This window comes from Scleropages formosus, chromosome 9 (assembly GCF_900964775.1).
Source record: "Scleropages formosus chromosome 9, fSclFor1.1, whole genome shotgun sequence".
NCBI classification, from domain to species: domain Eukaryota; kingdom Metazoa; phylum Chordata; class Actinopteri; order Osteoglossiformes; family Osteoglossidae; genus Scleropages; species Scleropages formosus.
In genome coordinates this window covers 507,556-756,076 of record NC_041814.1, presented here as the reverse complement: position 1 = coordinate 756,076, position 248,521 = coordinate 507,556, and the positions used below count along the sequence as shown (strand labels likewise).

The 248,521-nt window shown below is 45.6% G+C and overlaps 5 protein-coding genes and 1 long non-coding RNA gene across 19 annotated transcripts; 1 reads left to right on the top strand and 5 right to left on the bottom strand.

The window, feature by feature from the left end:
- Positions 1 to 4,946: 4,946 nt before the first annotated feature.
- enc3 (ectodermal-neural cortex 3) lies at positions 4,947 to 15,752 on the top strand. Of its 2 annotated transcripts, none has more exons than XM_018728014.2 (3): positions 4,947 to 5,112; positions 7,306 to 9,106; positions 13,328 to 15,752. In XM_018728014.2, exon 2 carries the CDS (start codon positions 7,313 to 7,315, stop codon positions 9,080 to 9,082), a length of 1,770 nt encoding a protein of 589 aa, XP_018583530.1. In that variant the 5' UTR covers positions 4,947 to 5,112; positions 7,306 to 7,312; the 3' UTR covers positions 9,083 to 9,106; positions 13,328 to 15,752. The 2 variants fall into 2 exon arrangements, with proteins under 2 accessions (XP_018583530.1, XP_018583531.1); XM_018728015.2 differs by lacking the exon at positions 13,328 to 15,752 and adding an exon at positions 10,466 to 11,612.
- Positions 15,753 to 25,483: 9,731 nt separating this feature from the next.
- On the bottom strand, positions 25,484 to 64,686 carry arhgef18b (rho/rac guanine nucleotide exchange factor (GEF) 18b). 4 transcript variants are annotated; one of them, XM_018728347.2, is made up of 31 exons: positions 64,603 to 64,686; positions 60,588 to 60,720; positions 59,678 to 60,156; positions 59,380 to 59,554; positions 58,856 to 58,979; positions 58,542 to 58,593; positions 57,447 to 57,506; positions 57,056 to 57,133; positions 56,659 to 56,773; positions 56,109 to 56,277; positions 43,619 to 43,683; positions 42,812 to 42,875; positions 38,981 to 39,116; positions 38,315 to 38,418; positions 38,026 to 38,166; positions 37,430 to 37,680; positions 35,352 to 35,477; positions 35,075 to 35,192; positions 33,950 to 34,204; positions 33,504 to 33,580; positions 33,223 to 33,401; positions 33,061 to 33,122; positions 32,397 to 32,573; positions 32,144 to 32,284; positions 31,695 to 31,810; positions 31,307 to 31,369; positions 31,028 to 31,075; positions 30,380 to 30,838; positions 26,094 to 26,421; positions 25,796 to 25,900; positions 25,484 to 25,647 (listed from the first exon to the last, which is right to left on the bottom strand). In XM_018728347.2, the coding sequence occupies exons 3-31, from the start codon at positions 60,127 to 60,129 to the stop codon at positions 25,496 to 25,498; spliced, it is 4,392 nt and encodes a 1,463-aa protein (XP_018583863.1). In that variant the 5' UTR covers positions 60,130 to 60,156; positions 60,588 to 60,720; positions 64,603 to 64,686; the 3' UTR covers positions 25,484 to 25,495. The 4 variants fall into 4 exon arrangements, with proteins under 4 accessions (XP_018583863.1, XP_018583864.1, XP_018583865.1 ...); XM_018728348.2 differs by lacking the exon at positions 57,447 to 57,506; XM_018728349.1 differs by lacking the exons at positions 60,588 to 60,720; positions 64,603 to 64,686 and having other exon boundaries at positions 59,678 to 59,876; positions 60,037 to 60,100.
- A 6,272-nt stretch (positions 64,687 to 70,958) lies between these two features.
- On the bottom strand, positions 70,959 to 76,003 carry LOC108919932 (uncharacterized). Its single transcript, XR_001964964.2, has 2 exons — positions 75,004 to 76,003; positions 70,959 to 74,651 (listed from the first exon to the last, which is right to left on the bottom strand). It is a non-coding gene; the product is annotated as an uncharacterized LOC108919932 (long non-coding RNA).
- Positions 76,004 to 76,048: 45 nt separating this feature from the next.
- Positions 76,049 to 148,477, bottom strand: LOC108919869 (insulin receptor-like). 2 transcript variants are annotated; one of them, XM_018728184.2, is made up of 22 exons: positions 147,118 to 148,477; positions 125,660 to 126,208; positions 94,303 to 94,627; positions 89,404 to 89,543; positions 89,075 to 89,219; positions 88,645 to 88,859; positions 88,426 to 88,552; positions 88,066 to 88,316; positions 86,829 to 86,996; positions 86,502 to 86,700; positions 84,458 to 84,493; positions 82,604 to 82,881; positions 82,149 to 82,288; positions 80,094 to 80,250; positions 79,859 to 79,958; positions 79,669 to 79,736; positions 79,317 to 79,546; positions 78,506 to 78,616; positions 78,242 to 78,401; positions 78,011 to 78,140; positions 77,612 to 77,746; positions 76,049 to 77,197 (listed from the first exon to the last, which is right to left on the bottom strand). In XM_018728184.2, exons 1-22 carry the CDS (start codon positions 147,197 to 147,199, stop codon positions 76,843 to 76,845), a joined length of 4,101 nt encoding a protein of 1,366 aa, XP_018583700.2. In that variant the 5' UTR covers positions 147,200 to 148,477; the 3' UTR covers positions 76,049 to 76,842. The 2 variants fall into 2 exon arrangements, with proteins under 2 accessions (XP_018583700.2, XP_018583701.2); XM_018728185.2 differs by lacking the exon at positions 84,458 to 84,493 and having other exon boundaries at positions 147,118 to 148,476.
- Positions 148,478 to 181,671: 33,194 nt separating this feature from the next.
- Positions 181,672 to 191,799, bottom strand: LOC108919904 (uncharacterized; the record flags this gene model as incomplete). Its single annotated transcript, XM_018728289.2, has 10 exons — positions 181,672 to 182,442; positions 182,657 to 182,823; positions 182,955 to 183,052; positions 185,149 to 185,261; positions 185,417 to 185,488; positions 185,998 to 186,419; positions 186,874 to 186,988; positions 187,199 to 187,326; positions 187,513 to 187,575; positions 191,673 to 191,799. Coding segments are annotated over 10 exons (1,515 nt in total), but the record flags the coding sequence as incomplete, so codon positions are not given.
- Positions 191,800 to 195,393: 3,594 nt separating this feature from the next.
- Positions 195,394 to 244,320, bottom strand: myo9b (myosin IXB). 9 transcript variants are annotated; one of them, XM_018728219.2, is made up of 43 exons: positions 244,202 to 244,320; positions 229,559 to 230,455; positions 219,427 to 219,521; positions 217,842 to 217,904; positions 217,251 to 217,350; positions 216,796 to 216,896; positions 216,470 to 216,599; positions 216,097 to 216,186; positions 215,872 to 215,988; positions 215,588 to 215,722; positions 215,325 to 215,446; positions 215,092 to 215,233; positions 214,532 to 214,727; positions 214,163 to 214,238; positions 213,606 to 213,698; positions 211,864 to 211,977; positions 210,933 to 210,972; positions 210,672 to 210,794; positions 209,416 to 209,496; positions 209,204 to 209,314; positions 208,959 to 209,081; positions 208,697 to 208,846; positions 208,347 to 208,501; positions 206,836 to 207,927; positions 206,520 to 206,607; positions 204,503 to 204,621; positions 203,638 to 203,747; positions 202,353 to 202,540; positions 201,999 to 202,106; positions 201,516 to 201,686; positions 201,273 to 201,314; positions 201,074 to 201,185; positions 200,913 to 200,986; positions 200,609 to 200,801; positions 200,300 to 200,428; positions 200,049 to 200,154; positions 199,790 to 199,921; positions 199,551 to 199,674; positions 199,252 to 199,299; positions 198,198 to 198,313; positions 197,970 to 198,097; positions 197,807 to 197,868; positions 197,453 to 197,530 (listed from the first exon to the last, which is right to left on the bottom strand). In XM_018728219.2, the coding sequence occupies exons 2-42, from the start codon at positions 230,393 to 230,395 to the stop codon at positions 197,828 to 197,830; spliced, it is 6,315 nt and encodes a 2,104-aa protein (XP_018583735.2). In that variant the 5' UTR covers positions 230,396 to 230,455; positions 244,202 to 244,320; the 3' UTR covers positions 197,453 to 197,530; positions 197,807 to 197,827. The 9 variants fall into 9 exon arrangements, with proteins under 9 accessions (XP_018583729.2, XP_018583730.2, XP_018583732.2 ...); XM_018728220.2 differs by having other exon boundaries at positions 197,465 to 197,530; positions 197,826 to 197,868; XM_018728213.2 differs by lacking the exon at positions 197,807 to 197,868 and having other exon boundaries at positions 195,394 to 197,530.
- Between the last annotated feature and the right edge of the window lie 4,201 nt (positions 244,321 to 248,521).

The following is a 248,521-nucleotide window of genomic DNA, read 5'->3' as shown; positions in this document are numbered from 1 at the left end:
ACATCCATGCAGAGTTGTCCGATAGGCAGGCAGCAATGTGTGTGGAAATGTCTGATGCTCCAGGTGGAAAGTAGAGGAGGAGCTGAGTATCATCAGCGTAACAGTGGTATTTAAATCCATGGGAGGCTATGACAGGGCCGAGGGAAGCGAAATAGACTGAGAAGAGCAGAGGGCCAAGTGCTGAGCCCTGTGGGACACCAGTTGAGAGAGGTAGAGGAGAGGAACAGGAGCCTTGCCAAACCACTTGATCGGATCTGTCTGATAGGTAGGACTCAAACCATTCAGTGCAGTTCCTTTGATTCCAAGCTGACCAAGAAAGGAGAGCAGAATGTGGTGGTTGACAGTGTCGAATGCTGCAGACAGGTCGAGGAGGATGAGGACCAAGGAGAGGGAGGCCGCTCTAGCTGCCTGGAGAGCATCAGACACTGCCAGGAGCGCTGTCTCGGTGGAATGTCCCCATTTGAATCCACACTGATATCTTTTGAGGAGAGGGTTTTGGGTGAGGAATTCAGATAGTTGATCACAGGTTTCCTGTTCTAGAGTTTTCAGGATGGTGTCCCTTAGTCCAACCAGGGTTTGAAGCCTATTCACTAGGACACTATGGTGAGCAGTATCAAACACAGCATTCAAGTCTAGTAACATAACAACTGAAGTATGACACCAGCATCAGAGGAAATGGGAATATTATTAACAACATGTGTGAGTGCGGAAACCAGAATGAAACTTTTCTAATATATTATGATGATTAGGGTATGAAACATTCAGTACTCCCAGTAAGGTATTCAGATGACCCAGAGAGTTGGTGTGCATCAGAATGCCCACTGTAAGCTGGCTACCCTTACTGGGGTCCTTGGGATGGAAAAGGCACCGTAAGTCCTTCTCCGAGAAGAAGAGCAGGAGCTCCACTGGAGGACGGTGCATCTGAGGGCTCCCGAGGGCCCTTTAGGAGGGCCTTTCTAGACAGCAGGTGGCGAAAGAGCACCGCTACCAGCTCTGCTCGCTGCGCTGCAGGTCACCGAGGCTGCTTGTCCTGAGCTGGAAAACAAACCAGAGATTTACCCCATAAAACTCCACAGGAAAACACTCTCTTCAGCCACTACACCGCCAAGTAGAACCCACCTTATTATTATTTTTTTTTTGCTATTGTGTGTGTATTGCGTGCTCTTTTTTTAGGGTTTAACATTACATTTAGGGCATAAGTGTGAAGGTCCAAAGAGAAGTAGGTTTGGATTCAAATCACTGAAGTCATTAAGAAAAGCTGTGTTGCAAGGAATCGTCAAACCCCTTTGCACACTTGTCTTGCTGTTGTGAACCTACCATAGTAAATGTTACTCTGCAGGTGTGTCTGATGCAAGGGTCATGTGCAGAGGCACACGAGCCACCCCTTCCTGCTGCTTGCTTGGGCGCTTTCTGTTCGTTACCCAAGTGCGCTGACGTTAGTTACCGCCAGCAGTTGCAGCCTCGTGAGAGTATTCACTACAAATAGGAGGTATTTGTGTTAATGCTTAACCATGCAAGTCCATCAGTGAAGTTGTTAAAAAGTGGGGAGAATGTGAATGAATGCCTGAGAGTGCAAATCTGTCAATAGTCTATTTGCGGATAATGTCCTCAGAAAGAGATTAACAGCGATGAACGAAACATCACAAGCCTTCTGGTATGAAGCCCGTTCCTATCCATCTTATCCAAGCTACAAAGCATCCGAGTTTCAAGGCTGCCAGCACCGGGACTGTATCTCGCAACTGTTCCAGAACAAAACAATCCTTCCGAACGATAAACCAAACGGGACCGGCTGCCAACAAGGCTAATGTTTATCTCCCGAGCCACTGAGCCGGTGAATGTATGTGAAAAAAAATCCTGTGCGTAAAATTCTCAAAAATGTCTGTGTGTGTGTGTGTGTGTGTGTGTGTGTTCCACTGATGTATGGATGAGTGACATGGTGCAAGTAGTGTATCTAGCAGTGTAAGTGTTCTGGTGCTCTGGTTTCCTCCCACACTCCAAAGATATGCTCTTCAGGGTCACACAGAGAGAGTGTGTTCCACTAATGTATGGGTGAGTGACCCATTGTAAGTAGTGTATCTAGCAGTGTAAGTGTTCTGGTGCTCTGGTTTCCTCCCACACTCCAAAGATATGCTCTTCAGGGTCACACAGAGAGAGTGTGTTCCACTAATGTATGGGTGAGTGACCCATTGTAAGTAGTGTATCTAGCAGTGTAAGTCACCACGGTGTGTGGGCTGATAACACCACATAGAGTTCATTGGAAGTCGCTTTGGAGAAAAGTGTCTGCTAAATAAATAAATGTAAATTTACTTTTTCATCAGATACTACACTAGAAAATGCAAACTGAGATATTCAGTACAAACTAAGATACAAACAGCGTTTTATTACCTTTCCAAAGTGTATCCTCCTTTTCCTTTCCAAAAAAAACAGTACTTAGGCTTTTAATGCGAAAAAATATCGCTGCAGTGCAGCTGTCGGCCAAAAAACAGTCAATAAATAGAGGAAAGCATGTGACGCTGTGTGTGTTTCTCAAGCTGACAACCGCAGCCCTCTTTTTCAGCTGATCCGCAGTAACCAGGGATAATTGCTTGTTTTATAAACTACAAAAATAGAGTGATGCAGTAACAGATTGTGTAACTGGGACCAAAGAGGCATTGTCTGTGAAACCACTGGGTCCACCCTGACGTTCAGTGTGACAGCATTCATTAACACCTGCAGCAGCAGAACGGGTCGCAGGGACAAAGACAAGAGTCATGCTGTGACTTTTATTACTAAGGACATGTGCTTGGATGGTGTTGGGTGGGGTGTGTGTGTGTGTGTGTGTGTGTGTGTGTGTGATGGGGGGCGCTTGAGTTCAACAATCAAGCAGTTCTCCAACGTATAGGGCCCCATATGTTCTAGGCCACACTGGGACTAATGCCACTAATGGAGGGAAAGGAGGGGTGGTAAAGTAAGACAAAAATGAAATCAAGTACAGCCCCGTAAAAAAGCAAACGTCTGGCATGTTAAGACCGATATGATTAGAAATGTTTCTTTTTAAGGGTTCACACTTTCTGTATTATATTGCTCCCTGTTACAGCTGGCTGCTCAGAGGAAGTTTGATCCTTCTCTTTCTCCAGGCTGAACACCAAAACAAAACAGGCATTTTTTTTTTTTTTATAGGGATAACTGAATAATTACCTAAACTTGCATGCATATTATGTGGCTAGAAATTATACTAAAATAATTTACTTTTAATTTTAATAATAATAAATAATTTAAGTTAAAAATGTATTTTTCACTGCCCTGACTTGATATTATATGGGCTCAAGTACTTTCTAAATTATGACTATAATGTACTTTAATTCATTAAGCTTCCTCTGCACACGTAATCAGAGCTAAAATAAAGATCTCTATGAACTACCTAAAAATCTTTAAGATCCATCAGAGTGTTTTTGACTTCATGTAAAATAATAATAATAAAATAATAACAAAAAGGGAAATAAGTGATCTGCATGGGTGCTGTTCTTATTTTCTGTGTCATTTTAGCGGAATAAAAAGCTCAAAGCAGCCCGGGGGGCACTGAAGGAGGAGCCAGGAAAAAGGAAAGTTGGCACACAGCAGCGAGGAATACTTGGCTTCCAGGGATGTGTCTGGTCCTATTTCACTCCTCCTGCCAAGTTTCATTCCATCTCTGAACTGCAGCCATTCGCTGGTTTGCAGCAAATCGTCCTGCCCACACCAAAAAGCTCGGTAATCATGTATGTGTCATCGTCAAATACGCCAGTCACGAGAAACCCGGCACTTGCGACATCTTCCTTTGAAAATATCACCGAGTGTTTCGTAAAACCACTTTGGACTGGAACCGAGCATCAGAGCACAGGTGTGAAGGAATACAAGGAATAGGTGACCATCCAGTCCACATTCATAGCCATTAAAGCCATGCAAGCGTGACATAAAGTCCATTCCTGCTGCAATTAGTTACCTATTACTAGCATTTGCGGGGGTGCGGTGGTGCGGTGGTGCAGCGGGTTTGGCCTGTGCCTGCTCTCTGGTGGGTTGGAGCCCCACTTGAGGTGCTTTGTGACAGACCGGCGTCCCGTCCTGGGTGTGTCCCCTCCCCCTCCGGCCTTGTGCCCTGTGTTGCCGGGTTAGGCTCCGGCTCACCGCGACCCAGTTTCAGTCAGTGTGTGTGTGTGGGGTTGCCACTCTTTGCAACAGCATTCCTCTCCCAGTGTGCATTTCTTTCACATGCGTGAACAATGAAACATGTTCTTTCTCTCCCTGTACCCTCCTGGTGCCTACCTGAGTACAATGCTTGCCAATGGGAGTGTCCAGCAAACACAACATATCGCCACATGCTCACGGAAAAGTGTGGACTTGGCGCAATAGGAGAAAAAGGACAGCAGGTGGCAGAATGGTTAAGGCTCTTACGATTTAAAAGCTCATGTGATACACCAAGTGGAATAAATGGGCAAATCACTGTTGTAAGTGGGACGAGGGTGTCCGGTGGTTCACTCTCATACATGATGATGAGACCAAAAGGTGAAGGTGGATCTCCGGAGTTGGCTGCTGCTGGGCTGCGGTCCGAACCGCAAAGGTTCCGCCAAGTCTCGTTCCTCTTATTTGCTCGTCGGGTTACATGATGATCTGCGTCGCGCATCAAAAACACCAATTTACACCACTGACTGTATCGTACCAGAAAACACCTACGCATACTAGAACCCGCCTCACTCTCTCTTTTCTCAAACTGTACGAAGAACCGTGCGGCAAAGTCTCCGCCGCAGCGTCCGCCGTCTTCCTAGCTGAGCGGTTCGGGCACTAGCAGCAGTGGGAGGGACAGGGGGCGGGGCAAAGCTCAAGAGGGCGGGGCGGCACGGACAGGGGAGGGGCGTAGGGGCGTAGGGGCGGGGCCAAGCGCAACGGCACCCTCCCCCTTCCCGCCACTCTCCACGTGGGGAGGAGCGGAGTCGAGCGAGGCTGGAGGCGACGCTCGGGCTGCGTCGGACGCGTTGAAGTGTTTCGCTCGTCTTTTACTCTCGTCTGGAGTCGCTTCTTCGGTGCTGCTCCCGCCCGGTGTCTGCGAGCGACGCCACGGACCTCCGCGAAGTTTGGACCGCGCGCTCGACTCCTGCGGTAAGGATTAGGAACACACACACACACACACACACACACACACACACACACACACACACACAGTGACAGAAACACACCGACCCACCGACTGACTCTCCGCGTTTCTGCTCAGAGCTCATGATCTTGGGGCTCTTCGTTTATCGGGCTGTTGTTGTCCTCCCCCCGCAGCTCAGTTTCACGAGCTTTTTTCGGCCCTTTAAATTAACTTTACATGAGTATTTACACTGCTTATATACTACGTTAGCGCTGCTGCTCCCGCTGTTACAGACACACACTGTTACTGTAGCGCCGTTTCCGTCTTCAGCTGAAATGCCTCCCGTTTCCTTTTGGAAAGTGGGCGCGTGCGGCCGAGCGGCTCGACATCTGAAGGTTTCTTTGAAGGGCGGCTTTTCAATGGGGCCCAGTAATAAGCGCGAGACGCGCGTTTATAATAATAAGGACGATCTGTTCTGTGTTTAGTGGAGTTCACACACACACACACTGACGGTCGGTGTCCCTGTCTGTGTGCAACACTTTTTGCCAGAGGATATAACGTGTGTTCCCACTTAATAGTTATATAATATCATCAGCATCATGTCGGGTAACGTGATACATCCTCAGAATATTTTCACTTTTTATATTTTTTGAGGTAACAGTGAAATGTACTTACCTTCCCTTCTAGGTTCTTTCTGCCGCAGTTGAATCCTGTATCTGTTAAGTTGCTGTTTATTCGCTCTTAATGAAGGATAAGAGGCAGCTGCTGTAACAGTTAGAGCTGCTGCCTTTGTACCTGAAGGTTGCAGGTTCGAATCTCACGTCTGGCTGTACTGTACTAGCCTTGAGCAAGGTACTTGGCCTAAATTGCTCCAGTGAAATTACCCAGCTCTATAAATGGGTAAATAATTGTGTGTAAGAAGGGAAAAAAAAGAAAAAAGGCGTAACACGGTAAGTCGCTTTAGAGAAAAGTATTGGATAAATGAATTTATTAAATGTAAATAAGGATCACGTTGCTGCGAACAAGCTGTATTATTTAACACCGCCCCTTATGTTGCTCCAGCTTTTCTGCAAACATGCACTTGGTTTCCATGACTGAAAAAGAATGCCACCAACTATTAATTGCTGTAGGTTACATAATTATTGCACAACATCTCCTCTGACCGAAATAAAGTTTCACTGACATGTGAAGTTCTGTGCGAAGCCTTTGAAGGAGAGCTGGACAGTTTGCAGGGAAAGAAAAAATGTACTCCCAAAGGCTGTCAATGAGAGGCCGATTAAACCGTGAGTCAGAGTTCCAGCGCCGATAAGTGCAGGAAGCGTGGCGCGCACACCCAACTCTTTCAGTGCCATTAGTCATAAACGACGAGATGGATCGCTTGAGACAGAAGGTTAAAGGATAACTTGTTGGAGAATGTCTAAAACGAAGGCTCAATCATTAATCCCCTGCCTTTTATAAAGCATGCAAGCGCATTGATCTGGTTGTCTTTGAGATCTGGTTACGATTAATCATTAACTTCTCTAATATCCTCCGCTCTTCACTGAACAAAGTGAGTCGGTGTAAGTTGCCGAGGGATGCGGTAACGTACCTGCACTATATAAATCAATGGTCTTGGAGCCAGTGCCGGAGCCTTTCTGTGTTCTCAAGTTCATGACTCATACCCCCCAGGGTATCATGTTGGATTTTGCCTTATTTGCACACAGTGATTCCTGAAATTAACAAGGATTTAATAAGGAATATCAGTAAGAAGATGGTTTGTTAAATAAAGAGGTGTTTAAATACTCCAAAACATAGTCCTGTTGGGAACTGTCTTCCATAGTAAACAGATTGATGTGGGAAGCAGTGTGAAAAATTGTCTAGAATGTGTCAGTTCACTTAAGTTTATAATAATTCAGTTGATTTTTGTAGCGCACAGATATACAAAAACAAAGAAAAGAATGGCTATATTGTTCAATAACGCCAACGACTATGTAATTATTAAAGCTGTAAGTGAGCCAACTGGCCACAGAGGCAAAGAAAGGAATAAAAAAAAAAAAAAAAACTCCCAACCAAAACGCGAGGGAGAAAAAACCCTCTGGTGGTGGGGGGGTCCGAGTGCCAGTGGCTGCCCACCCCTCCTGTGCATTCTAGAATTAAAAAAGCCTTAATTGAATTTGCTGGTGTTCATAACTTTTTTTGGATATGATGTTTTACCGGATTTTGTTGGATTGTTCCCTTAGGTCAAAGATGTCGGTGAGCAACCATGAGAATCGGAAATCAAGATCGAGTTCTGGGTCCATGAACATCCATCTGTTCCATAAGGCGTCGCATGCGGACAGCCTGCTGACCCAGCTGAATCTGCTGCGCAAGCGGCGGGTCTTGACAGATGTGGTGCTGCGGGCGGGGAACCGGGCCTTTCCCTGCCACCGGGCCGTGCTGGCCTCCTGCAGCCGTTACTTCGAAGCTATGTTCAGCGGGGGCTTGAAGGAGAGCCAGGATAAAGAGGTCAACTTCAATGATTCGCTGCACCCTGAGGTGCTGGAGCTCCTGCTGGACTATGCCTACTCGGCCCGGGTAATCATCAATGAGGAGAATGCCGAGTCCCTCCTGGAGGCTGGAGACATGCTCCAGTTCCATGACATCCGGGACGCATCTGCTGAGTTCTTGGAAAAGAACTTGCATCCATCCAACTGCCTAGGAATGATGCTGCTTTCTGACGCCCACCAGTGCGAGCGTCTGTATGAGCTCTCCTGGAGGATGTGCTTGGCTAACTTTGCGTCCATTTTCCGGACAGAGGACTTCCTAAACCTTCCCAAAGACAAGGTCCAGGCGCTCATTTTCAGCGAGGAGCTTGAGGTAGAAGATGAGAGTCTGGTGTATGAAGCTGTCATTGATTGGGTGAAGGCCGACATGGAGAGGAGGTATAATGACCTGCCTGAGCTGCTGCGGTTTGTACGTCTTGCCTTGCTCCCAGAGTCATACTTACTGAAGAATGTCGCTTCTGAGGAGCTGGTCATGGGACAGAAACTGGGTCGAGAGATCGTGGACGATGCTGTCCGTTGCAAGATGAAGATCCTTCAGAACGACGGTGTCGTTACGGGCTTCTGTGCCCGACCCAGGAAGGTCAGCCAAGCGCTGCTGCTCCTGGGCGGCCAGACCTTCATGTGTGATAAGGTCTACATGATAGACCACAAGACAAAGGAGATCGCGCCCAAAACCGACATCCCAAGTCCGCGGAAAGAGTGCAGCGCTTGCGCCATCGGCTGCAAGGTTTACGTCACCGGGGGGCGCGGCTCAGAGAACGGAGCCTCCAAGGACGTGTGGGTTTACGACACTCTTCACGATGAGTGGTCGAAGGCTGCCCCCATGTTGGTGGCCAGATTTGGTCATGGCTCAGCTGAGCTCGACCATGCCTTGTACGTTGTTGGCGGCCACACCTCTCTGGCCGGGTCGTTCCCGGCTTCCCCGTCGGTGTCTCTCAAACAAGTGGAACAGTACGACCCGCACACCAACAAGTGGACCTTGGTTGCCCCTCTCAGGGAAGGCGTGAGCAACGCCGCTGTCGTCGGGGCCAAGAACAAGCTGTTTGCGTTTGGTGGCACCAGTGTCAACCGGGACAAGTATCCTAAGGTCCAGTGCTTCGACCCTTGCCTAAACAGGTGGACGGTACCCGCCGTGTGCCCCCAGCTGTGGCGCTATACGGCTGCCGCCGTGGTGGGCAATCACGTGGTCGTGATCGGCGGCGACACGGAGTTCTCCGCCAGTTCGGCGTACCGCTTCAACAGCGAGACTTATCAGTGGTCCAGGTTTGGAGATGTCACTGCCAGAAGGATAAGCTGTCATGCTGTTGCATCGGGGAACCGGCTGTATGTGGTGGGGGGCTACTTCGGGGCCCAGCGGTGTAAGACTCTGGACTGCTATGACCCTTCCGCAGACACGTGGGACAGTGTCACCAGCGTGCCGTATTCCCTCATTCCTACTGCCTTCGTCAGCACTTGGAAGTATCTTTCCTCATAGCGATTGGGAGATGGCGTTAAGTTGGTAAGTAGCTCCTTGGAACAGCACGGAAAACGCGCGCCGTTCGGCACAAACGGATTTCTAAGGAATCCCGTGTTTAACGGCTTAATGTGTTCTCTAAAAGAAATGGTAACTCGCTGCAGGATGGCAATAAAAAGTATGACGTGGCGAAGGCATGAGGTCTCTTTGGAAAACCATACACATTAGCAGGCTGCACTTTACCCCATGAAGAAACGGTTCTTCGAATCGTCTGGAATATGGAACGATCGTGAGACGGTGCCTTCGCAAAAAATCATGCTAAACTGAATAAATGATTCAGGCAAGTGGTTGAAGCTCTTTGGGACAGGCCGTCGTGTTGAGAGAGGGCTACGTTAATTTTCCCCGAGCGACAACGTTTCCGATTAAATTTGTGGGCGAGTCGCTATGGGCTCCGCGCCTGGGGCGTCTACGCTTGGCACTCGGCGACTCGAGTTCGTGGAACGTCAGCGGCGTATCGGACGTAGACGGCAGGCTGACGACGCGCATCCTCGTTGTCGCGACTGCTTCCTCTTTCTGCAACGCACAAAAAAAATCCTCTTTTTTCCCCCCGCACGCTACGTCCCGTTACCACTTTTGCAGTTTTTATTGCTGAGGAATGTTGAAAAGCAGTACAAGACGGTGATGAGGAGAAGCAGAAAGCATGCGAGATGCAGCTCTACGTTCCGCGGATGCTGCGACGGTTGAGCGCGGATGTTCGTCCGCAGTCGGGTGCGCGAGGGAGATCCCTCGGCGTTCGCGACGATATGGCCTCGTTGCGTAACCTTGTTTCGTTGGGAGGTGGAGAAGCGACGGAGAAGTGCTGCTTTTTGCTCGGAAATAAAAAGCCCACGTGGAAAGCGTTGTTTACGAGGAAAATATCGATGGTTCGCGCATCCCTCATCTCGACCTTTCAAACTCTTCTCGTACATTTGTGCCCCAGTACAGGGAAGTTATGGTGTGTAAAAACGTGTCTCTCTGGCCACTTGTAGCTCTGCCAGCGGAGGCCTCTGATGGAGGCTTGTTTGTCAGGCATGTCAGATGTTGGAGAGAGCGAGGAAGGGAGAGAGAAGCTATATTTTGCACCGTTTGGTGGCCGAGAGCACGAGCCTAAAAATACCCTTTGCGCCAGGAGCGTTCAACTTTTCGCCGGGGTCACAGAAAACATAAGGTGCCTGAGTTGCAGAAGCAAAATGAAAAGGGAGCAGTATGGAAACTGGCTTATGAGGATTTCTGAAAAATACAGGTGTGTGTGTGTGTGTGTGTGTGTGTGTGTGTGTGTGTGTGTGTTTCGTCCTCTTGCTGTTAGTTACTCCAGCCCCGTACACGTGTTCTCGACACTCTTTCTTTCCTCTCCTTCATCGCCAGCTTCCATTTCAGCGGCGCCCTTTAACTCCAAGTGCTCCTGCCTCCGGAATGTGCTCCTCCAGCCTCCTGCCGGAAGAAGTGTTCCGTAGTAAACGCAAGCGTGAGGCTCGGAGAATGGAAAACATCCCCTGCTTTCCTTTCTCTGCACTATGAGCGTAGCTGAGGGGCACACGTTGAAAGGAAGGAAAGTCGGCGGCGACGGAAGCGGAACGTCGGAGACGGGGCGGAGGGCAGGAAGGACGTGCGACCGTCGCCCGAGGCCGTCGTCGGCTCTGCGCGTTTCCCATTATTGAACTGGCGAGGGAAGCCGAGCGGAGCCCGAATTAGCAGGCGAGACGTTGTGTCTCCAGATGCCGTGCTTGGGCGGAGCAGCTGGCTGTAAGCGGAGATGAAGAGAGCAGCCCCCCCCCCCCCCACCCCCACCCCGACCAAGAGCGGGGCGAAGAGCCCCGGAGCGCTGAAACGCTTTCCGTACGAGGTCCTCCTGGGTGATGTGGCACACCTGGGACGGGTCGCAGGTCACAGGGCTCGTGTCCCCAGTGAGTGTCCCCGCACAGCTGTTACTGGGCACCCGGGCTAAGAAAGGGGGGGGGGCTCAGGCCCATCTTATTCAGTGCTAATGTTTTATTAATACACATCATAAAAGGCTTCTGAAAAGATAACCGGATGAGTCATTTTTGTGACATCTGTGCAGAGTCCTTCTGTCCTTCCGCGGGGGACGAACCGGCACGAGATGCTTGCGTCCCCGGGGCCATCGGTCTGTGCCGTTGCGGCCGTCCGTGGACCTCTTTGCACAAACCTAATAGTGTTTTTATTGCTCTCCTGCGCTCTCTGCGAAGACGAAAGGGCCAGAGGAAAATGTGTTTAAAATGGCACAATAATAGCGGTGCTTTAATGTGATTACAAGTAATAAATAAATAAATAAATGAGCTGTCACTTATTTCTTTATCCCCCAGCTGCCACCAGTCTCTGCTGGGCTCGCTGTCTGGACCGTTTAATGCTTATACTTCAAACAAATTGGTCAAATGGGACGCTTGGAATGATGCTTTTGTCTGCAGGCGCCACTGCTTTTCGTTCGCTTGTTTACGACAAAGTGCAGGAACTTTGCTTTTAGTCAGAGCGGCGAAAAGGTGAGCCTCGGAACGACGGGCCGCTGAAAATTCATGAGGTAAACAAAGGGAGGCGTCATGGGGTGCTTTGAGTTGTAAATTCATCAATAAAGTGTCTTTAGACCCGCTCATGAATAAACATTACCGAGCCTTGGCTGCCCACAGGGGATAAATGGTGAACGGGTGCAGCTTTGGTATTGAGGGCTTTTGTGTGTGTGTGTGTGTGTGTGTGTGTGTGTGTGTGTGTGTGTGTGTGTGTGTGTGGGGAAGGGTTACCCAGCTGATCCACCATCGTTGTGCTCATCACGGATTTCGGTTACAACATGTGTTCAGGGGTCCCCAACTGTACAGCCGCATTATTCCAAGCCGCTGGCCGCTTGTCACCCGAGTTGAACTTCCACGAGGCGCCGGTGCATCCTGGGACACGCTGGGCTGGACAAGGGCCCTTCGGAGACCTCTTTGTCCTTTCATTTATGATAAAATGACAGCTGCCAACGGCTGGCTGGAAGGCGTCCGTTCACATCGCTAGAACGTGCGTAATGCGCCGACGTGTCTTGACATAAACTTCAGCAAGTTTGGGAATTTGACGTGTGATTTGGGAAGATTTTCCAGGCAGTCGTGTGACTCAGGTTTCCAAGCTAACGCTTCCAGCGCTTTTAGACCGATATAACGTGTGTATTGGATCCTCGGGGAGACTCTCTAACCTCCGACTCTCCCTCCAGCTGGGTTGAAATCAAGTAAGATACTCTCTCCTATCTTTGGTCCATCGGTTGAGTCACGTCCGATTTCTCCCACAGGACACACTCGAGCGATGAGAGGGCGCCTTGCGTTGCGTGGTGTGAAGGTGCGTTATGAAATAACCTGAATGTCAGGTTTGGACAGGTCTTTGCTGGGGGTCAGCTGTGCAGGGAGAGGGTGGACCTGTTCCCGTCAGGCCGTCTTCGTCCTTCTAACGGCTCTCTGGAGGCGATGGAGAAGGAAGGAACTCGTTTCTCCACCCGAAGCTCACGGGAGAGGTGCTGTCGAATGCGGCGGAAAGTCAGAGCTCTGCGTGCTGGCATGTCTTCCAAATTCAGCGTGACCTTTTCTCCATTTTTGTCATGAAACACATGCACGTTAACATGCAAATACATTCAAATCCCACGCGCAGCTCTCGTCTTGCTCGGAGCGCCGCGAAGGACTGGGGGTTTTGGAACGGAGACGACTCCATATGGTTTTAAAAAGCGTTGTGAAGAGCTCAAAGTCTGAAGCTGCTGCTGTGGTGGAACGGTGATATTGGCGGTTGAGTGCTGGGTTTTAGTTTTCGTTCGCTTGTGTTCTGCATCCAAACGTTTGTCAGATAAATCAGGAGGGATGGAAAAACACAAGCCAGAATTTTGGAGAAGCACAGGACGAAAAATAAGAGAGTGGAAATTTCCCTCAGGTTGGCTCGTGGTCGCAAAGGTGTCGACGTACGTGGTGTTGAGGAATGGCTCTTCTGTTGGAGCCATGAGTGCCTTCCGTAGATTTTCGTCTCTATGAACAGTCATGCTTTCGTGAAGCCTTTTTGGGTAATGCTGCATTTCTCCCTACGATTGCTCTTGTTTCGCCGGGAAAGTGGAAAGAAAATGTGTTTCCAAACTGCTCAGAACGGGAGTCTGCATTAAATAAATAAAAAGATGAAAGCGGTCATGTTGCTCATTCCTGCAGAAATGTGAGGGATTTTCACAGCCGAGTTCTTGGGATTCCTGACTCTTGTCTTCTGTGTCTCCAGATCACCAGTGCTGCCTGGAATGCGGGTGCGAATCCCCCTCGCTGGCTGAGGAATGTTGGTCGTGGGGGGATCGAGGAAACGCGCATTCTTTTTCGGAGTCGCATCGGTGAAGGGGGTCGGTGGGAACTAAAGCCCCGGAACAGTCTCATTTCTCCCTCCAAGTCTGCTTGCCGTAACACGTGGACAATCGACGTCCAGGACCGCGCCTCCCGAAGGCCGAGCCGGCGCACCGGCCGCTCTCGGAAGCAGCGAAGCCGAAGAAAAGAAACGGAAGCAGATGAAAACAGGCATTTTGTTGCGTCCGTGACGCTTGTCGATGGCGTCTCCAGACGGCGCAGAGCCCGGAGCGTTCCGGCCAAGTGGGTGCAGACTGCGTGGAACCTGCTGAAGGGCGGCCTTGGCCTCGCTTGACAACTGCACACACGCATCTGTAGGAGGTACTTTGCTGGGTCATCTTCTTGGGCTCCTGCCCTCGGACTGGTCGTTGCAGTCGGCCCTTGAACTTGAGCTCCTTCTCTTACCTCCCCAAGCTTCAGTTGGCCGAGTAAAAAATGCTCTTGGCCAGTTGTTCCTGCGAATGTGGCTAATGGTTTGCGCGCCAGTATTTTCTGCAGACTTTTTGTTCCGTTGCGACGGGTCTGTCCGAGGTCTACGCTTCTTCTAAACGCTCTTCCTGTTCGACTGGAGGGAAGACGGAGACTCGCGTCCTGCAGTTATGTAAAGGGAGCCACTTTTCAGCAAGCGCACACTTGTGTCGAGAACTAACTGTGTAAAAGTGGTATTTATAGTGCTGGACTCAAAATGCCCTCAATTTCGGCTGTGGAAATGCATACCTTCCATGCGCGCGCAAATTGCTATGCAGAGAATGTTTGCGACTCACGAACGAAGACGTGCTTTTGCAGTAAAACATTAGCACGTGTCATCTCAGGGTTTCTTTGTCTGCTATACGCTTAGCACTCGGCTCCACCGCTCTGCACGTCGCCGTGCGCTTCCAAAAGGCCTCGCCGCTCGCTCCTACTGCAAATGCTTGGTATCGCTCAAAGAAGGCTGGACAAGGGAGAGCGGAAGAGAGAAATGTGCTCGCCGAATAGCGGGCCTAGCTGCGTATCGGTGCACTGTACGTAAAGCATCAGACGTATTTAGTGCGTGTTCCGTGTTTGTGTCCGTTTCTGACGAATGTGGAGGAAATTGAACTACTCGTCTCCTCGTACCCTGTTGATACCCTAAATTACATAATTACATTTTTTTTAAGGTTAATTTCACGTTACTGAAAAGTAACTATCGTTTTGCACATGACTTGCAACGTTTAACTTTGTGTCAGTTTGTAAAATTTCGCTTGTTCTCCTGCGAATGGTGTGAACGATGCTGCGGACGCGTGGAAAAGTGTTCTTGTTGCGCGGTGCGAGCTGCCAAGAGGGTGACGGCACACGGCGGAGGGCCGCAGCGGCTCAACGAACTCCAACGTTACTCCGTTTGTTGTTCGAGTGCTTCTGCAGTCATCCTTACAGAAGTGTTTTCTGAGAACTTACTTTTCATGTAATTATTAAACACCTTTTCTTTCTTCTCACAAGAAAGTGCTTTTTATTTATGGAAATGTGAAAAGGTGCAATCCCGTGCCGCTTCCTGAAAACATGAGAAGACGATGCAGAACTACGACTCTGGACAATCCAGATGTTTCGATACGGTTGTGAAATGATCCCTCGTGCAACATGTACCCTGGTAATAAAGGGTGGGATGCACAATGTCAATTCCATGCTTAAGTGCAAAATTGGATCTCAGAGAAACAAATGTCTCTGCACTGTATACCAAAGCAGTTTTTGCCATTTCTAGAAGGGCCATCAGCTTGTAAGTGACAGGTTCTGTACCACAGCCAGTCAGTCGGTCCACTGAAATTATAATACTGTGGTGAAAAATGTCAACAGATGTCCTTTATTAACCCAAAATGAAAGGCCTGCTGTGGTGAGGCTTTGGAAGCTTTCTGTGCTGCCAAGATCCTAGATCCCATTTAAAACCTCTATGAACCTATAACGAATTGCGCCGTGTAACTTTAACACCTTTGTTCCCGACATCCAGTTCCTTGCAAACGACGCCCAGTAACCAAAACAAGCATGCTGACGAAAGAGTAGTCCCACCCACATGACCGCTCTACTTGACTTTTTTTCATCTTTTTGTTGTGGCGAGTGCAAAATTTGCCTCCGGCCAAAATCGATCCTATCTAGAGGCAAATTTGATCTTTTTCAAGTACAGTCATACGCCACTTATATGACGGTGGTCCCATAAGATTATAACGGAGCTGAAAAATTCTTATCGACTAGCGACGTTGTAGTGCAGTGTGTTACATGTTCATGGTGTTGCTGATGTAAACAAACCTACTGCGCTGCCAGTCATATAAAAGTATAGCACATACAATTATGTACAGTGCATACTTGATAATGATAATAAACACCTATGTCACTGGTTTATGCATTTACTGTACTTTTTATCATTATTTATCATGTACTCTACTTACAAAAATACTTTACTGTTAAACGGTATGCTGTGTTACACCAGCAGCAGCGACATATAGTGGAAAGAAACAAATGTTACTTAAGAATCACACGTCTGCAACTGTGTCCCTCTTTCTCCTAATGTAATGCATAAATTGTATTCTCCGAGTTGTGCGTCGCTTTTGAGAAAAGCATCTGCTAAATGAATAAATGTACATGAAAATTGCATGTTTATCGCATCTCTTGACTGCAAAGAGGCTATACCATCCAGGTGTGTATGAGTACACTCTATGATCAAGGCTATACTATCTAGGGTTGCATAAGACCACTCTATGATCGAGGCTATACCATCTAGGTTTGTATAAGTACACTCTGATCGAGGCTATACCATCTAGGTGTGTATAAGTACAGTCCATGATTGAGAGTATACCATCTATGTTTAAGTACACTCCCATGATCGAGGCTATACTATCTAGGGTTGCATAAGACCACTCTATGATTGAGGCATCTAGGTGTGTATAAGTACGCTCTACGATCGAGGCTATACCATCTAGGTGTGTTTAAGTACACCCTATTATCAAGGCTATGCCATCTAGGTGTGTATAAGTACAGTCTACGATCGAGGCTATACCATCTAGGTGTGTGTAAGTACACTCTACGATCGAGGCTATACCATGTAGGTTTCTATAAGTCCACTCTATGATCGAGGCTATACCATCTAGGTGTGTATTAGTACGCTCTATGATATTCGCACAAAGACGCAATTGACTGATGATGCATTTCTCAGAACGCATCCCCATCATTAAGCAATGCATGTCTGTAATAGCAAGAACTTTCTGAAAAAGGTGTCTAGTAAAAGCATTCAACACAAGCAAGAGACAGTTTCCCTACACAGGGATAGGAAGCGCGCACACATACGCGCACATGCACATACACGCTGGGTGAAACCGCTTGTCCTGAGTGGGGTCGTGGTGAAGGGGAGCCTAATTGACAGCAGGGGGCATGGGGCTGGAGGCGGAGGGGACACACCCAGGACAGGACGCCAGTCTGTCACAAGGCACCCCAAGTAGGACTCGAACCCCAGACCCGCCGCACTACCAATCCCCCCTTAGTATGAAGCATGATGGGAATCTGTCATTCATGCCAATAATGGCTCTTCGCAGCAATTTTCAAATGCCGGCTGACACACAAGTGACCGAAAGCGTGATCCTGAAACCTGTCTCGTTTTCACGGAAATCAGATCAGATTGCAGGAAATGAGATGATACCAAGAACTCCCATTATGATCTTTCAGTCTTTTGGATGGCGACAGTTTGCAGCGGTTTGTCAGCAGCAACGCATTGCTCTACGTGCTCTACATGCCACAGTCCTTCCCAAGGCCCCGATGACGCTCTGCCCCAGGCACCTGACTCCGGGAGTGCTGGGGCGAGGCGGGGTGAGGCGCGCTGTGTGGGAAGTGTGGTCGTGCTCGGGCAGCAAAGCGCCGGTTGTCTCCTGCTCGCCACCTCCGGCTCACCTTTTACCACTCGGCGTCTCCAGACTGTCACCGGCTCGCTTGCCCTTGCCCTCCTTCGGCAAGCTCCTCTGGCAGCGTTCGACAGACGGTTCACTGAGCTGTGGAGGAAAAACACGGAGGATGTTGAGAACGACGCAACTCATTGAACCGGTTCCTCTGCGGTCGACTGTCACCAAACCAGTCGCGTGCGCTGAAGTCATAGAAACTCGTTCAAGAGAAGGAACGAAAGACAAGGAGGCGTCTCGTTTTACGGGCCGAGTTTAGTTCCAGGGTAACGTTCGTGTTTAGCAGCTGATGGTGCTTAGAGCTCCTTCCTTACACTCAAAGGGCGCAGGTTAAAAATACCACATCTTGCTGTCGTACCCTTGAGCGGGACACTTTCCCTGAACTGATATATTAGAAATGACCCGGCCGTACAAGTGGGTTTGATTTCGCTAAGTATCTCACCGTTGTTAGGTGCTGTGCGGAAACGCATCTGATGAACGCGGTAAAGTAAAGCAGGGATCTCCATCATTGCCGGTTCCTACAGGCGAGATGTTCGCCCTTAGGATCGGAGAAGGTCACAGCATTTGTTGCCTCCTTGGCGTTCTGAGGGCGTCTCCGTTTTTCTGTGAGGCATTACAGCACAGTATTGGAGGAAAGTTCTAGAAGCTTCAGAGGAACGAAGACTTTGATCAGACCGGAGGGGAGCAGCTAGGTACTCCCGATAGTCGTAAGTGCATGATACATGTGCATTTAATAATTTTTTGTGCCAATTTGTTTAATGACGGAAAGCCCTTCATGCAGCTACTCGTGCCATGTACACTGGTTTGTACTGCGGTACGTGACAAATGGGCCGTGCTCTAGAATCACGTGTTCGTACCCAAACCTCTCTCCCTCTTCACGTGATCCACTTTTTCTATTGTTCCCTGACATGTATGTCGCTGTGTGCGGAAATAAATTCACATTTGCTTCGCTTGCACGAGACGAATTTCGCTGATTTTTTCATATTCCGAACGTGTGCTTTTATTTCATTGCAGTGTGTTCATGCGTACGCCTTCACCGTGCTTTTCAGTGCAGATACGGAAAGAGTGTGTAAACACGCATCAAAAGATGAGACATGTTGCTTTCACAAAGGAATCGGGGATGGGGGTTCTGGCCACGGAGGGCCTTTAAAAGGGTCCATTGTTGTGGAAAGTAAAAAAACAGCTATTTCAAAAGGGTTCTGCTGATGACACAATTAAACCGACGCGCATAAATAGGCGTTTGGAAGCGGTCCTCAGACAAAGGGCACGGATGGACAGAAGAAAGGGTAGGAAGGAGATAGAGAATTCGGAACACTGCTTCGCTGGGGAGGGATGTGTGTGTGCGCGGAGGGGCTGAAGGCCTGGCTGACTGGGGAACACGTTTGTTGTGACCGTGAACACAATGAGGCCAGCGGGCCGGAACTGACACGTCGGGCCTATTCTGCCTTCCCACCCAAACACCGGCGTGTGTCCTCCCCACCCGAGACGTGCAGCTGCGCTTCTACGCGGCGCACAAAGGCACCAGATTCATTCAAAATTCACTTCCACTCGGCTCCCCTGGGTGGCCCCCCTCCCGGTGGCCTCCGGTCCCCGGCGAGCGCGACCAGCTGCCGGACAGACTCCGGCCATGGGGCTCGGAAGCAAGAACGAGACAAACTCGTACTCATTATTTTCTTTGCAGCACGGCTCGGAAAAAGAAGGCGTCCTATCATTACGCCCACCGTTTTCCAAAATGGACGAGAAGAAAATATCGGAAAGTTAAAAGGAGAAATGCAGCGCCAGAGAACCTGAGCCTGGAAGAACCGTAAGGGCTCGGACTCGTTTTTACGATTGCCATCGGTTCGCGTCCGCATGCCGTTTGCTCTCGGATTCCGCCGCGAAGACCGGGGCCGGCGTCCAAATGCGGCCCGGTCGCGCAAGCCGCATCACGTCTTATTTCATGCATATACATACTCGCGAAGCGCGCCCCAAGCTGGAGGTTACGATCCTCTCGGTGCAGCTGCTGTCATTGCCAGAGTCCTGCATAGCTTATAGGTTAGTCAGTACCGCAGCAGGGAGAGGAGAGACGACGTGCTAAACCGCAGGGGCCTCGGAATGCCGGCAGCCTCGTTTCCAGGGCTCAGCGCTACTCCGAGGCGAGTCCGTGGTGCCCGCGCGCGTCGGTCGGCCGACGGCTTTCGCAGCCCGTGGGGAAGGCGCTGGGGCGGAGGTGCTTCGAAACCCCTGCCGAGCTGCAAGCCGCCTTTAGAGCAACCCTCTTCGGAAAGAACGGAGCCTGAGCCGGCGGTTCCCCTTCGGGAGAGTCGCCATCGTGCCACGGGGCCAGAGCTCTGCGAGGCGGTCGAGGCGGGGGTACATCTGGTCAACTGCCCTCCCAGCCATGTGTGTGTCAGTCACACGAGCGCTTGGCTAAGATGTCGGCGCTTACAGCCTTACTCCCACCTTACAAAATACGTCCGAATAAATAAGAAAGCTTTGCGTCGCCCATAAGCCACTCTTATGCATGTATTAAAAGACAAAGGGGATAGGAATGTTCTTAAGCCAAATGTCTAAAGAAGAGCCGTGCAATTAGAAAAGAGTTTGGCATAAATCCTTTTCATTTGCTTCTGGCGTTTTTCCGGCTTGTCCCGACAGACTCTTTCAGTCGCAGATCCCTCCCGTTCGCCGCACCTTTGGGTACCAGTCGGCCCGCTGAGCACTCCAAAGGCAGCCGGAGCGGAGAACGCTCTGCAGAGCGGTCTGGGCTCACACAATGGGAAAATTATGCTGCAAGTGCAAGAGGCGGGCAGAGTTTGAAAAAGGGGGAAGTCAGACGGGCCTTTTCAGCAGCCTGTGTGACGGCGACTTGTGCCGAGTCAGCCCTTTGCGCTCCTCCGCTTTCGTGGGCTCAGGTGTCGGCCCAGCTGCCGCTAATATGCTGTTCATGCTTGAGGATAATTGCTACCTGCCAGTCAAACAGGGCTCATTATTACACCGACGGTTGTAGAACGTGTGCTAATCCTCTGCCTTCACGGCATGTTTGGAACGGCCTTCGATATGAAATATTCAACACCTAACCGCCAGCGTTCCCAAAGCTACGGCTCCAGAACGTAGGGTGCGGAGCTGCGACTGGGACCAGCGGCGGAGCGAGTAGGACTAATCCAGACCTTATCGTGCAATCAATACAGAGGCGTGGAGCGGATGTCAGGAGTCTTGCCATACAAACTCCCAGAGCGACTGATACATTTGCATTAGCCCTATACATAGGGAACAGGATTAAGCAGGGATGAGCGCTTCCCCTGTTCATCTTCAGAGCAATAATAAGCTTTTGTTTGAAGACACTGGGTTCATTTTGCCCTGTGCCAAATTGCATTAATAAAAGAGGAAGTAGATCTGTGTTGAGGCAGACAGCAGGGCTTGAAGGGTTGGCCTGAGGACACGTTAGACAAAGGCGGCGTCCACAACTGAAGCCGCTGCGATCAAGTTTCCGAAAGCTTCCGAGAAGCGCACTTGCTCTCAGACGGGGCTGTAGCAGATGTGCGCTGGAAATTAATTATTAATCTGAGCGAGCAACTGAAAAAGCCTGGGCTGTCAGCTAGGATTTTATAAACAACGATGAAAATAAATAGGGATAATACAGTAAAACACAATGGCTTGATGTAAATATAATTCTATTTTCTCCAACTTGAGCACCGTTTCACTGAAAAATTCAAATTTGTCAATTCAATCCATTCAGATGAGCATCATAAGAGTTTTAATGTGTTAAATCCTGTAAGTTTTGTTCCACATATAAGCATGAAATTGAAGGACTGCGCAGCGTCACGCTCTGATTGCTGGGTCGCTGTAATTCCCAGGGGGCCCTTAGATAATTAAAGCTCTAAGAGGAGAGGGGCTGAGAAATACACGAGATGTGGAGCCTGGAGAAGAGGGAGATGAAGGAGTGGAAGGAGAGGAAGAACAAAAGCATCACCCAGTTTGCCGCAGAACCTCAGTCCAGTCTACTTGCTCTTTGGCATCGTTTCCCCATAAGGCCCTTTAATAGGAAACATCACTCTGTAGTCAGCCTGAAGGCGACATTGAGCATAGCGGTTAAATTAGAAACTTTTTTTTTTTTTAAAATAAAATAAGCCATTGAGTGATAATTGTAGGACACACTGTACATGTGACACTGCATGTACATTTATCATCGGGACACATTGAAAACAGCTGAAGAAAATGCGAGCGGACGATGGGAGAAGTGCTGACAAGGAACGACTTTGTCCAGAGCCATAAACCCACGTGGTGTTTTCAAAGACGTGCCGCTGTAACAGAAGGACCGCGAAGAAAATGATAGAGCGAAACAAGTGAAAGATAAGCAGACGTTCCTGGAAGTCCTTGTCAGCATGCTCCCATTTATAGATCACGGAGCTGGAAAGGCGCCCTGACTGAGGAACATTTTTTCGCCATAAATATTTGGCCAGAAACCCTGAACATGAGAAGTTTTAATCTTTAGCAGATTAGGAGAAGATTCATGTCGAACGGCACCTGTTTGAACGTCCTGCACCGGAGCGATTTCACTGCGGATGCCGTTTTGTGCAAGTGAGCGCACACACGAGGAGGTTCTCCTCCAACCAAAATACATTTGTATTTATTTTTATATTCCACATTCCCCTGCATTTAGTTCTTTTGTAGGCAATAGAATGACATTTTGAAACAGCATCTTTTGCGAGGAACTGCCTTCCAGTTGTTGCACAAGCTGGACTGAGCTGGTCTTTTTTATTCCCCTTCAATAAAACTTTGAATTTGAAAGTTATTGTGGCTCTTACATACACACAAGTGTCGCTTTCAGTTCTATCAATTTAGCACCAAGTAATTCCATAAATATATAACTTGATAAAAAAAAAATCATGTGCATCTCTACAGATCACCCCACTGTTGTCAAAACAGAGCATGGCCACATGTGTTATTTGAAAGAGAGCCTATTTTACATTTTAAAAGGAAAAATGCATTCCCAGACCATCCAAAAGCCCAAACCCATTTCCCCAAATATCACTAAATCAGTACAAAACATCTACATAACACAAAAACTTGCCTTTGCTGTGCTGTCAACAGGCTCAGAACACAGAGGAAAACAAGGTATCTTACTGCAGGTCAGTTAAACAGCAGTACTCGCAGTGAACGAGCGCACGCGCGCGCACACACGATTTATTTTCCAGACTTGGACACTCCTCAGTTCAATATTTCAACATATTGATTCCCCCAACTTACTTTAAAAGTAATTAGCATTAATCGAGAATTACTAATAAATGCTAAACAAGGGAAACAAGTTTTAAGAAGTTTATTTTTTTTAAATTCAGGTTGTTTTGAAACAGCAGGTGTACAGCTCTCCAAGTCAAGTGGATAGAACAATGGTCTTCAAAAACATTTAATATATTTCAACATCATTGTTTCTTTCATGATCAGTGCTCATCAAAATGATAGCATGTACTTTGCAAGAGACAGAATTATACTCAATTACAAACAGGCGAAAGAGAGCTCAAGCCCTGTGATTAAGGAAAAAAAAAACCCTGTCAAATATGAGAAGCCTTAAACTAAAACACCTGACTTTAGTACCATATAACCTTCTACAAATATAAGAGACAGACAGACAGACACAATAAAAACTGAATTTGTACACTCAACACAAACGGGTAATGAAGTTTGGCCCCTAAAGGGTGGTCAGAAAGAATATGCAAAACGTGCCTGAAATTGAGAGTTTCACAGACATCTTGAAATAAAGTGCTCAGCAGCTCAGAGCAGTATGTAGTGGCACAACGTGAGGAACTGAAAGAAGAGTTTAGAAGGCTCTGGACAGGCCCCGATTGCCCCGAGCATCATTTCTACTGGTAGTCACCGTTAATCCTCTAGCGGCTTCTCATTTACAAGACCAATACTTCTTCACCCCCAAGGAAACTATGACTAGTGCTAGCTTATTAACACTAATGGGAGTTAATTTCTCCACATTAGAACACACACAAAAAAAAAAAAAAAAAAAATTCAGGAGATGCTCCTTTGGTTTAACAAATTAAGGGGGGGGAGAAAAAAAAAAAAAAAAAAACCCCCATAGTGACTATATAAAGTAAAAACCATGTACCAAATTTGTTTCAAAAGATACCATTTCTTCATTTTTCCTTGACCATGTAATTCTTTACTGCCCTCTCAGAAGTGACTGTTCAAAAGATGTACCATCTCAATTCAGTTTTAATATATTTATTATGATCATACAGAACTGGAACCCTGCTGACAATGGCTACATTTCTCAGCTGGTGGGATGCGCCACTGAGCATTTCTACTCTGGTAAGCTAGAGCACACTGCAAAAAAGTTGCCACCGTGCAAAGATCTCACCACCACCCTAATCTAGTCACATGCATCTGTTGTAAAACAGGGTCAAAAATGACAACTTTGATTTAACCTTGGAAACTAGTCAAAATATGATCTAAGGACAAATGTGTCACATGAATGAATTACACAAGATCAAAGACCATCTACAGTTTATCCTAATTAGAATAATTAATAGTATGCATTCATACTTCAATTTTACATATTGTAGAAGTTTCACTCACTAAACCTTAATTTACACAATCTGAGGCAGTAATTTTCATAGAACTCTATGAAGCACAAGCAGAAGTGCAAGCACATTGATATATACAAAAAAATAAATACATTTAGTCTCAAGTCCTGCAGCTACACTTCTATATAGCTCCAAATTTTAAAAACCATATTCTTAGAGTGACTTCATAAATCAGATTGAATATTTTCATACATCCAAATATGAAAACCAGATGTAGATGAATTATAGAAAGTTTGCAGACCTGCCACTGAGCCTTGACTGGTCCTCTGTCTGCTTTGCATTAAATCAAACACGATGAATCTGGAAGTATAAGTACAAACGTAATGTACTGGCACAGCTTCTTTCACAAACAGAAAAGCCCCATATCTCCAAGAAACAATTCCTGTGACTAATGCAATATCTAAATGGGGCAAGAAAATGACTCCGAAGGTGTAACCCATCGTCAAGACCAAGATGCAGACAGCAAAAAAAAAAAAATAGGACTGCACAGAGTAATAAAAATGTCTAAGGAAATTCATATTAAAACAGATACTCAGATGAACTTCCACAGATTAACTATACAACACATTGGTCCCATTTCATACCACAAATCAGAATTTAAGATAACTTTCATAATCACATATTAAATAAGTGAAAAGCAAATCTGCAGATTATCACTTGGCTGCTGTGAAAACTGCAAATATGTCAATGGTTCATTATAGTTTCATTCACGGCTCCTACATACATGCCAGCCTCCAGATTTAACCAGCAATAACTGAGTATGACCAATTAGAAATGATTCTCTGAACAGACAGATCACATAAAAACTACATTTAATGTAAAACCCTGCATTCACAGCTATGATCAAAACAAGAGACAGATTAAGAAAAACAGCATCTGAGAATCACAAATGCTACTGACAACTGTAAAACAACATAAAATTGGTCCCTGGGTATCCCCTCATTAGAGGTTACTCATTTAACTGATCTTTTTTATTTTATTTTTTTTTTTTTAAATCACTCCTGTGAATTGGCTTTAAAGAAACCAGAAATTTGTGATTTATGTATAGCAGGAAATTTCACTATGACCTTTAAATACTGTATCCTTCCACTGATCAACCCCACTTCTAGCCACTGCTTTCCTGTACTGTGTAAATACACCTTTCTGCATAGAAATTAACCATGAGCTAAGTAGTGTCACTTCCATTTTCCCCAGCATAAAAGTGTATTTTACACAAATGTACCAAGCCATCAACTTCTAGACTATTAATTTTAATTTTTGGTTGCCAGGAAATTCTGTATGAAGACATTGCAAGTTAATTAGTAATTAAAATCCTTTTGTCCAAAAAAAACTATTCAGTTGATTAAAACATCCTGATACTAAATGAAAATGTTATTGGCTTCAAGGAGAAGGACGCAATAAAATACATTCTTGGAAAAATAATCGCAAGAAAACAGCACAAAGAAGTTTTAGTAATCTCCAGAATGCCATTTTTGGAGACCAGTAGAATAAAAATAAGCTTCCAGTGTTCCACCCACCAAGCCCACGAACCCTTATGATCCTCTGATCCTTTCAGAACCTCCATATGGAGAAAAGCAGCTCTGGGGGGGTGCGCTAGAAAAAAATAACATCTTCCTTGGGTACATCCTCTTGGGTTTGGAAGGGTGGAGACAGGTCATTCAGCATGTTCTGACCTGCCTGTTTGCGTTTGCTGGATCGGTATGCTGACTGGACTTCGATGTGGCTGTCACCAGGGATCACTGGATCTGTAGGGCAATATAGCAGAAAACAGGTCAGGCTGGTTTACATGGCCTTTCATGCAGGAGCTGTGCTAAAATGGGCCTTAAGCAGCAGCTGTGAATTCAGTCTGCAGACTGGGGGGTGGGGGAGATAAACATGTGGCAGTGCTCTCACCTGGATGGTGTGCCTGGTGAGGACTAACAGACCTCTTTGTTTTAGAATTCCCATCCTCTTTTCCAGACAGTTTGAGAGGCAGCATCTGCTTCATGTCTAGTGATGCTGTTTGGGGAAAGAAAAAACTACTACTCATTTCCTTCAACAGGCAACAACATGCACAGGAGTTCACAGTGACTATCTAAAGGTAGCACAGCAATTATCAAAATGGACTTTCAGCATGAGGGCTGATTTAATTTACAGAACCTTGTCCTCTACTTGCTATCCTACAGTTGCCATGGGTAAGAGGAAAGCCAACCTGAGCTGTCGGTCCGATGGGAACTCTTGGACTTGCCGCCCTTCTCCTTTCCCTTGCTGAGAGCAGCGAGCTTAGTGGGGATCTGTTGTTGGACTCCACCCTGCTTGTGAAGCTGGTTTGTGGTGCTGACCAAGTGGATGGGCACCTCTGTCTTGATGGCCAGGGAGCTGCTGCTCTCACGCCGTGGCAGAACCTCTGGCCGTTCTGGGTGGTCACCAGGGGCCAGTGACAGGCTATAGCGAATGTGAGGTTTGGCAGCTAGGCCCAGGTCATCCCCCGTGTTGATCAGTCCTATATCCCCATTGAAGCTTGAGATAAGTGGCAGGTCCTGAGAAGGGAGATGGGAAAAGGTGGGCAGGACAGTTAGAACTGTAGACCACAATTAAAACATTTGCTATGTTAAGATGTCTGAAATTGCTCAGTCTCGGAACTTCAGTTAACAAGGCTTCAGACACTTGCATCAAAAATTACTACTCCTGAAATGAAAGGGGTATAAATGACCGTTTCTAGCACAAGTGTCTCTAATGTAGTTTCCCTGATGGACAGTGCATCTGAGGAGTTAATCATCATTTGAAAGCAGGAAGCTCTTCAAGAATTCATTTTTATATAGAGTGCTCTTTTCACATAGTGACACAGAGCACTGAACAAAAGATCAAGAGAAAGTTTAACTGTACAGGAAATTACTACAATAACTATAAACCAAAGATAGCATGCACCATATCAGCACCACCACTGCAATGAAAGGCAACACTGAAACCATCAGACATGGACTGCACAGAGAAGAACTTTACAGGCAGAAGGAAACTTTGGGGTCTACAGGTCAGTTTTATCTGTGGGGAAAGAGACTGCTGCTAGCTATCACCCTACAAGTCAGCAAGCAGGCTTTCTGGCTGCTGAGATATGATTCATACACAGTTATTTCCTCTTAAGGATGAGGAACAGGTGGGAGACGTCTCGCTGGAGTGCAGATGTCTCGGCAACTTGCAGCTGCCCTTGCAGGACACTGTGCAGAACAAATGGTACAGAAACACAGCTACTGCCCACCACCCTCTTTTGGGGGGTGGAGTGGAGGCCTGGAGAAATCAAGCCTCACTTTGGGTAGAGGTGAGAGCTCCATAAATCATAACTGCATACCAACTTGCAAACAGGTGAGCTGGGAGACCAGGCTTTCTTGCACTCTTCAGACAGACAGACACCCCACAGTTCCAAGCCTTCAAGGTGCCTTCCACAAACACACATTTCTCAGCCCGGCACACCTCAGGCAGAGGGGTGTGGCAGAACAAAGAGCTCAAGTGACAATGTGTAAACAGCCAGAGCTGGCATTGCTCCAGCAAAGGGATTAATGAAAGGGTGCTGCTGGGTAATTATACAGAGAGGCTTCCCATCTGTCCTTGAGCTCCTTGGATACATATCAGAAAACAATCATTTAGATGTTTCACTGTAGAGCGATGGCTGCAGAAGCCCTTCACTGCTGGTCTGGAAAAAAGGTGGACATTAAATCATGGGATTGAAGGCCATTTGGAGCAGACAGGCATTCATTGAAAACACAGCCAGCAGTAATGTGCTCTTGAAGAAACAGCTGTAGTGTGATGAAACAGATGCTGAATTACAAGCTATTCAATTAATCCAAAGAAAATGCAACATGTGATATTGACTGCAAAGGGCTGCTACAGACAGACAAACCTGGAGGACTGCATAGACAGTGTGTGAAAATGCCACAAAATGGAAAAATTAAACACTTCTGTGACTAACAGTTAAATGTTAGCATTTTAAAAAACCTTAACTTCAAACATGAATTTCTAAATAACTTTAGATTCACAAGTCTAGGACCATGGGAGCACCAGTTGAAACTGCATTTAACAATAAACAATGAACTTTAAATTTGGACACATGACCGTCAAAGCACTGTCAGTGTGATATCACCATTTTTCCCAGTGCACCATTACACAAGTAGCTGCTTATAGAACTGAACCACATAGGAAACAGAAAGGTGACTAACAGATGGTGTAATACAAATTTATATACCTGTGAGGAGATCAATAGAGAAATGAGGGTGAAAGATACTCAGAACCTTCCTGGATGCTAAAAGGGTTCCAGCAGTGCTGAGGGAGAGAGAGGGAACTCATTCTATGACACTGGAGCCAAACTGAGAACCTACAAACTTTTGATTTCAGACCTCTTGTGAGTGGGACCACCAAGTGGCCAGAGGAGCATAATGCTCTTGCAAGAACAGAGGGAGTTATCAGGTGTCAGTATGTTTTGCCCATGTTCACTGAGACAAAATGCAAATTGTACTTGTAATGAAGCTTTCCTCACCATGACGACAAATACGCGCAAGTACAACTTAACAGCATTCACAACCAAGAAATTTTCAATACCTTTTTTTCCCCCCTTACAACAGAAAAAAAGGTTACTGGGTAGTGGTGATAAAGTATCTGATTTAAACACAGCTCTGTGCAACACCACGCACGTTTCCAGAGAACTCACCCTTCCACAAAAATCATCGATAAAGAGAAACTATTTCAAGTCCAGCCAAAACTGCAAGCCATGGAAGAAAAACTAAAACTAACAACAGGAGCCTGATGTGACAAGCAATGCCAGTCTTGTCATGCCTGAGGCTTCAGTTTGGACACACTTAAATCATTACCTCCTCGATAAGATTCCACAAGCAAAGCGAAGAAGCCCAAGTGAGTTGCTGTAAAAAGTAGTCTCTCAGAAGAGGTCTTTTCATAGACAGCTAATGTCAACTGTTTGTCTGTGACCCTTTGTTTTAACACACTTCTGTACTGTTCCCTCAGTGGAATTGTAATGTTTTGGCCCCAAATTTAACTTAATATTCCAAATATGGAGACTGTCCATATGTCATAAGTCTGTCTGAAAGAGTAAATTGTATCATTTAGGCCATCACGGAACAGAACTGAACATTTCAAAAGTCTGTCCCAGGCACATACTATAGACAAGCAGACAGATTCACTCCAGCAGGCAGCACAACCCCAACTGGCTGATGAATAAAAACACAGGAACCCACTACCTGCATTGGTGTACCATGGCAATAGAGGGCAGCCAACAGATCAAAATCAGCAAGAACGACTGTTATGAGAATACACAAGATAAAGGGAGCGTGGAGCTGGAAACTCACTCAGTGCAACCTCTCCTTCCTACTGCTTGAGTTGAGCAATGCCAACAGTGAAAGATGGGCCTTTTTGAAGGGTTTAAAGGCAATTATGTCCATTGCTTCTACCAGCAGAACCAAACCTCTCTTCCGCTCACCTAATAAGGCCTATGCTCTCCCAGAAACCATGGCACCTGTAAGTGTATCTTCAAGCGTTGTTCCTGAAACGACACCACTTATTTCCTGCTCCTCTAACAATAAGCTCCATTGTGAGGCCTTGGCATTCCCCCTTTGCATGTGGTTCTCCAACGGGCACTTACAGACATTGCGATGAGAGGTTTTGGTTTCCCAAGCTATTGCCTTTGTTGTCCCAAGGCCTATGAGCAAACAGGCCCGGCAACGTAGCTGATAAACCGGTCGAGCCATGGCAGGCGTCCAAGCCACCCCATGCTGCCTTACAGCATCACATTGTTTGCCAGTGTCTAGCAATGAACTGCTGATATTTCACACCAGCTGATGCCAGCTACAAAGGAGCGTGGGAACGGCTGGGGAAAAATTCACCAGGTTTTCAGTGCAGGTAAGTTTGGAGTTTAAGGACTCACACATGCAACCTGAAGGTTACCGTTTGAATACCCATGTGTGTTTTGTGCTGTTATCTTTCAGCAGAAGTACAGAACCTAAATTAATTCAGCAAAGTACTGATCTATGATCAACTAACTAAAATTGTGTGATACTAAACCAAGGAGGCTGAATTGCAGTGTTCGTCATCTTAGTACACTGAAAAGGTGCATCATTAACAGGGAAAATGAATGACAGAACTCATGTGCGAATACGCCAGCTGCAACTGCTGGAGGCCAAACAAGTAACATTCATAGATTAATGGGAATCTTGTGAAAATCATGGCTTACATTGTGATAAATGAGCACAATAGCAAATCCACTTGGATTAGTTTACATAGTTTGCTTTGCTTACTCACTCACACTGTTAATAGCTGTTTATCCCATGGCAAATTTCTCAATGTCTAGTGTCTTTCCTAGAAAGACAACGGCAGTGGGAGGATTTCACTATGTACAATTTTATTGATGTACTTTTTCCAGGTAATGCAATGGTGAGATCAGGACACATGTTTAGCATGTGAACGGAGGCATGACAGCTATATGTAACTCATACCCACCTGTGTAATTTCTGGCCTTAGCAGGCCTGGGGAAGTCTTCTGCTTCTTCAGTCTCTTCTGCTGCTCCAGCCACTCTTTCTCCTTTTCCACAGCACGTGTGGCCTCTCGTAGACGCTCCAAATCCTGTTGGTACTTCTCCCGCTGGCTCTCCAGCTCCTTGCGCTCCTCAGCCAGCTGCGCTTCCAGCTTCTGGCATTCCTCTTCACGCTGGAGGAGGAGTGCATTATTTGCCTTGGCCTCCTGCTCCTGGCGCTCACGCTCCCGCTCCCAGCGTACCAGCTCCTGGCGGTGCTGGTTCTGTAGCCGCTGGAAGGTGGCAAGCTCCTCACGCTGTTTTTCCAGGCTGCGCTGCTTCTCCTGCTCCAGCAGCAAGCTACCGCGCAACCGACCAGCACGCTCACGCTCCGCAAGTGATGCCCGCTGCATGTCAATGTGACTGTCCTGCTGGGAAATGATGGCCTGACAGGGTGGGAAAATGAGGACAGGAGGATGAGGGCTGAGGAAGAACATGGCTTGTTCATTTCCTCCCAACACTGTTGCTCATGTAATCCCAAGACTGAGGTGCTCAACCTACTCGGAATGTGGAGAGATGACCAGCCATAAGTGAACATGCTATAAAGAACTCAAATATCTATAAAATGGTATCACCTGGAGGCTGTAAAGTCTCTGTGACAGCATCAGCACTCGATCAAGAAACTAGGAAAAGATGACAGCAAAAGCAATGTTGACACACATGGAACTGTTTGCAACTCTGTCGTTATAAAAGTAATGAAAACAAATGGAAACTCGGGATGAACGATAATGAAGTTTATGGTCAGAGCTCCATTTCAGACTCAATTCAGCCATTAAAAGGAAACAGAGCACAAGCACACAACAATATTAATGCAGTTACCTAAAGCATTAGCCAAACTAAACCAGAACTCTTACCTCTGCTTCAAAAATGTGTTTTTGGTATGCTGAATTCAGACTTAGTGACAAGGTCTCATCAGCCTGAGGAAGGAAATGCAAAATATTTGAGAGATGCAATTTAAACACACACCCAAGGCACATTTCAAAAAAGCTTTCAAATTTACTTGACACAATTCCTGTATTATGGATGTGCTTTGCTAGCAAATTGTTACATAAGAGCAATTTAGGCCCAGAGAGGCATGAAGAAAACACCATTATCATCATAATGTACCCAATACAGATTCACAGCACCCGCGTGTTACGGGAAAAACGCTGGCAGCCTGCACAGGTGTGTAACATGTCTGTCCTGCAAGTGAAGTCAGTCATTGTGAGCGATAGTCACAAGACACTTGAGCCGGTCACCTACCAAATGCTCAAGGACCTCTCCACTGGTGATCTCCTTCAGCTGGGGGTCAGAGCGTGCTCGCTGGCTTCTCTCCCTTTGCTTGTTGTCTCTATTGTGTGTCTTCTTCATACTGCCAACTGCAGAGAGATGGGTGTTCAAAGGAGATGGACTTTACCAACTGTGATGAAACCCAGGAATAATGCTGATTGGAACAAACAAAAACACTGACTGGCAGAAGCTCTCTTTACTAAGGACAAAAAATGCAAACAAATCATATGTATCAATGTCACTGCCAACAGTTCTTTTTGCCAAAACTGGGCAATACGTTCTATCAGCAGAAAGAGAGACTAAATGGGATTTAGTGGTTCTTGCTGCTGCTAAACAATGCCAGGTCTTCAGACATCCCACAGCTATCTGACCATGGTGAGTAACAAGAATTAAGGACCCTTGGCACTGAGAGATTGTAATACTTTTGTTGATCATGGTGGGACTGCTGTCATAGCCCCCAAAGGTGTCTGCTCTCCTTGGCAGGCCCCCAGAGCCCTGGCTCCCCTCTGAGTGTGGAGCAGCTTCATTCTTTCCACACAGCAGCAGGTCCTGAAGGCGCTCAACTGCAAACGGACAAAGAATCCCTCATGTTGAAAACTGCCGTATGTCACAAGCAACATCTTTCAAAATACTTAGTTTCAAGAATGTTTGGTGAATCACTCATCTCAGTCCTACCTTCACTGATGGCACCCTTAAGCAGAGTCTCCCCCTGCTGGAGATCTGAGGAATCACCACGTAGCAGCAGTTGTGTGCGGGACCCCATGTCCTCCATCCCAGTGGACATTTCTGCAAAGATCTGCAGCTTCTCTGTCAGGCTCTGAATAATCTCAGCATCTTTCAGACGCAGTTGCTCTGAGGAGAAATGCGAATATATATATATATATATATATATATATATATATACACACACACACAGCTTACACTCATGTTTGCCTTGGAGATGCCCGTTTACCTGAAATGGATACCACCCTATTTAGAGGAACTCCAAGCTCAATTCTTAGACACAAAGCCTTTTGACTATTTTCCCCAAAGAAAAAAAATATTAGAAGTACTGTCCACATTTCACTAGGAGTAGAATAACTGAACACAGCATAGAAGTAGCATAACTGAAAAGTGCAAATTTACACTGGCGGCAGACACTTAAGTTGGCTAATGCTTTTCCCAAAGCGACTTACAATGATTGACCCATTTAGACAGCTAGCTAGGTTTAACTGACTTATTTAGGAGGTGCTGAGATTTGAACTCAAGTCTTTTAAGAGTAGGATAGCAACTAACACCAATGCCACTTGCTGTCCCACCATAGTATGTTCTAACAACCTGTTCCTCCCCAAAGAAATACCTTGGAACTCCTCAAGTCTGGAGGCCCGTTCCTCCTTCTGCCCTTCCTCAGTATGGGAGTAGCTGAGCAGGACCACAGAGAGGCATAGGGGTTAGAAGAGATACTAGCCCACCAGCAGTGTGCAGGCACACCAATCAGACCCCTCCCTCCGACCACACCTACCTTTCAACAGCCTGGCGGATCACTGCCATCCACGTGTTGCGCTCTTCTTTGGAGGTGGTGTGGATCTCGTACATCTCGGGTTTACTGGAAGAAGCACATATCAGAAACATTGCCTTCTCTTCATGGGCTACCTCGCGCACAATCAGCTTCTGCAGGGAGATCACTGATGGCTTGCTGTCCTGAAAAGCAGGGACAATGGACACAGAAATGCAGCTTAGTGCTTTAAAAGGCACCTCAAGAACCAATCGATACATCCACAGAACAGCATATCTGATACTCACCACAGCTGAAAATGTATATTTTTGATCTTTTTCTTGCAATAATAAAAGGACATCTGTCAGCAGCACTGCAAGGATGTCTAAAATGAACACAAATATCACTACATTGATTATGTAGAACATGGCATGATACAGAAAACAGCATTTCATGGTGACTTTTATAGAAGTTTCTTTAGAAATTACTTCAGACTTAAAAGGGTTAATTGTGGTCTGGATGAATTTAAAAGGCAAGTGACAATCTTTAAAAGGAACAATGAAACATGAAATAGCATCAACAGAACATGAAATCGTGGATATTGTGTATACAAACAGTTGATGTTTTTAACAAATTAACCCCCCTTTTGGCAGCTCCAATGCTGTCCTAGAGCAGGTAAAAATTGTGAGGATGAGTGGTGTCAAACAAGTTAATGTGGTGGTATTAAATCAGCAGCACTGTTAACTGTGATCACCTTTGAGTCTGCCAGATGCAGCCTTCCAGTTGACAGTTCCTTCATACAACAGCTTGTGCGAGCCCTGGGCAATGTCCTCCTTGCTGAGCACACGCCCATCTTTAATCTTGCCCTGGGTCTTGGGCTCCATCTTGTTGGCGATTTCCCTGAGTCGTGCAGCCTTCTCGTAGTCATTGACACGGCCATCCACCTTTTTGATGACATCCTTGATCAGATCCAGTGCAACACCTAGCTCCATGTGCTCCTCCGTACCAGCTGACAGCATGGAAAACACAGAAAATGTAACAGTCTTAGATTTCCTTCAACTCACATACAGTGAAGCTGTACAGAGCTCTTAAGCTACAACTCCACAAAACAGTGCTTTAAATATCTAATTTATACCAACAAATATAAAGGGCAAGATTTGATGAAAGGAAATGCCTAGAAATTGTTGTATAAAAGACCTAATGCATGAAAGGGAACAGGAAAATTGAAATTCATGTATGTGCACAAACAAGGAAACTAGACAGCTATGCCAATAAAATGACAAATTAGTTGCATAAAACTGTTGAACAATTAACACCCTTCCTGAGATCCTCTGACTTCTCAGTCATGGCTTCATGTGTGACTCTGCCCTATACAAGTAAACAACTGGGAGGAGAGTGAGAAGGAAAAAGAAGAAAAAAAAAAAAAAAAAAAAAACACATTTGCCTTTAAACAAGAGTGGCCTGTGCAAACATTGTCATGGAAATTGGTTTAAAGCTTTGAGTTTCTATTTAATTTTATGAACCCCCATTATAATTTGTTGAAATTGAGCAAATGTTCAGTTTCACTTCTTATAACACATGTATCACTTCTTATTCTTTTACGTGCGACCAACCAGCTTCACATAGAGTGGATTCAAAGAAGCTGCTGAACATAATGCCAAAAACCGATGGAGGAAATACATTTGCAAGAAAGTGTCAGAACGTCTCCAATGCTATGAACACAGAAAACAGGCTGGCGCAAATAGATGAAATATATACCATTCAAAACACTTTGAGATGCCATTAATGGGTGTCTTGATCAGATGCTTCCCAAGGAAATGATAAATTACAAAATGTCACTGATGCCAGCAAAGTACAGAGTACAATTTGAGGAAATCACCTTCAGTGTTCTGTAGGATGCGCTCCACCAGCACCGGATACTTTGTGATGCGCTGGGTCACTAACAAAATGCACTCTGGCACACCTAACCTTCTTACAACAGACAAATTGTTGATTTTCTGAAAGGTAAACAAAAATGTCATGTTTTCTGGAAGGGAAACAAAACCGTAATTGTTTTTCATATAAACTGTAAAACTAAGTTTCAGTACACAGCCAAAACTAAATATTAGATATATTACTGCAACCAGTGTTGCCTATTAGTTTTTTCCCGCCCTTACCCGTATCAGGTTCTGGAACTTCTTGTTGTTCTGCATTTGGTCTTTGTAATAGCTGACTGCCTCAGTATGATGACTGCAAAAGTCACCATACATTTCCTCCATTCTCTCTCCAATTTCCCCTGAAAACTTAAAAATAAAGAATATTTTAACAAGCACACCTAGAAATTTTAGTGAAAAAAACTGATAGAAGCAGACCCACAGTGGAGAAAACACAGTAATGTGGGAAGAGAAACACTGCATTGTGTACATGGAGCCACCAGGGGGCAGAGTGAGAAGGAACTGTTTCTCATGTCATTTTCAACACTAATTTTGTGTGCCAGAAGTTTACAAAATGCTTAAAAACATCATTTAGTATGGAGAGTGCATGTCTAGGGCAGTGAACCTGAGGAGGCTGTATTACATACTAATAAGAATTCTGTTCACAACTTTGGTTACCAATAAGCCCAATTCCTATATTCCTTTCTAACAACATGAAAACATACAGAAAAGGCCAAACCTGGACATAGTAATGTAAACAGAGACATTGAGCATGATTGTATAACTTATGTGCAATATCATTATTACTTTCAACATTACTAGCAATATAACCATCCAATATCATGTGCAATTGTTTTAAATTTTAATATAATGTAATATAAGGTATAATATGTGCTGTGTCAATGCTTTCCACTTTGCTTTCTTACTTTTTTGTGCACTTCTTTAAATTTAAATTGTTGGTTAATCTGTTTGAGCAATCTCTGGCACAAGAATTTCCTTCGGGATGAATAAAGTTCTATCTTAAACACCATGAAGAACACAACAGAACTAGTCATTTTGCGTCACTACAGAACCAACTGCCTATTAAGTTAGGCATCTACAACATGCAATGGTTTTCTACAGAAGTTTATAGTAATGAACCCTAAAGTTGAACAACTGTCAAGTCCCATGAAAGGAAAACTGGAGTTGCAACAAACAAAGCAGAGGGATCTTTGATTCGCAACACTTTGCTTCTAGTTGACATATAGCTCAAGCAACCTGCAAGTCGCTCATGGCCATAGCAACCTCTCACATGAAGGCATCGCGACTGGCGAGACACTGAAATGTCACTGAGAATTGCCACCCTGCGTCCTTAGAGAGGCAACAGCTAAGCAGATGTCACAGATGCGTAATGTGAAGTAAACCCACAGCAAAGTCTGCCACCTCCTCATTTGCACCATAGCTGGTGACCTCTGCAGGCTGGGAAAACGGGATGGAACGAACAGTTCACTGAGATATTCGCTCAGTTCACCCATTTTTCACCTATCATGATCATCCGACACGCCATCGTCAGATTGTTTAACTGGTGCCGTTGCAGACTTAAATCGTATAAACTGGCTCCTCAACTAACACACAAAAAGTCTGACTGCAACTTGATTCAACAGTAGACTCAAAGTCACTTGCACAAGTAAGCCACAATTTTTAAAGCTACAAAACAGACTTCTGTGAGGCTCTAGCAATAAACAATCACTTGTTTCAACTTAACACATTTAAATATATTATTTTACTGAAAATAAAAAAAACGCATCTTAAGCTGATAATCAATTCCGACGTCTGAACGTCTAACATTAAGCTTCTGACCAGTTCCAGTTTTTTGAAATCATGAAACAAAACCAATAAGCTGCATAAAGACATCCATTGATTAATTTACAGGAAGTTCTATAAAATTTCTTGGCTACAGCTGTAATAAAAATATTGTAAGACTTAGCATTTTTTATTAACTGAGCTACGCAAATTAAAACAAATTAAACTGACAAGAATTATATCCACCAACTCCTGTTCAGTGCTCACCACTGAGCTCAAACGTTCTACAAAATGTCACCAGATGGCCAGACAAGAACAGTAAACATTGGAAGCCAGTCCAGGTTTTATAAATTAAAAAAAAAAAAAAAAAAAAAAAAAAAAAAAAAAAAAATTTTTTTTTTTTTTTTTTTTTTTTAAGGTAGTCTCAGTTTTGACACATAATTGGCTGGGCATTGAAAAGCATTGATCTGCCATGATCCAGAACAATACAGACATCACTGATACTCTGCTACGTGAGAAAGACTTGGGTCTCCGCACACCTGAAGGGTGAGGATGTCCCCAATTCGCTGGATGGAGAAGTTGTGCTCACTGCCGGGCTCCAGGCTCTGTCGTCTGCGCTCCTTCAGCTGTAGTAGGAAGAACTGATGCACCTCAAGCAGGCACTCCAGCCGGGGAAAGAGGCGCTCCAGCTTGCCATCATCCATCTGCAGCGTCTCACGCATCTTATGCGCATACACCCACTTCATAACCTTGAGCGTACGCACATGGTGCATCTCTGTCTGGATGAGCTCTGAGTGGGGACATGGGCATTGCCAACCCTCATCATGTCATCATCAGCACGACTACCATAAAGCATGTTTTATTGTGATCTTTAATTCTGCTAATGTAACAAACATTGTATTTTTTACAAGATGTACGTCGCTTTAGAGAAAAGCGTCTGCTAAATGAATACGTGTAAATGTACTATGATTGAAACAAGAACCACATCATATTACCAATGTATTACATGCTTACCAAAATGTAAACTAAAACTATTAACTAAAGTTAAAACTATTGCTATACCTGTTTCAGCACATATCACAATGGACCTTCAGTATGGGAGGAAACTGGGCATGAGACACTGCAGTTAACTCACCATATATTACATCTTGCCTCTTGACTGCTACCTTTGTGTGTTTGTTTAAGTACTGTGGTTCAACAGCCAGGCTCCAAGACTCTGCCTCAAACTCCTGTGCATCAGATTCCAAATCTGCTTGCACCTTGGCATACTGTGCATCTGTGCAGAGACCAGAACGAGTCAGTTACCAGACACACTCAAACTCATCAAAGCTATGGAGCTGTCCAAACAGTGCTTAGTGTAAAAGTGACAGTAATGTGCTTTTGGTAATTAAGCACTGTGCGCAACAGAATCTTATGTTCATTACCTTCAAGAATGATGGATTCTGCATTAAGAGGAGGCAAAGAGATTGCGTCATCCGAGAGTATTTTGAACTTGTTGTCAACGTCATCCATCTCTCCTGGGATTGATCTAAAATGGGGAGATCATTTAGAGCTTCAGATATGTGCAATAGTTAATATGCCTCAAACATTTTTTTCAGTCCAGCCTGGAACTGTAAGTCACACACATTTCTAGACTGTCTTAGTGAAACTTTTGGGATATGAAATTAAAAAAAATAATAAAATGCCACAGAATAATTCAACCTTGACTTGAATGAAAGATGCACTAGGACTGTATTAAAAAAAAAAAAAAAAAAAAAAAAAAAAAAAACTTCCTGGTGGTAAAGAATTTTTAATGTACCAATTAATCAAACCCTGTTCACTGCTGTCACATGAAGTTCTACCATTATGTGAAAAGACATTTATAAAAAATTATATTTATGAATTGCTTAAAAGGAAACAAAACAATACAAAGCAGCAAAAGACACTCAAATACGAAGTGAAAAAGCGTTAGATACCACTGATAAAAGCAGACATGCAAAATGACAAACGGCACTAAAGGTATATCCAGAGCCAGCAAAGAAAGGAGTTGCAAACAGGCAACAACTATTGCTGAAAGAGTGGAAAAGGAAGAGGACAGCAAGGACCCCTACCCTGAACTGCTGTTCTGGCCAAGACTGGTGTTGGTACTAGAGATGGAGGTTTGGTTATTTTGCCCTCGAAGACTGACTGTCATGCCTGGTCCACGCAGCGAGTTGGAAGGGCCATTGGCAGAGGACTCCTTCAGTGCTGCGGAGAACAACAAGCGCTCAGGACGGCAGTAGCGCTGCAGCCAGGAGCGCCGCACGGAGCCCAGGAAGCGACAGGTGAGGAAGTCCCTGTGTAAGAGCACACGCAGCCCCAGGCGGGGTGACACTCTCCATACAGCTGCCCTGTGTCTCCCGTGTGTCCCTCTCCCACTGAACAAGGCCAGCTCCATGTTGCCAGTGCTCTGCAGGCAAGCAGTCATTCCAGGCAGAGGCAGCACGCTTAGGCAGGGTGTAATTTATAGCATGAAACGCAGACAGCTCTTCAGCCTCTCTTACTGCCCCTCCTTCTCTGTCCCCTCCCCTTGCAACACTCAAGGGTGGGATGTTGTTTCTGTTACCAGGGCAATAGGCACAGATTTGTAAGCTGGGAGGTGGCTAAAACAATTAAAAAAAAAAAAACCATCTGTATGGCTGTCTGAGATAAGCAAAAACCTTGTCTTTTAGACATTAGCTATATCACAGCCCTTAAATCTAAGCTTATTTCTCTAACTAGCTGTAACAAAATGATTGAATCCCCCATGGATTCAACTACCATGGTACAACTAGCAATGATACCCAGCTCTTATTTCCACCTGGAGACATTTCTGTGCACATCACTGCCTGTCTATTGGACAACTCTGCATGGATGTCTGATCACCACTTACAACTCACACACACACACACATTTTCAGAACCGCTTGTCCCTTACGGGGTCACGGGGAACCGGAGCCTACCCGGCAACACAGGGCGTAAGGCCAGAGGGGGAAGGGGACACACCCAGGACGGGACGCCAGCCCGTCGCAAGGCACCCCAAGCGGGACTTGAACCCCAGACCCACCCGAGAGCAGGACTGCAGTCCAACCCACTGCGCCACCGCACCCCTTCCACTTACAACTCAACCTCTCTAAAACAGAGATCCTACACCTCCCAGCCATGACCTCTCGATCAAACTGGACAATTCACTCATTTTGCCTACCTCCTCGGCTAACAGTCTGGGAGTGATGATTGACTCAAGTCAATCTTTTACTCAACACATTGAAGCCACAACCTGGACCTGCAGATACATCCTACATAACATCCACAGGATCCATCCTTACCTTCACTACTGACTCTGCCCAACTACTTGTCCAGGCCATGGTGACATGCCATCTGGCCTTCCTGCTACTGCCATCAAACCTCTACAGCTGATACAGAACGCTGCTGCACGAGCTGCGTTTCACTTGCCAAAGTGTTCACATGCATCTCCTCTACTCGTATTTCTGCATTGGCTTCCTATAGCTGCCTGAATCAGATTTAAGACTATGGCTACGGTCTGCAAAAGCATTAAAAGAACGACTCCCAGATATCTACAAGACTTGATCAACCGCTACACTCTTCCACAATTGCTCACTTAGTGGCCCTACGTACAAAAGGTCCAAAAGGAAAAAGCACAAAGGTTCTCGGTTCTGGCTCCGTTACAGTGGAATAACCTCCCCCTCTCACTCAGAACTGCTGAATCTCTGTCCACATTTAAAAAGGGTCTTAAAACTCATCTCTTCCAGACTCACTTTGCCCATGATCTCTTAAGTTCATGTAAGGTATAAATGTTCATGCACTAAGATCATGCCTGTTAATGGATAGACTTCACGCAGCTACTCCTGTAATGTAATGTAAATGTTTATATATTAAAAACATGACTAGGAAGGCGATTAGGAATCGTGACTATTCGGATAAGCTTTTATACATCTACTCATGTGATGTACATTGGTTCGTATGGTGGAAAGAAACTAAGTGTACTTAAGAATCACGAGCCTGCATATAAGTGTCTCCTCCTGCTAATGTAATGAATAAACTGTATTTTCTATGAGATGCACATTGCTTTGGAGAACAGCATCCGCTAAATGAATACATGTAAATATAACAAGAGAAAACTGAACGGCATTTCAGAGTCAGACTCCTCAAATAATTTGAGCAGAAAAGCGGAACTAAACAAAGCAACCTCTAGTGACATCTCACTGCTCTATACTGTACCGCCTGGCTATAAGAGCGTGATCTTTTCAGTCCAGTGTCACTTCTGTCTGTGACCCACTTTTTGTCATCCCAGACAAACACCCCCAGGGCAGTGGCAGCAGCAGCAACTTCTGGTTACAGAAGGAAAGTTCCAGACCTCAGGCCCCTTGAAGACAACATGCCAGCCTCCCTCTGTCTGACCGAGTGCAAACCCATTAGCCTCTCTGAGGATCCTGCTGTGCAGCGCAGAGGTGTGTGAAGCTGTAACGAAGCAGTCAATGTGCGCCAGTCCCCACCGCTTCCCGCACCAGCTGAAGGCGAGGCCCGCTGTCAGCTCTCCACTGTTTTATAACTGAATGGCAGCTCCACATGCTGGGAAGGAAATTAACTACAGACGGCAGGAGCGCTACCACAATATTCACACATCTTTACCAAGAAAATACACACCATATTACCAGCACAACAAACGGTGTCAAGATTTTCAGATTTGAGCCAGTTTTTTATTTAAAAACTGTGCATTTATGACAAATATATTAAAATATTTCTGTTCGAATCCAATAAATCAGATAAAACAAAATGCTACATGATTTTATTCCTTATACAGTTTTCTTGGTCTTTTAATCACAACGAGGGCTCACCTTTATACAGCATGTTAATAGGAAATGTCCTGTGACTAAACTGACCTTTACAGACAAAAAATAATTTAATATCAAAATGTGTAAAATGAGCAACCCTGCAATAAAGTGTTTGGTTCCCTGCCCATGTCTGGCACAGCTTTATACACTATCAACAGGTTCACGTTTCAGACATCTGTGGTCATCCTTTTCGCTGTTCGAGCAACAAACCTGACAATTTTAAATCCTTGGACATAACTCTGTGCCATTTTTGCTGCCGATTGTCACAATTTGTAGGAAAAAGTATGGCCAATTACTCCAGATTGTTAGGATAAAAACCAAACTGATAACCAGTTAGCTGAGGGAAGCACCCAGTGAAGTCAGAACCCTTACTTATTTGCACCAATTAAGTGACTGACAAACCATTACATTAAAAAAAAAAAAAAAAATTCCCAAACAAGTTAGCAAGAAACATATATGCAGTCCAACTGATACCAGTTTCCTTTTATAGTAAGGTCCCAAGAACATATGCAGGAAAGTAAACATGAGTTTTAAGAGAACAGCTGAACACCCCTTCAGTTCAGAAAGACACTAACAATCAATAACGTGAAATAAATGCTGTGAGCACCCTCAGCTACATTTGTCTGTTTTCAAGCAGGGACAGCTCAATGCTTAGACAGCTTCGCTAATCCTTCTAGATGAGCCTGGAACCTTCCCTGGGCCAAACAGGAGCCTGTTGGCCTTAATTTGCTGCCCAGGGACCAACATCATCCTCTGATCCTGGCTGGAAACAAGTGGCTTGCTCCTCTAACCAATAACAGGCTGAGAACAGGGAAAAACACAGGTATACCTGCAGTCTGGAATTAATCTCCATTCTCATCAAAACCTCCTGGTGGTGGAGAGGCCAGAAAAATCAAAGAGAATCAGGAAAGAAAGGTGCATGTCTCTCACACTAGATACTCTATAAACGAGCAGTGATATTTAGATGGAATAAAAGAAAAACAGCTATGTGGCACAGTTTTATTACGTATTACACTTAGCACCATGTACAGTACTTGTTACTTTATGGATATCACCTGTCATTTTCACTCACCTTGATTGTAATACTGCACTTTCCTCTGCACTGCCCCAGTGGTTTGCTTGGGAGAATCTTTTAGCTTTTGGGAGAAATTCTGTATTAATATGTTACCATAATTACAATATTTTTGATGGGAAAACCCATTGTTTACAATTAAGAAATGCTTACAAACTTGTTTCTGTGCATGTTACCCAAACCCATACTAACAATTTAAAGTAATACTAACAAAGGTGGCTTATACAGTACTTCCAAAAAAAATGTTTAAGTACCTAAATTCAGTTATTTGTTTTCCCTCCTTCAGTATTATAGGGAAAAATATTTCCCAGTCAAACGAGAAAAACAACTTCAAACTTTCCTCCAAAGTGTCATACAATTCAGGGTATGCAGAAGCGTATGCCATAACAGGTCAAGACAGAGATTTAACATACTCCCACACTTTCATGTAATTGAGGGCCAGATTCCACCGACTGTACCGAGTTTGTACCAGTGGGGACACCAGTCTTCAGTGAGCCAGTGAAAACCTGAACAGGCCAAGGGTCACTGTTTCCAGTTACTCCAGGTATGGTGTACATTTGCATGTGGTGAAGTCATGCAGCATAGAGTACCTAGAGCCCAGACTGACTCACAGCCACATTAACTGTGTGTCAGAGCAGTGCCACTTATTTCAAACAGTTCCAGTCATGTTTAATTGCAGCCATTAGCTCTGTAACCTTTCATTCTGACAAATAAAAGATTTATTTACTAAGACTCTTCCATAGGAAGGGGGGGAGGGGGGGAGAGAGGAGGAGAAAAAAAAAAAAAAAACAGGATGATCAGACGCACCTTGTTTCTGCTGCTGCACTCAGCCAGTAAGCGCCGGCAGTTCCTGTGAACGTTTACCGCACAGTCTGTTGGGTACAAAACGGAAACAAAGAAAAAGCATGAGAGGTCCATTTGATTTACTTTTTCAAATAAGCCTTACGCTTTCTACTGACAATCAAGAGGAGGGCACTTGTCTGTATTACATCTCACAAACATCTTGCTGCTTATTCCACAATGAGACTTCAAAGAAAAGAAAAACAAAGTAATACTGAACCCAGCCTTACACCTGATTTTCCAACATTTTAACTTTCACGCAACAGTGGATAGACAATTTTACAAAGAATTACAGTGTACTGGTTCTTCAACTAAAACAGAATTCAGACCAGAAATCCAAAGTCACTTTTACCACCACTTCACAACCAAAACACTAATACATAGATCCCTCAATTTATTCTTCATTCAGGTTCTGCAAGTGAAAGCTTTAAATTGAAAGACTTTCAAAAGTATAACAATTTAAAATTGCTTATTAAAAAAAAATATCCACACCTCACTTAACTTTGAAGTCTCCAAATAAGGAAATACAGCGTTAATCAGCTTGTACTGATTTTCAACTCCCCCCCCCCTTTTTAAATCTACATCATCAAAAGGTTAGAAACATTATTTATGGCTTAGGTCATGTAAAAGGTGTCATATTATGCTATGATATACAAAAAGGCAAACATTTCATTAACCTTGAACTACATTAAAATGAAAAACAGTATATTCACACTTTTCAACGTTGATAATTGACAGATTCATCACAAATATCTACAGCTGCATTCAGTATCTCATTATTGATCAAACAGCAGACTGAAACTATACACTTTGCAAAGCAGTTGAATGAAGGAAGTGTCTCTCTCCTATACTGTTTCGGTGCATTTTATTGCCAATTAATTAAAAGCAGAAATGCGGGTCATTTTGGCTCTGCAGACCTAAATTTTTAGAAAATGGATAAATAAAAACGTGAATGTTTTAATCATTGAAAATTTGTACCTTGAACATTTGTAACATAAGGAGCCACTGTGTGTATAAATGCCACTGAAACAATGAAAAGAAAAAGGTCTTCAATATAAAAAGCAACTGGTGTTAAAAAAAAAAACATTCCAATACCCATCAGCACTGCAATAAATAATCATTAAGAACACTGCAAAATATGGATGTTGTGTTCTTATGAAATAACTCTGCAATTCTTTGCTAGTGTAGTACACATCTTTTAACACGCCAATGAAATATAACATTTCAGTGTCAGCTGTTGTTCAGAAGGAACAGATTAAGTACACCAGTCCCTTGCTTAACAAGGTAAATTTGCTCTGTGAAATCACTATGTTAAGCAAATTCCTGTTCTGAGTGGATCAAATTAACATTACTTATTGTGGGGTGGGGACCAGTTCCTGCAGAAAAGGTTTCACCCAACATTAACTTGAAAAAACTAAAAAATTTCTTTGCATGATGATCAGAGGCTCCTCCTGTACTTTCACATATATCAAGTATTTTATGGACATCATAAAAACTTATTACAAACCTTTATTAGAAAGTGTCCACAGTGGACTGGCATCCCATTGAGGGTGTACCCTATCTAACTTAGTGCTCTATAATTCCAGATATGCTCCAGACTACCACAGTCTTGCATTAAGACAAGCTATTGTCAATGAGTGATTCCTTTATTCAAGAACATTATCATCAGAAAATCAAGTTTACAATAATTTAACCACTTAGTAGGGTATCACTGCATCAATCCAGGATAGGTACCTTGGTCAAATGGGGTTACGGCCAAAGTTAAAATCAAAACAAGGAAGTTTCAGATGATAGACAGCTCAGCAATATGGCACCAGTTTTCCCTAGTAAATTTACTTCATTCATTGGGGTGGAGGAACTACTGACACTATGAAATATGCAAATACATTTACATTTATTCATTTAGCAGACGCTTTTGTCCAAAGTGATTGACATCTCAGCAAAAATACAGTTTATGCATTAAATTACAAGGAAAAGACATAGCTGTAGACATGAAATTCTCAACCAAACCTAGTTCGTTACCTACCACTTGCTGCACAGAGGTTCATCATTCAATTAGGTGCGTAAAATAGAGTATAGACAAATCCTGATACCCTCCCACCAATTTTTTTTATTTTTTATAAGACACACAAATAAGCAAGCACATATGCCACAGCATACAATATGTAGTTTTTTGATAATTCAGGCCTTGGGTAAAGAATCGGTGATTCAATTAAACTACACAAACATTTGGTTATCAGTTACATGCTTGAGCAGCCACAGATAGGAACTGATAGTCAGGGACACAAAACCAAGGCCAGATGAACTATTTAAAGCCTCAAATCAGACATCAGATAGGACAAAGAGCACAAAAGGGATAGCAAAAACTAACTTAATTAGTAGCTGGACATTGCTACAGGGGATCCAAACTGAGAGGAACGCTACCCTGTCCTGCCTCTCAATACAGCGCTGAATCGATGCTCCCCAACCCGCCCGCACGCACACTTTAGTCCCATTAGTACACCCACTTGCTTTCAACACCAAGGACTATCAATATGTTTGGAAATTTACTTATTGGTGACAGATGAAACTCATTTCCAATTTTTTTTTTATGCCAAAATCACAAAAATGCCATTCAAAAACATTAGCGAGATCATAGCACCTACCAAAATTAAAAGTGCACTGTTAGGCAAATTAACTGTTTACATTGTAAGACACTCCTCGGGAAAGAGTAACACACATAATAAGCTGATGCGGAGTGACAAATAAACCTGTCACCTACTTTAGACTGCATGTTACTACACATGTGTAAAAGTTTTACAACAAAACATATCTATAATGAGAAGCAAGTAGAGCAGCAGTCCAGGAGGAGGAGCACCAACAACAAATGCAGACAAAAGGTCTGAGAACTAGTGAATGCAATCTCTCCTTCAGTCGCGCGCGCGCGCACACACACAAATCTGGTTAGTGACACACCGGTGTGTTTCCCTCCCGTTTCACACGAAAACAAAGCAGGTGAGTGAACTCCGTGCCGTCAGAACAGTGAAATCCAGCTACTGCCATTCATTGAGCGTCACTCACTCACGCGCGCGCGCGCCCTGTACGAACGAGCGAACACTCCGACTGTATTACATCGTCCACACAAGCGCGCCTCTAGCAAGTGCTCTAAGGCCCTGCGTATGCACGGGAAGCCTGCTAAACTGAAACCGCAGCGTCCCTCCTCCTCCTCCGTGAACTATCGGCGCGCTCACAGGACACCTGGGGTGCGCGCCTCCGCTCTCCGCTCGGCTCCTCTCTCTCACTGCGGCTCCATCGCAGACTCCTCTGCCTGGAAACATCAACGCCGCAGCCCTGGACGACCATTAAATGCTGTCCATTATCGCCGCACGCTGGGCTCCCCGTCGTCTCGGGGCATTGTGGGAGTGATCGGGAGCGCGCTCGTGCACGGCGCATTCCAGGGCCTTAATTCGCCTCGGGGCCGCTCCTCGCTTAAAGACACACTCCCTGTTTTTAAGCGGCGGCGAGCACAGTCGTCATACCCATTTTCTGTACCTTTGTACATGCACTGACTGAAAAGTTGGCTGTGTGACACCGGAAGACGCCGGTGACACTCACTGCAACACTGACTGTCACACAAAACAAAAGCGACATTTTCATATAGGCTCGCCATGAACACGTGCAGAAACAGAGTTATTAAGTGACAGTGCCACGTTTTGCACTCAGTTAGTCAGAACGCAGGATATTTCACTAGTCTAATGTGTAGCGAGGAGAACAAGTCAGAGCTACTCCGGTGACAAGTCAAGTGTGTGTCCATAACCTGCGTGACACCTGCTGTGCTCATGTAAACATTGCGTGTTTTCAGCAGAGATACCGTTACAGATATAGCCAGCAGTAGAAAGTGAAAGATCTTGACAACCGCAAGGTTTTTTCGTGCTCAACTGGTCCCCCCCTCCAACACCCTCACACACACAATATTATAATGCGTTAGGAGGAGGATTTGTGCCATTTTTGCCTGGTGAGTGGAAACTCAACTGCTTTAAGCAAACATTTCTCTAGGGTTTCCCAAAACAACTGAATGGAACCCTTGGGGAAAAAATAAATTACATAATAAAACTGGAAACAGTTGCAAAACTTTCTTGCTCCCTACACAAACAAGTCCCCTTCCTCCAGTAGTAGTAAATATAACACAGGATTCTTAAATTGAGCAATACACTCAGCACCCCACCTACTACTTAACATTTATTCATTTAGCTGACACTTTTCTCCAAAGCAACTTACAATGTTAATCTAGTTACTATTATTTACCCATTTATACAGATAGATAAGTTTAGGAAAAGTACCTTGCTCAAGGTAGGAATTAAACCTACAACCACTGAGCCCAAAGGCAACAGCACTAACCACTATGCTACCAGCTGCCTTTGGGTGCTTAAGAAACTAACTTCAGAGGCTGGAAAACAGCTAGTACTTAAAAAAAAAAAAACAGTAATAAAATATGGAACAATTACAAAACTTCTGTTAAGGCTTCTTCACGTTTTTTTCAGTATAGATATTTGGATAGGTGTTCACTGAACAGTAGGTTTTCTTTGCACATTCATTACTGCTACTTACAAGACAGGCAGCACTGGTCTTTCATTTCTAACATATCATGACAACTGTACAGGTGGCACAATGGTACAGTAGATAGCACTAGTGTCTCATAGCACCTAGACAGTACATCTGAGCATGGATTTGATCCCAACTCAGTTTTTTCCCCCGTGTTTCATGGGTTTCCTGAGTGCTCCAGTTTCTTCCCATAGTCCAAGAACACGCATTTCAGACAGACTGTTGACCGATATTTGTCGTATGGATATGTGTGAGTGAACAAGTGGGTGTGATGGATTTTTATAGCATCTACGGTGTGCCTTGCCTCGCTATCCCATTCCAGAATAAGCAGTGGACCAGTGCAACCCTGCATAGGACAAGAGGTTATTGACAACAGATGGACACTATGAAATTGTACAGCTACTTGTTAAATGCAAAAATAATAAATGGTTTTAGAATATTTCCAACAAATCACAAAATTTACTTAATTGGCAACTATCGACCAACAATGCATTAAGAGCCTAAATTAGGACAAGTTTATTCCACTTTCAGATCACAGTACAACACCCATCTGTGTTTATTTGGCATCTATCTGTGTTCAGATGCTTTTCGGAGCATTACAGTGAAACACCATCAAGATCAAGCTGCCTTACTAAAGTGAGCAACCGGATGAGAAACACAATTGTCAGTGATAAAGAGGTTATACAGGGCTGCATCTGAAATGTAGAACATTGTCGAAATTAACAGTACCTTCACCACCACACACACACCCTTAAGCTTCTTTGGCAACACAGAGGCCACTTCTGAGAGTCCCACCTGGATTCTACTGGAAACTATTTGACAGACTCAAACTTGGTAGAAGAAGGTTCTGTGGTCTGATGAACTTAAAGCTCATGTCATTGGCCCGAAAATGCTCAGACAAAACATAAACAGTATAACACCATTATAACACCATTCTTAACACCACCATCCCAACTACCAAGGGTAGGGGCATCATCATGAAAAGTGATTTTTCGGCATGGCAACAGTTTCTCGGTGTCCCGAAGTACAAAATGTATGAAGCCAAATAGTGATTTTTCATCTTGAAAATCAGGGCAGGAAGACAATGTGTAACATTTTGCTCATAATTCCAAAGGTGCTTTCTTTCTTCCAATTTACCCCATAAACAGGCAAAGTTCTTCATCTTGTGACTGCTTTTTTATTATCTCCACCTCTATTGTAGTAGTAACAGTGCACCTCTTCCTGGAATACCAGACATGAGCTATAAGCATTGTGAATGCAATTTGAATTAAGACAGACCCACAGTCCAATACTACTTGAATGTGTTGTTCTAGCACCTATCTGTTTGAGGTGGAAAAGATTGTATTAAGTGAAAAAATATGTTCCTCCTAGACAAACTTAGCTAAATATACTCAACATGTGTATTATAATTGAGTATCCATCCATCCATCCATCCATCCATCCATCTTCCTCCGCTTTATCCGGGGCTGGGTCGCGGGGGCAGTAGTCCGAGCAGAGTACTCCAGACTTCCCTCTCCCCGCACACCTCCTCCAGTTCCTCTGGGGGAACCCCAAGGCGTTCCCAGGCCAGCCGGGAGACATAGTCTCTCCAACGTGTCTTGGGTCTGCCCCGAGGCCTCCTCCCAGTGGGACAAGCCCGGAACACCTCCCCAGGGAGGCGTCCAGGAGGCATCCGGAACAGATGCCCGAGCCACCTCAACTGGCTCCTCTCGATGCGGAGGAGCAGCGGCTCTACTCCGAGCTCCTCCCGGGTGACTGAGCTCCTCACCCTATCCCTAAGGGTGCGCCCAGCCACTCTGCGGAGGAAACTCATTTCTGCCGCTTGTATCCGCGATCTCATTCTTTCGGTCATGATCCAGAGTTCATGACCATAGGTGAGGGTAGGAACGTAGATCGACCGGTAAATTGAGAGCTTCGCCTTACGACTCAGCTCCCTCTTCACCACAACAGACCGGTACAATGACCGCATTACTGCGGACGCCGCACCGATCCGTCTGTCGACCTGCCGCTCCATTTTTCCCTCACTCGTGAACAAGACCCCGAGATACTTAAACTCCTCCACTTGAGGGAGCAACTCCCCCCTAACCCGGAGGGAGCAATCCACCTTTTTCCGACTGAGAACCATGGCCTCGGATTTGGAGGTGCTGATTCTCATCCCCGCCGCTTCGCACTCGGCTGCAAACCTCCCCAGTGCACGCTGCAAGTCTTGATTCGATGAAGCCAACAGGACCACATCGTCCGCAAAAAGCAGAGACGAGATCTCGCGGCCACCAAAACAGACACCCTCCGTTCCCTGACTGCGCCTAGAAATTCTGTCCATAAAAATAATGAACAGAATCGGTGACAAAGGGCAGCCCTGGCGGAGTCCAACATGCACCGGGAACAGGTCTGACTTACTGCCGGCAATGCGAACCAAGCTCCTGCTCCGGTCATACAGGGAACGAACAGCCCGTAGCAACGAGCCCCGAACCCCATAATCCCGAAGCACCCCCCACAGGATGCCACGAGGGACACGGTCGAATGCCTTCTCCAGGTCCACAAAACACATATGGACTGGTTGGGCAAACTCCCACGAACCCTCCAACACCCTAGTGAGGGTATAGAGCTGGTCCAGTGTTCCACGGCCAGGGCGAAAACCGCATTGCTCCTCCTGGATCCGAGGTTCGACTATCGGTCGGATTCTCCTTTCCAGTACCCTGGCATAGACTTTCCCAGGGAGGCTAAGGAGTGTGATCCCCCTGTAGTTGGAACACAATCTCCGGTCCCCCTTCTTAAAAAGAGGGACCACCACCCCGGTCTGCCAGTCCAGAGGCACCGTTCCCGAACTCCACGCGATGCTGCAGAGGCGTGTCAGCCAAGACAGCCCCACAACATCCAGAGACTTGAGAAACTCGGGGCGGATCTCATCCACCCCCGGAGCCTTGCCACCGAGGAGTTTTTTGACTACCTCAGCAACTTCAGCCAGGGTAATGGACGAGTCCCCCTCCGAGTCCCCAGCCTCAGCTTCCTCTACGGAAGGCGTGTCGGAGGGATTGAGGAGATCCTCAAAGTACTCCTTCCACCGCCCGAGAACATCCTCAGCTGAGGTCAGCAGCGCACCACTTCCACTGTAAACAGTGTTCGTGGAACACCGCTTCCCCCCTCTGAGTCGCCGGACGGTTTGCCAGAATCTCTTTGAGGCCGACCGAAAGTCTTCCTCCATGGCCTCACCGAACTCCTCCCAAGCCCGAGTTTTTGCCGCGGCGACTGCCAGGGCCACGCTCCGTTTGGCCCGTCGGTACCTGTCAGCTGCTTCAGGAGTCCCATGAGCCAGCCAGGCCCGATAGAACTCCTTCTTCAGCTTGACGGCATCCCTTACTTCCGGTGTCCACCACCGTGTTCGGGGATTGCCGCCGCGACAGGCACCGGAGACCTTATGGCCGCAGCTCCGAACCGCCGCACCGACAATGGAGGAGCGGAACATAGTCCATTCGGACTCAATGTCCCCCACCTCCCTCGGGACCTGGTTGAAGCTCTGTCGGAGGTGGGAGTTGAAGACCTCTCTGACAGGGGCCTCCGCCAAACGTTCCCAACAGACCCTCACTATGCGTTTGGGCCTGCCAGGTCTATCCAGCTTTTTCCCCCGCCATCGAATCCAACTCACCACCAGGTGGTGATCAGTTGACAGCTCAGCCCCTCTCTTCACCCGAGTGTCCAAGACATATGGCCGAAGGTCAGAAGAAACGACTACAAAGTCGATCATCGACCTCCGACCTAGGGTGTCCTGGTGCCAAGTGCACTGGTGGACACCCTTATGCATGAACATGGTGTTCGTTATGGATAAACCGCGACTAGCACAGAAATCCAATAACAACTCACCACTCGGGTTCAGATCAGGGAGGCCGTTCCTCCCAATCACGCCCCTCCAGGTATCACTGTCGCTGCCCACGTGGGCGTTAAAGTCCCCCAGTAGAACGACAGAGTCCCCAGTGGGAGCGCTTTCCAGCACGCCCCCCAAGGACTCTAAAAAGGCCGGGTACTCTACACTGCCGCTAGGCGCATAAGCACAAACGACAGTGAGAGACCGTTCCCTGACCCGAAGGCGTAGGGAGATGACCCTCTCATTCACCGGGGTAGACTCCAACACATGGCGGCTGAACTGGGGGGCTATTAATAAGCCCACACCAGCCCGCCGCCTCTCACCTTGGGCAACGCCAGAATAGTGGAGAGTCCACCCTCGATCGAGTAAAGTGGTTCCAGAACCCAAGCTGTGAGTGGAAGTGAGCCCGACTATATCTAGACGGTATCTCTCAACTTCCCGCACCAGCTCAGGCTCCTTCCCCGCCAGTGAGGTGACATTCCAAGTCCCAAAAACCAGAGTTGGCGCCCGAGGTTTGGGTCGGCCGGGCACTCGGCCCCGACCACCGCCCAACTCACAATGCACCGGCCCCTTACGGTTTCTCCGGCAGGTGGTGAGCCCACCGAAGAGCGGCTCCACGTTATGGCTTCGGGCTGAGCCCGGCCAGGCCCCGTGGGCATAGACCTGGCCACCAGGCGCTCGCATGCGAGCCCCCCCCCCAGGCCTGGCTCCAGGGTGGGGCCCCGGTGACCCCATACCGGGCGGGGTAAACGGACGCCTTGCTTTTTCCTTCATAAGGGGTTTTTGAACCGCGCTTTGTCTCGTCTGTCATCCAGGACCTGTCTGCCATGGGAGACCCTACCAGGGGCATGTAGCCCCAGTTGAGTATCCATAGCAAAAAATTATAGACAGTACTGTAGAATGACTACAGTATTGGGCATTCTAAATCACATAGAATGAATGCAAATATGTATATATACTAAGAGCCTCTTTCCCAGTAATTTAAATTAAAAAAAAAAAAAAAAAACAACCCAAACCAAATTTTCCCAAATATCACTAGAACACTATAGAACACCTAGAGTACATATATACCTATCCATGACTTTAGCACAGAGTAGAGCAGTAGAATACTGTGCACCAGTATGGGCTAGAAGTGCCCACATTAACAAAGTAGACTGCGCGTTGAACACCACAATGAGAATTGTATCTGGCTGCATCCCCTCCACACCAACGAATGACTGACCTGCTGTAAGCGGCATACCGCCAGCTGATATCAGGAGAAATGCACAGTGCATAGCACTGGCAAAACACTCCTTAAACGATAAAAGCTTATTGCTTTACAGTCACCTAACTGTTATTACCTCTGGCCAGCAAAAACAACTCTGCCTGAAATCTCGAAGGCTTTTCTATCAATGCGTGGTGCAGCTGCTCGACAACAGCAGTGGCATGTCACCGAAGACCTGGGCGAAGCTGAGTGGCAAAAGCAATGGACGAAGGACAGTGGTTCATGGCTACATAGATTTATCCCAGTGCCATCCCCTAAACCACCTGGAAGCCAGCTACACGACACTGCTGGGAGCGCCTAAACCAACTACGCACCGGGCACGGCCGATTCAGGGCACACATGTACAAAATGGGACTAGCAGACAGCCCTGGATGCCCATTCGGAGAGCAGCAACAAACTGCAGAACATCTGCTGGATTACTGCCCCACGTAAACACCCACGCCAGTGGATCTGACAAACATCGATGACACAGACGTTAAACTCTGGCTACATGAAGCCAATTTTACAGCTTAAAGCTTGCCCTATATTGCTGAAGATCTGTCTTTGATCATATGATACATTTTAGCACAATTTAAAACACATTTGCTCATTTAGGATTACACCTGTTACCTTTGCTGTTTTGCTTCCAGATCATGCCAGAAAACTCAGGGCAGCTCGTGTCTGCTGAAAACCCCATGGTAATTTGCACTTTTCTTTTTAACTGATCAGTGCTCTGCAGGATGAGCAATAAACCATAGAGATCCACTGAGCACTTCAAATTTGTGAATAACTTTCTAAAACTGTGCAGTACTACCAAAACACACATGCATAACCCACAAAACCATAAGCTAAGCTTTTCCTGCTAATTGCTCTGCTGTCTCTGCAATCATTCAATGAAATCACTCAATATGGCAGACAGATTCTCCTGTTGAATTTTATAAACTTCCAATGATGCCCCACTCTTTTAAAGCAACATTGTCACATTCATAAATTCATGCTAGACAGAGAGATCTGGGTGCAGACAGGCCAGCTACAGTACATTACTGCACTTCTACTTCTCTCCTGCGGCGCAGAAGTTAAAATTTTTTTGGACACGCTTCCAATAAATTTTACAATGCAGATTTTTTTGTTTTATAATGCAAAAATTAGGTATTAAAACCAGGAGCTGATATACCAAAATTTCAGAGAGTTTGTAAATTTAAGGATACCTGTATAATGTTGCAGTTATTTTTATTGTCTGTTATTACATTGTACTTAGTGTTTATAGCCTAGTTTGTATTTTACAACTTCTTTTATAACAGTCTGCAGAAGATGTGCAAGCAAGAGTTTCATTGTGTGACATACAAGAACTAAGTACATATGACAAACTTCGATTAATTTCTCTGTTTAAGAACAATGCGATATCCATCCATCGTCAAAAAACTGTTTGTCCTAAGTGGGGTGGTGACGAGCCAGGTCCTTGCCCAGCAACGCAGGGCGCGGGGCCGAGGGGGATGACACACCCAGGATGGGATGCCAGCCCGTCACAGGGCACCCCAGGCAGGGCTGAACCCACTGCACCCCCATGCCCCCCCAACAATGCGACATGAACAGAAAAATTCAGTTTTAGATGAAAGAAGGTGAATGAACTGCCAGAGCTAAATACAGCAGAGCAATGCCAAATGTGAAACTAAAATTTCCCCATCTGAAATGATTTACATAAGCAATGACTGTCAAAAGACAGCATCAAAGTAAAGAAAAAAAGTGCAGTGCACTGTTATTGTTTTTAATCTCTGGCAGGCTCCAAGTAATCAAATGGGAATAAATTGACAATTATTCACCCTAAAAATTCCTTGCATTCCCTATTTTCAGATTAAGAATCTTGTTCTAACTGCTACGCTGACAAGAACCAAATTATCTTGTTCTTTCAAAAGCACAAAAAGGCAACCTAAATATTTATGCTGCTTATTTATTACTATTTAACTCTTATATCACTGGAAAAATGAAAGCTATACAACTGTAGGAGCTTGCCTGATTATTCATAAATGGAACAATGAAGCTATAAGAATGACAAAGCTTTAACATGGCTTCAATTTAGAATCTACAATGGAAACAAGTTATCAAACAGTATTACGTCAGTTCCTTGTTTTAAACTAAGGCATTTTCACTTCTGCATTCCTAGAAATGGGACTGGAGGTTTTAAAAGACTGCACAGAACATCAAGCATTAGGACATGTCTCAAGAGGTTTACTACTAAAAAATGTATGAGATTAGCTACAGCTAACTGTGAGAAGTGTAAAAGTTGCTGAAGTTATATTTTTTGTCAACAGAAATGATTAATTACCAGTGTAGTATACTTTTATGTTTTATGTTTATTTTACAATGCTTTCTGTCACCCTGAACTGATGACAGCTTGTTATGTAAGTGGAAAAGCAACTACAAAACAGTGCCAAATTTTGCAAACTCTGAAGCAATTTCTTAGGAAAATGCTAAACCTTGTTTCATCAGAAGCTTTAGAACTTCACATAACAGAATGTTGCAAAAAAGTAGTCCTAATAAAGTTATTACGCCATTGGACACGTCCTAGCAACCCTGACGCTATGCATTTGTGTCCTTGAACACAACAGTGCAAGACTATCCAGTGGATCGCATGCATTTTATAGCACCTGTGATTCAGCAGGAGCGGTGAGCAAGAAACACAGAGACTTGATCAAGAGCAAGGCTTCCTGCAGTGTACACTGAATAGATGAAGGTCATGCTTGGAGCCACTGGGGGAGGCAGCAGGGGGCACTCACTCTGACACTGCAGGCTGTTCTTCTTCTGCAGGGTTTTGCTACACAATGAACACGTTGTGCAGCTGGAAAACATGCCAGGGACAAGCTGATGTCCATTACTGTGTGCCTTGAATTTCTCTTTGGACTCTTTCTCCTTCTCTCTTCCCCTGTCTTTCTCTTTGCTCTTACCCTGAAAAATACACAAAATGTTGATTTTGAATTTTGGAGATCTGTGGTTATTAGCTCAATCTCCAATAATTCACATGAATGACTGTGATGCAAATTTCACATTCAAAGTTACATTAATTACTGCTATGCTTCTGTGCATCAAGGAGTACATGAATTATGAATAACAGTCGTGTTAGGACTACACACTTTCATAGTGGGCCACGCAGCTTGCCACACAAACAGTGCTGACTGAAGCAGCATGTTTTGGCAGTAATGGCTGTTTCATTAATCTTCCAGTTATCTGAGTGGTTCTAGCTATCCATCCATCCATCTAAACACTAACTTTCCAAGTCTTACAATAACATATTGGGAATTTGGGCTGATGGCTGGTTCTTTGGCAAACCTTGTCCTTATTGAAGGAACCTGTCACTCTGTTCCTCAGGGAGCTGAATGTGCGTTTGACCTTCTTATTGCCAAGCTCCGCTTTCTCTGTTCGGTCCTCTTCTTCGTCATCATTTCTGTGAGAATGTTGCACCGCTGAGTATGGCACTGCCATGACAATTCATATGGAACATGTAGCAAAAACAGCTACATCAACCCTCTCAGCCCACTGCTAATAAAGTGAAAAAGGTATTCTATAAGTTCAGAGATAATGAAACATTAAAACTAAGAATTTAAAAATGGGGCTCATGCATTTTATGAATGAATGACACAGACCATCAGCAAAAATTATGGTAAATTAAACAAATGCAATACATAATGTAGAATGTATCAAAGGGATTCCTTGATGAGCAACTTACTCATTTGAGAGAAACTCATACCAGGTGACACTCCCAGACATTTCTTTGTCCTCCATTGATGAACCTGTTGGCTTAGTCCTGTGGAATAGATTATATTAAGGAAACAACTACTTTACAGGGAACTGAAAAAGTCTCTTCTTAGACACAACATGGCTCCATGCCACATTTATGTTTTATTTGTACTTCGTGAAGCTTACATCATTTCCTTGTGGATTATTTTAGCTTAAGGACTGAAGTCCATATAAGTACATAGAAATTTTTAGCCAGGCTTCTGTCAGACACAGCAACATTAAATCCATTTCTATACCTACTTCAGACAACTGCCTGACTGTTACACATACATCCAAGGGTATTAGGCTAATACTGTATAGGAGTACATAAACGAGGATACATTAGGGCAGGGGGGCTGACTCGGGGGCAGTGTTTACCTGCCAGTGTAACTGCTTTAGCTCTGAAAACATGTTCAGTACTATCAGTCTATGATAAACAATACCTTAGCATGACTAGCTGCCAACAACAGCTGGCATTCTGGGTGACATCACTAAGCCTGACATCCAATGCTCCCAAGCATAGATTCATGAGCAAGGCCAAAGGACCTGGAAAAGCTCTGAGTGAAGGAACATAAGGGCAAGTCTATACTCTCCCCAGAGCACCAAAGACAGCTTACACCAGTAAGGCTTGGCTGCTTTTAACTATTGCATTTATTCATTTAGGTGATGCTTTTCTTCAAAGCAAGATACAATGTTAAGGCACTTATAACTATGTACACATTTATAGAGCTGGGTAATTTTTTTACTGAAGCAATTCTGGATAAGTACCTTACTATAGCTGGAGGTAAGGCTTGAACCTGGGACCTTTGCATCCAAAAGGAACAGCACTGAGCCTTACACTACCAGCTGTCCATATTATGGGTTACTGGATGTGTAAGAATTTACTTCCATGCAAAAATGGGAATGAATGTGTAAACTTATGAAACAATATCTTATTTGTGATGTCCCTTCAGTCACCAGTCTCCATTAATTAATTCCATACCTCATCAGTTCACTGATATTTACAGGAGAGAATGCAACCCATCTCATTACATTTACTCATTTAGCATGACACTTTTCTCCAACATGGATTATAATGTTAAGATACTTACAATTACTTACCCATTTATATCGTCGGGTAATTTTTACTTGAGCTATTTTAGGGAAAGTAGCTTGCTCAATGGTACTACAGCCAGATGTGGGAATTGAACCTGCGACCATTAGGGTCCAAAAGGCAGAGATGCTAACCACTACACTACCAACTGCCCCATCATCAAGTAGTAAACAAACAAAATGACAAGTTAATTTTCATCAACAGAATACATAACTAAGCAAAAAAGTGTGGAAAAGGCCTTCCAGTGTGGTTTACAGTAATTTGGTTTCAGAGGTTGAGGACTCCAACCACAGGGAGAAGAGAGCCTGGCCACTGAGAGGAACTCTTTGGAAGCCAAACTTACATATGACTTTGAACATCTCTAGAATGTAGCTTGTCATCCAGGTCCCGCTCTTCTGCAACAGAACAGTTGCACAGATATACTCAACACAGGCCACTGTTTACGTAAACACTTATGTTACTGGTGAATACATATTCAACAAGAAGAGAGGAAAAAGCAGTTTTAATAAAAAAAGGCTATCCCATTGAAAAACCACCCAGCAATAGGGGAGCCAGTTATATCGGTACAATTCTTCTGTACCTGCAATGTGCTGTAGGCGTGAATCATGCACAGTGATATCTACAGCAGGGGGGATGCCATGTCCTGCTAGGGCTTACCTCCTTCCACTGTGTCAGCCTGTGTAGAAGTTTCCAGCACGTAGCTCAAATTCAAGCCTCTGGAGTGCTCTGTTGCCATGACCTCAGATTCTGAGTACAGGATCTTCCCTGACTTGCCTGACTCCTGTGATGAACACCAAAATAAGATTTTTGTTATGACACTTGCCTAGCATAGCTTCAGCAAGGCTTACATCTCTCCCTCATCTTGCTTTCCTTACAGGTGTATTATATTATCCCTGTTAGCGCAGTTCTGGAAAAGCCCATTCTATAAAACAAGTCAGTACAGGACTGTGAAAGAATAAATTCACATAATTGGTTAGACTACTAATAAAGAATTACATATAACAATGATTTTAATGAGTTTTTATTCATGGGTTACTGTTTTAAAGACAACTGACCTGTTTTGCTAGTATATTGTATAAAAAATGAGAGCTCAATAAAACAGTAAAATTACACTTGAATCAGGGTCAACTGCCCAGTAGAAAACCTTGACAATATGAGGGACAGAACAAAAGCAAGATTACCAATTCTGTATGCTTTGTTTCAGAGCTGGTCAAGGGCTTCTCTGTTAGCCTATCAGGCTCATCTAAATCACTGAGGCATTCTGGGTAAACAAAGTACTGGTGGATATGTGTAGACTGCTGTAGATCTTCCTCCCTGTCTCCATCGCTGTCCATGGCTGATGTGTCTAGACTCAGTCTAGCAAAAACAAACATTCATACATTCAGAGAAACTTATTTTTCCAACACATTCAAGGTGAAGCGTATGTTGGCAGGTTTAACCTAATGGACATGGTTTCGCATTCAGACCTCGGTATCTCACCTCCTCCCTGGTTCGACAGGCGACAAGGGGAACTCCCAACTGTGCCTCCGTGATGTGGACATGGACCTCACCAGCATGGGGAACGTTCCCACTTCTAGCTCCATGTCTTCTTCTTCCTGTCCACTGTCTAACTGCTCCACAACACCTACAGTGGTGGTAGATTCTGGTATTTGGTAGCAGTAGGGATCCATGGTGCTTCCTGAGTGAAGAGACACAGGTGTCTCCCTGGAGGACCAGTAAACTAGAAAGGCACCACTGTCAGCACCAGAAAAGAACAGTTCTGAGCTGTGGCTCTGAATGCTGATAGGAAAGTTATGGCTGGACAGGCAGGATGCAAGGGAGATGCTGAAAGAGTCCACCTTTGGGTTTTTCAAAAGCTCTGCGCTCCTCAAAGATGTGTCTAACCCAGAGATATCCTTCACACTGCTGTCTCTGTAATGTCCATGGTCCATGTATTCACTCTGCCCATAGGATTGGTTCTGGAAGCCATAATACACTATTATTTCAAGAATTCTGTGCCACATCATACAACTTTTGTGCTAAACATACAAGCAATCCAATCTTAAAAGATATGCTCAATTTAAATTATCACAGAGATTAATATTTGTCAAGTTACTTCAGGTGTACATTACAACCTGTTCATTAACTACAGGAACTACAGGACTACTACTACAGGACATTAACTACAGAATATCAAATTCTGAGATTACCCACCCCACTGAGTTGGACATAAGTTATCAGGAGTTGCAGCCAAACCCCCCCCCCACCCATCAAACATCACAGAATCTCTGGATTCAAGAATTTAATTCAAATACTATCAAGAATTATCGCAGAAAAAGGACACTGACGCCACTTCCAGCCCCCCAACGAGCTTGAATCACTTGACTGACACACTGAAAGAACACAGTACCTGCTTGTTCCCATCTCCTCCTCAGTCATTCTGTTGAAAATATACTGTGCAACAGCTGAAGTGGAAAGGCACAAAGCCCATCGTGTCCTCAGAGAACTGCAGCACACCGAGGAACATGGCTTACATTCAGAGGCTGTAAAAGGAAATGTTGTCATTTCAGATACTTCCAAAACAAGGAACAAACACACCCATCATACAAATAACAGCCACCCAAACAATCCAGTATTCACTTCTAATGAACCTGGCTTTGGGCTAAGTTTATTTAACGAGCCACAATTTACTTTGCGTAATGAACGTGGAGAAGAAATACCTATAAGAATAACTGCTGACCTATTTAAAATCTAGTCCTATTTAACCACATACTCTTCCACATACCCAACAACTGTACCTTTTCTGATTAGTCTCATTAATTTCAGTGCTTAAATGTGATCCACATAAAATGGCAGCGTTTTGGTGGAAGAAAAGCTCTCAGGCATACATGTATGCTTTTCAGATGACAAAGAGCACGAGTGACAACTGCCTTCTGCCACACATTTGGTAACTGAGTGCTGTGACTTGAATGACTGGCAGATGAGCACTGCAAAATGTGAACTGTTGAGGCATGTCGACCATGTGTTTCTGTGGCTTTGTCATTTTCTGTCATGACAAGGTCTCATGGCCCCTTTAGCAATCCACTTTCAAAATTTAACACATGAATCAGGTGACAAAACACCCCAAAACTGTCAGAGGTCTAGGTGGTGACAAGTGGAACTGAAGGTACAGCACATGAGAATGACACCCCACTTGGTTGTGAAACTGTCAAATCTTCTCGGTAGATGCGCAGTCTCACTCAGTTTAAAAACTATTTATGCTGCTTTAAAATGATATTAAATATATATATAAATAAAAACTCAAGATTTCACTTAAATTTCACAAAGATTTCTCCCAAAATGATTTACAACTAAGGATTGAAAAATACATTGAACTACAGAAAAGAGCTTCAAGCATGACACAGAATCATCAATTATATGCAAAACATTTTGATATGAGGGGGCACAGTGGCACAGCAGGTTTTGCCAGGTCCTGCTCTCTGGTGGGTCTGGGGTTTGAGTCCTGCTTGGGGTGCCTTGCAATAGACTGGTGTCCCACCCTGGGTGTGTCCCCTCTCTCTTCAGCCTTGTGCCCTGTGTTGCCAAGTTAGGCTCTGGCTCGCCGTGACCCCGCTCGGGACAAGCGGTTTCAGACTGCGTGTGTGTGAGATATTCTGATATTTCACTATTATTTATAATGATGTATCCAATACTTATAATTATGCACTTTCTTTTATACTTACATATACAAATAATAGATTCCGAGGGCTTTCAGGATATTTAGGCTGATATTTGTTTGAAAATATGTCCAGCTGTATTTTTAAGACTTTGTTCAACCAATCAGATTCCAAAATGTTGTTGCTCAAAGAAAATCAGGGAAAAATACATTTTAAAAGAACACATGGTTATCCAAGTTGATTATGTGACAGAACTACTTATGAGACTGCCATATTGTTAAAATATAAAATAAGAGGTCTGCTACCTGCGTTGCTCTGCTGATCAAACATTTATCTACAACTTGCACTGGCCATACTGCATCTAGTAGAGGCTGGACTTGTTATGTATGAGGCAAAAGAACCCAGAAAGACAGACATATCATTGAAATGAAAAGAAAAGTAGCTGTCCCAATTCACTTTTCAGGCCCTGGTCGAAATGACACTTTGGCAACTCACTTCCCTTATCCACTAAATATTGGTTCTGTTTAGCTCCCTTTCTCCAGAAAACAAAGGCATGTTATACTGAAAAATGATTCAAGTGCATTACAAATTTCTCAAGGGGGCATGGTGGTGCAGTGGCGCAGTGGGTTGGACTGGGTCCTGCTCTCCAGTGGGTCTGGGGTTCGAGTCCCGCTTGGGGTGCCTTGTGGCGGACTGGTGTCCTGTCCTGGATGTGTCCCCTCCCCCTCCAGCCTTATGCCCTGTGTTGCTGGGTAGGCTCTGTAACCCCGTATGGGACAAGCGGTTCTGAAAGTGTGTGTATACAAATTTCTTTTTTGAAAAAATGACTAAACTTGAATGTAAGATTTTCAATACGTTTTTCTTTCATATATTACATTACAAAATATCCCCTAGGATCAATAAACATAAAGTATTTATGTATATATCTTCTCATGACAAATCCCTAAAAATGTAACAAATCACCACCTTTCCATGAAGATTCTTCTTGACTACTGTTTACTCTTGAGTCTTAAAATACAGAACACTTTAACAATTGTGTTCTTCAACCTTTTGAACTCACCCATGTAGATCTTGCTATCAAAACAGTAAAATGTGAGAAAGCTGAAAGTAATCAAGGGAAGCGCGGTGGCGTGGTGGGTTTGCCTGGGTCCTGCTCTCTGGCAGGTCTGGGGCTCGAGTCCTGCTTGGGGTGCCTTGTGATGGACTGGTGACCTGTCCTGGGTGTGTCCTCCGGCCTTACGCCCTGGGTTGCAGGGTTAGGCTCCGGCTCGCCGCGAACCCGCTTGGGACAAGCGGTCATGGACTCTGTGTGTGTGTGTGTGTGTGTGTGTGTGTGCGTGTGAAAGTGATCAATACCTGACTATGACATGAAAGCACATTCAAAACTATTTGTTAAAGCTAAGAGCTATTAAAAAACCAAGGAGAAAAGCATAAAGGAAAAAAAAGGTTAGTGTATAAAGCGCTACGAAAAGCATGGAAAACCTATTTTTAAGGACAACAGTTTCATCCTGAGCCAGGAGTTGCTTGAGAAAGTCGGTCATGGAAAATGCTGGGAACCAGGGAGACGAACCTGCCAGAAAGGAGCGGAGGCGAACGGAGAAGGAGCCCAAAGCTGGAACGAGGGATCGACCAACACGGGATGGAGCAGGAAAGGGCTTCTCGCCCAGGGACTGAGGGTGTGTGGGACATAAAGAGGGAAGGAGAAACGCAGGATGACAGCATGTCTGAGGGAGGGAGGGAAGGAAGGAAGGAAGGAAGAGGAGAGAGAGAGAAGAGAAAAGGAGGAGAAGGGTGAGCAGGTGTCAAATACTAGCCTACAGTAAAAAGGAGCCACAGTGTAGTGTGTTTTTTTGCTGCACCCGCCGTACAGCACTGACGGACTCAGGTGAAACAAGGTACATCATCATGATCATCATGATGATAATTTATTTCCCAACTCTTGGCGACTGAAAGTCTCTGCAGACCATCAGTTAACTGCTCAGTGAGAAGCGTCTTCCCACGTGTCAGACCTACTGAAAACACAGTAAGATTTGCAAGGTACTCTTTTTTTCTTTCACCTCAGAGAAAACTAAATGCAGCATTTATTCAGTTCACTTCTTCACTGGAGTCTTCAGTTAAGTTTGTAGCACCACTAGCGGCACTCAGAGGGACTAGCTCGAAATAAAACTCAGTAACCTGCTAATTTTATAACTGCAGAGTGCACTTCCGTTTTTACAAATTAACCTCCCGTGAAATATAAAAACTGCATTGGTTTATCAGGGGGAAAATCATGCGTTTTAGCAACTTTCTCGAGCGGCCTGTAAACCGTGACGGCGGTAATTATGCCGGATGCTGCTGCCGCTGGGACTCGTCGTCGTAGCTCTCTGAGTCTGTGTGTGTGTGTGAGAGCCCGGGGTCCGATGGAAGGGCAGCAAATGGCCCTTTTTAAGCACGGTCCACATTAAAATATATCTTTATTTTATTTCTTATGTCTTAGATACAATAAAGCTGTAAACAATGCAACTTTGAAAACCTCAGAAGTGCACAGGAGCCCAGCCAGCGCAGCAGCTACAGTACGTGACGTGACGTGTGAGCTGCAGCAGGAACCGAAGTAAAACGGTTTCTCTCCTGTGAAGTTGGCGACACTCACTACTTCATCATGCGCAAACAATTAGCCAAAGCGGCACAATTTGTGTCATAAATACACAAACAAAACACACAGCGCGGCATAAACCGCCAGCAGCACCGATGAGCTGCTTCGCGCAAGCAGAAAAAACACACCGCACTCACCTCCGCTTATAATAGCGCGTCGCTCGCTTTTACCAGCCGCGACGCTCAATCGCACGTTGCGCGCGCTCCGCGGGTCTCGCGCTACTCAAGTGGCGCCACAAGTGCGCGCGCGCGCGCTCTTAAGCTGCGCTTGGCAGGGCGCGCGCGCACAGCCTGTGACCGCGAAGTCGCTTCGCAGCATCTCGAGCCACTTCCCCTTTCTGACGTGAAATTTCGGGGCAGCCGTGCGAGTGGAAGCGTTTATGAGGCTGTTTCGGAAGACGAACATTGCATAAAAAAGCGTTTCATAAGAGAATAGCGATACTAGATCATACTGACAGCCGTCTAATGCGTTAAAAAGTAGCGGCCGGCGACGGGCGGAGAAGACACACAGCAGTTTCAAGTACTTCAGCTCTACTTCGTTCGTTCACATCCTCCGGGACACATCCGGACGGCATTTTGCGGAAAGAACACAAAATGCAGCTTTTGTTCATTTTATAAAAAACAAACAAATATAAAAAAAAAACAACAGTGAAGCAGAACTAACTTTGTGGTTTTGTAGGTTGAGTAACTTGTTGCCAGAAGCGCCAGTGTACCCGAGTGCGCGCGACACGCACGCGCGCGCGCGCACACACACGCGACACGATCCACTGCGCACTTTGTGTGCTTAGTTAGTTTCAGTTTTTTCCCTCGCTAGCGCCTGTACGCGTCAAAAGCAAAACCAAACGTGTAAGTGTATCTTTAACACATATATAATACAGTATATATATATATATATATATATATATATATAATATATTATATATATTTTTTTAAATCAGAAATGGCCGAATGACGCATAACCCTTCATACATCATGATGATGTAACCAGACTGGTTCATATGGTGATATGTGAGAAAATGGCTGTACTCCAGCATCACCAGTCTGCATCCAAACCTCTCCTTCTGTTGATGTAACACACTCTTTGTGTTTGTCTCTGAGATGTACGCCACTCTGGTGAGAAGTGTGTGCGAAATAAAAATCATGTTTTGGTTTACATTAAATTATTCACTTATTATAAAGGTAAGCATAGGCAGGTCAAAGACTACTTGCAAAACAACAGTTATGTGACATTTTAAGTGCATAGGTCAAAGTCATGAGAACATGAGGTGGGTATAAGTTACAAAGGCAGCATGTCATGAATTCATCATGTGACTGTGACATGTAGCATGAGAGAGGGAGGAAGAAGATGAAAACCCCTCTGACTTAAACAGAAACCCCAGAAGACACTGAACGTTACTGGGCTGCTGCAACTTCTTCCCACAAACTCGGGAGTCCTGATCAGGAGACTCAAATGACTCAACGACGTCTCAGAAAGATGTTGAAAATCATAATGCGAATCTCAGACATCTATGAAAGAAAGACAGGGGAAGTCTTGCTTTACCAGAGAAGGTACGAAAGGTAAAGCACGGAGGTTCTCGGTTCTGGCTCCGTCGTGGTGGAACGACCTCCCCCTCTCACTCAGAACTACCGAAACTCCGTCCACATTTGAGAAGGGTCTGAAAACTCACCTTTTCCGGACTCGCTTCACCCAAGATCTCTCCTGCTCGTGTATGGCGTAAACGTTCATGTGCCGTAACTTCATGATGATCCCCAGATAAGCCTTTACACAGCTGCTACTCCGGCATGGTACGTGAATGTTTATGTACCTTATTATTAAAAAGAAAAAGAAAAAAATTCTAGGAAGGTCATCAGGATTCATCTATCCTGCGTTTTATGCACCTACTCGGGCGATGAACATCGCTGCTTCAAGTGGAAAGGAAACTAGGTTTACTTAAGAATCACAAATTGTATTCTCCGAGACGTACGTCGCTTTGGAGAAAAGCATCTGCTAAATGAATAAATGTCAATGTGAATGTTCAGGAGCTAACAGGCCCTTGACCAGCATTATGTAGACGCTTGGTTGTTGACTCCCAAAAGCATCCCTTTATGTGCTGTGACTGAACAATCCAATGACTGAAAGAGCTCATGGCGATCACTTTATGCACATGATGTGAGCCATTGTTCATAATGGACTCTGGTTTCCTGCTCATCGTGGCCTCTGCTACTTTCTCCACTGAGGTGAGTAGTCTTTCCTCAAATCCTTTCTTTATGAACTCGGTGAGCGTACAGATCTCGCCTGTGGAGATGTTTCTGTCCCCAGTGCACAAGAGCCTAGAAGACAACAGTGGCGACTACAGTCTCGTAAAACATGTAAATAATTTCGGTACATGTGTTAAAGCACGTAAGCCTTCTGAGAAAATACGGCCTGCTCTGACCATGTTGTGTGGGTGGTCTAGTTCATTGTTGATGTGGATCCCCAGGTACCTGCAGGAGCAAACAACCTCCATATATGTAGATACACCCTCCGTGGTCACCTGTGAGTTGTGACAATGAGGAAGAGCCACCGTTAAGATGACAGCCACGAGATCCCATGCAACTGATGGGACATAACTGTCACGGGCACGTGGGGGATCTAGAGTCCGTAACGAAGGGTGTTAACGGCCCTTTTCTCCTTGGGTTGGGACGTCTCGGGAATATGCAAATGGCTTTGAGTCCGAGGAGAGGCCCGCGGCGTTTTCCTTAGGCAGTGCAAACAGCATCACTTTGGTGAAAAGGGAGAGTTCAGCACAAGGACCTACGTACACAGGTGATGTAGCCGTACGAGCTGTTCTCACTTTTATTTTCCATGTACTATACATTTATATTCAAAGAGAATTCAACAATGTAACATTTATATTTTTATGATGGATGTGTAAATTGAATTTAAAATGATACCTTGCAGATTGGAGGCAAGGATCCAGATTTGATGAATATACAGTACTTTCACAATAAACTTTCATGAGAAAAAAACGTGACTTCTGTAGCAGCTGAATGAGTCACAGGAAGTGCTTACATCAAAGGAAACAGTGACAGTAGAAAACGGTGGCAATGACACTTGACATTTCAGTGTCTTAATGGTCAATCGACTCTTGTATATTCTTAGTGTCTCCTTTCCAGTAACACAGGTGTCTCAAGAATCCCAGTTTCTCTTACTGTGTACATTGACTCATTTAACTGCTGCTTGTCTTGTATGTTAAACTACTAATAACTATTTATACAGCTGGGTCATTCCCTCCCCACCCCCACTGGAGCAATTTATATTTACATTTATTTATTTAGCAAATGAGGGGGGTGCGGAGGCGCAGTGGCATGTGGGTTGGACCAGGTCCTGCTTTCCAGTGGGTCGGGGTTCAAGTCCCGCTTAGGGTGCCTTGTGACAGACTGGCGTCCCATCCTGGCTGTGTTCCTTCCCCCTCCAGCCTTCCGCCCTGCGTTGCCGGGTTCGGCTCTGGCTCCTTGCGACCCCGCACGGGACAAGCGGTTTTCGACAATGTGTGTGTGTGTGTGTGTGTGTGTGTGTGTGTGTGTATTTAGCAGACACTTTTCTCCAAAGCGACTTCCAACGAACTCTATGTAGTGTTATCAGCCCACACACTTTATTCACCGCGGTGACTTACACCGCTAGATACACTACTTACACTGGGTCACTCATCCATACATCAGTGGAACACACACACTCTCTCTCTGTGTCACTCACACACTATGGGGAACCTGAACAGCATGTCTTTGGAGTGTGGGAGGAAACCAGAGCACCCAGAGGAAACCCAAACAGACTGAGGGGGGATCGAACCCACATCCTCTCGCACCACCCATGCACTATAAGACGGTGGAATTTGAAATAAGTACGTTGCTCAATACTACTACAGCTCGGGGTGGGATTCAAACCTGCAACCTTTGGGTTCAAAGGCAGTAGATGTAACCAGTACTCTTTCAGCTGTCCGTAGGTGTACTTGATCGAGCGTTAAATTGCTTGGCTATATCCATACTAGACAGACTGCAGTTACTAGAGTGAAATTCCCCAGTTGTCTCCAGCAAAGCTGTTAAATGTTATACTGTACCGTAGTACGTTTCCTCAGAGATGCATCAATGGGGCAACAGCGCCTTATGGTGGAGACCTGCAGTAGTGCATAAGGTTTATTCTGGGTTTACCATCTACTGTATTTACCCTCTTACATTTATTCCTTTGGCAGACATTTTTCTCCAAAGCTACTTAAATCTCAGAGAAAAATAGTACATCAACAGAATGAGAGATTTGGGTGCAGACACGTACGTGATGTTAGAGTACAGTCACTTTGTCACGTAACACCGGACAAACAGCGTTCATCACAAGTAGCTGCATAAAGGCTTTTCTGATAATAAACAAATTATTTGAAAAATTAAATGTTTACACGTTTATTGAGCACTTACGAGATCGGGGGAGAAGCGAGACAGAAGGAAATGAGTGGAGACCCTTAAATGTAGAGGAGGATTCAGCAGTTCTGAGTGAGAGGGGGATGTCATTCCATGACATCGGAGCCAGAACTGAAAACCTTTGTGCTTTTCGATTTTGGACCTTTCGCGCGTGGGACCACCGAGCGATCGGAGGTGGAAGAGCGTAGCAGTCTGGTTGGGGCGTAGCGAACGATCAGGTCTCGTAGGTATCGGGGTGCGGCTCCGTTGATGGTTTCGTAGGCCGTAAAGCAGAGCGTTGAATTTGATGCGAGCAGCTGTAGGAAGCCGACGCAAAGCGACGAGGAGGGCGGGTACAGCAGCATCCTGCGTCAACGGGAGAGGTTTGACGGCGGAGGCCGGAAGGGCAGACAGGAGAGCTTCGCATTAGTCCAAGAGGTATATCGCCACGGCCCGGACCACGAGTTGAGCAGTCTGCTGCGAGGTTAGGGCGGATCGGGCGGATGTTATGCAGGGCGCATCTGCAGGACTGCGTTGTAGCTTCGGTCCTCTTTCGGGCTCGAAAAGGGCAAGACGTGCATCCGCAGAGGAAGGATTCGGGAACGGTAGCGAACTACAGCAGGCATGTTACCGCAGGGGGGAGACCGTGGTAACACACGTAGGGAAGAGCTGCAGCTACATTTGCGGTCGGTGCGAATTTTAGACCGTCGCGTAGCGGAAGAAGGGTCAAGTACGTCGTCGCTCCTTTCTTCAACCCATCTCCTTGCTCCGAGAAGACCGACGGGGAGAAAGAAGCGCAAAAAAGAACTTGCTCTCCAATAATTTTATTCATAATTTTAATATAAACAGTTAATTGTAGAATAATTTACACACAGCAAGATTTATTTTCATATCATTCCAACATTTTCTGTACATGTCACTGCTTGGCTCTAACTCGAAAACATAGAAAAAATAAATCATCAAGCGTTATTTAATCATGGCACATTTTGATCCTGTACATGTATTTCAGTCTGTGTGTGTCTGTGTGACAGTGTGAATATGATCTGTATGAAATACAAATGGAAAATGGCACATTTTGATCCAGTGTGAGGAACTCCGTTTTGTGTGTGTGGAGAACGCATATACATGTATTTTTCTTTCTTTTTCCTTTTGCACGTACATGCGTCTGTTTAAATAACATGAAAAAAATAAGTTGCACATATAACATAAATAGTATATCAATATATGACATACATGAATTAAAGAGGTATCCTGAAAGACTACACACAGCATTCTGGGACCATGTATGTGCACACAGAGAAAAGGAGCAGCAATTGAAGAACACAAATAGAACTAGAAACCTAACCAATAACAGAGAACTCCACCGAAAAAAACCTAAACGGACGCCGTACAGGGGCGAAATAACTTGACTCTATATAGCAGTGTAAATCGGAGTCGGCCACTGCGAGAACAACGTGACAAAAGGCTCGGACGGCCCTCCGACCTGCGCGCTCCCGCCTGAGATCAGAGCGACGTTTCACGCCGTTAGTACGGTGCTTCCAAATGTTTTCCGACCTCGAACGGGTCTTCAGCACGATCTCAGCTCGGTGACTACAAGCGCTTGCGCCGCCACGGCCACGCCGGATTTCGCTGGTAAGGACCGGTAAAGACCGGTGAAGAGGAGCACAATGCATCGCGGCCACCGAACCTGCCCAGGTACGGAACCTCTGCATCGCTGTGGGGCGCGACCTTCCTTCGCGCAGTCGCGGTTACGAACTCATCTCGTACAGTCGCGCACACTCTAAACCGGTAGAAAGGCAGCCTTTCGCTACGTGGGCCGGTCAAAGACCGAGGATCGCTTTGCGTCAGCGGACGAGAAACGTTTTGCGCGAACAAGGAATCCGAAACTCCGCTCACGTCCGACCGACGGAGAGCGAACGCGTTCGCGAACGTCCCGCGCGGGCCGGCGGCACGTTCGCTTCGTTTCCGGGCCGATTCGGGGAGGGGAAGCGAGCGTTCATTCTGGGCTGTGTCGTGACATTTCATTTAGTAGAAGTTATGTACATTATCGTTAAATTCAATGAAGTACAAGAGTAGTAAAAGTTTACAATCAGGAAAACAAAAAAAAAAAAAAAAAAAATCATTTGCCCTCCCTACGTTGGCTACAAAAATAGAAATTAACATCTCTAAACGCAATACTCTCACTTTACTTTAAAACAATACAATACATACAAAGCCTCGATCTCAACCGTTGCCGCATTACTAGCTCGCTCCGTCGCCCAGCGCTCGATACCGGTCTGAACTAAAGCACACCGAGGTTTCGGATCAGAAACCGCTTCCCGCGTTCAGGCCCACGTGCTCTTGGCGTACATATCGCGAACCTTATTTTACACGCGCCGAGGACAGCATTCGTTGTGCAATCAAGGGCTGAATAAACCGTAGAAGTTGCGGCGAGAGGGTCGGGACCGAAACAAAGCGACGTCGCACCGGGGAAACTTGGGATTTCTCTCAAAGGGAACTCATCGCAAGCCCATCCGACCGGGGACGGTCCGGTTCGTTGCACGAAGCAAGCCGGGATTAGCAAAGGAGAGACGAGTTTAGCTTCTTACACCTTGAAATTCATTCACGTATCTCAATGCGGTAATATCAAGTCAAGCAGAGCAATAAGCCAGCCTAAATTTGGTCTTTTATTTGTAAATAAAAGGAAACCTCTCCGTTTGAAGCGCACAGCGTGGAAACACATCAGTGTCGTTTTTCTCTTTCCTTCTCTCACTCTCACACACACACACACACACACACACACACACACACACACACACACACACACACACACGTGTCCTTCTTGACCAAGACTGTCTGATGCTGGTAGAGTTGAGGAGGTCATGCTGATCTACAGGACGCTACGGGCTCACGTGCTTCCTACTGCTTAACTCGTATGTTTGTATATCCATCCAGCAACGGGCAGGGAAATACACACATGGAAATGCAGCACCAAGAACCAATCCGATTTAAAAACGGAAAATTGGGGTTGAATGTTCCCTACGAGGGCTTTACTGGTTTGCCGTGAAGATTTTCTTCCCCCCCTCCCAGCACATGCTATCCTTTGCATTTTCCCTTTTATTTTTCTACTAATTTGGCACATGAGATTGTCCTGCTACGCTTCTCTTTGGGAACAGTTACCAGACCAGCCATGGAATAGAGCTGGAGTGCAGGCCCTCGTACCCTGGCTCTTTCGTCAAACTCAAACAACACAATAGAGAAGGATGGAAGAAAAAAGAAGCCAAGAACACCCTGTGGACCGAAGGGTCAGCCGCGCGGGGCGACTACTCCCGCTGAGCCGAGCCGTACGTCACCCGCTCCTCATCGCTTCGGGAGGACTAGAGAGACCGACGTACTGCAGGGATGGTGTCCGAGACCTTCCGTGGCAACGTTGGGGCGAATTTTTCCGCATCCTTGCCGAGTACGCGTCAGAGAAAGGACGGCGGCCGACGCTTCGAAGGCACGGCGTTGCGTTCAAAAAGACATCTCAAGGGAACCGCCATCCCCGCGGACCTTCCTCTTTCAGCCCTCGAGACCAACATTTATAAGCAGGGACCAGACATGTTTTCCGGGACCACGCAAAAGCTTGAGAGCCGCTCAAGGGTTTCGGGCAGCTCGCGGCCCACGCCGTTTTCCCGTTACATCAAGAACGAGGCCTCGCGCACGGTCCTCTCTGCGTACGTTTCGCCTGCGCGAGACCAACGCGAAAACTCCAAGAATCGCCCGAGCGGGACAAAAATCCAAGTTGTCGCCGTGGCCGCAACGCGCGTTCCGTGTAATTCTGCCAATTGACGAAAGCCCAGATTGTCAAGCAGTTCCTCCGGCCAAAAAGCTTTTTAACCTGCACGGCTTTAATGAAGATTAAGCACAATTAAGAGGATACCGAAAGCCGTCCCCTTTCGCAAAACGTTTTTCGCCTCTAGCGTAGACATATATTCTAAGCGCAATTCATAGCCAGATAAGACGCCTTCAGATATGAGTTGAGATTCTTTTGCAATTATTAATTTAGGCAGGTTTGTGCGTCATATGACTTTATTATAGTTAAACTGGTGCCAGAGCCCCTGTTTTCTACAGATACGGTTTTAAAAGCTCAGTGTCGCTTTAGCGACCGACCATCGGGTGACTTCACACAAAGTTTGGCCGTTCATATTTGTCGTGGAGGACACGACGTACTGCTCTAATAGATGCGTGCAAACAATTAAGAACACACCTCGTTTTCCCTTCGCTGCTGCTTCATTGACCCCGACTGTAAGAACCGATAAAACCGTACATTTCACCTCCTTTACCTTAAAACAAAGAGCAGAACTAAGTGAGATCGTAGGAAAAACGTCACATTCTTGGTCTGAATGATGTGAAAAGAGTTGGGATGGCACCGATATCAGCGTTTCGCGCACCGACGACAACCAGAACTTTCCGGAATTTCATACGACTGAGACACACTGGGCTTCTGCAAAGGGTTTCACAGCACACTGAGGTAGACTCTGCCCGCATAAAAAAACCCTCCTTGCTCTATTTCTCCTGAATCTGTGCTCCTCTTTTTTTGTTTGTTTTTTTTTTTTTTTTTTTTAGCTAAACCTAATCAAAAACATTTTAAAAATCTAGTTGGGCTTTGTACAATTATCACTATCATATTAAAATAAATAAGATTTAAAAGATAATCCTTTGAATTAGAAAAATTTGATTTTTTTTTTTTTTTTAAATTTTGCATTTTAAAATATATTTTCAGTCCCTACTGCTAATATGGCATATGCAAAGCTGTGAGCATTTTTTTTTTTTGCACTGATTTTTTTTTTTTTATAAAAAACTAGGCAACGTTATTCTTTACAATATTTACACACGAAGAGAGAAGGTAGATGTCAATCGCGTTGTCATGCTTCATTTGTGGCCCTTAGTGTTTCATGACTAACCTGGGAGGAGGTCTATTCTTTCACGTCACTTGTTTTCCTCCGCAATCACAACGTGTAAATATGTAGAGAGAAAAGGCAGCGTCAACCTGCGGTACTGCGTCTACTTCTCGCCGACACCGAGCCCAGGCGCTACAGGAAAGCGGGACCAACGTGTGCAGAGAGCCACGGTTTCTGACAGACTGCTCACTGTCCCTCCTCCGCAGCGACACGAACGCCTCGAACGGCGAGGCGAGGCGAGGCGAGGCGAGGCACGGCTCCGGGGTCGCTGCGCGTACGCGGCCCCCGACGGAGAGGGCGACGGTGAGGTCGGCGCAACGTCCGCGGCTCCTACGACTCATCGAGAAGGGCCGAGAAGCGCGGGAGCGCTCACAGCTCCCTGCCATCGCGCACCGTCAACGTTCCTCTGCTCTCGCTGTGCAGATCCCACCCTCGCGAAGAGAGAAGCACAGTCGTTGAACACCGTCTACCTCGTCACACAAGCGTTCCCGCAGGACTTCCCGTGCTTTTCGGTGGACATTTCTAGTAGGGTTCACGCATTCGAAAGTAAAGCAGATGTTAAATGGCTCCTGAATTCGGGGGAGGGGGAAAAAAATGCATTAAGCTCGCGGATACGTGCTGATCACACTTGTTTTGAAAACTCACAGGAATGTCTTCATTTACGGGTACATCCAAGCCCAGCGTGCGAAGCTCTCGTTTCGTCGCTCGACCATGCGAACGCAAGGTGGGAAACTCTTCCGCCGCCGGGAAGATTGAGCCCCAAAGCTAGAATGTACTGATGAACCCAGCCAAGTTCAAAACCATTCCAGCTGTGGGCTTTTTCCTAGCTTCAGGCAGAGTCTCGTGGGAGATACAGTCCTGAAAAGGGGACAGGAGGAGACAATAATACGGACGGAGAGTGAGGTATGACTTGTGGTTTCCTTTTGTGGCAACAATTATACACGAATAATAATAGTGTGTGTGTGTGTGTGTTTCTTCAATAGCAATGAAGAAACACACTCAATAGCCTCTCAAAGAGGCGAGAGCAGAATCTTAGGTCGAAATCCAGGGGGGTCAAGTGTGCAAGACAACTGCAAAAACTAAAAACCAAAGGGGGGGGGGGGGGGGGGGGGGGGGGGAAATACCACTGACACAGGTGCCTCTTGTACCTGCCCGCAGCAGCAGCAAAAAGAACGATGCAAACGGCACAACAGGGACAACAATGATGTACCTGGAATGTGAGACTGCAGAGAATGAGCCGCTCGCACAGAGTGTCCAGGTTCAGCACGGGGAACAGAGGAGCCCAAACGCAAGTGGAGATCGTGTACCGAGGGCCTTTCGCCCCAAGCTCTCGAACCCTTGACGCAGCCTTCTCCCTCACGACAGGTCTGTACAGAGACCCCGCATCTTCACAACACACAAAGCTGGACCCAGCCCTTCCGAAACCCTGCCTGACCCTCCAGCAGGGGGTTTGAAACATCACGCGATGCCAGAACTCCTTGTCGGAGGACACGCTGCGCCGAAATCGGCGCTCTAGGCGCACCTTCCTCTTCCTCCCCAACGTCCCCGATAACTGACACCTGAAGCAAGATGCAAAGAATCCGGAAGAAGGACTTCGTAACCCAGCCGCAGATCTCCTCCGACGTGCAGAAGAGCGGAGGCTGCAAAGGGCAGGGCTCGGTTGCGCATCTGTGCTTGGGACCACATTCCACCACAACCACCACCATGAGCTAGCAAGCAGAGAGCTCAAGATGATGAAGCCTCTAGCCCCACATGCAAAAGAACTGACGGCAAAGTCATGAAACAATGAACATGTAGGACGTGAAAAAAGCCACTGACCCAACAGTCGAAGACCAAACCAAGTTTTTAAAGCCTAAGAGATCAAAACACAGATATGCAATAGAGAAGCCCTGCTCTGAACGAGCACAGCTCACTGTGTTTGGTCTTACAAATCTGGGTCAAAATATCGAGCTGAAAGCGCCTAGAGAACACTTCTCTCGTGCATTGGATAGAAAATACTATGTGCGGTGGTCTGAAAAACACAAGGGTTTAAAGGGTAATTAGTGTCATCCGGGTAAGAATAAAAAAATGACAGAAATGTGTATATTTTAAAAAAAAAAAAAAAAAAAAAAAAGAAAAAACCCCACGTATGATTAACAAAGCCTCTGATAACTTTACAAAGATATTATATACAAAGAAACATTTTCTATATACATATATAAAATGTATACATTATACATATACACACATATATATAAATGTATAATGTATGTATGCGTGTGTGTGTGTGTGTGTGTGTGTGTATAAAATTCTAAAAAAAAGCAGCAGCTATTGGTCAATCTGAGGAACCCAATATTGAAACTCTTTAAATATCTTTCAGCCACACTGTGAGAACACAGAAATACATCTGAAAGGTGGAAAAAGAAAAAAAAAAAAAAAAAAAGAGCAAATAAATTAAAATAACCAAAAACCTAATGAATCTGTATGAAGTTTGGAATTCTGCAAAACAAAAAGTGTTCTAGTAATAAACATTTGTTCTAAGAGAAAAAAAAAAAAGTTGATGCCAGTCTACAGCTCCAATCCGACTTCTGTTGATTAAAAATATTAACTACACACACTTGACGGATGCTTCTCTTTGTTTATATGCCACAGATAAAAAAAAAAAAAAAAGGCCACTTTTTGTGAAAAGATGTCAAACAGGAAAAAAAAAAAAAAAAAAAGAAATACATAATCCAGGGGAAACAGGACAATGTGAAGAGGAGGAGGTTAAGCAGCCTTCGTGGTGTTTAGAGTTTGTAATCACAGTTTTTTCCTTTATACCCCAGTCTTAGAAACTTGGCAACAGTAAAGATAAAAATAAAGACAGGAGAGAATCTAATGACGATGACACAGTTTTTTTTTTTTCTTTTTTTTTTACAAAAAAAAAAACAAATGCATACTTGTGTCATCCTGCTGTGGCAGCTTTGAAAAAGAAGGAAAAAAAAAAAGTCCTGAGATCTGTTTTTGAAGGGCCTCTGCAAAAACAAAAAAGGAAAAGAGGAAAAAAAAAAAAAAAAAAAACCATGAAATGTTAGGAAGGGCTGGATCTAGGTAAGGACAGGATCCGCCCGTTCTTCTTGCCACCGTTCATGTGTGTGTAGGGCACGTGCTCCTCGTAGTTGCCCCGGAGCCCGATGGAGGGCCCGTTATCTCTGCCCAGGCTCTCCTCGCGCTGAGTGTAGGATGAGGGGTCGAGGGGTATGCTCTCCATATTCTCAAAGTCCATGTCAAACTCCTCACTTTCAGGTGGCTTGTTCTCCTCGCTGTGGAAGAAGGACACTTCCTGAAAGCTGGGGTGCAGGTGGTGTTTTATCCTCTCGATGATCTCCAGGAAGGTGGGCCGCGTCTTGGGATTGTACCGCCAGCACATCTGCATCAACTCGTGTCTGCGGGACAGAGCGACACGCGTTCACCCCGTGCACCTCATTTCAATAAAGCGCTGCGCGGAAAGGGTAAAACCGATCGACTGCGTAATCCACGGAAACAACCAGTGAACACAAATACGGACCCAGCATTAATCTTTTTAAGGACTTTTTGGCTCATTTTTTAACCGCTACAGAGATGGCTTGAACAAAACTAGTTTACATTTCAACTAAAACTTAAGTTATTCTGTGCCCTTTTATACTGATTCTAGCATTCTCTAAGCTCTGTGGGCCATTTCATTTATTCGGCGAACACTTCGATCGAGCGTAATCACTTCAAGGGCTCAGCTGGAAGGGAACGCAGCGTTCGAACGGAGGCAACGGAAAGAGGAGCGAAAACCATCCTACGCAGCGCGGACATCCACGAGAGGCACTCACATTTCCTTCGCGCAGTTCTCCGGCTGGTCTAGATGTCCACCGTCCATGACAAATTTGAGGACCTGTTCGTTTGAGAGCCCTTGGTAGGGCTGTTCTGCCAGTGTGCTGATCTCCCAGAGGACCACCCCAAAGGACCTGCAAGGACAACATGCATGAAAACAACCCTACAACTGCAAGCCAACAAGAAGCGAGCGGCACAATCGTTCGCCTCTAGAGGCTACATGACGCCTGCGATCCAGTGTCCTGCCGTTCTTGACACAACTGGAAACACACAACGAGAAATGCACTGACGCTTTGCCGGCTCCCCAAACCATCGAGCTGGCATAGAACCACAGAGCTGAGAAGCGACCGACAGGAAAGAAAGTGCGTAACGTCCCGCCCTGCGCCGACGACACTAACCAACAGTCCGAGTGAGCAGTAAAGACACCATCCTTCAAGGACTCTGGAGCCATCCATCTGACAGGAAGCAGTCCCTTCCCGCCCTTCCTGTAGTAATCCGTCTCGTAGATGTCTCTCGTCATGCCGAAGTCTGAGACGACACAGGACGCGTTAGCAGGAGAACTGTGGCAGACCCCGTTGTAGTTGCTCAGGCATGAACCACACTGCCACCAACTCCCAAACAGTAACTACCTCCAATTTTCACTGTGAAATCCTCCGCAACCATGCAGTTTCTTGCCGCCAGATCTCTGTGGACAAACTTCTTGGCATTCAGGTACGCCATGCCGTCCGCAATCTCTGCAGCCATCTGAATCATCTCCTCCAGGGTGGGCGGGGGACGCCCTGGGTTATTCTGTAAAGACCGCAACGTACCAACCCATTTCACACGTACTGGGTAAACGTGCACGGTAATTGGACAAGGCAGGTGGCCTGTAACACGACGACTTTGCTTCCCACCTCTGCGTCTGGACGCAGGCTGCGCAAGTAGCTCTTCAAATCCCCGTGGGTCATCAGCTCCATGACCACCAGCGTGGGCTGACCCTTCGACACCACGCCCAGGAGACGCACCTGGAAGGACAGGCAGGAACACCGTAAAAATTGTGTGCCCATGGTACAAAGCACAGGGTTTCTCACCTGGATCCTCAAAGCACAACCAGTGCAAACAGTACAGAGCTGTAGTACTGCTTAGTCATGTGTTGGACTCGTGAGATGTAGAAAAACTGTAGAGAACACTGTGGTTTGCTGGCATAGTGGATAAAACTGCAACCTCGCAGCACCTGGGAGAAGCGACTGGATGTAGGTTCAGTCCTCACGCGGTCTATATACAGTTTGCATCTTCTCCCCGTATTTGCGTGGGTTTCTTCCGGGTACTCTGGTTTCCTCCCACAGTCCAAAGACATGTGTTTCGGGCAAATGGGTGACTCTAAACTCTCCTGTGTGTGCACGTTACATTGTTCTGATGTACAGGTGTGCGAGTGACAGCAGGTTGTTCACTGTACTGTATCTAGCACTGTAAGTCACCTTGGACAAAGCTGTCAGCTAAACACTAAATAAATCGTTGCAACAAATCAGCGTGCGGCTGTCTGCTAAGTGTCTGCTAAACTAATAAACGTAAATGTAAAGGTAACGGCTTGATTACAACTCAACGCAGCATAAGCTGCATTTGTCACAGCTAAGGCAGATCTCTCCAGGAAAGTAAGATTCCGAGGACTAAGCCTCCTACGTGGAGGCATCTCTCGAGGCTCCGTGGACACGACGCAGCCCTCACCACATGGTGGCAGCTGAACGCTTTCATGACCGAGGCTTCGTTAAGGAACTCTATCCTCTCGCGCAAGCTGGCCGACTCGTTGACCGTCTTCACTGCCACTCGGGTCTCGGGCTCGCCCTTCACGATGTCCTTGGCGATGCCCTCGTACACCATGCCGAAGGAGCCCTGGCCCAACTCCCTCAGCACGCTGATCTTCTCCCGTGGCACCTCCCACTCGTCCGGCACGTACACTGCATGGGAGATATGCACAAAGCCATGAGCGTCCAGCCAGAGGAACAACAAAAGCCAGCGGATTTGCAGCGGTTTGATTTGGGAACAAAAATCGCGTAACGGCCCAACGTCACGTTCTCACCATCATTGGCACTGAGATACTCCGGGTTAGATGACGCATACAGAGGTCCAGTAGGTCCTTCGATCTGTCTGTAGGAACACGACAGGGATCAAGTGAGCACGAACGCGACACGTGAAACGACCCGTCTACGAAGCACAGCGGCACGGAATTCGAATGCGGCTAGAAGGGAATTCGTTTAGTGGACGCTTACTTCTTTTTGAACATCACAAAGACGCCGGCTCCCACCAAGAGCAGCAGGATAAGGCAGACCACCGGTCCAATGACAATCTTCATCAAGTTCCTGTCAGTCCCTGCACAAAATGCACCGGCACAGAAACGCTTTCGAAAAGAGCTGCCGAGGAGATCACACCGAACGCGGCGACTGTCCGTCCCTAATGCATACGGTCGCAAAGAGCAGAGAGAGGCGGGCAGCGGTCACGACTTACGGTCCGGCACGTAAAAGTACGTGGGCTCAGTCCAGGATCCGTTGCCTGCGAGCGACGTGGCCCGGATCCTCACCGTGTAATTCCCAGGGTGCACCACTGTCAGCTTGCACCCATTCATGGATGCATACATTTTCCTGGACACGCAGTGATGTAGCTCCTGGACATTAAAGACAGGTGAAGTAGGCTTGAGGTGAGGACTCACGTTACGGTTACGCGAGAAACCACGCACAGTTACGTACACGGGTTTTCTCAAAGTCCATTGCGTCTCTGCTCTTCAGAGCTGGGACAGAAGCCTTGATCTTTGAACTGTTCAGCCATTTATCATCTTCCACGTTTCACTGAATATTCAACATGAAAGTTTTCTTTAAAAAACACCTTATTGCCATCTTAAGACAAAAATCCTTATGTTCCCCACAGTCGCGACCTTTGCAGACGAAGGACCCTTTGCACGGGTTCGCAGGTACACACCCCAAGAGTCTCGCTGGCTAATGCTTTCTGCCCAACTTGTGTAACAGAAGGAACTTCACGCAGCGAAAGACGTTACTGTAAGGTAATTTTTACTCTGTCAGTTCAGGGTAAGTACCTTGCTCAAGAGTACTGCAGCAGGAGACGGAATTTAGACCCGGTCCTACAATTGTAAGATGACTGACAGCTCCAGCCTCTACACTGCTGATCAGGTTATTTCTAAACACATCAGTTGCTGGGAGTTTACACGAAAAAGGCAAATTGTCTCGATTCCTGTTGATGTGGGGGAAAAGAAGCGAGCTATTCTCAGTTCTGCTGCATTTCAGCCAGGTGTACCACGGTAATGGAAACACTATGGCAGTTTCAGAAAAACAGTGCAGTGAGAAACGGCAGCGCTGCTGGTCCACATACTCAAATCAGCGGAAAACAAACAAGCCGAGGAACAGCCAATGCATATCAACTGAAGTCTGCAATTTGTTGCTATGGAGACAAACAATTTTAACAACAACAAAGCCAATTTTATATATATATATATATATATATATATATATATATATAAAAGTCTGGAAATAGGACTGTGCCCAAAAAGAGTGGCGGTAATGTTAGTGTAAGAAAGCTGCGCTTTATTATTCTTTGCAATAAAGTAATACAACAGATGAATTACACATTCGTAAATGGGGTTTTACTATTTAGAAATGTATCATTTGTGTGTCGTATTTAATGCAATCTATAATTTTTTGCACTTTAACAAATCTCCGATGTGCTTGTCAGGATGCAGCGCTCACTACTCATTTTGGGCACCGCGGTCACTCGCACGGTACAGCGTGCACCTTATTCCACAGAACTTGAACGCTATATGGCAAAGCGCCGAAGACAGCGGATGCACAGAGTGCGGGGACACAGCCGGACGGCTAAAGCCTGACGTGTTTAGAAATAACCTGATCAGCAGTGTAGAGGCTGGAGCTGTCAGTCATCTTACAATTGTAGGACCGGGTCTAAATTCCGTCTCCTGCTGCAGTACTCTTGAGCAAGGTACTTACCCTGAACTGACAGAGTAGGAAAAATCACCCAGCCATATAATTGGGTCAATCACTGTAAGCAGTTTAACATTCAGCCACTTTGGAGAAAAGCATCAGCTAGAAGAATCTAAGTAAAAATAACACATGTCCTACTGCTTATGGAGTGCATCTCAACCTATGTGTCTGCTTTGGCCTCCTTAAGGATATTACTGTTACATTCAATTTGTTTAGACAGTCAAAAAGTGTTCAACTGTGATTTAGCTTAGGGTTTTTTTTCTTTTGTTGGTACACAGCTTGTACAGGCACATACACTATTGCAAGAAACCAGTTAAAATCAACACCGGATCTCCCACACGCTTCAGAACGGTAGCACTGGACAGATTCGGCGACAAAGAAGCGACCAGCTTTACAAGCATCCGAGGCAGACGTCAAACCCGCACAATTACCTTTTTCCACTTTTGCATTTCGAGAGTAAGAAAGCAGACGTTGAAAAACGTTCCACTTTCCGAACACTGCACACGCATCGCGTTTAGCTGCGTCGCGCTCCGAGCGCGCGTCCGCGTCCACTGACCTCTGTGTCGCTCAGTCTCCTGTAGTAGACCTCATAGAGAATGATCATGCCATTTGGGGCCTTGGGCTCCTGCCACTTGATGTGCACGGAGTAATCGAAGACGTCACAGGCGATCGGGCTCACGATGTCGTCGGCTTTCTCTGCGGACGGATGGGAATCGAAGCGGTGAGCGGGACCGGGTCCGGCAGACAAACACGGCTGTGTCAACACGGCGCCCGGAACAAACCGCGGCGCGAGCTACAGGCGCTCTGCGTTCCGCCAGGAGGAGGGGGGTGCACGTGAAGAGAAAACATTTACAAGACGCACCTTTTGGCGTCACCGCAAAAACCTCGGCGACAGCCGCAACGTATTAGGCAGAGCATCCTGCTGCTCAACTGAAAGGCCACAAGAACCCGGAGAAGCGTCACAACGGGCAGAGTGCGGACGGCACGAGGCGAGGGATCGAGCGCGGGTACCTTCTGGCATGGTGCGGGCGCTGACGTAGGCAGCCATGCTACAGCGAGACTGCTCTGTTGGGTGATTGCAGGCGTGGATCTCAATCTGGTAGCTGGTGAAATGCTGCAGGCTGGAGATAACCGCAGATTCCTTGGCGAAGACAGTGAGGACCACCTTGCTGCCATCATCCTCCTCCGGTCGGGCGGTGGAGGCGCCGGGCGGGGTGGGTGCCGCAGTCAGAAAGCGGGGCAATGTCGCGTTGGCCACACCCACCGCAGATCGGCGTCGCCGCGAGGGCCTGAAAGACCAGGAACGATAGTACCGTTGTCACCGAGAGAAGGCGACGCAAAAGCCTCGATCGTATTCGTGCAGGCTTTGCCGTAAATCTGCGTCTTTATTCGCCTTTTGTTGGAAGTGCCAGGTGATACGAAAAAACCGTTCATGCAAGGCTAAGAATTAAAGGATAATTAAGCACCAAATTGCAGCTGCCCAGCTGGTGTCGTACGAATAAACAAATATCCAGTAGACGCCGCACATCGCCCGAGACATATCAGCTAACGTTTCCCGCTGCGATTTCCCTTCCACGACGAGAGCGACGCCGTTCAACACTAGATGGGGTTCGTGAGCCGCAGCTACCGGCCGTGCACATCCGCGCGTGTGCGTAAGTGCGGGGCGTATCAGTCGGTAAAGACGCAGCTGTGAACTTCCACAACAAATCAAGGTAAACTGGGAGACAGGATGAGGGGTCCTGGTGAGGAAGCCCCTCGCTTCTCAGAAGCGTGGTAAAAGCGCAGACTTGATGAGTAATGGCAAAGACCCCCGACTCGATGTTTCCTCCTGATTTGCTTGAGCACAATGAGGTGGTGCACAGTGACCGGTGTCGTGGGTAGTAAACGCAACCTTAGTACTCCGGGGCACCATTTCCAGCTCCCGGGTTTTATAGCAGACACATGGAACCCACAGCAGGTGTTTCCATGAGACAGGATGTGTGTCAGCGAGCGGCTCAAACACGTAGGTGGGATGATCTGTGCTGGCACTGCCCTGCTGCCGGAGACCCCGCAACCTACGGCAGCACAAGTGCGAATCTCCAGACGAGGGGCTACAAGTCCACGCTTGCCGTCTGTACGGCCGCAGCGCCTGGCCTGGCTGCGGAGTTGTGGAAGTGGGCCATGGAAAAAGGCTGCGCAGCGGGGCACCGGGGCAGGCGTCATCTGGAACAAGGAGGGCGAGGCGCTGCCGCGGCGAGCCGCTCGGTACTTCTCGGTGAGTCACGGCGGCCTGGCGCTTGGCAGCTATCTGAGCGGCGCGACGCTGTGCGGTCGGGGCACTTTACCCCGACGGAAGCACACGGCGGATAAGATGTTCCTGTCCACGAATGCGCTGCTAACGCAGAGCTGACAAGCGCCGGCGCGCTCGGTGCAGACGCGGGGCCACGGAAGCTGGCGATTCGCATGCTGAATGAGAGCGAGGTTCCTGCGGATCACGCCAAAGCGCCACGCGAAGGGGCACGAGACCATGCCGGTCGCCCGGGGTTGCCCGCCATGGAAGTCCACTTGCGAGTGCCACTTTAATGACGGAGCTGACCTTAACGCGACTCGGGTGCGTACCCGAAACCGGACCCTGCAACTCTTAGGGACTTGATGAAGCAATACGAACGCTAATTAACACCGATCGCATTCATTTACCATATTATGAGCGGAACACCGCAAACGCAAATCCCAAAAAAATTGCACACCCGATTATCCTTGCTATCACAAATTAAAGCTGTTGCCCATTTCCTTCATTCCCTCAAAGTGCAAGAGTAGTGAGAGTAAGGGCTCAACAAAGATCTGCCCTACATGAATTATGCACAAGCAGAGTTCGCTCGTTCTTACCCATCAATAGTTGCTTGGTTCGCTGCAGGAGATGTTCTGCAAAAACAAAAATCCGACCGTTCTCAGGCTGCTTCGTCTTTTCTGCCCAACGTAAAGACGCACGAAGGTGTCTCTCAGGTGAATCAACGACTAAATCGCACGTGGCGCACGCCACCTTTCCGGCGAACCGGAGCGTGTGATCGCCCAGCGATGGACCGACAGCCTGTCCAGGGCGGTCCCAGGATAGCCTGCGCATCTCTGGGACCCTGCACTGGACAAGAAGCTTCTTGAAGCGAAACAATTATTTCAGTTTAATAGGCAATAAAATTGTATTTGAAAACAAAAAAAAGGAGCTCATTAATCAAAAGAGTTTTTCAATTTTGCTTCAAGGAATGATAAAATAAAAACAACATTATTAGGGGCAAGTGGAACAGCTAAAGGCTTCTGACGCCAACACGAATTCCGGTGCAGAGTTTAGAAGAAGCAAAGCGAGTACCGCTCAAGTCTTTTGTTCAATGACAGCTTAGAAAATCAACAGATAACATGGTGCATTCAAGATACACAGGATGTTATAACCATATTCAAACCATCGTTGCTAGAATCGTTACGGAAAATTGGAGGTGCGTGATAAAAAGTACGCAAATATACCGAGTGTACCCTTTACCCTACAGCGTTGTGGTCAAACGCAGAAAAATGATCACGTGGGTTACTTAACCGCGTTAAAGTAACAGCGCTGAGACCCAGGACAGGGGAGCCTGAGAAGGTGTCTGGCAGTTCCTTTCATTGCACACATCAAATCAAGCGAGTTGCAAAAGACTTCCTAGAAGAGCACTAGACACTACTCGCTACGCACTGCCACAAATCCCATGTGACATCTGCACAAGCTGGATGACAGAAATGGGACTCGACTTGCGCGTTCTAGCCATGTGCCGAACAACAGAAGTTCCTACTGCCAAGACAAAAAGGCAAGCAGACAGCATACAAACCGATTCCTAATGGACGTAAATACGTAATCAAGTACGCTCATTTCCCCTTATTCTGTCCGCCAATATCCGTCTTCCCATCACGTGTCACACGTGACAGTGGTCTTACTAACAGCACTTATCCTTCATCGGTCCGGACTTTCATCGATCTAGTCCGTGACTCCCGGTCCCGGTCGGCAGCATTTGGTCAGGCTTCGTAAAGACACACGCGGAGTCTGCGTGCGAGAGACTGAAATGCAGTGCATTGTGGGAACCACGTGTCCATATCTTCAGGTGCATTCTGGCATTACGCCACATCATCAGCATACTCGCGTGTTGGCGATTTCCGTTTCGGACTAACGTGTCTTCATTTTTGAAAAAATTACTCACTTATTTAAATGTGACATATAGCCGCCGTCTTCTTTAAGCCAGAGCGCGCACACTATCACGGTAACTTTACGCAGTCATTATTTTTTCAAATTTAATTGAGACATACTAACACGTCACTTTATATAAACTGACATGTTCACCCTTTATGAAAGTCAAATTTCAAAGCTATAAAGTAGCAACTGTGAAATCACAAAGGCCAATACTGCATTTAGCTACAGTTTAGAGCAGAAAAAAATTAAAATATAAGTAATTACTTTTACCGTTGTTCCAAATGCAGGCTTAAACAAAACTTTCATGTGCGGAAAGGCAAGGAAGCTTTTCGTATACAGGACTATGTTTGCGACTACAGTCGAGCGCGAGTACAAAAAAAAAAATAAAATAAAAAAAGAAGCTTTGCGGGTGCGATCGAATTTAAGTTTTCTTAAAATTCGTTTCCGGAAACAAACTGCAAAAAAGTAAAACTGTGTCAAAAATATGTGAAAGTGAAGGGATGACTGTATAATGCTGTTTTTCATTCTACGATAATGCGTTACAATACTCTTTCTCTTTCCTCTTGATACCGAGCATCATTTTGGGTGATTTTGAGGTGAACTTGGGATGAGCTCGGAACAAACTGGAAGTTTCCAGCATGTCGTACCTCCGGAAACCTCACGGTGGACCGATCTTTGACAGTCGTATAAACGCAACAAGCACTGTAAAGAGGTAGGTGGTACCTGATCTCAAACACTTCATTATGGAGGTAGTTCTCAAAGGTCTTGCGGTACTCAGATTCCTCAGCCTCCTTCTTGAGCTGCGCATCCGTTTTGGGGCAGGCGCAGCAGCGACCACCCTGGCCCAGCTCCTCCGTCTGGTTCCACTTCTGTTCCTCATCGGTGTCTGGGTGGGTGGGTGCCCGCGATGGCAGCTTTATCCCTGAGCCCACAGGACAAACCGGTTACTCTGGTGAACTTCAGGGATCAAGGGCATGGCCCTCGGCGGGGGAAGAGTGGATCATCTCGACACGCCATGAAAACCACATTCAGCACCAGTTCTGAACTCACCTTTCTGGCAATAGTCAAACTTGTAGAGTTCACTGTCCTCAGGCTGCTTTTTGCAGAAGACAAGGTAATGGGTAATGTTGCCATTAGGGTCACTGGGCGGTTTCCACTTCAGACTGATTTGGGAGGATGAGTTGGAGGAGGAGATAGGGTCCAGGGGCACCGATGGCTCTAAAAGGAGTCGTAATAGAACAAACATTAAACAAACATCGCTCCAAGTCTAAACAGTGGTCAGAGCCATAAATCATCAACGCATTTCACGGGAAGAGATGGACAACAACGCCATGTCGCAAGAATACTATACCTTGCCATACCAGTGTACTGCACTGCACTGCACCTCACTTCCGTTTGCTTCCGTACAGTTCGCTGGGGATGTGGGAAGGCACCCGTGTGACACGTCACTAGTGTTTAGGGTGAAACGTGTGGTGCGAGTGCACAGCGGATCCTTGCAGACAGCCGACAAGTCTACCCTCGCGTTTCCTTCCAGAGGACTCATAACTGCTTCACGCAAAGCTACTCCAGGTGTTTCACTCACATAAATGACATACAATCCTCTTAGCAACACTTTTTGCATATGAAGGTTCAAGGACTGGTGTAACCCGAGTACTCGCGGCAGCGTCAGACAGTGAACGCGGCCGCGGCAAAGACGACTCTCTGCGTGCAACGTTTTTACGGCCAATATATAAAGGTCTTCCCCAGTGCTCAACCAATTACGGCCGAAGAACACTCGCGACAGTGAAGGTGTGGGTTAACAGCCATTCGAGAAATTATAATGCCAAAAAAAAACTGCCAGAAATAAGCTAATCAGATGTCTTTTACGATTTCTTAGAAGATGTATGCATAATTACCAAGACTATCTTTCTTTAAAAAAAATAAAAAAAAAAAAAGGAAAAAATACACATCCGAGTCTGCCACTAAAAATTACTCGCACACATTATTTTTTGTGCCAAGTCATTATTTGTCTATCAACCATTCTTGAGCCAAGTTTAATTTTGCCCAAGTATTTCACTTGTGACACACACGACACTATGTTGCACACTTTTTATTGATGTCAAACTCTTGAACACATAATATATACACTAAGACCGCACAAAATACTTTATGGTTTCATATTTTTTGTTAAACGACAGGACCGATGCAGCAGCTCCGTTTCTACGGCTCGCGAATACCGTATCCGAAGACACGCAGAGGGACCACCTGAAGAAATGAAGAACCAAGTCAGCAAGGGTGGGATACTTACTGGTGGCGTTGGTGCGTACGTAAATGATTTCACTCTTAGCCCCGCGGACCTCGTGATCATCAGAGGCGGAGAGCTGCGTCTTGACGAAGATGGCGTACTGAGTCCAGGGCTTCAGCGGGTGAATGAGGTGGCCAGGCTCCTGCTGTTCCTTGCCTTCCGAGGCTCGTGGCGGGGGGTCCACGTCTGCTATAATCCAGCTGTTGGAGCCACACGCGTCCTGCCCGTCAAATTCGGTTACATTTTTGTAGGGCCTGAAAGAGAGCAATTGGTGAAATCAGATGCGGCGCGTTGCTCGACACCGAAAAAAGGATCAACCTTCCGGTACGCCTTGCTGTTCCCCCAGCGGGAATTCACACTTACGCCTCTTTGTAAAGCACCACAAATCCCAGCAGGTCTCTGAAATCATTAGGCCAAAAGGGTTCCCATTTAATGATAATCTTGTCATGTGACACGCGGATCTGGGTGAACTTCAGAATTTTATTTTCACCTAAGAGGACGGGGAAGGAGAACGTGTCGTTACGGCCCACGTTCACACCTTTTACGCACGAAATCCACGACATCAGATCATATCTGCCTTACATGAGGCTTGGTCTCCATTGGTCTTAAGGGCAATGTCAGTTTTTAACTGTCGGTCCTTGGTCCCCGTCACTTCCTCCATCTTCCGGATTTCCGACATGCACAACTTGGAGTTGTAGTGGAAGAACATTCGGCCCCGCAAGATCTTCAGGCTGTGTTTGGACCAGTCCCAGAGCTGACGCAAATTCTGGTTATCCAGAGCGTAGAAGGAGTAGTTCCTGACGGGTTTACAAGAAAGGAGGAGGGTAAGATTTAGTGCAGAGCCAAGTCCTGTCAACAAATAACCAGTTAAAATAAATCATTAAGCTATCCCCAAGTGCCCCCTTTGTTCATCAAGAGACCTTTTGCTGCAAAAACCACACGTGATCACAATACAAAAGCGTCTAACTACAGCGGGATGCCACCGAAGAGCGTCCGGGGGACATCCGCGTACCCGACTTCCTGCTCCTCCCCGCGAATGAGCTTGAGTTTCCGAAAGAAGGAGAGAGACACGAGAGCGTAGGAACGGCGGATCATCAGGTAGCCAGTGATCTCCTCCAGCTGTCCAAGACTGGCTTCCAGCTCAGCTGCGATGTTGTCTGCAGGAACAAGCGCAAATTTACCAAAAGGAATCGCTGCCGTTCGGCACCGAGGAGACCGCAGTCTAAACAGAAGAGGACGTGTAGAAAGAGCACAGCTAGGGCAGCACGTGCTCCTCGAGCACAGCTAAGGGTGCTTCCAGTCGGACGCGAACGTGACGAGTCGCGCCGAGGGGTCACTTACTCCCGCCGCGGATGTTGATGATCATGCTGCCGTTGAGGACCGTACAGCCACGCAGGGCCTGGGCGGCGGTGACCGAGTCCACGACCTTCAAGCCCGCGCACACTTTCGGGCAGAGGCCCGCGCAAGGGGTGCAGTTCAACCTGCGGCCACAAAATGGGTCAGTGACACAGCATGCTGACAACATGAGCACTTGGCAACTGTCCACAGTCACGGAGAAGTGGTCTCATGCCACGTATGTTAACGTCAAGCATTAGTTTTGCCATCAACTTTAACGTGTGAAAATATGCATTGAATTACATGGCTTCGCTTCGAAAATAAAGGTTAAGGCTTTTATTCGTTTTTAATCTCAATTTTGAACGAGCCTTCACAAATTACGGGACTACGTTTAATACGAAATTTAGCCCTGACATTTATTAATGTAGCAGACACTTTTCTCCGAGGCGACTTCCAATACGTCGGCGGAACACACTCTTTCTGGCAGTCACACACTGTGGGAAAACCTGAACTGCATGGCTTTGGACTGTGGGAGGAAACATGCAAACCGCACACAGACTGACCATGTCCTCTTGCACCGCTGATAACTGATGCTTTTCTCCAAAGTGACTTACAATGTTAAGGTTACAATTATTTACCCATTTATACACACATCATCCGAAACCGCTTGTCCCATTCGGGGTCGCGGGGAGCCGGAGCCTAACCCGGCAACACAGGACAGGAGGCTGGTGGGGGGAGGGGGACACGCCCAGGATGGGACGCCAGTCCATCACAAGGCACCCCAAGCGGGACTCGAACCCCAGACCCACCGGAGAGCAGGAACAGGCAGAGGTGGGGATCAAACCCGCGACCTTCGGATCCAGAGGCAGTAGCCCTAACCGCTACGCTACCAGCTGTCCCTTTACAATAAAAATATGGTGAAATTTCATCGCAAACCATAGAGACTGTGTAAAATTAAAACGGATACGGTTGTCGGCTGAAGAAATGTTATCTCGGGAAGAAAAAACACTAGGAAAGAACGAGAAGGAAAAAATTACTCGTGGGTGTGGAGATCACTCAAGGGCGATTCCTTGAGAAATTTCTCAAGAGGGAAAAATTAATCCTCGGACAAAGATAGCGACCTCGACGGCACGCAGTTGCGGAAGTGACATTCTCGTAAACTTTCGAAAACGGAAACGTTGCATGTACACAAAGGCAAGAGGGTCGAAAAATTGTTTTGTGCCGTTTGACGCGATAACACCAAATAGCAAGAATATTTTGGGCTGCTAACAAGAAGCAGCGCTTGCATTCCTCTGCGCTGATGGAATTTCACTGGAGGAGCAACCGAAATTCTTAAAGCGCGACAAGCAGCCCGGAGCGTGTGGAACGGCTCACCTTTCGCACTCTTAACACCAGGCAGGACCGTGTGACAAAAATCGCTCGAGTTCCACGAGCCGCCAGCCTCCCCAAACGAGGGAAGGAGGGAGGGATGGGGAAAAAAAAAAAAAAAAACCTGCTGATTTGCATTCATTCAGATTTTGTGCTTTGTTTCATACAACGTCCTTTGTCGCTGCTAAGTGCACCAATACTAAAAACAAGGGCATCTTCCACAAGCTCATCACGGTCAACCCACGACTCGTAACACTTGTACCTCCTCTAAGCTGAGAGAGGACTGGGATTCGGATGTTTTCAAGTGCGGACAAGGGCGCAGAAAAGGGACGGGTGACTTCCTTTGCTACTGGTTGTCTTTTCGTTTCTCTTTAGGACCACACACAACTCACGTTTTACATATTCCCAGGTCCGCATCCCCGGCTGCACATCTCTCTTTATATCTGACATTTATTTATTTATCAGACACCTTTCTCCAAATCGACTTCCAATGAACTCTATGTGGTGTTACCAGCCCACACACCTTATTCACCGTGGTGACTTACCCTGCTAGATACACTACTTACACTGGGTCACTCATCCATACATCAGCAAAACACACTCTCTCTCTGTCACTCACACATTATGGGGAACCTGAACAGCATGTCTTTGGACTGTGGGAAGAAACCAGAGCACCCAAAGACTTACACTGCTAGATACACTACTTCCACTGGGTCACTCATCCTTACATCAGTGGAACACACTCTCTAGCAGTTACACACTATGGGTGGACTTCAGAATCACCAATCCACCTGAACGGCACGTCTTCCTTAATGTTTTTTTTTTTTTTTAAATTTTACATATAAAGTCTTTTGTAGCTATTAAGCAGTTACAAGAAATGCAGTGAAGGTAGGAGGACATTAGGTGAAAATGTCTTCCTGGACCCCATTTCGAAGCAGGACACACTGCTGCATTGACTGCCTAACCCTCAACCGAACAAAGGTGACGGGAGAGAGGGAAAAAGCACACACACACACACACACACACACACACACACACACACACACACACACACAGAGAGAGAGAGAAACAAAAAATGCCTGCAACTCACATCATGAGCCAAATAAAAGATTCCTGGGAAACAAAGGTCACTAGAAGTACAATCAGTCCTCCACAGCTACAAGGTCTTTATAAGGAAAACAATGGCATCAAAAGGCAACCTAACCTCAATGTGTTACAACAAAGACCAATATTGTTGCTCTGTGGCTGTGCTTCACCGGCGTTGCCTCCCGTTCGCTCAGTTAATTCTCCGTTTACGAGCTCATCGACACGACCGGCGTGCCAAGCGGTACGTGGAGGGACGCCAACGAGGGACGCTTTCCGTGCTCCTTCCCGAAGTGCTCGCACCACCTTTCGCACGCAGCACACCGCTTCCTGAGCTCTTGTCACGTAAGCCACCGGTGCCACATCAAGTCACGTTACCGAGCTCTGTCAAAACAAGATGAGAAATGTTCGACACTCACGCCAATCACCGAAATCGAGGCCTTTCCAAGGGTAGCCCGTCGTACATCCACATTAATACGTGTAGGTGATGCTTTTCTCCAGAGAGACCCACAACTGTAAGATAGCTGCAATTTACCCATTCATATAGCCGGTGAACTTTACCGGAGCAATTCAGGGTAAGCGCCCTGCTCAAGGACGCTACAGAAGTAGGTGAGATTTGAACCCGGAACCTTCGGAACCACAAGCACCAGCTTGTAGTCACTAGGCTATCAGAAAAATTACCCCAGAAAGTCTTGCCATCATTATATATTTTCATCATATCTTTATATGCGGGCGCACACACACACCTGAACCGCTCATCCCATACAGGGTCGCGGGGAGCCGGAGCCCAACCCGGCAACAGAGGGCGTACGGCCGGAGGGGGAGGGGACGCACCCGGGACGGGACGCCAGTCCGTCGCAAGGCACCCCAAGCGGGACTCGAACCCCAGACCCACCGAAGAGCAGGACCTGGGCCAAGCCACTGCGCCCCCTCTATCTTTATATGCTTGTGTTTTGTTTTTCTTTCCTCCCCACACACACACACCTTTAACAACTCGTTTGTTCCGGTGCTCTTATTTGTGGGAGAAGCAGATGCGCAACTTATCCATAACTGTCCACGGGTGCCAGCTAAAGCAGCTGCTTCCGGTGACACACAGACACTCCGCTTCAGCAGGCTGCATAAGGTGGTGCAGGCATTATACACAGCGGAGGAAAAGGCTTCTCACCTACAGGTGGAGAAAGGCTCAAGGAAAAGGTCAGAGTGAACACTATCGCTACAAAGTGATTTCACAAGTTATACGTGGAGACCGGCGCATAAAAACGAAAAACACAGTATTACCACATCATCACGCAAACGTTACGGGATATGATGCCACGAGCCTGAGTTCACGCACAAGAGTAACAGTACATACTGTAGTTAACGGCATATTTACGGGGGAGAATAAACAGTGAAATATACAACAACGGACACGAGCGAGCAGACGTGACGAGAGAAAAAGTACGATGATGAGGACACGCACGTGAGGGAATCGTGCGTCGCCCAGAAGAAAACTGACTTACAGTAACTCACTAGTAAAAGTAGGTCCCTTTGGAGAAAAGCATCGGCTAAAGAAATAAACGTAACTGCAAATAAAGACACGCTTAGACGCGAAGCTCCGGATCGGCGGCCTAGCCCGAGCGCTTTGAGACGGCTCACGAATCCGGGAGACGTTTCATTCTCCGCGGGCTCCCGATCGGTCTGGCCGAGAGCACGGCGCCGGCACGCTCGCACCGACTTTCGGAAACGGAATTAAGCGCCGACGGGTAACGCACAGCGTGCCTTCAATGCCAAAAGTGCGTGTACTCAACTCCGTTCCTCCCGTGCGCCCGCCTGATCCGCCCTTAATTCTCACCCGGCCGTCGCGATCGCCGGGAACGCTCGTGGAAACCTTGAGCGCGCAGCAGGTTACGCAACAGAACCGAGTCCGTGCCATTACTTGCTGCCAAAAGGTGATTTTCACGTACACGTGGTGCCTCATATTTACCGTTTACTTACGCAATAGTTTTCATAACATAGGCAAGCTACCTCTTCTACTGTGAAACGAAGAAAATTTTCATTGCACGCAATTACAGTTCTTTGCCACTTCCAATTTTTTTCCCCCCAGAACCCGAAATGAAATCTCCTTTAGCGACTAAAGAGTGTCGGTAAAATCGTGAAGGATTTAACTTGCGTCGTGCCAGCGGCATTACTTTCGGGAAGCGAGTCTTCGTTTGTTCAGACAAGAAGCAGGAGTCTGGGAAGGGATCAGACGCTGGCTGCTAGCGTGCAGCGCCGTGCGAGTTGTACGGCGGTTACAGAACTGAAGTCCACTGCCATCTTGCGTCACGTGAATTTTCCCAGTAAAATACCCCCCCCTTTAAGTCTGCGAAAGCAGTAGGTTTTTCGGGAACGTTTTTCCGTAAAATTGATAGAGAGAGACCAACACACACACACACGTGCACACAGAGCAGCCGGGCGCAGCTCCCTGGTACTCACGTGCTGGCGTTCATGGTGGTGTACCCGGAGGGGCACTCGGGGATGCAGGCGCCGTCGTGGATGACGTACTCATGGCAGTCTCCACGCTTGCCCTGCTTGCACTGGTTGTGGAGGTCCTGGCAGAACTTGAAGGTGACGCAGCGCCAGCCCCTGAACGTGTAGTAGCCCCGCGGGCAGCTCTCCACGCAGGCGCCCTGGTGCAGGTAGTGACGGCAGGCGACGCACTTGCTGGGCGAGTCGGGCTCCGTGCAGCCGCCCAGGCACTGCTCGTGGCAGCACTGGCTGTCCTGGGTGCAGGCTTGGTGCTTGCAGCTCGCTGGGCAAACTGGGGAGGAAGGGTGGGCCGGTGAGACACGGCGATCGCTGCGAGGGAGGCTTCGGCAACCATAACCCTGAGATTCCTGACCTCGGCCCCGAGTGCGTCACCGAACAAGATGTTGATCTAGCAAGCGAGGCCGGCAGGCCGTGACTCGGTGGCGCGTACGCACGCACGCACGCCCCGAGCCGTACACGGTCGAGCGGAGCCGCAGCGCCATATCGGCTACGCAGCCGAACGTCCTTTCTCCCCGTACTGAGACACCTGGCATCGTTCTTGACCTTTAACCCCTCAACATGTATGCGCCTTCGCAAAATGTCCACCGAGGAGCTGAGAGAGGTGGGTGCAAGCACACGCGTATAAGCACGTAATTGGGAGCAGCGTCAGCATGCCACGTTGTCCCCGGAACATCATCTTTTCTTTGCATTCTTGTTACCTTTCTCCTGACACCAATTTTTGACAATTTAATCATCTGTACCCGAGGAATTACAATCCCACCCAACAGGTATTCACGATCGAAAAAGCGAGATCGCAAAGCGGTAGTACAGCGCCGTCAGGAAAATTACGGCAACAGCGAAAGGACCGGAAAGGACGTGGGGTCCCGTCGCGAGCTCCCCGCACCCGTGTCACCCCCAGCGGAGGCTGCGCTTCTGTCCATCCCATGAGAGACTGTGAAAAAGCGGAAGAAAGGCAACGACTGCAGAAGCTTCCGGTAATGCTCCAGACTACTTGGGAAGAGACGGGGAGCTCAGCGCAGCCGAAAGAAAGCCGTTCGAAAAGCCCGACCCGGAAAACGTATACGAAGGCCCAGGGCCGAGACTTTCCACTCCGGCTTTCTTCGGCACGGAGATTCGGGATGAAAACCTATGGCCTGTACCCTTAGGGCTGCTGGTTCAAGCCCCAGGAGGGGATCTGCTTTAGCATCCTCACATACTGGCGAAGTGAAGCCGTGGAGCACAACGTGAGTAGGAGACTCGGAGCGCCGGCACGAGGCGCACACACCAGGCGAGGAGAAAGCGCAACGGCTCCGGCGCCGCACACGCTCCGCACGGTGGCCGCTTAGTGCGAGAAACGCAGCTTCAAACGGATATAAACAAAGGGCGGAACGCAATGACACGTCTACTTTGAGGAAGGCACAAAAAGCAGCGCGTGTGCCAAAGTGAGCCGAACATGCTGACCTAATTCACATGGCCAAGCTCCTTTCGGTGAGGAAGCTAAAAATAGCGGCGGTAGTAAACAGGAGGCCGAGGAAGAGAGAGGCTGCTGGAAGAGCGAGGCGCGACCCGCAGCCCTACCGGCACCGACAAGCGGCTTTTCGTCAGCCCGAAACAGCCGCGAGGGGGACGCCGAGCGAACGCGTGCCGACCGACAAGGGTCGCTTCCGTACCAACGCATCGCGTCCCGAGATGGAACCGCGTGCGCCTCTGCCCTTGGTCTTCACGCACGTAGCAGGTGGCACGTTGGTTCGAGGCCCTGCTGGGGACACGAACGGCGCAGGGTCCGGTCCCGCTGCCTGCTACGGGAGCCTCGAACAGGGTGCTCGCGCACAATCGGTGTAGCAAACATCGTGCGTGAAAGGGCGAACGGGCGTAGGTGCTTTCGGTCGCCGGAACACAAGGATCCGGTCTCGGTTTAGTGTCTCGGCAAACAAGCTCTATTGCTTAGCTCGGGTCCTCAAGGGTCCTCTATGGCCAGAAACAAAAAAACTGTTGAAAATGCAGCAACAGGTTGCATCTCTACACTTTTATTCCCTTTGCTCTTTCACAGAAGTCATGACATCAGTTTAAGAAAAAAAGAAAAAACCACACACACACAGGCCATTTCCAGGTGTGTGCAATATCACCAGATTTAGAAGCGTTCTCAGAAAGGACATTTCACATGAAAATCACTTTACCTGAAGTCACATGGGGAACCTGGCCCTCGCTGCTAGTTCCCTTTTATAACTGCCAATATCAGTATGAAACATTACAATGGGAGGAATAAAAATACTAAATAAACCAGCGACAACAATCGAGGCAGAAGGGAGCCTCTCGGGACACATCTGAAACCGAGAGCACGTGTCCCATTTCCGCAGCAGGTCCGAGGGCAGGGCAACATCCCACATGGACATATAGACTCGCTTTGTATTGTACAGTAGAACCAGAAAAATATACTTGGAGCGAATTAAAAAAAAAAGTACAAAAGTGGATGCAGGCTGGATAGGGTGACGGCGGAGAAGCAGTTGCAGGAAAGAGCCATTAACGGTGCGGTGACAAATCGGCTCGGCGCTCGTGTCACAAAAGCTCCTCGGTCACATAACACCGCGAGGCCCGCAGGAGCAAAACAACTCGGAGCGCTCTCCTTTTCACCCACCCCCCACGCGGTACGAGGGAGAGAGAGAGGCACATGGCATGGGCAGCTACAAAAGAAAGAAAAAAAGGAAAAGAAAAAAATAAACACAATTTTTCCCCAAACGTTGAACGAAAAGCGCGCGCGATGCGTCGTCTCCGTCGTGTCCTAGGAGCCCTGCACGGCAGCCCTCCTTCCCGTCCGGAAGGCGTCGAGGCGTTTACGGCGACGCGCGGCTCCTGATCCGCGCTGCCGCGGAGTCCGTGCCGGACCGCGGGGCTCGCGAGAGATCCGCCCTCGGCCTTAACCAATGCGTGCGTAGCCTGCGGACGGCAGCCATTGAACGGCCGCCTCCGTCTCGGTAGGAAAGGCGTCCGGAGTTAACCCTCCCCCGGGCCACGGCAGCAGGCGAGCAAACGGTGCGGTGTGGCGCGGCTGGGGCTCGGGGCCCATTATGCCACGCTGATCCGTTTACGCACGTTTGCTGGCACCTCAAGCCCCCCCCTCCGCCTCCATTCACGGCTACTGCTTCGTCTCCAGCAAACGTAACATCCCGGAAGCGTCGTCCTAGCCGACTCCGTGACGGCCACGCGGAGCTCCTGACCCACGCGGGAAACAAGGAGCGCTGCAGGTGTGGCGGGAGGGAGAGAAAACAACTTCCCGGTGGCGGCCCACGTCGGCTCATCCTGGAGACACACTTCTCGCCAAGTAGTCAGGTGCGCGCACGGACTTGCACGCCCCACACGCAGTCGCGCTTGCCTGGGTTCGACCGGACAGGGCTGAGCCTCATCAGCTAACCGGTGATGACGGAGGTGACGAGACACAAAAAATTGAAGGGAAAAAAAGCTGTAAGGAGGAGCGATTTTGTGCGGCAAGGCGGACGAGGGACAGCGCCGCTTCACCGTGAACGGCGGACGGTCACATCCGAGAGACGCCGCTGCTCTGAGCATCCTGGAAAGCTCTCATTCCGCAAGGGGATTTTGCTCCCAACCCCGTCAATTTTAAAGTCACTGCTCAATATAGTAATTCCGCTGACGAAGCTGAAGCTTCATCATCATCTACTGCTTTGCTAATTATTCTATTCAAAAGACACACACACACACACAAAAGGTTAAGTCTGAGCTCCTGCAGATGTTCAAGAAAAAAAAAACAAAAGTTATAAATAAAAAAAAAAAAAAGCTCAAGCTTATGGCATCGCGCCACACCGAGCTTTGACCCTGACGCTAAAGCAGACCCAAGTAAAAAAGCCGATATGTGCGGCACGCTTCGGCACAAGCCACGATTGCTTGCACTTGCACTTCGGTCGCCGGCTGGAGAGCGGCACATCTCCGGGGCACCTGTCCTCAAGACCAAGCCAAAGCCATCAATACCGGGGGGCAGAAACGAGCACCAAGTTTCGGGGGCAGGCCTGGGACGTGCTCCGACGGGCCTCAGGAGCGCCGTGTCCCCGGGGACAAAACCTCCGGCGCTGGGTGGCGCAGCCTGGCACGCACCGCCAACATCAGAGCGGAATAAGTGAAAGGGATTAAAAGGAGCAGCGTGCCGCCACGGCTCTGTCAATAGCGACACTGCCGTCCGGCGCAACGCGACGTAACACAATGGCCCGTTTCACCGTGTTTGCTTACAGCCTCCTCGAGCTTGGGCCTTTGCCCGCGGCGGGCACTTCTGGCCGGGCCGTGGCGGCCGCCCTGGGTACAACCACCCGCAGCGAGCCAGACGCGCACGAACCCTTTTCCCGCTGCTTCGTGTCATCTTGGCGGCCGACGGACACGGGCATTTTCAAAAGAAGCACGGTTTTCGGTGCGGCACCGACGTCTTGCTCCATTTTCTTCCCTTCTCCTCGCACACATCTCTAAAGCAGCGTTTACTGGGGGGGGGGACCCTGAGGGGTGTATCATTTTCAGATCTCATTCTTCTCTTCTGGCACAAAGCAAGCATTGTGCAATACGTTGCTTAAAAAGCACTTCATCAAGCTCGAAGAACATGCCAGGGCCTGACCTATATACGCACACCGAAAATGGGGGTAGATGTTACTCGCATGTACTGTTACGAGGGCACGGGTACAATTTAGAGGCATCAGAAAGCCAAGCGCAAAGCTGAGCTTCGGTGCAGCCAGCGATCGGGCTAGCTTTTGCAACAACCAAACAAACATTCCCGCAGCAAACGGCTCGAGCGCGCGCAGATACGTGGCGTGCGTTATCAATTTCCCACAGCGCTTATTAACACTTGATCGCTACTTGGTGGTTTTATTCGTCGGGATCGGCCGGGGAACAGCATGTCGGCAGCAGCGCCGCGTACAGCAGTCACGCGAACAAGGAGAGATGTTTTTCCACTCGCCACGGGTCCTACCGAGACACGAGAACTCAACAGCGCCGTATGGTAACGCGACCAAGTTACCGTGATGCTCAGAGCGGCCGAGACCCACCGAGTTTGTCGCGAAAAACGGTCAGAGCTACGGGTGCTCATATCCCTCCGAGCAACACAACCGGCCGGCGGAAGCCATCCCCCCCCCCCCCCAAATCCAAATCGAGAGGCGAACCCCAAGCGCAGCCACTGCGCCCAGGGTGAGCCGGGAGGAGCGACGAGCCACGAAGAAAAAGGGCCCGGCCGTTGGGAGCCCGGAGAGCGATTTGGTTACGGGCTGCCTGGGGGGGGGGGGGAGAGGCCGCGAATCACCTTCGATCCAGAGTCTGCTTCCCGGTCGCACACCTGTCTTTGGAGCTCGTTCTCTCCACACGGGAGGGCCGAATAAAGCACACCTAGCGCGGTCTAAGGCTTTACGGAAGAAAGAGGGGAAGATGAGGACTGCCGATGCGTTCCGGAGCACCGGCAGCGACATTAAGACAATTGCTCAGTTCAGCGTGCGTCACTTTTTCACCTAACCGCAGCGTTGCCAAGTGCGCCGCGCAGCTCACAGGCAAAATGGGGAGGGTGGCCTCGAGCGTTTCCTCCCTCCCTCCCTGCCGGAGCCGTGCAGCATGTCAGCGTACACATGACCTCACTTTTTCCACAGACTGACCCCCAGTGAAATCAGCAGTATTTTAATGCCCTTCGGAGGCTCAAAGAGGTGCCTGGAGAAATTAGGATGCTTTGAGACCTCAGCGTGTCGGTGTTGAGATGAACATTAAGAATTTTGTGTGGTTACCAGCACCAGGGCGCGGGAGCCCCGCTGGGGTGTGGAGCGCAGCGGGAACCTTTCATCGGGCCGTAACACATAAGGAGTCGGAAGCGCACAGGCGGCATGCACGCGGCGCTCTGGTGCCTCGCGTGCGCGGTTGCGGCGCGGCTCCTCCGACACGCGCTTCCGCGGGAGAGCTCTTCGTTCCGGTCGGAGACGCCGCCCCCCCACCGAAACACACGTACGCCCGCTCACGTCGGAGCCTGCTGCACGATTTACTCCCGCGGGCTCCGCTGACATCGTTTGCGGGAAAAAGAAAAATCGATGACGCTCAGTATCGCCGCGAGAGCCCCCTGCCGCCAAGCAGGACCGCCGTCTCCGTACACTGCAGCTGCACCGGGGCGTCATCTGCTCCGTTGGTCGTATTCAATAAGCAAGCGGATAAACAAACCTCGTTTTGAGCGAGAAGATCGGTTTGCGAGCTACCGGAGGAACGAGTCCGACGACGCCAAAAAGGGCATAAAAAGGCCTGGCGCACAAAGACGAGCTCAGCTTGGCGCACGCTGCAGGAACCGCAAACTGTCGAGAGAGAAAGCAACGTTTTCAATTCACGTGCAAGGGCAGCGCAGAGATAAAAGCGCGCTCTTTTACGACGACGCCCGTTTCGCAGGAGAGAGCGCGTCGGCTCGGGTTAGGGTTAGCGACGCGGAGCCCAGGGGAGGCAAAGCGGCACGCGGCACAAAACGCTCCTTCGCTTTTCCACCGGAGGCTCGTTTTACTCTTCAAGTCCTCTGCAGCGCTGTGACCACTTTCTATTTTCAAAGTCCTCCTTCGTCTGTGAGACCGGGACTCGAATAGCTACATTCCTTATTATAACCCCACGTAACGGTTTTTACGGGTCGACGGCACATCGTTATTTCGCTTAAGCAAGGCTGAGCGTTCGAGGCGCCGCCGGTTCTCATTATCTCGACGTATTTGCAAATTAAGGCGGCGAATCCTAACGTTTGCGCCACGCCACAGTCTCCGCGAGCGAGATGTAGAAACGGCGGCTTTGGGACGCTGCGGCTCGGCTCTTTCTCTTCTCCGTGCTCGGAAAAAGCGCGAGTAGACGAGGCGACGCGAGGCGAGGCGAGGAGCGGAGCGCCGCCCCTCCCAGGACGGCGGCTTTCAAACAAATAGCCGCGTCACCAGGAATAGACGCGTCGGGCCGAGAGAGGCCGTTCCTAAAATGAGCGGAGCCGCCGCGGGGCACGGTCAGGCAGGAGTCTATTTTGGCCCGCGAGGACTGCCCACAAGGCCTTGTAAGGCCTTCCAAACCACTGACCCTCCAAGTACCGAAATTCGCTTATCTTACGCCTTCCTCCGGCCTCGAGTCGGTTACCGAGCGCAGCCGCGGAAGCCGCCCTCTTCGCGACACCACCGACCACAACGACGGCCCGGCACACGGGGCGAGAGGAGCAAACGGCGAGGGAAAAGGAAAAGCGTGGGGAAAAAATCTGTTCGCGAAGAATGGAGAGCAGCAAAAAGGACATGTGCGCCGACTCCCGGAGGAGCGTCGTGCGGAGGGGGCCCGCGTTCTGCCCGTCACGCTCGCGTGCGGGGCAAAACGGCCCTACGAGAGAGAGGCCGCTTCTTCGTTTCTTGACAGGTGACGCGTGCGAGCGTGCATTCCCGCTCGCTCAGGGCCGCGGAGAGGCCGGCCAAACGGGCTGAGCCGAGTCGCAGACGCGCAGGTTCGAGCCGAGCGGCACGAAGGAAGCGCTCCCGTCTTCGGAGGAACGCGGTGACAGCAAAGAGTGGCCCGACTTCTTTAAATCCTGAGTAAAAGAAGACAACGGCAAGGAAACGACAAGCAAAGCAGCACCACGTGCTCAACCCTGTGATACATGCCGGTTCAGCGGCCGCTTCGTGGGCCGCGATGATGTGCCTGGATGCGACCGGAGACTTTGGAGACTCCATCCTGAACTCACGACACACACCCTCTGCGCCCGGGGGGCTTCCACGCAGCCAATTTCTCCGTTTCCTAATGTTCGGGGTCAGTCGCTTCTAGACACCAGGGCAGAGAGGTGTAAGGAGACAGATACACACACTTTTTCTTCTGCTTTTTCTGCTCACACCTGTGACGCGACCCTTCTCCGTCGTGGAGGGCTGTGCTGGCACAGCACAGGCTGAGGAGATCCTCCAGGAGCGCACACTCCCGCAGAACAGCAAACTATGAACTGAAGAAACCTGAAACATCTACCACGGACATCTACTGGTGTTTCCTACTGCCTAAACATACCTACAAAGGGCTGAGGTTTGCTCTTGCAACTTCCAATGAACTCTATGTAGTGTTACCTCATCCACCACGGTGACAGACTGCTAGATACACTACTTACACCGGTTCACTCATCCATACATTAGTGGCACACACACACACACACACACACACACACACACACACACACTCTCTCTCTGTCACTCACACACTACGGGGCACTCACTCACTCACTCACATGCTATGGGACACCTACGTAAATCTACGTGGAACATGGTGGCACGGTATGTAAAGCCGGTCCAGTGCAGGATGTGCGGAGCTTGCACGTTTCTCCCCACGGTTGCACCCGTCGCACGTGCACGGAACACAGCACCGGACAACCGCTTCCGTCCGTGCGTTGCCCTGGAAACCACGTGAGCGGACTCGATGGCACTTGTGTCCGTGTCCTAAACGTGCGCTAAACGTCGAGTCGACAAGCCGGTACTTTGCTTGAGGATTTTACAGCAGAGCTGGCGACTCGGGACAAAAGCGAGAGCTACACGAACGCACTCAAAAGTAGCGGGGAGTGGGGCTCGAACCAACAACAACCTTCAGCTTTCAAGTCCATGTTCTTGACCGATTCACGCAGCCGCTCAGTTATATGTTCTTCTCCGCACTTGATCTGCTCGCGTGCTTTCGAGGCATAAACGTTTTGAGCAGACAAACAGATCCCAATGTTTACTATTCGAGGAGGTGCCTTTAGCCGCACCTTGCTGCTCACGAAAACTCGGTTCGAACTCATTTTCACACTGGGCTTCTGCCCAAAAACACTGAGCCATGTAACAGAACACAGTCCCACAGAGGCTGAAATTAAGTAATGTGATATGTTAAAAGCTGCAGAGAAAAAAAATACGCGAAGACCGGATGGTTTGGGTAGCGGCAATGACAAAAATGCACAAAATAGTGTCCCCCCCCCCCCCCTCCAAAACAGAAAAGGCTCAAATTAATTGCACCAGCTCCCAACACGGTATGCAATGTTCCCTTGGTACGAGAACGGAACTAACTGTATCGAAACGCCACAGTCGCTCAGATTGTGCCCCGGTGGATGATGAGTTCCGTGGAAAGCGTTGGTCATTTTGCTACAAGCGGTTTTATTCAAAGCGCCACAACAAGCGCAACGGTGCTCCTCCTCGTGGCTCGTCCTTCGCTTGCCTCAAACCAAAAGGTGCCAGTGACCTCCGGCTCCCCCGTCCTGCCTCTTTGCGTCTCTTCGTTTTATTTACGCCTTTTCGCTTTCTTATTACGGCACCGAGACACGCGGAAGGACTCGAACCCATCGCAAGTGCCGAAATTGCTTCTGGATGTAAAAACAGCAAAGCGCAGCTCACGCTGGCTGCGGGATAAGGATCGACGTGGACTCGGCTCGGGGTTCACGGGGACGCCAGACACTCAACATGCCGGAGAGCCTCTCCATCTGCCTGCAACTCTTACTCCTGCCAACGGCCGTAAGCTCCATGGCGAGTCCCGGGTGAGCGCTCTCGCTGTGGGCACCGTACTGGCACTGAGCTGTCACTACTACGTTCTCCTTTTATTTACTTATTTACTTACTTACTTACTTACATCTACATTTGTTTATTTAGCAGACGCTTTTCTCCAAAGCGACTTCCAGAGAACGCTATGTAGTGTTATGAGCCCACACACCTTATTCACCACGGTGACTTACACTGCTAGATACACTACTCACACTGGGTCACTCATCCATACATCAGTGGAACACACACACACTCTGTTATTCCCACACTATGGGGAACCTGAACAGCATGTCTTCAGAGCGTGGGAGGAAACCAGAGCACCAGTACAACACGCGAACTCCACACAGACTGAGCAGGAATCCAACCCACGTTCTCTCGCACCACCCAGGCGCTGTGAGACCGCAGCGCTACTCGCTGTGCCACCGTGCCGCCCCACTTACTTACTGGCATCACCTGCCTACTTTTTAGCTATTCCCGTGTCAGAGAGCAGGTAGCGTAGCAGTTCGTGCTGCTGCTCTTGGACCCAAGGGTTGCGGGTTCGGTCACCAGCTCTCGCTGTAGTAGCCTGGAGCAAGGTACTTACCGTAAATAGCTCCAGTGTAAATGTGAGTACTTTAACACTGTAAGTCACTTTGGAGAAAAGTGTCAGCTACATGAATAAATACATAATACATAAATGTCTTGTCACCATGTTGCCTGCAGCTTCAAATCCCTCCTGCCGCCTCCTGCTGTAGTTCCCTTGAGCAAGGTACTTACCCTGAATCGTTCCAGTAGAATTACCCAGCTGTATAAAAGGGTAAACAACTAAGTAGCGTAACACTGTACGTTGCCCTGGAGAGAAGTGTGTAAAGAGCGTCTCCAAATACACACAAATGTGCCGTTTTCCGTACATGTGTCAGGTTGCAGGAGCTGGGCTTCTGCACTTGTACCTCAGCAGCTTTTGCAAAAGCGACTGTTCCGCACCTTGTGCCATTTGCTCCCTCTTCCTAGGAGCTGCGCACCACGTTAGAGCCGCGGCTGCAGCCGTCAAAGCCGAGCAGCACAGGTACAGTACAGTCCCTAAACACACACACACACACACACAAACACACTCTTGAACGCTCTCCAGTCCTCTGAGTACACGAAGCAGATTGCAACGGCTCATTCCAGGCTGTCATTCCCCAGTAACTCAAATGGAAGAGGGGCAACGGGTTCGAGAAGGTCCACACCACTGGCGTAGCTACCAGAGGTCACCTCCATAACAGCTTCGAGGTGCTGAGCTTTTAAAAACGTTCTCCAGATAACGTTTGTTCAGGCAGCGGCAACATGGAAGAAGGTTCTCCGCTCACATGGCGCACAGAATCAATGCTATATGGATGTGGACTGGGGGCAGCGGGTGACGGTGCACACAGGCCTCCACGCAGGCACCTGAGCTGGGAGCGCACACGCACGCACGCACGCACACACACACACCTCCTCCATGTGTTACAGACTGAATGCAGCATTGAGATAAACAAGCGCTTCCTCCTATCGCCACGCTTGATCGAGTCACACCCTTCGGAAGAAGAGGTGTGGAGCACAAGAGGTCCGGGGGTCCGCCTTTCAGAGGAGACACGCACACAAACGAGGAAAGAAGCGGTGGGGCCGGAGGGAGCCGAGAGCGGACCGCCTGGAGCAGGGGAAGAGATACGGGGGCATTAAGGCAGAGGAGGAGAGCGGTTCTCGGTCCAAGCACCGTTAACTACACATTTCAGAGCAAGGGTGCTGGGGGGATTTGGGGGGGAGGGCTCATGTACCACGTGATAATAAAAGTGACGCGGTAACAGGAAGATCACAGAAAGTGCTGTGCGAGACGTGCAGTGACACAACAGCACCATTAAAGACGGTGGAGCCGTTCACCTTACCGAATTAGTCTCGAGTGCCTGGGTTCGGCGGTAACGCGTAACCAGGGCGGCCCCCCCGTGCCGTACAATAAGAGAGGCCCCCGCGCTGCCGCAACCAAAGCGTCTCTCTTTGTTTGGGTCTCAGTCAGTGTGGCCCTGCCAAGTAGCAACTGCGCTTTTCTTTACAAAACTTTTCTTTAAAATGGACAGCAAGATAAATAGTGTCTTCTGGTGGTGCAGAAGAGAAAAAAAGAAAAGGCAACACATTCAGAAATGGGGGGGGGGGGGGTGCAATGTGGAAAAAATACTGCGTATTATTATTCTGTATTAGTATTAACAGATAATGTTGGAAATCTGTTTAAAAAATAATAATAAAATAAAGGCCTAATACATAAGGTAGCCTTTACATGACACTTTTCTCCAAAACGACTTACAGTGTTAGTCCACCTACAATTATTTACCCATTTATACAGCAGGGTACGACAGCCAGAGGTGGAGATCGAACCTGCGACCTTTGGCTCCAAAGGCAGTAGCTCTAACCACTACACTACCAGCTGTCCCAGTAGCAGTCATTAATTATACTACTTAATAGCTCATTTATCCTTATGTAAAGAGTTTGTAGACTCATGAAGTCATAAGATAAGGAGCAAATCTGTATTTCCACTGGCTGATAACTTTTGGAACCTGAGCACCTGCTGTGCTGTGCCGGGGGGTCTCGTGAGCACCTCTTCAGAGCACACTGATGGGGACGCTTCGTCTTCGGCGGAAATGCGCGACAGTCCCTCCCACGCTGGAGTCAATTCAGGTGAAGCAGCAAAGCGATTCGAGCGTAGCGGCTGCAAGGCCACTCTCATCGCTGCGGGCGAGAGGAAGACGACAATCGCACCGCTTTCGAAGACGGAAACCCCGCTTTGCCACTCCCTGGGCCCGGACTCGACGGGATCTGCAAAATCGCCACAAAGCCTTCGGAGCGGGATCCTGAGCTTGAATGGGAACCGGAGGCGCCACCGGTCCCAGTGCTCCGCCCAGTTATCGCCAGGTTTGAAAGCCTTCGGCGCAAGCCTTTCGCCCGCCGCCTCCGGCAGCGGGACGGGGTGCGCCGGGCCCTCGGGCCGGGTCGACGCAGGAGCCGAAGCGGGCACGGCAGGGAGGCGCGGCGATCGCCGTACCAGGAAACACAAACGCCAAAGGAGACAAAGCGCTGGTGTTGTACCGCGATCCCAGAGGCACGTACACCCAGGCCGAGGGCGAAGCACAATACAATGGCGTATTTTTCCCTTTCCGCTTCTGCACCTTCGGATTGCGTTTTTTTTCCTTGTTCCCTCTGTCGTTTTCACGAAAGGGCTGTGGGAAAGAAGTGGAAAGGATACGGGAAGGATGTGGCCCGCCGTTACCGCGTCCTTGTTTTCTAAGGTCCAGCGGGTTTGCGCAAACATTTCAATTGTTGCGTGTAGTAATCGAGCCAAGGGTCGAGACCACGCGTCAATGACAGTTAACGTCTCGCCCCGCCTCGTCTATCACCCTTATCTAGAAGGTCCAACGCGTCCAAGAGGATGCATTCTTCCGTTTTCGGAACTGTGCATTTTAGGCAAGAACGAAGACCCGGGGAGTCGTAATAAAACAGACGTGTGACTGCAGGGCACAGTTCAGTGAGAAAAGCACAAGCTGGATGAGATGCCCAACGGAAGACACGAGATTAATGCAGCAATGAAGCCAAGAAAAGATACCAGCGGAGGTGCAAACCGCCGGCCTGCACCTAGGAAGCGATCCTTCCTCGTTCTCCAGCACCCCCGTGGCACACGGGACAAAATGAGCTCCACGTGCGCGCGCTGCCGTCTTCGGTTTATTACGCCGTCTCGCGCCGCTTGCATCACGAAGGAGGGAGAGGAAGCCGATCTCTCGATATGCGAGTAGCCCCAAGAAGTGCTCCGGACAGGGGAGCCACGGTGACGACGGACGGCTACGCCGCAAACGCAAAAGGACACGACCGCGGTCATCCTCACCGCCACTTCAGTCGATGGGAAACTCAATTTTATCGTTCCCAGTGCTCTGCTTCCGTATATCTGAAATCCCTCATCCTTTTTGTCAACTTTTTTTTTTTTTTTAACCAGTACGGTCTTTAGAGGGAACGTCATTACAGCGGCTCGTGCTTCGGTAGCCTGCTCTTCGTCAGGGTCCATCGCAAGAGAAACGCACGTGTGACATCACGACCGCGAGCATGGGACGACTCGGACAAACGCGGCGCAGAAATAACCTGCTGGGCCCTGCGCGCTTCAGTAGCGCCGAATCAACGCGGCAGCGAGCAGTTTAGATAGAGCCTCTCACCGAGCCTGCTTTGCAAGAACCTTTGTCCTGTACTCAGACATCTCCACAATTTCAACAATGTGATACACATGGTCTTTTTTTTTTTTTAACGTGAACACTGGTGTCAGTGCGTCTCGCTTACTTTTAAGCAAAACGCTGTATACACGAGTTAAGCGCTTTCCTCGAAAAGGTACAAACAATGGTCGCGTGGCCTTGTTACACGACTCAAAAAAAAGCAGATTGCAGTACTTTTCGTCCTGAAATTGTCCACCCAGAAAGAAATTCCTTGGCATTTCGTTGAGAGAGACATCAAGAAACTACAGGTGGTCCCCAATTTAAGATTTTTTCCACTTTACGATGGTGAGCTGGCGATAGACATTCAGCAGAAGCTGAACTTCGAATTTTGAATTTTGATTTTTTTTCCTGGGAAAACGATATGCGGTGCGATACTCTCTGGGCAGCGATCCGCATCGTCCAGTCTGTACCGCGGTTGTGTTTTGTGCAGCCATAACGTCACAGAAACGCCCATCTGTGTCTCCTGCTACTGGTGGGAAGAAGAAGAAGAGGAGGGCAATTACTCTTGAGGAGAAACTCAACTGCACAGCATGAAGGCGGCAAGCCCGAAATGGCCATCGCATGTATGCTAGGCTACGATATTCCGCAGTTTCGGTGTATTAAATTCATTTTTAACTTACAATGGGTTTCGCGGAACGTAACCCCATCGTGAATATGGGACCACCTTATCAGGATTCATCTCTGAAGGTCGTCTTTGTAAAGGCCCTAAGAACACGAGACATTTCTCATCTGTTTTACCAACACTTGACATTGCAGAAGTAACCAAGCAAGAGAATGATGTTGTTTAATCGAGATGCTGAGGACGACCGAGGGGCAAATCATCAGAAATCTCGTGAGCAACTGGGAGGAACCGGGAAGGTCAAACGGAGCCTCGGAACACCTCAGACAAAAGGCCAGAGCACCAGATCACCACTCCCCCACCCCCCCACAAAACCTGTAGAGTGATGGGGGTGGGGGGCTTTGGGGTCTCGAAACTGGAACAAGACCGAGTTGTGGTGGAAACAAGAAGCTGGCACTGGTCCACAACAGCTGTTTATCTTCTTCTCTCTCAAGCACCAAAACAAAAAGCACACGATCGTGACCTCACTTGTAAACCGAGTCTTTTGAGATGGGTCTGCTTCGTCACGAAGAACCCAAGAGGCACGGCGCACTTCGTCGCGAACTCATCACCGTTCATTTTCTGTGGAAATGTACCTCTTCGTCCGGTCACATCTTGTACGTATCAGTTATTCATTTCAACTCTTTGTGAAGAAAATGTCTTCTCACTTTTGTTAACAACACACCTCAGTTCCCGTTATACAAAAGACGGGGACGAGCAAATGCGAACCGAGACTCCGGCAGCTGTCGAGGAAAGCGCATCTCCAACGCCCCAAGCGGCCCAAGCCGGGGGCGCCTCCTCACAACCGCGGTCCCACGAGCCGCGAACTCGAGGCGCTCCAGGGCAAAGCGCAAACTGCCGAGACCGACGAGCTCCCGGTCACCGAAGTAACTCGTGCGCAATCCTCCGATGCGAGTCGTGCCGATAACAGGCGATCGCCTGGAAGAGAGAAGAATGCACGGCGCATGCCAAGCTGTTTATTCCATCAGCTCGGGGTGCGTCTGAGAGAAACACGGCAAAGGCAAACGCATCAGCTGCAAACAAATTCCATTCGAGGCCTTAATTCTCTCGTGACAAATTCCAAGCGGAAAAAGCACTTTCCCGTGCGCTCGCACACGTGACGCGCGGCCGCCCGTCTGCCGCCGCATGCCTCGGGAGCGAGGATCAGCGGAACCGGCGCACGGAAAGCATTCGAGTCGACGTGCTAGAACCCACGACAGCGGCTGAAAAACACAACCTTATTTAGTTACCGCGGGTTTTGTCCCAGTATGCGAAACTTTGAGGGATGCGAGACGTCTCAACGCCTCGTGACGCGCGAAGCTCCACGCCGAGGCGTCCGGAAGCACGGAATGCTTCGGCCGCTGAGTAAGCTGCCATTCCCGGAGGCTGGTCAAATAAGAACCGGAGCAAGACGCCTGGCACTCTGGGTCTCCTTAGAGCTTGCTGGAAAAGGCTGACGAACTCGCATATTTGGCGAGTCCTTTCTCCATGTAGCTGGCTGGCAAAGCGCGATTAAGCCGCTTTTCGTAATTACTCTGGCCGTCAACAGCACGCGAGACTCTCCGAAACGCCAGAGGAAACGGAGCAGTACGTCGGAGAGCAACTGCAATTCCAGGCTTGTGACAAGGGGAGCATTTAGGTACCTGTGAATAAATAACTGATGAGCGCTGACAGAAAAAACGAGGGGGGCTGGAAAAAGGATTCAGACTCGAGAAGACGCCACCAAATATGTCCCGGTGCATCGCCGTTTGGAAAATGCCGACCGCAAAGCTCAATACGTAGCACGAGAAGATGACGACCGCCCCGCGCTTCAACGTGCCGGCTCCAGATGGCAGGAGAGCCGCGGGCAGGGTCATCGCTCTCGACCGTTCGGCCTTAACCTGCGCGACGCCACAATCGTACACGAAACGACAAGGTAAGAGCACAAAATACAACAAAAGCTCCTGTATGTTCTTCCTCTTCTTCCATAGCTCGTAAGCGAGAACCTCCGCTCCGGCACGATGCGCGCGAAGTGCTTCGACCGCGGCAGTCGAGCAGCTACTCGAGTCAAGATGCCAGTGACAGGAAGACGACATCTCACCCCGTCGAGAAGAAAGAAGCGTAGGAAAGGGCCACAGAAACGCGCAGTCTTGCCAGCGGCACTTGCTTTGCACTATGCGGCACGGAGGTGAAAAGGAGCGAAAAGCCGTTCCCCTGTCCGGGCAGCTCCCCTATCGGCGGAACGACAAAGTCACCTTTGGCAAATGCGCTACGAAGCGATGCTCTAAGGGTGAACGAGCAGCCAGAATCATTGTCGCCGAAGTACAGCACGTCGGTCCGATACAAAGTCATTCCCCGCTTTCCTTTTCTTCCGTTTTAATCAAAGTCGACAGCTAGCGCCACGAATAATAGATTCATTGTTAAAATAACAGTTTTGTCTCAATGACAGTTTGGCAGAATCCTGAGAGGAAGTCCAACTTTGAACGTGTTCCGACGTTCATATGGTACCAAAACTAAAACGCAAGCGATCTCTCGATAGCATATATTTGAGCACATGATGCCGTAATATCAGGAATCTTTAAACACATGACGTTTGAGCTTCGCGCTCCGGGGATCACGCGTACGAGTGACTGAATTAAAAGGTACTTAGGTCCCTAAAAGTTCAACAGGGCAGCAATGCAGTACCTGCGAAAAGTGATGCTGATATCATTGTTACAAAATGCACCTCAAACGAAGTTAAAACTCGCCGCCAGTACGCGGCTACGTTAGAAAGCGTCACCCTGCTGACGTCCAGACAGCGACTCGAACGAATACGTGGCATTGGCCAGCGTTCACCTCAACTTGAAGTCGTGCAAATTCACAATTTTCATTTTACTCCCGGACGCTGCAACTACGGCAGAATGTGGCGAACTGGTCAATTTGACACGCGGTAACAGAATTACCGTATTGGACCAAATCAAATGCAAAGTACTCAACACCAGTCACTGGAGGCTGGCAGAGATACCCAAAGTGCCAAAATGTACAATCCTGCATTGGATACAGCAGCAAGCGGAATGGACATTATGCAGAGGGCAACAAAAAAACATCCCAAAACAACTGATCAACTCCTCTAACATCTTTGAATGTGCGGGAGGCACAGTAGCACAGTGCGTAGCGCTGCTGTCTCACAGCGCTTGGGTGGTGCGAGAGGACGTGGGTTTGATTCACCGCGCAGCCTGTGTGGAGTCTGCATGTTCTCTCTGTGTCGGTGTGGGTTTTCTCCGGGTGCTCCGGTTTCCTCCCACACTCCAAAGACATGCTGTTCAGGTTCACTTAGTGTGCGAGTGACAGAGAGATTGTGTTCCACTGATGAGTGACCCACTGTAAGTAGTGTATCTAGCAGTGTAAGTCACCACGGTGAATAAGGTGTGTGGGCTGGTAACACTACATAGAGTTCATTGGAAGTCGCTTTGGAGAAAAGCGTCTGCTAAATAAATAACTGTAAATGTCTAACATATACATTAAATTCATTCGTTACCAGAAGTATTTTTTCTCTAATTTGTACCATTTGTTACAGAATTCATTCAAATACTTTTGTTGCTCAGTAAAGCAGTTTATTTTTGTTTTATTCCTTTTTACCTTCATGCGAAACGTTGCATAAATAATTGAGCTGTGTCCCTGTCCTCATGTGTCCCAATCAACCAGAATCTACTGTGTTATTGCTTTATTCAAATAAACTGTTGTACAGTATTTACATGCCATTTGACTGGGTTTGAAAAAGTCACAAAAAGGAAGGGCTTTCCACGAGCCCCCCAAACACACGGAGGCCGTCCTTCCCGGTAACGTGAGCCGAGGCTCGCGAGTCTGCTCCGTCACTCCGAAGCCCCAAATTCCAGCACGACCGCGTACCGAAGAGCGCACGAAAACACGAGAGGAACAGAAGGGCTGGAAAGGGAGGGGGAGACATGAGAGGCACTGCAAGAATGGGTCCAGGTGAGCAAAGACTGGCGGCCAGGTGGAAATGAGAAAACGTAAAAGTATTTTCTCTACCAAGCAGCCAGTTTTCTACTGGTGGCAGTTAGGAGCTTCGCTGATCAATTTGCTTATTGATTAGCGACTGACGCGTACTTTACTGACAAACTTCAAAATTCTTGTGTGTTCTTCCTAAAAATCAAACTAACACAAGGTAAAAGTGGAATGAAAGAAGAGGTTTTTAAAGACTTGAAAAATGTTTACGACGCGTCAGATTCCACGATGTAAAAGCGCAAAGCCCTGCAGCAGGGACACTCGCACTGCGCCGATGAAGCGCTCTCGGGGAGGGGAAATTACAACGTGGACCTCGGCAGACAAGCGATCCGAACCAAAAAACTCGTCGAGCGCCGGTACGTAGCGAGCGGCTCTCCGATAACGCGATAATTCTAGTAACGCTACTAAGAGCAACGTAAGGAACATGAAGCATCGCTGAGAATTCTCCTTCCCGTGCTCTCCGCTCTCGCTGTAATCCTATAATTATAATCGATTTTAGGTAAGCGTGCTGCGTTACCCCCCACTTCGGCCCGATAAGCTTTACTCTGGCCCGTGTACTTGCCTATTGCTCGAGAGATTCGTAATGATTTCTCGTCACAGAAAAGCCTAGCCCGCAGCCAGTTACAGTATATCGAAACCTTCAGAAATAAAACAAACAGCCAACAAATTGCTTTACTGTCAAAATAAGCCTCCGTGTTTTTCATGGGTGTGGCTCTGGAAGTTTACCACGTTCTGCTGAAAGAAGCAACCGTGCAATTCTCCGCACCGGCTTCCTACAGCTGCCCGAATCAAATTCGAAACCCTGGTTAGTGTGTACAAATGCATCAATGGAACTGCACCCGGCAATTTACGGGACTTGATCGACCGGTACACCCCAGCCAGGCCCATTCGCTCATCTACTTCTGCTCGCTTGGTGGTCCCACAGACGAAAGGTAAAGCACGGAGATTCTCGGTTCTGGCTCCGTCGTGGTGTAATGACCTTCCTGTCGCTAAGGACTGCGGAAACTCTGTCCGTTTTCAAGAAGGTTCTGAAAACTCACCTTTTCCAGATCCATTTCGCCCAAGATCTCTCCAGATCATTTACGGTGTAACTGTTCACGCATCGTAACTCCAGAAGCATCCCCAGATACAACCTTTGTTCAGCCACTACCCTGGTATTGTACTTGCTCATTTGTGTATCTTCTAATATTTTTTTTTAAAAAAATGTGGGAGGGTATCGGGATTTGTCTATCCTGCGTCTTATGCATCTACTCGAACGATGAACCTCGGTGCAACAAGTGGTAGGGAACAAACTAGGTTTGCTTGACACTTTCATGTCTGCAGCTGTGTATCCTTCTCTCAATGTAATGCATAAATTGTACTTTTGCTGAGATGTACGTCGCTTTGGACAAAAGCGTCTGCTAAATGAATAAATGTAAATTCCCTGGAGACGGCTGCAGCGGGTCGCCACCCTATAACCACCCGGCAACAGGACCAGTAGTCGCTGGCCACACTTCTCCCATCTCTTGTTCTTTGTCCTCATCAGAGGGCGAAGCCAGACATTACAGAGCGTACAATACCCTTCGAAAGCATCGAAGACTGCGGAGGGACTTTCAGCGCAGCTACCCGTGAACGAGGAGAGCGCTCGGTGGCCCGGGCGAAGGCTACGACTCTTCGCCCCAAACTCACGTACAGCAACGCGCGTCCTTTACGCTCCGAGAGGCTGGTGGGCAAACGCGGGGGAACGTGATGTTTAACACCGAACGTTTCTTACTGCGTTCCAGCACAGCGTACGGCAACACCGCGGGAGGCTGCCGGTACTGCCCCCACATGCAAAACACGCAGTCCTGCACGCGTGCGGGCTGAACGGACCGAACGGCGTTCAAATGAGACTTGGACAACAATTGGGTCTCGTTCGAGGCGAGAGGGTGTCGCGTGCTGGCAGCGAACCAAGCTACGTTAAACCGCAGCTCGCGCGGTACAAAAAAGCTCAACCGTTAGCCGTGCAGTCGCATGACGACCGACAACGAAGCGTTTGGCTAACCCACCCACGAAATCCATTTAAATACTATTTACGCGCTTGCGCTTTACAGTTCCGTACCAGAACGGCACTCGCGCTCGTAACCGCGTGCTTCATCTCGCCGACATACAAACACTGAACTGTCCCAGGCAAGAGGAGCTCAGCTACGCGAACATGAATGGAAATGAGATCTCCGTGGAGACGAAGCGGGTGCTATACGACCGCTTTGATTACACCGAGCCCGACCGATCTCCCCACCTGGACCTAGACCCGAAGGATCTACTTTCGCTCATTGACCGCCGTGCTGTGCTTCCAGCCTCGCGGCAGCTCCACTGCGCTCAAGCACGATTCCTCGAAGAAGCCACGATGCCAACCAACTGCTTAACGGCAGGGCACTGCAGAGGGAGTCTGATGCAAGTTGCAGGTAAAAAGAGGGTGAAATGCAGCGTGTCGTGACCGCAAACCCCTCATGCAGGCTACTGCTTTTCTGAGAAACGGGATATCTTCTTTCGCACCGAGAACATTTGTGACATAGCCCAATAAACTGCCTTCTTTGACCCCTTTTATGCAGCTCTCGCATCGGTCGAGCTCTGGAAGGGTCTCCGGACCCAAAGCTGTTTAACAGAAAACAAGTGGGTGCTAGTAAACTGAACTAAGCAGAAGGAAAACACTGTCCTCGTCTGTTCAGTTACATCCTTTTCAGAAGGACAAACTGAGATGATGTGCACTGCTGTACTTAGACAAAATAAGAGCTGAATATTGGCTCTGTAAATGAGATATGCGTGTGCGTGCCATGGATTGAGAGGGTACAACAGATTTGGGAAGTGGTTTCAGGGAAACCAGGAGGAAGAAAGGAGTTTAAAAACGACAAGAGACCCACGAACGTGCGTTTGTGGACTGGGTGCCTCTTCTGACACGCCTGGTGACGGTACGGATGGGTGCGGACGCGGAACCGAACGGATGGGTTCGGAGTTTATACGCCCACAGCAATTAAAGCAAAGGTCTCCTCCTCCTCCTCCTCTCCTTGCAGCCTCCCAGGACAATGTGCACACCTCGAAGGGGATCCTGTCATTTTGAGTTCATCCCAACAGCTACCGAATTGAGAGGATACCTCAAAAAATACAGACGTGACAGCATTTCGTCACACCGCTCTCGCTCCCACGCCGATTTTACAACCGTTCCTCTTTCCATTAGCCGCCGACACCTTTCGTCCGAACTCTCACACATGCTCGCTCCGGGTCACAGCGATCCAGCCTCCAGCAACAATCCCTGCGTCCATTCATAACCCCCGAGTAGGAAGCCAACCCACAATAGAAGGAAATAATCGGGAAGCGCGTTCCGTGAACCTTTCCGCAGGGCTATCGGTCCCCACCAAAACACGCTTGGCACAGAGCTTGCCGGAGCACGTAGCCTTCGAGACACGGCGGAGGTCTGGGCTTTGACCAAAAGAAACCCTGCCGTTGGGCCGAGAACAGCTGGCACGCACCGACTTCTACCTCGCAGGGCCCTGTTGCCAAGCTGCGCAGGAAAACAAGCGCCATCAACAAAGCTCCCGAACTGCGCGTTTCAACGTCGCTGCTTGCGTGCCAGACCCCCCGTCCGACAAAACCCCGCAGCCAAGGTCGCAGTTCTTGGGAGCGGATGGGTGAAGTTTATTGCGGAAACGCGGTCCTATCCGAAGACGGAAGGTCAGCCATCGCGTCTCCGTCAATACCGCCCCTCCAAAAAGATGGGTTCAAGGACCCCAAGCCGATGCTGTGCTCCTGCTACACTTCCTTCTGCCAATTCCTGCCTTTGTTGTTCCACCTGATGTACTCCCCACATGCTAGAACATGCAAACAGTTATTTTAAAGACACTATACGAACAGCTGTAAAGACAGTCAGGGTGCGACTCCAGGCATGCCAAAACACTCAGCTGTTTTCATACGTCATTAGTGCATCTTCTTTAAATAGTCCCTATGCTGTAAGATACAGGGGTCAGACTCGACCAGCCCGGCTGTGAACAAGTTCATAGTATATATAATATATATATATAGTATTTCAGCACCTAGGGCCTTGCCATTTGAAAATATGAGCTTGGACTTAATGTACAGTGGGGTCTAGGATATTCCTCTTGGACTCCATTAAGTAACAAGGCAAAGGAAGGTCTGAAGTGTCACTTAATGGCTAATTTAAATGAAATTAAGCATTCCACATTTTTTTTCCAAAGAGTGCCAAGCATTATACTTTCACAGTATTTTGGTTAAAAAGGAATAACAATTACACTTGGCCATTTTGTATCGGGAAAAAGTTACGAGAAGCAATTTCACCATTTGAGCCACCGGCGAGTAAATCAGGTGGAACACAAAGAAACGAGTATGATTTTGTGACAGCGATATGAGCGGAGTCCCTCTGGCTGGAAAAACGAGCTCGCGGAGGGCGCGCGCACATAAACATGCACGAATGCCTTTTCGGGAAGCTCCGAGTTCTAGACTTGGCAAGACGTTCGAAGGCCACGCTGTCGCACCCAGATTTCCGCACCCATCACGAACTATGAGAATAATCCTTTAATACTTAATCATTTTACAAGTATCTTAACGCTTGTACTCGGGAGCACGGGCCCGTTTCTACGATACTCGCCTCCGGGGCCGTCCTGGTTGGAGGGACACGGAGGGACACGCAATCAGCGTGCAGGCGCTGTGACGGAGACCACCCTGTAGACAGTGCAGTCACAGACAACTAATTCACACCAAAAGCGACACCAGCGGATCAAGGAAGCAGGAAGACAACTGCCAGGACACCTTATGCTGGTTTGAAAAGGGTAAATTACCATTTCTTTCTATCTTTGTTCTCGTAACTTTACGAGGCGTCACAAAATGAGTAACTCGGTTTCTATACAGGTTCCTAGTTATTGGTACAGTAATAAATGCGTGTGTCCGGTGTAAACCAATTTCAAGAAAATGTAAACGGGCGGTCCCTGATTTACGATGGTCCGACGTGCAATTTTTTCGACTTCACGACTGCTAGCTGGCGATAGACATTCAGCAGAAACCGTACTTCGGCTTTTGATCCTCTCCGGGCAGGTGATACGCGGTGCGATATTCCCTCAGGATGCTGGGCAGCGGCAGCGATCCGCATCTCCCGATCTGTCACGGAGAGGGGCGCGTTGGGTGTATTAAATGCATTTTCGACTTATGATGGGTTTGGGGGAGCGTAACCCCGTCGTAAATCGGGGACCACCTGTGCAGTAATGATATAGAAAGCCAAAGAATTAAATGTGCAGAAAACAACCCTGTAACATTTTAAAAGGAAGCGGTCCAGATCGCTACATTGTATTTAAGAGACCAGGTGTTGGTCACAAGTAAATCGGACTACGGTTACATTATTTAGCCGATGCTTTGCTCCAGAGCGACAAAACTACATTTATACAACCGGGCAATTTTCACTGGAGCAATTCAGAGTAAGTACCTTGCTCGAGTACACAGCAGCAGGAGGTGGTATTTCGACCAGGGTCCTCGGAGCGGGAGGCTGCGGCTCCAAGCACCGCGCTACCCGCTTCATTAAGCTCAATGCACATCCGCTAAGGGGCCGAGGAGAGCTTTCGATTCTTTCCTTCCGTTTTCCGAAGCGGCCTGTTCCCGCGCCCAACCGCACGGAGTAACCAATTACACGCATTGGAGCGGAGAGGCGCCGCAAGAGTAGTGCTCTCCCCAACGCGTGGAAACGCAGCCGCTGACCACGTGGAGGAAACGTCTCTTCCAGAAGCCCTGGGGCATCCTGTGGCTAATGAATGGGGGCGACTGTACAACCGTACTACTGTACCAGCACAGCGAGGCACGCGGATGCAGATGTGCTCCGCTCTGGACGTGGCCAGACGGGGAGGACTGCAGCTGCTAAAGCCATTCTTAAAAAGCGCCTTCCTCTGATTATTCAAATACGGTTGAGGTGGCGCGGTGGGTTGGACCGGATCCTGCTCTCCAATGGGTCTGGGGTTCGAGTCCCGCTCGGGGTGCCTTGCGACGGACTGGCGTCCCGTCCTGGGTGCGTCCCCTCCCCCTCCGGCCTTACGTCGTGTTACCGGGTAGGCTCCGGTTCCCCGCGACCCCGTATGGGACAAGCGGTTCCGAGAACGTGCGCGCGGTTCAGGTTCTTGACGCCAAACAGGGCAGCGATGACACGGCGCTTCACAGTCGCATTTCTGAGTGAAATATTTCCCTGTGTCAAGCACTGGCACTCGGGCTCAATGGCCTTTTGTCAGACCGGAGAGAAAACGGCCGTCACCAGGAGACTCTTCCAGAGCTCGACCGATGCGAGAGCTGCATAAAAGGGATAACAGAGGGCAGTTTAAAGTTTAACAAACACCTTAATTCTAGCACACTTATGCAATCGAACCTAAGTGTAACAAATTAGAAAATAAGACTGTCGCCGATTTCTCGTTTGTCCTGCAGCAGCACAGACAATCTATTCGGTTTCATCATAAATGTCACAGCTTTTCAGTAAAATAAAAGCAGGAAGAATATAAAAGGCATTTTACAGCGCGTACACTGCCGCACAGAGCCTATATTTCCAGGTTTACTATCCTCATGAATACATTTAACCGAAAAAATGTCCCCGCAAGACTAGAAGAACACTGACATACATGCAGAGTACTACACACACTGCCGCTGAGCCATTGCGATAAATACTAATGCAAACTCCCTCCTAAAGCGAGTGTGTGCGTCACTCTCAAAGTGCACGCAGCACAGGAAACCGGACCCCCATCCTCCGCACATGAGCATCCCGGCACAGGGGACACATTGTGGTACACGACTGGGGGTCTGGCACCCCCCCCCCAGCTAGTATCACCAGGGGCCTCTACATTTCTAGAGTGACTTTTTTGCTCTCTAAAAACAAGGCTTTAAATTATGTACTGCTCCACTGAAATTCCGCAGGATATTAGACACCTCCAAGAACACAACCCAAGAAGACTTCCCAGATCATTCTTGTATCCAAGAGCAAAGCAGAGAGAAAGACAGCTAAGAATCAAATGGAGTTTAAGCATCCCCATAATTTGAAGCCAGGTTTAAATAAAATACCAAACTATTTTACTTTACACAGACAATCTTCTCCAAGCCAAATTACAATATTAAGCTCTTTATAATTATTTACCCATTTATAGCTCAGCAATTTTTTTAAGGAAGCAATTCAGGGTCAGGATCTTGTTCAAGGACAGCATGGCATGAGGTGGGATTTGAACCTGCATCCTTTTAGTCCAAAGCCAGCAGCTTTAACCATTGCACTAATTGTTGCCAAAAAGATATAATAGACATGAAATTCACTTTTGTTTTCTCTACGATGCTCATGATTTTGCAGGAAAAAAAAAAAAATGCCCAATGAATAAATGAACTGTAAATGTATTTTCCAATAAACAGCCAGAGAAAGAGGGGCCTCCTATGTGACACACAAGGGTCTTTCTTCTCCAGGCTCCCTCCCTCCCTCCAATCCACCTTCCGGCTATCCCCGATATTGTTTTTGGTGCCGCTCACCTAGACGAGCATTCAAGGAAACGGCTTGGTGTCACGCGGTCAGACCTATGCCCACAATGTAATCCGTGATCATGGCAGAAGGGTTAGTAAAGGTCACGCCTGGTACCAGCTGCTGGCTAAAGGACGACCCCAGCGTGATCTCCACGAGCAGCGTGAAGCAGAAACAATTAATCTAGAACATGCGAAGAAATTAATACATCCCCGTGCCTCCCGCACCACGAAGCTGCCTTTCCGAGACAGAGAACAAAAGCGCGCTCCAGCTTTTGAGCGAATGCTCCTCCGGTCGAACCAAAAGGCAGCCGGTTTGGACAAGGGGTTCAAAACGGTGCCCGCAACGCGTTACGACCCACACGTGGGCACGAACGACGATCAGACCCAAGGGTTCAGCGGTCCGCGCGCCACAGAAAACGGCTCGGCGGGCTCCCGGCAGGCGGAAACGGCTCCGACGCGCGAGGCCGAGGACTCTTCTCGAGAGCACATTAACAAACATTACGAGACGATGCTTCCGAAATGCAGCTGCCGCTCGAGAGCAAAGCACAAGGCTCCTCATCTGCTGTCCGCACGTAGCACAGCGAATGTCGGCGGTGCGTCAGCCAGTAAGAGGGGGTTCGCGGCACCTTCGCGAGTCTTGTCGGCGGTCACCTCGAAAAGCTCAGTCTGCTTGAGAACAGCTTTTCCTTCGCTTGTCTGCGCTTTTCCCCCCAGGCACTCTTCTGTTGTACCAGTACCAAAGTGAATATTTTGCAGAGCGAAATCCAATTAAAGTATTCACTTTTAACTGGAAGCAAGGAGTCTTATGAAAGATGCACATCGAGCACAGACAGTAGCATGTTCAGACAGGTTCTCCCGGGGTGGGGTGGGGTGGGATGGGATGTCAGAAGGCAGATGCCGGGGGGGGACTGCAAGCATCTGCTTTCCAAAACGGTAGGAGGCCCGACTGACAGGAAGTGCAGGCTTTCCCAAGAGCTGCGTTCACTTTCCTTGTGTCACTGTCCTGTATTCATGTTACACTTGGCTCTTGACACTCTGCAGTGTACAGATACAATATTGCCTTCTCTCTCTCTCTCTCTCTCCCGTTTTCCACTCCAAACAAATGTCTAAGACGCCCCAGCGAGCGATAGCTCAACAGGGAGAACTAACGTGAATGAACAAAGGAGAAGAGCAATGTGTTTCTATGAGACGGAAGTGACACGTGGAAAGAGTGAAGCAGCAGTTAAGAGGTACAATAGCTGCACGTGAGCAAAACCCGGGCGAACGCACGAAAGCGCAGAAAAACGGATCGTTGCTTCTGCGGCACGTCTTGGGTTAGCCCGAAGGAACACGCTTCGCGCTGCGGAAATACTACTCGACGACTAGGAGACCGAAGCCGTACGTAACCGGGAGCAGCAACAATTTGTCTCGAACAAAAAGCAATCGTGACGTTCGGTGGCCAGAAAGGGGCGAGGATGTTATTCCGAACGCTGCCAAAATACGAGACGAAAGTAAACCTGCGGTCAGAGGGGAAAACGGGAGTGTTTTTGGCAGCCGTGGTCGACGCGGCAGACAAACGGTTAAAGCCAAGAACAACGCTGAGAGAAGAAGTAAGGTTTACGGAGCTGAACTTTGACCCGGAAAACTCCCCGTTGCGCAAGATCTGATGTCTACGGACCCAAACTAGAGAGCGCAGCGAGGGCACACGGTGTGCCGGAGGAAAGGATATCCGCTATCGGGACAGGAGCGCCGCCGTTTGTGCGCCGAGTCTCCGATCATTCCTTTCCCCTCCGTTTTCATATGGAGCGAGGCAGCAGATCCTTCGATGATGCGAAGACGCGGTCAACACTTTACCTCTGGCACCGCCTGCAAGAAATCCTCAACTGAAAGGGCAGTGACGGACGCAGCTACGCCATCTTCCGCGTTCGCTACGTTCGAATGTTCGTGAATTACTGCTACCGTAAACTACTTGTGAGGTACGGATGAAATACATTTATTTATTCATTTGGCTGACGCTTTTCTCCAAAGCGACTTACAACGTTAAGGTCCCGATCATTACAAATACAGGTTTCACCTACCTAGTCAGAGCTTCATGGAAAATACCATAGAGGTGCACAGGTGCCTGGCAAGAGTTTCTCCTCAACGGGCACCAAAACAGATTTGAAAGAGAGAAATATCAAGTTTAATTGACCATGATAAACACACACTTCAGATGTAGGTTTTGGAAAGGAGGGGGTGCGGGGGCGCAGTGGGTTGGACCGGGTCCTGCTCTCCGGTGGGTCTGGGGTTCAAGTCCCGCTTGGGGTGCCTTGCGACGGACTGGCGTCCCGTCCCGGGTGTGTCCCCTCCCCCTCCGGCCTTACGAGCCGAGTTGCCAGGTTACCCCTCCAGGCTCCGGCTCCCCGCGACCCCGTATGGGACGGGCGTTTCATAAAGTGTGTGTTTTGGTAAGGTACTTGCACTTGTATATCTTTTAAAAACAACTACTGCAAGCTAAAACGTTGAAAACCCTCCTGTAACAGCTGCTAATCTAAGATCCTGCGAGTGCGTTATACACCTTTTCCCTCAATTTAGTCTCGGCCAATTACTCAACTGCCGTGTCACGGTGCGACAGCCGGCCAACTCGGGAGGGGTGAAAACGCAGCCGCTTCGTGCTCCCTGGGCCCCGCGGTGGTTTCAGAGCGACGATTCAAACTGAGAGCAGTTGCACACAGCGCTAAGAAAACTACCGTATAAATACATCATTAAGGCTGGAAGTTTCTGACTATACTTAAGACAGAACTGCTACCTAACAAACATGTACAGGTTGTTTCCTAAATAAATGCAATAAGGTATTGTAACACACCTGATACTGTAAATCACCTTGGACAAAGGTTATGACCCAAATAAAAAAATAAAAAAAAAAAAAAAAAAAAAAGAGAGTCTATTTAAATGTATTCACTCTAAATTTTATTCGGCTGATGCCGTTTCAAAAAGGTAATTGCATTGTTTTACCCATTTGTACCGCTGGGAAGTTTTTTTTTTTCTTTTTACTGGACCAATTTAAAACAAGTACCTTTATCAGAAAGTAGGACAGCTGGACGTGGGATTAAACCTCGGTCTCTTGAGCGGAAGGCAGTAGCTCCAGCCACCACGCGACCTGCTACCGCTGTGATGGTACAAATAACACAAAGTCTTTTGTGGAAAGAGCGCCGTGCGTGACGCATGGGGGGGACAGGGACGGGATGCGTCCGGTCACGCGCGGCCACGCCGGCGGTCCACCACGAGCCCCGCATGTGCCAAGCGAAGCTCCAACTTGGCAAGCGCTGCCGCGGATGCCCCGCTGAGATTATCCACTTGTCCGTGGCCATCTGGCATCCATTACGCACAGAGAGACGGGTTCCAGCGGTGCCCCCCGCGCTCGCCTTTCTGCGCTTGAGGTACGTGGAGAAAGAGCTCACGGGAAATGCCTGCTCCGCGCCGTCGCCAGCAGGTCCAAGCCCAGGCCGCACACTGGGGGGCGAAGGCGATGCCCCCGGCGAGGCGTGAGGTGCGGAGCCCACGGAGCGCAGCGCGGGATGGAGCGAGTCGCTCCGCTTCGTTGCGTGTGACCTGCTCTCACACGCCAGCACTGGCTCAGAACAGCCAAGTCGCAGCAATCCTCACACACACACGTCCAACGGGGCAACTCTCGCAGGACAAGACTACTTTGGGGGGGAGGGAGACTACTGCTGGCAACTTTCAAAAAGGATATCATTCAAAATTGGGTGACAAAATTGCAAACTTGCAAAAACAAGGTTTGTTTTAAACACACAATTGCATCGAGAATGTTAAGCAGCAGATAAGTAAAGCAACATGAAGAAATATGTATGCATTTCTTTACATGCTTATTGTTCATTTGCGCAGATGGGGCCTCTCATGCGCACACACAGTAGCGCTAACAGCTCTGTTTCGGGCGCAAAAAGGGCAAAAGCAGAAAAACGAACAACCTTCTTCTATTTTTCCCCCAACAAATTTTATATATTCACGCTCGGTGACGAAGACGGAAAAACACGCGACGTCGTCTCGCGATTTCACACTTGCGTTACTGGAGAACAAGAGCAGCGACGGAACAACCTGCCGCTGCTGCTGGCGGAGCCCCACAGCCCACGGCTCGCGAGGAGCTCGTAGCTACCGGTCCCCTCGGGAGCGGGGTCAAAAATGGGAAACGTGACGTGCTCGTGCGATGCTCAGCACGGCACGTACATGATGTAACGCAGCAGAGAAAAACTCGACCTGAGCCCCTCTCTCTGTATGTACACGCCTGCGCCGCGTGCGTCTCCGTACCCCGGCCATGGCGTCCTGTGACGGAGCGCAGCGCGAGCCTGGCGACGGCGGGGGTCGCGGAGGACACGCGGGACTCCCCTCGGCTTGGCGGCGAAGCGTTGCGTCGCGTCATACGGCGCTCTGGAAATGGCTCCCGCTCTCGCGCAATGTCCGACCGAACCAACGCCGGTCACGTGACTCCGAGAGGCGCGCCCGGGCGTCCCGTGGAGAAAGGAAGGCGCGGCGCGCGCCGCTTCTCGCCGAGCCCTAACTTCCGCAGCGCTTTTCGCAAAGGTCCTTCGTCCTCATTTCAAGGCCACGATCTTCCACGATCTATGCTGCCGTAGCGAAGCCGCCCGAAGCAACAGTCGTTCTCCTGGACGCTGGTGACGTGAGGAGGCGAGGAAGCGTTGGGAAGAGAAAGAGAGGAGGGTTCCTGCACTGCAGTGCTGCTGTACTCTAGACCAGTCTAGTATAGTGTAGGAAAGGACACCAACTTGTCCCCTCAGTCGCCGAAACGGCGGAAAGCTGCAGTACCCGCCGCACACAGCTGGGCCATACACGGAACCAATAGAAACTTTACGAAGGTGGTCTTTTCATTCCTGACACAAGCGGGCTGGCACACATCTCCCTACTCGCTAGGAAAGGCATTAATATCTGCAGTCGGAGGCCGTTTTGGTTTTGCAATTTGCGTTAAGGATCAGATTGAGGCCCAAAATAATTTTTAGCGGAAATGTGTTTCAGCGGGGGGAAAGCTTTCGAAGCGAAGAAAAACTATTACCATCTTGATGGGACCCTGTCTCCCAAGTCCTCCTCGATGATTCTTTAATATTCGCTTTCTAATACGGAGAATCGTGGCGTGGCACGATTCGCAAGCCGCGGGACACCAAAACGACACGCGCAAACGTACAGAAAAGGGGTCCTGCTCCTACAGAAGGTGACTGGGATGTATTTGATCACCCAGTAATGCTCGTACATACCAAGCACATGTTAAAATGCAAAGTAGGAAAAAAAAAGAAAAAAAAAAAAGTAAAACGCATGACGAGCAACCTTTCCACATCACGTACGAAAGAGCGTTGCGGAAGCGGGCTGCGAGAAGGGGCTGCCGGTCACCTCGGGCCCAAGGTGCCCTTTAACTTACGAGTTAGTCTGCGTTTACCGACGCTCACCGAACCACCTACGTCAGGCTCACGTGGTTTATTTTAAAAGTTGAAAGAGCCGGGCTCTGAGCAGGTGACGATACTTACTCCTCTGACAGTCGTCCTGCGTCCAGCAGCGCTCGCCGAAGTGACCGTTGAGGGTGGTCTGAATGCAGGGAGCTGTGCCCATGGCTGTTCCGGGGCACACGTCTCCACACTCCCGGTCATTCTTGTTGGCCACAATGTAGTTATCCTCGACCGAGTCTAGGATCTTGGACCAGTCCAGGGTGGACAGGTAGCAGAGGTCCTGGTTCTTCTCGATGCGCACAGCTCCCCGGGTGATGTTGGTCAGGCTCCGGAGCCCGATGTCCTTCAGCTGCAGCATCTCAAAGAGCACCAAGGCGTAATTGAAGAAGAGGTTGTTGCCACGGATGACTGTGAGGTTGGGGAAGAGATTGCGCAGGCTCTCCAGGCCGTAGACGCGGAACAGCAGGAGGTAGTCCGTGACGACCGTGAGCCGGGGGAAGCTCACGCCTCGGAAGTCCTCCGGTTTGGTCTTGAACATCAGAAGGATCTTCAGGTGACCCTCGATCACGGTGCAGTTCTTCAGCGTTTGCAGGTTGGTCACGTTGTTCCGAATGTCTTTGCTTGGACAAACTGAAGGAGGGGAAAAAAAAATTTTAATTAACGATTACAAAAAATTTGAATTAAATCAATGACAACGAAGATACGTCGTACTCCCTCGATCAGCCCTACCCTCCTACAGTGCTCTTTCACAACAGCGCTGCCTTAGTCCTTTGAGTAACTGCATAATTCACCTTATTTAGGAAGAAAGTTAAACATTTCAGATTAAATGAAATAATGGCTCTGACATTATTTAAAAGTGCTGCATTTCTCAAGAATGCATCTAGAGCACTAATCTTTGTATCGCTGTATATATTTTATGAAAGACTGCAGGATGAGAAGTACTTAAGAACTCGGACCGGGTAATTATTTCGACAAGCCAACATCCCGTTTTCATGTTTTAATCAAAGATTAAATCAAATGGAAAATTGTGAAATTAAATGTCTTTTTTCAACTACATTTCTTTGAGACTGTTAATGATCACCGACACGTGCCTTCCCAATATTCATAGGGAAAATGGTTTGCTTCCACTTAAACCCACGCGTTAATCCTCATTACATAACTGTCGTATAATAAAACAATATGTTTGACTGAATACGTACACAAACTCGTATTATACGTAAGCCTCTTTAGAACGTAATCAGATACCCTACAGTTAATCGGTATCGGCGGTATCATCCAACACACTTCGTTCAGCCTGCGTGAACATACGCTGCAATAAGGAGAATTCATTACGACTGCAGACCATTAGGAGAGCAAAAAAGCAGACATCTGCCAACGTACGGTACACCCACAGGGGTGTCAAGACTCTCTTTAGGGCTTCCGAGCCCAGTTCCGCATTTCCTTCGAGCGCCGTTGCAAAAAATAAACCGGTTCCTTCCTAAAACGCACACGCCCAAAAACGAGGCTCGGCGGCGGTCTTGCAAAACCTCAATGTCAAATGTAACATTGCTTCAGTGAGGAACGCACGCTGAAAACATGCTTGGCTTTCAGATCCTGTGTAAGGAACATCTGCCGTTCACAAAATGTTAAAGATTTGCATATGCACGGTTAAATCCGTACGACAGCAGTTAGGGTTAGGAAGAATTTACATTTATTCATTTAGCTGACGCTTTTCTCCATGTTAAGGTTACAATTTTCTACCCATTTACACAGCTGGGTAATTTTAACTGGAGCAATTCAGGGTGAGTACCTTGCTCGAGGGTACTACTGCTGGAGGCGAGGCTCAAACCTGCGACCTTTGGGTTCAAAGGCAGTCGCTCCAACCACTACGCTACCAGCTGTCCTTTAATTGAGAGATAACAGGTGTCACGCTGGTCTCCGCATACGAGAAAAAGAGCGAGCCGCGATGCCGGACGGCGAGATGATGCCTGCTGGGCGCACGTGTAAGATGACAGATTTTCGACCGAGGAGGCGAGTGCAGCCTCGGGCCCTGACCACAACAAGACCGCAATGCTGCGTCATCTTCCCTTACCCAACCAGACTCGTGTACCCTTGTTCTTGAGGACAGAGCTCTTATTTCCTCCCTAGTATAATAGTTCAAAAAGCTAAATTTAATAAATTCAAACTTTTTGTTAGCTATCAATAGACACTGCGCACACTCTAGAGTGATACCACAGGTAATTTCAGTCCACAGATGCTCTTGACATTTACTTTCTAACAAGGCAGCGTTACAGCTGCCCTTAAAATGACTAACAGAAGTACACAAGATGGTTATAATTAGAATGAAACCAGATGTCTCAAAATATGAAAATATGTTTTTTTTCCCCCAAACACAGTTGGTTTAAGCACTCCTCCCAATACTTTATATCCAGACACTTGGATGGCATGTAATCGTACCTGGAAAGCAACTGGTTTTAATGGGACTTTACTGGCTTTAAGTAAAAGCAACAACTAATAATTTCACACGACGAGATGTTCTGCCATTGTACGGACAGCAATGTGTACTTTGAGCAAAACGGGAGCTGCCGGCTGCTACGTGGTACACATTATTAACCTGTAGCATTCGGCTCTGTGTAAATGGTTGCCACGTAACAACGTACCTGCATTTCACGCAGACCCGAACACCGGAAACACGTTGCCCGTTCGCACCGTTCTGAACAAAAAATACAGAGATAACGGCTGCATCGGGTTCCTCTGGACCGCAAAAGGCAAATGTATCGAAAGGCTGCATCTCACTATAGCAACGAGTACAAACGCATGTAAAACGGATCAGTCTCTTGGACGCCGGCGAGGCGGCCGTTCGTATAAACCATTGTACTGGCCCACAACCCACGTAAACATGATTGTCCGTGTCCCCCTGCCATGCGCTCCCTGATTAAGGAGACAATGGAGCAGCGTCAAGGTTTTGGCCCCAGCCCATTGTATTAGCAAACAGCGAGAGTATTATTACCGCTACAACTTTTTCAAATCGGTGACACAACGCAGCCTTGGTGGAGCAACAGAAAGGCGACGCTGTCTTGTGTCTCTCCGATCATTTCAAAATTGTAGGTTTTACATGAGCAGGACTAATTTACATTTATTCACTTGGCAGACGCTTTTCTCCAAAGCAACTTCCAATGAACTCTATCAGCCCCCACACCTTATTCACCGCGGTGACTTACACCGCTAGATACACTACTTACGCTGGGTCACTCATCCGTACATCAGCGGAACACACTTTGTCACTCACACACTACGGGTGAACCTGAACAGTATGTCTTGAGTGTGGGAGGAAACCAGAGCACCCAAAGACATACACTGCTAGATACGCTACTTACACTGGGTCACTCGTCCGTACATCAGTGGAACACACTCTTTCTGTCACTCGCACACTACATCCCATTGCTTTTGCTAACTATATTACAGTTTCTTGTACTGTACTCAACATCACAAAAATGTTCAAAGAAAACTGGGGTTTTCGTATCAAAAGTGATCAAAGCGTTCAAGTTGCAATCGCTGCCAAACCGGCGGCACTTATTTTGCCACACTGAAAAACACTGCGTGTTTCTCAAATGGTAACAGTCATTTTTGAAGCTGAATTTGGAATTTACTTCCAGCTGCGCCGATCACACAGCTGTCAAGCGTTTCCCAGTAAGCCCAGAACTGACACCTGGTCGGTTAAGGTGCGGGGCAGGGGACGCGTCCCGGAAGGATCGGCGCAGGTCCAAACTCGGCGGATCGTCGCGATACTTTGCAGGTATCTGATACTTTGAGCGTAAGCTGCAAAAAACAACCATTCCGTCACTTCAGACCTTTGGCAAAATACACTTGCCGGATACATTATGCTTTAAATGTAACATGTCATTTAAGAGGCCATGAAAAAACTAATGTCCTAACGGTCTTTCACAAAAACAAGGTATTAAAAATAGTACAATTTGCAGTCTACAGGTTGAACCTGCCTAAACAAATCTCGCGTTACGAATTTAAATGCACTTCTCCACCCAGTGGATTGAATTAACATACTATTCTTTGGAAAATGGATAATATAGAGTTCCTTCTCCGACAGAAGCGTAAAATAACTCCGTTATCCTTCTGTGAAGATGATGGTAGAACCGAGCATGTAAAATAAAGTCGCGCACCGCTCTACTTCAGCAGCTCCCTTACGGTGGCTCGACTCGCGGCTCTAACCGCACGCCAGGGTTTATGAGTCACCTGTGCGTGGAAATTTGTCGAAATATGCGCACCGCGTGACTGCATCGCTCTTGGTTGAAGGATACACTCGAGCGGCTCGAGTCTCGGCAAAACCTTCGGAAGTCACGCTGTCATTTTCCGCGTCTGACGTCAAGAGAAATGTCAAGCAACGCCAAGTTAAAGCTACTTCTCACAGAGCTGTTTTCCCCAAGTTTTCTTGGCCCCTATTGAGCAGCATTTCCAATTCACGCAACGTTGGGCTGCGAAGGGCTGAGGAAACGTGCAAACTTGGCCACGGGTCTGACGCATTTCACAAAGGCCATTTAACCTTAGTTTAGTGCACCACGTCAACACGAGCGACAGCCGGCGACAGCGTCCTAGGCAGTGCCGTCGGGGTGCACCTAAAGCCCACCTTCGGTAACGGCTAAAGCGCTAGCACCGAGCGTTAAACACTTTTTGGGAAGCTGCCCATTAAGTGTGACGTAAGAGGAGCAGACGCGTCCGGTCCGTTGTCCGCTTACCTCCCCGCCGCTCGGCCGAGCGATTTACAAGAGGCCCGGCGCCGGCATCGCACGAGACTTACCCGCCTCTCAGCCCCTGCGCTCCAATGCCGCTCGGAGAGCTCCTTGACTTTCTGCTACAATCCCTTTCGGCCGTTACTCGCATAAAGCGAGGAGTTCCGATGAGCTCAGCCGCAGGCCGGGCCTGTGAAAACTCAAGGGAGCAAACCAAACGCCCGTTTCGTTGCCGTGTCGCGTTGCGTCTAACGGCTGAATGTACAGAAGAGTCGTAGATCTGAGATACCGGTTATGAGTTTGAGATTTGCTGTTTGAGAGGCTGGTGATGCACAAGTCCCTTGTGGTCAAAGTCGCAAGCAGCAAGGGGGGGGGGCAGGCTTCTTCATTTCTTCAAATATACTGTAGCTTCACCAAAAACAAGCTCAGGCATAAGCTTTTCCGAGGTACCGAGCCAAATTTTGTTTGGATTCTTTGGCAAGAACAAATGTTCTCAGCAGCTTCTGCCTGCTAAGAACATTTTTAGAAGAAACTGAAACCCACAAATTGAGGTTTTTTTTTTAAAAAAAAAAAAAAAAAAAAAAACCAGACAGCGAAAGGCTGGTCGGCAGCTTCCGCGACGCTGTCAGATACATACGGTGAGCGGCAGGACGCGTCGTGGCCTTTCGCTAACCGGAGGAGCTACTAAATATAAGGACATTTAATGGCACACGGCTACGCTCCTTTGCAGAGAGCACCTCTCGGCTAGACCGGGGCAGCGCGTCCGCAAGGTCGGCCGCTCGCAACGGCCCTAAAATGGACTCTTAAGTTTACTTAACGCAGGGAGGAGGCGGCACGGCAAGGCCACTTTAAAACAATAACCCTTCGACAGTGCCGCCGTGAATTAAGGGAACGTTTCCAAAGCAACGCGATCCCCGTCACGTATGACGCCGAGCTTCCGGGGCGGCGGGTCATCACGCGCGTTAACGGAAACCCCGAGAGGCTGCCGTTACTCGAGCGGAGGGGGGCCTTTTCCATTCTAAGAGGCAGAGGCTCGAAATGCGGTTGGGAGGACGGATAACGGGAGCAGGGGATCGGCAGACCGCCGGCTTGAAAACGTTCGGCATGAGGGAGACATCAATTACCGCAGGGCTTCTTCGCTGCCTGCGAAATTAATTAACCGAGCGGATCAGGAGCTGGAAGCAGGCGATCCCGTATCGAGTGGCGGCGCCCCCATCAACGCCATACGGAGGCAGCCGAAGCTTCCCGTCCGCAGAGCGCCCCGCCTCCGGGCCCCGTGTACGTTTTCGGTTCGAACTTTATTTTTAGCACCGCGTTCCCAGTTGAGAATTTAATATGCCTCGGCCCATAGTAACTGGCGCTTCGAAACCGGAACGTGTGTTAGCAATTCCGGAGCGCCGCGCTCCTCCGGTGGCGTGCCCACCTATCTCGTGTCGCTGCGCTGGGCTCGAGCGTACGCGCAAATTCTGGGAGAACTGTAAATGCTTCGTGCCACCTGGCCCTGCGACACCGCACTCGCTTCTAATATTTGTAAACACGTTCTCAGGCTGCAGTGCACCGTAAACACCGAGCGACCTGCACCACGTTTAGACCGCAGTTGACCTTGGCAGATGCAAAAAAAAAAAAAAAATATATAAAAAAAAAAAAATAAAAAACCTTGCAAAGGGAAGGAGTAATAGTGCAGAATATGGATCAGCAAATAACTTACAGCGATAAAAGTTGCGCGCACGTGCGTGCAGCCAGTACCCTCGAGATGCTCGCAGCCGTACCGTAGCGCGTGACAAGGTACGGGGTATTTTGATGCGGTAACGACACCACCGATTACAATCGCTGCACTAAACAACTTCTGTTGCAAACTGCTGTGTGCGCTCAGTAAGCCGAGGAGTTTTCCCTCTTATTTATAAAGAAGGACATGAGATATAAAGCAGCTGCTCTGCAATTGACTCACCCTCCCATTCAAAAGCGGGCCTATTTATAATTAGTATCTGGTTACCTAACGGGACACGTGCCACGGCACTGCAGATTCGCGCACTTGTTCAGGGGAAGGGCAGGCGGGTCCCCGGCCCGGACGAGGAACAGTCCGAAGCGAGGCCCCGTAGCCGTTTCCACGCTCCTTTTACCGGCCGCACGGAAAGGATGGCGCCGGCCGGCCACGGTTGGGCCTGGTCCGGGCTCACCCGGCCTTACGTACTTTAGAATAATCTGTTTTCTGTTCCCGGTGTAAAGAAAACTCGACACAAGTCCCAAAGTGCAAATCCAACTCAAAAAGAGCCTAAAAGTCCTGCCCCCCACATGACATTTATTCATTTAGCTGACGCTTTTGTCAAAGGCGACTTACAATGTAGGTATTTACCATGACTTACCCATTTATACAGCTGGGTAAATTTTACTGGAGGCACAGAGAGGGCAAGTTTCTTTCGCAAGGGTACTAGAGCTGGAGGTGGGAATCGAACCTGGGACCTTTGGGTCCAAAGGCAGCAGCGCTAACCGCTACGCTACCAGCTGTCCCCTTCCATTAAAAGTATGAAGGATGAGCAATGCTGAACTTAATTCCTGGCATAAAAAAAAAAAAAAAAAAAAAAAAAAAAAAAAAAAAAAAAAAAAAAAAAGACACGTACGCCAAATGAACAACACTTGAGCGCGTTTTTCCCCCGTTACTATGCTTTCCGAGTCATATTCACAGAAATAAAGAATCCCGATGCTTTTAATCAAACAGGCCTCTGAATAAACACCATATCAAGCCCAGGTGTTCGAGCGAAATGGAGAAAAGAGGCATCGTGAAATAACAGGACGGTAGGCACGTGTTGAAAATGTATCTGAAGGAGAAAATGAGCTTCCATCACATCTACAAGGCACGCTCGCAAACGTCACATTTGTTAAAATAAGCGCCACAAGGTTGCCTTCCTAGTGCTGAGAAGAACTCAGTCACCCCCCCAAAGGGGTTAGAAACCGTGCTCCCCAAAGAGCCGAGAATGAAGAAAGGTCCAGAGACCGGAAAGCACTCGGCACATTTACTGGGCTCCCAACTGACGAACGAGGATAAGAGTTTGGAAGAAGCTGGACCCGCGGACAACGAGAGCTCAAGGGTAGCGGAGCGGCAAAGCGCTCTCCTCTCGTCACAAGTTTCCTCTGGTCGGGTGTCTCGCCTGTATACAACCGAAGAATAAGGAGCGCTATCGCTGCTATTACCACGTCTTAGCTAATATTTATCCAGAAGGGCCTTCAGAATCCTGCTAATATTTATCCAAAGGGGGCTTCAAAATCCTGCCATTTAAGCACATTGTTATACAACTACTGCAACTGAGGTCAAACATCTTAAGGAAAGGTACTGCGAGTCATCTTCGTTCCAGACTTGGAAAGTGGGAAACTCTCTTAGTATGTTATATAGTATATAAGTATAGTTTTACTTATATGTACTCTTATTATGCCTTTTATTTTCTGCAAAGCACTTGAATGACCATCGCGTTGGAAAATGTGCAACAGAAATAAACGACTTAAATGTTGCTTGCGTCTTAAGTCATGGTTAAGATGCAAAGAAGCTCACAAAGCTTACATTTTTTAAACAATTGTATACTCGTAATGAGCTACCACTTATTTTACTGCAATTAAAAATAATGACAATACAAGTTAGAAATCCTGTCTAATTTATGAGTATCAGCAACACTCAAAATGTATATCAACATTTTTCATTCTGTTTTGACAGGTTTAAAGTTTGAGTTTCGAAACGCTACATACAATATTATTACATTATAGTGGTGAATAATATAATGTAACAGTTTACAAGTTACCTAAACAGTTAAATGAATTTGACAACATATCCAAGTCATCTTTATGATTTAGTCTTTTGCACCTGCATTCAGATTCCCTCTGGACTTGGCATTTCCAGGCCAAAGTACAAGTTTTATATTCACATTTAATGACACTACTTGTGCACCGAATGTAATTCCGTATACAAAGTTCAATTAGAAAATCCAACGTAAAACAAGAAAACACACCTCCAATCACAGCCAGTCAGTACAAAGTGGGCGGTTCAGGTTTTACTTTTTATCTCTGTCCCCAGGCTCAGCAGGTAGTCAGCATCAACAGTGTAACTAGAGTATTACTGAAACAAACACGACTTCCACCTGTCCCAACCTGCTTACAGACTGAGGTCACTACTGCAAAAAAAAAAAAAAAAGGCGGCTTTTAAAAAGAAAAACATCAGGAAGTCTATATTTCGAAGAACACAGAATTGCATTTATCGCAATGAAAAACGTATAAAGAAAATAAGTGCTACAAAAAGAGACTTAAAGCATCGTCTCATACTAAAAAATGACAAGAGCGCTTTCCAGGTACTTTCTAATACATATATGCAGACAAATATATTAATACAACAATTCTCAAGAAGTGGGTCAAACTAAAAATGCCAATAGTATTATGTTAAAAAAATAAGATGGGCTGTTTTTGACCCATTCGTAGTAATTGAACCTTTCACTTGTGGAGAATTCACTCTGACTCAAGTTACAGTTCTAGTCAAATAATAAAGCTTCTTATAAATATTTTTAATTCAGTTTTTTTCAATTCAAGAAATGACTTGAAATTAAATATTTTGTTCCAGCTTTGAATTGCACTCAGTCTTTTAAGTTACTACTGCACTGCTTTTATAACCGAAAATTTGAATAATTTAAGATTTTTAATTTTAGGTTGTTTTGTAAAGGGCTTATCTACATTTTATGTTTATGAAATCTTGTATATTTATTGTTACTGAATACTCAAATTTTATTTTTTACATGTAACTGCTAGTCTTTTGATTCCAAATAATGCTTGCTAACATGGTGACCATAACAACTGCAAGTTTTACCCTTCAGCCGCTGTATGACCAGTTACTTGGTGTAAAGGTTCATAGTGCAAAAAACCAACAACATGGGAAAATTAGCTGAACGTTGGAGAGAGATTATTGCACAAAGTCAGCAAACGGCACTTTAACAGCACGGACAGAAAGATGGAGGAGACAAAGACGCAATAAAGACAGCTGAGATTCACATCTGCCGTTCGTGCTACTGAAAAGAATAAGAATCACTTCAACCACCACTTATGCACTTAGGGGGTCCGTGTGGGGGGCCTTTGCAAGGAAGACACCTTCCCCAGATTCCACCGAGGACCAAGTGCTGCGACACGTGCAGTGGGTAACATAACCCTCCAGCTTCAACTGCACGAGTGGCTGCAACACCACACACACACACACACACACACACACACACACACACACACACACCAGCTTGGGTGCACAACATACACCTTCAAACTGCACCACTTCCACAGCAAAGACACCGATCGAAGCACAGACACCAATATAAAGCTGTGAAAATCATGTCTCTGTGTGTATATGTATTTAAGTTTTTTTTTTTTTTTTTTTTTTTAAAAACAATCAACAATAGATTTACTGTTTCAGCAACAGCATCGGAAACCATGGTTAAACTGGCTCGCTGGCCGGCCGCCAGGCTCAGCAGGGGCCTGGGATTTGGTTGTTGGCAGTCGCAGCAGGACTTCGACTCCTTTCTCAAAAGTGCCACCAAACGCACTCCCTGAAGAAGTTGCCGGGTGTAGGTCGCGAGTGTTACATACTCCTTACACACTTCCCCCAAAAGACTACTTCCCACTTTCAATTTGGTGATCTTCAAATCTACGTAAAGTGGAAATCCATAATAAACTACTCAAAGTCCCAAGATCAAAATCAATATATTTCAACCGAGTCCCATTTTTACGCAAAACGCACATACTGACATAGCAGTGACAGCCACACGCCAACTTTTTCTTTGTATGGATACATACAAAATTTATATTATACATACATGCTGCCATTTCCTCAACTTTCAAGTCACCGTTTTAATTATTAATAAAATACTGACCGCCACAAATAAGTTGAAAAAATGTTGCAGTAAGCTGCAATAAGTTTCTCTTTCAAAATGTAAGAATACACACTCCTGCAGCCAATGCACATGTTGCTTTTGTACAAACGTACTTGGAGATTACAAGATGCGATCGTGACCGATGCCGCCAGCCTGAACGGCCCCACGTTACGTCCTTACTCACGCAATAACTCAAATGTTGACGATGTAAGCAGCTGCTGCAAAATCTGCACCTAACATCATCTTCCACAGCTTGATGCCAAACCCAGTAACTTTCTGCAGAGCATTTACAAGCGCAACACCTACAAACCCTCGCCTTTTCATATCCACTTTTTTCAGACGTCTAATTATATACGTAACACAAGTTTCATACCTTTTGCGGATGGGCTGCAATTTTACATGGATGACACTGAAATGAAATTTTAAAAAAAAAAAAAAAAAAAAAAGTTTACAAGTCGTGAACATTGGGGAGGGCCGACTTCTCCAAATTGAAGGACACTGGATCATAAGATTATTTTTGTATTTTACAAAGTTGATACTTGTACTCAGCATTTTGTGCATAACTGACATTCATTGTTATTTCTCAGCTAACATAATATTGCAAAAACTGTTTTCAAATCTTGTTTAGATTTTTTAAAAAAATATATTTCATTTTACTGAATAAATAAATAGTGCTGCTTAAAAGTATGTGAACCCTATAGGAAGGGTCACTGTACTTGCATGAAATGTTAAACATAAAATACATGATCGTGATTTACTATGGTGCTTGAAAGCTTGTGAACACTTTAGAATTTTCTCTATTTCTGCATAAACATGACTTAAAACATGATCAGATTTTCCATGCAATTCCTAAAACTAGATGAAGAAAACCAATTAAACTAATGAGACCAAAAAAAAAAAAAAAAAAAACTTGTTCGTTTTTTGTTGAGGAAAATAATCCAATGTTCTATATCTGTGTATGGCTTTCAATAACTGATGTAACCCCCTTGTGCATCAATAACTGCAACTAAACGTTTCCGGTAACTGTCCTGCAAATCGGCTTGGAGAAATTTCAGCCCATTCCTCCTTAAAGGACAGTTTCAACTCAGGAATGTTGGTGGGCTTCCTCACATGAACTTCCACAAAATTTCCATAGAATTAAGGTCAGGACTTTGACTCAGCCATTCCAAAACCAACTTCTGCTTTAACCATTCTTTAGTAGAACGACTTGTATGTATAGGGTGGTTGTCTTGCTGCATGACCCACTTTCTGCTGCGTTTCAGTTCATGGAAAGATGCCTTGAAATTTTCCTGTAGAATTTGCTGGTACAATTCAGAATTCACAGTCCTGTCAATGATGGGAAGCCATCCTGGTCCAGAGGCAGTAAAGCAGGCCCAAATCACGACACTGCCACCACCATCCTTCACAGATGGGACAAAATTCTTATGCTGGAATAGTGTTTGCCTTTCGCCAAACATAACACTTTTCAATCGAGCCAAAAAGTACAATTTTGGTCTAATCCATCTACTGAACATTCTTCTATTAGCCTTCTGGCTTATCCACATGGTCTTTAGCAAGCTGTAGATGGGCAACAATGTTCTTTTTGGAGAGTAGTGCTTTTCTACCTGCAACCCTACCACGTACTCCATTGTCGTTCAGTGTTCTTCTGATGGTGAACTCATGAACACCGACATTAGCTAACGCAAGACAGGCCTTTAGTTTTTTAGACGTTACATCCTGAGTTTCTTTGTGACCTCCCGAATTACTACGCACCTCGCCCTTGGTGCGATCTTTGTTGATCGACCACTCCTGGGGAGGGTAGCAACGGTGATGAATTTCCTCCATTTGTACACAGTCGGCCTGACGGCGGACTGGAGGAGTTTGGATTCTTTAGAAACGTCCTCAGAAATCTCCTTTGTTCAAGCCGTGACACACTTCCACAAACTTGTGTTGTGATGATCAGACTGACAGCAAAGCCCCCGATTTCTGTTCTTCAAGTAAGGCAGGACCTCCCCCGCTCGCACCTCGGTGTCATCCCGTTGACTGAAACGGCCGATTAATTTCCTCTTCAAATAAACTGATAATCCTAGAGGATCACATACTTTTGCCACACACAAATATATAACATTTGATTAATTTTCCTTAAATAAATCAACAATTATAATGCTTGTGTCATTTGTGTAATTGGGGTCTCTGAGTTAGTTTTAGGACTTGCGTGAAAATCTGAGCTTGTTTTAGGTCATGTTTATACATAAAGAAACTTCTAAAGGGTTCACAAACTTTCCAGCACTACTGTACATAGCCGAACTCTGGGTTCATTTACTTTTGCACCTGTGCTACTTGCATCAGATGAGAAAGACTAGTTCCGATTAAATAATTTTGGGGTAGAACTAAGGGACACAAAGCGTCATACACCTTCTAGCAGCACTGTATATTAATTAGTTTCACTGTCTATCTATGTACACTCCATGGAGCTTATTTTGATTTACAGACGTGACAAAGACCTTTCGGTTCAAGCACTGTTTCAAACACCACTGGACGCAAGCTCGCAATACTGCACGTAAATGTGTAATTTTTCAGGATTACTTTCTGGGAGGAATCCCAGTCAGCAGGACACATGAAAGCACCCTGCAAACGGGATGGCATTCCTGATGGCATACCATGTGTGTATGAGGAGTGTGAAAAATTAATCACAACAGGAATGAACCCCTTCAACTCCAGCACAAAAATGTAATAATAAAAATCCCAGCCAGCACACCGGCACAGCTGCTGAGTAAATGTAGCAAACAGACTCCAAATCCCACAAACTTTATATATACACAAAAACAGTCCAGCAGTCAGTAAAATCTTTTTTCCCTACATATACTAAGAAATGAATTCTGAATCAATGATCAACTCTTAGAAAAGATTTCATACTAAAATTCAAAGCATAAACCATAAAAGTATTAAAGCCTAATGCTGCAATTGGTTATTTTTTGCCCTTTTCCTCCATAAGATTTTTTCACTTGTGGTTTTTGATTAAATCAATCATTGAGTACTCTGCACTGGAGAAATAAGACACACAAAGCCAAATAAAGTACAGCAAAAAAAATATTTCCATAGAAATACCCTTACCATTTATGTTATAGTAGAGGGTTGCGTTGTGCGTGTGTTTTGAGCACAGTAACCCCATCCAAAGGTCTAAATGTGTTTTTGAAATTCAGCCATTCAGATTTTATTTAATTCTCTTGATTTCTCCTAATTTTTTACTTTAATGAATTTAGCAAATATTCTTGTACAACTCCCAATTCTCGAGCAAACTACCTCGAACAAAATTTTGTTTAAAAAATGACTGAAACCACTAAACAAATGTGTTACCCTCTAAGCATGTGGAAAGTTTCAGTGCCAGAATAGGCTTTCGAGTTACACACATTTTATGACGGAGCACTTGAGGGTACGAGCGTGCTGGCTGGAAACATCATCACAACACACCGCGCTGGGAGAAGGAACCAGAGCTTGAGCTCGTCTAATTACAAGAAATTAATTTTGCCCGCGAAAGCCGGCCTGCGGACTTGCACAGCGACAATACGCAGCACAGAGGCAGCATGCTGAGCCCTTTCAGAACACACTCTGCAAAGGGGCATTCGCAACATATGTGTAAACTGTTTGACTTTTACAATTGCCCCTTAATTTATTCCTTTTAGGCCTTGGGTTTGGCTCCATTTCAGCGCAGTAGGCAGTTGTGTGTGGCTACAGGAGCGCTCCTGCATATGATTAACAACTGGAAGTGGGCTCCGAGTCAAAGGTCCACTTTTCAGTCATATGACGACCTTAAAATACACTTAACCCGTCAGGCGCTGTCGCAAGGCCCCGCTCTTCGGAAGAAAACAGCAACGCAGCGTACTGCCATTGGCCAAACGGTGCTCCGAGCAGGTCCCGGAGAGAGCGCTCACGATAACAAACGGGACATTTGCTCTAGGTGGGATTTCACAGCACTCCGCGCAGCAAAGAGCCAACCCAAATTCGCAGTACGACACCGAAGGGGCAACAGTCTTCGCTTCGGTCAGATGCTTCAACAAACAGACAAAGAAAAGCATTTCGACATTAAGAACTCGACACGCAAACAGGTTTAACTGTGAAATTGCTCTCGTTCAAAATGGAGGTCAGAACAAGGTTGAAAGAAAACAAAACACGAGTTAATAATTAACAGCAAAATCCATTACTACTACAAAATTATCACGCCATCACAAACATTAACAGAAGAGGTAAACAGTACCTCTCAAAGGTCCAACATGTTCCTATTTTATCCCCTTGTTGAAAGGGGATGACAACAAGAGTCTCAGTGACGGGCTGAACATTTTGCACATTTAATTGCTTCTTCAATTCTCTTTTCTCCAGAAAAACAGTGACCAAAGAGATGTTTAACTATTACTCCTCATTTTTTCTCAAAAGGTTTATATACATACATGTATTGCAACTACGAGAAAGGTTCAGACTAATATTTTATGATGTAGAGGGTCTGATGCCCCCCCACTACTGCAAGAAACTCAAAATACCTTTAATATCATCTTGAAACCTGTCCATTTCCATTCAGCTAAACGTTAATTCCGTTAACGTCACTTAATTTTATATATTTTAAACTGAAGAGTTAATAACTGCGTTTACTCTGATATAAAAAAAATAAAATTTAAATGACTTGTTTACATAAGTCTTTGAACGTAAAGTGTCTGCCAAATAAATACATGTAAATGTTCACAATTAAATATTAAGTAATGAAGCAGTAAGTCCCAAACGTTACACTTTTGAATAACTACAATTATGTTGAGCAATTTGCACTATCCCACACAAAGAAGCTCGCAAAATGATGATTTACCTTTACCTTTGCGTTCATTTAGCAGACACTATTCTCCAGAGTGACGTGCATCGCAGAGATAAACAGACGCGTGCATTACTTCAACACCATGAGCGAATTTGCGTTGACGGTTTGCTCACCATACGTTATATCATCACATACATACATAACGTTAACGTAATAAAGATTACAAACAATACCATTTAAGAAAAGGCTAATGATCACAGGGCTACGTACTGTACGACGCTATGCAAAAAGGTACACTTTGTACAAATTTGTATTTCAGGCCAACTTTTTAAAACAATTCGACAAAAACTGGACCCAAACACTGCTGTGAAAATGAGGTCAGAAAGTGTTTTGCATGGAACAACTCCAGCTGTCAGCATAAAACGACACCATACAGAAGTGAGTCATTACCACCAGTCTGTACCACCTGCCAACGTTACAGTGAGAATATTGCAGAGGTACAAATAATGGAGCCGGAGACCGTTTCCGCACGAAGTCAACACGCTGTCCAGGAAGGGCGATGTACAATTTGTAAGGTACAAACATGTCAGTCCATACTGCTACCTTTAAGTGTAGCTAGAGCTCCATGAGCACCTTTGTCTTTGAGCTCAGCGATGCTCTACAAAAAGTAAAGGGTGTAAATAAGCAAATATGCAAATAAGCTAAATAAGAGTAAAGAAGCTCTACACTGGAGCTGAAACCAACAAACCTTGTACCCCAGGTACAATCAATCAATTAAGAGTGTGACCAAAGAAAACCAAGAGTTACCAAAGCAATGACACAAACACTTTATTCAGCACAGTTCTATTTGCTTATCCAGACTAACAGATCTGCAACTGAATCAAGTGCCCCAAATGAATGGTTTACCGCCCAGCATGCCGTTAAAAATGTTCACACTCAAACGAGTAAGGACGTAATAAAACGGAGCTTAATTTTAACAGCACAAATTCAATGTAATGACAGCCAGACCGTAAACATTTAAGGACGTGCGGTTGACGCTGTGAAGACGAGGACATTGCTGAGGAACGGGGAAACACCCATCCCTGGCAACGTTACCACGGCCCAAGTGCCGAGGAGCAGCGCTGCTCAAAACCACAAAGTCTCTCACTCCAACCAAACGTAGAGCGGTGCAAGTACCTTTTCCTAGCTGCAGCGCGCACAAATGACATACTGCGGGCCTTTAACAAAACTCACAGGCACAACTGGAAAAGCCGATTATACAAGCTCATACACTCGTCTTACAGGAGATCGCCAAGAGCCGCGCAAAGCTCGCTGCCTTGGAGAACCATCCAAAAAAGCACGCTCCCACTTTGGAAAAACTTGGCTTTTCCACTAGGCTGAAAAAAATATGAACATAACACTGTCAAAATAAACTCCGCTTGCAACATTTCTCAGAAGGACAAGTGGTAGCGCAACCATTTTCGGGGAATAACTAGTAGCTAGCTACAATTTCAAAGCGGCTTCCTCGGTACTGCATGTTGTGAAGGTTCACAAGGCACGCTGCTCAAACTCACGCAAGCCTGTGCAAAATGGGTCAGTCAAGACTTGAGCTGTAGACAGTGGTCTCACCCCTCCCCCAGTCCCATTCTCTCTCACACACACACACACACACACACACACACACACACACCTACAGGGTGGGCCACTTCAAACACATTCCACAATGTGGGATTATGGGAAAATACCACAGTGCAGCGCAGAGCGCCGAAGTACCCTAAACTGCGGTGGCCGGAACAAACACGCATGCCTGAAAACGTGCCGTGTGAAGGCCGCGGCCCCGCTCGCACATTTGTCATGTTTTGTCCGAGTGCTCCGAACGCTCCCTGGAGAAAGAGGCTCCCCACCCCGGCTTTGATTGGAAATAGAACCAAGCTCCTTCTAGCATTTCCTCAACAAACGCTCAAGATGACTGCCGCAGCACGTACGCGCCGTCACGTATGGTATAAAGTGCAAGGTGTCCCAATTCCGTCTCCGCGTGCTTTTCTACTGCTCATGCTACTGTAGCAAAGCTGTGTCCAACGTGTGCATCCAAGTATGAATCTCTGAGTGTGCAGGTTCACAGCAGCCCTCGCAACCCTGACCAGTGTGAGCGGAACTGCAAGGGGCCCTACATCCCCAGCGCTCATTTTCATACTCTCCCCCATTTGTCTTGTCACGCACTTGAGATGTCAGAACACAGGTTTAGCTTAAGTGCATGCCAAAACACCCCATGACACACACACGCACGCACACAAAACTTCAGCACAACATGTGCAGAGTTTAAGACACAGTGGAACATACCAAAACTATAGCGACAAGAAACTTGTAAGAACCTCATCACCGAATGGTCAAACAAACGCAACACTGCAGACAAAGTATGAGGTACTAGATGTTACCACTCGCAGCAAACACTGTCTGTGCAAGGCAGTAATTTAAACTGTCACACTAATATACATGGACACGCATAGTGGGGTCAGCTGAAATAGTGTATAAATTATGGTCCTAGTAATGCAATAGTGATAATTCATTAATGTCTCACAAATACAAATATATCACAGTTGCAGTAAATTAACACGTTGGTAAGTTTAACATTTACTTCCGATTTTCAGACTAATTTATTATATAAAACAGCAACTGAAAGCAGGGAAGCAAACAATATAAGTGAAGTGCGTGAATATATACACCTCTGAATCACACGATCAAAACAAAGCTTCACATTTTTCAAATTATCTGATAATCCTTTTTGACCACATATTGCTGAGAGTCAAAGTGCGAGAAATGGGCGCGAGTGACGACCACCCTCCTGCATCCCAGTGGTTACGTAAACCAGCGACTGCGGTGAGCCTCGAAAAAGCAGAAGTCATAGCTAATCGCGAGCCGGGTCAGATCGAGGCCGAATCCTGCTAACGCTCCATTATGGTCTCATCAGAAGACGGCGGGACAAGTGCAGCTTAGAGACGTACTTCCCCCCAATTAAGGCCTCAGCATCCCTAACGGTCGCATTTGTACGTAGCGCAGTGGCAGTGAGCCCAGGACCACCCCCTGCAACAGCTAGGCCAAGGGTCTGCATTGTTTCTTCTCCTCCGAACGCTGAAGCGGGTCAGTTACCCGTATGGAGGGCCACTGCTTGGCTCACGGGGGACAGAGTAACGGCAGAACGATAGCAGGGAGAAAGGTGAGGTCAGCATCCCATTATATCCTCCTCGCCAAACAAATATAAACAACTGTTCAGCAAAGAAAAAACCCCATTAAAATCAATATTATAATTAACATTTTGCCAAGTTATTCTCTCACCTCAATAAGCATTAATGATTTTCCTCCCACGTTAATATAGTGCAAATGCCCGTTTTCCCTATGGCAATCAGTTATGTATTCTTTCCACTTCAGCACCATAAATAAGCTTTTTTTGCTTTTCTGTACCAGAAATATAAATGTACTTAGATGGAGAAAACGCAAAATATCATCACTGTGAAATACTACACCAGCTGCACTTCAAACCCATTTATAACAATCCAGATGTTAAGGCTTTCAATCAAGCAAGTGTGTATGGGCATATAACGCAGTGACAAGTGGTAAAAGCAGCTTTAGTACTTTTGTGCATGGTCCCTGAGTCTTGAGATCATCAGGATGTAACACCACAGCTTTGCATGCTTACAAATGTGTGAAACCGTGATGGTTCAGTGCTTCCCCAGCCATACGCAAACAAAACTGAATCGTTATGTTTTGCCAACAACAAAAGCAGCAAAACAACTATAAGAAAAGCATTTACCTTATTACAGACTAAAGCAAACACACAGAAATACAGCATCTCATCACCTGCTCCTGCATCATTTAAAGAGTAAAATGCGATGCACAAAGACAGTGCAGGAACCTATTCTGCTTCAGTTAAAGTCAAAGACCCAGAAAGGAACATGGTGCAATTACTCAGTGACGGGCAGCCAAGCCACTCCTGGTGGACTTATTTGAATAAGGAACAATAAATCAATACAGCTCTCATTGTGCGCTTTAGAAGTAAACACCGACCATGTTGACCAGTTATAAAATGGGGTGGCATTCTTGAATGTACATTTACTTATTTAGCAGATGTTTTTCTCCAAAGAGACTTCCAATGAACTCTATATAGTGTTACCAGCCCACACACCTTATTCACTGCTGTGACTTACACTGGTAGATACACTACTTACACTGGTTCGCTCATCCACACACCAGTGGAACACACTCACACACTATGGATGAACTTGAACAGCATTTCTTTGGACTGTAGGAGGAAACCCATGCAGACTCCATGTCTAGCAGCACGCAGGCGCCGTGAGACAGTGCCGAACGTAACCCAGCTTCCAACATTGTAAAGCCTGCAACTCAACACATGACACACACACAGTGGCCATGTTCAAACGTGAACACGCACAGCCTTTAGTGATGACCGACTGACCTGAAACCGGTCCCCATTTGCTTTCCATCACAAAATGATGTAACGGATGCTTTTCTGTTTTTGATCCTTCATCTAAGGCCAGCTGAGTCTCCTCAAGCAAATCTGTCTATGTGAATATATGTGTCATACATTGCATAAATATCTAAGAAGTTGTAAGATGAAACTATAAGGCCGACCATCCTGATGAAACGTGCTACACGGACCTGCTCGGCTTCTCCGAGACTCACGTGGCTTACTGCGCTATTACTGTCATATTACCGCGCTATCTTACTTTGCTCCACACTATTGCAGTCGTAACCTGTAATTACCAAAGTGCTCAACTCCACCACACATTTCCAGTTTCTTCAGTTCAAGCAGTTGAACAAGTTCAAATTTCCAACACCCGGGTCCCACGCAGACGTGCTGTAAAAGGGGTTTTGTGCATTTATGACACACAAGAAGTGTAAAAGTACAGCTCATTTTTCACAGCAGGTCACATTGGCTCTCCAACCTTTCTTTCCTCTCCTTCCCTTCCCTTCCTTGTGTTCTACACCGAGCGCCTTTGCCACACACATTACTGCTCAATGTATTTATTTGTATGGTTCGCCATTTCATTTATGCCCCAAGAAGAGACAGACAGCTGCTATATCGTCGAATTAGAATTATATTATTTTCTGCAAGCAGCCTAACTGTCGCAATTCCGAGCTGATGTCATGACACCACAGAATCGTGACGAGAAATTTTAACCGAACGACGGTTGTTTCAGTAATTTTACTACTAGTCTACGTTGAAACGGTTTCCTGGAATTATTCACAAAAGCCTGGTCCAGCTTCATTACGGAAAATGTAGGATTTTTTTTTTTTTTTTTTGTTCGTAGTGTTTGCGCAAAACTGGGTACGGTATGGTATATTATGGTATGGCCACCTGACGCCTCCCCCTCGGTCTCGCGCGCGCCTCAGTACTCACGTTACTGTAAAGTAAAGGCTCTGCCGCTCGTGCACGAGGAGCTAAACTCGCACGTCGCGCGTTTCTCTCCATACAAATTTAACAATCCGCTCCGCTTTCTCGGAAAGCCGGCGCTCGAGCGCCAACTAAGCGAGTGCCGCCCGTCACGTAGCGAGAGCCCGTTTGCTTTGAACGGAACGGCGGAACCGCGCGCGTGTTTACATTCCGCGAGGAGCGCGAGCCGAGGAGGGGCCTGCGAGCGCGCGCGCGCGCGCCAGCGACTCCCATGAATCCCAGCTCGGCGGCGCTTCGACGGACCGCCGCGGCGCAGCAATCTGAGCTAATCTGGCCTTCGGGCTCGCGACGCCGCAGCAGGCCGCGCGCGCAGCCTCACGCCGACTTTCCGCTTTGCGTCCCCGGGAGCGCAGAACAGACCAGCGTGGAAGAAGAGCGCGTTGAAGCGTCTTCTCCAAATCTGCAGCGCGTCGGTGCAGCGCTGAGCACTACTGTGCTCCCCCAGGAGGAGTAAATACGACACGGTGGAAGATGCACTTACATCGATCGAAATCACACACTCGCTTAAATTTTAATAATAATAATATCATTAGCTAGCGAGAGGCAATTAAATGATTTATCTTTGCAAAAATCATGGCTCCACGTGAACACTTAACACACAGCATTCGACGTAGAACAACAAGCGAGTGTTCGTCACAAACAACAGCAATGTCCATTGTGCGAAATAATAAGTATTTTAAAATAAATAAATAATTACTTACTTTCTCCAGTTATCGGCCCCCAGTTGCACACAAGGCACGTAAAAGCGACCAAAACAATCGCCGAAGGAGCCTTCAGGCGCATTTTGAATCGGGTTATTCTTCTTTTAAAAAAAAGAAAAAAAAAAAAGAGGATATAAACTTCAAATGTTTACAAAAATACCTCAAGTAGAGGTACAAATTTTCACAAGTTTTACACGCCTGGCCAATTTCTGATACAAACAATTGGGCAGAAAAGAACAAAAACAACAAAAGCCGCGAGTGGAGTCAGTCCCTCTCTTCCCCACCACCCCGGCCAGAAAGGCCGAGGAGTTCGACGGCGACGTGCTTCGTATTTATTATCAATAATATCACTGTTGTCGTTATTATCTCCAGAACGTCTCAGCTTCTCATGTTGGTGAGGAGGAAACGAGGCAGCGTTAAAGAGCGCGATGCGGACTCTTGCTCAAGGGCTCCATTGTGGACGCGTCGCGGTCCTCCCCTTGCTTTCGTGCGCTCGCGTCGCGTTGCGTCGCGTCGGAGCCCGAAGAGCCCGGCGGAGCAGCTCCTCCAGCGGCGGCAGCGCGACACTCCTCCCTACAAGCGGCGCCGTCCGACGACGGTCCGTCCCTCACAAGCAGGAGGAGACGCGGCGGCGGCGGCGATCGCTCTTTTCTCAGTTCAGTCAGAGAAAAGGTCGCTTCGAACACTACTAGTCAGCGATCACTTTTCTGTCTCTCGCATGTATATATAATTAATTATGAGTTTCCCCCCTTCTGTTCTGCCACAAGGCGCACAGTTGGACTCCACAGGTCTCCGTCTGTCTTTCTGCTCTTCTACTTCTCACCGAAACGTGCTCTACGCGAGCGATCCAGCAGGAAAACAAACGCCACGGAGCTCCTCCTCGGAATACGAGAACGACGAGACGAAAAGATGCCGCAAAAATTCTTTTCTCGTCGCCTGATGAGCCTCGTCCAAGTCAAAGTGTTCCTTCCGGTGATGATGGAAGAAAGAGAAATCCCCAAATCAAAGCGCGAGTAACAAGAAAGGGAAGAGGGGGAGAAAAAAAAAACAAACAGCCGCAGCCACCACCGCACCGCACAATGATTGGAATCTGAGAAGTCCGAGGGGTGTAATTGTTATTCACTCAGTCGCTGAACCTGTGGAGAAGGTTCTCCCTGTTTTCAGATACACGTGTATCTCCAGGAAAAGGGATCGCCGCATAAATAAAAGCGACGGACCGACAATCTGCCGTAGGCGAAAAAGTTCTTCCCCAGTCTATGGCTCCTCTAACCCCGTGTGTGTGCGTCGCTCCCCCGCCCGTTCGCTCGCTCCGCGTCTCCCTCCGCCGGTAAACAAGGAGCGCCGGTCAGCTGGTGTGCCGGGCGGCGACCTGGAAACTGCGGTGGGGATCGAGGAGCCGGAGCCCGGAGCCGTTTGCTTTGGCTGAAAGAGCGACGGCCGCTAGAGCCAGAGAGCGATTCGCGTCATGTGCGCAAGTGTTGCGCGTCTCCCTCCTCAACATTAACTGATGTTTCATTCCCTTAGCCGCGTTCTACTCAGAATCAAAATACTTCTTTCACGTACTTACTTTTTCAAATAAATTTTCACTTTGTGTAATTATGAAATTTACACAAAATCCTATTTTATTTCACTTCTCTGATAATTTATAGATTGCGTAAATTCTAACAATATTAAGTACGTACACACATTGTCCCTCTACTACAATTTTACTGAGTATTTGTTGTTTTTAAACACTACGGGAATAAATGGATTAAAATAATAATACACTAACGCATCTGTATTGTTGTGTTCAAAGTGTTTATAAAATAAAATGAAAAAATACTTAAAAAAATACAATATAAAACAAATATATCGAATTAATTAATTTCATATGACTTTTGAGTAGAGTAAAACCAACTGAGTAAAAGACGACAACGAAAAATGAAAATTAAATGACAATAAAATAGTTATACAAGAAGGATCAACTTCGGAAACCTCGCTGAAAGATGTTTTCAAGACAAGGTTTAAAGTGGTTTAGGGGTTCAGTTTATTTATGGTTTTTTATGAAAGTTATGGTGAGAAGAGTTAAGGGCTCTTGCAGATAATATTGAATGAAATTCTGAGAATAATCCTCCCTCATCAGATGATCCAAAATAGCCTTATACAGTGTAGTGCTTGACAAGGAAATAAACACAGTATTTAGAGTCATGCATTTCTCACACACTCCTTCAGTGATTTTGAATGAATGACATTCTTGTGGTATTTTAGATAATGTATTCCATAACTGTTTAGCAGCTACAGACAGTGAACAAGAAACAAGAGCGGTAATTCCTTAGGCTGCAGGAGAACCTTATGCAACTAGGTGAGTACTGTGATGTAGTCCATATGGGGAACCCAACAAGAACGAGGAAATGTTCACTATCAGTGTGGTTCGACACACAGTAATAACTCCTCGCTGTTCTGTGTGGTGAAAGTAAAACCTGTCGTTGTCTCCCAGCTCTGTTTACCACAAGAACGACGAAAGGTGTGTTACTTCTTGGCTGTACTCTGCACCACACAATGTAGCGTGTTCTGTGAAACGGTGCATTGTCATGTAAAGTGGTTTCTGACAATAAAGATTATGATACTCAGCTGACAAGGTTTAATTCTGACAGTGACTATCTAGACCAAGGACATTATCCAGAGAAAGGCTAAGGTGGGTAGAGCCTATTGTAGTGGTTTGAGCTGCTGCCTTTAAACTCCTACGTGGTAGGTTCAACTGTAGTACCACTGAGCAGGTCATTGACCCTAAATTGCTCCAGTAAAAAAAAAAAACTTTATAAGTAGGTAAATAGTTGTAAATTGCTTTGGAGAAAAGCACCAGCCTAGTGACTATAAGTGAGTTCAATCTGCAGGCTTATCTGATGCACATGGGATTCAATTGTGAACTCTTTACTTGTGCCCTCAGTTGGCGGAAAAAAAAGAAAAAATCACAGTGCATTCAGTGTCAGAAGTCTCCTTGTGACGTTTTCTCCGCAGCACTGCTGTTGCCTTACTCACCTGTATGAGACTAGTTCAAAACCTTAAATTGCTGTCAAGTCAGTCACACAGAAATATATTTGACAAGACATTCTGGCAGACAAAATTATAGAACTGTACACAGGTTCCAAGAGTAAAGCGTGACGAGCAGTAAGTGGGAAACACATCTGCTGACGTTAAAGCGCCTTTGACAGTGTAAATCTGACGTTGACGTAGGGGCAACTCTGCTTGTTGAACATATTTCTTGATCTCCTTGTAAAAAAGCTTGAATAAACCAAGAAGTCTACTTATTTAAAGGACCAAGTGTCCTAGCAAAGGACTCCTTTTAATTGCTTTCACATTGTGGTAATGTGTCTTGCCCCTCTAATTGTGGTGCATCGCAGCAAACTGCTCAAGTTGTGATCAAGGCTGTGGTTGTTCCTGGAACTTCGCTAACTGCTGCTCTGCTGGAGCTGTTCCGTCACAGTACTGCCTTTCGGCTGCAGGCGGCACTGGAGAATGTTCTAGATAATACAGAACGTGTAGGATGGGAGCCGCCACATTTTGGGCTGCTGATGTGCAGACGGTGGTGCGATCAAGGCTGAGCAAAACAGGAAAACCTTCGCAATTTAAAAACGGGCCGTCCCGCACAGCTTCGCTCTGGAGTCCGGGTCGGTGTATTTCAACCCTAGACGCCCCTGCGTGTGCTGGTTCGATGTACATTGTAATTGAGGGCTCCCATTTGAAGCATGTCTCATGAGCGCTTTCAAGGTAGCAGTGTGCAGGGAGCTGGTGCAGGGGGTGAAGCCATAAATACATACACACACACACGTTTACACCCGTTCACTGTTACTCGAAAGCGATGAAAGCTCTCAAGCACATGCGAGCGCATTCGCACATTGCCATCAGTTTTATGTTCATTCATCCACCACGTCTCCATTCTCAAATGAAGATTTAATCTTCTGTGATCATCACTGCAATTACATAAAAGAAAAAGCGTAAGCGAATACATGCGAGTAAACACGGCTCTTTGTAGCTGCCCCAGAGCGAGAAGACAAGGGAAGGACGTTGACGAATACACGCTTGCTGACAACATTATGGGATCATTGACTCTAACCTGCTCCTTAGATACGGCATGAAGCGAAGCACACACACACACACACACACACACACACACACACACACACACACACACACACACACACACACACTGCCAGAACCGCTTGTCCCATACGGGGTCACGGGGAACCGGAGCCTACCCGGCAACACAGGGCGTAAGGCCGGAAGGGGAGGGGGACACACCCAGGACAGGACGCCAGTCCGCCGCAAGGCACCCCAAGCGGGACTCGAACCCCAGACCCACCCGAGAGCAGGACTGTGGCCCAACCCACTGCGCCACCGCGCCCCCCACATGAAGCGAAGCTTGTACTGTATTTTTCAGCACTTAACATGTCCTATCTGCTGTTAGATTGTCGTACGGGAACGTTTCTATATCCGGCGCTATCAACCTCACATTAGCCCTTGTTTTCAACGTGAGAGTCTGAGGGCAGTTTCAACGTGTCACACTTTCTCGTTGTTTGCGTTTGTATTTCTGCCTTTCGTTGTTGGGGTCACCGATAACGCCGGCGATTCCCGTTAGATTCGACAGGTGTGGCGCCATCAAACGTGAAAAGAAACACTGTAAAATGTGAGTATTTATCCTGACAAACTCCATTCTTGTACAGCATGCTCGCGTACGGAGAAGCGAGCTAAATGCAATGAAGTTTTCGGCTAGGCATCGGATATGCATAACGCATACTGTATAATCCTCTTATCTTGGAGGTCGTATACATGTGTCAATGTTTAATTAAAGATATACTGCACCGGGTAAACATCTGAATGCGAGAACAACTTTATCTCGCAGCCAAATTGGCCGCACAAAGCCGAAAACAAGACTCTAAGGCTAGACTGGGCTTGGCAAAGGGCAACGGCAAGGTAGGGGGACAAAAGCAGATGGCAGATGGAGGTAATAGTTTCATTTTTGACACTGACTTGAGTTCCTGGTCAAAGACCCACACTACAGAGCACGATGTGGGCCAGCAATGCACATATGGCATAAAGCACAGACCGCAAAGGACACCGGGAGCACGTTCCACGATGTGCACGGCGGACCGTGTGCGCAGCAGCACGGAGGAGGAAGGCGGAGGGCGGAGGGCATGCGGGTCATACGGCCGATTTGGGGCAAACTGGATCGGAGTGAAGAACGCTCACGCGCCCTGACCTCAGCTTGCTGCCTTAGCAGTTTGGTACCATGGTCACTTCCCAGGTGTACAAGGTGTTTAATTACAAGGACAGGTTGCAACGCTCCTACAAAGTTAATTATGATTTTGACAGTTAGTGTGAAACGGAAAGCTCTTTTTGCGTCATGTGCAGCAGATATATAAAAAAAAATCTCCCTCTCACTCCAACGTGGGGTTGCTATGTGTGTCTCTTCCTCAAGCTCCTCGGGTCCTCTACCGGACGCCTTGGAGTCGGAGGGCTCTGCGCAGTACCTTAGCTGTTCCTAGGATTGCACTCTCCTGGAAAGAGACCCCAGATGTTGTTCCTGGAATCTGCTGGAGCCCCTCTCCCAGTTTGGGGGTCACAGAGCCGAACGCTCCTATGACCACTGGGACCACTCTGGACTTCACCTTCCGCATCCGTGCCACCTGGAGTGGACATACGAGGGGTTTCGCGTAGAGAGGAGTAAAAAGGGCCCTGCCGCAGTGACGAAGGCGTTAACCCCATGGCCAGAAGGCTGCCTCCCTCCCTGTGGGGCCCCAGGCTCACCTGACACGTTGCTGCCTGGCACCGCACTTGTATCCTGATGCTAATCTGCATCCGTTAACCAGCGCTGACATCAGGCAAGGCTGGGAAACTGACAGTTTGCTCATCCGCACTGTGCACCCTGCCACTCAACGGCACTCGCGAGGTCAAGCCAGACTGCAGACAAATTAGAGCACCTTTATACCGAAGGCTCAACTCGGTGTACCTTTCAGGATGGTGACTTCGCGCTCCATCGATTAGCTCTGAGCGAAAAGTGACATTCTGAGCAGAATGTGATGCGTTGACATCTAAAATTAAATCACGTGTACGGTAAGATACCACGCAACCGGCTCAAATGGGGACAAAAATTAGGTAGGTTTTTTCAATGGAACTGAACTAATATCATTTTGTTAAAATTCACAAAAATTACATCTTTTCTTCCTTCCGGTAACTGAAAACAAAACGAAAAATATGAGCTGAAGAGAGTGGCAAAAAGAATAAGATTGTTCGTTTTTATCACCGTCAACACTGAGTGCGTTTTATGAGAGCGGCGAAAGGACGTCACGTGTTCGGACCAAGTTGATACCGGCCCCAGGACCAGTACAGGTCTTTACTCTTTACTCTTTACTCTGCTTTTTTCTATCGCCAGTCTGCAAACAAAGCACGGGTGCCGGAACCTTTTGATGTGTCATGTGATGGAAAGTCAGCGGTTCACCTGACTTTACTATGTCCCCTGTCCCAGAACACCAGGGAGCGGAGAAAACAGCACATTCTTCCAGCTGACATAAGATCTGCACAAATGGACAAAAGGCAAGGGAAGACGCTTCAGAAAAGAGGACCAATCAATAATGATCAATAACATGACTATTAAATAATATAGGTAATTCAAATAATAATTAATGGCAACGTGTTTCATGTTAATTTCATTGTTAGTTATTACAGTGTAAATCGGAGAAACAGCTCGATTCCCTATTGAAGATGACACAAAACTGAAAAATAAAATAATTTTTAGCAAGGCAGCAGCATATGAGAGTAGAGCGGCATTAACAACAAGTCAAGGTGACAATATCTGATCGCTAGAACTATTAAAAAATGTATGTGTGCTGGTGATTACCGTTTAAGCCACCGAGAAGATCTCTAAATCTCAGCCAGAACATCCAGCATTACGGGCGATTATTTGCTTTGTGACGCAAACTTCTCTTCGCTAACTCTGAGACCCCTGCTCCACTCCTGGCAAACAGAACAATACTTTGTTGCCACGGTCAATTTGAGTCCAGCAGTTGTGCCTTGTGGACCGTCGCTTACAAACGTGGTTATGGGAAAGACAGTCTGAGGGGGTTAGATATTGACTCCGAGCATCCGTGAGGATCAGGGATGATGTTTGCTATTCTCCTTTGCACCCTTTTACTCCTTGTTCTCGATGCTGACACTCGGGGCTCTCTCCGTAACGTCACGTCATATCTGATGCTTTCGGCAGCAGGCGAACGGGAAGGTAAGGGACTACGTGTGAATTAAACGCTCCTCTGGCACCAATGCCACTCTGGAATTAGGGCCACCGCTTGTTTGTGAGGGAGCAGTAATCCACACGCAGCCATGTAGTTGAGGGGACCGGTTACATCAGGGAAGAGTTGGGTAGACTATGATGGGCAGCACGGTGGCACAGCGAGTACTGCTGTTGTCTCGCAGCGCCTGGGTGGTGTGAGAGGACGTGGGTTCGATCCCCATTTGGTCTGTATGGAGTTTGCATGTTCTCCCTGTGTCGGTGTGGGTTTCCTTGGGGTGCTCTGGTTTCCTCCCCACAGTCCAAAGACATGCTGTTCAGGGTCCCCCACAGTGTGTGTGTGTTCCACTGATGTATGGATGAGTGACCCAGTGTAAGTAGTGTATCTAGCAGCGTAAGTCACCGCACTGAATAAGGTGTGTGGGCTGATGACACTACACAGAGTTCACTGGAAGTTGCTTTGGAGAAAAAGTGTCTAATAAATAAATGTAAGACTTGGTGCCGCCTGTGCCGGACACAGTGCCACTCCAGACCACATCCTCGTTCGACATTCTGCTCCAGACACACGGTGGAGACGGCGACCTTCACTCTCACCTACATCCCGGAGCACCTTGTTTTCCCACACAAAGGAACAACAACATTCTCAGAGAGAGACGGCTCGGCTCCAAGGTTAATATCCCTTCTTCTTTCACGTGGCTCTCGGTACGGTCGGCTTTAAAGGATTGGCTCTCGCCAACAAAAGGAGAATGCTCCCACGGGCTGCCGACTTGCCCCTCGCAGCAGGATGCAGCGACGTCGTCCCACCTGCGCAAAGGTCAGCCACGGGCAGGTCAAAGTCGGCTACCCGGGAACGGCGTAACCGCGGCTCGGGAAGGCAGCGGTGGTGCCGCGAAAATGAAAATACAAACTTTGTTTCCTACACGTACACACAGCCACAGAAAGTCGCACTGTGTAAAGCACAAACACAGTTCACTGAGTCATGCATTTACGATTACAATCTGCTTGTGATGACTACACACTGCTCAGGATCCGAATACTTGCCCTTGCCAATAAAGGTTCTAGTATTGGCTGTGATTTAAAATGAGTAAATAGCCAACAAAGATATATAAAAGAATCTAGCAGAACATCTCACACAGTCTGGATGAGAGATGAAAAAGGCAGACATCTGTGAAACCCTACGGCGACAGCGATGATCCACCTTAGCGACTACGTGTGCCCGGGCTCTTGAGTTCACGCTGAGCTCCCTGGGGAACGCTCTCTCCCACCACTTTCTCGGGCAGCCTGCCCCCAAAGCCCCCCGAGCGACTCTCCATCTTGGATCGAAAAAATCTTTAACAGACCTTGGAGTGACAAGAGCAAATCTTTTCCACCTGTCCTCTAATAAGTGGGTGCGGTGGCACAGCGGCGCAGTGGGTTTGGCCGGGTCCTCCTCTCTGGTGGGTCTGGGGTTCGAGTCCCGCTTGGGGTACCTTGCGACAAACTGGCGTCCCGTCCTGGGTGCGTCCCCTCCCTCTCTGGCCTTATGCCCTGTGTTGCCGGGTTAGGCTCCGGTTCCCCACCACCCCGTATGGGACAAGCGGTTCAGAAAATGTGTGTGTGTGTGTGTGTACAGTAATAAGAATTTATTACAATTTACATTATTTTAAAAAACATTGTTTTCAAAACAAAGTCAAGTGACACTCATAGGTATTGTGATGCAGTTCAAAGAAGGGTTATGTCTCCTTGTCTTTGCTCAGCTTTCATATTATGTCACATAACACAATGTAAGAAAATGTTTCAAAGTTCTTAGTTTTGTCAATTTTTGCGTTGATTATGAGAAGTTCAAGTTTACTGATGACAAAAATACCACTAGTTCTTCTGGGGTGTCAGTTTTAGTTTGGTATTTTACAGCCACTGGAAGATTCTAGAAGGCATTCTGGAAAGAACATTCTAGAAAGTACCAAAATATTGTAGAACGCATCAGATCCCGAAAGGTACTGCAATATTTGATGTTTGGAACCCAGTGCCAAAATTCATCAAGATTTGTTGGGAATTGCTGTGGAATATTTCTCTGAAAACTGAAATACAGTACGTAGTAACACCAAAAGTATGTTTAATCTAACAAAACTGAATGGAAAATGCAAAAAAATCATCACAGCAAAATCTTTTTTACGTTGTGTTATCTGAAGGCTTCTAGAAAGTCAAACAAATAGAGGGATTGGGGAAATTTGTTTTATAATAAAATTTTAAATGCCAGTCAAGTAATACTATGGCCATTTTCATTAAAGGATGAAGGAATATCTAGTTTAGCCAGGTCTTGGGCTACTTGCCTCTTTTATCCATGCTAGGTGCTTTGCGCAGACACACACTGAAAGCGCTTGTCCCGAGTGGGGTTGGGCAAACCATAACCTAGCCCGGCAACACAGGGCGCAAGACTGGAGGGGGGGGAGGGGACACACCCAGGACGGGACGCCGGTCCATCACAAGGCACCCCAAGCGGGACTCGAACCCCAGAGAGCAGGACCCGACCAAACCCGCCGCGCCACCGCGCCCCTCCTGCATTCTGCATCTTATTTAAAATTCCCATTCTTCAGAATGAGTTATGCATTTTCTCGACGGTAATTCCAAGGTTCGTACAAGTTCGCAGTGCAGAGATCAGCAAAAGGACAGCCTTGTAGACAGCGCTTTTTTCCTGGCAAACTCGTGCACTTCGGCAGTTCGTTTAGTAAATTTTAACAAGGCGCGGAGGGTTTCGGCAAGGCCGTGATCATCGACGATCGCATCGGTTTACGGGGTGACGGGGAGTTACAGCAGAACTTCGAAGCGCACGTGCTGGGGAAGTACGGGGCGTATGAGCGAAAGTTCACCACGAAAGCTCGAGGGCCCAAACTCAATGAAAAGGAACTGTGTGAGGCCTCTGAGGTTGCGTGTGTGGCGTATTAAGGGAGACTTACGCGACACAGACACCCGACGTGTTTGCGATCATCCCACGCCAGCATTTGTTAATCCAAGCATGCTGTATATTACCGTCCCATTTACACATGTTGGTATGAGATGTAGGTTTCAAACTTATGTTTGTTCAGGGCATTAAAGACACAGATATGACAGCGATCAGAAGGCCCAACGGCGAGGAACATGAAGCTCGCTGTGCTAAAGGTACCGCGTGCAAGTTGAAGGTGTCGCTACGTGTCACGGCCAAGTACAACAAATATACTACAAAAAAGAGGAAAAAAAATCTCGATGTGAAACGGAGAAGAAGAAAAAAAGACAGTGAGCTCTTCTTGTCCCCTGCAAGAGGGCTGTGAGGTTTTTGGACTCGCATCAACTCTGATATTTTCACACCTGGCCGTGTGGGAAATATTAGTGGCACACTTTGTCCTGGGCTCAACCCACCCTTCCGCCTGCAGCTAAAGAGATATTTCCAGATGTACTCCGAATTTCCTGGCAAGCCCGTGAGCCGTTACCTTGGCGGAAAATATCTTGAGTGATAGCATGGTAAAGCATGGAAAAATACAACATGTTCATAATGTGTTACTGTTTTAGATTTTGTGCTCTTTTAAACTGTGGCGCTACCTTGATACAGCGCTCATCTGTCATTGACCGGACACTAATTATTACTCCTCCGTTATTGACGAGCAGTTGTCCGGCGCGGCTTTGTACCGGTCTGGATCCTCGAACGGGACGCCGGCTCAACGCAAGGCGATCGCGCGCTCCTTCGTTCACACGTAAACGCAAAGGGCTTTTGGAAGCGTTCGATTCGCCTTAAACGCACCCCCTCGGCTTGTGGGAGGTAACCGGAGCCTCCTGGGGAAACCCACGCGGATGCGGAAATTGCGCGTGAACCCACGTCTGAATCCACAGCCCAGGTATTCCGGAGCACGTGCCCTTCGTAGAAACATTAGGATTTCTGTTATTACTTAGTTGCTTTTATCCTTCGGTGACCGACGTACAGGAGCAGTTTGTGCATACAAAGATGATGTGAGCGAGCGAAGGTAGAGACAAGTGAAAAATGTGCCTGAGCGTTTCACACTTTGCCAGACAGTTTTCTATGGTTCCTTCTGTGTGGTCCGCTCTCTTTGGTCTTCTTGGGTCCTTTCCAGCGTCTCCAGCACGTCGGTGCTCATCTCACAGCAATACCGGTCTGACAAACCATGCAGTACATGGTACAATTATGCCATTAACTGCAAACAAAAGATGCCGGTTATTTTCAAATATGTGAAATACATCCGAAGAAATGTCTATCTAGACTCATTGTCGCAAGCAACAAATGCACTCCGGGGCATCTAGTGGTCACGTTCTTTGTCTCGATAGAAGGATAATACCTATTAAGCAATTAGGACAATACAGTATTAGTACATAAAGATTAGTTAGTTATTTGATGCAAAGAAAAATAAAACATCAGCCCAAATATCATTATATAAATCGCTAACTCGATATGGAGTTTGGTTACGTTGGAAAGTCACATATTTTGATGAGAATTCAGCAAAAACACTTAAAACATTTTAAAAGACGTCAATATCAACATCGAACGTCAGTAACAGCAACTGGCCACAATTCTTGGCTGAAAAATAGAAGAAGAAATTAAATCAAAGTTAGTTCACAGCTGAAAAAAAGGGAAGGGGAACGAAGGTAAGTTTGGACGGCAGCGTAAGAAGTCCAAGGAGACGTTGCCTGCAACGCGTCCACTGTAGGCAGGTGGGGGGCTTTGCGTCTCGTGCTTTCGTAGCCTGCACGGCCCTGAGCTGCTTCCAGGAAGAGCCTTGCACCTGCTGGGGCCTCCGGGAGGGACCGAGGACCGAGGACCGAGGACCGGCACCCCACGGGAGCAGCCGTGCAGCCAGTTTCACCACAGAAGGCAGCAGAGAAAAAACAAACCGGACACCGCCGCGTGGTTCTCGAAAGGAACCGACAACTTTTTTTCGTTACATTTGTTAGGAAAAGTCTTTAGGGACTTTGCTTATGAATGGTGATCTGTACACTAACGCTAGTTACAAATTTGACATCCAAACATATAGGAATGGTGATAAAGCCAGTAGCTCCGTCATGGCATGCTTTTTAAGTCCTAAACAATAGAAAAAAGAAATACTCAAATTATTTTCATGCCAGCAAATAATTACACAAAGTGGGACTCTGAAGAAATGTATAATATTTTCTCGCCGTGTAATGCGGCGTGAAGCGTTTCGTTTCGGAAACGGTGAAACCGTCAGGCTCCGCCGGATGCCTGTGCCGTGAACTGGATGGCTGGACTCTTCCCAGGTTTAGAACCGCAGAAAACACACAGCGTCAATACACATAAACAGCGGTAACTTGAGACTTTAATTTTCCGATATCAAAGAAAACGGAAAGTGGTCGAGAAATTAAAATGTAATATCGAAATACATATAAAGGGCATTTTATCGGAATGGAACATAGTTCATGTGCATAAGCACATATTTTTGACGTTACTGGGAAAAAACAACGTAATTCAGAGAGAACTACAAAAGCGTTTGCTCAAAACTCACGTCGCACCAACCCAACCCAACTGTCTTCTCACTCTTGCTACAAATACCTTGAGTATGTTGTCTAATGCCGACGGGGTGTTATTTGTAATAACTGGCAGGCAGGATGCCAGGAGGCCCCGAATGACCACATATCTGTCATCACATCACGCTTACTGTGCCACGCTTTCCGTCGGCAGCTGTACGACAAGCGGTTGCGTCAACCGTAGCAGCATCTGTTTCTCCTTCTCAATATAAGCCCTCTGGATTCATTCCCACAGTGAGATGGCACCTGGAACATCTCCCACTGAAACCCGATAAAAATCAATCGGTTAATGCCAAGAAAGGCATGAAACGAGAATGAAAACGACTTACGTTCGTAATACTCTGAAAATGCACAAATATGTACTCCTTTCAGAAGAGAGCAAAGTGAAATCGGGTAAAACTTTGAAATGTTTGCCGTACATTTCAGATTAGAGGAAAAGTGTGGAAGCAACACCGTTTTATGCTTTTGCTTACAGGCCAGTTGACGATTTGGGGAAGGTTCAGGTGAAAGAAACCTTCAGTGATATTTCGACAATTTCCGTGAAAGGGCTGATAGAGAAGCGTAAAGCATCTGTCTGCACACTCACAATCACAAATTTTCTGCACCAAACATCTTGTTCAGGTGCTGTGTTATTTCACCATTTATAGGAAGAAAAGCAAGACTGTTCAGCTTCTTCCTGACTTACACTTAAATAGAGTAAAACTTGATCATTGCTACCTTGAAACACATAACAGAATATATACATAAACATAAACATAATTTCAGGATATCACTTTCTTTTGCTAGACTATCTATTTTTTATTCTTGAATCAGGATTTTTTTCCCCAGATGGAAAATGCAGAAGAATCCATGGCAGCAATATACATTCATCATATGTTCCAAAGGAAAAATTAAGATATTTTTGCCAGTATTGGTCAACCTTTTTTCTGTGGCTGACAGCAATATCAAAAAAAAAAAAAAAATCTGGTTGCACACAACAAAGACAGTCTTAAAATAATTACAGAAAATAAGCATTTATGTTTATTTGTTTACCTGATAGGGGGCGCGGTGGCACAGTGGGTTGGACCGGGTCCTGCTTTCGGGTGGGTCTGGGGTTCGAGTCCCGCTTGGGGTGCCTTGCGATGGACTGGCGTCCCGTCCTGGGTGCGTCCCCTCCCCTTCTGGCCTTACGCCCTGTGTTGCCGGGTTGGCTCCGTGACCCCGTGTGAGACAAGCGGTTCTGAAAGTGTGTGTGTGTTTACCTGATATTTATTTAACAGAACTGGATTCTATTATTACAGATACACATTTCAGGTTAAAAAAAAAAAATCAATGGTCAAGTTAACAAAAAAAAAAGTTTGAATGGTTAAATCTAATTTCAAGTCTGCAAGCAGATAGCATTTCTGGGGTTTATTGAGATAGTTCTGCATTTATATTTAGGTAGATTATCTATCACTATCTTTGCTGGTTAACAACACTTTGAAGCAGTCATCATCGCATATTTAACAGCCCAGAAAAATTCTTAAAACATGCATTCAACGTACACTGCAACATTCACACTGCAGTCCAGTAATTACATGAGTCATCAGCCTCATAAACACGCAAATGCTTCTTTACAGAAAAAAATGTTTGTGGAATGCTTAAGAACACAGTCGTAATGAAAACTCTTCTTTGGTTTCCTGGCGTCCGAAAGGGAAACTCACTAAAGCAACTGTATAAGAAGCAAGCCACGGTGCGCACAAGAGAGAAAACAACTTAGGTGCTAAGTGTGCGCAAGTTAATCAATCATTCTGCCGCGGAAAGGAGGAGGAAAAAGAGGTAGGAGGACGCAAAGCACCCTTTCCGCTGCTCACGCGCTCCACCTGGGAAATGCGCAAGGTGCTCTAGGTCCTGAGCAGCTGCTCGTGCTTTGCATGCGTGAAACACGACGAGAACCTCGCGACTCTATTCACGTTCGACACCGTGGGGAAAAGAGGGAACGCGATGGGGAAGCTGCCGGGAAGGTCACAAAGCAGGGCTCAACTTGATCCGGGACAGTTTTTGCTGAGATCCCCCTTAACTAGACCAGCTGCCTCGACTTAAATGGACAATTCAGGCACGGATATGAGGCAGCTTGTCTGAACGTACGGAGGGGTAGAGGTACGGAAATGCACCCGAGTAACGTGGGCCTAGTTTAAAAGCAAGCTTAGTTTGAACCCCCTTAATGTCTTGCAGCTGTGTCCTGGTGGTGTGTGTTCTCCATTCCACAGAACAGACAAAGCAGGAAATCCAAACCCCCGGGCTTCCCAAAACGTATCTCTGTTCTCTTCACCAAATAAAAACTTAAAGATAGGCTCTCGTGCACTGAGCTACATTTGTGTTTTGACTGAGAGGTCAGTCCAACTAAACCGTTGTGCACCACACTTATGCTATCGACGGGTGCAAAAGTTTTAGCAACCGGTATGAAGTCAAACAGAGGAGGCATTTTTCTACAAGTGAGAAGTGCGAGGGACCCCCGCGGGATAAATTTCCTGCAGGAATTCAAAAATATATTCAAGAATCTGGCAGAAAAATACACAATACAGCTTGGCAGCCAGTGATGTGGGCAGTGATCCTGGACAAGCGAGCATGGCCCCAGAGTAACCTGGACTTCAGGTTGGCTGGGGCTTTTTCAGGACAGCCCATCGCCGAAAAGTACAAATCTTCTCTTGTGTCTTTAAGTCCCCCTTCGATCAGCCACCGCGCCATGTCAAGCCCTGTCCCATAGGGGCCGAGCATCCGTCCGACGGAGAAAGGATGACAGCTCACCCTTCCCGGGTTCGGGGCCACCCCGTTAGTTGGTGCACGTGATGTACCGCGTGAGCCTCAGTTCTTCTCGACACACAGTTTCCCTTTTCGAGCGAGCAGCTTCACCCCAGAGCTGCTGAAATGGGAGTGTTCATTATTCCAGAGCGTCACCCTTGCTCACAGCGCACATACTGTAAATCAGGCGTGTTTAAAGGGCACATTCAGGCGTTTTTGTTCTGGTCAAACAGCAAACAACCTGCTGGTACTCGTGGTTTGGACTGAATGCAATTAAGCCTTTTTTGGAAGTGTCAGTCGCATAAGGAAAGGTATAAAACCTGCAAAAGGACTGTAAAACCCTTGAGCAACATACTAACCCTGAACTGGACCTGTGAAATACCCTGCAAGATAAATGGTGGGAAATGTAAGATTCTTTGGATAAGAGGGTTAGGTGTCTGTAGTTACAGTGTCCAGTGAACATTGTTCACTTGGAATTCTCCTTTAGACTGCTGTCAACCATTCAGTCACCCACCACACAAATACACAGATGAAAAAAAAAAAAAAAACAGATTATGGGCATTATTAGCAGTCCATCATAGCATAATCTCAGCTGCAGACAAAGCAGAGCTGCTGTACCTTGCTGGTAGACAACAATGGATAGATTAAGATTAAGGCTCTTAGTTATTTATGTTCCATCTGGTGTTAAGACCAAGCAGCACCTGTTGTTCCCTTCAGCTTCTTTGTGTACTTATGCGTAAACACATACACATTTATAATCTGGACTAAAGGACACCTGCAGGCATGGATTATTGCATCAATTTTGGAAAGAGTCAGAATAAGTGATTCGCAGAAGTAAAAGAGGCACAGACAATTGTGGGCCAGTTGAAGGAGCCTGGAGCCTGGAGCAGACAGTAAAATTTGCCTTGCTTCTTATGAAAAGCAGCAGATACATTATGATGCGCATCATCTTATTTATCCTGACAGCTCAGACCCAACGCTCATAATCTTGCGAAACACGCCATTCCTGTGCAAGATAACAGAGATGTCCAAATTGCCTAAAATGTAGCTAAAAATGTTAATTAAAAATAGATAATATAAAATGATTATATAAAATATTTTAATACAGATATTATATGAATAGAAATTAAATAAGAAATGTACTAGTGATACCCTTTGTATGTAAGGAGACCTAGATGGCCCAGACCTGTGTATGTAATAGTTGTATTATTAATATTGCTTTACACATGATTAGGTGGATCCACTTTTGCCCAAATGCTTTAAGCATTTAAAGACTTTGGAAGCAAATACTGCAAACATGTAACTTTTCTTTTTCTCCTTACATAATTGTGTTAAAAGACACTGTGTCACAGTGTTTGAAATCCGTTTCAAAATTTGCAAACATTTGTTTTGTACAGAACAAAATTGTGAACTCTCCATGCCTTTTCTGCAACAAACATAGCAATTTTACGGCCCTGGGTCCAACACGAAACCGGGAGGAGGTTGAACATAATGCTTGTGTGATGGTGCCACCTTGTGGAGCTCGAAATGAAATCTCAAGTGATGGAGCGCAGTGTGGGGGGCGCGGGGGCGCTGAGGCGCAGCGGGTTTGGCCGGGGCCTCCTCTGGGGCGGGTTTGAGGTTCGAGGCCTGCTTGGGGTGCCTTGCGATGGACTGGAGTCCCGTCCTGGGTGTGTCTCCCTCTCCCACTCCGGCGCTGTGCCCTGTGTTGCTGGATTGGGCTCAGTTGGCTTTTTAAAGCCCTTTGTACAGTCATAACACTACAACGTTTGTCATTATGATATATTCTATAATTATTAAGATATCAATACAAGAGAAAATAGCGCTTAGCCAGAGCGAAACTGTTTCCATTAATCTATCGCTCGCTCGTCAGTCCTGTGAGGAGGCGCTATATATGAAAGCCGCGTTGCACCTGGTTTTCTTATTCTTGCGATGTGGTGACGGATAATCCGTAATTTACATCTTTTTCAGGCAAGTACTGAATAATTTATTATAAACAGCACGTAAAATTTGTTTTCAGTTCAAGTTGAGTGTCCAAATCTGGAAAAGGGCGGGAAAAATGTTTAAAATTCAAGATGGCGGAAAAGTACTTTAGCTGCCGGTACGCGAATATCCTCGTTCTGCGCTGAGGTAAGTAACTATATTACATTGTTATTTGATCAATTAGAGCAATAAAATATGGAAATATATGTTGATTTATTTCATAATATTTAGGTTAAATGTGGCATATTGTTGTAGAAAGGGTCACTGACAAATTTATTTCTTCTTCTTGTGACTGATGGTAGTGCGGTCAGAGCTAGTTCTCCGCCCTTTTCAAATCTGGGTAGTCAAGTTTTATTCAAAATATATTGTATGTGATATTCGTAAGAAAATATTCATTGCTTACGTGAGGAAAAAAATCTAAATTCCGTATAATTTATCACCACATTACAAGAATTAGAAAACCACAAACAGCCGGTGTGACGCCCGCCTAGAAACAAGATGGTTAAAGTGAAGGGAAATAACGTCACGACATCCGTATGATTATATTTTACGCGTTAATTGAAATCTGCTATGGAACGGAAATCAATTAGCTCTGTAAAATATCGAAATATATGCGGATTTAATATATTTTCAGTTAAATATTGTGTAGTGCTTGAGTCGTGTGAAGAGGCACCATCAATCATTGGAAGTTGAGTTGCACTTGACTTGATTTTCTAATGAATTCCAGCGATTTGGTGACGGATTCGGGATTGGAATTTTTCTCAGGTAAGCAATAACTAATTATACTAACTATATAATATATTTTGGGTTAAAGTTGGATAACCAGAATTGGAAAAAGGGCAGGAAAGTGGCAATTTGATAACATATTCCATATGGAGAGAAAACAGCGCTGCTTTGTTCAGAGTGTGGAACTGCTCCCGTACGTTAATATATCGAGAACTCGTGTGCGATAATAACGTGAATATCAATATGAGTATGTATTATCTTAGTTTTAGCAAGTAAATATATTACTTTAATAATTTTTTTCACAAAGATTCGTTTGAGAATTAAAATATTGAAATATATATGGGTTTAATGATATTTTAGGTTAAACGTTGCATTGTGTTCTAAAAGGGCGATAAATTATTCGATTTTCGCTACTGATCCAAATTTTTGATAGCATTGCTGAAGTCCCTCTAAATAGTGACAATTTACAAAATACATTATGAGTTGAAGCTCATTGCAATGATATTTGCTACACCCTATTACATTCAGCCAAGAGGAACTTTTTTCACCTGTAACTTTTTTGAATGGGCAAATTGATCTGAAAATCACACCTTAATTGATTTTCCAATTTGATCTGTATGTCCTGTATACTATTTATAAAAGGCATTTACATTTATTCATTTAGCAAATGCTTTTCTCCAAAGTGATGTACACCTCAGAGAATACAATTTGTGCATTACGTTAGGAGAAAGAGAAATATAGTTTTAGACTTGACTCTTATGTAAACTTAGTTTGTTTCTTTCCACTTTATGCACCGATGTTCATCGCATGAGTAGGTGCATAAAACTCGGAATAGACAATTCCTGATCACCTACCTACAAATTTTTTTTTCTTTAAGGTACACAAACATTTACGTATAATGCAGGAGTTGTGGCTGTGTAAAGGGTTATCTTGGCCTGATCATAAAGTTATGGTGCATGCACATTTACACCATACGTGAGTTTGAGAGATCATGGGCAAAGTGAGTGTGGAAGAGATGAGTTTTCAGACCCTTCTTAAATGTGGACAGAGTTTCAGTAGTTCTGAGTGAGAGGTCATTCCACAACAACGGAGCCAGAACTGAGAACCTCCGTGCTTAACCTTTTGTGCGTGGGCCCACCAAGCGGGCAGAAGTAGATGAGCGAGGCGGTCTGGTTGGGGTGTAGCGGTTGATCAAGTCTTGTAAATAGCTAGGAACAGTTCTATTGATGCATTTGTAGGCAATTACCAGGGTCTTAAATTTGAACTGGGCAGCTATAGGAAGCCAGTGTGGAGAAGCGAGTAGAGGAGATTCACAGGAACACTTTGGCAAGTAAAACATGACTCGTGCAGTAGCATTCTGAGTCAGCTGTAGAGGTTTGATGGCAGTACCAGGAAGGCCACACGAGAGAGTTGCAGTAGTCCAGATGGAATGTCATGTCCTGGACAAGTAGTTGGAAAGAGTCAGTTGTGAGGTAAGAATTACACCTGTAAAACACATAAATTGTAATATAGTTGTGGTCGGCGACGCGGTGGGGTAGCAGACTTGGCTGGGTCCTGCTCTTTGGCGAGTCTGGGGCTCGAGTCCCGCTTGGGGTGCCTTGTGATGGACTGGCATCCCGTCCTTGGTGTGTCCCCTTCCCCTCCAGCCTTACGCCCTGTTTGTCGGGTTAGGCTCCAGCTTGCTGTGACCCTGCCCTGGACACGTGGCTTCAGCCAATGTGTTTGTGTATAGCTGTGGTATGTGTTTTACAGGGTCAGACAAAATGGATAACGATAGGACTTGGAAGCGTTGTCGTACAGAAATTAGCTGACACTTCTGACAGCAACAGTGTCACTGAACAAACTGATCACCAAACTTTATAGAACTTGAAGAGTCCAGTGGGTTGCAGGTTGCTAGTGAAGCACACTCAGAGTATGATTCTCGGTCATACAGTGATTTACGGTGATTCTGAAATATAAGAGATAGCAGAAAACCTTCCACAGGAAACCTTTGAGTTTGGTGAGGAGTTGAAAAAATGGACATTTAAAAAAAAAATTATCCAGACACTGAGGATTTCTTCAGCCATCCTTACTGATCTAGAATGATCAATATAGTTTACCTTAGGAAAAAGAAATTTTGTGCATGACACAGTTGATGTGAAAAGTGGTCTGCCTTCCTCATCGGAATGGACGTGTATTGTTGCCGCTGTTGCACGGGGATGAACACTGTTGAAAGGGTATAATACTATTTGGGTTTTTTTTTTTTGCTTAACTTGCGGTTACTTATTTTACTTTTCTGCCCATAACATGGACACAAAGAAATGGGCACAGGCTGTCTGGTTTGAGAATGCAGGAGTAGAGGAGGATGTTACTCATTCAGCTGGATAAAGGATAAGAAGTGTTCTGGCCAGTGGTGGCCAATGCTAAGCTTCTACATAACATTGGGTTCAGCACACTTCTTAAGTGGAGAAGATTTAAGCTTATCAAGATTAAACATTCCTCTGGTGTGTGAAATTCATGTAGGCTAATTTAAGGTGAAATATCAAAGAAAGGCCATAAAACTGTTGTGAGGTTATTCTTTGTACTTTTCAGACAGCATTGCTGAATGTGAAGAATATAACCACAGCTGTTGAATAGTGACGAGGTGCAACAGAAAAGGCAGTGCAAGGGAAAACATGAAAAGGATTATGTACATGATAATGATGTCATATGTAATGGTAGGTCACAACACAAGTAGAAATTATTCTATATAATTGTTTTCCCAGATTAAAAAACGGGATATGTCTACAAATATTTAAGCAACATTGCCAAATGCTACAGAATCAAACATGGCTTGTTTCCAAAACATCCTCAATATATTTTTGAACTTATCATGATTGCTTTAAGATGGAGTAATTTTCTGCTGTTTGTACAATTTAGAAGAAATTTATGAAAATCAAACACAGGAAAGGAGCTCCAGTACCCCTAAGTCAGTCCCAGATGTGCCAAAAACCTCCACCTGGGATAACTAAGTCTGGTGCCAAGCCCATTGTTTCATTGGCTTCGGAGGACTGTGAGTCAGACAAGGAAACTCCATCCACTTCAAAGTAATGAAATCTAAATGAAATGGTTTGGATTGTTAAAAGTGATGAAAACTCCTGAAGTTTGCAGATGACATGAGTTACTGGCCTCATTCAGGACGGTGATGAGTCTGCATACAGGTGGGAGGTTGAACAGCTGGTTGGCTGGTGCAGTCGAAACAACCTGGACCTGAACATGCTCAAAACAGTGGAGATGATTGTGGACTTCAGGAGGAACTCCCCAGAACCACCCCGTCACAATTCTCAGCAGCACCGTGTCAGCCGTGGAGTCCCTCAGGTTCCTGGGTCCTACAATCTCCCAGGATCTGAAGTGGGACACTTATATTGACTCCATTGTGATAAAGGCCCAACAGTGAATGTACTTCCTTTGCCAGCTGAATAAGTTCTAGTCAGCTGTCATTGAGTTTGTCCTGTGTACTGCTATAACTGTCTGGTTTGACTCAGCTACCAAATCGGACAGAAATGGACTACAAAGGGCAGTCAGGATGGCTGAGAGAATCATTGGTGCACCCCTACCTACCCTTCAGGTCCTGTTCAAGTCCAGAATGAGGAAGTTGGCGGCCAAAATCGTCACTGATCCCACAAACCCAGGGCACAAATTCTTTACACATTTCTCCTCTGACAGAGCACTACCTGCCGGAAGGACCAGATAAAAGAAGTGTGTTTTTTTTTTTTTTTTTTTCTTTCCTCTCCTTCCTCTCAGGCTGATGCTTTTGTGAATAGTTAACATTCTTCTATATGCCTCCTGTCACTGCGACAATATCCCATCACTTTTGTAATTTACTTATTTACATTTTTTTGGACCTGTGTTGCCAGGTTAGGCTCCGGCTCACTGCGACCCTGCCCGGGACAAGTGGCTTCAGTGTGTGTGTGTGTGTGTGTGTGTGTGTTTTTACACTTTTTGTATTTATACTCAGTTTGTATACTCTGTAAATATTTTTTCATTTTGTAATTCTGTCAGCTGTTTGTAAATACCAGAAGCACGAAGAACCACAGCAAATTTCTTGTGTGCTTCAGCACACTTGGCCAATAAAACTCATTCTCAATGTGTTCGTTGTGTATTTGTGAGATGTACGTTGCTTTGGGTAAAAGCGTCTCCTAAATGAATAAATGTAGAAGCATGAGAAAAATTTAACTTGCTGTGGAGGTAACTTATTTTCTCAAAATGGAGTGAAATGTTTTTCCTCAGTGTTTTTGATGTTGGTTCCTCCAGGAGGAACCCTTTGGAAAGAAGAAGACTTTCAGCATCCACCAAACTCCCTTTCGAGGAACTATAACCAATCTTGTTCGTCGGACACCCAGGAGAACCATCCCACCAACTTGTTTGAAGCCAGACATCGCTCACCTATGAATGGACATTGTTGCGCCTCACTTTCACCCCAGAACCAGACACCATTGTCATCCCCACGCAGACTTAACCAGATATCGCAATCTCTCTCAAGAAGACGTCACTGAACACTCTTGTCATCCCAAGATCCGTGTAATCGGGCATCACGTTCACCCCCAAACACGTCATTAGACGCCATTGTCATTTCACAGTATGCATCAGTCTTCACAAAGATCTGGATCTGTAGTAAGCAGGAACCATCGATTGTCAAATCAAGAAAATGGCTCGCAACCACTTATGTGGCAGGAGCAAGATGGACCTTACTGGAGTTGAACTGGATAGCGTTAAATTTTCAAAGTATTTTATTTTTACCATCTCATTTTCAGTCTAGGGCTAACTCCAGAAAGAGCCTGTCACAGATGTTTACTGCCAGTAAATGTCCTCATGCTAAATTTCCAATGACAGAAGAAAGTGGCTTAGCCCTGCTATAGTAGAGAGATCTTTCATATTTGTTAGTTTAGCTACTAGAAGATCAGGACATACAAGGAGAAGCATTATTAGGGAATGTTAATTTTCCAATTTGTAGGTGGTACAACTGCAGCCTAATGCAAAGGCATACATCCTAGATTATCCTAGACTGTAAATAAGAACACTAAAATATAGTGTATGTTGTACCTTTCTTCAATATTTTGTTTTATTTTGGCATTAATAAAATATAACAAACTACACTTTTCCATCAAAAGCTGTATATTTTACATTTTATTTCAGTTTAAGTGCATGAAAATTGGCAGGGCTACTGTGAATGAGATGGATTGACGTCACGTCCCAGGTGTGTCCCCCTCCAGCCGTGCGCCCTGTGTTGCCGCGTTAGGCTCCGGTTCTCTGTGACGCCGCTTGAGAAAAGCGGTTTCTGTGTGTGTGTGTGTGTGTGTGTGTGTGTGTGTGTGTGCTGTGAAAGATGTGAACAAGTCGACTAGCAAGTATGTCAGAATTTCTACATGGCCTTAAAGCCAAGATCTGATAAGTTTCAGTAAGATGCATTTCAAGAAGGACAGTTTTTATTGAATGTTTTCCATGTTTATTTAGAAGTTCTGTTATTAAAGAACAGTCAGCATGAAATATTATGTTATGCTTTTTCAATCTTGTAATTTATTTTCTTCTAGATTTTTCACAGGTTTTTTCACTGTAGCACTTATGTGTAAATTAAATATGAAGGGATCAAGAGGGGAGAAAGCATCCTTTGAGAAGGCAGCTCTTTGCAAGTTAATTGGTGGGTAATCAGTAATGTTTCCATTTTATGAATTGAAGTGCATGCATCTGAATGTGCACGCTATTCTGAACAAGCTCAGCTTCTAAACAAAATTTTTTTTTTTTTTTTTCTTCTTTTTGCAATTCACTGAGAGAGTCTTAAAGGCCCACATACGTGCCAGAGAAGCCTTGGTTCATGGCATCATCGCCAGCAGACTGAGAAATTTGTAGAAATAATTTTTTTAATAAAATTATACATATCACACTTTTTTAAAAATGTGTAATATCAGAGTACATTCCACGTCCTGATATCCATGTGATTTTGAATTGCCTTTTAAGCCAAATATCCATGTATATTCCAGAACTTTTTTCTTCCCCCCACATGTTCTGCCCTCTGGGTAGAGGCGTCATAAAATAGAGGACTGGAATGCGGGAACTGGACAGGTGTGCAGAATGGCTCTGACAGAACTCAAGGCTCAAACACAAAAACCCACGGGGCAGGAGCTGGAAAACCAGTGAGGAGTCAAGGATCGAAAGGCAGTCACAAGAAAGGCAGCAGAGCACTGATCAAGAATCCACAACCTTGGGTATGTTGTTTTATTTTTATAGCTGTAGACTGAGTATGAGATTATGAACAGTTGTGTGGGTTTGGGCCGATGAGACTGACTTACGCCTCCTGTTGTCACATGGGCTATTACTCGTCTGGGACATGACACCATGAGGTATGGCATTTATTACGTTTAATGCAAAATGCCTGTATTGTTTTAGTCCAACAGGTGATACCCAATTAAATGTATTTTTGTAAAACCTTGCCCCCAAGAACTTCTTAAAACCCCACATGTTCTACCTCAAATTGAAGCTATCAGTCTCTAGAAACAAAACAGATTTGTACTTAAGATGTGCACAGTCTCATATTTCGTGAGATGTTGGTCAGAACGCAAGCGTGGAGATTGTTGTGTAAAGTCATGGTTTAAAGAGCAAGGCTCGTTATACCGAGAACTGTGGTTCAAGTGTGGAGATGGTCATCCAAAGAACAATTACTGAGGAGTAAAGCGCAAAGGTGAGCGTGAGGTTTCTCGATGAGATAGTGTTCTTCTTTTCAAGAGTGTTATGTATGTGGCATTAGCTCTGATGACCTTCTCCTGTAGTTCTCTGGTGTATTCTACCTGAGGTCATGACACACAGTCACATTTGTTAGTTCGATGTGAAAACCAAACTTTTTCATGTTGTCCACAAAATGGAAAACGTCTAACCTACTGTATCCCTGAAAACTGTTTAAACTCCCACATTTAGACCTCCCCTCAAAGCTCTTGATCCACAAAAGCAAAATAGATGTTTAAGCTGTGCAGAACCACATTTATTAAATTTCATGTTAAAACTGTATTTTCCCTAACTTTAACCCTACTGCTTTCCCTATAGCAATACCGTAATCTAACTTTAACTTAATCCTTTTGCTTTCCCAATACCTGTTCCTAACCTGGGGGGCACGGTGGTGCGGCAGGTTTCGCCCTCTGGCGGGTCTGGGGTTCGAGTCCTGCATGGGATGCCTTGCAATCGACTGGCGTCCCGTCTTGGGCGTGTCCTTTCCCCCTTCAGTCTTGCGCCCTGTGTTGCCAGGCTAGGTTCTGGTTTGCCCAACCCCACTCGGGACAAGCGCTTTCAGACAGTGTGTGAATACCCCTAACCTTAACTTAAACCCTATTGCTTTCCCTGTACCTATCCCTAAGCTTCACTTTAACCCTCATAATTTCTCGATCCCTGTCCATTACTTTAACACTGTTGTTTTCCCTACACCTCTTGCTAACTTTAACCGTATTGCTTTCCATTTCCCTAATCTTAACTTCAACCCTATTGCTTCAGAAGTGTTTTCCAATGTGCGTTCTTGCCTTTCTACATGCTTGCTTGTCTGACTGCCTAAAAATGTGTTTGCCAGTGTGTATTCTTGCCTACCTACTGTACATGCTTGCTTGTCTAACTGCCTAAAAGCATTTTTGCCTACCTACATGCTTGCTTGTCTTACATCTTAAGTGTGTTATTAATGGAGGTCAGGCTGTGTTACTCTATTGGAGTCATAAGCTCGAACTGTGCCAGAGTTTGCAGTCCCCCCCCCAAATACTGATGGACTCAATTGGTTTTCATTTACACTAATTTATAAAAGGCATGGATAATATGTTTACGGCTAACTAAAGAATTTAATGCATTATTATTATTATTATTTAATAATAGTAATAATAACTGAATGCACACGTGCGCACACACACAGACACTGACTGAAACTGCTTGTCCCAGATGGGGTCGCAGTGAGCCGGAGCCCAACCCATCAACACAGGGCACAAGGCTGGAGGGGGAGGGGACACCCAGGACAGGACGCTCCAAGTGGGACTTGAACCCCACACCCACCAGAGAGCATGCACAGGCCAAACCCGCTGTGCCACTGCACCCCACCATAAGTGAATGCATTTTTATTAATAATTAAATATTTTACAGACCTACAAAATTTTGCAGTAATGTCCTCTGCTGATATATTTGATGTTAGACTATAACAGATCATTTGTTGTGTGTTATATTCTTATTTTTTCTATTTATATTATATCTTTTTTTTTTCCAAGGTAATAAGCATCAAGACCTTTTAAAACATAAGACCGGTCCTTCCTTGGGGTTTTTTTTTTCCAGCAGCCATGTAAATACATCCAGCAGTGAAACTATGGCCTGCTCAACCTCTTCAGCTGTTTCAGCAACAGCCAGCAGTGGATTGCAAATGACCATGAACACCATAAAACCTTTTATTAGCACAAACCCAGCACTGATTGCAGAGATTTGTTGGACTACAAAACTGATAAGCCATTATTGGTACAAGTAATGTGATAACATTGCAGCTATTTTCAAGACCATGTTTCCTACAGTGATATTGCAAAGCAGTTTTTTTGTGAGGAAAAGAATGCAGCATATCTCTGCACATTTGGGATTGTGTCCCATCTTTTGCCATTGAAGAAGGAAAGGGCCAAGAAAGAATCTGCATATGTGCTTCTGTTTGATGAGAGCTTAAACCTATGAAATGAAGTAAAACCAGCTTGATGTTCATCTGAGATTTTGGCAGGATAGCAAACATAATAAGGTATATTAACTTCTTATTTCATGGGTCGTCACACTGCAGAGCAGGTGTATGAGAAGATTGAAAATATGTGTTCAGAAATTGGTTTCCACAACCTCATGCAGCTCTTAATGGATGGCCCTAATGTAAACTAGAGGCCTTTCTCACAAAATAAACATCCAAACAGGCAAGAAAATGGTGGATGTTGGAAGCTGTGGCTTATACATCCTGCACAACTCTTTCAGAGCTGGTTGTGCAGCTACTGACTGGGAGCTTGGAAATGTCTTGTCAAGCCTCAAGTGGTTATTTGAGGATGCGCCAGCATGCAGGGAAGACTACACGGTGGTCCTCATGTTTCCCCCTTAATTTCTGCAGTCACTGATGGCTTGAAAATGTGAAGATGGCAGAGCATGTAATACAGGTCTTGCCCTTCCTAAGGACCTACATAAATGCTACAAAACAAAGTAGCAAAGCCAACCAACAAGTCTTTCAGGTCTGTTGAGAAGATTGTTGAAGATGACCTCTTCCCAGATAAACTAAACTTTTTTTTTATTCTGGTGGTGAGGGAAATGTCTTCTTTCCTGGGACATTACCAAACTGATAAACACATGCTACCATTTATGAATGAGGACCTTGCCAGTTTGTTGAGGGGGCTTTTGGGGACGTTTGTAAAGCCAACTGTCATGGAGAATGCCGCCACCACCACATTGAGGCTGCTATAGGTGCAACATGATGATGCTGAGACCATGTTGATGTCACAAATTAGAAGTTGGATTCATAACAGAGAGAGTCCTGGATGACCACAGAAAGAATCACCCAAATGGTCAGAAGATGAAATTGGAGTTTATACAGAATTGCAAGTTGTTTTTGATGAAGACGTTCACCACGATGTTTGAAAAGCCTCCAATCCGTTACTCTTTGGTCAGACACCTGACCGTTCTCAACCCAGGAGTTGTCATCAGGAGCAAAGAGTCAAGTCTAAAGAAGCTCACTGGTATTCTTCAGATCCTTGTGGAATCTGGTCGGGTTCCTGAGGAAAGTTGTGATGAAGTTCTGAAGGAGTTTAGTCAGTTCTATGACCATAGTCTTGAGTCTGATTGTTGTAGGGGTTTTAAATTAGAGAGCAACAGGTTGGTTGAATTCTACCACGAGCAATTATCCTCCAAGGCAGAGTGAAGCCACCTGTGGGGAAACAGTGAAACAGCTCCTGGTCCTCTCCCATGGTCAAGCCTCTGTATAAAGAGGTTTTTCAGTCAACAAAGAAGTAATGGTGGAGAACCTGCAGGAGTGCTAGTTGGTGGCACACGCATCATCCTTGACCATATAAAAATTGTTGGAGGAGTGTTGAAAATCACCTACACCAAAGAGCTTCTACTGTCAGCAGCTTCAGCAAGGCAGAAGTATAACTTCTATCTTGAAGAACAGAAAATGAGGCTGAAGGATAAGTAAAGGACTGATGGAGGAGATAGCAGAACTAAAATCAAAGAAAAAAAAAAAAGATAACCGAGGATATTCATGTTCTCTACACCTCTGCTGATCGTAGTGTGGAGAAGGCAGAGAAACTTGGAAAAATCAAGATTCAGATAGAGAAGCACCCCGACAACTTCAATCGGGAGGAGGGTTTCAAATTATCAAGAACCTGGACACCTCTCATTACGAGTCTTCACGCCAGACCCGCAACGACCCGACTGCCTCTCATGGAAGCTCAGTTCAACGAGCCAACCTGCAACACGAAAGATACCGTGCAAGTGGAAAACGCAGCATGGGCACCATCTATCAGGACCACCCGCTACGACTTCCGACCCCGATTCCACCCATAAAAACACCCACCCTCGTCGAACACTCCAGTTCACATCTAGCCTTTATGAGATGTGGCAGCTCCCTGAAGATGCTTCCAACAGAGGAAGCGAAACAATGGAACCAGCGTCCTACACGACGCGGTCTAATCCAGAAGAGTTAAATCCCCAGTCATTTGCTCAAACGTCAAACTCTGGTAATTATAACTAATTTACCAATAACTTCACTGTAACAGCACAGCTTGCTTGTCTGCTTCAAAAGCATGTCTACCAATGCCTTGCCTACCTAAATGCTTGCTTGTATAACTGCCAAAGCGTCGATGTTTGCCTGCCATCTTAACTGCATACATCTCTCTTAACTACCTGTCTGCATTCTTGCCTAGCTGCTTGGCTGTCTAATTGTGTGCCTGTGTGTGTATCAGTCTGCACAGTTGTTTGCTTGTCCGCGTGCGAGCTTCCCGCCTGCGTGTCGTACTTTGTGTGCGTCTGGCTGCGTCGGTGCTTGCCTGCCACTCGTATGTCCCCGTCTTCCTCGGTGTTTCGGTGCACATAATCGTGTGCGCCTGCTTGTTTAACTGCTCAAGTACATCGGTGCCTGCCTGCACGCAAACTTCCCCACCTGCTTGCTTTCCTTTGTGCCCCAATCTGTGACTGCCTGTCTAACTGCCTGGATGCATGTCTACATGTTCTGTCTGGTTGCTTAATTGCCTAACTACCTGTATGCTTGCCTGCCTCTCTGCTCCATCTGTGGTTGCCTGCCTAACTGCTTAGGTGCATATCTGCTTGTGTGTATGTCTAAGTACCTGCATGGTTGCCTGCCTGCATACCTGTATGCTTATCTGCGTGCATAAGCACCTGCCTGCCAAGCATGCCCGTCTGTTCGTGCTTGCCTGACTCTGTGCCATCATATGTGCCTTCCTTTCTTACTGCCTGGATGCATGGCTGCATGTATGTGTGCTTGCCTGTGTGCCTGCGTGTCTTACCGAGTACGTGTCTGGCTGCATAAGTGCTTGTCTGCCTCTGTGTTTCGGTGCATTTCTGCATGTTTGCCTACTTGCTTAACTGCCTGCGGGCTTGTCTAATTTTGTACCTGTGTGCTTGCTTGGGTGCATGGCAGCCTACCTGCCTGCTTTTGTGCCCCAATCTGTGACTGCCTGTCTAACTGCCTGGATGCATGTCTACGTGATATGCCTGCTCACTTAATTGCTTAACTACCTGTATGCTTGCCTGCTTCTTGTGGAAGAAATTCAACGTAACTCAAACAATGGACTCAAGATAGGTGAAAGTATCTTACTTTATTTCACCCCTGGTGGAGGAAGAGTTCCCTGTCCCCTGTGTCAGAGTCTAGAGTCTCCCCGAGCATTCTGTACACACACATTATATTGGTCTAAAAGCGCATGCTACATATATGGTCACGTTTCTCATTGGCTTTCTTTCTGCACGATCAGTGTGTGTTCAACTCGTGTTTACTTCTGATTTCTTACTTAATTATCTACTAAATTTCCTATTAGCTAAAGTAAGGTATGCGCATCATAGCAGGAACCCTATACCCCTTCAGTTTACCTCTAAACCCGTCAGCATTATTTTTGTTTTTTCAATGCCAGCATTTGGCCAGTGTCTGTTTACCCCTTAGCTTCAGCACATACCTGCTTCTCACACAGCGGGACTTCTGCAGCAGTTGGAGAACACCCCAGTTGTACATTAAATGCATACCATCATTTCTGCTCAGTATTCTTATTTTTCTCTCACCCTCTGTGCTCCATCTGTGGCTGCCTGTCTAATTGTCTAGGTGAATGTCTACATGTGTGCCTGCTTGTTTAACTGCCTGTGTGTGTTCATCCTTGCTTGCCTGTGTAAGTGTTTTCCGTCCTCTCTGCCTGCCTGTATTAATGGCTGGATGCATATCTGCCTGCTTCTGTGCCTTGGTGCCTGTCTGCCTGTGTGCGAGCTTCGCCAACTACTTGCTTACCTGCCTATGTAAGAAGTTCTCGCTGCTTCTTTGCTCCATCTGTGCTTGCCTTTGTGCCCGTCTGCCTGCTTGTGTGTGTACCTTCCTTTGTAAATGCTTGCTTGCTCTCCTGTCTGCATGCCTAACTGCCTGTGCCACTCTGATCCGTGAAGACTCCCCCCACAAACAGTACAAATGAAGGAAAGCACATTTTTTGTTAGTGCTACATTTGTGCCATTCAATCTCTCTTACTTCTGGAGATAATGGAGATTGTTTACATGGCATGTGTTGTCATAAGCAACCTGCTCCACCGGAGAGATCGACTTCAGGCTCATTTGTTTGTGCTGGATTATGCCATTCAAAGGGTGGTTCCATTGCTTTTACTTTTCTAAATATAAAGGACAGTATTAGACATAACATGGTCTTGGTGACATTTGTAATATTGCTACTGCCTTTTACCTGTCCCACTTCATTCACCAGTCCAGCGAATGGTATTACTTCACCCAGGTTGACACAACGAGTCTGTCCCCTTTCAGACCGGCACGCCCCAGTTCCACCCTATGGTTGACTTATATACTACATGCCAAGAGGACCAAACTTTGGGCTGTAGAGCGACGATAGCGAGAATCCAAGACTTCCGTGGACCTGGATGTCTACAAAGAACTCTTAGCAACTTTTCACTCTGCTGTCTCTTCAGCTACAACAACAAAATTCAGTCTGTAACCAAAAAACCACACACTCACCACCTTCTCATTCCTGCTGTCTTCTGCTGCCTCCTCTTCTATCTTATCTCACTGCTGATGACTTTGCATTGATTTTGTCTCTTAAAAACAAAGCAATCACAGGCAAGTTCTCAGCATCTAACCTGCCCTGATCACACTCCCTGAATTTAAGCTCCCATCAGAAACTTAAATCTCTGACCCCCTGCTGTCACAGAGAGCCAGCACCTGCTTGCTCGATCCAAGCCCATCGACACTCCTACAGACCCTCTCTCCGCAACTCTCCACCTTTATCTCCAAGAGCATCAACTCCTTGCTCTCCTCTGGCAAAGAAACCCCCTCTCTATCCTGACTCAGTGCAAAACTACAGGTCAGTGTCCCTCTTCCCTTTTCTGCCAAAAACTCTGGAGTGGGCAACCTCATTTCAAAAAGGGTCTTAAAACCCACCTCTTCTGGACTCGCTTCACCCATGATCTCTTAAGTTAATGTAATGTGTCAATGTTCGTGCACGATAACTTTGATATCATGCCTGTTAAACACTGGGGAAACCTTGATATAGCTAGGCCTGTAATGTAAAAAAAAATATATATATATATATATATATATATATATATACATATATATATATATACATATATTACTAGGAATATGATTTGGATAAAATTTTTTTGCAGCTACTCATATGACATACATTGGTGCATATGGTGGAAAGTAACTGTGGAAGAAATTCGACACAACTCATGGACCAAAGATAGATCTTTATTTCAGCTCCACCCTCTCAGCTGGAGGGAACATACCCCCTGTCCCCTGGGTCACAGTCTAGGGAGTCTCCCCAAGCATCCAATACTCACAGAGTTCCAAAAGTACATAACATTTTTCATTGGCTTTCCTTCTGCATGATCAATGCGTGCTCAGCTTGTGGATGCTTCTAATTTATCTACTCCCTTTCTTATAGGCTAAAGTAAGTTACAGTATGTGCATCATATAGCAAGCAACCCTACACCCCTTCAGCTTATCTCTCAGCCTACTAACATTTATTTTCTTGTTTTTTCCAGCATCAGCCAGCGTCGGTCACCCCTTAGAGTTGAGGATGGAATGGACCTTCTCGGTACTGGGTAGGAAGAAATGACATGACTGGGACCAGGAAGATGATTACAAGTGAGTGTGAGATACATCCTAAGATCACATTATGAAATTAGCTTTTGCCTTATTTTCATATTTAACTTGTTTCTCAGTCTTAAGTACTCTGGTAGATAACCATCTGTACTTTTATAATGAAGCACTGGCTCCATGAACAATTGACATCAAAAGTTTACATGCCCTTACTGAGTTTTTACTGTTAATGAATGTACAGGCTGAAACAGCAATGCATCATGTCAACCTTTTTTCACGTTTTATAAGATCTTGCAACCAATGATGTTAAAATGAAATTAAACACCTGTGTATTGTTACTAATGCTTGCATTAACCTCTCCGACTGAACTTCAGCTCTAAAAGGGATTATACACAGTTTTAAACCTCAACTGAAATCCTTGGGGGTAATTTTACAAAGTAAATTATTTTTAGGTGATATGTGAAATGACTGGAATCAATAGAATCTGTAATATGCTCAGTGATTCAATCATAGTATATTATTCAGTTAATTTACTGAATTTGAAATGAAAAGAAAATCACATTAGAATTGAGTTGTTAGTAATAGGGATTTGTTGCAGATGTTCTGTAGAGTACCTGTGGCCTGGAACTAGAATAATTTGATTAACTGGACATAATAAACATCAGGGCTAACAAAGCTTTCCACAGTGGCTGTCGTTAAGGCCTTTGCTTTATTGCTACTATTTAACATGGAAATAGTGCGCAATGCATGAATACGCAAGGCTTCCCTCTTGCACTTTGCAAAGGCCTAAGTTGCCATCAGCAGCACAGTGTCAAGTGCTACAAGAATGCCCACATCAGAGGCCTTTTTTCTACAGCGTGATATGATCATCTCCATTTCCCAGTTAAGACACTGCAAATCACTTTCACTCATTCAGCTGACCTTTGCTAAGTACTTCATGTAATTGAGCATCATTTTTATTATAAAAACAATCAGGCACACAAAGATTTTGTCTTTCAGAGTAAGACTGTGGAAAGCAAGGTGGGGATGCCTTCAACTCTCTTTTAAAATTATCTGAACATCTCATCAGACTGACTTCTATATGTTAAACATATTGGATTACAGGTCATGCTACTTTATTAATTCATTCTGAATTGAAGAATGAATTCTTGGCTTTATTTCAACTAAATTATGAATTTAGATCTTGGGCAGAACATGATTTTGCCCAAAACAAGGTAACCTTTATCTCCAACTCTTGAGCCACTTTTTTTTTATACTGTGAACTCTAGATTGTGTGTCTCTCTGCAATACACATGCATAAATACACATTTATATAGGGAGGCACAAAAATTGTCATAATTCAAAAAACTAAATCGATACACATTAAATGCCCCCTCCTGTTAGACACAATCTGTATACCTCTGGTTCACAATGGAACTGAGGTTAAACCAGTAGCCACCTGTTGTTGGATAGAGCACCTTTACAACGCAGTCAACATGTGTGGTACATTTTCCACTGACAAAGTCAACATCAGTGGAAAATGTAACATCTAGGAGCTAAAACTGTCCCCAGGACTATGAAACACAGTTTGTTGCCTTTTCAGGGAGTTGTGTGGAAAAACAGGTGCTACAGCAGGGGTACCAAGATGCCAAAACCAAGTATTTCTAGAAATTGAAATGCAAACATTTTCTGTTTAGAGCTATATTCAAATCAGACCTTTTCAGAAGTGAAATTCTTCTTCCAGGTGGATAATAGTAAAAAGCTGTTTGTCTTTCTTACTGGATAAATCTTTATCCTCTGTCTTCAGGAACAAATTTTAAAAGAGTTCGTGCAACAGCTTTCCACCACTGCTAAGTTGCCCTTGACACAGCTGTTTATTTTCCAATGTAATAGCATGGCTAAAAACAAAGCACAATAACTTCTCACTCTCGTCAACTGCTTAAAGGTTTTCATTGTTATGTTAACATATTACAGACCCACCACATACTGCAGTACACATTATCTTCCTTTCCTGGCTGCTGTGAGAAGTATAAGTATACAGCAGAATCAAAGGAGAGTGACTCATTATTGTCCTGCATCTCTGGGTAGTACTCGCAGAAGAGCGGGGAAGACACGGCTCCTCATTTCCTCCAACTTGATAACAAAGCCTTGTGGAAAAAACTAGTGTCAAGCAAGTGCACTCAGATTTTCCACTAACCCAAAGAAGTTCACAACAAAACCAACATTTCACTGCTCTTTCAGATTAAAACCAGACTAAAAATGCATTTGGTCGAACTATTAATCCACATATTCCTTTGGGCAGGAAAGTTACCCAAACATAGACATATTACATTGCTGGTTTGTCAGAAAATGAAACCAACTGGCTGCTCAAAAAGGTGTGCAAGTCTCACTCCTAAGAGCATGAATGCTGGTCCCTCTACCTGACCCCTCCTTCATAAGGCCAAGGGAGGACCTTCGCTAAGGCCAAAGTCCTGATGTGCCACGACACCCTGAGCCGCACGGGCTGGCCTTGAACGCACGCCGACTCCCGGGCCAGGGCATGACTGTAGCACAATCGCAGAGAAGGGGCATGGGGCTGCTGACATTGTCCATTCTCGCCAGTACTATACACTGTCCTCCAAAAGTGGCTCTTTGCTATCGGCGCCCCCAGCCTTAGGCCCCTGAGAGTAGTTCTGTGCTCCGTTACTGTGCTTATGGTAGCTGCCAGGCCGCACGCTGAGGCTACTGCGCTCAGGGATGAAGAGGGCCACCAGCAAAGACATCAGCACTGAGCAAGCCCCAAAGAGGAAGGGGGGCCCTGGAATAATAGTGCTCTGGAATCAAAGGAAGAGAGGCCATTTAACACCAGACAAACATAGAAACACCAGTTTGAGATTTGTGCAATTCCAGACTTGATCAAATTCCCTGGATCAGTTGTATTGTCCCCTCTATGGTACATGAGAAGGCACCAAAAGTTCTCAGGGTGTAAGGAGATTTGCTCTAAAAAAAAAAAAAAAAAAAAAAAAAAAAGTCAGAGAGATCTACTACCTCATCAGTTGGATTGGCCATGTTGACCTTAATGTCCTTGCCCGGGTTCTCCATAGTGCCCATCTCGTTGAGTTCTACGTGGAATAAGTAGAAGACGAAGCCGTAGAGAGCAGGCCCCAGCCCGTTACACAAACCCCGGATTCCCGTGATCATGCCCTGCACGACACCTGCATTAAATGTACCCGCATCAGTCAAGGAGACTACCTCTTTGTTGAGTGCCATCCACATGTACTCATACTCATGTATAATGGAAGATGATGCAGCTGCATTTCCACTAAGAGCTCCTAGAGGAACTGACCTTGCTGCTCTGGGTCTGCGTTTCGGGACACGATGGCGCTGATAGCGGGGAAAGTGATGCTAGACATGGCAGCCACTGCTCCAGCTGCCCACATCATCCTGCACAGCAAGAGCACGCTGTGTTACATGATGCAGAAGTGCTTGCCAGAGCTGCCCTCGCACTTCCCCAGCACATGCAGCTACGAGAGCGATCAGGCCATTCAACAGCTTGATAACCAGTTGAGGAAAGGAGGGAAGGGGAATGCTGTGACCTAATAATGATGATACCCAACTATGTTGTTCTGGCTAGGAACTCTGTCTTTTGATTTGATTGTCCACAACATACACCATCCTCTCTGCGTGGCTTAATGGTTTGAAAGATACAGTCACAGCCACCCTATTATTGATATGTAAGGCATATCTTGAGGTACCTAGTGGAAAAATGAGCCTAGCGGATTTGCTTGCGTGCTGTTTGAAAGAAACAGTTGTGGTGATAGCCAGTAGTGTAGTGGTTAGAGCTGCTGCCTTTAGACACAAAGGTTACAGGTTTGAGTCCCACCTCTAGCTGTAATACCCTTGAGCAAGGTACCTACCATAAATTGCTCCAGTAAAAAAACTATCCAGCTGTAAAAATGGATGAATAGTTGTAAGCAGCTTAACACTGTAAGTCACTTTGGAGAAGTGTCAGCTAAATAAATAAAATATAAAGCTTACAAACACACCTGGGGCCAAAAGTTACTTTTACCATTAAGTCTCAGTCAGTATAAACTTAACCCTTAATTTATTTACAAGATAAATATAGTAAAAATCTCAGATATGGCTATAATAAAATATTTTTGCAAAAATATGTTAAACTATTTTCTCTACAAACTTACTTAGTGTAACTTGTGGCCCAATTCATCACATAAATGTCCAATGTTCATTTTGTTATCGGATACTGACAGCGAGGAACGCCAGCTATAAAGGCTGTGAAAGTGAACTGAATGAAGGCGGTCAAACATTCCAGTTCTTTGCAGTTGCCTTTCCCTGAACACAATGTTGCATTTGATTTTTTTTTTATTAGGAAAAATGTAATACATAAACGTAATACTTAATGTGGCTTTTGCAAAATTTCAAGTGAAAATTTCAGAAAAGAGAGGGAAAATGCAATTAACTATAAATAATTGTTTGAAAATGTGCAACTCGACACAATATGAGAAGCCAGCGCACCCTGATTCAGGGGCAATTTTTTGGCCACCAGACAAAATTGATGTTGTTTTTGAAGGCAAAAAAAAAAAAAAAAAATTTATTTATTTTTTTTTTTTCTTCTTCCTTCTGTCCCTTTCATTTTTCTCTCTCTTATCTGCTTTGATGCTCTTGGAATTTCTGCCCTGCAATGCAGAGGACTGTATGTGACGCACCCATGTACAGGTGAACACGAGTCCTTTATCCTGCTGCTAATGGGAAAGAACATATCAGATGAAAACAGCAAGTGTCGTTATCTTAGAATATTAAAACATAACTGCTTTATCTAATTTCATAAACTTTTTGGAAACCTCACAATTATGTTTTGTATTTGTTACAGTAATTATCTCTTCTGCCTGGAGATTGTGGGTAAAAGGTTTACCCACAACCAGCAAAAATTTATCGGCCGGTAATTTCTAATCATGCTTTTCCAGACAGAAGACTGAAGATTTCCTCTATTAACAGAGGAAAAAAAAAAAAAAGCCTCAAGTCCCTCAACTTATTACATGGATCCAGTTTAAAAAATATATATACACACACACATTTTCAAAATAATGTTAATAATGTCGAGGTAATTTCACTGATTTGCTTTAAGCTAATGCTTGTATCTTTGAGCAAACATGCTTAAAGAAAATGAACACCTTACAGTTACCTTATTGTTCTAGTTACATTTATTCATTCATTGATGCGTGTTCTTTCTCCAAAGTGATTTATGACAGTGAAAACACTGCTGCTCAACCTTTTGCTCCATCAGCAAAGTTAAAGCAAGACACGCTAACATACTTTTTAAAGCTTGCGTATTTCTTGCTGCTCACCACACAGTCTACGGTCTCGATGTCACTCGGAACAGGTTTTTATTGCCATTAGCACTTTGGTAGCTGCAGATGTTCTGCCCTGTGTTTCATGGACAATCGGAGAAAAGAACTCCAAAGCTGCTCCCAAAACACAGGTGAGGTCAGAGGGGTAAACCAGCGCCGAGGAGAGTTACGTACCACGGCTGTGACCCAAATCCATACCAGGCCAGCTGCAGGATCTGGAAACCGAGCCCTGGGAGGATGGTGTTCTTATTTCCGATGGAGCGCACGAGCACGCCGAGCACCGCCGTCTGCAGATGCAAACACCACCGTCTTGCAGCTCGTCTCTCACCGCACAGACTGCCTTTTTCCGCCAAGTGTTTTTCATTAATATCTAATATCCGTACATCGCGCCACAGTGCCAGCGCTGCGGACGGCGAAGCTATTGACGCAGCGGCGGACTGACCTGTGCTAATATGGACAAGATTCCCACAACCGCGATGAATGCCGCCACTGTCTCTGACGTGAAGCCAACGACCTGCGAAGACAACAGATCTATAATGGAAGACTGCCATTCAGAGCTCTACACCGCTGCTGCCATGTGGCAAAGGCTACATCGAGACCATGACCCGGGCTTGAGGCCACAGGTAAAACAGGGAAAAGCACTGAGCCCCTCAATAAGGACAGATACAGTACATGTATAATGTCCAAATATTGACAGAAAAACATCAACTGTCAAATTCTGCATTCCAGATGGAGCCTTTTGCTGTTTTCCAGTTTTGTACAGTTTCCTGAAGTGGGAAATAAATGCTACAAATCCCCAAAAAATTCACTACAATAAATCAGACAGGAATTAAATGGAAAACTTTACATTTATCAGCTTCCCAGCTACACACACACACATTTATTATGTGATCATTATATCAGCGCCATTCAAAATCTGATGAACATATGCAACAGCTGAATTTGGGGAGGCGAAGCCTAACAGAATACGGCAACTCGGCAGCAACGCCCACAACAACCAGGAGAACCACTGTCTCCTCCTACCTGTCTGAGATAGAGGAAGAAGCTGGAGTACTGGCCCGCTTCTGGGAGGTAGGACAGAAAGACCGTGATGCAGATGAGGAGGACGGTGGAGTCCTGGCCAACTTTACGGAGGGACTGTGGAAGCAGTGACGGCAAACACGTGCCCAAGTAACTCCACGGCTGCTGAGGCGGAGCGGACCGAGAGCCCGCTGCGGGATACTCACTGCGAAGGGGTCTGCCTGCTCCTAGGAGATGGGTGCCCCCCAGGACGCCGGCCTCATCTTCTCGGGAAGCGACTCGGGCACAGCCAACAGAATGAAGCAGATGTCCAGCATGGCAACGGCAGAGGCCAGCACCACGACGAGGCCGTCCCCGTACGCGCGGGACAGATAGGCCCCGATGGCTGGGCTGGTTACCAGGCTGGCGGCGAACGTGGCTGAGACCTGGTAGGGCAGCGGTGATGCCGAGACTCTGACGCGCATCTCGCAACACTATTAACCCAGGCTTCTTGCCAACACGCTTTCTAAATAAAAAGGTTTTTCACGCTCTCCCAACTTTGCACTAAATGTTAAGAGCGTCAATTTCTACCGCTACAGTAGAACTGAAACAGTGGAGCCAAATGAACATGTCAACTTGAGAGCTGAAAAGATCCCGCTGGCCTACGGACTGTCTTTCACCGGCCATCGTTCCAAGTCATAACCCAGCCTTCACAGGGACATCACGTAGCTGTACATCCAACAGCACGTTAACCGCGCTGTGCCACGCTAACGGTCAGCGCGTATCAAACTGAAGCCGGCAAAACTTGGATCCGAAGCACGACGCGTACGTTCCTCTGTTGCCGAACGTACTTCTGACTATCGAGAAATCCGGACAACGGCAAAAACGTAACAGCCTCACCAGACCGTACGCCGTGCTTCTCTCGTGCTCCTGCGTGACGTCGGCCACGTAGGCGAAGATGACGGAGAAGGTGACGGCGAACACACCGGACACGGAAATGACTGCAAAGTACCACCTTCAAGAGGGAGAGACAGAGTAGTGTGCACAGGCATGAGTGCAGGTAGACTGCAAAAGGAGGCTTACTGGAAAACACATTCACATCAGGAGATGACCCGTATGCATCAACGCCTTAGTCTCTGTTTTACGGACCCAACAATGACCTGTTGAAACTGGCGAGCCTTTCCTTATTGATCAGCGCTAACTGGGTGGAGGGAGAGAAACTGACCAGGGGCTGATCCTCATCAGGGGAATAGGGGCACAGGTGAAGACGACCGTCAGCAGCAAGAAGGACTTGCGACCCCAAACATCCGAGAGGGCTCCAATGAGAGGAGCACTTAGGAAGGACAACAGGCCCTGGGGGAAGAGAGAGACCACGTAAGATCAGTTGCAATATGTGGTCCCCGTAAGTGTGTAAAAAGACGCGAATCAGCGTATCAAGGTGTTCGTGCACTTTTGTCAGATGCCAAAGAAGAGACGTGTTGGCGAAGGACGACGAAAACGACGATGCCTGCGTCCCGAAAAAGAATGCCGTTCTCTTACCTTGACGCCGTGAATGAGACCATTCATCAAGAAAGTGTGTTGGGGAAAAGTCTGATATAGGACCTGTGACAGAGACAGAGGCATTTCATTTCATACAGTTCGTACAGTTTCCCGACTAGCACGATGGCGGAGCGAACGGACGCAGCGGCTTGGCGCTCCCGTGAGAGTTCTCTTATACCGTATCATCTATTTATCTGTTTTCATTTTGTTTTTAGACTCAAGTGTTCGTGTTTTATATTGTTGCCTAAAGAACTCAGGGAGTACCATTATAATTTCATTGTATTGCACAGCAGTACAATGACAACATATATGACGACAGTTCAGTTCAACATAACAGGCTGTGCAAGACTGTACATCCGAAAGGGATTATAACTGTGCTTCATATTCACTTTATCCTTTCTGTCTTCACATCAAAGCTTGTCGGGGCAAGATTATTTGTCCGTCTCGGGATGGGATGCTTTCGCAGCCCTGAATATTCTCTAGCGACACGCGGTCGGAAAGCGGTTCCTGCACCCGGGCGCTACGGCAGAGCGGCAGCGTGTCGGGGTACCAGGACAACACCGTGCTGCAGCGTGGAACTCGAGGGGTTAGGGGTGAGTTCTAGTGTACCACAGTGCTAAATACCTAAATACACTACGTGATGAGCAAGTACACAAGCACTTATAGCATGTGCACTTCGCAGGGACTATAGGGTAGAATAACTATATTTTGTATGAAAGGCTTATGATCATGAGTCCTGCCTGCCCTTTGATAGTAATTTACATGTATTCATATAGCTGATGCTTTTCTCCAAAGTAACTTACAATGTAAAGCTACCTACAGTTATCAGTTTATACTGGGTAATTTTTACAGGAGCAATTTAAGGCGAGTACCTTGGTCAAGGGTACCACAAACTTGTTGGGGGGGGGAATCAACACTGCAACGTACACACTACCAGCTGCCCCTTGGATGATTCAAAAGCAGTATGTGAAAATGTGTGTCCAACAACCAACAAAAAGCTATCAAACATGGGATGTAACTTAGACATCTCAACGTTCTTTAAAGGGAACGCATTGTGGTAAAAGAAAGTTTCCAATCTTGTGCCCAAAACACCACAAGTTCAGATCTCGGGAAGAGGAAAAAAGCAGTTAAAATTTGGGATGTAAAGCAATTTGACCTATTTTACCGTTTGTTTTTTTTTTTTTGGTACTTAAACACAATGTTTTCATTAAGAGCGATGAGAATACAGCCACTTGGCCACAGACCTCTTCCTCTAAAGGGAACAAAGCGACGACGGGCTGCTCTGCTTCAAGTGTCAGGAAGTCGTCAGACATCACTTACCACATCTGGAGTTGATCTCACCAGCATAAGCCATTAAAAATAAAAAAATAAAAACTTTTCCAAATTCCCTTAATTAGAATTTTTGACACGCACACATTTATATGGGCCTGATCTGCTACTCTGCTATATCGTCAGCAGTCCCGTTTCTTCGTTTCACGTCTCCGTTCAGTGCTGTGTCGCTGTGTGAGAAGAGCACTCTATTAAAATAAACTGAATTGATGCCAAAACCAACTTTCCACAGTTCCAGACCAGTCAACCTACATGCTCTTTTTCTCATTTCTATACTCTGTAATAATGCAAGGGGCTGTATTTTCACACAAGACCTACAGTAAGGCACACCCCTGTCTATATAAGGTCCCACAGCTGACAACGTGTCTCACGTTAAAGGTGTAGAAACATCTCAAAGATGATCAATGTAAATGGGATGCACCTCAAGCTGAATTTCAAGTGTCACAGCAAAGGGTCTGAATACTTATCTCAAAGTGGTATTTTAGTTTTTTTATTTCTAATAAATATTAATACACATTTTTCCGAACCGCTTGTCCCATACGGGGTCGCGGGGAACCGGAGCGTAGGGCCGGAGGGGGAGGGGACGCACCCGGGACGGGACGCCGGTCCGTCGCAAGGCACCCCGAGCGGGACTCGAACCCAGACTCGCTGGAAAGCAGAACCCGGTCCAACCCACTGCGCCACCGCACCCCCATATAAATATTAATACATTTTGCAAATTTAATTTTCTACAATCCCGTTTTCGCTTTGTCATTACGGAGTATTGAGTGTAGATTGATGAGGGGAACAAAATTAGTTTAAATGATTGTAGCACAAGACTGCAAACAGGGGAAAAAAAAGTGATCTGAATACTTTCTGAACGCGCTATATAAAGCAGCGCTCACAATGTGTGGCCAAGACCAGGATTGCACAAGTCATGCTATTTACAAAAATATGTTGTGAAGTCACACTTGCATCTTAGTCCAGGAAAATCAAGGGGAAAAAAAAAAAAGCGGGAAAGAGTCACCAAACGAAGTGAGAGATGCAGCGAAGACTAAAACGGGACAGCTGGTAGCGTAGTGCTCAGAGTTACTGCCTTTGGATCCACAGGTCGTGGGTTTGATCGCCCTCTCTGGCTGTAGTATCTTTGAGCGAATTGTTCCAGTAAAATTACCCAGCTATACAAGTGGGTAAATAACTAAGTATCTTAACATTGTTAGTTGCTTTGGAGAAAAGCACCAGCTAAATGATTAAATGTAAATTGTGTGCCGAGCCTCGCAGAGGACACATCAACACTTAACGCTGAAGGACAGGCACTACAAAGAGCCTGTTTTTTTTTCCTTTTTTTGCCTTCAGTGGTGTCGTAACAAGCTGGATGTCACTCCAGATGCTCCTCATGGAAATTCCCTTCCCCGGCCAGTGACGACGGGGGACGGCAGCATCGCGCGGTCCGTCGGCGCACCACACTGGACTTAGGGACCAGCGAACCCAGCAGGATCTAATAACCGATGTCATCGATACACTCCTTTTCAAGCTAATTTACACAGCCCTTTCGCTCTGTTATAGCTACTTTCAACAGATGAAACACGGGAACTACAGCGTGCGCCTTCACTGCAACTCCAAAAGTACTATAACGCAAGACCAAAATATTTTCATTTCGTTTGCATCACCATGCAACGGAAAAGTTCCTCCGATTATACAAATGCTTGCCGGACTATAAACTGCGGACACGTTTTGCCATGGTAAAATGTGTCAAATGACATGTGTGACGATAACGTACCCAAGATAACTTCCGTACAAATGACATCCGCAAATTTGTGATCCATATTCAGAAAAACTGTAGCTCAGTGATTCTAGAGAACAATACAAATACATATCAAAGATTTCTAAGTTCTGAAGGGGTAGCATGGTGGTCCAGCAAATACTGCCGTCACTTTAGAGAATCTGGGTGGTGTGAGAGGATGTGGCTTCGATCCCCACACAGACTGTGTGGAATCTCCATGTTTTCCCCTGTGTCCACGTGGGTTTCCTCCCACGGTCCCAAGACATGCTGTTCAGGTAGATCGGTGATGGTAAATTGCCCTTAGTATGTGAACAGATGGGTGACTGTGGTGTGTGGGGCTACCCTGCAGCGGACTAGGGTCCAGGCCAGGGTGTACCCCCTCCAGGCTTAGGCCCGAAGCTTCCAGAATAGGCTTCAGATGACCACGACCCTGATAAAAACATGTGGTTATTGAAAATGGATCAACTACGTTCTGACTAGTTTGTACCGGGAAGAGAATCTTGAGGAACGTCATTCGCGCACATCCGTCTTTAAATCGCCGACACTTAACACATAGGCAACCCCTCAGCTGGGAGGGCATTTCATACGTTGTGCTATAATTACGAAAAAGAGGGAACGTTTCACGATACAAGCTAGTCTGTTACTATAGATATTGAGAGGTCGCTCTGGAAAGCATGCCAGAGTCGAGACGTAACCCTGGTGCTCAGCGGCTCAAGCGTGTGTTGGTTTGCACTATTTACCTCTAAACTGAGGTTATTCTTTGGATAACAAGTCTACTCAGCAGGCACAGAAGGTGAACGTGCTGAAGACATGAGAGCGTCTGGATTTTAGCACCTGCTACAACACTTTTTTTTTTTTTTTTTTTTTTTTAAACTGCAGCCTGTTGTCAGGAGAACAAAATCAAGGCACTTTTTTTTTTTTTTTTTTTACTTTTTATTATTGGCAAAGAACACGAGGAATATTTTAAACGATACAGTAGCAGATCATAGGAGGAGAAGTGGACAGATGCAGACAAGAGTGAGCAGCGGCCCTCCCGTTTGCGAAGGAAGCCGATGGCACTACCGTTTACCGTAAGCATGGGAGCGGTTAGCAGCCCCCAGGCGAAGAACTCGAGGAAAATTACCACCACGGCGTGATAGACGCTGGGCTCTCCGATCCCTCGGGCCTGAAAAATATGAACGAGTGAGCGCCGTTAGCGCAAAGGATCAGGAGGCGTAATGCAGGAGCATCCTTCTCGAAGACGGCACAGCCAAAAGAGCCAGGATCACACAGAAGCGGCTTGCGGAGCAGGAAGACCGGCCTCATCCAGACGACCGATTCATCGAAGGGCGTTTTTCTCATCTCCGTTTTCGCTCTGGCAGACGGGACGCAGCCAGCGTATCTGGCGAAATGTGGCCCCGGGTGACCTTCGGCCCCCGGTTTCGCACTAAACGGTCCGGCAAGAGTCGAGGTCCGAACCTTCAACGCATCAGCGAAGCGGCTTGTGTTGTCCTCACTTTTCCACGTCAGACTGTCTCACCCTTCTGCGAGAATCCAGAGAAAGATCAGACCCAAAAATCCTTAAAGTGCAACTTTGCAGCGGAGTCACAAGTGACTATTGGAATCGTGTCCGACCGCATGTACTTTTGCCCACAGGAATATGTTTGGCCAGTTTAATTTAATCTCGAATCACTTTTTAGAACCATAACTAAAACTATTCATATTAGTTCTTAAATTACGGCGCAGCATTACAAATACTGCCAACAGGACACAGCAACCAAAAAATGTGATTATACGTGATGTGTGTATGTATGTTACTGTAAACACTCATCTTTACTATAGTAATGGGGTTTCCAAAGAATGGTCACAAGGGTTTCCGACTCAGCAGGAAAAAAAGTAACGTCAACTTGTGTTTTATTTACCTTTTTAAAGTGGAAAAAGAAAAAACACAGCGAGTAAAAAAGAAAAAAAAAAAACGCCTGGGCGGCAGGTCTCAAATCGCTTCCAAATCATCATGCAAACTTCACTATTAATGCAGCGCCATAAGCGGCGTCATCATGATTATGATCCTGCCCATAATAATAAAAACGAAGCCATCACTAGTCCGCTCCACCAATAATAAATTATACCATCCTCATCATCATCATCATCAGCATCGGGAAACCGAGACGAGACGGTGAGTTTTCGAGAAGCAACAAGGCCGCGTCTCTGATGCCGGGGATGAAGTTACTTTAGAAGAAGAGACGAGTAGAGTCCGCGTGTGCAACATACTGCGGCGCTCCTCACACACCCACGCACACACAGGTGAGGTGACAGCTCAGTCACGTGCCGTGTCGCCCACCCCACCGCACGAGGCCCAATGAATGGCACAACTAGTGCAGACAGACGCCGGAGCGCTTCTCCACCATAATATGATCGTGATATATCATGTCATACAGAAAAATAAATATTTAACTCACATTATTATTTCCTCCATCTTTTATAATTATTTTCTTAGCCAGAAGAATGCTGCGGTTCAACCGCTTTTTCTTCTTCTTCTCTCCCGCCATCTTAGCGGTCCTCCATTCCTGCTGAGGAAAAAAAAAAAAAAAAAAAAACATGCAAGGAACGACTCAAAACTCTTAAAAAATAAAACCGACTCCTCCTCCTCGTCTCCGCATCCCTCTCTACCCCATTTTCCAGAAGTGCGTAAGGCCCCGCCCCATCCGCACGACGGAACGCTCCTATTGGGCTTCGCGGTATGCAAATCTGTCTCGGAGCTTGATTGGTCAGGATGCGGGGCTGTTACATCAGAAGCTTCGAATGAAAGTCACTTGAATTAGGTAACATTCGTAGCGCTTGTGACCATTTCGGGAGCAACTGATCGCCTTTTCCCACTTTAAACAGGTAGCAGGAGCAGGTCTCCATTTTTAAAATTAATACACACAACCCATGGCCCTGCATAGACACACACAGATATAAACAGAATGTGTGTGTTTTCTCGATCAGAACAGTATCGGTCTTTAACAGATGACTGGGACCAGTATATCCGACCATATTGCGTAATATACTTCACTTAGTTTAATTTGCACAAATATTGACAGTATCTGCGCACACACTCACCTTTCAAGTGCAGACTGCTAAACAGTGTCCTCAGAAGTGGCTGTCACTCCCATGAAGTGCTGCTGTATTTTGAGATGGGAGGATGTTTTGTGAACTAAAAGAGCAGGTTACACATCACTTAAATCCCTTTGCTTCTCAGATAACTTTAAGATATAAGAAGCTGAAAGCTCTCCGCTACATACGTTATCCAAGTACGTAGTTACAGGCTAAAGTCCTAGTGTACAAATATTCGAGTTATGTTCAAACCTACAGTATAAACGCTTCCGCCCTTTTACTTATGAAAACTGTTCGGAGCGAAAGTCACCCGCGTTCCCGCCTCCAGACGTTAGATGGCAGTAAAGAGCATCAAGCAACAGTGGAGTTCAACTTGCACAGCAGGTGTCTGTAGATACTGAAGGACCCTCTTCAATAAACACTACGCACGAACCCGAGATGAATCAGTCGAGTTACAATTATGAAGGAATGAGGCATTTTTAAGCAATTTAACATTAGTATTAAATTTTAATGGTACTTAAAGCCAATAAATCAGCATATTTTTTACTTTAGCTATATCTAACAATCCTCAAAGTCCTGTGATTGACTGAAATGGTGTCTGCGGTGTTCGATACTTCACATCCCATTTTCTGGGTAAACTCTGCACAGGAGAAGCAGTTTATGAAAATGTAACAGAGAGCAAATTTATTCATTGTAGCTTTACCGCAGGTTCTTACAGAACCCAGGCAGGGGGATGTCTGCGTAATAGAAGTTGGATTTACGAACAAATCAAATCACAAACAGGCTTTCAGGCAATTGCGTTCACAAGTTGGTGACCCAGGCCAGAAACTCTACATACCAAGCTGCCCAAGCTCAGACTGGAGGAGCATGACTGGAATGAACAGTTTGAAGAACATAACATCTAAACTAGCAAAGGCTGGTGTGTGTGACATTTTAGTTTACTAAGATCAAAATTCAGTGTCAACCTGGCAGGAATGAAACGGCCATCTGTCAAACTAACACACGCTTCAGTCTCTTCTTGATCGTTCAGTAAAGTGTTTCCATCTTGGTATTTAGTTGAAAACGCCACAAAGGAAAACTGCCATAGGACAATCAAACCTTTAAATGTGGTATGTGTGTTGTACAACTACTTTCACCAGTGAATAACACACATATTTACAGAGACAAATACTAAATACAGTGTACATAAAATGTATAACATACTAATAAGTTTCAAAAGCTGAAATCTGATGTGGCCCTTATGTCATTTAAATTGCTGGGCACCCTTACGTTGATATTTTTATATTTTAAGATTTTTACACTGTTTAGTAGGTCCATCTATTAAGATAAAATCATACCTGTATGTTCTGATTAATCAAACAGCCTTTAAAGAGACCACGTCATCCATCAGCAGACTAACGCTGCAATTGTAAACAGAAATCAGGTTTTTTTTTTTTTTTTTTTTTTAATTCAATATCATACCCTGACTGAAAAGAACAAGATCTGGGACTATACCATACAAAACATTGTGTTATGAAGATGGGCAGCAGAATTTCACCTCCATGTCCAAAAAGAAGAGCCTTTACAATTTACAAAATGAAGTAACACTAAAATTTCAGAGCCCGTGTGTTGTCATGTCATGCTGTATTCAACACATTGAGAAAACAGCACTTCCATACATTTCAAAGAAGTGAAAACAATAGAAAGTATTATGTACACATGTAAGATGTCATTTGTAGCCATGAACTAAAAAAAAAAAAAAAAAAAAAGGATGTTAAAGTATGTTAACACCTCTTGCAAAGCACAGTGGAAGAGGTTCTCCTAAGCAGTCATGTTGTGAACCAGATCTGCCCTGTTAATAGTGCCTGTTGGTTCTGCACAACAAACCCCCATAATCAAAACTTTACAATCTGACATGCCCCAGAGACAAAAATGCAAAAAGTTAGTCCTCCCCAAAATTACAAAAAAGTGCAGGATTGCATTGAGGCACTTATCAGCTGACTCAATCCTTTGACGTTGTTAAATTTATGTTTTGGTCTATTAAAATTACTCAAGACAAAAGCCTAGTAATTCCAACAGAAATGCAGAAAAAGTGTTCATTCAAGTGGCTGCGGAGATGGTGCTTTTCAGCTCAATTCTAGATTCTCTAGAACTCGAGCAAAGGAACAGCAAAGACTTGGATACAACTAAAAGTGAGCCACCACACATTTCAAAGAGGGGATCGTGAAGTGCATTATGAATATGAAATAAAAAGGTCTATTGCAGGGTCAAAGCACAAGTAATGAATGATACGTTATCGTACTTAATTTTAAAGGCACATACTATGCCCGCAGTAAGGAGCTGGTATTAAAAAAAAAAAAAAAAAAAAAAAAATCTCCATGTGAAACTAAGGAGTGCTACTGGCAAGTTGCTTCAATGCAGTGTGTAACAGCATCCACAGTAGTGTAAATGGGAGAACATACATGCCACGCAATCACTGGCACCAACTTCTCAACACACAGGCAGGAATACGTGGCAAACGTTCAATTCCATGCCTGCTGACCTAAACTGTCAAGTAATACTCATGCAAGTTAGACAAGTGTCCAAGTGAGAAATGGCAAGCGTTTCAAAGCATCTGTGCTTAATTGCTTAAGTGTTCAAATGGCAGAAGTACACTTTTGGCATAGCAATGACCCAACAGATCAATTAAGATTCATGTTCTTTCAAATGACATTAGTATTGCGTTTTAAGCACAATGGCTTCCTCCTACGGCCCTCAGATTCCTCATATTCCCTCAGACATATGGTTGGACAGGCAGGAAACAAAGAGGTGCCCTTTAAGCCACAAGCAGAAAGGGGACACTTCATGTAAAATGACTTGATCCCCACTGAAGACGCAGCGGAACGATCACACTGCTTGTGTTTTTCCTTCAGAAACATCTTTACGGTCGGCTGGAAACAGGATATGGGTTAGGATGATCCGTTGCTTATGAGTCCAAAAAAAGCAGGTAAAATTTAATGACCTGTAGGGATAGTAAAACAGGACATTTAACACAGGACCTCTGGATATAATATGTACAGTATCAATTGTTTTTCCTCCTTTAAAATAAGGCACAGTTGATAAAACTGAGAACATTTTGCTGCCCTGACACAGAGCCAAATGTGAATAATGGAAAGGTGCAACAACGTGCAATAAAACTCGCCTCGGGTAGTCCCTTGTAGAGAACAGCCACTTTTAAAAAGTCTAAAAACAGGAAAAAAAAAAAACCATTGGTCTGCGTCAGTATCCCAGTAACTGCGGAAAATGCAGCACCATTTCTTTCACCGATTTCTGACGTAAATCAATAGATTAAAAAAAAGAAAAAGTGCTTTGTGAGACATTTCACTATTATTATAACAGAGGGTCAGCTATCCAGTAGCAGTTCTCATGTTAACAGTAAGTTTCCTGGCAGCACTTGCTCCCCGTTGCGTCACACATTTTCGGACGTGTGTGGGATGTCAGGGTCCGAGAAGCGTCTCGTCACCTGGGGAATAGGTTGAAAGTTGTTGGGAGTGGATGAAGAAAGGCTGACTGGAAAGGGCTCCAGGCCAGGGGCAATGTACAGGGACTGCGTACTGTCTTTGCGCCGCGATGGCGGATCACGCCTGCGCAGATGCAACAGGGCCTGGGCGGTGCTGGTTGGCAGCGCATGTGAGGCTGTCCGTGAGAACACACCAGGGGGCAGTCGGACCGTACTAGGGATGACAGGGTTGCGACGTTCCAGCTGCAGCCGGGTTGAGTAAAGGGCGGAGTGCGCAGCCTGCGGGCTTGACGCTGTTGTGGGCCGCTGGGTCAGGTCGGCAGACCTCTGCGTGCAGGAGGGCTTTGCTCTCTTGTGCACCATGCTCCCCTTCCCTAGTGTGGCAAAACATGTTCTGTTTTATGAAACACACTCCATGTACAAATGGTGCACTGGCATTCAAACACCCTTCAAGTTGCCCCACTTGTCTTACGAGGAGAAAAAAAAAAAAAAACCCATTTAACCCAGGATAAACCTGAGGTCAAGCAACTAATAAACATGTCTGCAAGAGCAGTCTACATTTTTTCCCCCCACATGCCTCGATTTTAAATCAAGTTGCATGCCTCATGCCATTTGTGAACACACACACACTATCTGGACTAAAAGCTCACAAGCTGTAGCAGATGGCACCTTCACACGCATTTTAAATGCACCGCCTCCAGCTTCAGCAGACCTGCACCAGAAATACAAGTAGCAAAGCACAAAGATAAAAAAAAAAAATAGGGGTGTCGAAATACAAGATATAAAAGGTGACAACTGTACCTTAATACTGACCTTCGGTGTCCGAGTTACTAGGCCGGTCTTCCAGCAGGCTCTCGGAACTCACTGATGCCTCGGAGTCCAGGTTTTCCTGGTCCGAACCAGGCTGCTCCAACTCAGGCAGCCGGCAGGCCAGGTCTACCCTGTGAGAAGTGGGATAACAAAATGTCATTAATTACTCAGTGGTCGAAAAACAGAACTGAAGCTGGCCGGTGAAGTTGGCCAACGGAGGCTACTGCTTACTTTTCCTGCTTGATGGACTTTATGCGCTCAAGAAGGCTCTTCTCTGCTTCTCTGTCCAAGTCTGTTGGCTGCTCCTCACAGACAGCACTCAAGTGCGAGGGCGCTTTCTCACGAATCTTAAAGGATCCGGACAAAAGACCAGTCACTCTCTTTTCACGGACTGGCTCTAACCTACATGTTACACATTATGAAAGTTAGTAAGTGTACATGGAAGTGAGCTGTGCATGTGTTAAACCAACACTCCTGTGGAACTATGCTCCCTTTCTCAAACAGTGAGGAGAAGGCAGCTTCAACACAGCAGTTCATATGGGTGACTTAAGCCAGGCACTCAGGTTATGAAAGAGGGAAGTTATTACAAAAACACACATCATGTGATGGACATTCGTTAATGATGTGTCACATTGTCTCCTTATTGTTAAAACCTTCTAAATATTCTTCTGGAATTCAATTTCTCTTTAAAGAGTAAGAACAGTCCATCTGTTGGTCTCAATTTCTATAGCAAGGCACTCAATTTTCAAAGCTTCTAGCTTTCTCTAACAGTATAAACCCATGAAGATCGTTAAAATGTTTACCCTCAAAATCAGATGGTATAATAAACTAAGAAGATCTGGATGACCTGAGATTATATATAAACTGATGTAGATACTGGAAAAATAAACCAATAAATTAGAAGGCACATCACAAAGATCAATAAAACCATTTCAGGGGAAAGCATAAACTTTATACTCAATATCAAACAGTGGAGGTGGTTACTATACAAGTGATAATCTGAAGCAGAGTACAATTGGGTTTAAAATGGCTTTGAGAAACTGTCCAAGTTCCAAAGAAATTAACTGCAAAAACACCAAGAAAGCACCCACAGAAAACCCAGGCAAGCCAACACAACCCCATCCCTGCTTTGGTCTGTGTGTAACAACCAGAAGATCACAGACCCTGTAAGGAACATGCAACACGCTGTTAGTAAGAGGCAGTGAATGTGTTTCATGCGTTTGGTTGGGTAAGGATGGCATACTGCTGTGAGCCCATTCAAACCAAGGCCACCATCAATACATACCACCACTCCTTTGCAAGGAGAGGAAAACCTGAGGGGCAAATAGCAGCGCTACAGAGACAAAAGGAAAACCAGAATACATAGCGCAAGTTATACCTACTCTATATGAAGTAGAGTGATAAAAGGTCAGAAGTCATAGCTAGTATTTCTGTATGCTTGTACTCTTTTCCACAACAAAAATACAAGCTGGCTTTGTGATATTACTGTCATTTCAGAGGCGAACAAAATGCACGGACAAAAAAAGTTACTATACAAGCATTTATTGCATGGAAAGATTACTGCAAAATCTCAAGCTTGATTACCGTGTTCTGCCTCCTGATCTGCAGCTGGTTGACCGCCAACTCCTCTGCAAATTCCAGCTGCACGATCTCCTCCATCTTCTCATTGTACCGCCTTGTCTGCTCATTGATTAGCATTTCCACACACCTGCATTGAAAGCAAGATGCTCAAGAGTGGTCAAGGCTTTGTGAACTGAAAGCAAAGCCACAGCTGTACAAACTAAGGGGAAACTGAAAGATGGAAAAACTCCAGCTAAACTTACATTGTTGTCTTGGCTACATCCTTCATGCTCATGAGGGGGTCTGCAGTGTCAGGACAGCGTAGGATGCAAGGGGCAAAGACAATGGCCAGGGCATTGGGGGACATGCGGTTGTGTGCTTCCTCTTTGGCTACTCTGTGTGGATGAAGGCCAATCAAGACCAGAGACAACACATTTGATTCAAGTCCAGGTTCCACAATGTCTTAAGCAGAACTACTGTCTCTTCCAGAAAAGAAAATATGAACAGACATGGTGCCCATACTTGACAAGGTGGTAGACAAGTCGTTCCAATGTGTTGAAGTGTGCAGCAGGAAGTTGTTCCAATACTTTGTAAATGGCATGCAGCTGTTCCAGCTTCTCAGGTAGTTCTGGGGTGGCGGGGGTGAAATTGTCAAAACTACTAGTTTCAGCAGCGCGCGCGCGCGCGCGCACGCACGCACGCACGCGCGCACACACACACACACACACGCGCGCGCGCACGCACGCACACACGTCCCGATGGAAAAAACGTACCCACAGCTCGGATGAATTCACTGTAATGTGTGAACGTCATGAGAGGGTCTGGAAGCTCCCGTAACCACTGCTTGACCAGCCCTGTGACAGTGTGGATGGGATAGTCCTCCAGGCACACTGTCCCAGGCTCTACAAACAAAAGCAATACAATGGTTTTAAAATACAACTTCAAAAGACTTGAATCAAAGGAGACTGGCAACTTCAAGCTTTGTGGGATGCAAGGTTGTACAGGTTTGAACCTTCTGGAAATGCCAGTTCATATTAACTGATTGTCAGTATGTCAGTTTATGTGCAATGAGCAGGTCGCACCTGTCTCCAGCAGCTGGCGAAGTTCTTTCATGCGGTTGGCAGCACCTGATTTGCGGTATATGCCCTCTGTGTACAGGCCGTTCATCTCCACGTGCTCAAGCATCATCTCCAAGACAATGGGCACAGGGTTCTTGTCACTGATGAGAGCGCACACACGTACCCCAAAATTCTGGGACCCAGGCTCCTCTTCTGTCTGCAAAAGAAATGGAAAACAAACCCAAAATTCACCTTAATGTTAAAAAGACACTTTTGAAGACAATGCTTATGAAAAAATCATTGAGAACTAAAACTATGAAAGGCTTACCTTCTTAGCACCAAATGTGTAACAGTCTGTGACAATCTTGGAAATGCACTTCTTGTGACACACCATTTTGCAAGCTAAAAATATGACAGAACAGTATATTAAAGTATGCAACACTGATGTGTGACAGCAACAGGAAAAGGACAACGCGTGTGGAAACTTACACGAGCACATGTAGGCTGTCTCCATGCCCCAGATGTATGAGGAGCACTGATCACAGGACTGCATGATGTTCACCTGGTAGGTATCAAACATGTGGTCCAGGGGACTTTCCAGCTGAAAATACAAAGAACATTCCATTCATTCATTATAGTGGTTATTTACATTTTATCCATAGACGAGGACTATTGCACTCATACTTACTGACTTCTCTTTTTTCCTTCTCTTCTTCCTTGCTTTTGTGAGCTGAAACGTGCATTTCCAGACAAGGTATGTTAGAAGATTTGCATGTGTATTGTCTCCACAAAATCATAAAACTGCAGGTGTGCAGTTAAGACGCATACATTTTAAAATTAATGCATAAAGTACTACCTCCAATACCTCTGTATAGGTACTCTATTTACATAGAGGGGGAAAAAATAAGACTTGACTATTAAGGAACTTTACCTTCACCGGCTCTGCCTCCTCCTTCTTGATCTCTAATCGGATGAATATATCAAGAACGGACTGGAAAAGATTGACTACAAGCTGGACTTCGGATTTCTGCTTCTCTCCAGCCAGGGTGACGACCATGTTCTGGTAGTTTGTCATTAGCGCTTTGTAGCCAATCTGGGGTTTCTGTCAACCAGAGGGAGAAGGTAAAAAATGTTTTCTTGAACAGATCAGTACAACTAATGGGCAAAACATTTTTCATTCAAGTAACAAAACAAGAAAAACTGCACTGCTGTGAAGGACAACATCCAGACACTGGATGGGTAGAAACCCCATTTGGAATCATCTTTCCCATTTCAATAAGTCTCAGTTTTCACATGGTAAGGTTCATAATTCCTGCTTCAATTCAAATTTATTAATAATTTGAGTCGGTATATAGTTTTTCCTTGAGCTAAAGATGTTTCTCTGCCTATAAGTCAAAGTAAAAGCCTAACCCACCGGGAGAGAATACATGCTCTTGATGGTTTCCCTGAATTGCATGGTAGCAGAGATGAAGATCTGTTCTGTTCCTGAGAGATTCTTTCCACTGGAACGCAAGTCATTCACCTTCAGGAGGGAAAGAGAATGTTATTAAAATAATAATCACATGAAGGCTTGTCTAGGAGATCATACTAGAGATAAGTAAAGGATTCAACTGCATAAAAAATTTTCTATATATAGAGAATGACAACATTTTTGGCGTGCGGGCACCACGTTGGGACCTTTATCCCCCAAAATATGGCCCGGCAATGTACCTGCAGTCACTAGCAGCAGATATTTATGCAAGGAAAGATTCATTGAGCTTTCTGGAACCTGATTGCCAAGGAACTCGTCGAGCTGTCGCAATTCATTGGCGTTGCTGATTTTGCGATCCAAGGAAGTGTGCCACTGTCCAGAGACCCGAGTAGCACGGCTAATCTTGATGGGAGGATTCTGTCGGCCCCGACTGCCAGACGTTGACGCATGTTGCTGAGGCCGTGACTGGTGAGATGCAGGGAAAGCTGCGGGTGGACAATGGTTATTCAGTCCACTGTGTTCATTCAAAAGGTGTCAGTAACCAAATAAATTTTAAATATCCTTTTTATGACAGGTTTTCATAAAGACATCAAGCCGAGGTTGCTGATTTGATTAAAAAAGATTTTAAAAAATTTAAATCAGATATTTCCCCCAATTTTGAGTGTTCTTTGTAACTAAATGTTTATTTTATTAGCAATGTTACAAGTAAAACTGTTGGTGTGTCAGTGAAGGATTACAATATCATTACTTTATTCATTTAGCTGATGTTTCTCAAAAGTGAATTATTTACCCATTTATACAGCTGGGTAATTTTACTCAAGCAATTTAGCGTAAATACCTTGATCAAGGATACTACAGCCAGAAGCGGGAACTGAACCTGCAAACTTTGGACCCAAAAGGCAGTAGCTCCAACCACTATCATTATCCAAAACTTGTGTAACTTTACATGTTTTTAGATGCATTTATAAGATGTTTAAACCTGACAAGCCAACACTGGTTTAATTATCCCATAGTCCTTGCAGCTTAATGATGTAATTTAATTCATTTTATCCATTTAAATACTTTGTGCTGATAGCTTCCAGCTGTTTTCAAGTGCTTCTAGATAAGTTGTCAAATATTTATTTTTATACAGCGCTCTTCTCACAGTGACAGTGCTTGAACACAGGCATAAGGCAAAAACAAACCTATGGCTTGATGAAAAATATAGTGTGGGGGAATACAGTAAGCTTGATTTAAATTGTTCATTTAAACCATGATTTAAATTGATTTGGATCACTGATTTAAATTGGCCAACGCTGCATCAAGCTCTACCCATCTTACAACTATGCTGCTCATCTGATTTGTACACTTGTTCAGTGCAACTTTTACACCTGAAGCATTCCTGTCAGAAATGTAAAGCAAATTATTCCCTCCAAACTCTATACAGCATCACTAGATGGCAGCATGGCAGTACAGAACTGACAATGTAAACTGAGGGACCTGGTACTGGACTTAACCTGTCATCTTGCAGCCAAACAGGGCCCTAGGTACAAGGCATTATGAGGCAGCATATACTGCCGTAAACACTGCCATTTTCACTTACCTTCGTGTCCTTTGTCGATTAGTAGTTGTGTCACAGTCAGCTCTCCATCGTCTGGTGTCTGTGCTTCCTTATGAGGACGCTTCTTTAGGATCTTTCTCAAGAATCCTGGCCTGTCGCACAAATATTCTTCCCTCAGTACAGGACAGAGTTCATTTACCGGCAGAAAATGTGAACTTCGAGAAACCATGAACGGAAACGTTTCACACGTTAGCTATTGTTCCATACTGTGATACTAGTGATGCAGATTTTAATAGTTTCACTAAATTGTTCTGAAATTGGGTTCTTCACTGAGTTATACATATAGACATGTTAATAGCATTTTACTCTTTTGACTAAATTTATTCAGGTTAAAACAGTCTGATATTTTAATTTACTCATGCAACACAGAATTTGCCAATGTCTAGTTAGCACACAACAGGCCATTAACAGAAAAAAAAATGCAGATGTTTGCCTTGAACAATTCTAATACAAACCAATGCACAATCATTTTAATATATCCATTGTGTCTAAACTGGAATATAAGTGTCTGCTGAAAGCAGTGAGGGTATTCCTAGAAACTGAAAAATGAGAGAATCACTCAAACTGAAAAGGATTTTTTTTTTTTTTTTTTTTTTTTTAAGCAATCTAAGCCCCCCCCATTCAATACATTGTATTTTCATATATATACTGGAGTAAACTGTGCTATGATCCAGCTTCTCCTCTGAAACAAGCTTGCTTATTTGAGCCAGAAGGTTATATATAAAAAAAAAAAAAAAAACTTCAGTAGCACCACTGCTGTGCCAAATAGCGTCACTTATTTTAAAGCTGTAAATACTCCCAAAGAATTCATCTGCTACAGTAAACGCTGAAGGAAAGCCAGGCATACTTCTCAGGAGTTGATGGTGCCAGATGGATGACATCTGGGTGACCTGAGCTGTCGTTGTTCTTCCTCCTCAGGCTGTTCATCTTGGAAACCTCACATGCAGTCTCTATAGGGGACTGAACCTAAGAAAACACATGAAGAATGAGAACAGTGCATTCTAATTAAATGCCAAGTCAAATCAAAAAGTGCAGATGGACTATTGGTAAACCATGATCAGCAAGAATTAGAGAATTAAATGTGATCAGTATTAACCTCGATCTCGAATTTCATTCTCTACATTATGACAGGGCACCCATGTTAGTGTTCCCATCCCCATCTCCTACTAGTCAGAAATGTCTCCTGGTGCCTTTCACGCTAGACAAGATCACGTGTATATTTGCAAAGGACAAGTTTAAGACAACTAGTATCATTTTCATCACTACCCTATTGCCTTGATTAGACACCTCGTAATACCAAACATGTCTTGGATCACATTTACACGAAGACCTGACAGCAGGGACATTTTGTTGCAATTAATCACCAATAAATTATATCTAATATAATAAGATAATTATTTAAAAACACACACATTGTCTGAACCGCTTGTCCCATACAGGGTCGTGGGGAAGCGGAGCCTACCTGGCAACACAGGGCGTAGGGCCGGAGGGGGAGGGGACACACCCAGGATGGGACGCCAGTCCATCGCAAGGCACCTCAAGCGGGACTCGAACCCCAGACCCATTGAGAGCAGGACCCAGTCCAACCCACTGCACCCCACCATAATTATTTAAACAGTATATAATAAATAAAACCTCAGCAAAGAGTAGAAAACTATCAGTTGTCTTGAACCATTTAGAGTATCAATTCAAGCGCGCGCACACAGACACACACACGTCTACAACCGCTTGTCCTGAGATTTTCAGACACCCTTGTTGTCGCTTGTGGCGAACTGGAGCCTAACCTGGCAACACAGGGCGTAGGGCTGGAGGTGAGGGGACACACCCAGGACAGGAAGCCAGTCTGCCGCAAGGCACCCCAAGCAGGACTTGAACCCCAGACGCACCCAAAGAACAGGCCCCGGCCAAACCTGCTGCGTACCCCTCTCAATGCAAGCACTCTAACAGAAAGTTGTACCAATATAAGGACTAACTGACTTAATTTCAGAAGTCAGTAAAGATGACAAACCTAAAATGCAGAATCTGGAGACAAAAACAGTTCCTTTAGTCTCCCAAGGAAATATTAATTTTCACTAATCATTGTTAATGTGAAGTCTGCACAATGGCAGATTAACCCATGGGTATAAGAGGTGTCACTACATGCCAGTCCTGTCCCACACTCAGGAAGGTGCACTTGGTGTACCTGTATTAGAGTTTATAATAAAATTTGGAAAAAAAGCCACAATCTCCTGGCTACTGCTTGATTCAATTGTCCCACCATGAAGCCTGCCACGTTTAAGGAATTGCTGCTTTTGTTATATATCAGCAGAAAATGGAAAACTGGGTTGAATGAAAACAAGAGGTCAGAAACCAGCCACCACACAAAGTAATACAGCCATTGGAGTGAAGAGTGAGGCACTGATTTGGACTGGGCAATCACTCAGGACATGCAGCAGTACGGTGGAAATCGGTGAGGTGCAGTCCACCTGCTGACCCCCCCATCCTTCACCCCTCTGCAAGTTATACCACAACTTTGTTACTGGGAGGGTGCACAGACCCGGTGGAACGAAAGCATGGCAGCAGGAAGGTCCAGTACTCCAGATCCTTCATTTCCACACTTTTAAAGATGGAGTGGTTACGGTGGAGGCTAGGCCGGCACTTGCGCTTATGGGCTCTGACCTATGTGAGCCAGAGAAGCAGCCTAAAGACAAGGAGTAGCCCACATCACTGCCTCTCCATTGCTATGCCAGAGGTCCTCCTACATCTAAAAGTGTGATGACAGCAGCCGGGAGATAACACTATCCCACCCTGAGCCCAAAATACCCAGAGAACACATAGCATAAGGACATGTCACTTGAAGTTAAATGTTACAATAGTTATGGTACCTCTTTCTGTGATGGGAAGGCACTAGAGGCATTAGATCCAGAGTTTAACTTTGTCAGATTTTCCACTGAAACTGAAAATCCCAGATTCCTAAAAGAAAGGCAGAAGAGGAAAACTAAGGCCAAAAAAAAAAATCCATCACAAGAGTACCTAGAATACATGATTGTGAATTCTAATCTGTTGTGATTCCTGTAAAACTGAATTAAAAATAAAGAGGGTAATGTTACCCCCTCTGAAAACAAGACTACTTGTTAAAGAAAGAGGACTGAAACGGAAGACAGCAGGCAACGAGAAGTGTGGAATGCTGGGAAACCATACAATGAAGTTGCTGTCCCTCTGTTATCACAGGTATCGGCTTCAGGGCTGCTGATGTCTGGGTGTCCTCCCTCGCTACTTTTCTCCTTCCACTTCTCAGCCTTCTCCTTTACAATGTCCTGCTCGCTGTGTTTTGCGCACGGGGACTCTTCAAACCCGTTGCGGCTGGGCTTGTGCACAGAGGTGCGAAGGGGAAGGCTGCTGGGACGGCTCGGAGGTGAAGCAGATGCTTTAACCTCCTTTTTCCCTTTCTCTTCCTTCATCTTCCAGGCCACAAAGGTGTATTGGTCAAGCTCCTTGCTGTCAGCACGCTCCTTCTGCCTGGCTTCCGGCCCAGTGACTGCATCCTGACCTTTGACTTTTGGTGTTGGTTCTTCTTTGCTGGCAGAGGCAGCCCGCTGGCACTCTCGCTTGCTGTGCTCCAGGCCACGCTGTCGTCTCTGCTCTCTCTTTTCTTGGCTCCTGGACCCAGTAGTTCTGTGTAGTGGCAAAGGGCGGGGTTTCTCCTCAGGTTGGGAAACAAAACTTCTCTTGGGTTCATTCAGCTCTTCCTCAGATTGACTGAGACTGGCCATAGTTGGCTTCTCACAGGGGAGTTCAGCAGCTTCATTTTCCTTACACTCCTTATTTAGACTATAGCTCTCAGCAGCTTGGATCTCTCCAACTTTCTCATATACTGCTGCAGCAGGAACTGAACCACCATGCCTAATCTCAGCTTCCTTGTTCTCATCATCAGGCTTTGGCTGAACATGCACCTCTTCCAACTCTGACTCAGGCTCTGGTTTTCCTTCTTCATTCCGTTCCCCCTCCAGCTTAGTGTGTCTTGCCTCATCCTCCTGCTGAGCCTCATCCTTCTTGAGATACCGCTGCTGTGCTGCAAGTTCTCTCTGCCGTGTCTCTTCTTCCAGCTTCTGCTGTGCTTCAACTTCTCTCCTCTTTGACACCTCCTGCAGCTTCTGCTGTGCTTCAAGTTCTCTCTGCCGTATCTCTTCTTCCAGCTTCTTTTGTAGTGCATCAAGTTCCCTCTGCCGCAGTTCTTCCTCTGCCCTCTTTGCTTCTTCCAATTGCCTCTTTTCCTCCTGCATGGCCTGAACCCTGAAAGACCATAGTTCAAAATGCTAAACACTAGGAGTTCATTTATTTAGCCAAAGCTCAGAAAAAACATCAACTTTGCTGGTCTTGCAAAATAAGTTCTGTATCCCAGTACACACAAAGCAATGCCACATGACTGCAGCAGATGTGGAAAATAAAAGCAGCATCAGAAAAAAGAACCTTGGAATCTGAAATTGCCATGCTGTGATTTTAAAGACTGTGTATAAGTAAATTACCGCTGGAAACACCCATCTTTCAGACACCCTAAACTGATTTGCCAGAAATAATTTGGTATGGGAGGACTTATTACCTGCCATACACAGGTGGAAAAGTCCAAAAGTCTTCCAACACCAGGTCAAATTCTTTGGGATATTCTGGGCAAACATTCTTAGAAACACAGAAGTTTAAAGTAATATCAATACCTCCTTCTGGCTAAATTTCCTCTCACTAATGCCTGTATCTTCTTAATACAGGCTTGCTGTTGGAGGTACAGGGCTCGTTGCTGAAACGCCCGCCATGCAGCCTGAATCACTATAGCAGCCTTACAGCGACTCTCCTGACTGCGTCGCCAGAACCTCTGCAGAACAAGCAAGAGCATGGATTAAGACTTCAATTAGAGCAAAATTCATTGCTTCCACACTTTTCCATGTACTCCTTCCATCTTTTTCATTCTTCCCACATCCTTCTTTCTTTGGCAGGTAAACATAAAAAGGCTGAGCAGCATTTTTGTAGAGTAAAATAAAAGCAAATAAGCTTCTAAACAAATAAGAACCTGGATGATGATGGCAGCCTTCCTCATGCTCAGGAAATGCTTCCTCTCAAGTTTGGCACGGAACCAGCGCTGCAGGAATATAATCTTACACATGACATCTTTATGGAGGGTGTCCTGCAGCTGTTGGCGGACCAGCTCCTTTAAGAATACCTAATGTAGAAGAAATAGGGTATCTAGTTTGAGGCCACTGCTATTACTTATCCATCACACTAAAGATTTATAAACAAGTAGACGAACAACTTGAGTAACTGAGGTAAGTGACCTTGGATTTGCCAATTTGATACATAGTGTTGTCTTTTACTGTCTTCTGCAGGAGAGCAGACACATCATCTTGTGAGGCTGTGGCATTCTTTGGTAACAGCACGCGGAAATGCTCAATGAACTCCTGGAGGAGGAATGTAAAAAATGATCAGCTAACACACACACACACACACACACACACACAGGTGATTTCCCTCCTTTTCCAAGTACAGAGAAACAGGACGATCATGCAAAAACCCTGCATACCTGGAAGGTATACTTGGCACTATAGCCAGACCTCCGGATGCGCACTGTTTCCAACATGCCTGTGTATCGCAGCTGCTGGAGAACCAAGGACTCATCGAAACACATCTCCCTCTGTGAGAACAAGAACTCAGAATGGATGTGTACAATGGTTCACATGAGGCGTTACATTACTGAACATGAAGCATTGTCCAGGTGCCTTACTCTCATCATACCTTCTCAGCATTTGAACGAATGCAGCGGATAAAAAAGGGCTCCGCTTTGCCCAGAGTCTCCAGCAGTTTGCTCAGGGATGTCTGTGCAAAACATTAAAAGTCACCCACAAATCCAACAGCCCAGAGAATCTTCACAGAAGTATCTATATTCAGCTATCATTACTACTTCATGCAACCACCTGCAGACCAGATCAGAACCAGTTATGACATTGAATTATTTTGCCGTGGTTCACGAGGTTACAAATCATTTGTTCATTCTCAGGAATGAATGTTCATAAACATTAAAATGAGCACATTTAACTTGGAACAACAAACAATTCCTTTCATTAAAAAGTTACTGAACAATTTCTGAAGAGAAAATGTGTATTTCTATGTATATATGCAAAATGCAATAAATCTTTGGTTTTGCCTTAAAAATATTAATATTGGCATAAAACATTCAAAAACTTATGCAAACTAGCTTTTCAATAAAACCACAAAATTTTTTGCTCCTTTTCCGAACTATTTTCAAATAGTGATATTACCCTCCGAAATGATATAGTTTTATAAGAAATATTTTCATGTTAAAGGGGAAACTGCTTTAAAAGATTGTCTGATTCAGTAAATTTCTCGCTGTATGAGAGAGACAGAATATGGGAATGTGAAATGTCATTCTGGATAAATATCTGAAATTTGCGGTTCCTCTGGAGGGCTCATTTACTGAGTTAAAGCATTCTGAATTGGAACACGTGTCTGTAAAGAGATGTACAAATAAGGCAATGAGACTCATTTGGGCCTCATTCTTTTACACAGAATTCTTTGGCATAATAATTGACCAAATACATGGCCAGAACAAAACAATATCCAATTATGGAATTAAGAATTCATAACATGCCTAATTCACTGCGGGAGCAAAATTTCTGAAAAGGAGGGAAATTGTGAATATCTCAGCATATCTGTACTAAAGTATCACAAAACATAAGTATTACCAACAATTTATAATTATCAAAACTTTTTAAAATTCACTTTAGACCACTCTTCTCACACAGACACAACTGAACGAACATTACATAATGTTGAAGCTTAAGAACTAAAAGCTGAAATCATTACCCAGTACTTCTAGCTGTGACACTATTTGGTAGTATTAATCAACCGTTTGTAAAAATGTTCTATTTTCTCTACATATATTGCAGAATTTCCAGCAACATGGTTTAAAATATAAGCACGGCACAGAGAATGGACTCTTTCGGATTACTGTAAAAGTTCCAGTTATTAACCTGGAACTGGGCACTGATGCTGGGTGGCTTCTTCTTCTTGTGCAGGTGCAGCAGAGATTTGGTGGTGCGGTCATACAGAGTGAGGCCCACTATGAACTTAAGGGAACGGGAATCAATGAGGGACTGTAAAACAAGAAAAAAGGCCCGAAAGACATGGCATGACCGAGCTGGCATGAGCAGCGAGTTAAACTACAAAACAATACAATGGTATCTTATGAAGTAGTATTTGAAGGGATGTGGGTCACTGGCACAGGGCTTTACCTTTGGAATGATCTGCTTTTGTTTGGTGTTTTTATTTTTCCTGTAGAGAAAAGTAAGACCAATTGTGAGAATACACACTCTGACTTTAAAAGCATGGTGGAATGTTAGTGCAGCCAGTCATGCACTCTGGCATAGTGTTACATCAGGCAAGAGAGCAATGAGACAGATGGGTCCGGGGGTTTCATTCAGTCAGTCAGTCAGTCCTGCCATCAACTAGTTAAGAGTGCAACCTGAGTTCCATTCAATGTTGCAGCTTTACTCATCATAAACTGCAAGAAGAATCAGGCATTTTTCTCTTGCATAAAATACCCTATGACAAGAAGAAATGCCTCAGGAAATAATTACATCCTCATAAGTTTTGCAAAGAGGAAGGTACTTGTGTTTAGCTTTAAACTTGTTGCAATTATGTGAGCAACATGCTCTCATGCAGATGCTTTATCAGCCAAGGGACTGCACAGGGAATGCAGGGCACATCAGGTTCCTTGTGAGTACAAGCACATCGGGATTTCAGTTTCAGCTGCCGATTTTGGCTAATGAAGGTCGTACTTCTTGGGAAAACAACCCTGGAGGGCACACAAAGCATTGTAGACGTTCCATCGCCAACTACCCAGATTTATTCTTTACAGTACAATTAGTGGTCATTTTCATCAAATTAGTTTGACAGTTTCTTCACTCTGCATTGAATGTCTGAAGTTACAAAGTCAGTCTGTGCTGAAAATGGCAAAACGTCAAGGCTGGTTCAAATGTCTTATTTAACAGTGACATCTAATCCAGTCATAAAGATGAAAAGCACAGTGAAGGCAAATGAACCAGTATTTCCAGCAGAAGTACATGATTACAGGAGAGTGGCACACCTCTACGGATTTTAAAGTCTGGGTATTAAGTGGGCTAAACTGGGCAGGACTGGACTGAAGTGCTGGGATAGACTCACTGAAGAAGGTGGCGAGGATACCGGAGACGACCCCACGATTGCAGCAGCTTGCGAGGGTCTTCACCATCCAACTGTAAGTCCTTTATGGAGTTGATGATTTGGGCATGCATGTCTCTGAATGGACCCGACCAGAGGTGTGGTGTTGCATGGGTAGTATGATTGGATAGAAGAAAAGTGGGCCACGGGGTAGAAAAGGGGGTGTAAGGGACAGGAATCCACACAGACACTGTTAAGACACCTTTAGATACAAAACACCCAGGATTAAAGCCCCAAAATCATTTCACAAGGGGAGGGGGGGGGGGGGGGGGGGGGGGAAGAGGGGAAAAAAACTAGATGGCCAGGGGTCTGCAGCATGTAATACACTACCAATTATTAACACTAAATTTGTTCTAAAACTGGGGAGGACAAAAACTGATTCGTCTATTGATTCTACTCTGCCCAACAAATATGTGAACTGGTTGCAGGCTTGCAACTGATGTCTTTGGCTCACAACTTAAGCCAGATTGTAGCAACTGACCACCTTGCCATGCTGTTTGTTGTAAAGTCATAGATACAGTGTTAATTCTGTCACTCCCATCTCCAACCAAAGCCTTGGACATGCAATCCTGGACAAGAGGTTAGAGACTGGTGAGAAAAAGTGAAGTGTGCCCTTTGACCTTGTGATACATCCATGCACTGCTGTACTTACTACGGTACTCAACAAAAAGGGGAGGGCAGGCAGGAAGTGAGGTGACAAGCTAAAAAACCCATACGAGCTTGGTTCAGTAACCTTTTGGGTATGTTCAATAGCCCCTGAAGTCTTTATTTTTAAGTTTAAAAAAAAACTTAATATATTAAAATTACAAATCATTTTTTGTTTAAATGTCTGTGGGTATATTAGAAAGTTGCTTACATACTCACTTATTCTCCTATTCCTCAAGGAAAAGCTTTGTCATATCTGCCCTTCTATTGCCAATTAATTCTCTACTCTAGGCCCAAACAGCCACTTGGGAACAACTATTTTTGTTCAAGCTGCTTTTTGGCAGCTTGCTTTTACCAGCAGACTAAACTACAGCAGCCTTCCATATTTTTGTGAACTGTACAGTCAAATGGTCATATCTAAAACGGTGGGGAGTGTAAACGGGCAAATGCATATAAAGTGAGTGCAGAAAATGTCTTCATGAAATTCTGAAGAATGACAATTCCCCTTCCTATGAGGACCATGGCTAAGTTTTACTAATTAATCAATTTCAAACTGAAAATGTTTAATGTGTATTTTAGCCACTTCACTACACTCCTTTAGCTTGTAAATGAATTCTGCCAGCAGCCTTGTTCTATGCTTATACCATTCGCCTTTAGACGAATTACCGATTATAGCCTGCCACTGCTTTTGTAGACCACTTTTTAAATAACCCTTTCTCAAAATATGTTTACAGAATGGTTTCTTAACTTTGATGTCTATGTTTTTTTGGTTGCTTTTTCTCTTGCCTATGTACTGACTATAGCTGGCTAGCTGAACAGGCCTTTTTCTCTTGGAGCTAGAATTATCTGCCCAGATACCTTGAAGCCAGATTACTTGGTATTTTTCTGATTTGCTGTATAGAACTTTTCATTATTGAGCACTGAGATGCTTGAAGCTTGATAAAGATGCCCCTATCAGCTGATTTGAGCATACCCAAAAGGTTATGAGACTGACAAACCATCTCTATTACTGACCCTATCCTGCCTGACCTCTCAACCCCTCTTTCCTCCATTCCACTTACTTCTTACTCTCATAGCAAACAAAGATGTCTTCAAAGGCCTCTAGAGGGCGCTCCTCTGAGTAATCAAAGGAGAAATCGAGAAAAGGGGAACGGCTGTGGAAGGGGACGAAAAAATAGCAGCTTCATGAGGCAACCCTGTTACTCCGCAGCAGACAGGAAACACTACAGGAAATTACAGCCCTTGTCACACCTCTGGACACCTGGCTGCTCTCACAGAGATCCTGTATTTGTACAGAATCTACCAAATACAGGACCATTTTGGAGCAACAGCCACTTTTAATAAAGCAGGCATAAGCAACATATGTAGACATTTACAAAATTAAATTTTAGGACTTAATGTCAGGATACCAATATTTCATTGGATTAAACTGGAAGCTGCGAGAACAAGTGGCTTCTGGTGCAGCAAAATGGGCTGGAACTACTAGTAGTTTGCCTTGAAGAAACGACCTTCAACGCACCTCCTCAAAAAAAAAAGACTACACAAAGCAGCTGTAGATGAACCCAAACTCCATACCTTACACCTTGCTGGAGAATAAACCTCATCTGACTATGCTTACCGATATATCTTCTCCACCACGGTGTTGGACCGCTGCAGCTCTGTTAGAGGAGACCTTGAAACGCCCCTGACCACACCTATAGGGCACAGGGAGTTTGTACAACATTTTATATTTTTGCACACTTTTGGAACACCAAGATTAGCATGTAAAAAACATACTTGTCTACTCTTATAAATGCATCACTCGAGGGAAGATATCTGCCAAAAGCATAACTAATGTAATGCACTACATCTGTCACTCAACAGCTCATTCAGCCGATTTCCTTACTCAAAGCTTATGCCACTTGCTTCATTCTAGAACCGCATATGGTCTAGGATAAACCTGGAGAGCCTATGGTAAGCCCAGGCTCCCCGGAAAGCCACGACATACCTGCCGTTTTAGCTGCCCATTGGCGCCCAGCTTCGTTGAAGGCGGCCATGCCACGAATAGTGGCACGGAGGATGGCCCAACGGAACATGGCTACTGGGTCCATCCCAACCAGCTCACGCACATATGCCCGTTCACTGCTACGAAGCAGTGCCACAATGTCAGGTCTCATGTGGTCTGTGTTCTTCTCCCGGAAATCCTATTGCAGCAGTACACGTTTAGCATTTGCGCCATTAGGAGGACTAACTTTGCCAGCAGACTGCGAAGCAGTGGACTCTACTTTAAAATCGCACCACTTCGACTAACTTAAAACACAACTCACGATTACAATCCAGTTTAAATCCATTGTTAGATAGTAAATAAAATAAATATATTGGTTTTCAGAAGTAATTTTATGGGTTTTAATTGTAGAAATTCTTACTTGATATTTTGGAATGCAAAAAAGTAAGTTGGTAAACATTATCCTTGCAACAGTTTAGGTTTGCTTTTTATTTTTTGTTGAGTTCAAAGGAACAATACCACAGTTTACCACATCTTGAGCCTTGAATGAAACAGCATCTTACCTTGATGTGGTATTTCACATTTCCAGCAAAGTGCTGGATAACAAATGCAGGCTCCAGCACTGGTGTGGGAACAAAATACTTGTTACCCTGATGCTGCTGCTTGAACTTGGCCAACAGGGTTTTGTCTGTGGCATGAGGGAAGCTGTGAGCAGTGTTGAAAGAAAGGACAAGTACTTAAGCCTGTAACTACAGCAAAAATACAAGCCAATGAATCTTCAAAAAAATCAGCTTACTTGCTCTCCTCATCCAGCAAGAAGAACAATCCAGTAGGCTTCTTGCTTATCAGGTGTATGCAGCCCACATTGTCTGTGTAGTCAATGTTATGCCAAGTGATGCCCTCTGCCTTGTACTCCTCCTGTAAGACAATTGCCAGTAAGGAAATAAGGGGCTAGTCTTCAAAGGACTTGGCTTAACCAGGTATGTGTGCTGATTACACCAACACCTGGTACCTTATACTTTACTGAGCTTCCTGAGAAATACATGAAATCAAGCTTACCTGCTCCAATTTGAAGATATGCTGGTTAAAGTAATAATGAAGCTGCTCGTTGGCATAGTTGATGCAAAACTGCTCGAAACTGTTCGTCTCAAAGTCCTCAAACCCAAATATATCAAGCACACCTATAGACAAACACTGGAGACAACACCACCCAGTTATTGAGATGGCCAGAGTTAAAACAAGTCAATCTCCTTTCACTAAACAATTTAGCTTAAGTTGCCAGCTAATGCCAGTGGGCTAGACAGAATAGTGGGTAAGAGGAGAAGCTATGCTTGGAACATTACCTTGACAGATTCCTCCATGTCTTTTTTATTCAGGAGTGCATGATTGATGCGGAGGACAATCCAGTCGAACAAGGCACTATAGAGAGACTTGGCCATGGAGTCACGTGCTGTAATAGCCTAGAGAAATGTCAACAAAGCTGTCCAGTTAGCAATACATCTAAACTGTGTAACCACTCCTGTATCCCTAGGGAAGTGATTACACCCTTTGTTGTTGAGTACACTTACCTCACTATGACTGTAGGGCAGAATGAGCTTGTCATTAGCTGTTACAGTCTTTCTTTTCGTTAATGCCTCTACCAGCTCTTCCTCCTTAACCTGCAAGACATACCAGACACTGCATAACAAATCCCAGGCTTTTCAACATGGCCAAAGCTAGTAGTTACAGAAACAACATACGAGATGTAACACAAGGGTCTTCTTAAAAGTACAACAGTGCAAAAGAAATCTGGTGTGGTTTAATAAATTTGTTTCCAATCCTAATCAAACAAGTGCTGCATTCAACTCAAAATTTGATTAAAAACCTGTCAATGTCAACACACAAATCAAACTTATGGTGAGAAACTTTTAATCAGTTCTGTATGCACCAAACACCAGTTACCTTGAGCAGATCTGACAGAGTTGTGAGAACCTCAGGAGGCCCAACATCTAGGCCCTCCTCTCTGCCTGTTGACTTGCGTCTGTATGTCACGTTCCCCAGGTACAGGATGGCCGAGAGTACAGAGAAAATCCTGCATTGCACAGAACAGACATCAGTATTACAGCAGACATTCAGCATCTTTCACATATGCAGAATTCTCAAACTGAATCGCTCACTGCAGGACACGACTGACATGTCTGTGACAAGATTTGGATTCATGAATGGATTTCCCTGGTAAATAAATATCACAATATACATAAGTGATTCACAGCACTGTATCAACTCACTGCTTCTTTGTGGCAGGCAGGAAGCCCACCATCTCCATAGCCTGCTGCAGCCTTTCAAAGTCATGCCGAAGGTCCTCTTCATCTTCTATCTTAAAGTTTTGCTACAACCAAAATGAGACGTGAGGTACAGGTGGGTCCCTCTTTACGACGGTTTGACTTAATTTTTTCAACTTTACAATAGTGAGCTGGCGATAGGCATTCAGTAGAAACTATACTTCGAATTTTTCATTTTGGTTTTTGCCTGGGAAAGCAATGTGCGGCGCGATACTCTCTCGCAATGCTGGTCAGCGGCAGCAATCCGCATTTCCCAGTTTGTTACGAGAGGTGTGCATTAAATGCATTTTTGACTTACGATGGGTTTTGCAGAAAATAACCCCATTGTAAATTGGGGACCACCTGTACTGAATAAGTAGACCTGATTACTGCTTTGTGATTCATGACAGTTGTCCTACTACCTGTTTGAGGTAGAAGTAATCTTCTGGCTGTAGAAGCTTGAATTCCTTACGCTCATCTTCTGATGCTCCCACCAGCAGGTAGTAAAACACATGGTAGTTCCTTCAGAGGAGATGCAATGAAATCATTAACAGGGAAACAGTAAAGCATTAAGAACCAAAGCACCCAGGTAAGTTACTAGACGTTTCATGATTTGCGTTTTGCCCAAATGGGATCAATACGGATACAAAGCCAAAAGTGACCATTTGTTCCCATGCACATCAAAGGAAGGAAATAAATATACAGCATAATATTTACCAACAACTTGTTATAATGACCAGTGATTTTTATACTCATACAAAATAAACCTTCTAGCACCGCTGTAAAAAAAAAAAAAAAAAAAAAAAAGTAACTATTCTCCATCAAGGTACCAAGTGCAGTTCCTAAAAACACCAGCACATAGGGAAACGATTTAAGCTGAAAACTGTAGATAAACAGCTAAGTAAGAGCACGGAAGTACCAATGAGATTAACTGATATGCCTTCCAGTTTTTCAGACTTCAACGGGTTGCTTATTGCATCTTGAGAGGTGAAGACTTAACTCCTTCTCTTTACCTTTCATTTTTCTCTCTGGAGACTAGGCGAGACTTCTCCAGGAGGTACTTTTCAACAACAGCCCTGAAAGGGGTGGAAAAAACAAAATTAACACACTATAATGGTGGTTCTCTTTCCCACAATTTACCAATTCATTTCCTATACAATGAAATTGTATGACGTGAGATTACAAATAGAACAGATGCAGCTCAACTGAAAAAGTGTGCAAATGCAGAGAAACTACATAATACAAAAAAAATAAGCTGATGACAGTATGATAAAGTACCTTTGCTGCATGAGTAATACATTAAAACAACTTTGACACATCATCTTAGGCAACAAGCAAGCATCCTTCAGGTAACACAGTATGAAACCTTAATTACCATTCCAACCACTGTGGTACAGACAGATCACTGAACTGTTTATTATGAAAGCAGGCTTCCTTCCAGCCATTTCAAAGCCATGAAACGGGGGTGTCAAGGATACCCAGTTTGTACACCTGTTCTTCACTGTACTCCTAAGTTAATGCACAAATTGTATTTTCAATGGGATATACATTGCTTAGGAGAAAAGCATCTGCTAAATGATTAAATGTACTCATATCATAACCAATTAAACTAGACTTGCACAACAAGTTACCTTGCTTAACTATTCATACACGTCAGAATTTTAGTACAGGAACAATTGTCCTGCATGTTTTGTAGAATGTGATTTTTGGTGCACACTCAGTCTGGATTTAACTATTAATGAGATTATGAAACAGTACAGCAAGCCTAATTTATGGACAAAAATAGTTGAATTGTGTATAGCATCTAATAGTACTATAGGAGGAGCAAGAAGAGAAATGATCATAGCATTAGCGATAGCCTTGTAACCCAAAGGCCCAGTTTTGAATCCCTTCTCCTGTAATATCCTGCACCTGTTGGAACATACTCACCCCAAACTGATACAGTAAATTTATTCAGGGGAATAAATGACAATCATTAAGTAGCTTAGGATACACTGCAGAAAAACAACATTACAAGCTGCCTTGGACAAAGGTGTTAGCAAAATGTAAATATTAGACTATTGAAGCTGTAGTTTAAATGTACTTAATTCTGAAAATGTGCCTCACCATTTTATTTTTGCACACATTTTAACTGAAGAACTTCAAATTTTTACCATGCATAAAGCTGGATATTATCTAATTCGTCATCTTTGTTTTCACTATGATGAAAGAAAATGTACTATGCTCTTGGCAAATACTTTACAGTGATAGTTCACAAAATGTGACAATGGTTACAAAGAAATGCAACCGAATTTCAGGTAACCACCACCATTAATTCTTTAACTCAATGAACAGATACTGGTTTAACAGATAAGCCAATATTCACCTTCCAAAGCAGACTGTCCAGGTCATTTATTGTTAGACACTTCTCAAAAAAAAAAAAAGTTACTTGCATTTTTTTTTTTCCCCCCTTTAACATTTATACAGCTTGGTACTTTGTTTACAACAAGGACTTGTGGAAGAAACCACTCCGTGTTTCTGTGGGTGGGTTTCACAACATACACAACACCAGGAGCTGGTGGTGTTGCATCTCTACAGAATCATACAGAGACAACTCACCCTCTGACAATGCCACTCTCCAGGTAGTTGACCTGGATGAATTTCCCAAACCGGCTAGAGTTATTGTTGTGTGCAGTCTTTGCGTTGCCAAATGCCTGTTTAAAAAAAAAAACAAATAAAAATAAATAAAAAGCCCCAAGGTTCTTAAAAGAGACAAAAGAAAAATGTACATAGTACACACAGCTGAAGTTTTAAGCAGGGGGAAGAAAACTTGCTTACAAACTAAAAATTTGCATTGCACCAAGGACAACTTTGGAGGTTGCAGTTGTTGCGAGGCAATGGATATTTAAAGAATCAACTTAACATTTTGCTAATAATTGCAGCAAAATACAATGCACCCATCTAGGATCCACTACAGCTATTGCCTCTTGAAAGCCACATATACAGTTATTTCAGAAGTTCACTGCCTTCTTCAACATGGAACAAACTGCAGACTATGAAGTGGGGAAACAGGGCAGAGATATGGAAAGGCGAAAGTACACAAAAGATCTACTGTGCTGGAAAAGAATGAGGTGGAAGTGATGCTCTGGGCTTGGGCGGTTAACGGCAGCCCGCACCCCAAGCCCTGCCTCCTCCAGGCTAATGCCCCTCTCATCCAGGACTGAAAGGCTGAGACAACACTGAATGAGGGTCAATGTTTCCTGCAGGCAAGGGCAACAAAAGCCCTCCCACAGGGGAAATCCACACGAAGCATCACAAACAGGGCTTACATTGAGTCATCCAGACAGTGAGTCTCTTTGCTGGAAAGGGTACTTGTGGAAGGCAGCACATCTAGAGCATTTTTCTTGTGCACTCTCAACCTCTGACTGGGTGTTTGACACCTTATTTCTACCTCTGCTTTATCTAAGGATGGAACAACTCGCCCTCTCCAGGTAGACCTGCATGAGCGGCATTGTAAGAGGGCGAGTTTTCTCTATACAGAGGAATCAACCATAGAAGTGTGTGTGTATACACACACACACACACACACTTATATACAAAAACCCTGAATTAGTGTGTGCAGTAGAAAATGACTACCATGTCATTTGTGCTGCTGAATTCAATTAAATTTTTTATAGTGCGCTCTTCTCATGCATTGACACAGAGTGCTTAAACACAGGCATAGAGTAAAGAAACAAATGTAGAAGCAAACTACAGACTAGTGTAATACATGATCAATGCATTTATGAAGCTATAAGCATGCCTACTGACCACAGACGAAAGGAACAAAAAACTCCCAACTGAAAGCTGAGGGAGAAAAAACCTCTGAGGGTCCAAGTGCCAGTGGCTACTCAGCCCTCCTGGGCATCCTGGATTAAATAAAACTCCTAAATCAGATTACAGGTAACAAAGGCATTGTTGCTGTATGGTAGCTTCATTTCCTAGTTCAGCAAGGTACGTTAATATGTACCTTAATATGTTATGTCTTATAAAAAGACCTTAATTTCAAAAATTCCCCCAGCACAATTATACAAGATTGAAGCAGATCTCATACCACAGTACCTTACCTGCACACTACTGGAAGTGGTACAAAAACCACAACTAGACAAGTAAGAAAAAAAATGCGCAAGGAAACCTGCAACTGAATTTTTGTTAGAAAAGGGGAGGAAACAAGCTTTTTGATAAGATGTTTTGTTTTTATAATCCTACTATAAATGGCATGTATTCCAGCCTAAACATTTAATTAAAGTGACAATAGGCAATCCAATTCTGGTTGTGAACACAGCTGTGCCTTTTTAATTTACAGGGCATTTCTTTGAATCCAAAGTAGTCATTGCAATGCCTGCTGCTAAGCAAGGCAAACCAAAAAAAGCATACTGCCTGAGGCTCAGAAGACAGGGAACCCTTGTAGGCTGCTAGCAATGGGACTTAACTGGTTGCCAGATCTGCTTGCAGACCAACACTAAGCAACAGCCTGTGCCAAGCCCACATTCTTCAAGGCAGCAGTCTTTTGAACCCAGGAACTTTTCACATTGTATATCACACTAGTATGATCCAAATCCTAAACACATCATACTGCAACCTTTTAACACACTAATTTTAGGGTAGACTGACATTGGGCAAAAAAAAAAAAAATTGGCCCTAAACCAGAATTTTACCCACAAGCTTCACAGCATAAAAACAAATGGAAAACTGTGTGAGAAAAGACAATAGTATGATATGCTCTGCACACTGCCTGCCTTTGCCGATTCACTGTAGAATTTCACAGAACTACCATTTTCTCAAATTCACATCCTCAGAGACCTGCCAATGAGAGCAGTTCTTAAGTAGGTATAATAATCCTTATTCTTTCCCAGTAGAAAAAGTCAAATATATACAGAGATAAAGAAAGCAATACCTAATGGTTATTATTCACAATGATATACAGTATGAATGTCACATGCAAAGCTGTATAGTACATACAAAAACTGACAAAGTGTCACTGGATGTTTCACTTCAAAGCACCAGACAGGTGTTCCACAACAGGGGAGAACAGGGAGATATGTTCAACAGTTGACATTCTTTTGTTGAAAATCAATGTGAAGTCTGATGACAACCCCAATCCTCCAGCAGCTCCAGAGAAAAGACAGGGGTTTTATCACTTTATTTACACCTCACTGCAAAATCACAAGTAGAAGGTGTAAGAACGTACAGATGCACACAACATTTTATGAAGGTCTTGTGTGCTATTTCTAGAGTACAACTGCAGCCAGCAAAGTTACACCACAGAGCAGATTCTTCCAAAGCCAGCATGCTGCTGTGTTTCTCTTGGCATCATGGAACTGACATTTCCCCACATAATATCAGAGGGTGTGTGAATGTAGACTGCCCATAGCAACATCTCCAGGGACAAACATTTTAATTGTTATCATACAATCGGCTCAGACACGGCATTTCTGTGATGGGGTTGAAAAGGTCCCTAGCAAGGCTGAGCACAATGATGAATCTGTCTGCAGAAGGCATCTAAGTTGAGCCATTATATGAATTCCCTACAGTCAAATTTGAGTGTGACAGCACACTTATTAGGTCAATCAAGTGGCAACTGCTCTATAGTATAGTATCATGGTATCAGGCATCAGCTGCAAACAGTGTGCGTACACATCAGAAATAGCCCAGTTAAGTTCAGCAATGCTGTGACTAATGACCAATTTAGCAAAAACAGTATGAAGTGTCTAAAAACAGGAAATTGTACAGCAAAGTAGTAAATTTGTGAGAAATGCCAATTTAACCTACTACAACTGTGTACCATCATTAATAAGCCAATACAATGTAATACTGCAACGTAACAGGAACACAACTTTAGACTCACTATGGAAGGATTGTAACTTTTTCAAGTGCCCTAGAGCAAGTGAATGAGGTAATTATAAGCTTAGCATCCTTTGACAATGGGAAAGCATTCCATGACGTTAACATTACAACTTCCCTTTTGACAAACATTCCCATTAGAGAGGGAAACATCATCGTCTGAAAACCCAGGCTGGGTATTGTACTGTAGTGTGGATTTTTGCTGGGTGACAACACACCCAGTCAATCCCAAAATGGTCAAGATCTTTAAGAATAAAAATGGAGACTCCAAGACCAACAATGGCCAGAACACCCACCCACAACCCATCTGTACTTCCTGCTAAACAATATGGCATCCGTCAACACCCTGCAAGTGGATATACCAATGGCAAGGGAAGTTCCTGCAGCAGGCAGTTCCTGTTATTAAATATATATAATAGAAATATCAGCTTCCTGAGGGAGAAATTAGACTGAAGGGAAGTCTGAGAGCCCAAACACGGCATGTGCAGAGCACCTCCGAGTCTGAAACCTTCCAGCGGCTTTCTAATGCCACCGGTACTGTGTGGCTGCTTCTTTGCTCAAACTGCCTAGGAAAGATTAACAAGGAGGAGGAGGGGAAAAAAAAAAAAAAAAAAAAAAAAAAAACTACCCGCAACAGCAGCCACAGCACAACACACCACCACACAGGTCCTGTCCAACTGCTGTACCCAATACAGGAAAGCGTAGTGGTGCCTTTGTCACCGGCCTATATTCTTCCAACTGTGCACATTCCCAGACGCTTTACAATTCTTCCTTATCCATAAAGAATTGCACATATTTGAGCTGTAAGCATTCTTGTCAATGCCTTCCTCTCAGCCCACAAGAAGCACTCTAGGAGCATGAAATTGTACTGTTAGTCATCGGTAGTCTCATTGCAAAGTTTTGCCACTTCAGATGCAGTGAATTAGGTGGCAGCATATGGAAACCTGTACAACCTGTTCTTGACAAACCCAACACTTCTGGAAAGTTAACACTTGCGCTACCATTTCACTATTAAAGGCTGCCTGTTCACTGAAAGCATCACATTAACCTGCCGCTTAGTCGATTACTTTATTCAAAGCCACACACAATTATTTACACAGCTCCACATTTACATTTAACAGGCTCTTCTTTCCAAAGCGATATCCTGTAATGCAATGAGTGCAATACAGGACATTCTTACTGGAGTAACTCTGCAGCTATGTACCTTCCTTAAAGATACTACAGCAGTGGTGTGGAATATGAGAGGAGGATTCCAGTAACCAGCAATTTTCAGGCTACAAGTCAACGTTCCTAACCACTGCACTGCTCACTGCCTATTTTAAAATAAAATAAAAAGGACAGGAAAATGCCAAATCTAAAACAGCCCAGAAAGTCTGACTGGTCAGGAGGAGGAAAATATTAGCAGTCATCCAGACCAAGTGGACAGTGCCAAGAGCAGCATGCAAAGTTAATGAGCACCAGAGGGTTCAACTTTCTCACAATGTGGCAGAAGCGGGGAAAATGCAGAAAAGGTCCCCGACGACAGCCAGCATGCCACAGAGGAGACACTGACCTCACCACATTATGCAGAGCAGAGGACAATTCCAAAAGAGGTAAAGAAGCACATCTGACAACATCAGGTCCATAGACACCATTTTTCTTGCTTCAGCTGAAAATGGATATGAACCCACAGCTGGCGCTTTAAAAGTTCAGCATTCCACAGCTGAACAAGATAAAGATATAGTTTAAATGCAGAAAAATATCTGTTGACATCTAAAGACTGCTGCAAGTAAAGCAAAATGAGGCATTCTTGAAAGTTTCTTCATCACGGATTTCACAGATCAGGAAATTACCAACTCTTTTGTAAACAGTGTGTTCAATTTACTTAAAATGCATATTTCAGCCCAAGTAATTGGAGGTTAAAAAAAAAGGCTGGATCAAACAAAGCTAAAGCATGAGGTTCTCACTTATTCCTGATAGTGCTAACAAATGTACATTTCACCTGACATTCTGGTACACAAAAATGTAAGCTCTTGTGTTTTAGGTTTTAAAAGCTTTGCTAAAGTAATTGTTTGCACTGTTAAGTCACCTGACCTGCCATTTCACTCACACACACACACACACACACACACACACACACACACACAAAAAAAAGTCAAAATGCAATATCCGAATTTAAGGTGGTTAACATCTCTCCAGGACCACAGTAGTAAGAGCAAAAGCAAGGTGGTTAGACCAAAGACAACAAGGGGGCATCGCAAGGACAACTCCAGGTGCAATGGCAAACCTTAGAGACTGCTGATCACATCACTTGTTTCTTTTCATTGAGATGAAACTCTGAATGGCAGCCCATGAGACCTGCTTTGTGCCTTACTACGTTTCCTCTTCTCCAGGAGATGGAGAGGCAAGCAGTGCAGCCAGGGGGAGCTGTCGAGTCCTGTCCTGTGACGTTTGCATGGACAAGAGTCCTCGTGGGAAATGAACACTCGCGTCGGACAGCCGCCAATGGCGATGAGCCTTACTCGCCCACGGACGCACATGAAAAACTTCCCTTTATTAGCTGTAAAGAAAACAGCAGAAGGAGGGGCCAGGCTGCTGCAAAGGGGACCCAACAGTACAAATGCGGAGGCTGGAAGAGGCTGGGGCCTACAGTTCCTACCAGTTTGGCGGCTTGCTTTCCAAAACCACAGGGGCAGCAGCAGCTCCGTGTGTAATGAAAGCCGAACGCTATCCTGCCCAATGCCACAGGCTCACCAACTAGAGGGGGGGAAATGCTTTTAATTTTTCCTTAGCCAAAGACCTGAGAGGAATGTCTCCAAAAACCACTTTTCCCTCTTTATCATCATCATTATTATATTCTAAACACCAGATGGTTTGATGCTTTGAAGACTGAGACAACTAAGTTTCTCATTTCTTATTTGAAAACTTTTAGTAGAGGGTTCAGCATTCAGGAAATGCTGCCACACCAGATCCCGATTGTGCTGGATTTTCCGAAACCACTCGGCACTCAGAAAAAAATGCTTTCTTGTGACCCATTATTCCTGTGTTGCGAAAAAAAATTTAAAGTCAATTTCAGGTTTGATTAGTCCAAACACTGCATTTGCTTTTAATAAAGAGAAAATCATGAGACTGTGTAGCTTATTCCTTTATTTTTAGCTACAGCAAAAAAGGCAGTTTGCCAAAAAGGCTTTAAGCTAAAAAGCACAAAGTACAAGGAACAACTACTAAAACTCTACATTAAACTAAACATTTCTTAGAGCAACTCAAATGGACTACAAATAGAAAGTTAGGAATATGATCACAATGGCTTACATTTTGTAGGGAATAAACTAAAAACCTATTACAAAAAGTAGGCCATGCTCTTTGCTCATAAAACGTAGTGTCCATAAAGCTGCTTGAAGAATTTTCACAAAAACACCAGAAAACTTCCAAATGAGGTTTTGAGTTGACAACAAGTAAACTTTGTTGGTTTCTAAACTGGCTTCTTTGACTATATGTAGGTGTTAGCTGTTCATCTGTTCACTCCATCACAATACTGCAGAATCCCTCTGTGGCAGAACTCTCACCACAACTGCTGCATCTAGCTCTGCTCTTAGGTCAGCCATAATGATCCAGGAATAGGCAGGACTGGACCACCACGCCCTGTGAAGCGGAGCAGCTTTCCACCGACTGATCAGAGGCCACTTGCACCAGAAGCAGGATGTCACCACTTGGTAATGTCATGAAAAAGCTTACATCAGCAGGGTGACGGGTGGTCACTTCTTAAAGAAACCTCAACATAAGGGTCTTTCGGGGGGGGGGGGGGAGAGAGAAGAAGCAAATATATATCAGCTCCCCTACATGTTCCTGTCAAAATGCCAAATGCCAGAGCGGAGCACTTCAGCTTCAGACGCCTTTAACCACATCATGTCTGAATTACCTCAAGAGCCTTAACTCACAACAGACATGGGCATGTCCAAAGAGATTTGGGGGATAGGAAACTTCATGAGAAAGTTCTCAGATCTCAAAGAGGAAACAACCAGTAAGCACACAAGCTATGTAGTAACGTCCTCGGGTGAAAGCCATACTCGCGTCACCAAGGTGAAGTCAGAGTATAAACAAGAATATAAAAATAAAAGGGAAGTTGTGGGATGCCAAAATAAAAAAAAAAACAAGCCTCAGTGCTTCTACATAGAAAACTAACTGCTAAAGGTGCTCTTTTTGCCATATTGCATAACTATGAGGGGCCTTTTGCTCTCTTCCGCTGACACTTTTTGATAAAGATATGCGAGTGCATCTTCTGCTTTAGGGGAAAAGGCTGGAGGGAACTAACTCGGTCACCTGACAGTGAAACTGCAATCGATACCAGTGGCTGAATGAAAAACAAGCTCTTGTTCACCATTAAATAAGAAAGCTTTACACCAATCAGCCACAACATTAAAACCACTGACAGGTGAAGAGAACATCGCTTATCTTGTTACAGTGGCACCTGTCAAGGGGTGGAACATATTAGGCAACAAGTGAACAGTCAGTTCTTGAATCCCATGCGTCGGAAGCAGGAAAAATGGTCAAGCATAAGGATCTGAGCGACTTTGAGAAGGGCCAAATTGCGATGGCTAGACGACCGGGTCAGAGCATCTCCAAAACAGCAGGTCTTTGGGGGGTGTTGCCAGTATGCAGTAGTTAGTACCTGCCAAAAGTGGCCCAAGGAAGGACAACCGGTGAACCGGCGACAGGGTCATGGGCTCCCAAGGCTCACTGATGAGTGGGGAGCGAAGGCTAGCCCATCTGGTCTGATCCAACAGAAGAGATACTAAAGCACAAATTGCTGAAAACCTTAATGCCGGCCTTGACAGAAAGGCGTCAGGACATACGGTGCATCACAGCTTGCTTCGTATGGGGCCGCGTAGCCGCAGATCGGTCGGAGTGCCCACGCTGACCTCCGTTCGCTGCCGAAAGTGCCTACAATAGGCACGTGAGGGTCAGAACCGGACCATGGAGGAAGGCAGCGGCCTGGTCTGACGAATCACGTTTTCTTTTAGATCGTGTGGACGGCTGGGTGCGCGTGCGTCGTTTACCCAAGGAAGAGATGGCAGCAGGATGCAGTATGGGAAGAAGGCAAGCCGGCAGAGGCAGCGTGATGCTCTGGGCAACGTTCTGCTGGGAAACCTTGGGTTCTGGCATTCATGTGGGTTGTTACTTTGACACGTACTACCTACCTAAAGATTGATGCAGACCACATATACTCCTTCATGGCAACGGTATTCCCTGATGGCAGTGGCCCTGCAACACTGCAAAAATTGTTCCTCAGACCATTCCTGAACATGACAAAGACTTCAAGGTTGACTTGGCCTCCAAATTCCACAGATCTCAGTCTGATCAAGCATCTGTGGGATGTGTTGGAAAAACAAGTCCAGTCCATGGAGGCCCTACCTTGCAACTTACAGGACTTAAAGGATCTGCTGCCAACATCTTAGTGACAAATACCACTGGACTCCTTCAGAAGTCTTGTGGATTCTATGCCTCGACGGGTCAGGGCTGTTTTGGGAGCACGAAGGGGACCTATACAATATTAGGCAGGCGGTTGTAATGTTTTGGTTAATCGGTACATAGGGCTTTTGCACAGCACTACATTGCACTGACCACTGGTAGACTATTTGCTTCACGATACTGCTTGCTGTCCTATTACAAAGTTTTGAGAAGCTTTAATGTCCAGCAGTGTTGACTGCACCTAAGGCAAATACCATGGCTATGAAAATCAAATCAAACTTTTCACTGTGGTTGGTGTACATTGCATTATGAAAATTCATTACATTAAGATGTTTTCAATTAATTCCAAAAAGTAATTTAGTCACTACTGAGGCATTTAGGTATATTGCAAGGTTACCTAGCTGTAGTGAGATGACATACTAGGTGAGGACTTACCAATGTGCTCACCTGATTTAACCTTAAAGAGTAACACCCTATAAATGTGGCACGATGTCAGTCACAATTATTTGAAATTATACTGCAGCTGAACCACATCCATTGATCAAAAACAAGAATCTGCACTAAAAACTCACATGAAATGAAATAAATGTTCTAAATGAATCCTGAAGTTCATTAGGAGAATAAGTTTTACAAAACATGAAGTTCCGGTTTCCAAATTAAAAAAAAAGGTGATAAGATTGTTCAAATTTAGCCAGTCTTGATGGTGGCAATAATTGAACAGACTGATACGTTGCCTTCCAAATGAAACCATTAAGCATAATACAAATAGCAGCACACTGCAAAACTGAACCGTACAAGGCTGAACCCAAGAGAGAAATTGTTACATTTACTGAAGGGCTACAGAGAAATTTTTTGATGGTATGGAGAAATGGCTGACATCCACATTCAGATAAGCAGTTTCCAGTATTAGTCTGAGGGCAAAACTATACTGCCCACTGGGAATTTCATTTCTTCTTTCTGATGGAGCATTTGCTTCTAAAACATGCGTATGACACAGAAAGTTGACTTTTTCATCCATCATCCTGCCAATACATGACAGAAGAGATGTGAAATACTGTAACAAACCTAAACAGCAGTTTGAGAAAAAGAAAGTAATCTCTTTCAAACTACATATACATTGCACACACAAGATGAAATTGTCATTCCAATGAAGGAAACCTAACGGCTCAATGACTAGACAACAAACCTCTTAATTCATCTATGAAATTTTTTCAGCTGCTGATACATTCTGGGTTATGGTGAACATATAATCAAGAAATAGGTCATGTAGAGGATGGGACACCAAATCTCTCAAATGTCTCACACTCACACATCGGACATTGTATATATGGAAAATGAAGTATCAATACATGAAAATGCTGGAAAGCCCTTAAAGCACTGCTAAAAAGAAAGAAGCCAACAACGGAATAAGCAGGCCTACCTCCAAAACAGGACCTGCTCCCAAGATAGTCCTTTCCACCCCACTGGCATAACCCTTCTGGCTGAGTGCAGTCAAGCAATGGATGAGGAAGTTGGTGCTTTGCGTTTTGCCTGAGCCGCTCTCCCCAGATATTACGATGCACTGATTCATGCCCTTGCGCAGCATAGCATAGTAAGCCACATCTGCAATAGCAAAGATATGTGGCTCCAGCTTGCCCAGCTGGTGGTTCTCATACATCTTGACATACTTTGGGTTGTAGATTGGAAGGAACTTGAAAGGATTGATGGCAATAAGGATACTGCCAGCGTAAGTATAGATTTTCTTCTTTTGAAAGCGATTGCGTAGGTTGTCCAGGATGCTGGAGACAGTCAAACGGGGGAGGTTGCAAAGGTCGTCAAAGTCCTCCTGTTGAGGTGGGAGGAAGCCACGGGCTGCCAGCCTCTGGACCTCCCTCTCTTCACTGAGGTTTGACAGGTGGACATAGTGGATGGAGCCATCCTCGTTGCGTTGTTGCAGTAGAAAGTAGAAGCCCTCACTTTGGGGGTGCTGCTCCTGTGCTTTCCTGGGCCACAGCAGAACACGCTGCACAGGTAGGTCGCTGGCCTCCAGGATCCACTCCTCCCCACCACACTCCTTTACTTCAGCCAGCACATAGAACTTGGAGGTATCCAGGCCCAAGGTGGCAGCAGCATCCTTCACCACTGCTGCTGCTGTGACCTCTTTGTGGACCCTGAGGGTGCAGCATGGTGCTGTGTCCAGTGACAAGCGGGCGTAGATCTGGAGCACATAGGATTTTCCATCTTGGCTAGCTGCCCGCTCGCCATCTGTGACACTCATTGTGAAAGAGGCAGATGCCTTTCAGCATGCCGTATTGCCTTCAAACTCAACATCTAGCACCTGGACCAAAAACAAGAGAAGGCAACAATAGAGGCATGTTAGACAATGTTCTTCCAATCAAGAATTTGCAATAAGGATTACATAGTAGAGTATTTGGCTCCAACCTGTTGGAAAAGCAGGATTTCAGCAAAATGTAACAAAAACTAGTGGAATGGTGTGTGAACATCAATGAGCTCAACATATTTGCACGAGGACCCTGTTTGACAGAAGTAATTCAAGTTTCATACAAATCGATTTCTCGTACATCTGCACAACAAAGCTACACACAACTATCATGGTTAACACAATTTTTCATTTTCCCACAAGCTGCAATTATAAAATCTCGCTGGGGTCAGTAGGTCTGTAACAAAGTGCTAACAGAAACCAGCAACATCATGGGCTTTTCACACCAGATGCTGATGGAGGCAACATGGGCCCCATCTAGTCAAGTGATGGATCGGCAATGCAAAGCTCAGGGTACAAAGGGTTTGTAATAAAGTAAACAGATAAGCAGCACATGGTAGACTTCTGAGACCTCCATATACCAATTCATGGTATAGCATACACCACAGGCCATGTTACTCTTCTGTGCCAAGATACACACTCAAAGAGCATGGTTACATGCAGAAATTGTGACCGTTAACAGTTCTCTGGCTGTCAGCAAACATTTAGGAGGAACTGTTAATTCATTCAGTGTAATCCATGAAAAACACCCAGTAGAGAATATCACCCCCATATCAGCCTTTACAATATCTCCTTTCAACCCTAGAATTCATGCTTGGAGGTTTTTGCAACAAACCAGGGAGTTACAGAGAAGGTTACCATATCTGCAAAAAAACCATTTGAAAAAAATCATATGAAACCCACCAGATTTTTGAGGAAAATTAATTCTAGCTAAACCGTTGCCAAGGAATATGTCCTGCCACTAACTACATGCAATTTGGAAACCGGCTCTAATGAAACAGCTCATTTCTGTTTTTGATCACTTCTGTAACTGTTCCCTGAGATTGTTTCCTATATCAATAAGAACATTGTCTATCACATTTAAGTAGGTTCTTTTTTTTTTTTTTTTTAAAAGATTCAGTATTAATGTACAAGAAATCTTAAAACCTAAGGGTTAAATAAAATGAATGATTAAAATTCAACAAAAATATTCATATAGTCTACCATAACCTCATTTGTGTAGAATCTCAGAAGTTTAGATTTGTGTAGAAAAAAAAAGACTGATACATAAAGGTCACAGTATGCATATATAAATGACAACATACATGACTAATGTATATAAATAAGGCATTTACAAAAACAGACAGGATGTCTGCAAGCTAAGAACTCTGATCCAAAATATTGTTGGTGGGCATTTAGCTAACGCTTCAGTGACAGGGGCTGTGGAAGCTGCTAACATGTCACTGTGCTATAGGGGATCTCACCCTGGACTGCCAGAAGCGCAAGAGGAAGCATATTTTGCAAGCTGACGATTTAAGTTTAGTTAGGTTGACTAACCAAAAACAAAAAGAACTGCCCAAGTGGCAAAGCGTTCAAATGCAGGTCACAGGCATCCTGTATCAGCTGAAACGGTCAAGGAACTTATCCTCTGCTAAAAGCTAACAGTGATGTTTGCAGCTCTAGAAGTACAAAAACTATACAATGTCTGCACAGATCTAAGCGATCATAAGGTGAAAGAAGATGCATAAAGATCTTGCGTGGTGTCACTAGTCACCAGACTTCCTGTTCAATGCAACGTAAGGGTCTCTCGTAAAGACCCCGTAATGCTGGTTTCTGCTTTAATCAAAAGCAGTGCATTGGGGTGACAAAGCATTTTCGCAGTAATTAAATGCACAATAACCTTATATTTACCAAAAACACAGTTAAACAGGACTAACTGTGACCTTACCATTGTACCTGCCATTTGCAGCTAAAGTGCTAATCAGAAAAGCCTGGGTTTGAAAGCTTTCCAATAAAATCCAGTAGGTGGGCTACTATCATTAGTTTGGAATGTTTTATACTCACTGAATCATACACTGAATAGCTGTGACCTTCTGTATGGTTCAGCCCATCAGCCTCTACTGAGTAGCACCGGAAGCTGTTATCACAGAGATGCATACAGCAAAGAGGCCCTTTGAGTCACTGTTAATGCATGCAAAAGGCCACAAAAGTTGACATCACCACCCTAACATAGTAACTGTTTCCTGTTATAAATCACAAAAATGACAATGGAGCAAGATGGCTTAGCTATTTACCATGAAGTCTACCCTCTCAGTCATGTTCACTGAATACAAATGTACACATCCTCAGTAGTGTAATCACTTGCTGAAGCATCAAGCTTCAAGAGCAGTATGCTTTTCAGAACCAAGGTCATTCTTGTGTTGAATATATTTGTGGATCTTCTAAAATGTTACTAAAATTCAAAAAGATTAGCACATTCCAACATGCATCCAGTTAACATGTATGAAGATAGTGAACGCATTTTGCAAGAAAGGGCTCATAAATGCAAAATTGCAAAAAATAAGTTGAACCACTAGCTAGCGTGAGAAGAATTGCTAGTCACGGGTATTGGCTGACATTGCAAAGGACCAGGAACGGAAAATTCATACCCTGCTCGCTGCTCATAAAATCAGTTGGGCACATTTTCTATGCAGCACAGCATAAAAGTCTGCAGCTACTGCATTGAAGAAACATTGTGATTCCAGCACATGCAGGAAACTGGACAGGAATACACTGAAAACAATAAGTTGCATATGTTGCAAAGTTTATCCCTGCAGTTTCAAAATATACCTTGAGAGGTTTCTATAATAGGTTAGACTGGTTCCCATTTTTAAAAACTTGCCAAGCAGTTCTGAAGAAGCCCCAACTCTCCTGGTATTAGACTTAACAGGACAACCAACAGTTGGCATCATATGCAATTCTGCTCTGAACGATGGTGCAAAGCAAGCCAATGTCTTTCCTCTAAAAACAGGTTGGCCTTTTACATTTTTATCACAGTTCCCAAGTGAATACATTAAAACTACATTAACTGCAGCATACTATCTGGAAACTGTCCATGGAGACCTAGAAAACAAAGCCAGACAAAATATTTTTGGTTTCACAAACAGGTGTACTGTCCAAAAAAGTTACTTCCATTTGTCACTCCACAGGGGAGGGAGGAAAAAAAAAAAAAAAAAATGCAATCATTTTTGCTGTGAAAAAAATACCATGAAACCATTTTTGCAAAGACTGTATGTCACGATTAGAATTTTTAAGGTTTAGATCAGAGAATCAGCCAGCTAGTTTGCATTTTCAGAAGATGAGTCATATACTTCAATTGTATGTTTTTGTGATTTAAAGTAATTAACTGTTCTTACACAGATGAACACTTTCAACACCTTGATTTCATTGGTCACAGCCTTTGACGCTACTATGAAAGTAAGATGGAAATTTCTTCAAAAAAGCACCCATAATTTTTTTTTAAATGCTGATAAACAATGAGACAAGTGAACTATTATATTAGACTTGCATGCAGCCTAATTAGCAGAGTGATACAAAAGAATTGAAAGCTGCTGTAGCACAACTTACTGGCCTTGCAGAGAGTGTCACCATACCACTAGACTTTTGAGAGAAGTGAAAGCAATAGCACCCATCAGCACGTATCTAATCAATGTGCAGGCAGAGGACCAGCCTAAGGAGACCCTCACATATTGCTGCAAGCAGACTCAAATGGCCCTAAATCATTAACCCCCCAAGCAGGACTCTACAGGCCTCCAGTTCCTGCAGCTACAATTGTGCTTGAGGCTTCCCTGTTTTTTCCCTTATCTGGACATAGATGGTGGATGACTTGTGACAAAGCAGGAAGCTCCGCAGAGCTAGCCTGCTCCCCCTAACAGTCAATGCGGGCTCTCCCCTTATCAAATACACGCAGCCTAGCGCTCTTCCTAGGCTTAGCACACTTGACCTAAAGCGCATTGAAACATGCTATGCTTATTCTTGGTTCTAAATTGTTCTTGCAATCTCAATTTGATAACACTGGCAAAGAAATATTTCTGTAGTCGAACAAAGCACACATCTTGCGCTCAAGTCACTTCGAAAGAGGGGAAAAAAAAGAAGAAAAAAAAAAGGTCCAACAGGCTTCCAAAGTGAACACTACTTTAGCAAAATGTTCGCTCTGGCCAACCTCAGCTCCTCCAAGTCACATGTCCAGCTTTTGCTATACTTCTACAGTCCATGACCTCATCCTTCTGTGACACCAAATCAGACTTCAGAAAATCAAGTTTAAATTAAATCAAACACAAATAGCACATCCACAGTGTAGTCATTACAGAAGTTAAATGCTTCCACATTTTCCTTTCTATTTTTAACTCACTCTTGCTAGTAATTCTGGCTACCTTAGTCAATTTCATCACCAGTCACTTTAGCCCCATTTTAGCTGATGACCAAAAACCCAACATATATGAAATGTCCCTGTAAGTAAGGAAGCAAAAGCCACAAGAAAAAATTATCCACCACTGTGATGGTTTAAATGTCTGTATTCAGCCCATTTCCCTGACATGCAAAAGAGTTTAAAAAATCCCAAAATGTCAGCGATCACATTTTTTACCGTGCAATGAAAAGTATAAATGCAAAATGTTAAAAAGCTTCAGTGTGGACTAAAAGACTTTGCTCAAAGGTCAGACATAAAATGTGAAGATGGGCACAAAACTGTCCTTCAAACAAATCTCCCACCTTATCTGCTTAAAACAAAGCTGGCTGATGCTTATTGGCATGCCGATCAGCAAAAAACACAAGCATTTTGCATACATTACATTTATTCCATTAAGGCTGTGTACATTCTTTTCACGAGCGCATCTGTTCCAGCTGCATACATATAAAAACACACACAACCATATACTTTGGTATATAAGTATATACCAACTCATACCCAAATTAGGCAACATGATTTACTGCACTTTTCTAAATTTACTCAACTGAAATGACACACAAAAATGTCCAGCTACACACAAGGAAACCATTGTGTATGAAACAAGACAATCGGAACAAGTGCAGATCTGCAGGAAATTTTGCTGAGTTGCTTAATTTTTTTGGCAAGTGGCAGGCATACTGGCGACAGCAAAAATACATTGCCTAAAAAAAGCAATACTTAGTTAAGGAATTTCAAATAGTAATACCAGAGTACAGTCAATTATCCATTACCTGTACTTTAAAAACTTGATTTAACCAGTATGCTAGCACCACAGACTAATGTGAAAGAGGGAAATTACCACGAGAAAAACTTCGGCCAGCTTTTGTACTTGTTTCATAATGAAGAGTGCTAAAAGCAGAATAGGGTGAAAAGAACACTTCCTCAGAGTGCAAGAAAAAGGACCAGAGTAAGTAAAGAGCATTAAACGGCATTTAGTAGAGGGAAACAAAGCACCTGTCCAAAACTTCACTGGGCTAGGAGTACAGCAGTGCAAGTGGACCTACAGCTCACAAAATTCCCATCTGTAAACCGTAAGCAGCGGAGCAAGACCGCTTTGAACCGTTTATTTTCCAGGTACACTTAGCGTAACCAGGAGAACTAGGAGTGGCTGGGCCAGGTAAGGCAGTGTACCCCTTCGCTTGTGTTTCCAATGAGTCAGGTCCAGTCAGGGTTCATGCCAGACTGGGTTTGCAGATGAGGTCACTGTTGGCAGGCTGGAGACTCTAAGGGCAGGGCACTTCCAGTGCTCACCACATGAGCCGGTTGAAGCCTGGAAAACTTTGCTACTTTCACACTTACAAAGTTGCAGCAAATTAAGAGTAAGGAAACAGCCTCTAGGCCACGAAGGCTTGGTATACTTCCCACAAAATGAGATTATCAAAAAATTAGACAAACAGAAGTGCTACAAAATTTACAAGCAGTGATAACAGTAATACTAGTCACAAAATGTATAGAGGAAAGCAAATCTGATACCATAAAGGATTAGATGCAAACAGATTAGACAAAGGCAATGAGCCACTGTAAAAAGGCAGTGAGATTCAGCACGTCATCACTTGCTACCACAAAGAATCACTGTTGTGTCAGCTGAGACATGGGCTGCATCTTGCCTCTTCGTTTTAAAAAGTGTGAAAGGGATGGAGACACACTTTACATTCACGAGTGATGAACTGAAAGTGGTAGGAGAGGGAGGAACATCAGAGGGAAGCCATACATGAGATCATTCTATGCCAAGGAGCTGGCTCAAAAAGTAATCCTTTCATTGTTTAACGAACACAACCACTTAATTCAAGCCCTTCAAAAGATTACAGAACATGGTAGGAAAAAACCCAAACACTGAAGACAGGAAAATAAGGCAGGATATACAAAAGCCTGCCCAACCCTAGATGAGAAATCTTTTTTCAACATACAAACAAAAAGCAAAGTGACATCATTGAAGTATAACCAAACTAGAGCCAATTCTCAGTGGAGTAAACAGTATACAGACATCACCTCAAGATCAAACTTTTCTTTTTTAAAGAACACCCTTTCAGAATTTTACCTGAGCACGTAATGGAAGACACGGATCATAATTTGACAATAAATGACATTTATATAAATTATAAGAATAAAAACAATGAACAGCAGAATGGGGAAGGTAATAGATGGGGAAACAAGATATCAGGCTGGTACTGCTTGGGGGGCGGGGGAGGGGGAGACAACATACCACATCTGTGGGCTAAAAAGCAAACTGGCTGCCTAACCTTCTGCAGATGATTCAAGGTTGGTTTTTGTGTGCAGTTTCTGGAGCAGACAGGTGGTGCCATGGGCCTCCCCTGTTTGCTCAGCAGGTAATCTTCAGTTAGACAGCACGGACCAAGGGTTCACAAGTTTCAATTCAGTGACGCGTACAAACAGATCCAACCTGTATTGTCTGGTGTACAGGTGCTGGTCTATTTCCTTCCAGGTAAAGCAAGTAAGCCATTTAACCACCCGGTTGAGGTGTTACCACCATGACGAGAGATATACTGGTGAGGCAGAACAAATACTTGAGGCATATGGTTTTAGCCAGGGGGTGTAATTAAACACCAGGTTGAGCAGTACAATGATGGATCAAATGTACACTGTGGGTCAATGATCGAGTAGATGTCTATGGTTCCTAGTTCCACCTTCTGTCACGCACTGCAGTGTGCTAACCTCACCCAGATGAGGAGACTTCCCCTTCGGACAGCGCTAGCAGGAAGGACATCCACAGCCAAAAGGGACGTATTAAAAACTCTGGGCTCACTTTTATCATTTAAGCAAAATACATAAAGAAATAAGGCAAGGCTAGGGCCCAAGGCACACCTTGGCAGGAGGAATAGAGGTTCAGCTGTGATGTGGGATGATTTGAATATAATCAGTTTTGAATTTCAACAAACCACTGCAGACTGGCTACGGGAAAAGCAACGGATTGAAGTAAAATTTCTATGCAAAGCACATTCAAACTTTCAAATCCTAAGGACACCACGATACATAGTTATTTCTGTCATTAAGAGCTACTAAGGCTAAAGGGGAAGGAGAGGGTATGTAATGAAGTTTCATGCCTCCACACTTCCTTTGCAAGCTTTACTATGCAATGCAGAATAACATTCCTTCTTTACAGGCATGATGAGACTTGTGAGAATGTATGTTCCCATACACATCTCTCATCAGGCCATTCTGAATGTTGCAGTCATGTGACCCAGACAGTCTAAGCTCAGGAGTTGGGGGGGCAGGGGGGTTAGGCTTTTCCTTAAGGGCAGAAACCTACACTGAGCCAGTAGAACATTAAATGCCTTGAAGACTGCAGCTGGATTCATTTTGAGAAGAAATCAGGGAGAGGAAAAGGGGAAGCAAGGACAAGAAGTTGGACAGAGGGCACATTGTGTTGAGCACACATGTGGGTCGCTTTGCAAACACATGACTCCATTTCAGCTTCAGAATAACTGCTCTACACCATGCTAGTGCTGAGCTCCTTTCCCTCTGTCCATCTGTCCAATGTCTGAGACAGATGCTTAAAGTCAGATATTACAACCTGTCCAACCTGACAGGGCTTCTGAACTTACAAGAGGACATATGGCAGACAGATATGAGTCTTTTTTTGGAGAATACAATGGAGTAAACTCTCACACAGATGCAAGACACCCCAAATCCTTCCACTACATTCTGGATGACTATTAAGTGTCATGTTGTAATTTTGTGTGTAGGCAGCTTAGGACTAAACTGCTTTCAATGCTGAGATATGACAGGACTCCCATGATAATTTAAAAGCAGCTATACCATTAAAACTTAATGGCTTGACAATTTCAATTATAAAGCACAGGGGACAAATGCAGTTTCACAGATCTTGAGGTTTTACAGAATGTTTAGCACTTATCTTCAAGCATCTGTTAACTTTATTCTGTTATTACAATGTAAAAACATTGCCTGGCAGAAGGGCTGTTTGCTGGCAAACAAAGAATACAATTGCAAATGAGACTGAGGGCTCAGGATACAAACCCCAAATCTGTCACTTCAACCCAAAGCAATACAGCCTATTGCAAGAAATGGCAATGGACACTAAAGTTTGAAAATAAAACACTTGTGCACTACACTGTACAAAACATGAAGGCGAAAACTGCCCATTACTGGATTATTTTACATGCTCAACAGATACAGTGGGAGCCTATCTGTAGCTGCAGCTTAAACGCAAATATATAGACATATCTGGCACCCAATTTAGTGGAACCCTGAAGAGGAGCAAACCATCTCCCTGTACCTGGCAGGACTGCAGGAGCCATTAGTGCAGCAGTCTTCGCTGATAAGTCTAACCAGTCAGCTAGGCTGCACGCCTGCTGTTCAGTTTCCTCTTTCCTAAGCGCCTCCTCTCACAGCATATGACACAGTGCTTTGCAGTCGCCAGTCTGCTTCCTGCCCTGCAATACCGAGCACGTAAACTAGAGAACTGCTTATCAAGCATGTTAGTCCCATCGTGGACAGAGAGCAGCCTGTGTGCTACCGGGTGTGCTCTTCAGCCTTTTTCGGCATTCCGGCCACAGCGACCACAGAAAAACAGAGGGGGCGGTCGCTCTGTCCACAGCACAATCAGACGGGCTGCTTCATGTATGTGATCAGACCTGGAGCACCCAGTTCCTCCTCATCCCCAGCCTGTGTGGAGCCAGCTGCAACTTCGTTAAAGGGCAGCAGCTTCTCCATTTCCCAGTTCTTACAACTGCTCCAAATTGTCTAAACATTAAAGAAAAACAGAACCACATTTAAGACATACTGCTTCCTGAACAAACAATGTTCAGAAAAAGCTACTCAAACACTGCATTTGAACCAGGGCAACATTTGTGAAGTTACACCTGTAACACTCAACAGTACAGCCTACCCAGTACTACACTCAATAGACATGTCATCCATTTAAAGGCCTGAAGTGACAGCTTTCCTTTATCTGTTTTTTTTTGGTTGATAAAATAAAGCACTGCATGATTTCAACACATTTTCCTTTGATTTGATCAGATGCCTTGCAGAAATCCAGCCTTAACTAAAATTAATACGACTAAGGTTACACATAAGAGACTCTAAAAAGTCTGAACTACTTTAACATATCAGCAGCAAACAAGCAGGCCAGGCAGAAACTGTGGAAGTCACTTCCTCCCCCCCATTTACACTGTAATTAGAGCTATTTATAAGCCTGCATGACAAATTGCCTGCAGTGAGGGAAACAGTGTGGGTACAAGGATTGCAGACTGTGTGCCAAATTCTGGTTCTGGTGTAAGAACTTAAGATGATTTCCATACATTTGAACCCAACACACGTCACTGCAAATCCACAGCACATAGCTTGGTCAGTTACAAGCTGCAAAATTCAAAGCGTCCCTCTCACATGATCCACCCATGAGTATTGCTGTCAAACAAGAGCACAGCTGCCCTGGAGTACAGGCCTCAGCCACATCAAAAAGAGCAATCCTAAGAGACAGGAAGGCCCTGCTGGCTCCACCCATTTAATAAACATTCCACAAAAAGACATTCAAATGGGACATGTGTTTTTCACTATAAAAATCATCTAAATCAATTCGCTATTATAGCATTATCCTAATTAAATATGGAAAGCTAAAAACAATACATGAACCAAAGACATGGTCATTAAAATGTGTACATACAGTACAGTGGCTTACACCACAAAAGAGTGACAACTGTCAACCAATTTTTGCATTAGTGACTTTCACAATTAGGTTTGTGGTATAAATACTAAAGATGTTCAATGTGAAGTTGGAAGTACACATGTATAACATACTGCAGGGCAGCTTTATTATTTTTAAGCTTTGGAGACAAACCTGTTACCTAGGAGTGCAAGTACTGTTGTGTTTAGAGCTGCTGCCTTCTACTCAAAGGATGAGGATTCAAATCCTACCTCCTGCTTGATCAAGGTACTTCCACTGAATTGAAAGAGTAAGAACTACCCAGCTGGATAAATAGGAAAAGCACTGCGAGTAGTTAAACAGTGCAAGTTACTTAGAAGATTAATAAAGTAAATGTCTCACTAATCATACAAAAACTATACAGAGCACAAAAAAAAAATTTATCTTCAGAATTAACATAAAATGTGCCAAGGTCATGGAGCCTAAAAATCAATCCTGGACCGATTGGAAGAATATGTGCTATTTTGTATTGTTCTTGCTTGCAAATTACATGTATGGCACATTGGAATCATATTTCATTAGCTGTGTTAAGAAATCACTAAATTGTGTTCATAACAGAATGATTCAGATTTAAAACGCACACATCTTCTTGCTTGAAAAACCAAGAAACAGTGATTGCAATTTCCGTTATTAATTACAAGAAATATGCATGTGTCAACATTCTCAGGTGAAAATCAAAAACAGTGAAACATTTTCAAAATGTCAACAGGGAACATACAGGCGATAATTCTCACTAGCAAGTACAATACCCAAAACAAACACAGACAACTCAAAACTGAGGTCACACACAAAATGGTTCTGCTTAATTCATTTCATGAACAGCACAATAAGGGCACCTACAACAATAGCATGCATGAAAGAACAGCAAAAATAACCTGCCAGATCACACACTGAGATGTACAGGCCTAAACAGTGCAAGAAACAAAGTAGCGCAAATGGTTCGCGAGGAAATCCTAGTAACCTAATGCATTAGAAGTATGCCTAATGCAGAACTTGTGCAACTGAAAAGACCAGGTTGTTCGGTGAAAGCACTGGTTACATCGGAGGTCTAACAGTGTCAGAGAAATTTTAATACTAAATACGATTACCTCAAAGGAAAGAAATAAGCGATGTAAACTGAAAATGTTGCACGAACTATAGTACAAAATACACCGGTCATTTTCTCAGACCTCAACATATGAATTATTCAAAAGCAGCATTAAGACTAAACATAAATCATTACATCTCAGTGAAGCCTTTATCTCTTGGGGATATGCTTTTAAAAGGGGGGGAAAAAAAAAGGTCTTTTCACAAATGCAGTTTTGGTGCAAGACAGGGGCAGTTGGTAGTGTAGTGGGTAGAGCTGGTGCCTTTGGACCCGAAGGTCACAGATGTGAATCTGACCTCCAGCTATAGTACCTGTGATGCAAGGTATTTACCCAGAATTGCTCCAGTAAAATTACCCAGCTGCTCTAAATGGGGAAATAACTAAGTAGTTTAACATTGTAAATCACTTTGGAGAAAAGCGTCACCTAAATGAGTAAATGAAAGACAACCTATGACAAAGTGTGAACAGCCACAGTTCCTGCATTACTTTGGGGGCTTCCTTTGGCAACTGATGGTCCGTGAAAAGCCAGATCATACTGAAAGCCAAAGGTGACAAGTTTATTTCAGATTACAACAGCGGCACTTATTTGTACCACGGCTGTTTGTCTACCCACAAGAGGTGTTATTGCAGCTTCTGTTCTATAATCATTTCAGAACTTAACATGGAACACCGGGCAGAGCTTAGAAGTACAGGTACAAGTGAAATAACTTTGATTCCCCTAAAAATACCGCATGAGTGAGTTAACTGCATGAGTAAGTGGTTAACAAGGAATTTTCCTCCATCGCATGTCAATTAAAACTCCACAGGTGGACTTTAAACAGATGTTTCCAATCACAACAAAATGTGTTGTCACAGTGGTTATTTGCACACTGAAGAGTCATAAATGTGAAAACCCTTTATCCCTGCCTGACAGGCTACTGAATAGCTGCACTTCCACCGCTGAAAGGGAAACTCATCTCTCTCCCTTTCGGTCCCCATTTTAATAACCAAAATGTTAAGAAAACTCTTCAGCAGTCCAAATGATGCAAGACAACTACATTGTCATTTTCATCCCAAATGACCAAGGAATCTTTGGACAACACACACACACACACACACACACACACACACAAAGTATTTCACATGAGAAGAGAGACAAATGTTAGCATTACGGCAAGGACATATGAGCTGCCCTGGAGTTGGCCCACATGCGTCACCACATCACCGAGTGAGTGACTCACGATAGCAACTATCGGCCTACATCTGGAGAAAAGTGTGAAAACGAGAGTGTCCAAGTGTCGGAACGCTGCGCGCGCACGCACGCACGCACGCACGCACGGGGCGACCAGGAGGCTGGAGCAGCGCGCAACTGGGGGTTTCCAAGCCAAGGCCTTGCTTTGCGGCACAGATGCGATTCGTCCGCTGTGGAACCGTCCAGCACTATAACGACCACTCGCGAAAAAAGGGGTCCGACAGTCAGCAGAGTGCGAAAAGCCAGCCTCCTGTTCCTCGCCCACGTGCAAGGATCGCTCCACCACCACCGGAGAATACGTCAGGACGGAGTTGTTGAGAAAGAGATGCATCAGCCATTAGCATTACTAGAAATGTGACTAAGGATTAGGCTGCGAGGACTTCGCACAGCTCTGTCATCCCTCAGGCCAGACTGATGATGCACCCAGAAGCAACTGCAGAGCCAGTGAGCAAAGCACGAGACCGTTGCTCAGGCAGGGCTGGCCGAGCCGCAGCGACACACACACACACACACACACACACACACACACACACACACACACACACAAAATCAGATAACCCCAGGGCTCGACATCTTACCGGCAGTGTTCGAGTGAATTTGAATTTCCCAAATCGGGCAGCACAGCGGCGAGGAAAGTAAACTAAAAGCATCTACACCACAGAAAAGGCCGACTCGGGACTGTTCGACGAACGTCCTCTCTCTCTCTCTGTCCGTTTTTTTCGCCGACCGAGTCTTTGTTAGAAGCGAAAAACAGATGCCAAACACACACACACCCACCGAACTTCTTCTTGTCTGGTTCCAGATTCCCTAATTAGGGGGGAGAGAAAAAAAAAAAAAAAAAAACTCGGGTAGAAAACGAAGGTGTACGGGTTAAATTCGTCGAAGGAACTCAACAAATGACGCAGCTGAAGAAAAGTTCAACTTGTTTCGTCTCGATGAAGAAAACGCTCCCCTCCTCCCCCCTCCTCCGCGGTCAGTCAGCGGTTGACAATTCTCTTTCAATTCATTGATGGCAACGGCAACTTGAACAACAACTGGCCACACGGACACAGCGCTTATTCCCCCACCTAACCAGGTCCTGGTTAAATCACCAGCCTTAAGTTTGCACTCAGGAAATCCCGTTTCCAAAAAGTCCACGGCATAAAATAATACTCGAGTTCCGTATCGCAGTGAGGAGAAGAAAAACGGCACGGGGGCGAAGAGGCGGCTAAAGCAGCGAGCTACTAGCGGTAGCGGACGTTACGCCGGCGGAGAGATATAAATGATAAAAGTTTGCCCGAGCGAGTCCGCACCGAAAAGAAAAAGGACACAAACCCAGCGAATCTCTCCTCAAAACATACCTGGACGAAATACTGACGAAGAGAGGCGAACCGCTCGCTCCATTTCTAATCCTCGCGCAAACGAAAAATACGTGAGAGCCACTTCCTTTCTCCGAGACTCGCCCGCGAGAGCGAGTGGGAGTGCTGCGAAAAGTTACAATGAGCCGCGAGGCAATTTGATTCGCGCTCGTCGGCTCTCGTGCAGTGCCGCGCATTAGCGCCCCCGGCAGGACGGAGGAGAGCATTGCAAGCGCTACTGACGCGACTGGCGCTCATGGGGCTGTCGGGCTCGGCCGTTTTCTTTCGTCGCTCCGCACTGAACTGCAGCGCGCATTTCTCAGCGCAAGTCCTGCCCCCGCAAATATAAGTTTTAAAAAATATTATAGGCCATCTAAACAGCCTGTTTACGAGTTCATAAACGGGTAACGTGGCGAAAATGGTCCATTTTTATTTTTTAAATCAAACCACCACAGGACCAACACAAAAGCGTTATACTGAAGTCCAACGAAAAATCAAATAAAACAAACATTAGTATCTGCCATCAATTTCATATATTAAAATCGCACTGTAAATACACATATTTTCAGAACCGCTTGTCCCATACGGGGTCACGGGGAACCGGAGCCCACCCGGCAACTCAGGGCGTAAGGCCGGAGGGGGAGGGGACACACCCGGGACGGGACGCAAGTCCGTCGCAAGGCACCCCAAGCGGGACTCGAACCCCAGACCCACTGGAGAACAGGACTGTGGTCCAACCCACTGCACCACCGCACCCCTGCACTGTAAATAAAAAAAACAAAATTAAATACAACAATAAAACATTATCAATAAACAGGAAAAAATGGTCATTGTACAGTATTAGAAATTGCCTGATATTTTTTCTATTGTTTGAATTGGTGTGTGTGTGTGTGGCTATACCCCAAAATGGGCTAGCGTCCCGTCCAGGGTGTAGCCCCCAGCCTTGTGCCCACTAATTCTAGGATAAGCTCTGGACCCCCGCAACCCGGCCTGCGGGGGGCGAGTGGTTCGCGAAAATCTACAAGCGAGTGAGTGGATTAAATTGATTTAGTGGAGAAATTTAAAGAGTAGTGGTAAGACACTTTTTTAATTACATTATAACAACAATGCCACATTGCTGCTGCTGTTGGGAGAGCTTGCAGGGCTGATGGGTGCCTGATTGTACATAGATTAACATTGTAAGTTGCTTTGGAGAAAAGTGTCAGCTAAATGAATTAAGGTAATAATTGGTGTTAACAGCACTTTGGGTGGCACGTGGCACAGCGAGTACTGCTGTTGTCTCACAGCGCCGGGGTGGTGTGAGAGGACGTGGGTTCGATCTCGCTCAGGCTGTGTGGAGTTTGCATGTTCTCCCTGTGTCTGTGTGGGTTTCCTCTGGGTGCTCTGGTTTCCTCCCACAGTCCAAAGACATGCTGTTCAGGTTCCCCCACTGTGTGTGTGTGTGTGTGTGTGTGTGTGTGTGTGTGTGTGTGTGTGTGTGTGTGTGTGTGTGTGTGTGTGTTTTCGTTCCACTGATGTATGGATGAGTGACCCAGTGTAAGTAGTGTATCTACCAGTGTAAATCACCACGGTGAATAAGGTGTGTGGGCTGGTAACACTACATAGAATCCATTGTAAGTTGCTTTGCAGAAAAGTGTCTGCTCAGTGAATAAATGTAGAAACTACTACTGGCTCAGTAGGAGGTGCTGTGGTTAGAAGGTCCCCATTCAAGGGAAGGACCTGCATTTGAATCCTTGCTCCTGCTCACTGTAGTACTGTTGAGTAAAGTGCCGTCGGTTCCTCTACAAGCAACGACTGTGCTGCTATTAAACATCAGGTCATGGCAACTGGAACAATAAAAACGGTTCTGATGACGAAACTATCCTGTAGAACTCGGTAAATCACTGTAAGCAGCTCAGCATCGTGACGTCGCTTTGGAGAAAACGTGAGCTATTTCATTGTAAATGCAACACTACTGACACTACTGACCGGGGCGAGATCAACAGACGTAGAACTGCTGCCTGGGGCTGTAATGACACACCGCTACCAATAGGTGGCGATGAAAGCCTGTATAATAAACTTGGAGCTGGGCAATTGTAGGAAAGTAGGGAAAATACAGTAGTAAAATCACGGTTTTAGTACACAGAAGAAATAAATGGTTTGTGTTTGGTTTTTTCATCTCTTACAATTACTGGAAGTCTTAGGGAATTCATATAGAAACACATTTGATCGTACAAGTACATGTTGTATTTAATGTGGCTTTGGATTTTGAGAAGAGGCCGAAGTTAACTTGCATATACATAAATAAAATACAAAAGGCAAAGGAACAGAGCCGGGATGGAATTCAGCCTTTGCGTCAGGGGGCAAGGGGGCGCAGCGGGCTTGGCCAGGTGCTGCTCTCTGGCGGGTCTGGGGTTCGAGTCCTGCTTGGGGTTCCCTGTGATGGACTGGTATCCGACCCAGGATGTATCCTCCGCACCCTGTGCTGCTGGGCTAGGCTCCAGCTCGCTGCAATCCCTCTTGGGACAAGCAGCTTCAGACTGTGTGTGTGTGTGTGTGCATAGTGGGGCAACTGTGGACAGAAGTGCTGTACTGATGTATCACACTGTTGTTATAGAGGGCCTCCCATGCAAAGTAGGAGAAAATGAATTATTCAGTGCCACTATCATACCACCATACAGCCAGAATGCAAGAGATGACTGTTCACCTGCACATTACAATTTTTTTCTTGAACTTCAGGCTAAAACACAAGAGCTATAGCCTATTCTAAATGTGGATGAGTTTTCTTGATCATCAGTAGTTGTGGAGAATTACTAAACAGCTAAATTAACAAGGACAACAGCAATATTTTTCTGTAGCCCTGGATTCACAGAAGACACAGTAACATGTCAACGCTATCAACTTTATCAGTGATCCAATAGTATGCCCTATTGTTTTGCTGGTGGCACAGCAAGAATGACCATTTGTGAGCAATTCCTGGTCACATTTCTTTGCCAGACTTGTAGTTTACGATTTCTTTTCTGCGATTGTAAAATGGAGTTGATACCCTGAGAGAGGTTCCCTTCAGTTCAGTTTAGTGTTGTATGACACTTGAAAAATTGTACGCATAAAACACACACACTGTCTGAACCGCTTGTCCCATACAGGGTCACGGGGAACCAGAGCCTAACCCGGCAACAGAGGGCATAAGGTTGGAGGGGGAGCGGACACACCCAGGACGGGACACCAGTCCATCACAAGGCACCCCAAGCGGGATTCGAATCCCAGATCCATTGGAGAGCGGGACCTGGTCCAACTCACCGCACCACCACGCCCCCCCCCCCCCCCCGACACATAAAGCAGAGAGGCAATAAACAAAAGTGATACACGTGTAAAGCAAATGTGAAAAAGCCAGATGACAGCTGAGGAAAGGAAACAAACGTCCTAATGCAGCCATAGGAAAAAACTCTGGGATTGCTGTGCAGACTAACATCATACCGCGTAGACCTCATTTCGGCACGATTCTGTATCTACAGTTGCATATGTCCGGTACCAGGGTATTGCACCGAGAGCAAAACGTCCAAAAGGACATTCCTCAAAAAGTGCCAAACATCGAAAAATTTAAGTCCCAGAATGTGGGGATAGATACCAAGCAGTGATCGCCCTCTCTGTGCCTCCTGCTTTGCCTCTTAGGCCCGACAGGTTCAGTTCTCTCCGTCGGCAAGGTATAGTCTGTAGGGAGGTCAGCGGGTCAGCGCTTGTGAGGGACAGCTGGTGCGTAGTTCACATCCATCACAAAGACCCGTTTCAAGGCGAGGGACCCCTCCTTTTCAGACAGTGGGGTTTAAGGATGTGCTGATGTGAAAACTGGATGAAATGCTGGTTGCGCTGAATGTAACACTCTAGTTCTGGCTCTTCTCTTGGGTGTCTGGTAATGTATCCTGTTTTTATATTTACTTTAACCAGAAGTACTGTGATGTAATGCTTAGATGAGCATTTAGCTCACTGCTTCTCATGTCTGCTTGCTCAGACATCTGTGGGGAACCTGGACTTGGAGGTCTTTACCATCTCCATCAGTGCATTTGATAGTCTCTTTGAGGGATAGAGGAAAGCATTATGGAGAGTAACACTCGGAGATCCCAACAGAGACTATAAGTCCATTACACTGAGAATTGCACTATGAGCTATGTTCAAATGCAATGTGCGATATGGATTTGTAAAAGGTTGTATTTCACTAATTTCTGTATGAAGTTACGGACTGGCGGCTAAATTGGACAAATTTGTCTCTTTATCAGCAGTCCATCTGTTTCCACGTTTTCCTCAGAGACAGGCTCGAGGTTTCTCTTGTCCAGCGGTACACCCTGG

Coding starts and splice junctions, on each gene's coding strand:
- arhgef18b (XM_018728347.2), bottom strand. CDS start 60,129: ATGGACCATGGACATTACAGAGACAGCAGTGTGAAGGATATCTCTGGG. Junction 38,167..38,314: donor AGAATCCATCATTCTTGAAG/GTAATGAACATA, acceptor GTCTCTGCACAG/ATGCACAGTATGCCAAGGTG. Junction 25,901..26,093: donor CCATCGGACCGACAGCTCAG/GTTGGCTTTCCT, acceptor TTCCCCAAACAG/CATCACTAGACATGAAGCAG.
- enc3 (XM_018728014.2), top strand. CDS start 7,313: ATGTCGGTGAGCAACCATGAGAATCGGAAATCAAGATCGAGTTCTGGG.
- LOC108919869 (XM_018728184.2), bottom strand. CDS start 147,199: ATGCGCCTGAAGGCTCCTTCGGCGATTGTTTTGGTCGCTTTTACGTGC. Junction 82,289..82,603: donor CGCCCGCACCATGCCAGAAG/GTACCCGCGCTC, acceptor ATCCGTCCGCAG/AGAAAGCCGACGACATCGTG. Junction 77,747..78,010: donor ACTGCTCACTCGGACTGTTG/GTTAGTGTCGTC, acceptor TTGTCCTTGCAG/GTCCTTTGGGGTGGTCCTCT.
- myo9b (XM_018728213.2), bottom strand. CDS start 230,395: ATGAGTGTCACAGATGGCGAGCGGGCAGCTAGCCAAGATGGAAAATCC. Junction 215,989..216,096: donor TGCCCTACAGTCATAGTGAG/GTAAGTGTACTC, acceptor ACATTTCTCTAG/GCTATTACAGCACGTGACTC. Junction 200,987..201,073: donor GACAGCCTACATGTGCTCGT/GTAAGTTTCCAC, acceptor TCATATTTTTAG/CTTGCAAAATGGTGTGTCAC.